The sequence below is a fragment of the Tetranychus urticae genome, chromosome 1, assembly GCF_039701765.1.
Source record: "Tetranychus urticae isolate SD_2017Ah chromosome 1, NJAU_TeUrti_SD_1.0, whole genome shotgun sequence".
Lineage (NCBI taxonomy): Eukaryota > Metazoa > Arthropoda > Arachnida > Trombidiformes > Tetranychidae > Tetranychus > Tetranychus urticae.
Genome location: NC_142958.1, coordinates 22,590,166 through 22,871,143, shown reverse-complemented (window position 1 = coordinate 22,871,143; position 280,978 = coordinate 22,590,166). Strand labels below are relative to the sequence as shown.

The window sequence follows — 280,978 nt, the reverse complement described above, 5'->3', positions numbered from 1 at the left end:
AAATTATATTATTCCTTTGCTTATTACATTTTGTGAGTGAAGCCAAACCGGCAACAGAAACAAATTCAAAGAAGAAACAGATAAACATATTACAATTCAAATCATTCCCTGGTTTATCAGCTTAAAAACAGGTAAACCAAGATGAAGTGTGAAGAATGAAGAAAAAAAAGAAAGAATTCAACAAATTTTTTCTCTTCTCTCGACAACTTATCAACTCTATTTTACATAACCTGTGGGCTTAAATTTATGGACAAAATGTTTAGATGAAATTTCACAATTAAATAATAGCAATTAACGAACATTTTTTATACCATTCGAAAGCTAGAGATAAGCTCTTTCTCTGAAAGTCATTTAATCTACCTAGAGAGATAAGATTAACTTTTCCTTCTGTGCTTTCCAAAGTCGCTCAAAATTTATGCTTAGGAAATTTTTTCAAAGAGTTACTACACTAATTTGCCTGTATCAATTGATTGTGATGTGTTTCAAATCGTAAAAATTACCAGCATATAATTCGGACCTCAGGTGATAACAAAATGATAAAATTGAAAGAAGTTCATAAACGCAATAAGAGTTACATGACTTGAAACTAACGCATGGAAAATTCCATTCAAAACTATAGCATTTTGGCTGATTGAGGCGCGAGGAATTAATTAAAAAATCTCGCAAACTAATCGTGCTATTTTTATGCAATTCATATTTTATGAATATACGCCTATTATAATTATTGCTGGGAAATTTCAAGTCTATTGAACAAATGATTTCCGAGAAAATAGATGAAGTAACTTGTCCAATAATTTCAGCCCACAGGTTAATATAATAATGTACGACAATAATGTTTTTGTCAATCGTTCAATTTCTTTATGGTTTGAATAACACAAGAAAAGTGAATGAACAAATGTATTAATAGTGAAGAAGCAAGAAATTCAATTCTCAAAAAGTTTTCTAAATGAATTTTACTTTTTCTTCTCTTCCATTTTGACAGACTTTTCCATGTGTCCTTTGACATGATAATCAATTTCCATCAAGTTTCAGAGTTGCATGTTTATCGATTTAACTGATCAACCCTGGTGATTCAATTTAAACTCGAGTTTGATAAAAAAATGGAATCGAACGCGAAACAACAAAATGTTTAAAATTAAGGGGAAAACTTGGTTTATTTTGATGCAGTTACTAGGCTTAGACAAGTCAATGATTGGAATAAACTAGGCAGATAAAGAGTAATCATTAGTTAGTCAATTTACCAACAATTTCAACTAATCAATCATTTTTCTTCATCTATTCATTGATGAATTTTTTCTTTACAAAATTTCAATTTTCTTTTCACTCATCAATCGAGTCTTCTTTCATCATCATCATGAGTTTATCCAAGCGAGTTGAACTCTTTGAAAAAAAAGGAAAACTCTTTTTGTTGCAATATTTTTCTTCACTGCCTTTACCAGCTTATCAATTTTATTAGACATTTTTCGACTAACTTTCGAATTGGATTATCATGAACAATGTTAATTAACACGCAAAACCTTCTCTCTCTCTCTCTCTCTCTCTCTCTTCTTGTTCGATAATCACTTTTTTCGAGTCACTTTTTTTTCTTCATGTCAGTCAAGACTGCTCAGGCTTTTCCCATTTACATTTAAACTTTACTCGAGTTGAATCGGAAGTTAATCTGGTCTTATTATGCACGTCAAGTGAGTGATATGATGTTAATATGATGATTATAACAAACTTTATTTTGTCCTTTTTTATCGCTTTTTTTGCTCTCTGATAATTATTTGTGATTCTTATTATAATTTAATCTCTTTTCTCCCCACTCAATCTCTCGTCTTTTAATAGTTTCATCAAATTAACCTCATCATTGAGACATCATGCAATGCACAGGAAATGTTGCCTATACAATTAGTAACAATGTGAACAAAATTTATTCACTTTATGATCAAGAAATTAACTCAATAAAAAGCAATTGTAATAATGTAATATTAAGTTGTCACTAAAATTCAAGTTAAAAATAAACTTTCTGTTTCTTCAAATAAGGAAACTTTTGTCAACAAGTTTAAACGCTTGAAGAGGATGATACAATTATATAATATAATAGCTTAGACAGCATTGTGGTACAGCTATTTTCCGTTCCAATAGCAGATAAGAGTATAATATAAATTTGACACAAGTGATACCCATTAGACTGGACTGATTTACTGAGTGCATAAGTGTTTTTGGAGTTTTATTTAGTATACTGGAAGCAGGATTCCTACCGGCCTCGTACGACTCTTTCGATAGTTAAAAAGAGGCTCAGTGGCAGTGTTGACTCTGATTCTTATGTTGAGATTTCAAGAATACGATTATATGCAACTTAATGCTTGTTTAAGTATGTCTTTATAGCAACCTCGTTCATTAGAGATAAGTAAGTGGTGGCCAGTATATTTTGTTATTCCTAGCTAGAGTAGTAGTTTACACCGGATAACTCACACTATCAAAATTTTCAAACCAAATCTAGTAATGAGAAAACAATAGCACAATTGAAATCAATAATTTCAAACAATAATTAAACAAAGTAGACTAACTTCAATTGAAATTTGGAAAAAAATTGCACGATTTCAAAACATAATTTCAAGTGATTTGGATGTATTAACTAACCTGACTAAATTCAACTTTGAAAAATAATTGTATAATAAATCAATTGGCTTTTAACCAATTTAATCTGAACAATGTAATAACAAAATTTTATTCTAATTTGAATTAATTAAGGTTCATTGTAGTCTCTGTTTTCTCAAAGCTAAGAAAAACTAAACACCTCGATTGTTAAGATATTTTTTACTTTTAAAAGAATTAACCTTCAAAATCATCTGAAAATCAGGAAAACATAACAAAGATTGTGATGCCATATCTCACTACCCAAATATCGAAGACAATGCAGAGAAAGAAATAGATGTTGATGAAAGATTGTTTACTTGTCTAACCATGCAAAATATGAAATTCGATAATCAAATAAGAATTAAACAAGGAAATGATCCTTACATTAGGAGTTTAAAGTGTGAAATTGAAAAAAACATTAAAACCTTTAAAACACAGATTTAGATCGTCTCTTGTAATAGATTCTGCTTCAAAACTGAACATTTCGTCTCCCCTCCTTATCAACTGCAAAAAATGTTTTGTTGACAAAACAAACCAAACACTATGAAAAATGATCATTCACTATGTCAAAGATCAAATAAATTGACATATTGTTTCGCCTTTAATAACGTTTTCCTTCGACACTTCTAAAAATACAAGCACTAAATCATCACCATTTAATCTGTAATATGATCGTGAACCAAAACTCCCGATAGATGTTGCGTTCAAAAGGAACAATCAAAATACATTACCCATGTCTCTCAATGAATACGTTGCCTTCATTCAAGAATAGTGGCAGAAATTTGAGAAATGGCAGTAAACCACGCGCAAACAGCAGAAGAAATTCAAAAGTATCAACACAATCAAGACAAAGAGTTAATACTCAATACTACTGACAAAGACTAGACTAGACTTACCAGTCTTACCAGACTGGAATATGGAGCATATCAGGAGGAGGAGAATAACCGGATTGTTCAGTGACATCCTGGCTGAGGAAAAACAAACCAGAATACTAGCGACAAATGAAGAAAAATAAAATAAAATATGTAGTATATGTTGATGTTGTTGTGATGTTGGTGTCTACTTTACCATATGTTTGGAAACCAGGGACCGTTTCCAAAGATGCGATTTACGTGTTGGCGCTGTATTTAAAGCCATATTAATTTGTAATTATCGAAATTTATGTAAATATCTGGATATCGAGGTTCAAGATGTCGCTAGTTAATAAGTTCACTAAATTTTCATTGTATTTTTGGTTGTTGTTTCATATTCCTCACTCTGTTTGGTGTGATCCGTATTATTGATCCGTTCACCATACCCATCAACCTACGCTTTCCAAAATTGGAGACCAATTTCTAATTAGCGCGGGGTAATGTAATGAGAAAAAACTTCCTTTCTCATGATTCATTCACCTAAATAAGGAATGCTTCCTCTCAGTACTGACTACCAAATATGAATTTGATGTATTTAATCTTCAAAACCCTAATGTGAACTTATCCTGTAAATGGCTCCCATAATTGTTGGTGTTTTGAAAGACTCCTTCGATTTATAAAGAGTCAGTGGAAGATTGTTAATCAATCAACTCAGTTACGCTACCCCAAAAATCCCTTAGCCACTTTTAAATGTATGAGTCCTCTTGGAGCTGAATAAAGTCACCTTAAACAGTTAATTCCGTGTTGTGAACTTGTTTTATTGTGTCCGTAACTTTCGTTACAGTATAATGCAGTTACACCGTTGGATTTTATGTTGAGTCCAATTTTGCTCCTCGTGAGATAGCTCTGCTATCTGAAACTGCTACCATTTATACTGCTGTTATTCATTGTAAAAAACTATCCGAAGTGCCTGCTGAGGACAATTACTTTTTCCATCTTGATCAAGCTGAGGCGATCGGGATGTCGTACATAGGTAAGCCTACAGAGATAAATCTCGAACAGGCAAATATCATGATCCGGAATTTTCATGATTCGTCGCTTACTTAAGATCGGTTTTTGTGCTTTTTAAGTAAATCGTATTCGTTCCCGTTCAACAATATCTGTCGACTATCGAGAAGATTGTTAATTTTTAAAAACATCATTTTGATTTTAATATCATAATTTTTGGTCATTCACGTAAAAGCGTATAAAAAAGTGGCCGCAAATGATTGACAGAAAAATTTTCAGCAACATATTGTGAGTGTAGTATTTGTAATGATTTGTAAAGAAAAAAATTTCTAAAGTGCTAGTTGAAAGATAAGGACCTCTTTGAATTTTCGCTGAAATAATCTATGATATTATTTTCTACTTTAACTTTCATCTAGCCGCAAATATTATTTTACTATTTTGCATGCAGTTCATGTTTTCGATATTAAAACAAATATACGAAACCGAAAAAAAAAATTTGCAAAATGTAAGATTGGTAGCGATTTGTTTTTTTCCCAAAAAATGCTAAAATGCATTATTTTCGGTTTTAATTTAAATTTGACCGCAAATATTTTTTGGACATTTTCCGATTAACATGTGTATAATATCTGTAGTTCATCAACATCAGGAAATAATTCCCATGTTCACCAATAAAAATATGCTGCTCTTTCAACATTTTTTCTTTAGCTGACAAATTTTAAATTCCTGAATTAATTTGCTAAGAGGGCTTGGAAATACAATTTTTTCTCGTTCCAGGTGGATTTCAGTCGCAGTTCAAAAAGACTTCACGCCCCTTGTTATCTCCTTACTGAAAGATGTAATGCCGCAATAAATCACAAATTAAAGAAAGAATTGGTGAAGATGGTGGAGGAGTAAAATAAATCAGTATTAAAGGAAAGATCGGCACGTAGTGGATTGATTTAATGGTAGATGAACGTCATCTGACTCAATCAAAAGTTGGCCGTCCAAACAAAAAACAAAAATTATTTCATTTACAATTGTCTTATCATTCTAACAAATATGTCAATTTAAGATTAACATTAAATATGAGTTGAATTTATTATATTGGTTTACTGAATTGGTTTATATTGTAACTGTGGTCAAATCATTTCCACCGAACCGTTGATACGATCATAATAAAAAAATGATAAAACATTAAAAACTGATTTCTTTGATCTCGCGTAAACATAAAAACCTTAATCTCGCGAGTTCAATGCTATCCTTGTTCTCGCGGGTTCACGGAGATCAACGATAACAGTGATCTCGCGAGTTCATCGCGTTTTTCCTGAATCACTTCTAACTCTCAACTACTTGCTTGTTTTTTTTGCAATCAAGTGTGTGTGTGTTAGAGTTTGTCTGTTTGTGTGAGCCAGTACAACATCAACTTCATGCTTATTTACAATTTTTTACAACACAAACACAATTTTTCAAAATCGGTGATTTGGTACTGCAATCGGAAGTCTTCCTTATTTCCGACTTCCTGTGCTTGAAGCGTATATTTCCCTGCTAGCCTTGTTTAACTTCCAGAGCGGTGTATATAAAATTTTGGTGACTACTTTAGAATAGATTTCTATAAAATCTTCAGGTTCAGGGGAACCATCACGCGGACACCTTAATATCATCAAAGATGCTATGTCAGCCTTTTAATATCAAAATACGGGAATATTTTAGATTTTACTGAAATTTATCTGATTTACTTGTTGCATTACGTTTAAGTTTGAATCTCTGTTGTCAATGTCACTGTCGAATTACTGGTATCAGAAGAAGTCGAAAAAAACTCGTTTACCCAACAATGTTTCTTTCATCAACGAAATTTGGTTTGTCATACAAGTAATTTCAAAGTGCGATTCACTTTGCTTGTAGTATGATATTTTCTTTCGATGATAAACTGTCGCAATAATTTAAAATTCTTAGCCTTTAACCTTCCATGCTAGATTTAAACATGGGCCTCTAACTGCAGGTTGAAAATGATGATAAATGGATGACATTTCTATTTTCATCTAGTTTACAGTTTGATTTGATTAAATCAAAGCTGACAATCAATCTTGTCTGGTATGAGGTTAACTCTGCTATTGTTTATCATTATTATTATTGTTATTACTTCTTAATATTGTTTGGGTTGCCTCCTCCACTGGAAGTTGCCAGTTGACAAAATAAAGTCGAGAAAATGAAAGTCTTGAGGCAATTGTGGAATGCTAACGTTTTGTCTGGTTGGTGGCAAAAAATGGCAAAAAAGACAGAAGATGGAAGATGGAAGAAAAAAAAGTTACTCTTATTGATCTGATCATTAAATGTCAGAAATAGAAGAACAAGAAGAAGAAGAAAAATGAAACATGATAAAGTTTGATAATGTTGACTGAGTCAATTCAAGTTTCATGATTCAAAATGTAGAGGCAACAAAAGAAAATGAAAAGAGAAAAGAAAGAAATAAGATATAAAAAAGAGGAAAAGAATGAAAGGATTGTTAAAGTTCAATAAGAGTAATCAAATTAAGTTTGATTCAATTGTATTCAGAGTCCACTTTGAATGAGAAGAAGAAAAAAGTATTGATCAAAAAATGATAAACAGAACAAGCCAGAAATCAAGACTTTACAAATGTTTCAATGCTGGGAGGGAAAAGAATGTAAAAAGAAACGAAAAAAAAGTTTTATCCAGGAAAATGTTTGTTCCATTTCCGGATTTTCCAGTGATTACAACTATCAGTCAAGTATCCTGTTACATGATAGTTTGATTATTTTCTTTGAGGTTATCTTTTCTCCGAGTAAATGGCAATAAGGAGAAAATGAATGAAATGTGAGTGAAAATGTTTCGAGAAAAAAATGTAACAATATTGCTCCTAATAATGATTGTTGATAACATTTCTCGTTATTTCACTTTTGAACATTTCGTCTCATTCTTGGCCATTCAATAGCAACAATTTATCAACTTGTTAAGCTTGTGTTTCATCTTTAAACGCATTTGAGTTTGAATATTTTCCGTTGCTTTGAAAGGGAAAAGTGTCTCAAGTTGGAAGAGGTTTTCATTAAAGTTGCTGTTGATTGTGATTTTTCATTATTTATGAAGTCTATTTGGTTGTGTTTACAGATTGTTTCAAATTTCACTGAGGATTCAATGAAAGGTGACAATAAGACGATTAAAGTGAACATTTGATTTGTAATTTATCTTTAGCTGACTAATTATCGAGAAGAAAGATTAAAGGTTGAGATGAAATTTTGAGCAAAGAATCAACAGTAATCATGATCAAGTGGATTCTTGATCATCTTTGGCCTCCATTGGGACTTCTTGAGTTGCCTTTATGTGCCTTCAATCTTGACACAGTTTTGGACAAGATGAATGTTGAAATATTGTTGACATTGGTTGAGTAAAGGCAAGGAGTGAGTTGTGAAAAGGTAAAGGGCAACAACTGGATTATCGTAGGTTTAAAGTTACTCAATGTTGCAAGTCAATACACCTTTACAAGTCATCAATATTTTATCACTCCAATCTAATTTAATGGAGAAAAGGTAATGGCTAGTAAAAAGACATGCAACGATTGATGGTAATGGGTAATGTTGGTGATAAAAGAGTCATCATTTTCGCTTTAATGATGTATAATTGTGAACAGAAAATGGAAATTCTTTCATGTTGATTGAATCTCTTTTCTCTTTTTTTTCGTTTTCACTCTTTTGGTTGGATTTAAAGAGCTAATTGGTTAAACATTGAAATGACATTAACAAGATACATCTGATGGTGAGAACAAATAATGAAAGTTTCATGGAATAAAAGAATGGCAATTAAGAAGCAAAAACTGGGTGGAAAGTGCAAGATTAATAAAATGGAAACTTTGAGGGTTTTATTTCATTAATTTTCCCAAAAGAGTTTCCCTTCTTTTTTTGTCGTTTCAACTGTTTACTTGAATTTAGACTGGGAGTTGAATTTTGGTGACAGGCAAAGGTAAAGGTTTTACCACTTAAATGGCTGTTCTTGTTGGGAATGAAAATGATGGTGATGATGATATTGAATGATCGATTGATTGAAAACAGTTGACTAAGGAAAGAGAAGAAGAAACTTTTTTTGCTGCTTTATTCCAGAAAATGAAGCCAATTTTGAAAGGTAAGAAAAGTGTTCAAATGGTTGCAGCGAATTAAAGGGAAAAAGTTGAAAGATTGAGAGCAAATAAGAGACAATTTTGAACCTCAACTGATTTGATTGGGAATCGATGTTGACATGTTGAGATTCACTGGGAATGAACGTTATCGTTTCAAGATGAACAAGATAAAGTGAGGAAAGAAATGAGATGAAAGTGAAAAGGTAAAAACAAAAAGATGACCAACGAAAAGGATAATAGGATGAGAAAAGTATAACGATAAATGAACGTGATATACTTGTACTTATAACTTTTCGTTGCTTCATCTCTTCTCTTCACCTTTCTCTTCCCTTCTTCTTCTAATGCTATTTAAGTGTTTTTATTTCTTGATCAAACTGCAACATTCCCTTTGCTTGGTCACTTGATAACATTTGAAAATTATCATTCCCTGTGAGAAGAAGAAAATTTGATGAATTTTTTTCTCACTTTTCAAATTTATTTTCATTCTTTTTCGTGATAAAAGTTTCTTGTTTCGTCTTCAACTTGTCATTTCTCATAACTCAACTTCACCTCTAATGTGTCTCACCCAAGTATAAATTGCCATTGTACAGGTAAAGGTGATAAATATGTTTTCCAGTTTAAATGCGAAACAAAAGGAAAGAGAAAAAAATTTTCTTTTTTTCTCCATTCCGTTTCCATTCTTGTTCACCTTCATTGATATGAGAATCAACGGCAACGTTTACTCAGCCGAGGATAAAAGTGACATGTGAATGAAGATGAAAAGGTGATGAAGAATAAAAAGTGATGATAAAATGTAGGAGTAAGATGTTGGAGTGAAAAGTGTAGGATAAGGATGACACAAAAAAGTAAAGAGTTGAGAGGCAGGGGAAGAAAAAGAAGAGAAGAAAAAATGAGAAGCAAATTTTCTTTTCACCACTCATCTTATTCCAGTGTTGAACCATATGATTGGTGGTACTTTTTAGTGGTAACAATGGTTTTCGTTTTTTTCTCATTTTTTTCTTCTTTTCTCATGAAAATTGACTTGAAAGAAACTGATGGAAATGCATGATAAAAAAGTGAGTGAAAATTTTGACGAAAAAAAAGATGAGAAAAAGATTACATTAAATGTTGAACTGGTAAACTAGCCTTTACCTTGTCACATTATTATGCTTGTTGGACATTATAAAATCGAGTTTTTACTTTTTCTTTTTTTCTTTCATTCATTCTGTTTGTTCCATCCAATTCACTAACTTTTTTTTAACTCAATGTTTCTCTCTTTATCCATGGCTGCTATTATTGTCTGGTCAAGTTGAGTGGACCAAAAGTTTAGAGTCAACCTTTTACTTGGTTGAGGTTAACATTGAAAATCGAACCTTTGGTTACCCTGTAAACAGTTGCCATTATTTGATATTTACGTTACTCTAAATGCTGATTCAGTTCTATTCCTGATTCTGATGTACCTTTTTTTTCTTGTTACTCAATAATAACTCTTATTCTTTAGCACATTAATTCAATTATCATTTTGCTACTGCCTTTTTGGATTGCTTTTGGCTGTTTCACGAAAAGGCAAACTTTCATCTTCCCAGATTAAACCATCATCAGCATCATCATTTCGATCTATTTTTTCGCTCTCTCTCTCTCTTTCTTCCCTTTCAATCTCTTTAATCTTCCATCATCACTTTACCTTTTCATCATTTATTCATTTCAGTGAATTGAAAGATTGGCATTTTCTTTGCCAATGTCTGCCCAATAAATTTCCACTTTACAAGCAACTTTACGATTTACAAGAAGCTGACACTTTTCATCTGAATCTTGTAAAACAATTTCATGAGATTACTCTGATAAAGGCTCGACAAGACTCTAAAAGCCATTGATTCATCAACTTTGCGCTCTAATTACAAGTTTCAACAAACGTTTGACTTCGCCAGTTGAAAGGCAAAAATTATTCATTTCTGTATTTTCCAATATTTTTGGCAACTTTTGGCACAAAACTTGGATGAAGCTCTTCCAATAATGCTCATTTAGTTCATCAATTCCAATGGAAATTTTCTTTCTTATATCACTAGAATTACATTATTCTTTCACTAGAAAAATCGAAATGTTTTAGTATAAAATTTCTCCATTTGCATTTGAATTTGTTGTAGACTTGGACAGTTTTAATAAACGCTCATTTCTTGAACAAAATTCGACTTTACTCTGCTCGGAGGAAGAGTGCTAAGCGAAAGTTTTCTCTGATTAATTTTTACTGAAATTCTCAGACTCGACAATAAGTTTTCGCTTTTCAATTGAACAATTATCAATATTTTGCCTCGATTCAATTTCTTGATTGAATTTAATCTTTTTCTGCCTCTTTTCCACTTTCATCAAATCTTTTTTTGTCATGAATTTTCTCTTTTTTTACTTTTTTCTTGTCTCACTCTTATTCATTGATAAATGTTGACATTCAATGATTTGGAAAATGTTGAGTTGAAAAGTGTTCATTTCACATTATAGAGTAAATTTGGGTAAAAATTTGTTCTCATTGATTAATGTTGTTGCTGTCGTTTTACAGTTTGTTTGATTAGTTGATTGCAAATTTGAACATCTTTTCTGGTCAACTTGAAGCTTCTTGCCACTGAAAGCCTTGTGAACATTAAACTTTATAAATGTATTTTTTGTTTTCCATTTTACTTGTCACAAAAGAAAAAGAAAATCAATTTACTGGCAAAAAGTCATAATAATCGTTGGTCCAGCAAGAGTGAGTCAAAGTGAGCAGCAAAAGGACAATTACTTCAGACTGACCACAAAAATTTGCTTCATTTTTCATTTACTTATTGAGCTTTTTGCATTGAAAAATAATCTCAATAAACTTTCCAAATTGACCCAAAATAGCATTTAAAAGTTGATTAAAGCAGTGAAGAGAGATTAATCTTTTTTTACCTTTTTCTTCTTTTCTCCATGTTGACCTGAACTGATTTTTCAATTGATACTTGAAAATGAAATTGAGAAACTCGTCAAATGCTATTCCCAGGAATATCATAAATGATTGATTGACTATCATGTACTTGAGTAAACCCATTTTTCTGGTAATGGAAATGTTGACAATAATAATTAACTGAAATCTATTTCATTTTGTCCATCAACTTTCAATCACACTTTTTCCCTCTTTTCATCGAGTTAATCAGCCAGTAAAATATCATTACTGTCACCAGCTTTTGCATTAATTTCAAATTGATTCATTTTCTTCTTTTATTTATCCTTTTCTTTTCCATGCAAAAACTTTCATTACAGTTTTTGTAAACCGAAGCTGATGGGAGCAACAAAGTTTTGTCAAAGCCAAAGTTGAGGTTTAACAGTCACTTTGAGTTACAAAATAATCATATTTCATCCATGACTTGGTTAATGTGGGTTGCAATCGAAAGCCCAATAAGAGTCATCAATATTGATCCATTCTTCATTAAACTTCATTTTTGTTTGGTAAACCAATCAGACAACCTTTCATCTGGTCCATTACTCTTTTAAAAAGGTTACAAGTTCAAATTCAGCCTTTTCAGTGACCGCCTAGAAAAGGTTTACTTTCAAACTTTTCCAACATTTGTCACAATTATTTGTAAACCTTGAAAAGAAAGTGATTTCAGTATTTTTAACCATTATCGCTATCTTTTCACTGAACTCATAAACTGAACAGTTTCTCATTATCCTAGAAGTGAAAATATCTTAACAGGAAAATGGAAAAATATTATAGTTCGAAAGATATGAATTGTAATATGTTATTAGTTTTGTGTAAGATTAAATTTTCAAAGTTCGATTTCCACAAAGATCCGATTTTTGAGGATTTTTCCAAAAATCATTTTTGTCTCTGAAGGATAATTTTGATGAGGGCGATTTCACCGAAAATTGTTGACCATAAATCCAGCCTTGTCCTCCTACAAGATCTGCAAGTTTCAATTCTTATTAATTAAAGGGTTATATTTATTCTTAGCTGCAGAGTCATAAAAACCAATTCATCGAATTGAAACTTTGTTCATTATTGGTCGAAACTTAGCATCGAAAGCATGAAACAAAATTCATTTGTGAATTTCGATGACCCAATGAGAGTTTTTCTTGTCATTTCGAACAAATTGCGCAAACAAATTTGAAATGAAGGTAAATGTTGAAAGAACCTTGGATGATCTTGAAATTTGAATCTGCATTGTTTAACTAGCTGACTTGCAATCGATACAAATGAAAAAGGTAAACATTATTATTTCAACGCAAACAAAAGTTGATTGGCATTCGTTTGATGTTGAAAGACTAACAAGATTTTAGGCTAAACATATCAAAATATTGATCATTAAACAAGTGCAAAATATTAAATAGTTGATTCAAGTTTAAACAAATACATTTATTGTTTTCCTTTGCTGACTTTTCACCAAACATCATCATCATCATTAGCAACATTATTTACAGAAGAAGAAAACGAAGAAAAAAAGAAAAAAGAAAAAAGAATAAAACAAAAAACGAATTGAAAATGCACTGCAAAAAAAGGGCAAATGTATTGATAGACAGTCAAGAATTTGATTGATTGTCCCAATCATCATCAACGAGATCATTATTGAAACAAGCTCGACTTTATTTTTAACTTTAATTTCAACAAACATTGTTAATCATTTTACACTGGATAAAGCTGGAAACATAAAAAGTCAACAATTGAATGAAAAGCAGGCAAAACTGCAATGACAATAAACTGTCGTGAGTGTCAATCAAAATTGCCAGTTTTATGGATTATAATGCAATTTCAGTTTCTTTAAAAACATTTGTATTCACTTTATTTTCTGGTCAACTTGAGAAAGCATTTCTTTGGTAACAAAAAGCAACAGTAAAAGCACACTTTTGACACTTTTAAATCTGTTCATCTAGTTACAACTTACAGTCCATCAGTTTCAAATGTTGATCAAATGACAAACATGAAATTTCAAGGTTCAAATGTTTCAAAGTCGACCTTTGAATAAAGTTAGAAAAAAGACATTTTCAAGCTCATCAGCATCATCTAATCCCAAACATTTAATCCTTTGCTCATCAAAATCATGCAACTCTGAATCGACTTTCCAATTTTCTCTTTGAAATTTTTTTCTTCATTCCATCCCTTCATCATCATGATTAGCAAAAAATTGTATTTCTCTTTCAAAGACAATCTTTGGACAAATTTTTTTCTCCAAAAATAATAATTTTCTTCGACTCTTGAAACAAGTTAATCTGACGTTTTGCACATGAAAAACTCCCGGTGATCCAAGTTGATTGAATCAGCTTATTCGCTTGAAAATAACTCTTTTCTTGTTTCGACCTTTTTTATCCATCATTCACATCATCTTCCAAATTCATCAATATCTCATCATGGATCAGGATAATAGATGCCTTTGTCTCAATTGAATGCCTTGTAAACTGTCCATCAACAGTTTGATTCAACTTGTAACAACATTCAAAGTTTGCATGTAATAACTGAACAAGCAACAAAACTGACAACCCATTGATCAATAAACTTCTCATTATATAACATTTTCTCTCAATGTTTATTGATGATGGAAATTGAAAATTTGCTCTTTCTCTTCTTTCCACTACTCAAGTTGTTTCATTTTTCATCGACTCTTTTTTCTTCTTCATGATAACTTTGCATGGAAGTGCAAAAAAAGAAGAAAAAGAAATAATCTTCATTTTTATAAGGAAAAAGGCTTTAAATTCATTTATTGATTTATCAATCTTTAAATTTTGATAAAGAAAAAAACGTAAACATTTTCTTCTTCTCTTTTCGTCATTTCAAATTACTTTAGCATTCATCATGTCGAGTATAACCTTTGCTGAATCAACAGAAAAGCTGAGCTACAGAAAAAAAGTAGAAGAAAACTGAAAAAAAATCAAATCAAATAATTTGCTTATTCTCGAGTTCAATATTTGCAATTTGTTGAATCCAAAGAAAATGAAAAAAGAGAAAAAAAAAGTTTTTTCTTTGCAATTCAATTTAAATCTCATCAAAAATAGAAGCTCATTAAAGTTATTAGTGAATGAAAATTCAGACTCTGTTTTGATAAAGAATTTGAAAATTCCAACTCAATGATAATCGTAACAATGTATCAACTTTGCAACAATTTCATGCCATTTCATTTCCAAAGTTCAGAATCAACAATTTCTTTTTCATCTTTTTCTGTTGTTTGCTTTTCGTTTTTTATCTTGCTTTTTTTTCACGAATAAAGTTTTTCTCGTTTTGTTCAGCCAAGTTTACAGAAGTAAATCTGTTGAAACAATGTTATTCAAATTGTAAAGTCTAATGATTTATGCACTAATCATTGTTCAACTGTCATTGGAATGAAATTAAATTTGTTATTAATCAATTGCTTCCATGAAACACTCGGAAAATTTTCCATCGTCATCAACTTGCAATTATCTGTATCAGCATTTTGCTTCATTTGCACTAATTGAACATCGTCCTACTTTTGCTGATTTTTTGTCAACTCAATCTCAATAATCTTTAAGTTGCTAAAAGTTCAATTCAGAGATGCTTTCAGATGATAACGAATGTTGAGTTCACAAACTCAGAGCTAAAAACTCATTGCGAGCTTAGAACTGGAAAATATGCTAAAATGTCCAAACTCGAAACTCTAGTTTTTCGGATTCGTGACAATTTGCCTGAATGGAAATCAAAAATTTCGAATTCGAAGATTTTTCGGTTATTCAAAGACAATTTCTTCCCTCATTCCGAGAATTAGTTAGGAAATGATAATAAAGGTTTGAATATTGAAACTATACCTGAGAAAGATCCGATTAAAGATCGATCCGGATCGATCCTGCATGTACCGATCCGAGCTCGATCCGATCTTTTTGCGGAACGACCAATCAAGAAACGGATCGATCCTTTTTTATTTTATATTTATCATGTTTTTATCGGCCGAAAATGACGAAAATGAGATAATTTGAGAATTTTATTTCATTATTCAGCATAAATATGAAACCCCTTCGCCTAATTGCTACATTCATTAGAAAATTGATATCAAAAGTAAAATTTCGATCAATTTTGATTCAAATTTTCCCGGCTCTACTTGCACAATGAGCTGACTATCATAATACTCAACTTGAACACAGAAATGAACAGAAAAAGGTCATTCCTGACCCTGAATTTTTCTGTAGACCTAGTTGCTAATAGCATAGAAGTAACAAAAAACTAGTTTAAAACGCTTAAATGTAAAATTTTTGGCTTAATTTCAACCAAACAAAAATTTTGACAAAGGATCGTTTGGGATCGATTAAAGCTCGATCCTGAATCGAAGTTTTGCCTAACGATCCGAGGATCGGATCGAGCCTAAAAAACAGCGATCTTCTCAGGTCTAATTGAAACTTATTTGTTGAGAAAGTTTGTAAAAAGTTATTTTTTGTTTTCCAAATCAAATGTTTGAAAATCTAATCGAAAAAATCAAATCATCTTGACTCGATTGTGATTTAATCCTTGATTCTTTTTCTTTATGTTGAGTAAAAATTTGACTACTTGAAGGTTTGATCGAAAAGTTGATTTATTTTGAGAGTTTGTTCAAACTGTATTCATTTGAATTTCAATTTTGAATGAATATTATCAGGGCTGAACTGTAGAAAAAATTATTTCTTTTTGCATCCAGATTGTGGGTTCACCATTCTTGATCATTTTGAACAATTTCAAATGTTGCAAGAGATGAAAAATGTATTACAAATCAAGTTTGATTCTTCAGGGTAATAACAAAGTTTCCCATCTTTTGCGCCAAATTCCAACATTTCCTTATTCATGGATGCAACAAAATTTGTAATTATCTGCTCATTCATGAACTTGAAGTCATATTTGTCTCGTCCTTTTCCCTCTATTATTATTAGCAATAAGTAACTAGACTATCATTGGGAAAGTTTATCGAATAGTAACGAGACATGAAAAAGAAAACTAAAACTTCTCAACATTAGCATAATAATAAGAAAAAGAAAAGATTCTTTTTTTGTTCATAAAATAATCTCATTTCAAGCTGAATCAAATTATGATTAATGTGAATGGGAAAATTATTCCTTTGATTGCTGCAATGAAACATTCGAAATGAATTCAAGAAAAGATCTTTGAGGTTTACTTTTGAAAAATGTTCAAAACTAACAATCAACTAAAGTTGCGTCTTCGATAATGAAAGAAATTTTAGCCAGCACTAAGAACACACTTCGAGGCTCATAACGAACGGTTGATGCTACAAACCTCAGACTTGGCCCAAGAGCTTTCGCAGATTCCAGCGAAATCAAAACAATCACAATCTTTAATCAAAAATGTTTCATCTAAATTTCACATTCGCTATAGAGCGCTATATTTTTATGGCTAATTTTAGTTTTAAAAAAGCTAATTAAGACCATCGCTACATGGTGATATTGATTTCGGTAATTTTTTCAATGCTATTATTGAAGTAAGTAGAAATACTTTTACTTGAATGATAAAAGAAAGCAAAGAGGCAAAGGTTCTTCATCTTAATGATACAAGGCTTGGGTTGACTGGGAGATGACAAATAATCCAGAGAACTTCAGACTAAGGGTGTTTCAATTCATCAAATCTCATGGTTCAGATATGAGGATTATAGATTCTGAGTGTTGACCCTAAAGATAGGAAATTATAATAAAAACATCCTGCATAATGAAGAATCCAATGTTGATGTAAAATGGGGAAAGTTTCACTTGGAGAGTCTCAACTGTCCATATCGTTGTTAAAAAAAATAACTAAATTTTAATTAATTTGAACAATTGTCAATATTTGGTTATTGTTCGGATGGTTACTTTGTTTGAAAAAGTTGAAGAGAGGGACAAAAAACTGTGCATCTTGAATAATGGAAATTGTTCAAGTTTGTTCATGTAATTAAGTTGATCATTATTTACTGATAAAAAATGAGGGAATTGGTTCATTCGTCATTAAAAGACTAATTGGTTTATAAACAATTGGCATAGCAATTTAAAGGAAAGATATTTAAATGAAGAGAAGATAAAAAACAGTTTATGTAAATAATAGTTCAGCATTGAACTCGTATCGATTAATTATGATCATCAATGTTTAGTTTTTTTCGAGTTTATTGACAATCGTTTCTTTCGAGCGAAAATAATCTATACAATATATAAAGTCAAACTATGAAATTTTTGCGGGAAGATTGTGTCCAAACTAAACGGGTTCTAAAGAAAATTTTCACATAGGATGAAAGCCATGATTGAACTACAATCGCAAAAAATAGTTCGAACTTTATCGGAATTCAGGTTACTGAGAAATTAGCGTTCAAACAGGGTAGGGGAAAAAATGCAGAATCCGTATCTTTTACTATTGACTTTGGGGGAAAAACTTTTGGTTTTTCAGGTTGATGGTTTATTGTTGGATTAGAAGGATAAGTAAGACTGTCTTTCGAGTAAAGAGTTAAGTGAAAAATATAGTACCCTAACTGTACAGAAAGATTTCATTCTGTTCAGCTGTATAACCAGATTTATTTTATTTTTTAGTTTTTCTCATTGACGATGGTTTTTCATCAAGAATTTGAGTCTTTAGATATGGATTGAATTTATTGTATTTCAGTGAAAAAATTACGATCAGTCATGATCGGGGGTTCCACTTGTTTAAAATAAAATGAAAAACTTGACTAAAAATGTCAATTTTTTACTCAACAATCTACAAGATCTACAAAAAATTGTTCAGTGAACAACGAAAAGTTTCAACTCTTGCATGATTGATAAACAGAAAGAGTCAATATTCATTTCATTACTGGATGCTACATGATTCGAGCATGAAACCTGAAAAACATCTACTTTTGCCGTCTGAACCATTCTTCAACCAATATGAACACGACGTCAGTTCAGAACAAGTACAATTATTCTGTTGAAGTAATTACTACATGAAATTGTTCATTAGTCTCTTGCTATTCAAAAAGAGTGAAAAATAATTTTCGATTTGATGCCAACTCTCCAAATGATCGAAAACTACCGTTTCAATGTATTCGTTATTGGACTGAAATTCGTTTTGTTGTATTTGATATCAATTTCTCCTTCAATCAGGATCCTCTTGAGACTGCAAACTCATTCATTAAACTCCATGTAAACATTGGATATTAACTAATTGATGAACAATGCAATTCCGTTTATTTACAATATTTGAAAATAATGAGTTGAATCAATTAATCAGTAGAGTTGAGAAGATGAATCCAAATGCTTTTCATTTATTAAACTCTTATTTAAAGGAATCAAGGATTTGGATCGTGTTAGATGAAGAACCGTCTAAAACATTAACTGATTAACTATTGATTAAAGTTGATTTAACTTTGCAATTTAAAAAGGAGACAAAAAAGGTACAACACTTGATTAATTAAAGTCAATTGAAATTAATCAGCATTTTATTTTCATCCAAGTTCGTTGCAAGTTATGCCATTTTTGCACCTCCAAGTTGTTCAAAATGAAATCTATAAAAAGCACATGGCAAGTCTATAGAATTAAAACTCTGAAGTTAACACACATTATTATCATGTTAATTACAGCAAATCTTATCAGCATTTCATTAATTACAGTCACAAGAAGAGTTGCTTTTTAGTCGGTGTTAAAAGTATTGAGAATCGATAAAAAAGAAGAAAAAACAGACAAGAAAAAGCAAATTGTTATTTCATTCAGAATGTTGACTTAGCGAACGAAATGAAGGAAAAAAGTCGATCCAAGTCAACGATCAATTGATGAAATTTTGAAACAAAATGATACAAAAAGTTGATCAATTGAAAGAATTGCAATTATTCTTTAATTGAATCAATATTTTGATGAAATATTGATCGAAATTCATTTCTTTTCCAGGAAAAGTATCAATTTTAATTATTTCCAGATTCGATTAAATTCATTTTACAGTTTACTATTGAATTAGAGAAAAGTTTGCTGAGTCTTGTGAACAACTTTGAAGAAATTTTTCTTCTCGTTTCATTGAATTGTCGAACCAATTTTACTTTTTCTCTGAACCAATCAATGAAATGTTAAGAATGCAAGTTTGAATGTAAACAAGAATCTGATATTATTCATTATCGATTTCAGGATAACTTGGAGTGAACATTATGCTGAATTGAATCAATTGAAATGAGGATGAGAGGAAAGGGAAAAGTAAGAACAGAAAATAGTGAAGTATTAGTAATGTAAATCTGGATAATCATGAGATGGGAAACCTTATGATTTACAATTTTAAAACTTGAATTGAAGAGAAGAAACAAAAAGGCAAAAAAGACAAAACCTGGAAAGAAAAGAAGATAAAATTTCAATTTAGCAAGTTATTCAAATTATTGTTGTTTCCATTATAATTATCTGTAATCGTCTCGATAGAATTGAAATGACACACATTTTATCGATTTTTCCCTTTCTCCTGATCCTATTTTTATTTCCATTTTATTTCGAATTATGGATGCTCAATCTTCAATCAGATGGATTCTCATTTATTTTACTAATGACTTTTCCTATGATCACTGTTCATTCAAAACATTCACTAGATAAACCAAGTCTGGCATAATCTGAACTGACACGTCGTTACTGGGCATTTGTTTGCAGTCTTAAATCACGGGCGCTTGCTTTTACAAACTTAAGATTCGCCCCATGTGCTTCCGCAGATTATAGAGACATAAGCTTCTTAAGAACCATAAGAACGCTCAAGCTAATTGAAGGTCAAACAGTTATACCACATCTAAATAACATTTGAGGTCATTTTCTAAGATATGCTGAAATGTCCGTTTTTCACACGAAGATCCCAGACTCGAATCTACTTATCAGTAGTAGAGAGCTATTCAGTCCCTCACTCAATGCAAGTTTTACTGAATATTTTTAATGGCCGAACATGCTAGTTTTCTTACATTTAAACGGTATACCTTTGCGGATTGCAGGACATTTTTTCGAAATTTCAAGGTCAATTAAAGTCATTCGTTTATTGGATCTTCAAACGAGTTCATTTTTGAGTAGCACACACTTCAATATTTGAAGTTTATCTTCTTGGAACCTTACACTTTGCCGATTAAATGTGGTTAAGCAACTTCCGTTTCCTTCATGAACAGTAATTCAAATTTAAATGTCTTATACCTTTTTGGTTATCATTTAAAGTGACGCATGTTTTAAATAATATTTAATTAGCTATTCAATACATGCAAGTGCGCTTTTGCGGCATGGGTGAGATTGAATTTTTCGGGTGCTTCCCGAACATCTCTAGTGCAACCTTTCAAAGTTTATAAGCATTGCATGGCCATCAAAGTTGACAATTTATCTGTTTAGTTGGTGAAATGCAGCTAACAGTTAATCATGAAAGAGGAACATAAAATTTACCAGGCAACCGATTGGAAATCATGAACACAAAAGATGACACTGGGCGTTTATTTTGTCCTAAACGCTTATTTGCATTCCCTAACACACGAATGTTTGCTTTCAAAGACTTGAGATTCAACCATGTAACGGGCGTTTTTTTCATTTTACGCCTGTTCGCAAGCATAACTCACGAACGGTTGATGATACAGACCTCAGACTTGACCCATGAGCTTTCGCTTTCGATGTTTGTTACAAGTCAACAACTTACATCATTGTAAAGATAAGCGAATTTTCCTCAAAATCAGTTTATTAACTGAAAGGTATGGAAACACTCATATCCTTCGGCCAACATGAGTTATCATGTCACAAACATCTGCCAATCTGAAAGTTTTTGCACTCTCCGAAAATAACCTTCAAATATTATTTAGTGGGCAAATAAAGAAGTCAAATTGAATGACTTTGATGGCTCTTGATTATGGTTGCCAATCTTTAAAAGCTCATGGTTCGAATCTGAGTTCTGATTATAACCGTTCGCGAGTTATGAATGCAAACAGGAGTACAGGATAAAAAACGCTAGTACAAATAAAGTGGCTTCAAAGAATAAAATGAAAAATCTGATTAAAATGAATTCTTTGCCTCTTATTTCAAAAAAATTATTTGATGCTTACATTGTTGGATTTTTTTCATCTTGTTTCTTATTTCATTTCTCTATTCAATTTTGGTTAATATTACATATTCAGAAGTCAAATAAATAATGGCTTTAAATGATGAACATTCAATAAGCATTTCAGATTTATTACCAATGAAACTTTAAACTTGAGATGACCCAATACATGTTGTATGCGATTTAAATGATAATAGCTGCAACGAATAATCAATTTGTTGAATCACGCTTGACTCAGCTCAAGATAATCGGATGAAAAAATGGACAAAAGTATTTATGGAAATGCTTTTGATGCAACATTTTGAAATGAAAATCTCGGACTGATTAATGCAAACATTGCTATTGTAATCGCCTCGAATCATCAATCAAGATGAATAATTTATTTAATCGTCATTCATCAAATGCTGTGAAGGAATCACTTCACTTTTTTCAAATTTCCAATAATAATGCAAAATAATGAGACGACGAGCAAAGTTTGAACGAACCAGTTTAAATGCAAGATTTCACGTTCTTATTGAATGCAATTTTAAATCAAAACTCAGGTTAGCAATCAACTTTTCCTAATAATAATTTACAACTCACTTGAGATGAATCATGAAATGTGTTCTTTGTTCATGTAATGTGTACATGTAATACTTGTAATATCAATCAACAAGTTATAACAATAAAAGGAAATGTGCAACTTTATCGAGCAATTGGTTGAATACAAATGAAAATGTCTATTTAAGTTAAACATTTTTTCGCTTCTCACTTTTGTTCACCTATCAATTACAAGAATAATGAGTAAAAATTATCATTGATTTTTTATGGTCATCATACAAGTCTTTGTGTGTTGTGAAATGATAAGACTGGTTAAGAGAGCAAAAATGAAAAGAGAAAAGAGCGTTATTTTCTTCGATCGTCTGAACAAATGTTATTCACAGTGAGATAAAATTCTCAACTGAATAATATCAATTGAATAATCTGACATCCCAGCCATTATTAACATTATTATTACCATTGGTACGAAGCAGAAGAGAGGAAAAAAAAGAAATGAAGATGTTTTTTTTCTGTTGGGTTATTTATAATGATAATAATCAATTGAATTGATGCTTTTTGCTTTTTTTACTTGTTCATGCTTTTGTGATTTGGGAGAGAGAGAAAAGCTCATGTTCATGAACAAACCCAAGAATGTTGAAAAGGAAATGCAAAGAAAATGGCAAAAAGAGAAAAAGTAGAGAAAATTTTATAAGCTCATTGTGATACTGATAGAGATATTCAACTTTTGTCTACTTTTCTTTGTCTCCATCTTTTCTCATATTTCATTGAAATTTAATCATGAAAAATGCCAAATAATGACCAGATAATCATGAAATGGAAGCAAAGAAGAAAAAAAAGTTTTCCAATCTTTTCTCTTGACGATAAATTTTATGCAAATTGTCGACTAATTTGCTACTCTTATTCAAACTCTGGACTTGTAAAGTTGCAACAAAAGGAACGAGTTGAGCTTCTTAAACTTGAATCTTTTGTTTTCTGCTTTTCCAAGTTTTGTTTCATCCAACCATTGAGTTGCTCTTCCTCACCAAACACGTAATAAAAAGATAGAAGAAGAAAAGAGACAAATCTTACCTGAAAAACGAGAAAATCCAAGAAACAAATCAATAAACAATATTCATCTTCTCTTCACCTTTCCTCATCACTTCCTCTTTATTGATCTTCTTTGGATTCCTTCATCAAGCAATTTACTCTTCATTCTGGTGCAATGCTCATTTGCACCTTATTCGTGTTCAGTTTTTTTTCGCTCATCAAAAAATTTCTTCAATGGCGATGAAAAAAATGATTGAAAATTGTTGTTGAGGCAAGTTGATGAAACTGTTGAGAAAAGGTATTTTAGCTGATCAAGAATGAAGAGTTTTCCCTTTAATTTTCCTCTTTTTTTCCTCGTATTTTTTTCTTTACCAATACAAACTCATTGTAATTAAAACGTGAATAAAGTTCATCAACAAGTCAACCTAATGATAATAGAGTTTGCATTTTCTCTCACATTATTGATGTTGATGAATTTTTTACCCTTTTTGTTGCACTTTGATAATCACTATAATTTAAACATCTCATAAAGTTAATACGATCATCATTTTTTAAAAATAATTATTTCGTTAATTAAAGGTTAACAAAGATTCAATTTGCATTTGTTGAAGAAAAAGATTAAGTGTGAAAAAGAGGCTTCTTTTGATGATTGTCGAGTCTTTGGAGCAAATTGTTCGTTGGTTCTTGGAATTCGCTTTGCCAATACTTTTCTTTGTTTTGTAACATTTTTTGTATCATTTTTGTTCCTTACTCAATCAATCCATGATTTATGTTGTTGCTGCCTTTACTTTTTTTTTCATTTTGTTTCCACATTTTTTTGCCTTTTCCTTACATAATGAGCCGATTCATGTGCAAGTTGACAGGATAAAGTTATTAGGATAAACAAAATGAATGAACATTGAACAGTGAACAACAAAAATGGGGACAAGAAAAGGAACCATGTTTGTCCGTCTTTCCATCACCATGTAATTTATCTTTCTCAAGTGACCTGGCAAGTCAAATAATATAATGATAGTAATAATGCACAAAAAATGTGATGATAATAATGGTGAAAGGAGAGGGAAAAGATGGGTAAAAGTGAAGATGAAAATAAGAATGTGAATGGAAGAGGAAAAAAAAGATGATCATCATCATGTTGATGATGAATAAAGAAGATAAATAAGGTTGAAACGTTCATACAAAATATTGTTTATTGTGCTCTATCATTATTATAGATAAGTCAATTGGTATATTATTATTTGGTGAGTTTTTGACTGTTGGATGATTGGTCAAGGGAAGCAAGGCAAAAAATGAACCCACTTTTTGTGTTTCGATTAATGCTTAATGTGTGTGTTAACCAACTTTTTGCACCATTCACTGGACACATCCAACTAATCAGATTCAATTCATTTTGAGACTTTATTTTATTTCAACTTTTTTTCAATAATTTTCAGCAAAGTCTCTTCTCGTAAGAATATTCAGATCATCATCGACTTGGAATTGAATGTGGACTCCCAGTTTTGATGCTTGAATTTTTCTGCTTTTAGTAAAATCGGTACTTTTGTAAGTTCGAATCAACTTCAATTTTTATCTGCTTTGTCCAAGAGTAGTGAAACCACATTCATTTCTGAGTAACTTTCAATGTTTAATTTTTTGCCATATTCTGGTCTTTGATTCGTGTATGCAAATTATTTGCTGTCTCGTCTAATTGAGCTTGCTTTTTACACTTTTTAGAAAAGAGTTCAAAGAATTGAAAAAGCCCGTTATTCTTCCAAGAAATTACGATCGATACCGAGCTGTGCCAAATCGTGCCGAGTAAATTGAACAGTAGACTGAACAATTAGATACTGAAGTACAGAAATTTACATGAAATATATCAAAATTCGACTTTCTTATTATACGAATAAAAGCTTGAACGTTGGACGAAAATCAAACAGATAAGAAAAGTTCGAGGAATGAGAATTTCGCTTCGATTTTTAAGGTTCTACAAAAACTTACTTTACTTACCTGATTTCTTGCAAAACACCTGGTCGCTTGCTGTTCGGAAACAGAATTTTTCAAATAATTTTTATTAGCTTTTATTACTAAAAAAGATCTTGAAACTCACTCGCTATCATTACTGAAACTGGTCACTCTTTGAATGAAATATGGGTTTAGACACTTGGAATCTTTTGATCTTTTCCAGCTGGTAAACGCCTTTTGTAGGTTTCAATGCTATTAGTTAGGTTTGACTGAGCAGTCTGATGATTAAAATAATGGTAAAATTTGGAAATCATTGAGACATTAAGTTCTGTTAAAGAAGCAAAAATGGTATAATCAGCTGAAATGTTGACCATTAAATGAATGCCATGAAAGTCGATTTTTACATTTGCTTATTTGTCAACATTATTCTCAAATTAATTACCAACTGTCCAACCTTGGTTAGCCTTTTTTCCCCTCCAGAGATAAACAGGTAAATGAAGGACGGAAGAGGGAAAACATGAAAAGTGTAATGATGATGATAAGTATGATGAGTAAAGGGAAGATACAGGATATGAAATGTTGAAGCATATTCATTTAATCAACCGGAGGTGATATTAGAAGTAAAGTTAATCAGGAAATGGCAAGTAAACTATTCTCAGTTACAACTGATTAAATCTCATTGATGTCGTCAGATAAACTTCATCAACTCGTTTCACCTTTTCCCCAATCTAGAGTTGAAAAAAGTTTCTACAAAAGTTCAATTTCACCAAACACAAGTAATCAAATGAAATTGAAAAAACATGGAAAAGCAAAAGGAAAGAATAGAGCAAAAAAAGTTCATTTTTCGTTCCAATAAACAGATGCAATGTTGAAATTGAAAAAACACACAATTATTCATCCAGATGAACATATTTAAAGTTGAAACTGCAATTAATAATCAAAGTGAAGCATTGAACAAAATCTCGTGTTAGCATGGAACAAGAAGACGATAAATTGCCTTTTTTTGCGCAAAACTTGAAAAGACTCATTAATTTCAAGCTGCAATCATGTTGACTGCAAACATGATTCAAAACATTCAATTAATCAATCAACATGTTTAATCATTTCAAGATGATTATACACTTGGAACAATAAAGTCCTTTGAGTTGGCCACGCTTAGTCCATTATCATTCAACTTTTGATTGGCATTTTGATGAACATCTAGAAACAAGAGAAAACGTTAAACTATTCAAATAAATCAGTCTGATAATTGAATTTCAATATTTTTCATTTATTTCAATAAAAAGAAGAAGGAAAAAAACAATTAACTCAACAATAAAAATAATCATTTCTTTTGTTTCCCAATCATTATTCAAATCATTCAATTACAGTCTTATTGTTTTAAATGGTAAAATGTAATTGGCACATTTTTATGTAACCTCAAGATATTTTCAAATCTCATTCAACTTTTTTGTTTCACTTTTTTTGTTCGCCCAAAATTAACAATATTAATGGTAATTGGTACTTGCACTTAATAATCACAAGCAATCGATGCAATTTGCTCGACTGCGCAAAAAATCATTTTAGGAAAGTCGAGAAGGAAAATGTTGAGACGAAAAGATTGAATTGACCAAAATGTTGGCTTAAATTATAATTGGTCGTTGATTAAAAGGCAGTTTTGAAATGATTCGTTGACAAGTTTAAATTGTCTTTTTAGTTGTTTGAATATTTGGCTTCCCAAAAAGGCTTCTAGATTCATTAAATTTAAAGACGGATTCCACCCTAAAAATTTTCTCAAAATTTATTGACAATATTTTGAGCCAAAATGTAAAACTATTTCAATTACGGATCACTTTTCTGGGTAAATTCCTGGTGAGATGGAAATTGAATCTTGAGAATGCACCAGGAACAAAGTGATAGAAACTCTAATTATTTTGCTCTAATAAGTGAAACTAATCACCATGTGAATCTATAGTCATTAGAACTATCGATTTCTCAGAAAGGCGTTGACAAGGCTGGTGAGCACCTGATGAAACTTGATAAAAAATCGCAAATTCAGTGGTTTCAAGGAAGGAACCGGAATCATACCTTGATTATTATTCAAATCAAATTTAATTGTTTGAACGAAATGAGTTAAGATCTGCAATTCTTTTTTGGTGTAACTTTTGATGAGCAACTCAAAAATGCACTTATTTTGTACGATAAAATTTTCTGTACAAAAAGTCGCTTCGGTTTAAGAGTTTCAATAAAGAGCTAAAACTTATTTTTCAGTGATAAATCTTTAAAAAACACCAACTATCAAACATTTTTGAATAAGTCTTGGATCTTTGAATCTCAATATCTCAAGAATGGCGGAACCTACAATCACCATTCTCACAACTATTAATATTAATATTTTTACAATGGACTTTAATCTTTTGAAAGATGAAATCATTCAAGATCACACAAGAAAATTTATACCATTGAACTACTCATGTTGTCAGATTAATGGTCCGTTAATATAGGTATCGTGTTCCTGCACATTTAAGCTTTTGGTGACACTTTTATCAAGCACTTGAATGATATGGAAGAGAACAAAATGGTTGGCTTTATAACTGAAACTGGTAAATTTTTAGATTCCTGATAGCATACTTAAGCCGTTTTAGCAACCAGAATAAAAAATTTTCCATAACCGTATTCCCCACGAACCGTTATTTGGTTTATGGGAATATCAATCCCAAACTTTTCAACAATTTGATGAAAGGTGGAATTTCATGATTTCTGAGTGGTAACATTTGCAGATTGTGAGACTTTGTCTGAGTCAAGCTTGGATTCCAAGAGCTAAAACGGAAACGAAAGGAAAAATAAAAGAAACAAATTACAAAATGAAATTCAACCTTACTTTTGGTTTATGTCTTCCATTTTTCATAAACAATAAATCAAATTATGAAGAAAGTTTTTAATTTTTATACAACTGAACAATTGTGCGAATTACGATAAAAATGAAAATGAATTTGGAGTGAAGGCAAGAGTTGGAAATATTTGGAAGAAATGAAACATTGACCATTTGACCAATTTCATCAGCACCATGAATATTCGCTTATTGGTTTCAGCTTCCGCCACTCATGAAAACTCACTTAGAAGGAAGAAATATTCGTTATCGTCATTTTCTTGGACAACTTCTTCTACAGCCTGATCTATTTCGACTTAACTATTTTTGTTATGGTCCATCCTTGATTTTCTTCACCCATCAATCCATCACCCTTGCACCGATCAGTGCTCAACTCCAAATTATTGTAGTAATTAACTTAAATCTTTTTCTTATCCTCTTCTTATTTTACCAACTTTTCACTGAGTTAATTAAAATTTCGGAATTCCATTCCGAGTCAATTTTTCGAAAACAAGTGGATTTCGTTTAGTGAACAGAAACTGGAAAAGGTTGAAACAGTATTGAATTGGAAACAAAACTTTCTAATGTTACTTTGTATTACATTTTCATCTTGCAAGTGATTGTGCCGTTAAGTGAAGTGTATTTAGCTTGGCCAATCGTCTCATTGACTGTACAACCGAATGCTTTAATGGCAACCAAATGATACTATTTTTTGGGTTTAATGTTGGTTGATCAGTACAAGAAAAGATTGAAAAAATTGAATCTCGAAATTGATAGGAAAATAATGTGACTCGTAAAACGAAAAGCTAAATAAAGTAGAAATTTAAATCAATTGTTTTGGGGATAAAAAAGTAAAAAAAAGAGTTTTTTCGCTTCAAAAAAAGAGAGCAAGATTTATTGATTGTTGAAGCTTAATGCAAGATGAAAAGATGAAGATGAGCAAGATGTAATTGGCTTCTCTTGTCAGTATTTATTGTGATTATTCTGATGCTTTTTATCATTGTTATTGTTACATTTCCTTCTTCTTTTACTTTTTCCTCTCTTATCCAGTATTTTTGTGAGTGTTTGTTAGTCAAACCCAAATTGTAATCAACTTGGGATATAACTGAAGATAACAGGGCGAAGATGATGAACATGATGAAAATGTTGGTGCAAAAAAGGAACAGGTTTATTGAAGCTTATTAAATGAAACTGGAAGAGGAAGACGAACAAGAAGAAGAAGAAGAAGAAAAGTCGATAAAAGACGAAGAATAAATTGACTCGTCTTGATTGAATTAATTTGCTTTTTTTAACCAACGGAACCTGATCAAGTAAAACTGATTGTTTGCTGTTTAGGTTGATGACACTCTAATTGTTCAGTTTTTCATAAGTTATCAATGGATAATCAAATTACATTTCCTCGAGTCAAAATGTTTTCCAGCCAATTGTCACCATTAAGTGTTTCAGTTTCATCATGGAAAAGCTCAATTTCCCCTGAGAAACTTTTCAATAAACAATTTCACCAGTAAATCATTGCTAATTGAATGTCCAATCAGTCTTTCAGTGTTTATCAAAAATCCATCAACTGGCGCACTTTGGCCAAAATCTTGTCATTGATCAATCAACCCTTTGCTACATTAATAATGAGATAATAAAATTATGTACAAAAACCAATCAGTTTAGTGTATCATTAGTTATTAATATTGAGATTTTGCTTTTTCTCATTTTCTTCTTTCATTACTTTTTTCTGTTGACAGTTAATTAAATTATCATCAATTTTGCCTGTTATTGTGTGAGTTACAAGCAGGATAAAAGTGTCTCTTTTATTAAATACAATTGTTGAAAATTGTAACAATTAGAGATTGAGAATTAGGTGAAATGATAAATTGAATTAATTTTGATTAACAAATAAGAGATTGATAGAAGTAAATGAATCAATTTTTCCTTTTCTTTTCCGCGTTTCTTTCACTCTATTTTAATAATTCAATTAAGCGTAACATTGACGATTGTATCATTGCTTTATCCATGTTAATGTTGTTCATTAAGATGAAAGTGTTACGAGTTGTTTAAGTAATCAAAGTTGCTCTTCAATTTGCCAGACCAGGGTTAGGGTAACAATGAAGATGATCATTCAAGTCATTATCATTTTTGATTAACACAGCTGTTGAGATGCATTTGTCCAATCATCTTCAGCTTTCAAATGTTCAATTTGGATGGAAAAGTAAAGTTGAGTTGAGAAAAAGAAAATTAGTTGAAAGTGGAATTTCGTTGGGAAGCGTTTGTTTGACGATAAAAGCATTTCATTTTATGAATTCTTACAATTGCTTCAAGTTACAAGTTTCATTATCATCTTTCAATTATCACAACCAAAATGCTCAACTTGGGTAAGCATTTTATTCAGTTTTATTGTTTTCGATTAGACGGTTTCTCATTATGATTCATTTTCATATTCTTACAGTAATTCTGTGAAGAATCTTCAGTTCTTATTGTAATTAATATTGGCTATTATATCACTATATCAACAATTGGAATGCCTCAGCAGATCGCCCATTGAAGATTCTGAAGATTGGACTTTTCGTTTGAAGTAGAACAGGCCGAAGCAAGATGAAACTTTATAAGGATGTTATTGGCAAACAGATGAACAAAATATTCAATGGATGGATCAGCTTTTTCATTTCACATTTATTTAGATTCAAAATCTCATGTCTCGAAATGAGACTTAAACTGTCTGTCGATACTGACCTTGAAATTGAACGAAAATTGCAAAATGTTTGTCTGAGTCGAAGACTTACCTTTGCGAATCCCGTGTGAATTTAAATGGAGAAAAGAAGCGTTTTTCGAGTTGGATCCAAGTTTGATGAATTTGATTGATTGCAAGTGGAAAATGAATGATCTCTTAAAATTATTTCTAGTCTGAACAGAAATGAATTTATCACCAAGCGCCAATCTCGCATAAGATTTATCATTAAATTGAACCGTCAATATCCAAAGTTGAAGGTGATTCAATGGAAGCATCAAACTCTACTCTCTACCAATTTGGGTGTAAAATGAGGTGAAATTTAAATGCTGCACATGACCTTAACCAGGTGACTTGGGTTAACCAGTCTAACCTAGTTTTAAATTTCAACCAATTTATTCTCCTAATGAATCTAATTTAGTTTCCTTGGCTCATTGGCAAACACTTAACCGCATGTTAATTATAGTAGTAGCTTGTTTTGTTGGCTAACTTGGAGCAACCCAAGGAATGAATGAAATGTAAAATGAGGCAATTTTGCTTCTTGCTTTCCTCTTCAATTGTAAATCCCTTGTGATGCATTGAACAAACAGTTATTAGCTGCTTTGGACTCATCAATGATTGATGGTTACAAATGAGCCAGTTAGTCAATCAACAAGGTAAACCCATTGAAGCACAAGTTTAAATTTTATTGAAAGTCAAATTTATTGCATTTCACTTGAAGAGTCAGTAAAAAGCTCAGAGTCTTGTTGCCTTATTGATTGGTAGTCAAGCTCATTAACGCCTCTATCTCTTCATCTAATGCCAACAATTAAAAGAAAACAACTTTTTTAGGTCAATTTACTTTAGTTTTGCCGATGACGCTCTTATATCATTGTTTATCGAGTATAATATCTTCTCATCACAATTGACATTATCTCGATTCTCTATATTTACCCATCTTATCTCTCATCGAGTTGTGTGCAAGTTGACATTCACGGTTAATAACGTTAATAAATACACTTTAAACTTGACTTTTCCTGACTCAGTTGATAAACCAAGAAAACTTGGACTACTTTTCCTCTCTCATGCAAAAGTTGCAAACACTGAATAACTGTTCATCATTTTGCTTCTACTTTTGACTCATCCAACAGTAGGCATCAAGACAGTCTACAGACTGAATCAGAGTGAAACAGACAGACATAGACAGAAGGAGAATTGGAGAAAAAGAGACAAAAATTGAAAAGTAACTAAATGAATGATCCAAAAAGATACAAGTAAAAATGAAGTAAAATGAAATGCAATGGGAAAAAAAAGAGTTTAGTTAATTAAAATTACTCTTTAGTCTGATCATCATTTTCATCAGGTTTCCAGTATCATTTCATTCCCAATGTCATCTTCTTTCTTGAAATCTTTTTTTTCTTTCCTTTTCCACTCTTTCGACATTTTCCTTCACTTTCATCACAACCCAAAGTAAGCAGCCAGTAACAAGGCGACACCAGAATTACAACCTTTTCAGCAAAATCACCGAGAAAAAAAAAAGAAATGCTTCCAAACTCGAGCCAATTTGCAATTTGAAAAGTCCCTTTGCATCCAATTCCTTCAACTCCTTTTCATTTCTTTTCTAATCCTCATCATCTCATCTTCTTTTCCCTTTTTCTTCTTCTCCATCATTTTCTCCCTCATTATCCTTCTTCATCTTACTAATCTTTCATTTACTTCAACGTTCTTTAATTTTCCAGCATCTTCAGAGCACATCATGATAAAAGTGAAGCCCAAAAAAGCCGAGTTGGCAGAGAAAGAAAAGCTTAACAATATTCAACTTTGGATAAAAAACGAAGAGAAATTCGAGGCAAGAATAAAACCAAGGTAAGCAAATGAAGTTTCGGTGATGGACGAGCTAAAAGGTCGATAAAGAATGATGATTGGAACCAAGACTGTCGAGTATAACTTTCAATTATCGTTTCTTGAGCATTGTTGGCAGCTAGTTAGAGCTCATCATCGAAGGAAGTAAAATAATTGTTTAGACAGAAGCAAACAAATAACATGGAAAAAAAAGTTATTGAAATAGCTGTGAACAGAAAAGAGCAGGAAACTCGGAGAGTAATGAGAAGTTGAAAAGAGGAATCAGATGATAAGGATGAGAGGGAGGAGGTGGGAGGAGGGAAAGGAGGAAACGCAGGATAAAAACGGTTTACCAAGGTCTGAGTTACAGATTGTAATGATGCTTGAAATTAAAATGTTGGTTAAAATTAAAATGATTGTAATTTTACTTGAAACTTGGTGAGACTGGTTAAGTTATTATCATTACCATTGTTGAATGTTGTAGCAATTTTGTTTATTATTTTATTCTTATTCACTTTTTTTTCTTCAATTTTTCTTCTTCTTGTTCTTCATTTCATTTTCATCATTCAATTTCATCTTCTTCGCCATTTTGTCTCATCACTTTTACTTTTCCCAGTAATTACATTCCCAGTTTTTTTTCTGTGAATTCATTTCACTTGATAATGATAATGGTATAAAATATTTTTACACTTATCTATTATCAATGTAATTATATTGCATTATAATATAGTTAATGATGATACAAAATTTACAACTTTTCATTTTCTTTTTCACTTTTCGTTTCTATTCTGTCAGCCTCACGCACTTGTAATTTGCTTTTCTTGATTAGTGTTGGGATAATTTTGTGTGTCCACTTTTCATTGGGAAACAAATGGGCACAAATCAAGGTTGAAAAGTGTTGGTATTGAAAGGGTTTTCATATCTGTTTGGCAGGATATATGATATTAGGCTACATTAAGAATTGATTAGTTTTTTTACTTTGAGAGGAAATTTTGTGTTGAAAACGGAAATCAGGGAAAGTGATGAAGATGGAATAAAAATACAAAAGAAAATGGAACAAGATGGAAATGATGAATGTAAGTCTATTTGTGAGTCGCTTTTTTTGCTGCTGTTTCACATCAACTTTTTTTTGGTAAATCTAATCGATAATTGAAAGGAATACCCAAAATGAGGTCAAGTTTTGTTTCAATTGATGGAAATTTGTTGATTAGTTTTAGAAGATAATCGAGAAAAACGATGGAAAAACGAAGAAACATCAATCTATTTAATATCATTAAGTTCTTATCGACTAAAGGTTCAACATTGCCTGTTGGTCTTTATTATGTGAGACTTAAATCGATTGAGATGGAAGTCAAGTTTATTGTAGTTCAGTACAACTTATGTTGGTCATTGGAAAGCCTGATGATAGTGTTGGCTGAAGAATTGATTCAGAGCTCCATTGCCTTGTTCAAAATAAACACTGTTTTCTTTATCATAATCCATTGTCTTGTCTTCGAATATTTTGGTTTTTTCGTTCGTTCGTGGCTAATTTACATATTATGAATGCTCTTCAGATAAATACAATACAATATACAATGCTGAATAAATGGCCTGGGCTCAGAATAATGAAACATTTGATTGAGCATAAGAAAAACCAAATTCAAAACCGCAATATTCGTAAGAGCGAAAGTAAAAGAAATTATAAATAAAAACGCAGATTCCGTATTTCGAAACATTTGATGTCAGAAGCTGGCTTTTTTTGTTTTAGATGGTCATTAGATGACTGATCTGTAGTCGTCTTTCAATCGCAATTTGTAACGATGGTTTTGTTTTCAGCATAATGCTTAATCTTATCAACATGTAAAAAACGCGCGAACACTGCACAAAAATGAAATCTCTCAAGCATTTTGCTCTTTTGTTATGAAGGTAGATCACTTTCCGTTTTGCGATCGACAATGGAATCAGATCACACTCTAGAAAAATTTTTAACAGATCAAAATGCTTCATTTATTCATAGCTTTGCTGCGACACACGATTGTGGCTATTGATCTTTTCCAATTTTTTTCGGGTTTATATTGTAGTGGGCGAAAAATAATTAGATTCTTATTTTGCTTTTATTACGCTGGTGCGCGGTTACTGATGTTTAGGCACTTTCAAGTGAGGATATTACATTGTAATCTATTGGAGTCACTGAAAAGTGACAATTTTCATCACAAGAGTCACAAATCTCTGTCTAGCTATTAAGTGTCAGGTCATATAAAACACACAATTGATTTGTTGAGTGAAAAGTATAACTGTAATTTTAAACGATCAACTTGATGTCTGTGTCTTAATACGTTTAAATTGAAATCCTAAAAGGGGTTAATTGGCATTGGTTGAATGATGTGTCATAAGAGGGAAAAGCAATGTCACATTGAACAACTCTTGTCCCTTTTGAGATGAGCAGATAAAGTGTTGACTTACATGGATATACTTTGATGACAAAAGTTGATTTAAGTCGGTTGAACATTACAAAACTCATAGTTTAACTGATTTCAAAGGTTTGACTCAAGGTTCAACTAATTGACTTGTCTGACTCAAAGTTGCATTTGCCTTTATTGGTTCATTTTGCATTATCAATGTAAAAAATTGATGAAATCATTTTTTGATAATCACTTGCTTCGATGACCATAGTTGCTTTGATCCCAATAAACATGTTTCAAAAATAGGTGTTCACTGTTTGAATTGTTCAACTTGAAGTATCGATTTTTTCATTATCACAAACCTGACAAAAAATATTTTCAAAAATAGTTTTTCTCTTTCATTTGCATTCACCTCTTTCAACTACAAACATGCAAATGATTAAAACATTAACCCAACATTTATGCAAATGAAGAGTAACCTTTCATCTTGAAACTGATTGGATAAAGTTGATTTCATTTGAAATTATATTTCAACTCTTCAATTGTAGTCTCATTAAATAGCCTTTCATCTAACAGCCATTCAACTCTTGTTAAACATTGTTGTACATCTAGTTGTGAGTTAACATGGAGTTGATTCATTGACCCTCAGACATTGCCTTGGACACGAGGTTTGTTCATCTTAACTATTAATAATTAGTATTTACTTGAGGTTAAAGAAGTGCTTCTTGTGCGCAACTTTTCCTGAACTTGTTCATTGCTCAAGCTTTTCTCACCCATGATAAAGTGAAGGAGAAAAGGGAGGAAATTTGTTAAGATTCCTTGATTGTTGAATAGATGTATTTGAATAACTCAATTAAATTCAATTAACAGCAAAAACTTCTTTTGTTTTTCACTCTCAATGAGTCGCTCAGCGTCTCAAGGATAAGCTTATTCATGCTCATGAGAACAATGAAAAGCAATGTAAAAGTGAAAGCAAGAAGATAAAAAAAAGAGTTAAACTTGAAAAGCAATGACTTTGATGAATAAATTAATTAGTTTATCAACGCGAGAAGGTAAAAGTAAACATTGAAAGGTAACAATTAATGATGTTTGATATCAAATTGACAAACGAAGCTAATGGTCAACACTTATCAAATTAAATGCATTGGAAAAAGAAAATGGATGATGACGAAAAAAAACTGAACACAATCAGAAGATAAATAAAAATGGTTCATTCTTCTTCAGGAAATTGTGTTGGTTTCTTTCGATTAGAACAATATAATCATGATTTCATTGTATACTTTAGGGCAAATGTTCATTTACTGTTGGAATAGACAGAGAGGAAAAGACAGTCTGGAAATGTTTTGTTTAATTTAAGGCCATTTGATCTTCACTCTTCTCTCCATGTTTTTCATCCTTAAACTGGAACACCTTATGATGGAGTTTGCTTCCAGTCATGAAAGTAAGTTGATATAGCTTTTGTGTTATACGCTCAAGTAATATTACAAAGAAGAGAAGAGAGAAGAATCCATGAAAAGCAGCTTTAAATGTTGGTAATAAAGATGATGAGGATGATCATGATGAGTTGAAGGATGATGGAGAAGAAAATGTTAAAGGGAAAAAGTCAATTGTCTTTGAACAACATTTTCCAACAATTTTCATCATTGCTTTCATTTTCTCATTTTTCACTTTTCATGATAATGAGTGGGAAGAAGAAATTGTTTTTTTTTTCAAATTCTAGTTGAATGGACATTGGTCGATAACCTTGCTCAGTCCCTCATCTTTATCATCATTTCCACTGAGTTTCATTCTTTTCTTGCAATAACCACTTTGCCATGATCAATATCGCGATTCAGAGAGAAGAAGAAGAAGAAATCTTTTGTTTCAACCTTTTCTCTCTGAAAAGATAATTTTCACCAAATAACGGCTCTTCCATGGGAAAACATTGATTACAATTCATATCAGGTGTTCCCAGCCTTGATTCAGGTGCAATTTGACTGATGAAAAGCTTGCATGAATACACACTGAATCAATGTGAACCTTAAAATTGTTAACCTCGACAGTTAATTAGCAAATCATGAGACAATCTTATTCACCATGGAATAAGCTTTGAGTGAACAAATTTAAAAATGAAAAATAATGCAACTGTGAAGAAGCCCAGAAAATCCTAAAAATAAGTTTTTCCAACAGTAAAGTATGAAAATGGTGGAAATGGCGACAAAAAGCCAAAGCCTTATAAATCTATTAATAGCTCGTCAGGCTCAAGATTAAAAGTTAAAATTAAATAACATGGAGAAATGAATCAAATGAGTTAAATTAAAAAAGTAAACCTTTCGTTGTTGACAAAAAGAAAGACAAGAAAATGAGTTTTCTAATAAATATCACGAATATTATGGCGTGAAATTGTTGAGTGCAAAAGAGTGAAATTAAATGAAATCATTAATTGTTGAGGTAAAAGTAAAAGGGAAAAAAATAATGAAAACAAGATTATCAAGTTTCAAGAAATTAAAACGTTTCATTTTCTCTCTTTATTTATATTTTTTCACTGTAACCTTCGCTCATCGTTTTTCCGTGCTCTTTTTATGAGCTTCAATTTCATTTCAATCTTTAGCACGTTCATCTCAGTTCGACCTTTCCAACATCAACAACAACAACAACAAGGTTATCAAGTTTATTACTGTCTTTTTGTTTTCACTTTCATTTAAATATATAAATTGTAATTGCACCTAAAAAGACATAAACGTTGACTAAAGGCAAAAGACACTTGATCGTACTTCGTCTAATCACTGAAAAATTCAATGTAAATCGATGATTCAAAAAGAAATTATTTTTATCGAATTTTTAAGTTTTCTAATTTCAATCATTGCCAGCTTGACTCGTTCATTAACAACCGAAGATGAGAAAGCAACAAACTTAGATCACCTTTCGTCTAATCACAAAAAGCTTCATCAATCCATGGTTCGAAAAGAAATCGTTTTTTCGAATTTTCAAATTTCGATTTTTCTAACCTTGATATTTTTGAACTCATTGCTTCGTTCATTGATGACTCAAAAGATACAAAATTTCGGTGACTCTTTGTCTAACCACTAAAAGGTTCGTTAATAGAAATAGTTTTTTTTTCGAGTTTTTGGGTTTTCTAATTTTGACAGTTTTCCTTTTTTTAGCACAAACATTTTGATTCACTTTTCGTTGGCACTTTATCGTAACCTTTTCTGTCTATCAATTCGTATTGACTTTTTGTCACTGATCGTCTTAACCTTTGAACATTTCAAGAGGAAGTTTTTTCGCGTTTCCACGAGGAAATAACAAGCAAATAAGAAAAGTGAGTTAAAGAAAAAGAAACGCAAAGTGATCATTTTTCATCGTTTGTAATTTAATAATTATAATTTTCATTATTACTGTAATTATAATATATATATGTGTGTGTTTATATATATATTTTATTTTCGTATGTATATGTAATTAATATATATATATATATTTATATGTATAAATATACGCAGCCCAGAAAAAAAAGTGAAGTGAAACGCCATTTTTTAGTAAAACTTTACATTTCTTTTTCTCTCTTTTTTTTATTCAAATAGCAAATTCAATATTGATCAAACACTTTCTCTTGTTGATCAATTAAAGGGCAAAAAAGACGCAAATGGCAATAAATGATAACGTTTTGCCTTTTGCCTGAAAACAGCAATCAAATGCTAATTGATGTTGAATGAAAAAATGATGTAAAAAAATGTCAGGTTCACTTCAATTTTACGGGCTGAATATAGTTATATCACACATAATACAACAATTATGTGCATTCAGTTTTCGTCTTCGAAGTTGGGTGTTCAGAGTTTGGTTTGTTTTTTGGTTGACTTTCTCTCTTACTTGTTTGTGCCGTTTCCATGAAGAAGGCAAGAAACGATTATGAGTTCAACTCGAAATGAAACGAAACAAGGTTAAAGAGGAAAGGATGTTGGATGTTGTTTTCTGGTGTTGATGGCTTTTCATCTCTGACAGACTTTTGGCTTCTTCATGTTCGAGTCCATTTTTGGGGACATTTGCGATTCTTGTTGTTTGTTTTCCCAGCCATTTAAACCATTTGTCAATCTTTTACATACTTGTTCTCAACCAGACCAATATCCTGGGTTGACCTGTAGGTACAGTTAAAGTGAATCGCTGAATTATTCCTTGGACCTTGGAGGCATTCAACTTGAAGGCAACAACAGAAAACATTCTGTATTGTCTCCTTAAAGGCTTCCCTAAATTCACGGTTAAAGTACGCATAGATGACTGGATTAATGGCAGAGTTAAAGTAGCCCACCCAGAAAAGAGTGTCAACCACAATGTCAGGGAAGTCAACACAAGAATCACCGCACACTGAGGTTGTAACATATGTAACAAAAAAGGGTAACCAACAAGCAATGAAAGCTCCCATAATGATACCAAGAGTTTTGGCCGCTTTATGTTCACGTTTCATTTTATTGATGCAACGTTTGGTTGGCGTTGATTGTCCACTTTCAGTGTCATCACCATGAGAGTTGCGATGTGGCGGTGCATGGACCGTTATATGAGATCCTGATGATGACGATCCATTACCAGTTTCTAAAGGAATTGAACTACTCTCACAGGTCACATTATTATTATTACTATTAGAACTATTATTGTTGTTGTTGTTGATATTATTACTATTATTGCCTGGTGGACCACTAGCACTGCCTGTACTGGCTCCTGTGGTGTTTTGAGTATGTTGCTGTTGTTGTTGTTGTTGTTGTTGCTGATGATGATGATGATGGTGTTGATGGTGGTGATGATGGTGACTTTTTTGGACTTTGGGTATCATTTGGGTGTGCTTGTAGAGCATCTTTTCTTGTTTGGTTGCTTCAACATAAATCCTCCAATAGGTAACACACATCACAGTACAAGGAATCCAGAATGAGACGGATGATGATATTAGTGAATAGGGAAGGTTAACTTTGAATGAGCACTCATCCGGATGGGTTTTTTGATAATTAATGTGTTCACTTGTTGTATAGAGGCCGGTAAAAATGGGAACAAAAGAGATTAACGTTGAGCTTACCCAGACCACGGCCAGCATTATGGCAACCGCTCGGTTAGTTATTTTCATTGGATAATCAAGTGGCTTAATGATGGCATAATAACGGTCAACTGAGATACAGCAGAGATGCATGATGGAAGCCGTTGAGAATAGGACATCACAGGAATTCCAAAAGTCACAAACCAATTTACCCAGAAACCATTTACCTGTAATGGCAACTGAGGCTTTAAAGGTCATGGCAAAAAGAGCCACCAAAATATCGGCACAGGCTAACGAGACAACAAAATAGTTGGTTGTTATTCGTAATCGTTGATGACGATAGACACTAATAATTATCAATAGATTACCAAAGATGGCCATTAAAATGATACATCCACAGCCAATTATTTTAAGCAACAATATTGTCACCTCTTGCCAGGTGATAAACACTTCACCCATTTCACCTGGACTCAGGGTTGACCCTGAAGAATAGGATGTAGACATTGTTTCAAGTGTATTATTTGATGTGGGAAAATAGGTGGAGGTAAAAGTGACCGGCAAGTGGCCGGTTAACGGTGATAAAGTTGATGAATCAGATGAGAGTGATTCAGTTGAGGGTAATGAGAGTGAAGAGGAAAAGGATGAGCTGGATGAAAGAGGTAACAATAGTAATGTGGTTGTTGTCGTTGGATGGTGTAAAAGGTGATGAGCATGAGAAGAATGAAAAGAGGCCGATGATGAGGGTGAGGTTGACGGTGATGGTGAGCTTGATGAGGTTGAGGTTGATTCTGTTGAGGGTAAAACAAGAGACGAGTTGGATGATTTAACCTTTACTTCACTTGATGGGATGAGTGACGGTGAAGATGAGAGTGGTGAAGATGATGGTGATGGGTAAGGTGAGAGTAACAAAGGTGATGATGAAAGATGAATCGATGATGGTGGACTGGTAAACAGATAACCAGGACTCCAGGCAATTCCACTTGAGTTATAATAACCAATCGATGCTGTATTCATGTTTAATCATTTATTCACTAGGAAAGAGGTAAACATTTTTATCCATCATTTTAATCGTTTAATACAGTGATGATATAATATGGAAACCGACGTCATCTTTTTGGTCATCTTTTACCTTCGTAATTTATCGACTAAAGGTCTTTTCTTTTGGTCAACCTTTTTGATTCCTTTTTGTTTTGGTTACGACGTTTGGGTTAATCAAATTGAAAATACACGATACACAAGTGAATTCACATGAAACACTAGCAGCACAATTATGTTCAACTTGAAGGATAACTTTAATTTCGAGCTTTAGACGTTTCGATTTCGAGAGGTTTACTACTTTATTTTTTGGGTTCTTTTTGGTTCTTCTTCTTGGTTCAACAATTTTGCAAAAATGAACAGAAAAAAATAATGAATTAATGGGTTTATCAAACTTGAATTTTAGGTGGAAAAGTGTTTGCTGTTTGGTTGATTTAGGTTAGTTTTAAGGGCACTTTGTTGTTGGCTTGCTTTGTGTGTTTTCATCACTTTTTGTACGCTGTCTTTGTCAGTGTAAACAAACTTACAGTGTTTAAAGGGATAAAATGATTGCTGATAATGTTGATCTCAATGGTTGAGTCTCTCTCATTGAGTGGTTGCTGACTGTATTAAATCACACAACCGACAACCAAGTAGCTCTTTAACTCACTAACAAGGAGGAAAAACATGGTTACTTGAGTCTGCGTGAATTTCATTTCATTCAAGTTTCACTGCTCAGTTTGAATTTCAATTGTTTCTCACCATGTTTTATACTTTTCTTTATTCTTCTTCTTCCATCATCATTAATGTCTAAAATCTGATCAATTGATGATTTGTTAGGGATGACTTGAAGGATTGACTGAAAACTTTGAATAAATTAATACCTTTTCTTTCATCTTCTCGAGTTCAAGTTTCTCTTGAACAATCAATAATCAAATCAATTAATTATCAGTCAAAGCATTTTTTGCTTAAAAAATGTTACAATATGAATATCAAATTTTTTTTGATAAGCTTTTCATTTAATGAATAATTAATGTTGAGATGAACTTTTCAAAGGCAACATCAACATGAAAAATGAACAATTTAATCAAGACTTTTTTTCATCAAAATTATCACCTGCTAAACCCTCAATTATAATTCCCTGAGAATTGACTTTCTTTCTTTTGTAGTGCGATAGTGACAGTTTTATGAATTGATCTAACAGTAAATGATATAAGACTCGACTGTCCAGAAAAGGGCTTGATTAAAGGGTTAAGTTATTGCTGCTCATCATTTTTTGTTTTGCTGCAAAAGATGGTCAACTGTATTAAATGCAACATTTTGAAGTATTTATAAGAAATCGATTAATTGGTATTTTGTATGCTTTTTAACTTCGTCTGATTGTCGAGTTTGAATTAATCAAAATGTATTAAGTCACGAATCTGAAAAACTGGGAGGTTGAGATCTGGTCAAGGTGGTGCCACCTGAGTGAGAGCAGGATAAGTAAATCTCAATTTTACAAAAACTTATTTTATGTATTGTTGCCCAAAGTATTGATACTAACGGGTTGTTTAGAAAATTTAATTACCGTGACATTCAACGGGTTTACGGTAAAAAGGTTCAGTTTTCCAAGGCCAACTTTCATGCATTATACCATACATACCATAAATCAGGCCATTTATAAGAATTTTATATTAATAATGAAAGCTTTTAACATTTTGATTTCTATCATAATTGTAAATACTTTTTCAAGAACTTTGTCATAATTGAACAAAACTTTTATCATCTGTTCCTTTTTTAAACTTGAGTCGTTCAATGCACAAATCTCGATGCTCTTCTCTGCCTCTCAACGCAAGAGCTCTTCCAGCAAAAAAATGAAGCATTGAAAGGCACTTTTGATGGAGTTAAATCGAGGGCATTTGAACTCAACTCGTCTTCATCATCAAAGTCAACTCTTTTATCCGTTTATCCTAATCCTTTTTTCATCTCATCATCTTGGATTCACTTTTAGCAGCATTGACATTCTGAACTTTTTAGCATCCTCAGCTGATCGATAAACTTGCACCTTTCAGCCACAAAAAATCATTGAATTAAGGTCGGGAGAATAAGGCGACCATTCTAAGCCTTTCACCAAAGATTTAAGAATAGATTTGAACATAACAGATCAATCCTGAATCTAACTTGATTGTAAGTGGAAGACAAGTTTATTTAGAAGTCACGGTAATTGTAACAAAGTGCGAATGGTGAAGTAAGAATAAAAAATAACAAATAAAAACATTTTTCAAATATTTGATTGAAAATGAATAATATTGCATTCAAACTCTTGTCATCACGATTCATCTAATGGTTTATTCATTCTATGGTACTGATGTTGATCGTGTTGAAGCCGTTAACAGAGAATTGAGGCAAAATGGAAAAGCAATATCGAGGAAAATTTCAAAAGAAAATTTCAGCCCTGTTCATGAAATTCAAGACAACTGGTTCAGTTGAGATAGAAAAAGTATCAAAAAGAAAGTCTCGGCCATCAATGAACAAAGACTGATTGAAATAAATTATTTTTCATGGGGATATATTTAAGATAAGGTTAGGATGAGTAATCCTCGAACATTGCCTTAGTTAAGATCGCCTTTGGTTAATTGATTTTCCCTGTGATGTTGATATTGTCGAGAAGGACCGCGAACGTAATGCCTACACAGAGACTTGACGAAATTATGCACTTTAGTAACGTTTACTGAACCTAACACCGTCTTCTGCCCGAGCCACCTAAGTTAAGTTAACCCAATATAAAACTTGTAATTAGATTTCATCATTGTGACTCTAATATTAATATTGTGACTAAATTGTAACTTGGTTCAGTAAACCCTCAATTGTCACCTTTCCTTTAGCGGAATAAAACGCTTCAGCATCAACTCAACATTTCTTTCAACAGGGTTATTAATTTTTGAGTATACCTTGCGTTTTTCATTTTCAGCCTTCATGCAGGCATAACTCAGGAATGGTTAGTGCTTCAGACCTTGGACCTTAACCATGAGCTGATTCAGATTGAAACCCCATAAATTCGAACGCTCAAGGTTATTCAAGGTCAATTCTTTATTTGACCTCTGATTGACATTGGAAGGTTATTTTCTGAAACCGCAAAATTTTTCTGTCAGGTTAATGTTAGTCACATGTTCATAACTCTTATCATTGGAAAGATAAATAACTTTTCCCAAATGAGATTGATTAACTGAATGGTATGGAAGCACTCATATCCTTAAGCTAGTATGAGTTATGAACATGTACCTAGCATTATCGGGTCAGAAAAATTTTGCGATTTCTAAAAATGACCTTTCAATGTCAATTAGAGGTTAAATAAAGAATAAAATAAAGAATTGACCTTGAATAACCTTGAGCGTTCGAACCTATGATTGTGCAAACTGAATAAACTGATGCAAGTCTGAGGTCTGTAGCACTAGCCTGGATTATGTCTGCATAAAGGCGAAAATGAAAAAACGCCCATTAAACATAGGCACAGGACTTTCAATGAAAATTTAACCAACTTGTCAAATCTAATGGCCGTTAGGCAAGTCCATAATTTCGCTAAGTTTCATTTTGCGTTACAAAAATTCTCTTTTTTCAATCAAATCTGAATATCAATTTTTGTTGATTGCAAAAAATTCATGCATGTTGTAAGATGTTAACTTCAACATTCATCTCTGTGCGATAATCACATAAGATTTTATAAAATAAATTTTCAATCTTCAATGCTTGCATCCAGCCAACCTGATAGATACATCTAATAAAACACTGCAGATCCCATGAAAGAGAGTACAATTTGTTTCGAAAATCTTAATAAAATTCCAAAATCGACAAGGTGGCAGCTGATTTCATTATATTGGTCTTTGCGAAGGTGGAATGCACCAATAGCTACTAATGAAATCTCGATTTCTATTTAACAATTCAATTTAACAAGATTTCCTCCGGAGTAGTTTTCAATTCAACAGAACTTAATTCGAATAGAGATGATGTCAAATCTGACCAACAGGTGACACCTGATAGCATGAAACCCTACTGAATAAGTTTGATATAGCTTGGATCATGGTTGTTAGTTTGATGTTTAAGTAAGCCAAAAGTTTACTTGAAGCCAGTTTAAGAGTAGTTATCGTTTGTGCTATTAGTTTTGTAAATGTTTGGCAATGTTGTTTGAGATTGCAATGACTTTGGCTGTTTTCACGATAAACTTGTGCCCAAGTGCAACCAATCGAGTTGCCATTAACCGTGGATCCCACATTGATTTACCTAACTCCAAAAGTCATTCCAATTTACGAACCAAAGAGAAGAAAATTCTCGACGAAATAATTGGCGATGGCCGTTACGACAATAGGATAAGACCAAGTGGATACAATACTTCAACGAGCGACTCAGATTCAGATGAAGGAGATGGTAAGGTACAATTTCAGTCAAACAATTATTGATAGCAATAACAACATCTAATTGAATGAGTTATCAGAAAAGCATGAAAAAATGTTTCACTTCATTTGAAAAGACCAATTAGTCGCAATCGTTTTCCAAAAATTGTTCACAATTAACGACCTTCTAATTGCTTTGATTAATCTCATGAAACCAGTCAACAGATGAGGAAAGAAGTGAACAGAAAGAGGAAAAATATCAAAGATTATCATCAGATTTCATTCAATTGTCTCGATAATGTTTCACTCGAAGAACAGTTTATGATGCAAAAGTGATTAAAAGGATGAAATATGAAGCTAATAATTCTTTTTCTTCTTCTTTTACTTTTCTTTTTGACCAACAATCAAATTTAATCATTAATCATAACAATTAGACGGTCCTTGTGTTGTTATGGTAAACATCTTCCTAAGAAGCATCAGTAAAATAAGTGATCTTGACATGGTAAGTAATAACTTCATTTTAACCCTTTATCTTTATTCATCCAATCTAATTTATTCTTATTGCTTCTCATCTTATCCAATCACTCTGATACATTTCATCAACTTTTTTATTTCAACGAGATTTATTCAATTCTTTCCTTTTTTTACTTCTCATTTTGTTTCCATTTACTATTCATGATAAACTTCCATGTTTCATGTACATATTTACATATTTCTCTCTTCCATCTTCATCTTCCGATCGGAAATTCATTTATCCTGATAATGGTGATGATGATAAGTTGAAGTAAAAGATGATGAAAAAAACAAGAAAGAAAAAAAGTTGCCCAAGAATTTCATCTTTCATTTCATTCGATAACCAAAAAATTGATCATTTTTTGCTCTCTATACTTCAATATTAAACTTTCAACTTCAATAAGTTAATCAATTTGCATTTAGTCATCATTCATCACTTTCATTAAACAAAAGTCTATCCAGTGAATCAACTAGAATCCCATCATTAATCAATTCAACTATTAATTCAATTTCATTGATTAAACTTGTTAAACTTCAAATTGAGACATAAATGTCAAAAAGTATTAGAAAAATTGAAACAGCAAATTTTTCCAAAACATAGTCAATGATGAATGATAGTGTAACGTGAAAAGCGGACTCACCGTAAATGGCGAAAGAAGTTGAGATGCAAGTGAAGACTTTATCGTAACATTAGGTTCAGATGGAAGTCGACTTGACAGTCGAGGTTCGATTAACAACAAATCTAAATAAAAGCTTTGATAACTCTTACTCCTAAATTAAACTCTTGCTAACTTGATTCCAACTCTTCTTAAAGGCCGAGAGCGGTGTACTTTACATCAGATAAAAGAGTTCCATCAATGATACAAATATGGTTAAAAGTTAAATCCTAAACGTATAATGTCAAGAGGCTCTTATTCATTATATGAAAATCGAGAGTGTCTTTTGGCCAACAGAGAACTCAGAACAGAAAAATTTGTATAGATCGAAATAAATCTGTTAATAGAAAAACTTTCATGATTCTTTGAAATTGTGTCATTCACTTTTAGAAAAGGTTTAGAATATCGTTGAAATTTTTCTCGATTAGCTGGCCAAAAAAGCTCGAAGTTACCATAAAAAATCGCCCATGAGCTACTGATTGGGCATCAAAGGTACTCTTGATGTGGTGTAGAGCTCTGTAGTGCCGTGACATTATACAGTAAAATCATCAATCGGTTGTTAAATATCTCATAACCTTATTTAGGTTAATCATAGCCAATGTTCAAGTCACGATAGTCGTTGATAGTTTACAATTGTTGTTCACTCCTGACATTGAGTTACATTTTCATTAATTAACCTTTACTTTTGTTTACCTTGTTTCTACTCAGGAATACTCAGTTCAGATAACTTTCCGTGAGGAATGGAGAGATGAAAGGCTGCAGTACAACGACAATAATGAGCAGATTAAATTTTTAACATTAACTGATCCAAATAGAATCTGGAAGCCTGACTTGTTCTTCTCCAATGAAAAGGAAGGACATTTCCATACAATTATCATGCCAAATGTGCTTCTTCGCATCTATCCAGATGGATCAGTTTTGTATTCAATAAGAATCTCATTACTCCTTGCCTGTCCCATGGACCTTAAATACTATCCACTTGATGAGCAAGAATGCTTCATGAGAATGGCAAGTTGTAAGTATCATTCATTTCCAACTTTTTTTTTCTCTCCCAACCAACGAACAAACGAAAAAGAGCAACAAAAAAAAGAACGAAACAGAAGAAAAAAATTGTATATTCCACCGGTCATTACAATAAGTTGACATTCATGATTCAGCAATGATTGAATGAGAAGAGAGGCCAAACAAGAAGAAAAAAAATGTGACTCAAACAGTTGCAAGTTCTTGATTATTCATTTGAATAGAATGCCAATTGAATGGAACAAAAAGAAGAATAAAAATGTTCATCATTCCCTGTTCCTTCCCAGTCCAGGTTTTAGCATTCTGTTAACAGAGAAACAAAATTGTCACTTCAATATTAAACTCGATACAATTTGGTAATAGTATTACAAGTACATAATGATTCCCATCCAGATTGTTGATCAAGTAGAGAATCGCGATTTCCTCAAATATCCATGAATATTAATATCATATTTATGTTGAGCTTACACTTTTTGTTTTGCCATTTAATCCTTTCATTTGTCCCTTTACTTTCCTCTTTTGATTTCCTTTTACAAACTTATCAATCAACTTGATCCATCATCATCATTATCGTCAACAAACAACTTATTGATTGAAAAGCGAACAGCAAAAAAAAGAGTTTCAAGAAGCAACATAATATTATTACACTAAGATATCAATTTATTATCATTATTATTATGTATCATCAACTATAAGCTATAATCAAAAGACGATCAAACTTTGATTTTCATTTTTTCGGTTCGCTCTTTGCAACAAAAATCAGGTCAAGATTATTCATTGATAATAATTGAATGCTTTAGTTACTCTTTTCATTCTTGACTTTCCTTTGCCTTTTTCACTCCCAGTTTTACCTTCATTTTTTGATAATATTTACCTGATTAAAGTAGCAATACTTTTTTTGGTAAAATGTCTCCATTTATTAAACAATATACATTGTCAATTGTTGTAGTCAATTGAAGATTTTGTAAGATTTCATTAAACATTAGCTAAATATTTCATCCCATTGCTTGAATATACTCTTTGAGCTCAAAAAACTTTTTTCTTTCTCTTCTTTCCTTGCTTTTACCTTTTTTTCCCCCAACGGATCATGATAATGGTGAGCATAATAAGAATAGATTGAACATTGATTCTTATTGCTGGTGGTAATAGAGTTTACAATAAGCTCTCTACTAGGTTTTCATTATACTCTCAATTGGCTTTATAAGCTGATCATAAAGACTAGAAAATATCAAAAAACAAAACCAAAGATTTTGTGATATTCTGATTTGTGACTTTCTATCAAAAGTAAATCAAAAGACTATTATTTTCAATCGCAAATTCAAGCATTCTTCTGTTAATTATTGACTTTTCTTAATGATTTCTTTCAAATGCTAGTTTTAAGCAAAAACTATCGATAATTTTCAAAAAAATCCAAGAAAAAAATTCCGAGTTGTTAAAAAAATATTCTAAAACTAAACTAACTTGAATATCGATTTGACAAGCATTTTATTCGATTAAAAAACTCCTTTTAATCTCGAATCTTCACTAAATTCTGTAAAAAGCTTGCAATTCGAAGTTTTTTGAACTTGAAGAAGTCCATTCCAAAATTCGCATTCAATTCCAGCGAAAAGAGATTTTGTTTCCTTCATTTTTAAGCGTAAAGAGAAAGCGTCTGAAGCCATCTGAAAGCTTTTTGCCATTCTTTTGACGAAAATCTGGCAAAAAATGAATTTAACTTTTGTCTAAAAATCAATAATAAACAATAAAAACCCGTCTTGGATATAACTCAATATTATAACATTATCTTTTCAGTGAGAATAAACTCAGAATATAAGAGAAAATTTCCATCATTTGAAGCTCTGAAATCTCATGAGTCTTTTATTCAAAATTTTATTCTTTTTTCATTCAAAGTTTTCGACAATCAAAGTTGAAGCAGAAATTTTTTTAAATTTCGTGTTCTCTCACCTTACAATTGATAACTCAATAGACTATGAAAATTGTTGTTATCGGTTGAGGCAATGATAAAAGAAACTTGCATGGTGCTGATTTGGAATAGAAGACAAAAGTTTCTCTCCTTTCCATGATCATGTTAAATCGTTTATGCTCTTTTCCTGCCACTTGTTCAACACAAATGAATGGATAAGATAACAAAAGTGGATGAAAAAGTGTTGCTCGCAACAGAAACTTATTCAAGTTATCAATTCTGTTTCCATATTGATATTGAAAAATAATCTCGAAATGTTTTTTTTCTTTGCACTTCTATTATTGCATTATATTTCTTACCTTACAATGTTTCTTCTGTTGATTCACATTACGATCATTGATATCGAATGTTAACTTATCATATTATTTCAAGACTTGAAATTTTATCGAAATTTTGTTCGTTTTCTGCTGAGTTTGGTTGACAAATTGTTTTTCAATAAGCTGCTCATGAAAAGTGCTTTCAACAGAATTTCGATATTTTTGCATTTTCCTTTTGTCCAGTTCTGTTCTCTGGACAAAAGTGATTAAATTTTAATCTCAATGTTGTTGAGCATTTCATTTTTTTTCTGTCATTTTTTTCGCTTTCATTTTAATTTTTCCCAAATGTTGTAATGTTGTAAAATGATGACAACACAAGCAGAAGAAGTAAATTTCATGAGAAACATTTTTCTGTACTTTCATACAGAAATGGTTGAAGGTAAGCATCATGTTGTGTTTAAATGAATCTGGATGATTGCATTTCTCTTTGCACGCAAAGTTGAAATTGTTCATTTTTGTCCAGATAATTACAAGTCTCTTATTTGTCCAGTGAAAATAGTCTTTTGCAACTTTACTTTTGACAACTTTTTCCAACGAAATAGTTCAAGTTCATTTTTTCTCGGTAACAGTTTGTCATGAAATTTTGCTGTCTAAAGTCATTGTAATACAAACAGCTTTGTGAAAGGTGTAATTGGTCAAACCTTTCCTCTTCAAATTGCTAAACAATTTATTCTTTACAAAACATTTGTCTTATTATTAATAACACTTGAAACACTTTTTAAAATCCAAGGCGAACTTTTGTCGAAATTAGTTTCTGATTTTCTGTGGAAAAAGTTTCTTGAAACAAAAGCAGAGATTGAAGATAAATTGTTGAGCTCATTGAAACTTATTCACTTCTAATTTCTATTAACAACAGATTAACCAAAAGGACTGTTTTCTTAACCTTAATCGAGTATGCAATTCAATGCTCTGTTTCACTCAGATAAAAAATTCTGCTAATAACCATCTGCATAAGTTTATTTGTATCATTTCTGATGAACAAATGTTATTGAAATTTGATCGCACGAGATTCTGTTGCGCTTTCAAATCGACATTGATTTTTGCATTCTGATGACGCTTCAAATTTCTCGGTCTGATTTCTTGATCAATTATAATCTAATGAAGCTGCAGAAACTAATTACTGAAGATTGTTTGATTCCGTAATTACAGTTCTTCAACATCAATTTCTTTGCGAATTTTCGATTCATTTATTGAAACATTCCGTTTGACTTTCAATGTGACCATTGATTTTGCTTGAGCTCAGTCTCTGAAAATGTTTGATTTAACGTGACTTTATCCTAAAAATTGAATTTTCAGTGAATTCTATTTCAATTTCTATTCAAAAACTCTGATAGTTCCCTGCGGTTTCCTAACCACCAATCTAGGAAAGTATCGAACTATTTATAGAAGCAACTTTTAAACCCAAAAATCATTGCTATTGAACAACATCCACAGGTTTGTCCATCCATGGCCACAGTTAATCAACTTACTTCAAGGTGATTGGTCAAACAATGAAAGTAATACCATGAATAGAAATGAAGAAAAGGCGAATTTGCAAAAAAAGAATAAAATTTTGTTCCTTTCGACCATTGACTTTACAATTTTAGGTTGAATCTGACAGAAATTGAATGAAATTGGTGAGCATGAAATGGCGGATAATCTTTAGTTGATAACCAGGCAAAAATGCAAGGCAAATAAAAAGAGGATAAAAGCGTATGAAATGAAACGGAAAAACAGTTGAAAGTTTTACTTGATTAACCAATCTGATTGTGCGTTCAAATCAATGGCCAAATAACAGAGTTTATTGTGCTTCATCAAGTTACCATTAGTCATTAGACATTGTACATGAAAAAACTGAGACTAGGAATGATCAGAAGAAGAAGAAACAAAATTCAGGGAAAACAAATGAATGGGTTGAAAGAAAATGAAACTCTATGATTAACCAAATTAACCTTTTAAAACAATTTTCCTCCCATTGATACTCGACTTGAACCTCAATAATCCCATGTAATCTAAACACATAAAATCGGCTCACAAAATGTTTTGAAACTTTTCAAGAATAAAGTCATTTCTCTATTAATCCTGTTTGCTTATGAATCTAGAAATAATTCATTTTGTTAGCTCATGGAAGTGCTGATAAAAGGTTAAATGAAAAGTGAAAAATGTTTACCTAGTGAATGGAAAAGTGAAAAACATGAAAAAACGAAGTGAAAATTGACTTTGTTTTTGCTGTTTACTTTTCAAATTTAAATTGAATATAAAACTGAATTTATTGTCATCTTTTTTCCATGTAAATTTCAAATTATCGCCTGACCATGATTTTTTAGTATTTCATTGAAATGCTTGTTTGAAAGAGAAGAGAATGTTTTGATAGAGAAAATGTTTAAATGAAGAGATTTGTAAAAACAAATTTCCATCAGCAATCGTGATGATCTTATCAGCAAATTTTCACTCCCTTCACTTGATTTCAATAAAATTGCAATAAAACTGACCATTTTGTTGAGTAAAAAGTTTCATTGATCAGATTGAGGCAACATTAACTTCTCTCAATTCAAAAATCATTTATCGATTGAGAGACTAGCAAAAGAAAATGAAAAACTCAATCAAATCTTTCAACATCTATTTTTGGCTTTTCCACATGAACCACTTTGATCAATTTTCTGAACAATTTCAGTCCAATATTCAAATAATTCCACTCCTTAGCAAGTTACCATTTGGTTATGTTATAAGCTAATGTACACTCAACAATTGCAAAGACCTTTCGACAAGGAAAAAAAAGTAATGAAGAAGCGAACGAAAAATTTTAATTCGTTTTCTGTTCAAGTTGTGGGAGTAACAGGGCTTTGGGTCGACAAGCTTTGACCATTGAATTGATGAAACTTTTTCTGTTTCCATTTTGAGGATAACTTTTTGTTCGGACATGTAAATGTGAACGTCAAGTTGATCCAAGCTGGACAAATTAGATTAGTAGTTCATAACTGGTTGACACACATTTTAATCGCTCTTTTAATATTGTTAATGTTTTCGAGGTTCTTGTTGTAACTTGATCGGACAGTGCAATATGTTGAACTGGACGACAAGTTTATTACTTTGAAATGTCCAACGAGATGAGCTTTTAGAGCAATTGCTTCAAAAGTAAACTTTTTTTCTCTCTTTTGATGAATAAGTTTATTTTCAGAGAATTGATCATTTATTCAGAGTCGACGTTGACTGTCAACGTTGAGAGTTGCCTTACAACGTTTTCAAGATGAAGAAGAGGATCAAAAATGTTTACATGACAGGAACAAAAGTTAGAGACGAAAAAGATATTCTTGCATTTGTCTGTTATTCCTTTTCATCCTCATCAAGTTTGTCTTCACCTGTGAACCTGCTTTAATAATGATCCACGAATCATGATTTGAGCAAAAAAGAGTTGCAATCTTTTCTCGTGAGTTTCGAAGCAAAATGATGGAATACATTTCAATGAGGAAAAGGCAAAAAACCTTATTTAATGCTTACATTTCGGTTTATTTCGCCACTGAACTTGTTGTCAAAAACACAAGAAAACGATGTGAACAAACAATAAAGATATGAAAATGAACGAACAACTTTTTCTGCTTCCAATTATTGATTGTTTTTGCAACAAATTTATTTTCCTTTTTCTTATTCTTTTTCCCTTCCCTTTCCCCAGTTATCAATTTCATCTCAATTCACCATTCAATTGAATCCATCAAAAAGATACATATCATTCCCATTGACAGGCAATCAAAAGTAACCCAACCATTGAACTTTTTTAGAAACTGATATAAAAAAAAGAAGAAAAACTTTTCCTTTTCAACATTCAGTTGTTTCACCAATAATGAAATAACAAAAACAAGGACAGAGTTGGAGTAAAAAAAGAGCAGGATAAAAAGTTGCATGAAAAGTTGAAAAGTTTGATATCATAAGCTGAGATTTGGTTCACCCATATTTCATCAGATAGAGCATTCTGCATTACTTTTTGTCTATCAAGCAATAATTGGAAAATAAAGACAAAATAAAAGCTAAAAAAATGAAAAGGTTGATGAATAGTTAAGGGTCAAACCATGAGCCAGTGAAGCAAAAAGTCAACCCAAGAGGGTGAAGTTGATCCCATCAGAGTCTAGAGTCTGTTGGGTAAAGACGTTAAGATCACATAAAGTAATCACTTTACCGAGACTTTTGTTTCCATAAAACATTTATGCCCATAAATGGCCATTAATTTAACAATTTAATTTGTACATTAATATCGTTCAATCTGTTGTTTGTCATTAACTCTATTCATCTTATTGTGCTCAACTATTGATACCCTTTCACCATCAAATATTGCTTATTCCGTTTGCTTTTTTACATTTCACCTTTTCTCTTCTTCTTTTTCTTCTTCTGCTCAACTTATTTTCCCATTTCACGAAAACCTTCTTGGCTCTTTCAGCAATATTTATCAACATTACTGCCCATTAACTTTACGAAACAAATGCAACAAAAATCCATTCATTTCTCATCAACATTATCATCATATTCATCTTGTAAATCGCACTCATTATCCACTTGCCAATGCATTTACAGCATTTACGCCAATTTGTGTTCTGGCAACTTTACTCTCCTTTTCCCTTCACTTCTTGTTTCATCAATTATTGTTCAATTTGAGAGCCCAAACCAATTGAAAAGACTGTAAATTTTGTAGCCAATCCTTTTTGGTCAAATAAATCTGACACAGAAAACAAAAGAGGAAAAAGCCACAAGAAATGGAATGACCATAAATTTGATCAAAATTTGTTATTAATAATGGCTCAGATTTATTGCCTTTTTTCCCTTGTACGCAGTACAACTTATTATTATCATCTTTTCTGTGTTTGATATTAAAGTAATAATACTCTTTATATTCAACCCTAACAAAAATATAATCATCAACTTTACTAAATTGCGTTAACATTATTATCCAAGCAAGACTGAAACTATCAAAACTTTTCAATATTCACTCCCAGCTATCACTTTTGTTCAACATTTGTTTCTCCTAATTTCATTTGTAAATCGCCTGAAAGCTACAAAGTAAAAGCAAAAGGCAGAAAAGCAACGAAAAGTTGATCATCAAAAAAACAGACATTTATTAATGTATACATTTCTCGTTGAATACATCATTAACATGATCAACAATGATGAACAATTTAAACATGATTATGTTGAAACTGCCGAAAGGTAAATGGCCAACAGAATCAACTTTCAACATTTAACCCAAAAAACTAAAAGAAACCAGAAAAAAAAGAAAATAATTTGCTATTCTTTTTGTTGAAAAAATAATTCCATTGACTTGTAATATCTTGATGGCTCATGTCATTTGATTGCTTCATTTTGTCTGGTTTCATCTGATTCTCATCAGAGATATCATGTTGACTTCACATTCCACTTTCAATTGGCCAGTTGTTTAATAATCTTGTCCATTGTCCATTCCGTTATTGTTGCTATTTCAATCAAAGGGATGAATCAAGAATGAGATGGAATAAGCAACATGTCAAATACAATTATTCCTCTTCTTCATTATTCTCATCAATTTGCCTTCTTATTCTTTTTGTCATCTTCTTCTTCTTCTTCCATCATCTTTACCGATTCTTCGTCTTCTTACTTTTTTGCTTCTTCCTTTGCTCAACAACTTATCCAAAACCTTGAGAACCCTTCTTCTTCTTTTGGTAATGTTAGGATTTTCCGAGTAAATCTTTGTTGGTTTGGCTTCACTGGTTAATCCTATTTTTATTTTCATATCCAAAGAAGTGAAAAGTAAAAATAGATTGAAATAATTATCCTTTGTTTTCTCATATTATTATGATAGACTCGAGAAAAGTTAATCATTACAAGCCAAGAGTCACCTTGTTTATCATTACAGTTTTAGTTCAACTTGTAAGTTCACCATTAACAGATTGTGGTCAACCATTAAGCCTTTAAAATTGTTTTACTGAGCGTAAAAAGTGTCATCCAGGATAAGATGATTTTCATTCTCGCCTTACAGTCGAGTTTCATTAAGATGAGAAAAAGATGATTTCAACTTTGCTTTTTTTTCCTCTTTTCAACCAAATTTTCATCTTCTTCTTATACCTTGACATCATCATCATTTCCTACTTCACACTCTACGCCAAATGGATTCATACAAATGAGAAAAGATTGGTTATCCTTGAATAGGTGAATGAAGACGAAGAAGAAGAAGAAGACAAAAAATGAATCAAACTAATAGTGAAACAGAGACCATTCATTTGTAGTAGCAAACGGTGAAGTAAATGATTTAGTTTCCTAATGACAAGTAATCCCTACCATTTGAGTTAAACATCATCAAAATGAGGGAGTCAATGAAGAGAAAGGTGAGGAGGAAGAATCAAAGATTGGGAGTGAAATGATGTTGATGATGATGATGATAAAGAGATGGAATAGTCTGCTATGCGAGTTGGAAAGAGAAACAAATAGGAATCAGAATAAGTTCAAGTTTTGAAAATAGAGAGATGAGCTTAACTAACGAAAATGAGAAAATGGTGAAAATGTTAAAGTTTCAATTCTGTTGTTGGTTATTCTTTTGCCACTCAAAAATCATTTATCAAGTTTGGGATAAAAGGTAAAGCTAGAAAAGAGCAGAACCTTTGAAATGGTGAAAAGTATCAAAAGTAATACAAGAGACAAAATGGGTTGAAACAAGGCTTGTTTCCTCAGCAAAAGATGAACCATATTTATGTTGTAATACATTGAGTTGCCATTACAAAGTCAATATCCATGTACATTCAGGGGAAGGTAAAACTGAAAAACCAGAACCATTGGTAATCATTTATCTGTGAACAATTCTGTCTATTTAAACTCAATTCAATGCACGATTTTACCATGATTCTTCCATCAACTTTATTCACTCTTTTGTTTCTAAAGTATCACCAAGTTCTGGACAAATAACCAAGTTATTCAAAATAAATACCAGTCAGATTGAACTTCCAGACACTATTTAACAGTTGAAATAAAGATACACTTTTCAAGAATATTTTGTCCAGAAATAAGTCAATCTGGTCAAAAAATGTGCAGTTATGGTCTTAAATAGACTAGAGTGTCTGGTTTCCTCTTTCGTCAGTAGAAACTCTTTTCCTTAGTTGATGAAAATCGAAGTATAAAGTTGGATTGCTATTTTTACTGACGAACAATAAATCAGATTCTGGCGCTTTTGTCTGTTTAGAGCTGAAATGTACTCATTTGCCATGATATATTCTTGCAAAGATGGCCTTTATTTTAAGTGCATTTGAACTTTCGTACTTGTCTTACCTTATTAACTTTTGGTGCATTCAATGTTAATGTTTTGGATGAGAAGAAATTTGCAAATTGCTGTGAATCAAATTTCACTTTTGCTTTTACGATTGAAATTGAGTTCAACTTTGTGTCTAATCAACAAGCAAACTGGAAAATTGAACTTGTTCTGAATCTCTCATTTCAACTCTAACATGGCCCAGGCAAGTTTCAATTATCTCGATTTCATGTCAACTGTAATCATTCCCTGAGTATTATCATTCCTCGTCTTTATGATAATTGGACTTTCTTTTTTAATCTTTTTTTTCTCTATTAATCTGTATTTTCAAATTGTCTGCAGTTCTGTTGAATGTTCATGATGAGTTAAACGAAAAGGAAAGGTTAGAGAGGAATAGCATGTAAACAAGTTAATCACTATTAACCTAAATTAGACTCTAATGTAAATCAATTTTGCTATTTTTTAACTCTCAATAATCATTCCCTTTGATCTATAATGCTAATCCATTTTTGCTCTTAATAGCTTTTCCTTCAATCTTAACTTTAATCAACTGCTATGTTTTCTGGTTACATACAAATTAGCCAACCTTTAGACCAACTTAGTCCAGCCAGGTGTCACTCTGTAGGACTAAATGATGTCCTTTGAATGGCTTCAAGTCACGACTCGATCAATCTTTCAGTCGAAACAATTTTACTAATTTTTATTACATTTTGTAATGACGAGTCTGGTTTTCCAGTTCAATGCTGTGAGGTCAATTTTACTTGATAGCTAATTGGTGACATTTTGTCAAATCGATGACAGCATTGAGGTAAAGGTCGTGCTTTTTGGAGATTTTGATAGCTTCATTTTTGACACTTCAGAGGAACCATTTTTCAGTTTTCAGATTTTCACTTTTCAAAGTCAAATGGTGCAACTTTTTGCTCCATCACCAATTGATCGTTCATCATTTTGACATCTTTCTGTGCAAAATCATTTGACGGACAAGCAACAACCTTTTACCAACCCAGTTCATCACCACCTCTAGCAAGACCTTTACCTTGTGCTACCCTCGCAATCAACATAATTGAATGCCATCCTTTACTCTTCACCTGTTTCTTTTTTGTCATTCAAATGAACACTATTTAAATATCGACTACTACAGGTAATGATGATAATAATAGTGATGATCAACTTAATGATGAATGATGGATCCAATGATGACAAGTAAATTGTAACCTGTCATTAGTGAAGGTGAAACATTTCAACTTTAAACTGACGACTCAAGGATGCAATTTATTGAGTCTTTGAAGGGAAGTCTTTAAAGACAAAAGGTCGAACCTGCAAAAAGAAGCAAAAATTTACTCAATCAACCAAAATAATGTAAGGAGTAGACCAACTATTCAGGGTGTATTTAACCTCATGATAGACTAAACTGTGAAAATTGAAAGCAAAAATTTTGCCAAATTCAATGTTCGATCTTTTAGAAAAATTTCAGTTCTTTTCTTGCTTCACCTGACTTTTCATTATCATTCATAGACGCTTATTGATTAATCGATAATTTGATTGTAATTACATAAGTAAATGTTAATCTTGCAAATGATTAATATGAAAGTCGAAAAAATAACTCCATTAAAAGGTAACATCACCAGGCAACCAGAAGAGTAATTATTTTTACTACAGCTTCTCTTATTGTGTCCAGCTTGACCAGAATATAAAACAAATTGTCATTGAATGGACAACAGTCCAAAAATTGACTGAAGAGAAAAAATGTTTCATTTTTGTTCAATCAATCATTCATTTCATGGTTAGACAACAATCAAAATTGATTAACAATTGAAATGGATTGGTGTTTATGTCATTTAATTTCATCAATAATTATAATTGCTAAAAATAGATTGAAAGAATAAATTAAAAACGATTTTCTCGTTTTCGTTGAAAACCAACAAACTTTGTCTGGAGTTGAAGTCAATTGAAGTTGGTCAAGTTGTTGAACAATTAATTGGATCAAATTGAATGCTCTTCGATAATTGTATTTGTTTAATTAAATAATGTTGATTAAAGTAAATCAACTCGAGCTTTGTCCTTTGCTCTCATTAGACAAGTTAATCCAGTGAAACCCAAATCTCTTTTTATGATTATTCAACTTTTAACTTTTGTTCAATTAATTATTCATTATTAAAGTGTTCATGATTGAGTCTTACGTGACAATTAACATTGACACTTGGTAATGGGAAGAGGCAAGAAAAGATTCAATCGATAAATTGATCATTTTACATTCATTTGAAACATTTAGTTCACTCAACGAATTGCCAAGTTAATCAATTGGTTATACTTGACAACATTTAATTGCAACTGTCTATTTACATTTAAATTATTTTCTTCGCTTTTCTCACAATTGTTGACTTTTATACAGTTTAAATTGTTACAAATCATTAAGGCATATTAGCACTTGTGACGCTTTTATTTGTTCATTTCATTAAAATGCTGAAAAGCTGATGTTTATTGTTGAGAATATGCACTCTCACTTCAGATTAGCATTAAAGGTTAATAAGTAATCTCTCTAAGTAGGATCTCAGAATGAGCCCTCAGGCTATGTCGACTAATGAGATCTCAGATTGATACTCTGAGATCTCACATTGAACCTCCGAGATCTCACATTGAGCTTGCGAGATCTCACATTGGGAGTTCGAGGTCTCAAATTGAGTCCTCACTGAGTAAGATTTTTATAAACTAGCCATGCCCCTTTTGTAACCTTTAAAACTGATGTGTACCACTTTAAAAATCATCCTTTTGCAATAAAGCTATTGAAACGACAAGTAAATTTCTCTAAGTGAAATACCAACAGGTTATGGGCCCAGTGTGCTCGTGTTAAAAACTGCGTTAAACTCAACTAGTTTCTAAAATTGTTTGTGTTACTGTTCGGTAAGGTCTCGTTTTCAAGGATGGAAAAGTCGGAATTTCATGTCCCTGTTTTGACAGTGAAGTCTTTTCAACGTTGGAAATTTGACATCTTAAGCGTACTTGAAGCTAAGGATCTTCTTGATGTTGTTACCGGTATTGAAGTTAATCCTGGAAATGCAGATGCAGTCGCCCTTAAAGCCTGGCGGGTTAAAGATGCCAGAGCTAGAGGAGTTCTTTCAACTTCGCTTGATGAAGAGCATCATACATTGATTCGTTCATGTTCAACTTCAAAGGAAATCTGGGACACATTGTTGAAGTACAGAGAACAGTCCACCACAACAAATAAGTTTTTGTGCAACCAAGCCTTTCACGAATTGAAGTTTCGGGATGATATGAATGTGAGCAACTATCTCAGTGAGTTAAACATTATTCTCAAGCAACTTACGGATCTTCAAAATCAACCAAGTTCAGAAACGGTTATTGCTAAAATCATCAACGATTTACCAAAGGAGTATGACACTTTTAGAACTTCATGGAGGTTAGCTGCTATTGGAGGTATCGAATTTAAACTGGATGATCTACAATCACAACTCTTGGTAGCGGAACGAGAGCTCAAATTGGGAGCTCACCAGATTACAAAAGGAGAAGCATTGGTAATGCACAAAAGGAAAGAAGGGTTCAGGAATAAAAAGACTTATCGCTGTTATCGGTGCAACAAGCGTGGTCATTTCAAAAAGGATTGTCCGGAAGCTGGTAAAGGCAATGAATTGAAAGTTAACCAGTATGGTCTTACGATGAGATCTCAGTTTGGGAATCAATCGGTTTGGTTACTTGACTCAGGAGCTTCCAGTCATATGGGAAAACATAGAAATGAGTTTTCTAATTACAAAGTGTTGGATCCACCAGAAGAGTTCATCCTCGGAGATGGTGGTACGATGAAAGCGATTGGTACTGGCAATATCAAAGTTGAAGTCTTTGATGGTAAAGCTTGGCATAAAAATGAATTTTTGTCTGTCAAACATGTGCCTGACCTAACAGTAGACCACATTGTGTCAATGGGAGTTCTGACTAGCAAAGGACTCAAAATTGTAGCCTCTGGTAAAGAAATTTCGGTGAGATCTCAAAGTGATATCCCAATAATTTATGGCACCAAGACCTTGAATGGAGAAGTCTATGAGCTCTCAATCGTGAGATCTCAACCTTCAAATTACTGTGCGTTGTCCCAGTCAAATCCACTCAAAATTTGGCACGAAAGATTGGGACATATTGGTTTGGACAAAGTCAAGACAATGATGAAGAATGGTATGATAAAGGTCGAGAACAAAGACGATAATTTGGATTTCTTCTGTCCTGGATGTTCGTTTGGTAAACAATCGAGAAAACCATTCCACTCGAGTGACTTCAAATACAGTGAAGTTGGCGCTCGTATTCACACCGATGTAATGGGTCCGATGGAGGAGCCTTCTTTATCGGGAGCTCGGTTCTGTGTTGTGTTCAAAGATGAAGCCTCTTCCTTTCGGAAAATCCGTGTTGTAAAGTCAAAAAGTGAGATCTCACAAATAATCGAAGATGTGCTATCAGAAATAAAAGCTGAAATTGGCCACTACCCAAGATTTCTACGGTCTGACAACGGTACTGAGTTTGTCAATGAAAAAGTTAAGCTGATACTCAAAAATTTTGGAGTAAAGCATGAACTGTCTGCCCCCTACACTCCGGAGCAAAATGGAACAGTGGAAAGGGAAAACAGGACTTTGGTTGAACTAGCACGGTCAATGCTACATGCAAATGAGATCTCAAAGAAGTTTTGGGCCGAAGCAGTTAATACAGCGTCGTATGTGTTAAATCGAGTTCCAACAGCAAGATCTCAGATCACACCTTTCGAAAGCTGGTTTGGTCATTGCCCCTCAGTTGACCATATGCGCCCGTTTGGCTGTAAAGCTTATGTTCATGTGCCCAAAGTCCAAAGACGAAAGTGGGATCCAAAATCACGAGTTGGTATCCTTGTCGGTTACACTGACACTGACAAGAACTTTAGAATTTATTTCCGAGATACCAATAAGGTTGAGATCTCACGGGACGTTCGCTTTGATGAAAATAGTGCCTCAAGTTTAGAAGATAGTAGTGATGAAAACGAGATGGTGAGATTCCATGTTGAGAATCCGAGATCTCAAATTGAGACTCCGAGATCTCAAATTGAGACTCCGCGATCCCACATTGAGACTCCGAGATCTCACATTGAGACATCGAGGTCTCATGTTGAGATCTCAGATGAAGAGATCTCAGAGACTATTCCAAATCCCACAGAGCCAACTATCGAATTAAGTATACCGAAGAAGAAACGTGTACAAACAAAGACACCCGTTTGTACATCACCTTACAACCTACGCTCAAAACCGACTAATACTTGTGCTGTTATTATGAAAGAGCCAGATACTTTTGATGAAGCAATAGCCAGCAAAGACAGTGAGGTTTGGAAGCAAGCCATGGATGAGGAGATGAGATCTCTGAAAGAGAACTCAGTTTGGGACCTCGTGGTGAAACCAGAGAATCGGTCAATAATCAAGTGTCGATGGATATTCAAAGTCAAACAGAAGCCCAATGGTGATGTTGAAAGATACAAAGCAAGATTGGTTGCTAAAGGCTATTCGCAGAAGCCAGGTATCGATTACCAAGAGACTTTCTCACCCGTTGCTAGATACGAATCCATTCGACTGGTAATAGCTATTGCATCTCGCTTGAATATGAAACTATCTCAGTTCGATGTGAAGACAGCATTTTTGTATGGGGACCTGAAGGAAGAAATCTTCATGGAACAACCCGAAGGGTATGTTGAAGAACCAGGAAAAGTCTGCAAGCTTAAGAAAGGTCTCTATGGACTGAAGCAGTCACCTCGTGAATGGAACGCAAAATTTTCATCGTTTTTGAAAAGATTTGGATTTGAGATCTCAAATATGGATCCCGGAGTTTATTTCATAAAGAAAGGACAACCGGTTTGCTTACTGGCCCTCTACGTCGATGACGGTCTTCTATGCTGTTCCGATGAGACGCTTAAGAATCAAGTTTTATCATATTTATCGGATCACTTCCAAATAAAGTTTGGTGATGCTGAAGTTTTTCTTGGAATAGAGATATCAAAAACCAAAGAAGGTGGCCTCCTTATCAATTCTTCTGGTTACATCAAACGACTTTTGAAAAAGTTCAATATGGAAGACTGTAAAACTGTGAAGACACCGTCTGATACAAACGTCAAACTTTCGGCACCACAAGAAAACCTTGAAGAAAGTTTGATTTCCATCCCATACCAAGAACTAGTGGGAGCTCTTATGTTTCTAAGTGTGACAACCAGACCTGATATAGCTTACAGTGTTAATCAGTGTGCTAAATTCTGCAACAACTTTACTGAAGAACATTGGCGAGCTCTCAAAAGAATTGTTCGATATCTCAAAGGTACTTCTGATTTTGGCATCTCATATGGAGATCTCACCTCTGAAGCAACTTTAGAAGCCTACTGCGACTCAGATTTTGGTTCTGACGTAAATACAAGGAAATCCATATCTGGTTTTGTATTAATTCTTAATGGAGGAGCTATATCTTGGGCATCAAGAGGACAATCTATTGTAGCACAGAGCACTACAGAAGCTGAATATGTAGCTATGAGCGAATGTCTAAAGGATGTCATTTGGACCAGAAGCATATTAGAGGAATTTGGGATCTCAAAAGGAGAACCCGTAAAGATTAACTGCGATAACCAAGGAGCCATAAAGTTGGCCGATAATCCAGTTTATCATCGACGCACTAAACATATCGATGTTAAATTCCACTTCATAAGGAATGCCAAAGAAGAAGGAATAATTGAAATAGATTATGTACCAACCGATGAACAAAGAGCAGATTTTCTCACTAAAGGATTGGCGTCGCCTGCTTTCAATAAATGTCGACAGTCAATTGGCATCAGAAGTGCGAGTGAGTGGGAGTGTTGAGAATATGCACTCTCACTTCAGATTAGCATTAAAGGTTAATAAGTAATCTCTCTAAGTAGGATCTCAGAATGAGCCCTCAGGCTATGTCGACTAATGAGATCTCAGATTGATACTCTGAGATCTCACATTGAACCTCCGAGATCTCACATTGAGCTTGCGAGATCTCACATTGGGAGTTCGAGGTCTCAAATTGAGTCCTCACTGAGTAAGATTTTTATAAACTAGCCATGCCCCTTTTGTAACCTTTAAAACTGATGTGTACCACTTTAAAAATCATCCTTTTGCAATAAAGCTATTGAAACGACAAGTAAATTTCTCTAAGTGAAATACCAACATTTATCAAATGAGTCAAGTTAAAAAAGCTGTAACAATGAAACCATGAACCAATGAATTACACCGAATTTTGTGTTTTTTCTTCTCATTACAAATGGTAACTCTTTGGTAACCATTAAACAATTCAAGTTATTTTAGTTTCCATTCATCATGAAACTAACTTGCAAATGATGAAATAAACAGTATTGTTTGAGTATTAAAAAACTGTTAAGCAAAAGTTCAGCTCGAGATTGACAAAAAATGGAAACTTGCAGCTACAATAATAGGCCAATTAGCATGAATTTTGCTTGAAAACTCTGATAATCTCAAGTTTCTGCTGAACACTTCTTTTTCAGCTACTTTGCTGAGCAATGTTTCCGCAATTTTGCTTTTGATTTGATCAGAAATTATAAGCTCTTTGGAAAATTTAGTTTCTTCTTTAGTCAGAAAAACTTGTAATTTCAATTCAAAGCATTACTGAATACATTAGTTTTGTGTATGAAAGGCGTTGTAACGATAGATCACTCTTCATTTACCAATATCTCTGCAATCTTCGTCGAATCGAGAAAGTTTAAGCAGCAATTATTCATTGCCGAATTGCTGGAGATGTTCTGGATGAACCAAATCAAATCTCCTAAAGTAAACACAAAGCAAGTGTTTGGATCAATCATGTCTAATGCTGATAAACAGTAATGGAGAAGGAAATTGAACCTTCAATGATTCAAGTCTTATTCCATTCTTATGCTCTGAAAGATTGTTTTTGATGCTAACAATCCTTTGAACATATATGTGTTATTGTCTGGACTAAAAAAGGTAAGAAGTGCAAGTAGCTCCATTGAAACTAACCATTGCATTCAGAAGATGAATGATTTTAATTTGCAACCAAAGTCTTTGAACGTTTTCAGTCTTTTCAAACACTTTCTTCGCTTAGGAAACATCACCAAGCTCACAAATAATTTAAGCGAAACTGCTTAATTCATGATCATTTGACTGGTTAGCGATGTACTTTTATCGGTTACAATGTCTCGATCTAATACAGTATTTACCAAAGACACTATCAATACAAAATTGTAAACTAAATTGAAGTGTTTGAGGCAGAAAATAAGAAAAACAGAATCAAGAGAAAAAGTTTCATCTATTTCCTTTCCATTTTCCTAAATTATTCGTGAATTGGTTGGTGTAAATTCCTGTAAAAGACGAATCTTTTCGAGAGAAAAATCTTTTTTAGCTGCTTGGCCAATGATCAAATTGACACTTGTTTCAGGGTAATCAGCATCATCTATTCAAGTTTATTCATCATTACAATTTACTCTTGCTAATTGCATTTATCATGCTCATTGTCATTGTTGATCTCATAAATCATCATCTATCACTTGGTACAATTAATCACAAAAAAAGACTAAAAATTCTGTGAGTAAAGTTGAATCAGATCGCGATTCTGTAAAAATGTAAACACAATTTCATTTTAAAGTGAATTTTGTGTGAAAAGGCAAAAATTGCAGGCAAAGTTTCCCTTTTAAAATCCATTTATTTTCATTTAACATTATCATCACTTTCCATGTAAATGAGGTTCCATGAAATGTTTTGTACAATCAAGTTGAAGATAAATAGTCAAAAGTTTATTTACATTACAATCATAGTTTTGCTTGTTCTGGATAAGAAAGAAAATGATTTCATGATCAGAGAGTAAAGTTATTTCCTTCAACCATCTAATTGGTTTTTTCGTGGCATCATTTCATGGTGAAAGGCAGAGAAATGTTGAAATGTTGAAATAACATTGGAAAAAAATGAATGTTAATAAGAGAGCAAAAAATGACAACATCAATCAGATAATCCATGAATAACGATTCAGAATGAAAATGAGCTTCTAAAGGGAAACAGACTTGAACAATTCAAATGAAATTCTTCTTCTTCCTCAACATTTTAACCAAAAACTTTGTTCATAAAATAAACAAATTAACATGAATATTTTTTGTCAAAACTTCAAATTTCTTAATAAACTTCCTTCCCTGCCATCATATCAACAACAGTTTATCCATTGACCATGAAATTCAAGTTTGAAATTGCATTAGAATAGCAAACTCAAGATCACGCAAAGTTTCAGTTTGAATAATTGATTTATCGAAACTTTATCGAAGTTTTGCTTCTTTTTGCCATCCAAGTACAGCAAGCTGGGAGTGAAACTGGGAGTGAAAACTATGAAACTGAAAATTGGTTGAATATAAATTTATAGATGGTTTCGATTAAAGTTAAAAATTAATTCTCTTCAAGTGTGATTACTCGAATTGATTATCAATAGCTTTTGAGGAGAAAATGAATTTCATTTCAGATTCATTTTAAATTCTTTACTTTTTTCATTTGGATAAATCAACTGAAATCTGAGGTTGACATTGCATTGATCATTGCGGTCATTTATCTTTATTTTTTGTATTGCTTTTTGTCTACTTCATTATCATTGTCAATTTATCAAATTGAAAATTAAATATTGTTATAACTTGGAGTAAAAAAGGAGGAAAAATGAATCAGTTTTGCTTTTTACTTTTACTATTTTTTATGGTTTGAAAAAAGGACATTTAATAATACTTTTCAAGTGAAATATTATCTGCTTTATTGTTGCTCATTCATCATGATAACATTGAAGTAAAGTTATTTAAATATGAAATATTAATAATTCAATAAAGTCAGAATGAGAGAGAAATACTTGAAATCATTTGAATTATTAAACTTATCACTTTTCACCGAGTTTTTAATTTGATAATTTTCAAGTTTTCCCTTTCATGAATGGTGAATATTTTATCCATTGAGATTTGGTTATAAAATTTGTCAGCTATTAAAGTTGATCGAGTGAAATGATTGTTAGTTTTATGATGTACTGTAAAGTTAATGAGCGAAATGCCTTTAAATCACTTTTTTGATCGATAATAAAGATTACTTTATTGGATAAAAGTCAAGTCTTGAGTCCAGTTTCGAGCTTTGTGAAATGAATGTTACTTTAACCTTTTTTATCTTTTACTCTAGATGGTTATACAACCGATGATCTGGAGTTTCGTTGGAAGGATGGTGATCCAGTTCAGATTACGTCGAACCTTCACTTACCTCGGTTTGCGCTGCAAAAGTACAAGACTGCATATTGCACCAGTCGAACCAATACAGGGGAATACAGTTGCCTAAAAGTGTACCTTGACTTTAAAAGAGAGTTCAGTTATTATTTGATACAAATTTACATGCCCTGTTGTATGTTGGTCATCGTCTCTTGGGTCTCCTTCTGGTTGGACCCCAATGCCATACCTGCTCGTGTCTCCCTTGGTGTAACCACTCTGCTCACCATGGCTACTCAAATATCAGGTATAAATGCCTCGCTGCCACCAGTAAGTTACATCAAGGCTATCGATGTTTGGACGGGAGTTTGTTTAGCATTTGTTTTCGGGGCTTTACTTGAGTTTGCCTTGGTAAACTATGCTTCACGAAGTGATGCTCATCGCCATGCCAGAGAGTTTAATGGTCTAAGGTATCAACGACGATGGGATAGGGATGGTAATGTTATCTCGGATGAAACCTCTTATGCACTGGTAAGTTACTGGTAAAGTGTTACTGTTGGTGTTGAAAGGAATAACATTGAATTATTCATTAGAATCATTTACTTGAATAGATAATTAGTTGGGTTGAATTAATTTCCTTCTTATCACTTTAATTGGTAAATTTATCATTCCATTGATCACTCTTTATCTTGTACAACCAATGCTAGTCAATTGATGTTGAGGTGGATTAATTAGGGAACCACTTGAGTTGATATTGATGTAAAATGAGAATCACTTGAAATGTTAAACCTTTTATCGATGCCAATTTACTTGTTAATTTATTAAATATTAATTATGTTAAATGTAGTGTAATAATGATACGATAATGATAGTTAATTTCATTTTGTTACCAGTTTTCCCATTTTTCACATTTTCACTGTTGCAATATTATCAATGGGTTAAAAGGCTAGTGCAAGTGTAAAATACTGTGTAAAGTGATATATTTTGGGTTAATTTAATTGCTTCGGAAAAAGTTAACCTAATTTAATTATTCAATGAAAGGGTAATCCGATTAATTTTCATTTTATTTTTCAAGTTTTGAAACCAGTAAGTTAACCTTTTTTGTTCAACAAAAGATGTCTCTACAAACATCATTTTGTAAGGCTCCATCTTTTGGATGTAAATATAACATGTTTATGTTTTTTTGGACCGAATCTTCTGATCTTAACTTTGTTATGGTTTGTAGTTTTTAGTTTATAACGGTGAAAACCTCGAAAATTAGGAATGCTGTTTATATTAGCGAGTTGGTTAGTACTTGAAACTGATCTCAATTACACATTTCGGTAGCTCTTAGATTGGACTAAAGAAGGACTTTCTCTGATTGAAAAAAAATACACGTTGTAACGGTCTAGTGTTGCATATTTTAATTTTATGCTTATTTTTATTATTGTATACTTTTTACAGAGGCCATTGGTTATCAAAGGAAGTGAATACTCAAATAAAAATATATTTTCTCGCTGGTGGTCAAAGTTTCCAACCCGATCTAAACGAATCGATGTTGTGTCGAGAATATTTTTCCCGTTAATGTTTTGCTTATTCAATCTTGTCTATTGGGTTACTTATCTGTTTCGCCATAAAAGAGATAAAAATGTTTATTAAAGCCTACAAGGGAAACAAAACAAGATCAAAGATGCATCACGATGACGATAAAAAACCAAGCTGATGCTGATTTTTACCAACAAATTGTAATTGACAAACAACAATCAAATCGAACCAATTGTGATCACTCTCTTTTCCAGTTCTTACCATTACAAGTATCTTTAAAATGAAATCCACACAAACTGTAAGTCCAGTCCAAAATGATGATGAAAGCTGTTAATAATCTATATTTTCCACTCTCTTTGTCCATTTATGCAAAACAACAGCCAAATCTTGAAGTGTCAAAACAATACTTGACTTCGCAGCCACATTGCTATTTTATTCATCGTTTATCAATCCATGGATACCTTGGGCAAACATAAGACCAACAAGTCAAAGATTACAAGGAATACAAGGAATGAAGGGGAAAAAGGAAATTACGAGGAAACTTCAATCTATCGTTAAACCTAAGCGTTTTAATCAAAACTACAAAACCTCAAGTCTTTCAATGATATAAATAAAACTCAAATTTATTTGGTTCCTTGGTCTATTACTTTATTACTATTAATAAATCATATCCGCGTGACAATTCAGAGTAACCCATACTCGTTAGTACTTATTAAATCACTTGCCGTGAGATCACACCAGTCTGACTCAATCAAATTGCACTCAGTTCAAATTAATTTTGCTTTCATTGGCATCTCTATCGGTAAACAGTATTTAATTTGTTTATTAACAACACCATTCAACGCCCTTTTTCATAGCATCACTATGAAGTCAGAAAATTTAAAAATATCCAAATATTTTGATATAACCAGCGAGATCATTGAATCTAATGATATTTAACTTCCTTAACCTAATTATAACATCATCGCTAATCACAAATTCATCAGTGAATCAATGAGTATAATCTCAATGAAAGCTCAACAATAATTTGATTTGAAGAAAAATTGAAACATCAAAAAATATTTAAATCTTGTCAACAAATGATTGATCATTTTAAAGAATCGAAACTTTTTCCAATAAAGTTTCAAATCAGGCTTGAATCAGATTCAAGATTACAATTGAAAGTACATTGTAGACAAAATTCACGATCAATAAATCCTCATTCATTAAACTGATAACATTTAATAAAACTCAAAGGCCAATCAGAAATAGTGGAAAATTCAAATAAACTATTTTTATCAATTAATTACGAGCTTTAATCAAAATATTGTTCTTCAATCAATTAGATCAAATACACAAGAGGTCTTTGATTGCTACTGTTTCAGTTGCAAAATAAAGTTCAGTTAGATTATATTGATATTATGAATTGTTTACGCCTTTGAAATATGTTGATTAGTGGATCAATTAAAAAGCCTCATCAATATATTTAGCTTCACAATTGCTCATTTTTCAACTAACAGTTATTTTAATTATTTATATTTTGATTAAGTTCCATTCAAATTAATTTGCTCATTGTTTTAATTTGCATATTTGTGTTTGAATAAACACAATCTGAACATTAAATGTTGGTTCAAATGAAGATTCACAATGTATTTACAATTTTTTTATTCACATTTTTCATCATTAAATGTAAGTACAATTTAAATTAACTTTTACATATTGATTGTGACCAAAAAGGATAATTTTTGTTGATGATTTGTATGTGCTCATTAATTTCCTCTGCCAATACACAAGATTAGTTTTTTAATGCAGGATGATTTGCTTAGCATTAGGATTTATTGAAATGTTGACCTGAAACTTCAATGATGAATAAATATATTATTAATTCAATGCTAACAACTCCACTAAAACTTAGGGATATAATTCCAGTTTGGATTAGATTGGGTTTAATTTGACTAATGTTCCTCTCATGGAAATTTATGCATCAATTTCTGGTGATTTCATAGATGTTTTTCTCTCTGATTACTACTAATTGGTAGATTAGCCGATCATCTTGCTCTGCTTTGAGATCAGAATTAATATTGGAACGAAAATTTCTGCGAAAATCAATGAAACTACAGTTGTTTATAAGGATATCGGGATAGAGCGACCTTATTTAATAAATCTACTTGTTTTGGTGTTTAATATGATATGATTTCATATCTTATGAGGCTAATAGTAATTGTGATAATTTGATTTATTATTCAATATTTTTTCAAATATTTTCTATGACAATTTTATTTGTCAATATTATCTCACCAAGGGCAACATGTCACATGACTTGCAAGCTTTTGTTTCATCAATTGAATGATGACTCTTATTTTTATTGTCAATATTGACTTTGTTTATTGTAATTTTGATTAAAATTTTGATTTCACTTGTGACAGCCGAAATTGTATAAAATTAATTTACATCCGATATGAAATTTTTAACAAATCTCTACTTTATTTATCAATTCAGGTTCAATATCAACTGATATCGATACGTTACAGTGTCACTTTACTGATGGATTTTGTAATTGGTTGAATCAAGATGAAAAATGGAAGCTCGGTGATTATACAAATGTTACCTTTGGAAGACCTGTTCGTCCTTTAGTTAAAGGTTAATCAGTTTATTAAATAATTTCCATATTTATTTACTAATAGATTGTTTTTTACTTTAGGCGGCTATGTTTATGTTAGTGATGGGCCTAACCTAAATGGTTACCAGATTTTGTCTCCAATTTTGGATCAAGATGTTGAACCATTTTGTTTATCGTTCAATTATTACATGTTTGGACCTGATGTTGGTCAACTAACGCTTAGACTGATCGACGATAATGGATCCGGTAATCAATGGGTTGAAGTAGATAATGACGTTTGGAATAGAAAAGGATCACAAGATGACGATTGGTTTACTGGAAGGTATCATTTTACATCGAAGAGAAAGACTAAAGTCAGGCTTGCTTTTGTAGCTACATCAAGCAACATTGCTCTAGGACCAATTAAAGCTAATCCAGGATCCTGCGATTATTCAAATTTATGTAACTTTGAAGACATTTCTGTATGCTTTTGGTTTATTGAACCCGATTACTCAAGCAATTTTGCTTGGTATATATCGGATGGAAAATCTTCTGAAGGAAGCTTCATATTTAAAGATGCTACAACTCAATCTGAATCTGGAAAATTTTTGAGGACTCCAAATGATGGTGCTATTGACAGTAAAAGTTTATTAACCACCAAGGTTGTATTGAATTCAGATGAAGCCAAGTGTATGAGTTTCAACTTATTCAAACCAAATAAGGATTCAGACTTGGTCGAGATAAATCTTGTCAATAATCAATCCGCAACAAGATACATTTGGACATCTGCTTCAATCAAACCTAACTCGAATTGGCAACCAGTTAGGATAAGTTTACTTGAAGATGGTGACTTTAACATATTTATTTCTGCTCATAAACATTCAAATGGAAACGATACTGCCGTTGCAATTGATGACATTCAAATTAATCCGCAATCATGTAAAAATCTAATTGATTGCTCCTTCGATGACACAAACTGTGCTTTAAGCATCACATCAGGACCACTTCTGATCGGCTTTGGTCGCTTGTCTAATGCAGAATCCTTGAATTATACCATGGATTCTTTCAAAGATAACGATCCAAATGATTTTTTCATTTACACAGATATTCCAACTACAAATCAATCTATTACATATTCATTTTCTACTCCTGCAGTTCCTAGCACTGATCTTGCGTGCTTGTCTTTCCTTTATTTCATGGAACCAATCGATTCGTTTGCTAATTATTTGTTTGAAGTAAATGTACAATCGTCTTCGGGATATAATCTTTTGAAATATGAACCTCAAGTCACCTTTGCGAAATGGACTTCTGCTGAATTTATATTATCAACTATCGAACTATATCAGATTGAGTTTAGTCTAACAACAGAATCTCGATTATTTGCTGCTTTTGATGACATCAAATTAGTTGAAGGACAATGTGGCAAGCAGCATTTAGATGAACATCCATCACCTAAAATTTACAGAAAAGATTCTTTCGATGATTTGTCCAATTGGTCAACATGGTATACCTGGAAAGTTGGAGTTTACAATTCTACCGGAGTTTATGATTCTGGACTTCCAACTGCTGATCCTTTTGGTGAAAGAAATGGTAAATATCTAGCATTGACAAACACAGGAACTCCAGTAACAGCGGAATTACATTCTCCTTATTATGAAAGCGGTTTCTATTGTCTATCAATTTGGTATTGGTGTTACACAGAAGATTATGCCCATCTTTTTGTTGTGTTGACGTCAGAAAATAATAAATCAGTTCCCATTATTAATGCGCTTTGTGATAAACAGAAACATTGGAAGTTACTTGAGGCAACTTTTAGCATGAAAGAAAAGTTCAAACTTCAATTAATTGGTGAGGTTAAAATGGGTGATATTGCATTGGATGAAATGACAATTTTTAATGGTCCTTGTTACCATGATCAAGTAATTGATGAAACTTGTACATTTGATGATGGGACTGATTGTGGCATTGATGTTGTAGCATCACCTTATTACAATTGGAAGATTGAATCAGGTTTCCAGCTATCGACACCCATGGTTGATAAATCGACCGCTACATTGAATGGAAAAGCCTTAACTCTCGATTTGTCACCTGTTCCTCAAATCAACTCGACTTCATATTTCTTTTTGGCCAACCTGGTCAAAGAAGATAGTTATTGTATTTCATTTTCATATTATATTGAAGGTGATTGTCATTTAGATATTTGGAAAACTGAGAGAGGTAATATTGAAGATTTATCCGGTCCTTTGGTGACATATGATAATAAATTTGAATCAACTTGGACTAAAGTTACGTTCCAGATTGATGGTGTTACAAAAGAGAGTGACATTGTTTTTGGTGGTACCTATTCCTCTGGTTCAACTGGTTTACTTGCTGTTGATGATTTGACAATTTCATTAGGAGAATGTATTTCATCTGTTTTGTGTGACTTTGATTCGACTTGTAATTGGGACAATCTACCCATAGGCACAACTATACCTGTCGATGGACTGGGAATATCATATAAAGTAACAACGCTTTGGCAAATCAATCCAGCTTCAATTGCCAAAGCACTTGGATATCCGAGAAAAGATCATACATATGGCCCATCTAACAACCTGGACGGCTCTTATGGATATGCTTTAATCGCTTCGATTGAGAAGGCAATTTTAGCTTCCCCTGTTATTTATCTTGATGCAAGTGAAACTATTTGCCTTCGACTTGCCTATGTTGCTGAATACCCTGGTAGTATTGAGGTTTTGGTTGAGCAACGCGAAAATGAAGCTTATATTTTCAAAAATTTACAAAGTTATGGCTCACAATCGTGGAAATATGTTGATCTTACTATTCCTTTGAGAAAGAGCCAAACTCGAATGGCTAAAGTTTATGTCGTCTCTTCTTCTGCAGGTCGATCGGCTATCGATGATGTTCTTGTTACTAAAGGTTCATGCCCAATCTCAACTGAGTTTTTTACGTGTTCCGATGGAACTAAGTTGCCTCAAACAAGTCGCTGTGATTACATTAAAGATTGTCCAAAAGGAGAAGACGAACAAAATTGTGGGAGTTGTGAGTTTAATGTTAATGCTTGTGGTTTCAAAAGTTCAGGACAAGCTGCCTGGGGTATCAGAAACTCTAACATAGCCTTGGATAAAAATCAGATTGGAATTACTACCACTGGTTCTCTGGTTAGCCCATTGATTCAACGTACTTCATCTTCATGCCACCTAACCTTTTCTTACTCTAAACCTCAATCTGACCATTTGGATGTTTCTCTTTTGATGAATTCACGTGAAATACAACTTTGGAAAAGTGATTTAATTGATGAAAAAACAGACTGGAATATTGTATCCATCGAATTGGGTCGAATCCAAAGTCCCTTCCAGGTTCTGTTTACAGGAATAACTACCTTCAGAGTTTTTGAGTATCAAAAACTTTCAATAGATTATGTTAGATTGGTTAATTGTGGATACGAAACTATTGAAACTAAAGATCCTGATTTGTTTTCATGCTCAAATGGTCAGAAAATTGCTTCAAATAGAGTATGTGATGCTTCCTTCGATTGTGAAATGGGCGAAGATGAAGAAAACTGTGATAATCAAGTCTTTTCTTTTGAACACAATGAATTATTTCCTTGGTTCAATGCTGCCAATGTATCTAATTCAAAATATGAATGGATTGTCACTACAGGAGTGGGAACTATTTCCTTGAAACCTACCCTTGACCATACAAGAAGACTGCCCAGTGGTTCATATGCATTTCTATACGAAAAAAATGACCAACACAATAGCAAAAGTATAAATTCCCTTATGGGTCCAGAGCTGATCAAAACAGAAGGATGTAAAATTAGTTTCTACTATTACCTATCATCGAAATCACCTAATTCATCCCAAATCAATATCTATGCAAGTAACTCTGATGATAAAGTCCTTCTAGAAACAGTAAACGATTTATCAGATTTTGGTTTTAAGCGTGTAATGATCGCCTTGGATTCCGTTATTAAACCGCCTTACAGAGTTTCAATTGAAGGTGTTTTGGATTCAAATAAAGAATCATCTTTGATAGCTATTGATGACATTTCATTTAACTCTGCCTGTTATGGTAAAAGTAAAAGCAAACCATCACCTATTCCTCAACCTGGACCTGGACCTGATAAAAATTGTAAAGGAAATGAATTTTACTGTGAAGCTGATAAAAAGTACATTGATATTGAGAATACTTGTGATTACATAAATGATTGTTCTGACGGAGCTGATGAAAAAAACTGTGGCTCTTGTGATTTTGTTGATGGTTTGTGTGGCTGGAGAAACGAAGGATCAAATCTTTGGTTACCAATTAATCGTTCAACAGCTGAACAAGAAGGATTTCCGAATCAAATCTCAAATCCTAGCACATTTTTGATTGCTACAAGTTCGCCATCAGGTGGTTCAGTTGCAATTAGATCACCATTATTAGGAAAGACAAGTTCAATTTGTTTGTTCAAATTTAAATATCATCTTTCAGATCAAACAAAACTTAGTGTTAGAAAAAGACAAGAAAATTCCTTGGTATCCAAAACGATTGTGGAATTATTGCATGATGGACCAGATTCTTCTGAATGGGTTGATGATCAATTGGAATTGAATTCACTTGATTATATTCAATTTGTTCTCGATTCTCGGCCTTCTGATCGATTCTTTTTGTCCACTGGTCTAAGTAACTTCAACCTTTTATATTGTGACCCCAGTAAAGTCAATTTTGATGCATTTAATTGTAATTTTGATACAAACACTTGTGGCTGGACTGATGCAGGCTCCAAGGACCTCTCTTGGAAGCTGATAACTAACACTAGTTTCACTGGCGATGAAAAGACTAAATTTGGTTTTGGTAAATACAGTAATCAAGAACATCCATCTTTCATCAATCTTGACATCAATCATGATCATGAAGTGAATTTAATCCGAACTTTAACTTCACCATGGCAATATGCTACCGATGTATTTTGTTTCTCATTTGACTATCGTTTATTAGCATTTGCTGAAACAGACCTCAGTTTAGTTATCGAAACTCCAGGTGGTATAATGAGAACCTTATTCATGAAGAACAGTCAGCCCAATTATGGATGGAATCAAGCAAAAGTAACAATTAAGAATGTTTACGAGTTTCGTTTAACCTTTAAAGTTGAGATGGGTTCAAATGCAGGAGATAATGTCATTTCTCTGGATAATTTCAAACTTTCAACCGAATCATGTGCTTTTCATCAAGCTTCTTGCGATTTCTCAACTGGTACATGTGATTGGGTGAACGAGGGATGGACAATTGTACAAAAACAAATAGTACAATCGGCTGATGGACAAACAAGAAACTATTATTTACGCAACACTGGCAATAAAGGGGCAAAATTGACATTGAATAGTTTCGATGAAGCTGAATCTTCTAGATGTTTGTCTTTTTGGTATTCTCATACATTTAATGTCTCTTCTGAGCTCCAGATTAATTCACTTAAAGGAGATAAAATTGTTTCGTCTGAAATTGTTCCCCATCATGAGATGGCTAATGTTTGGAGTTATTACGCATCTTCTGTAATGATTAAAAAGGATTATAAAATTTCTATTGAAGCTAAACCATTAGGAACTTTTGATTCAGTTTATCTTGATGATATTACATTGTATAATGAACCTTGTGATAATCCAGGAAACTGTGATTTTGATTTTGATTCATGTGGTTGGCAAAACATAAATAACGCTAAATGGAGACGTAACATTGGAGTGACCCCATCAACGGACAACTCATTAGCTGACCAGTTAAATTTTGCTTTAAGAGGCTGGTTTTTATTTGTCCGAATGAATGAGTTAGTCCATGGAAATTTGGCAACATTGGAAAGTATAAGGTTAATCCAAACTCCTCCAGTCTGTTTAACATTTAATTATCTCTTCACTTCTGGTCAGTCCAATGAAGCCAAAATCACAATCAAATCTGTTGATTTACAAAAAGATTCAACTTCAAGAATAGATGAAATAGTTGATGATGGTACAATCGAATGGATGAATTTTGAAAAGACAATCAGATCAGGTTATGCATTTAAAATTTTGTTAATCGCATCCGCAAGGACCAATGCATCTGGTGATATAGCGATCGATGATATTAAATTTACTCCTGGAAAATGTGCAAATGATATAGAAACAACAACAGAACAATTAACGACACATCAAACAAGTGTAATCACTGAAGATACTCGACATCCAACTCAGCCTACGGTCACTCCTTTGCCAATTACAATTCCAGAAGATACCAAATCCAATTCAACTTCAAATCACGCACTTTCGTACTTAACCGCTAATGCTTTATTAATCCTTATGAAACAAAGTAAGTTAAGTCTAGTTAATGATCGATTAAAGTTTACTGATTTACTTTTATTTTTCTTCATATTTTAGATGCACATATAATTGTTGGGATTATCGCTGTTGTTTGCATGATACTTTTACCAATGGCATTTGTTATTCGTCATCTACTGAAACCAACCAAATCTTATCGACCTGATACTAATATAGCTATGGATAACAAAGTTTACGACATCTATTCAGGATCTGGTCATTCTTCAACAAATGATGAAATGTATGAAAACATTGACAATGAATTGAGTTCATCTTTACAATTTGAGATGAAAAAAATTGCTGAAAGTGAAGGACTTTGATATTATTGTAAAATTTTCACTACTTCGTGACATGTAAATATTATGCTAAAACACCTAAAAGTTTATAAAAAAAAGTTGAATCTTTCATTCGCGAAAAAAGACAATTAAAAATTTTAAATCAATTTTTCTTTATTTTTTCTGATCTTACCCAAGGAAATACTTCCCCAGTAGAGACCAAGTGTTTACGGTAACTGTTTATTTGGTTAACAGTAGAGTTTTTCGACCGAAATAAGGCCATGAGGGAAACGGCTTTTGATCGAGAGGAACAGAATAAATATACCTGGTGAAAGAAGTTAACCTCGCCTAAGTTTGATAAGTAGACCTCATATGCTCTTCCAAATGTCAGCATGCAACGCCCGTGTATACAAATACGACAAAATAAAGATAAAATTTAGTGCACATAAGTCAACCTTAATAAAAAGTCCCAATTTCAATATGCGAACAATGGAACAATGCGAATCATCGATGATATTGCTAGCTTAATTGTAAGACTATGAAATCATCAAGATATTATTTGAAGAGAACTTTGTTGGTAATCAAAAAGTAATAAGGTTTAATTGTGATTAAATTGATTGATTTTTATTTATCTGTTCATTTGCAACCATTATAATTTATTCAGATCATTATCATACCTAAAACACATAGAGAACGTATCTTGAGCTCTATAAGGATTTTAAACGTTAGGTTGAAATCAGAAATCAAATTATGATAAACAGTTTATGAGAAGGTCAAAAATCAGGGAATATTAAACCATTGTTAATGTTAGATAATTTTGTAATAAATGATCTATATTCATGTTGATTTTGTATATAAAGCTCGATGAAAACAGCAATCGACACATTAAACAAATCATTCTTTTCTCGAGTTTAACTCTGGCAAAATGAAGTCTTTAATTGTTCTCATTGCTTTACTTGGTGCTGCTTATGGAGCAAGCCAACGTCTCTTCCTTGAACCAGGCTTGGATCCAATGTCTGATGAAATGATTAACCGAATCAATTCACTTGGAACAACATGGAAAGTAAGTAAATTATCTTCTTGAATCATTTTTCTAACAAAGATCTTCGTCATATTATACAACGTTTTAGGCTGGAAGAAACTTTGAAGATTTACCATTCGAACACGTGAAAAGGCTTTTTGGAGCGAAAAAGAGTGGACGCAAATTACCTCGAATTCACCATGAAATTGATGGAGATTTACCAGCAAGTTTCGATGCTCGAAAAGCTTGGCCAAATTGTAGTTCAATTGGTTTTATTCGTGATCAAGGAAGTTGCGGTTCTTGTTGGGCTTTTGGTACAGTTGAAGCCATGTCTGACAGGATTTGTATTGCTTCAAAGGGATCAGTTCAAGTTGAGTTGTCGACTGAAGATGTACTTACTTGTTGCGGTGATTCTTGTGGTGGTGGATGCGGTGGTGGTTTTCCTGAAGCTGCTTGGGACTATTACCAAACTGAGGGTATCGTTTCTGGTGGTTTATACCATGGTGAAGGTTGCCAACCCTACTCAATTGCTCCATGTGAACATCATGTAAAAGGACCTCGACCTGCTTGCACTGAACAAGATACTCCTCAATGCTCTAAAAAGTGTGTTTCAGGCTATCAAAAGTCATTCAAACAGGACAAACATTATGGTAAAAGGGTTTATTCTGTTTCATCTGACCCTAAACAAATCATGAAAGAAATCATGACCAATGGTCCAGTATCGTCTTCTTTTAGTGGTTATTCTGATTTCCTAACATACAAATCAGGTTAGTTTTGATTCTTGTTTGTTTGTATAATTCAATTTTCAACTCATTCGCACACATTTAATTTTCCTTTGACAATTAGGAGTTTACCAAAGACATTCTGAGGATTTTATTGGTGGTCATGCTATACGAATTCTTGGTTGGGGAACTGAAAACGGTGTTGACTATTGGCTTGTTGCCAACTCCTGGAACACTGATTGGGGTGAAAACGGTTAGTTATTATTTTTTCATCTTTCTTCAATAAGGTTAACCGTATCAACTATTATCTATTAACTGCATTGTTTCTGCTAACATTTGATAACAGGTTACTTCAAGATCAGACGAGGAAACAATGAATGTGAAATTGAAGATGGTGTTCTCGGTGGTCTACCAAGATTGTAAACGTTCACTATTCAATTCACAGATTGGATAAAGACCTGCAATTAGTGCCTTCCTAACCAGACTTTAAATCGGATTAATGCAATAGTATTTCATCGTTCAACGCATATTTCATATACTTTAAAAATCTGTAGCTTCAATTATTGTTACCAATCAGATACGTAGTCAGTTGATGTTTTGCATTAACAATACAAATAAATATTGATGTAACATCTTCATAAATGTTACAATGTAATCTAATCGGTAATTGAGTGGAATAGTTTCACTTAGTTTTCATATAAATGTCCAAATAAAACGAAAACACTTTTCTTGAAAATCCAACACAATAAAGAGTTAATTATTATAATATAAGCGTCATGATTCAACCATTACTATTCGTTTATCACTTTGGTCGCTTTGGATTCAAATAAGTGTTCGACTCACAATGACAGTGTTACTTTAAATTTTAAATACAAATGAGTCGAGATGAAATTATATCTGGCGAACTGTACGTGTTTAGTCTGGCCATCTTAAGACAGTCTCATAACAATATGATACAGCAATGATAAATGAACTCCGCGACAAGATTATACCACGAATCGACTCATCTACTATATTTTAATGTAGATGTTAATGATTTGAAAGTGATTGTATTCTGATTGAATAGATCATGATCGATCTGTTTATTTCCTAGTGATTTCATTGTTTAGACAATTGTTCAGACAATTAACAAATGAATCTAGATTAAGCATTTTCCTAAAATCCATAATAGATTTGCTCTTTGGAAAGTTATCAGAAATAAATTATAAACAGTTTATGAGAAGGTCAAAAATCAGGAAATATTAAACAATTGTTGATAAAAAATTCATTATCAAATTATCTATATTCATCATTGTTTTTAATGTATAAAAGCTCGGTGTAAACATCAACCGATTCACTAAACAAATTATCGTTTGTTGTAGTTTAAACTCAACAAAATGCAGTCTTTAATCGTTCTTGTTGCTCTGCTTGGTGCTGCTTATGGAGCGAACCAACGTCTCTTCCTTGAATCAGGATTGGACCCGATGTCTGATGTAATGATCAACAAAATCAATTCACTCGGAACAACATGGAAAGTAAGTGAATTATTTTATTGCTATTTACCGATGTATAATAATATTAATGAATCTTGCCATATGAAACAACCTTTTAGGCCGGTAAAAACTTTGAAGATTTACCAATTGAACACGTAAAAAGGCTTCTTGGGGCAAAAAAGAGTGGACGCAAATTACCTCAAATTTATCATGAAATCGATGGAGATTTACCAGAAAGCTTTGATGCTCGAACAGCTTGGCCAAATTGTAGTTCAATCAGCTTCATTCGTGATCAAGGAAGTTGTGGTTCTTGTTGGGCTTTTGGTTCAGTTGAAGCAATGTCTGATAGGATTTGTATTGCTTCAAAGGGATCACTTCAAGTTGAAATTTCAGCTGAAGATGTTCTTGCCTGTTGTGACTCTTGTGGTGATGGATGTAATGGTGGTTATCCCGAATCTGCTTGGGAATACTACGAATCTGATGGTGTAGTTTCTGGTGGTTTATACCAGGGTCAAGGTTGCCAACCCTACTCAATTGCTCCATGTGAACATCATGTAAAAGGACCTCGACCTGCTTGCTCTGAACAAGATACTCCTCAATGCTCAAACAAGTGTGTCTCAAGCTACTCAAAGTCATTCAAACAGGACAAACATTATGGTCGAAAAACTTATTCTGTTTCATCCGACCCTAAGCAAATCATGAAAGAAATCATGACCAATGGTCCAGTAACAGCTGCTTTTACCGTTTACGCTGATTTCCCAACATACAAATCAGGTTAGTTTCTTTACCTTTAAATATGTGCTTTCGCTCATTCACACACATTTCATTTTCCTACGGATAATTAGGAGTTTACCAAAGACATTCTTATGATGAACTTGGTGGCCATGCTATTCGAATCCTTGGTTGGGGAACTGAAAACGGTGTTGACTATTGGCTTGTTGCCAACTCCTGGAACACCGATTGGGGAGACAAAGGTAATTAACAATATTTCTTATCTTTACTCGATAAAATTGAACAATAGTTAACTGTATTGTTTCGACGTTTGTAACAGGTTACTTCAAGATCAAACGAGGAAATGATGAATGTGGAATTGAAGACGAGATTGTCGCTGGTCTACCAAAATTGTAAACGATTACCATTCCATCAATTTACAAATTGGATCTAAGATCTACAATTAATGCCTTCACAATCAGAATTTAATACTTTAGTATTTCATTGTTCAACCCATATTTAATAAATAAACTCAAGCTTTATAAAATCTGTATTTACAATTATTGTTACCAATCAGATACGTAGTCAGTTGATGTTTTGAATTAACAATACAAATAAATATTGATGTAACATCTTCATAAATGTTACAATGTAATCTAATCGGTAATTGAGTGGAATAGTTCCACAAGTCAATTTTCATATAAATGTCCAAATAAAATATAAACGCTCGTCTTGAAAATCCAACACAATAAAAGTAAAATTATAAATGCCATGATTCAACCATTCCTATTCTTATATCACTCGCGTCGCTTTGAGTTCAAATAAGTGTCCAATTCATGACTTAAACTGCAACATTAACATCAACTGGCTCACAATGATAATGTTACTTAAGATTTTTAAATACAAATAAGTCGAGATGAAATTATATCTGAACTTTACGTGTTTTATGCAGGATATCTTAAGACAGTCTCAAAACAATGATAAATGAAGTCTGAAATTAGATTATAACACGAATCGACTCATCGAAATGTTAATGATTTGAAAGTAATTGTATTTTATTCTGATTGAATAGATCATGATCGATCTGTTTATTTCCTAGTGGATTTCATTGTTTAGACAATCGTTTGCGAACAAATGAGTCTAGATTAAGCAATTTCCTAAAATCCATAATAGATTTGCTCTTTGGAAAGTTATCAGAAATCAATTGATTAACGTATGTAAAGTAAAAATGGAAATGATTTTTGAATTGGATTACCTTAAGATGCACTAATTGGATTAGCATAAAATTTTCAACATATGTTCTTTAACAATTTTTGAGTAAAAAAGAGGGAAAATCAAGGCAATATTTGCACCAGAACTCAAGATGTTGAAGTTGAAGCAAAATGAAGTTTTCGAAATTTTTGCGAACATCTACGGAAGTTTGAAGGCAAATCAGCGCGAAGTGAAATTGTCGCTAAATTTATTGCTGCTGGTGTACCAACTACCACTGCATATCTTCAATATGCTAAGTTAAGTATTGGAAACAGTGGTAGGAAACCAGGATCAGGATTATCGGCCTCTAAATTCAATAATTCAAATGTGAAAAAAATGGTTGTCGATTAAGTTCTCTGTGGTTATGCTGCTGTTGCAAGAGCTATCGGAATGAGCAAACCAACAGCTAAAAGTTATATCGAACTAGCTGAAATCAAAATTGCAAAGAGAAAAAAGTGCCAAAAAAAGAAAAGTTTTTTCAGAACAAAAGCAACGACCAAAAACACGGATTCGTCGACTTAGGATGGAGATTGGTGATCAGGAATTGATTTTGGACGATGAGAGTTACTTCGATTTGGAAGGCTTCAATTTCTATGGTTTTCGATCGTTGTGCATTCAAGGCATTGGAAAACTGTCCTGATGATGTTAAGTATCGTCAAAAATCGAAATTTGGCCTCGAGATCCTCAACATCCAACCATTTTCGAATTAGAAAAAAGGCAAGACATGGTACCGCGAACAAAAGATGGATGTGTCCCTATTGCGATCAAGTAATTAGTACCAGGAAATCAACATGACATTTCAAAGACATTTAAACCACCGAAAAGATGAACCACATTTATGTTGCAAAAAAAGACTCGAAGGTGAGCCGGATATAAATAAGGAAGCCCAGCGGAAACCTGTTCAAGTAATGCCTTAATAAAAAGTTGTTTTTTGCATGAATTAAATCTTTCATTGCCATTTAGTTATTTCATAATAAAACGGTATTATATAATAATAAATTAATATTATAAATTTATGATTTCAATTTGGCAACTTGTATAAATAAAATACGTAACAGTTTTTTGGTTGTGACACTCTCGGTGGATCCAATCACGGCAAATGACACAGACGTCCATTTTTTAGATGAATCATCTTTTATGTAGCAAACTGCTACTCTGCCCTTGTTTTTTTCTTCCATTGCCATGGCTTTTTGCAAAATAGGGAAATCAGGATTTACCAATAGAGACAATTCAGTTCTACCTAAATTATTGGCCTCAGCAACTTTGATGACTGAATCACTGATTTTCTTAACTTTTTTGGACTTCGAATCTGTTTTGTTTTTGTAAGAATATATTTTATGTAGTTCCTAGCCAGTTCACTGGGGGCTCGTAAAAACTGTTGTTGTTGTTGTAAGATGGAAGTAACTGCTAATGCTAAAAACAACCCGCAGTCATTACCATTATTTTTTATTGGACAATCTGATGACGAGATAAAAGACCATTTTGCAAATTATATTAGTGGGATAAATTTCATCATGATGTGAATGTGCTTTACTAGTTTCATTTTGTTTTATGTTGCTGATTTGTTAAGCGTTTCGGGCAAAAAATGTTGATCCTTTTTTCGTCACAAGTATCTTTTTAATTATCATTTTTAACTTTGAGTTCACGCACTGGAGAATTGTAATCTTTTGGGACACTGTTTGAGAAGTTGTGCTCTTTTATTTTTGCTAGAGTTGAAGGTAAAGTTGCATGGAAATTTCTAGCCCTTTTGCTATTTCCATGGGGTCTTGGAGATACACAGCCAGGATCACCCGAGTAATAAATAATTCCTAATGGGCACAGTAAACTTAACTTTAGTAAATTCTTTTGTAGTTTTTCTTTTTTCTTTTTTTTCTATCAACAACAGCATAATACCTAATGATAACCAAAGAAATGGTTTTACTTTTGTACTTACTCGATGCCACATGAAGATGTCCACATTAATATTATCGAATTTAGACAATTTATAGATGTAGCATTGGCTGATGGTTTGCATTTCATCGCTTTTAAGTACTGCAAAACTTTTTCTTCACTCGGTTCATAATCAGAAAAACATATAAATGACATTTTTCACTTTTAAATTAACAATAAACCACTATACGAAAAAACGCTATCTTAACCATAAATAAATCCGGTGCAAAAAAATTGTTTCGGATAGTAGCGTCCTCTATTGAGTTTTAAAAAAACTAAAAAGTTAGTATCCCATGCATATATTCATTGCCTTCTATTTATCTGTTGGTCTAAACTTTGTCTAATTTCTAAGTATTAATTAAGTTTTTAATGTTTTTTTTTGTTGTGCTAGATTTCAGTCATTTTTGGTATTTTGGCCAGATTTTGGTATTTAGTGAGACCCATACAAAGGACGGTTTTTTGTGGGTTCTTTTCATTTTGGTTTTTGACGTCAATTGTGGGCTTAAGTGTGTACCAGGAAGCGTTGTTACCTATTACCGAAGTCAACGTGGTGGCTTTACGTTGGAGACATATGCGAGTGATGTTCTGAGAAAAAAAGGAAAGAGATAAAACTTTTGGAGTGGCTACAACCAGCAAAAGTGGTGCTGAACTCTATCACGCAAATGACAACAAAACCGTGTGGCCAAAAAATGCAAAAAAGTCTTGATATCTTCAACCGAAATTTCATGAGCAGACTTTTCTCAGTAGAATACGCTGCGTTACATGGCTATAAAGGACACATATTTTTGACTAAAATGTTCAAATTCCATCCAATTTAGAGTACTTTTTTTCTTTAATTGTTAATACTTTTGTCTTAATTATTTGTTGATCGCTAATTGGCTTATGTTGACCATATTTTGGTGATGCATGGAATTAAGGACACTTGTTTTTTCGGCGATAAATATTGGGTTAGAGGACATTTTTGTGTTATTTTTCCATTGTTAACGATAGATATATGTTGTTAGACCCTAGTTCTATAATTCTTGCGAAGTATTTCAATATAAATTAACTTGTGCAATGGTGAAGGCAAAGGCTTGACTGAACGAGAGATAGATAATTGCTTATCGTGGTCAAGGATTATCGACTAGAGTGATTGCTGAGAAGGTTGGAAAGTGTTGTGCTCAATTTAATCAAAAATCCTGATCAATACAACCAAACAAGTCGAAAAGGACCTGCTTTCAAGTTACGTGATCGTGATAATCGCCAAGTTCTTCGACTATTAACTAATAATAAAATGCTATGTGGTGAAGTAGCAAAGGAAATTGGTACTGATTGTCATCGAACAACCATTTATCGAGCGCCATTATGAGCATTTGTAGCAGCTGTATCGTTAGAGAATCAGGCAATTACGGATCTCCGTTCGGATTGCCGAAGAATTGATCTCCATCTTATAGTGCGAAGCTTTTAAGTACCATCAAAATCGCTTACGTCGATTCAAGTTATAGGTAAATTAAATTGGAGACGAGAGTGACCAGTAAACTAAAAAACCAAAAAACTAAATATATTTTATACAAAAGATTATTAAAATTATAATAGGCATTTACTCATGGTGCAGATTTAAAGCCATTTTTCGCAACTATGAGTCACAGCCAAACAGAATGGGTCTTTTCATGCAAAAATACATCTAAATCATTTCTCTCATAAATTCTTATTTTAGGCGAAAATAGTTTTCTGCCTTTCATATAAGTGTCCAAAAAAAATAAAAAAAAATTTTAAAAAATTCAACGCAATTAAGATAGAATTGTAAGGGGTAGAAACATCCGTATGGCTATTTTTCGAGCTAAGCCAATGCATCTGACTCGGCTTAAGACTGGTGGGAGCTTCGGAAAACTACAAAACAACTTACTTTAGTCGACAATTAACTTGATTTTAATCTTAGATTAGCTTTAATTAACAAGAGAAAGGAATATCAGTCAGCATAATCAAATAAAACAAGTTGATCCATGGAAAATGGATTTTTTGAAGATGTTTTAAGGTTATTTCAAAATTGAAAGTCGGTTCATTTTTGTTATGATACTTTGATTTGTATAAAAATTAGATCAAATGATCATCTCTATTCGGTCCATTGGATGACTTCGGTACATGATCTTTCAGTGATCTCCATTGTCTCTCAATATTCTGTGTATGGACATTTTTGTTATTAGGGTTAAGAAAATTCTTAGAATGGTTAACAGTATCATAAGCGTAGAAATTGTATTGGTCTAAATTCTTATAGCTTTTCCAACAGTCGGGGTAAATTGTTGTTCCTGGCAAAATGTTATTTTTAATTACATCAATCAGAGTTTTTTCATCCCTTTTGTCAACAATTTCTGCGAATTTTGCTTTCGATTCCCGTTCTATACCGCCAAAGATCCAAACTTGTCTTTTTTGATTTGACGATAAGCGTCCACTATTGTATTTGCGTTTATATATCATAGTCTCATCGTTTTTACTACTTTACCCGTACCATCTATCATTTGTTTATTCTTATTCAATATATTGTAGCATACCTATGCAAAGCAGCAAAAATAGTTAAAAAATATTTAAAATAGTTGTCATAATTTACTTACCATTCTTATCATTTGAAAATGCTGTGAGACAGTTTTCTCATTGATCCCTAGATCCATTGATGTAACTTTGATTGATTTGTTTAGACACCAACAAAAGATGAGTTTTAGGTTAGTAAAAATTGTCAATTTGCAGCTTTCGAAGATAGTTCCTTTCGTCCAATTTATTTGTTTCCTATACTTCCTACAAACAAAATCTTTCCCTAACATTGATAGTTTTATAGCACTTAGAACCATCATTCCATCACAATCAGGCTTAATACACTTTTTTGGATGTTCATCGGGGATAAGTTTTGGAATCGATGATATACTGCAAACCGAGAACCGAATCATTTGGGGAAACCATGACTGAATCGAAGTTAGTAAAATTGAGTTTGGTTATTTGAGAAATTTCGAAAAAGAAACTAGATTTACAAAAACTCGAACTGAAATGAATTCTCGAATGCCAATTGGGCCATTTATATATTCCTCTTGTTAATTAAAGCTAATCTAAGATTACGGTTATAGATTAAGATTATCTTACCGATAGAATTATACACTCTTGGCAATAAGTTTGAGGACAGCAGATTTTTCTGAATATTTCAACTATTTGATCCAATTAGTGGGCTAATCCATTTTTTTTTCTTAGATTATTAAATTTTAAGAAATTTTGAGTCAGAAATCATGCGACTTGGAAGGCTAATAAGTATTGATTGGATTAAAAATCGAAAATACGTTTTAAACATATGGCAAAAATTATGAGGACAGAATTTTAATCTCTAACAGGTCGGCACCAGATGACAATAAATGGTTGAATATGGTCAGAATCACTCAGAAATATCCATTCACTCAGTTACCATCAATCAGTGCTCAACCAATTCATCAATTTTCAATTTTTTTCGAATTTTCGTGTTTTTTTCATCTAATTACACCTAATCACCTAATTTTTTAACTTAAAATACGTAATTCTTCATCGACTTTCAATTGATACTAACCAGTAAACAAGCAATCATTTCACAGAAAAATTATTCAAAAAAAACTACTGTCCTCAAACTTATTGCCAGGAGTGTATATTCCAATATTCAACAATTTCTATTCTTATACCACTCTGATCGCTTTGAGTTAAAATAGTTAATCGCTTCATGGCTTCAATTTAAACTCTATAAACTATCTTCAGTAACTGACTCATCAAGATTACCCTGCTTAAGACGTTTAAATCGAAATAAGTCGATTGAAAGTTTGAACTGGTGAGCTGTGCATATTTTAGGCCGGCCATCTTAGGATCTAAATTTTCTAGAAACTTCAATTTTGTCCACTGTGGACTTCCCTGTCATCCTTTCTAAAACGATGTAAATGAAAAAGTTACGATTAAACTGATATAAGATATAAGATGCACCCAATAAATTTTATTGTTGTGCAATAAAAAGTGCACTTCAATAAAAAACGAATACAAATCCTCATAGAAAAGTATACAAATTTTTCTAAAAAAACGATAAAATGCCGAAATCGAAAGGTGGGTAGCAAATTTCGCTGTATTGGTCTTCGAGAAGGTCTAGTCTACCGATAGCTACCAATGAATTCTCGATATCAATTGATCAGACCTTGGACATCCCGTGTGAGGTTAATAAAGATAACCTTAGAGCAAAAGAAACAAACGTATCTGCATCAGGATAACAATATGATACATCAGTGATAAATAAACTCCGTCACGATTCCCAGTCTCATTTCAACAAGAATTGACTCATTGAGATTATGATGATTAGAAGTAACTGGATTTAGTTCTGATTATGAATAAATTGATGAAATAATTGTTTATTTCCTAATGATTACAATTAGTGATTATGATAGATTAAGCATTTGCCTAACATCTCATAAAGGCTTATCGGAGAGTTATGGAGAGTTATCAGACATCGTTTGATTATGAGAAGGTCAAAAATCAGGAAATATGAAACAATTGTTGGTGATAAATCATTTCATTATAAAATTATCTATATTCATCATTGTTTTTAATGTATAAAAGCTTTATGAACACATCAACCGATTCACTAAACAAATTATCGTTTGTTGTAGTTTAAACTCAGCAAAATGAAGTCTTTAATCGTTCTCGTTGCTCTACTTGGTGCTGCTTATGGAGCGAACCAACGTCTCTTCCTTGAATCAGGGTTGGATCCAATGTCTGATGAAATGATCAACAAAATCAATTCACTCGGAACAACATGGAAAGTGAGTAAATTATTCTCTTGAAATCTTATTATTTTACTATCAATAATTTTCGTAATAATTTTCAGGCTGGTAGAAACTTTGAGGATTTACCAATTGAACACGTAAAAAGGCTTCTTGGAGCAAGAAAGAGTGGACGCAAATTACCTCAAATTTATCACGAAATCGATGGAGATTTACCGGCAAGTTTCGATGCTCGAACAGCTTGGCCAAATTGTAGTTCAATCAGCTTCATTCGTGATCAAGGAAGTTGCGGTTCTTGTTGGGCTTTTGGTTCAGTTGAAGCCATGTCTGACAGGATTTGTATCGCTTCAAAGGGATCAGTTCAAGTTGAAATTTCAGCTGAAGAAGTACTTGACTGTTGTGACTCTTGTGGTGATGGATGTAGTGGTGGTGATCCTATGGCTGCATGGGAGTATTGGCAAAGTAATGGTGTTGTTTCTGGTGGTCTTTACAAAGGTGAAGGATGCCAACCCTACTCAATTGCTCCATGTGAACATCATGTAAAAGGACCTCGACCTGCTTGCACTGAACAAGATACTCCTCAATGCTCTAAAGAGTGTGTTTCAGGCTACTCAAAGTCATTTACACAGGACAAACATTATGGTAAAAAGGTTTATTCGGTTTCATCTGACCCTAAACAAATCATGAAAGAAATCATGACTAATGGTCCTGTAACAGCTGCTTTTACCGTTTACTCTGATTTCCCAACATACAAATCAGGTTTGTTTTGATCATTTCTTAATTCGCATAATTCAATTTTTCACCCATTCTCACACATTTAATTTTTCTTCGGATAATTAGGAGTTTACCAAAGACATTCGGATGATGTACTTGGTGGCCATGCTATTCGAATCCTTGGTTGGGGAACTGAAAACGGTGTTGACTATTGGCTTGTTGCCAACTCCTGGAACACCGATTGGGGTAACAAAGGTAGCTAACAATATAATATTATATTTCTTATCTTTACTCGATAAAATTGAACAATAGTTAACTGTATTGTTTCGACGTTTGTAACAGGTTACTTCAAGATCAAACGAGGAAATGATGAATGTGGAATTGAAGACGAGATTGTTGCCGGTCTACCAAAATTGTAAACGTTTACCACTTCGTAAGCTCGCAGGTTAGATGAAGACATAAATGATGTCCTTCCCATTTAGACTACAAATTGAATGAATGCGATAATTCTTCATCATTTTAACACATTTTGCATAAATACATTGAGACTTTATCAGATATGTAGTCAGTTTATGTGTTTAATTAATAATTAAATTATTATTCAAAACATAATTACATCTTGATAAATATTACAATGTAATCTAATCGGTGATTGATTGGCATTGGTTTTAGGTTACAGACTTTCTAACATCGTTTATGGGAATGTCACTCTGTTTGGTTTCATACAATTTCATTTGATTGATTATGTTTTTAATTTTAACTAATTGATTAACAGAATGTTTTATAATTATTATTATTTAAACGTACAAATGGCTATGGTAAAAGTTTCAATTGAAGCGCCATAAAAGATGCACCTCCCTAAGGGTGAGAAAGAGAGAGAAAGTGGAAGATAAAAGATGAAATCTTGACAAAAGAAAACAAGCTACTGAGACTCCGCCGCCATGTTCCTTCTCATCTTTTGATAAGACGAACTTAGACTGAATTTCGTTTGCTTCACACTTTTATTTGGTGTTTATTTTTTTAATTTGTTTTGCATTCAGTTTATTTTTTTAGTTGTGAGTATTGAACAGTTTATTGATTGTGGCATCTCTGTGTGACAATAATAATGGAGGCTATTGCTAAGCATGATTTTAATGCGACAGCTGACGATGAATTAAGTTTCCGTAAATTTGATGTTCTCAAGATATTAAACATGGAAGATGATGTTAATTGGTATCGAGCTGAGCTTGATGGAAGAGAGGGTCTAATACCCAGTAATTATATTCAAATGAAACCTCATGATTGGTACCATGGACGAATTAGCCGAGCTGATGCGGAAAGATTGTTGATCTCTCAACATGAAGGTGCATTCCTTATAAGGGTCAGTGAAAGCTCACCAAGTGATTTTTCCCTTTCTGTTAAATGTGGTGATTATGTTCAGCATTTTAAAGTTCTTCGCGACACTCAAGGAAAATTTTTCCTTTGGGTTGTTAAATTTAATTCACTCAATGAGCTCATTGAATACCATAGATCAGCCTCAGTCTCTCGGTCACAAGACATAAAATTGAGAGATATCCAGATGCCTACAGATGAGATATTAGTTCAAGCTATGTATGATTTTACACCACAGGAAAATGGTGAACTTGGATTTAAGCGAGGTGATATTATCACAGTTACTGACAATTCGGATCAAAATTGGTGGGAAGGTGAAATTGACGGTCGTAAAGGATATTTTCCAGCTACTTATGTTGAACCCTACCAACAAATGTCTTGAAAAAAGAAGAGAGAAACCAGACAAACCTTCAAACTCTTAGTATGTTACATTACTGTTGCCCCATTTTATCTCTATTTCAATCTTATTCATTTTTCTCTCCAAAAAAATGTATTGACGCGAATTAACCTATTAATTAGTTAATATCAACTACTTTCAGTTCGATTTATTACAATTGCATTCACATCTTTACAATCGCAGGCCTAAAATGCTCTTTAATTTATCTCTAATAGGGATAAGGATTGATCTATCCTTGTTCCAATCAGTTTCCGTCAAAAGTCTGAGAGCTTTCTCCTGATTCGTTTCTTCATCAACTTGATCATCTCCTTTGCCACCATCATCCTCAAATATGTCCTCATAAATCAATAGTGCTGTATACAACTCGTCTGCTGCATTTGTCCGGACAAAAGGATATTTGGTGCATAAAAAGATGCATAAAATGTTCAAGCATTTCTTCTGTAAACCTGCAAAATGAAGCAAAAAACCATAACAAAATATTAAAAACAGGTCTTGAATCAAAGCAAGAAGAATATAATTATAATATTTTGTATCACAAGGACCAAGCTCATGATTTGGGCTGATTGAATTGTTTCCCTTTACCTCTTATTATAACCTTGTCTAAAACCCTTCCTCACATTTCAATTTTACTGTCACAATTCTTATTTCCATCGAATAAAGAAAAAAGAAATCAAATGGTGAATCAAACAACTTTTGTTGATCATGGAGAGAAAGAAATTCATTTTGTATCAATTATCTTTTCTCCTACTCTTATCTCTTCCTTGAGCAATATTTTCTGTTTCATGCATGATTAACGATAAATAAAGAATCATTCATGTTATAAAAAACATTTGTACATCTTTCATTGCCACATTAAAATTAATGCATCACAATGTGTTGATAATCAATCTAATTACCTTTAAAACGAAGACAAGCACACATGAGTTGAACAGTTGCAATCTTCTTTTTGGGGATCGCTGTCGTTCTTGCCATCTCCCATGTTTTATCAATCAAGGATGACACTTTACTCTCCTCTAAATCATTCAGAATTCCAGAGTTTATCAATGAGTTTAGAGTGTTTATCAACTGTAGACACATTCTTTCAACTGTAAGATTATCTCTGTAAACATCAATGAAACTATCAATAACGTTTTTAAACTTGGCTTCATCTTTTGATTTGATTGATTTTAGCTGGTTCAAGAGAGCTTCCAATGAAAGTTTAACCTAAATTGAAATAAAATATGAGACAAATTATTAGATACGGATATTGAAAGATGACTATAACAATTGAATTTTATGAGCAAACAAAAAACTGCTTAGTTCTTTGATTCATTTATCATCAAACTGATTAAATCTTGTCTCACAATCGATGTTGGGATTCCTCCAGTGCTCATTACTAGACCTTTCCATAGACTGTAAGAGTATTGAGTTAGTGGTAAAATTGCGAACCAAATTGGAAAATTAGATTCATCTCTAAAATGGACGGAGGCGAGATCCTCTTTCGTTGGCAATACGTTTATCAAATCATCCAATAAAAAATGTTTGCCAAGGCTGTTGATATGAAAGAAAAACAAAACCATTTAATAAAACAATTCATAAATTATATAATTAAAATATATTACCCATAAAGGATCTCGAAAAAATTTTCACCAGCAGCTAAGCGCATTTCATTGTGATGAGAGACACAATGTATTAAAATTTGATTTATTATTTTGTTAATCATCTCGTTGGTTAAAATTTCGCATGATATTTCATGGAAATGTAGTGCAATTTTCTGTAAATGAAATGAAATTCAACATTAGCAAATATTGTCAATTAACGATTTAACTGCCTGAATTAGATTATGGCCGTACTTTGATTGAAATGATAGCTGCGATTCGAACCGCTTCACCAACATCTCCTTTACTACTGGTAGTATAATCTTCCATAGCAACATTTAAGGTATGATGGATAATTTTTTCAACTAAATCACGTATACTTTCAATATCACTGTTATTCATTTGAATTAACAATGAAGTATAGCAGTTGATTGATGCTACTTTCCATGAAAACCATATGCTTTCATCAGCAGAAATTGAAGAAAGAGATTGCAAGATAGTTTTCAAAATCATCTTAATTGTATCGTGAGAAATAAATGATTTAGGTAAAGATCCTAAGGCTTCCAAAATTCCACATCGTACGTGTTCTAGATTGGAATATGCGTTGTAAATTAAGTGTTTCATCCAAATGTCTTCAAGTTTCGAATCACCAGGAAAATAATTATCGTACAAGGCTACGAAACCTGAAACAGCAGCTGCCCTTATGGACTCATTTGTATGAAAAATGCAGTCTTTTAGAATGTCAATCCAACAGGTTTTGATGAAATCTTTATCCAGAGGTAATCTTGTTTGGGAAATTTTCTCGATCAAAAAACAAATTGCAGAGCGGAAAAGTTCGCCTTTGATTCCTTTGAATCCAAGCGATGATTTAATCTCTTCAGATATTTTTTGGATTCCGACCAATATTTCATCTTGACAAGGAATTTTCATCTCTCTCATGGAATGTATTACCCAGGCCAAGCTAATGATAGACCCGTGTTTAGTACTCAAATCTTTGCTCAGTGTCTTTTCCAATAAAGTTCCAATCACATGTCTAATCAATTCAAGGGGAGCAAAATGAATTAAACTGGCTAAGGCTTCAGCACTAAGAGATCTGATTTCTTGATCCCAATGGTTAATCTTCTTATATATCAAGTGTATAATTAAAGGCTCGTAGTAATTATTGAATTGAGCGACAAACATACTAAGCTCAAGAAAAGCTCGACGAGTTCGACCAACTGCTTGATTGTCAACAGTTGTCAATATTTCGATTCCATGAGGTACGTTTTGTGACCCTAATCTACCAACAGTTTCTTGATAAGCAGCTGATGCTGCTCTACGACAGCGAATTTCTCGATCAAAAACAGCAACTATTAAGAGTGCAGATGTAATCTCATTAAGATAAGGTCGCAAAATATCAGCTTCATATGCCCGAGCAAAGGCCCAGAAAGCATAGCAAGCTGCATCTCGAACTGTATCTCCAACGGAAAAGTTTCCACGAGATTCTTCATAAACTGAAGCTTTTATTATAGCTGGAATAACCACACTTAATTGGTCTGGTAATATTAAACCTCTTCGAGCTAGTTCAGCCAGAGCTAGGCAGCCTCCATGCCAAGAGCCATCGTTTTCAGAAGGGCTGAGAAGCTCGCAAACACTTGAAACTACCTCTCCTGCCAGAGAACGAGGTAATCGACTGGTTACACGACCGATTCCTTTAGCAGCTGACCATCTGACAATATAGCTATTAAATCTCAAACCATCAAGTAGCACACTAATTACGTCCTCGATTTCTTCAGGCACTTGATAATTATCATCATAATCGTCATCATTCTCCGACTTTTTGACATCGGAACTCACTTTAGAAGGTTCATTTGTTGATGAATTGCTTTTTAAACTATCTAAAATGGATCGCCGACCTCTCTGATACCTCCAAGATGCTATTTTAATGCGCAAAAGACTTAAACCAGCTCTTTGGTTAATTTTTATCATAATTTTCACCAAAAGATTTTTGGACTGGGACAAAATGTTTTGTTCACGTATTTTCATCAAAATTTTGGGAGCGAATGGCGAAATATCTTCCCGTTTACCAAACTTGAAGATGTATGCCAGCGATAGAAGAACGCCAATGCCATTATTGAGACTTATTGCATCTTTAAAAATTTCATCAATAACCTAACCGAGAAAATAATTAGTTTTGTTGAATGAAAACATTTTTAGATTAGTGACAATGACTCACGTTTAAACACCAATCAATATGACTTTCTAGGTATATTTTTGAAATTTCTGGTCGAGTAAGGAATCTTGCACAGGAAACAGCGGCTGCTACTTTTGGTGTGTCTCCAGCCACTAAATTAATTTTAATAAGATCATATAATCTATCATGGAGAGTAAAAATGAAGAGATTAAATTAAAAAATGAGTAACAAAATGAACGGAAAGATTTAGTGTAAATTAAAAGATAAACAAAGTATTGGAAGTAATCTTGAATGGTGACAAATTGAGTAATTACCTCACCATTAACGGTTTTCTCCCGTCATCAGATGAATCAAACTTTTTGAAATCAAATGGTAAAGTGGCCAAAAGAGAAGACCAAAGTAACAGAACATAACGAGTTCTCCAAGTTACTAAATTATCAATAGATTCTTTAGACAGCAAATCAATGACAATCTCTAAATCAGTGACCGAGTGAGGTAGATGGCGAATTAGATTCTTAAATCCTCGCACCTTACTCACATGGTAAATAAAATTACAGGAGGTATGATAAGAAATAGAAGGTGATTGATCATCCTTTGATTCTGCCTGCTTATAAATTGGTGCAAACAACTGGGAAATTATTGAGCTGATGTGACGATCAATTAGATGAGGCTGTTCTTGATAGCGGTCAAAAATTTTAACCCAAGTTTCAAAGAGAGATTCAACTGTCAATCTGGTTGATTCATCAATAACCGTTGAGTTTAAGTTAATACATTCATTGATTAATGCTTGCACTTCTTCAAATTCGGTAAAACTTTCAAGAACACAAGCTTTTTCACAAGAATCCATGGTTTAAATTGTTTGTCAAAAGTCTACATGAGTAAAAAACAATTTATAAAAAGTAAATTAATTTGATAACATAAAAAAGTAAACATTATAGACATCGATTACTAATCTAATCGATTAGCTCAACTGTACCTGATGATATAATCGATACATCGAAAAAAGCTTTCTAACGTCATGAAAGTTTCATGAATTTGAAAATTCATTTGTAACAATTTATTTACGCTTCTCCAGATTAATCAAGCAATACAAGTCTTTAAAAAGTTAAATAGTTTCAAATTTATTCAGATGAAAATAATTTGCATGTCGATGCAAATCTATTGGTTTAGCTATCGCAAGTCTGATTGAAAGGTGAACGTTTCTGATTCGTCTGATTTATATACAAACCTTGAAAACAGAATTGAACTCAGAAACAATCCTAGTAATGATCTTAATCGATCTCAACTTAATAAAACTGCTAAATGCCTTATCTTTTACGATTAATCAAAATTTAATCGTGAAACGCTTCTCTGGAGGTGAAAATAGAAAGATGAAATTATAATTTCACGACTAAATTTACCAGTTTTTTGGAATCACTGATAATCTTTAGGGCGATCCGAATTTTGAAATAATTAAGATCAACATTAGATCCAGAAATTTAGATAAATCTGTTTACGCCAAATGTTTCTGTATAAAGGTGTTACAGAGAATGAGACGCTTGAAACGCCCGATGAGTAAACCTTACAATGTGTTTTGCTGTACCTGGTTAATCATTGTTTATATCTGTTGATAACTCAACCATTGAAAATGGATTTCAGGTAAATTGAAAAGATAACCATTAAGTTTACCATAAAATATACACGATCCATCGATTAGATTACGATGAGAGGATGAAGACAAGTAAATTGGACTTAACAATGCTAAGTGTAGTGTAAAACATGTGGACGCATGGTTTCCACTTTTTCAATTTTCACTCGTTTTCTTTAAATTGTTTCGCTTTTTTTAATATCGTTTTATTTTGTTTTTTTATTGAACAGTATCCATCAACAGTAGAACAAATTATTTTCATTTTTGATCCTGTTATCATCCTTCAAACTAAAAGCAAGTTATTTGCCTTATCCAAACTCCTCTTTATTTTTTCTCTTCACTCTTCATTATTTTTTGCATCACTCTCTCAAAATCATCATCATCATGTCTGTTGAGTGTTCTTTGACGTAATTTTGATGTCAGTCCTAACCCGAGATTGGGTTTACTCTCACTTCTTTGTCTTCTTTATTTGCATCCTGTACCTATTGTTAATGACGTCCAATTATTCTCATATCAGTCTCTATGAAACACTGATATAATTAACAACAATGAACAACTTCTTGTTCTTTACCCATTTTACCTTTTAATATTCTCTAAATCTAAAATAATTAATCAACTGTTCCACCAGAGTCAACTTGTTGGATAACCAAACATTGAAGCTAAGTCTGGTAAGTTGAATATTTTTCCATCTTAAAATGTCTGTATCACATCTTGTAATGTCTCAAGTTGGGTGAAAATTGTGATTGTCTAAATTGTGATTTTCCTACCATTTTCTAACATTGAATTCACTATTTCCTTTTTTTTCTTTATTTTCTCAGACTATGCATGATCACTTAACAACTTCAAGTTTTCTCATCAATTGAACAAGCAATATTTTGGCAACAATCGCTCAACGATGAGTGGAGATCACATCTTGATACTATCTAGCTGAAAATTTACACAATGTTCATCATCCATTTATTGTGAATCTTTCATGTTTCATCCTACAAATCTGCCATACAACGTATTACAAGCCTTCGTGACAACATGCCGTTTTTATTTATGATACGTGATACTCCGATGGACTCCTTTGATCCAAATGTATTTGCGGCTTATAAATCTATCTACTCAAAATCGAGGTAATGGCCAATTCACGACTATCATGGTTCTAAAATTATTTGTAACTCACCCAAGGAGACCTAATATTAGCTAGAATCTCGAAACTTCATGGACAAATTCATAGGTTTCAAAACTAAAAATTAGCCGAAAGATTCTGGAAGATTTGATTCTTTAGTATACCTATGGCATCAAGATTTTTAAGCATTGATGGTTTTGTCTTCTCTTCATTTAGATCATGTTATTCATCCTCTCTCTGCTGACTAATTTATTGCCTTTGTTGTAGTTACTTTGATCGTATCGCATTGATTTGCGATTAGACTACCAACTAAAAAGATCTAGAAGCTTAAATTCATGCAAGTTTTTATGTACCAAAAGCTTTTCTATGAAATATCTGAATATCGATTTGATGACAATAGTAGTAAAACACCGGGATGAAATGATAATGATATGATGACGAGGAAACAAAAGTTAAGTATTAGACAGATGATTATTGTGATAGCGATGATTGAAAATATTTTGTCATGATAAATTTACCTAAAGAAACAATAACCGACGTGTCTTTTTCAAATCTTGATGTCAATCTGAGCTTAGCTTTTCTCTGAATTTAATTGATTTCGATTTTTACTGTTTACCAGTAGAATAGCCGTAACTTTCTAATATGCCTTATCATAAGCACTCACAAACCTCGTTACATTTCGAACATCCTTTTTATTATCTTGTTAAATCAAATATCAACTCTATATTAGGACAATTAAGATTAATATTGAACTTTGTTTTTTTCAAAGCATGAAACATTTTACTCGCATTTTGCCATTCAAAGACTGACAGTTTTGATCTTGACAGTTGATTGGTATGAAAGCAATAGGCCAGCACATTTCAATATATTTCAGATAATTGTATTTCCAAACATTTTCGGTGTTCTCCTCTCGTAAATCAATTTTTTCATTTTCTCCAGTTGTATTTGACGGTTAAATTGCAGATTTTTGAGCAATCTTAGTCCACTGCACCACTTTTTATCATCAATGGTGAACGTTTACCTAAATCAGGCAATCAGTAAATTCATAAGACTTTCTCTATTCCAAATCATTGCTATGGATCAGCATTTTTTGACTACAATTCGTAACTGTATATTTAGTATCTACTGTCGATGGCTAACTAAAAATGGGACAAAAGTCCGATCGTTAGGCTGAACATATTTTGTAAGATATTTGATGAAAGACTTTATTAGCTCTAATGTTGCGATCACCTTGAAAGTTAGTGCTTCTAATCTTAGGTTTATCTGCTTCAGGGTATCAGTACTCGTTTATTTTCTTGCTTTTAGTCTACCTGTATCTGAGAATATGTAATAAAAATTGTTGAAGCCATGTTCAACAATCAAACCTTGGAATCACTAGAAAACTTGACTAATGAAGGTCTTATCACTGACCTTGAAAACGGTTATAAACTGTTATGGGTTATGTTAGCACTAGATGGCGCTCGCCTCATGGCTCAAATTGTGACGCCATGTTGGTGAATTGATAAGAGATAAATCTAGACAAGTTAGAGATTTGTTGTTATATTTAATTGTTTGATTTTTTAAATTTTGAATGATCCAAATTGACCAATAAATTCTCCTTCTATCTGGATTTTAGTCCTGTTAGATGGATTCGTCGGTTGACGAAGAAGAAGTAATCACATCAACTGCGGATAGCCGTCGAGAGAGGGATGGTTCAAACGAAAGTATAATCACGTCCCTTAAAAGCCTTGATCGAGTATCGACTACATCAACAGGATCAGTTGTTACTGTATCACCATCAACTGGAGGTGCATCATCTACCTTAGCATCAGCTACCGGATCTGGATCTACAGTAAATTCTAGTTTATCTTTACCAGTGCGAACTGCTAATGGCACCGTTGTTTTCACTTCAGTTCCATCTCCTTCTGGTGTTAAACACAATCCTGTGTCACAAACTATAGCAGTACCCCAACCTGGTGGTTCTGTTTCAATTGTTCAATTACTTCCTAATCAATCTAATGTAGTACAATCTGTCATCCAACCTGTCAATCAACAATCTGTCATTCAAGCAACCGGTGGGGCTGCCTCAGCATCAGCCGCTGCTGTAGCATCAGTTCAAGCAGTTTCTATTCCTAAGAACATTATATTTTTTAATAAAGGGGGCCAAGGGTCCGTGATACAAAGTACAGAAACTAATGAAATGAATTCAATGCAACCAGTTCATCTAATCTCCAGTTCACGTAGTGACCATGGGGAAACACTTATTCCATCTCAACATACAACACAAACTCCTTCACCTTTATTAGACGAAGAATCCAAAAAAAGACGTGAAGTGCTCGAAAGAAGGCCATCTTATCGTAAAATTTTGAATGATCTTTCATCGGCCGATGTTGGCTCGTCTACGTCCATAGCTGATATAAAATCGGAAGACGATGGTGAGTCTAGTGAATCAAGTAATGCTGCAACAATTGCTGTTTCAAGTCCATATGTCAAAGTTGTACCAGCATCAGCCATTCAACTAGCCTCTGCTTCTCAAGACGGTACCATTCAGGGTCTACAAACATTAACGATGACAAATGCAGCTAGTGGAGGTAACACTATTGTGCAGTACACTACCCAAGGACAGGATGGACAGTTTTTTGTTCCCGGTAAGATTTTCCTTGTTTTCTCTCATCACAATTATCGTCCCTTTTCCTTGTTTTAAATTTACGTACTATAGGAATATCTATTCTCAATGATTCAACCTTTTCAAACCAAGAAACATATTTTTTCAATTTTGAAGGGTTTTCTGTCCTTGTTTTTGTTGTTTGTTTAGATTTTTACATTCATTTACTTGAAATTAATCACTCAATTGCAACTTTCATTTTTTATTATTACAATCAGTGACTGTATCAGCAGCTGACTTGCAAGCATATCAATTACGGGCATCAGCGACTGGAGTCCCTACTGGGCTTCCCCAAGGTGTCGTTATGACATCTCCGACCACACTTACATCGCCTCATGGTCAAAATGCTGAAGAGGCTGCAAAAAAACGCGAACTTCGACTGGCAAAAAATAGGTAAATAGTTAAATCTTGCTGTATATTATGACGATATTATTTTCTATTTATATCGTTCTGTCTCTAATCTCAAATCACCGTTCTTACAAATCTTTTCTTGCTTTTCTAATTTAAAGGGAAGCTGCAAAAGAATGTCGTAGAAAAAAGAAAGAATATATTAAGTGCCTTGAGCAGCATGTCAATGTTTTGGAACAACAAAATAAAGCGTTAATAGAAGAGTTAAAGTCTTTAAAAGAGCTCTACTGTCAAAAAGAGTGAACCATCACAACTTCTGTTTATTTAAGGTGATTATTTAAATTTGGCCAAATATTATCTACATGTTATACACATGGACATTTTCAAGTATAGTACCAATGTTTTATAAACTTCGTCAAAATGGAATCGGAAAACAAATCCATATCTTCTATTGTATTCAATTGAATATTCTGGTCTTGTGACTCTTGAGGATGTGGACAAGGACATCTGGGAAAATTCATGATATAAAATTGATGAACTTATTCAATGACTTTGAAACCATTCACTCAAGATTTTGCAAGATATTGTGTTGTGCCACAGATAAACATGAACCGTCATCAAAAAAATCATGTTAAACAATGAGTTAAAGAAGCAATCCGAAGCTTGCCAACAAAAAAAGGAGCTCAAAATCAAGTGTCCAATATTGCTTTGTTATAAAAACAGTATATTGACATGGGAACATCATCAAATCATCTCGGAAAAAAAGAAACAAATCAGCAAGACTAGAGTTAAACAACTAGTCTTAGTTAACGCCTTTACTTTTAATTGAGATAAACATTAATCCCTGAGTTAATCATTGTTTTCTTTTTAATTTATTCAAAAAAACAAACAATTTGATCTGTGTTCGAGAGAAAAGTTATATTTTCTCTTAATCTTTGTCCAGCTTTGGCCTACAAATTAGATCATGTCGACAATTTTGCTATTGTAAAAAAAATGATCTTAAAAAGTGACTGACACTATGTAGTCAAATCAACATGTATTATAAGTAAATAATTTTTCGATTGCTTTCTTTTGCAATGTTCGATAGAAAAAATATATATATATATCAGCTTATATCCAAGAATATTTGAAGTGCAAACAATTAATAATATTATTACAACTGCATTACATATTATTTGCTGTGTAACCTACTTCCAAAACCAAATCCTTTACGCCTTGTCCATATTTAAATTACATACCTAATAACAATATTATTTGATTACCTAATGAAGAGATGAAGATATCTATCAGGTATCTCCAGACATAATTAAAGCATTACGTTGAAAAGCACAAAGGAGACGAATGTTGTGGAATAGTTTCACCTGTCTGGAAATTTGAAACCGCCATTGCACCAGCCTTTGATTGTCCCTCAACTAGTCCAGGCTAAAGTTCACTAAATGATCCAATTTGGATTCCAACAAAAGGATTAAAGACAATATTGAGACTAAAAGAATCAATTGGACCATCGGAATAGTTTCAAGACAGTGTCTTTCATCATAACTACTCAGTCCAACTTCAATGGTTTTCGAGGAAAACCTGAACTAATCAAAAACAAGATGGAAGTGACATTCAAAAGAAAGAAGAGATTGACCGGATACAAATTTAAATAAGCGTAAAGACAAGGAAGAAGACATTCATTACGAAGAAGGAAGTGTCACTGGAAGTGGTATCCAAGCGATTAAATCAGTTTCCAGATAATCATAATTATTTGATTCTGGTATATCAACTGTACCAGTATCATCACTGTTAACTAATTCACCACGATTAACTGTTACAGAGAACTGTGCTGTTCTACTTCTCATTAATGAAGTGCTATATCCACGTTGATTGAAATTTTTACACTCAATGTACTATAACCAATCCTGCCAGGAATGATTTACTGCAAGATTATTGTTTATTGGAATGATAATTGATCGTATCAATCTCCTATCATCCTGTACAAAAGCTGTTTAAGTTTCAATTTTCTTTTCGTTTTCTCCTTTATTCAGACCTTATCCCTGTGAAAACGATGTTCAACTTGTTTTATTTCTTTCAAGACTATTTAGTCAACTTAAACGATAGTCTAATTTTTAAGGTTTATACTTGAACAAGTTAAAAATTAACAAGATTCCTAATTTCTTATTTTTTATTAACTTTTTCTGTGTCCATCATCTATTGCAATCATTGTAAATTAATTTCAACTTTATCATCTCATCTTGAACAAATGAAATAAGCAAATTGATCAACGCCAAATGCCTAAATTGTTTCGACTATATACCTCATTATAAGAGCTCCTTACAGTGCATATATCATTATAAATATTGCCATTAAAAAAGCATTATCTGTAAATTCAAATTGTATAAATTAATCCAGTTATTGAAAAACTGTTTGCATGTGTTCAAATTTTCGGGCTTTTTTGACAGAAGATTTCTTAATCTCTCTAACCACATGACATAATCAACTAATTATCCTTGGAGAAAATTCCTTAAGGAAATGTTGAGGTAAGTTAATTATCCAAGCATGAGACCATGAAAATTGGTTGAATTGTTTTCTCTGAATAAATTTGTTTTGACGATAATGGCCTCGAAGAGTAGAAACTAGAATCATTTGAGGATCACATCAAGAAAATTACAATTATTTAACATCAATGCCTTGAAAAACAAAATTTTAATTGCGAATAACATTGGTAAGTAAAAATAAATATTAACAACGAATGACTTGAGTACAAGATGATTGTTCAAATATTTCATTTGAGGAGCAAAAAAAATTCAATTCTAGATTTCTGTGGATTAAATAGAGTATGAATGAGCATAATGCAGTCAATAAAGGATTGAATATAATTTGGTGTATTTTTAGGACTGATTATTATTTTTATTATTGGTTCTGAGGTTACTCTTTCTTAGGTGAGGTCAATTTTCGTATGAGTCTTTTTCTTTGTATACTGAAGACTAGCAGGAAAAAATTAACTACATAAGTTGCCACACAAACAACACATAAATTGTGTAAAATAAAGTAAAGAATGTAAGCCAGGTATAAGGAAACAAGGTTAATTATGATTGAAATTATTAGAAGGAGGTTAACCAGGAAACGATCGGTTCCACTAAAATTGGTCACCAAAACCAGAGTTGTGTAAGTGAATATTCCATAAACTGGATTGGGTAGGTTTAATAGTGAATCTTCTGGCAGTAAACCAAGACCTTTGCCATACCTAAATGAATAAAACTTGCAATTAATAAATATTCAATAATGATCAACAAGTCAGGCAGAATGTCAATACTCATGAGAAGAAAAAAAGACGGAAGAGATTGACATGAACAAAACTTGGATGCAACTTACTTGGATAAGAGTGCAGCTGTACAGCTCACACCTTGACCGAGATCACAGAGCGGTTTGTAATTTGGATTGTTGGCATGTTTTATTTCTATGAATAAAGCATATAGAGAAATGAAGAGACCAGTGAAAACAGTTAGCGACAGACAGACAAGATTGCGATCAAGCTTTTTTCTTAATACTTTGTCAACTTTTAAAGTCATGGTTAAGTTGGGTGACACAAACAAATCACTGGACACTGGCGATGGGCAAAATTTTGCGGCACAAGATCCAGAAAATAGAGATCGGTCTATTAAATGATGACTGAGAGATCAAATGAACAGGATTCAAAAAAAGGAACATGAAAACATGTTATAATGAAATGCCAATCAACAGCATAGGACATATTCATGGAAATGATTTTGTATCAACAATGACTGGTAGAGACATCAAGTGGCTTTATAGACACCTACCTTAAATTTTATTTACTGTTATTTGCGATGTTTTGACTAATCATTATTGACATTAATCTTTACATTTAATACTGTTTACATAAATGAAATAAAGTGTAATACCGACTTAATTTATCCGACGTTTAGGATCTTGTTTTTGTTCTTTCATAAATGCTTAAAGATTATTTTCAGCATCAAATTTACACTCTCACATTACACTCAGACTAGCTGATTGTTTTTTATGTCAATCCAGAAACTAATATAACTTGAATCCAACTGATTTAGTATTATTATTGATTATATTACTTATGTTGAGTAGGGATGCAATTTTTACTTTTTGCTTTTGCTTCAAGTTCATTACTGAATGTATTTTATCATACCAGTTGCAATAAAAGTCCAATTTGAGATATTAGAAAATGAGATTACTTTTTTACTTTTAATTGAATTTTTATCATTCAACTCATCTAGAAATATGTACACTAATACACACTAAATGTACATAGTTTCAATCGATGGCATCGAACTCTATGGCTGCTATTTGCCAAAGGTCTATGCCAATATGTTAAAACAGCAGATTGAAAGTTTTAAAGCTTTCTGTGATTGGGTAAAAGGTTTAACGAGAATTTACTATCGAAGTAATTCATATAACAAAGTGAGTTCATGTGTCAAAATACATTCGAATTTGGCCGAGACTTGATCACAGTTGGCGAGGAAAATATAAAGATTGATGTAATTTCATCAAATTGATGGAGGGGACTTAAAAACCGACGACTTTAAAGTAACTCCTTCAGCTTTAGCAGCATGCTGGGCACTTAGAATGGCATGTTGAAATTTAGCAGCTTCTTCTTTATGCTATAAAAGAAATGGAATAAGAAACAGAAAGTAAACAAGATAGAATTAGAAATAATATCATGAGAGTATCATGTAAGTTGAATAGACAACAATAGTATCACAGTACAAACCTCAGGTGGTAGTTGTTTTGGATAGTCTCCTCTTGAATATCGGACAGCAAAGACTGTCAGTGCAATGGCACCTCCAAGATAGCCATAGTAACCTGACATACTGATGAATTATAAAAGCAACTACCAATTAAATCAGTAAATAAACATTAACACAATTTGATGATAAATTGACTGCGAAATAAGCCAAATAATTCAGCTAACGCCATCTAACAATTAAAAGTCCAATAGGATAGGTAGCATTTTGGTTGGCGCCATCTAATGGATTAACCACTTTAGAGCTTTTTGTGCAATAATTTGTTAATTGTTTCAGTAAAATGAATCTAAAGATCAGACAAAAAAGTCAAACTACACAACTAATTAGATTTGATTCAACAGCAGAACTTTCATCAAAATAGATAGCTTAATAAAATGTCTAACAATCTTAATCCAGTAAATTGTACAAAATAATAGACATTGATTATTTGATCTTCATACAAATCAACGAATTACTATTTTATTCAAGTTTTAAGAGGCATTTGAATATCTGTGTGTAGTCATTAAATAATTTGATCCTTTTACTTGTGTCCAGAACAATCAAGGTAAGTTTGGCTCAATCAATATTTATGGTTTGTCTTTTAAGGTGTTATTGCAAAGACGAAACAAAATTATCGAAATGCACAAATTGACACAAATTGGTGAAAACGGGTAAAAATTGATTCCGTTCAAGTTTAGACTCTGTTAGTTTATGAGGACATAAAATCTGAATCCATTAGTGCTTAATAGCACTATTCAATTAAATTCAATTTGAATGTCCAATATGAACGCGCCTTCGTGCCTTTAAATCATAATCATCATCTCTGTGAACAGGTTACAATCAATGTTCTCGCTTCGAAACACAATTAAGGACATTGTGTACCTTTCCAGATACTCTGCTAGGGGATCCAAGACGAAGAATAAGGTCAGTTAAGCTTATTATTAATAGATTTTAATTATCTGGAAAAAGACGTATTCTTGTGAATAGTTAATAGTCCCGACTAGCTAAATAGAAAGGCTGCTTAATCAAAATTATGTCAAGATGCTTCTGAGATCATCGATTATTAATTTAGTTCAGAACTAACAACAAACAGATTGATTTGAAACTTTGAGTCTCCAAAAACATAACACAGTCTTCAACAGCTTCAAATCATTTCATTTAGAAGAACCCAAAACAACCAGAAAACTAAACAATTAGCCAAGAAGATTGAAAGATGTTTTGCTGAAAAGAGACAGTTAACACAATTGTCGTATTGATGCTAAATTGTAAGGACATGAAAACTGAGTCCATTAATGGTTTTAAAAAGTTTCTTCGATCAACAGTTTTCGAGAAAATCGAGTCCAAAGTTGAAACTTCGATCGCGTTTTATTCCATTATGGTAAAAGATTTTTTCATGAAAGCCCATTTTACTGATGTCCATTTTGATGATTAATCAGACAAGGCACTTATTTCAAGGAATAAAACTTCCCGTTTTCTGAAAAACAGATCAGTTCGATTTTAATTTAAACGTGTCGCATTTCGTGTCTGTAACAGTTAGAGACCTGAAACTTCTAAATTGTCGATAAAATTTGATGGGCCACATCAAGTATCTAACGATTTTTCCAACTTATCTATAGTTCTCTTGATTTTGGCCATTGACCCAAAAACTTTAGTCCTCAATATTTCGAGAATAATAGTACCTACAAGCATCATTCTTTGACCAACCATTAGACTATATTATGGACTATGATATATTGACACATTAAATTATTCAAGATCCAACCAAATAAGTTATAGCATTTTATTACATATGTTATCAGATTTGAAACTTTGTTTATAAAAGTAAACCCAAATCTTAGCTGATAAAAAGATATTCCTTATTTATTTAATTAACTCAGATTCCATTGGGTATTCAATCATATCAAGTTATAGCCCATAATAATAGCTAATGTTTAGTCAAAAAATTATGCTTGTAGGTACTATTATTCTCGAAATATTGAGGACTAAAGTTCTTGGGTCAATGGCCAAAATCAAGAGAACTATAGATAAGTTGGAAAAATCGTTAGATACTTGATGTGACCCATCAAATTTTATCGACAATTTAGAAGTTTCAGGTCTCTAACTGTTACAGACACGAAATGCGACACGTTTAAATTGAAATCGAACTGATCTGTTTTTTAGAAAACGGGAAGTTTTATTTCTCGAAATAATTGCGTTTTCTGGTTAATCATCAAAATTGACATGAGTAAAATGAAGTTTTATGAAAAAATCTATTACCATAATGGAATAAAACGCGATCGAAGTTTCAACTTTGGACTCGATTTTCTCGAAAACTGTTGATCGAAGAAACTTTTTAAAACCATTAATGGACTCAGTTTATGCCCCTACAAACCCACCAAGTTTCAAATCCAAACTCGAAAGCCAAAGTTTCCAGCAATAACACTTAACATAAGTGAGTTTCATGTGAGTTGAAAAGCATCGTTTCATTAGATTTACAATGCATTTAATTCAAAGCATTAGTTTTAAGCAATGAAATCCTTCACAATAGTATCAGTCTTAAGTTAATTTGGAGTATCGTTCTCTCGCTCATATTTAGTTTTCATAGACATTAAACAATAAGAGACTTCGATCGTAAAGGTACTTTAATCTCTTGTTAAATCACGAATATGGAAGAAATGTCTGCTTGTGCTACTTCTACAGTATTAGTGCTAAGAAAGATCGGTTTGATTGACTGCTACTTTGTAGCTCTAAAATGAATCGATTTTTTGCAGCTAATTGAAAACTAATTAACTTATTAAAAAAATATTGATCCGAATTTCAATCAAACTTTTGTTAATTTTCTAAATTACTACATATTCTGTATATTAAATTGGCAGCTTTTCAAATAATATTAATGGTTTGGTATTTCTTGCACTAGATATTTCGACCCTCATCGGAATGAATATTTTTTTGACCGATGTCGCATAGCTTTTGAACCAATACTTTACTACTATCAATCTAATGGTAAATTGAGGAGACCAATGAATGTACCTTTGGACATTTTCCTGGAAGAGATTCGCTTTCATCAATTGGGTTCTTTGGCAATTGACAAGTTTAGGTCACATCCATGATGTGAAGCAACAATTATTTTGGCCAAATAACAAGATTCAACTCGCTAAATCTTGTGTTAACAGAATGCGATCGGTTCCACTAAAAATCGAACTAATCTGTTTTACAGAAGACAGAAAGTTTTGTGTCTTAAAATATAATAAAATCATTTTCTAATTGGCCATTGAAATTTACATCAGTAACAAAGAGTTATATGAAAAAGTCTGCTTCCATAATTGTACAAAAAGCGATCAAAGTTTCAACTTCGACTTCGATTTTCTCGGCAACTGTCAATAACATGAAATAGTTAATAGCACCAATGGACTCAGTTTTTACGTCATTACAAACCCACCAAGTTTCAACTCTTTACTCAAATGTTCGAGTCTTTGCCAGTACTTTTTGCATTACTTTTCCAAGTTTAACCAGAAAATTGCTTTATTTACCAAGATTGTGTTAAGATGAGTTTGTTTTGTTGAATAAGTTGTTGCTCTTACATTTACAGCCCGAATATCATAATCCAAAAGCGCTAATCAAGAGTTATTAAAGTGTATTAACGCAGAATTGAATTGAAAGAATGAAAGAATGATGATTGTAGGTTCTACCATATACGACAAATATTAAGTTTCGACTTTCTAACTCTTATGGTCACAGAATGCAGTCGATTTAACTAAAAATCGAACTTATCCGTTTCACAGAAAAAGTAAATTTCTATTTCTCGAAATAATTATATTTCTTGTTGATCATCAAAAGCAGGATCAGTTAAACGAGTTTCATGAAAAAATCTTCGATAATTGTAAGAAAAGCGATCGAAGTTTCAACTTTGACCTCGATTTTTTCGTAGACTGTCGATCGGAGAGATTATTTAATAGCACTAATTGACTCAGATTTTGTCTCCTCATAAACTAACAGAGTCTAAACTTGAAAGGAATCAATTTTCACCCGTTTTTACCTATTCGTGTCAATTTTTACATAACTGTGTCTTTTTAGTAACACTCGTGTTTCAACATCTTTAATCAAATTGTAAAAACAAAGAAATTGAGGTATTTCTGAATTTATCAAAGAATCTGTTTGGTATCCTCAATTCTGTAATCAGGTGAAATATAAATAAAGTTATGGGGTGCTTTACTGTTAATTGTAAATTGAGTGTGAGATTCAAACTTTCCAATTTAACAGTTTTAAGTAAAAGATATAAAATTATCAACTTTGATGTGAAAATGTTTAAATTGATACTTTTATGAGAAACTATTCAAAATAAAAAAGAGAGTTTGTAAACCGAGTTAATTGAAAATCAATCAATTGATGAATTGTTTTTAGATTTTACTTTTCAAGCAACAAAAATGTTATTTATACATGTTATAATTTGAAGTAAATAATAAGATTTGAAGGTTTGATTGAAAATTTTTAACCTTATTGTTTCAATTCATCAGTTGTGCAAAGTTTGGTATACAAAGTGGGTCTATTTAACTTAATTTTTTCACAATTTTTCTCGTGTTTAGCCTTAAAACTATCACAATTCATTGGATTTTTGGTTCCACATTTCGTATTGTACTTTTTACATGGCAATGGGAAGATGTGAGCTTCAAATCTTAGCGTTTTACAAGTTTCAACAACAGGACCTTTTACAATCAAAGGTTTACTTGTGACCAAAATGGGTTTACCTGTCACATCTTGTCCATTAATACCTGTAAAAAATAAATTTTCAAAAAATTAACAATTGAAGGGCAAAAATGGGTTTGTAAAAGGTTTGAAAAGGCCTGAAATTGCAACGGGTTTATCATAAGTTGGCAGCAAAAGATGTTAGGTTCGGTCATTGAAAAGCATGGCTACCAGTTGATTGTTTCATTACTTGAAGATGGCAACAAATGGTTAAAGTTAATCACAACGATACAATTGAGTTGATGAGTTTGTTGATGAAAGCTTTTCATGTGACTGTAAACAAGGGTATTTATGTGAGTGCTGTTTGTATTTTGTATTTAGGTAACTATGATGAAAATAAAGCAAACTTTCTGACAGATAAAAGTTAATTGTCCTGTTTATACACTTGACTTGAAATTGTAACCTTTAACAGGTCTTCGCCCTCATCATCCTTCAATATATTCAATCATCATTATTATCATTAACTGAGCTATTCTTGAACTTCATCTTCAAACCTTACAGCTGAAAGGTTTTTCAGGTCAAATAAAGATGATGCATGTAACAAACAATAACATTCATAATGTAATAAGACAACAAACAATCAAACAAAAAGATCAACTTAAACTGTTAACAAAAACAAAATACAAGCTAAACTTACCTAGTATTAAGAATCCAATGGTTAAGACTATTAAAACAGATGAATTCTGGTATTTCTGGTAATTGTTGCCTTCAGTGTTAAATAGATTCATGGTGAATGATGGTTAATTTTGAGGAATAAAGATTTAAATACAATTTATAAGTGATAAACAAATGGGTTGATTGTGATGAAGGTAAGTTGATATCAGGATACATATGCGATTGAGTTGTACCTTATGGGAAAACACTGTAACCAGATTGAAAAGGATTGATGGTAATTGATGAATGTCGATGATTGTTGATGATTATTAACGGTTATTGATGTGTTTGTTAGATTGCAATATATTTCACTGATTGTTTACATTTCAAATTGTTGACTGAATGCGTTGAAGTAAAGTGAAAGAAGTAAAATTGGAGTGAAAACTCCTTTTCATCTTCTTCTCGTCTTTACCAATCATCATCTCCCTCCTGTTACAATGTGCTGCCACCACATCGTTAACTTGCCGATTGATGATCATCAACTAATTGTTGCCTTTAATCATTTAATTTATCCCACGGATTCACAATGAAAAGAGACCAACAGAAATGTTTTCACTCAATGGGATCAAAGAGCAACAGAAGATGCAACAAACTGCTATTCATCATCATTATAATGATCCAGTTGACTATTTAAATTATCATGATATTTCAAGATTACCTGTTCATCTTGTTCAATCATTAACCCAATTTCATTCAGCATGAGGTAATAACCTAACCTTTGGGGTTTCCCAGTGAGAAAATAAAAGGATAAATAGATATCTCTTTTGTACCTTTTTATGTATATTTTTTGTCCATTTGTAGAGTAGCACAGTTGAAACATTTTTTTTATAATCCAACATTAATTCATTAATTTAGTTTGATGATTTCAATAAATTAATAGTGATTTATTATTGATCTCATTTACCATTTATAACCATTGTTTTATGATATTTACTTGAATCTGTTAACAATTCAAAGTGAAAAGATTACCGTTTTTACATTAAAAATTGTTTTGCTATTTTTTGTGTTAAAAATAGAGTTAACTATTTGGGTAATTACTTGTCACTGAAAAGCGAATCAGTTGCTTGTAATAAAAAAAGACATTAATGAAATGATTTAAAGTGATTATTTGAAATCTTTGTTAGTTTATACGTGGATGTCATTGTTATTGAGTTACAGTTTGATATTCTGGTTTTTTGGGTTTGTTTTCATTTTTGAATAATTCATGTAAAACGTAAATGTGATGATTAACCTTGTTCACAATATTGATAGACACTGCAAGTGCCATTTTGATCATGTTTCCATGAAAACTGTAAATAGAGGTGAAATTGGGTTTATAGCTGTGATAATTTCTGGAAGCAATAGAAAGTTATCAATTGAAGCGATAAATCAGATACAAAAAGGGTTCAAATGGGTAGACCTGTTGGAATAATTTATGAATCAATTGAGAAGCCGTGAGACGAGAAGCACTAAAAGTAAAAGTTTAGTTTCAAGTTCAACATGTTTTGTTTCGTGGATAGTTCATGAGACTTGGGAATGCTCTTTAGATTTTGGGTTGACTTTTGATAATTCAATGAGTTTAAAGCCACTGATTGAAGTCAGAATTGCTTCATTAAGTTCTTGAGATTGAAGATGCTTTTCGATTAATAGATTACAAGTCGACTTGAATCTCGATGAATACTTTGAGAGTGATCCTTGGTAAATCTGCATCTGTTGTGAACCGACATTCTGATTTTGAGTTACAATTTTTGAATACAAACGTTGACTTTTGCTTCATTGAGTTTCAACAGTCTCCTGAGATATTGATTAAATTGTAATTAAGACGCATCTTGAATAACGGTAAAGGGCCAGCCAGAGTATCAAAACTCATCACAATATCGCCTAATTTATAATTTAATCTGCTGGTGAAGGTGTGATTTGCTATTCGGGTCGTAACCAACCATCTCTAATTTACTCAAGTTAACCACTTCCTCAATTCACCAAAAATCAAAAGCATGTCAAATTAAAGTCGCCATAAATTTAACAATAGCTGATGTTGTACATTCGAGCCGTTTTTCCAATAAGTACCAAAATAAATTGCAAAATAGAGAGTTGAAGGGTTTAAAACTAGAACACCTGAAAATAAAAAAGCCAAAACGGTTGCGATCAGTAATTTAAAATAGTAACAATTTGTTACTTTGTGATAATGTTTTGAAGAAGAGAAGAGGAAAAACAGATTTGTTTTGTTCAATGGTTAAAACAAACGAAAAAAATAATTCTGAGCTTACAAATTACCAAGTTATTATCCAATAGTTAAATACGGAAAATCAGAATTGATATAAACTGTTGATTAGTTGTTACAACTTGTTACATCAGCAGTCAAACCTAAGTTAAATTTTAGCTTGTGTCGACCGGCCAGTCGCAACATCATTTAAGGTGCCGTCTACTCTTTGCTACTTACAAGGTACTTACTTACTTGTTGGGTGTTTTACTTACCCATAGGCGCTAGGCTTTATCCAGCTTAGCTGGGAATCCATCATGAAGGGAAAATGGATAATCCAGGGGCCTTAAGCAATACTGTATGTCGCCCTAACTCTGGATTTGAACTCTAATCCCAAGATCCAGATTACAACATATGAATGTTAGCAGTCTTATCGCCAATGATAAACATTAGCCTAACATTAAGTTAACAAAATCGAAGATTAGTCGCCATCTAACAAGAAATACATGTAGTACCTTTATGATCGCATTTAATTTTGTCCAGTTTCCTATTGTTAAGTGTCTCGGAAAACTAAATATGATCGAAATGGCGACATCTAAGGATTAACTTGATTCTGGCCTTTTTTTGTTAATGTAACCCTAGCCACTACTGTACTGTTATTGTGATACAGTACAGTTGAATTGTTGACAATGAATTTGTTAATCATACAAAAAATACACTAACTGCACATTTTTATAATGATTTCAAGTTCAAACTTTCACTTATCATAAATATGTCAGATCAAATTCAAGATTGATCGCTTTAAATTGATAATAATGAGAAAATAATTTTAATAACTTTAAGCAAAACTGTTGATTTACCAAACTAGATATCTATCTCCCTAGATGGCTCTGGTGAAAATTGCAGAAAACCATTTTTTCATTTCTTATTTAGCAACAGCCCCTAATTTCTAGTTGCGTGGTGTTATATTTTTCCATTGCTAAGTTAAAGAACCGGGGCTTGAAACCATGAATTATTACACATCACCAAAACATTAAATTAACAATTTTTTAATTTTAATCCTTCATTGCATTCTTTATAGTTGTTCCATAGGGATTTTAGTCAATTAACTAGTGTTATTGATTGAATAAATTATGTGTCAATTAGTGCGTTCTGCGTCAATTCGGGAACCCACTACTAAGAATAAAAGTAAATCAAATGATTCCCATTTATTTGTTCGTAAAAGTTTATTGAGATTCACGATTCTCGGTCTTGCCTGGGTAATTGCCTTCTGTTCACGTTTATTTGCTGTCATCCGATTTGAATCAATTATCCATGAATTTGATCCATGGTGAGTACAATTTACTATCAGCTGACTTTTTTATAAAATTTGTGGTCGCTATCTCTCATTTCATGTCTCCATCTCTGCTTTATAAGTGTAACATATCCTTAGTTGTCCCATTCTCAATCTTTAATCTTATTTCAGTGCTTTATTTTTCAATGTTTCTTATTGTTATTCCATTCTCGTCTCATTCATCTTCATTTTTTTCAACTGTCATGTCCATCTCTCATCTGACATCAATTTAATTTATTCTCATCTTTGCAAACCAAGTATATCATGATGTTGTCTTTCTTTCATGAACAGGTTCAATTACCGGGCAACTCATTATATGGTTAAACATGGCTTCTACAATTTTTTAAATTGGTTTGATGAAAGGGCATGGTATCCACTAGGAAGAATTGTCGGAGGAACTGTATGTAATTGATCTATAATAAATCTGCGGTCTCTTATTTGATTCCACTCGTTTCTTCACAGGTTTATCCAGGTTTAATGATAACCTCTGGTTCCATCCACTACATTCTGCAACTATTAAACATTTCTGTACACATTCGAGATGTTTGTGTATTTTTAGCTCCAGTCTTTAGTGGTCTCACAGCAATAGCCACCTATTTATTGACCAAAGAATTATGGAACGAAGGAGCTGGATTATTTGCTGCATGTTTTATATCCATCGGTGGGTGTCAATCTTGATTATCATCACCTTTTCATTTTGTTAGACTCTTCACTCAAGATCAGATTAGATTGATCGGCATTACGTTGCAACTTCCTGACTTAAAAAACATCATTTTTAATTTTTTTCTATTTATATAATCTTTGCCAATTTTCTATAGGCACAAGATTTTATTCCGTAGAAATTTAGAAATGATTCTTTTTTCCAAAGAAAATAATTCATTTTTTCATTTTTTCAGTACCCGGTTACATAAGTCGATCTGTCGCTGGAAGTTATGACAATGAAGGAATTGCAATATTCGCCTTGATGTATACTTATTACTTATGGGTATGATTTTTTAATTTTCACAAAAAAGCGAAAAAGGAAAATAAGAAAGCAAATTTAATCTAAATCAAATCAAACATTTTATGTGCGGTTTCGATTACTTTCCTAGGTGAAAGCTGTCAAAACTGGAACCGTCTTTTGGGCCACTTTATGTGCTCTTTCCTACTTTTATATGGTCTCTGCTTGGGGAGGATACGTCTTCATCATCAACTTGATACCTTTACATGTATTCTTCCTTCTTTTAATGGGAAGATATTCAACTAGGATCCACATCGGTTGGTTGATTTTGTATTTTACTCATTTTAAACATTTTTATATCTGCAAATATTTAATTTTTCTTTTTTCTCTTTCAAGCTTACACCGTTTTTTTCATCCTCGGTCTGCTTCTTTCCATGCAAATACCTTTTGTTGGATTCCAACCTGTTAGAACTAGTGAACACATGGCTTCCGCTGGTGTTTTTCTTCTGATCAATGCTTATGCGGTTCTCAAATATTTCCAATCGGTTATGACAAAGCAAGAATTCAAATATTTCTTCCTTACTGCTACAGTCAGTGTTGCCTGTGTTGTTTTCCTTGGAGTAGTTGGTTTAACCTATGCCGGCTACATTGCACCTTGGAGTGGTCGTTTCTACTCTTTATGGGACACTGGTTATGCTAGAATTCACATTCCAATTATTGCTTCAGTCTCAGAGCATCAACCCACTACTTGGTTTTCTTTCTTCTTTGATCTCCATCTTCTCGTTCCAACTTTCCCTATCGGTCTCTTTTATTGCATAAAACAAGTTAACGATGAGCGAGTATTCAGTAAGTTTTAATTATCAAAAAGTTTCGACGTTTTTTACTTTAAGACTGTTATTAACATTTATCTTCATATTCTTCTTAGTTGCATTATATGCTATTACCGCCTCTTACTTTGCCGGAGTCATGGTGCGTTTAATGTTGACTTTAGCTCCAGTCGTCTGCGTTCTTAGTGCTATTGCCTTTTCCGAGTGTTTCTATTTCACTTTACAATCAGATGACAAGCCAAAAGGCTCAAAAAAATCGATTCAAGGAGGTGATGATGAAGATCGAAGCGATCAAGAGGAAAGTGATGATAGTTCTACCGAGAAAAAAAGTAGTCGCAATCTCTATGACAAAGTAAGCTAACTAAATTTTATTGCTGATTTCTAGTATCAGCTAATTTCTTTTTGTATGATTATCTTTTTCTAATGGTCTTCTTATTTTATTACCAATGTAGGCTGGCAAGATACGTAAAATTAAACCAGATGTTAATAAAGATAATCAAGGAATTGGTTCTAACATACGGGCATTTGTTTGGTTTGGTTTATTTGCCATGTTAGTTCTTTTTGTTGTTCATTGTACCTGGGTGACAGCAAATGCTTATTCAAGTCCAAGTATTGTCTTATCAAGCTATGGTTCTGATGGGTAAGTTAACTTTAATTCTGTTTTTACTTTACTCATTGATTTATTTACTTACTTATTTATTTATTGATTTTGTTTGTTACTATATTTACCTCGAATCTTTTACTTCAGGTCTCGTGTAATTCTTGATGATTTCCGAGAAGCTTATTATTGGCTATCACAAAATACTGATGACAATGCTAGAGTTATGTCATGGTGGGACTATGGTTACCAGATTGCTGGAATGGCAAACAGAACTACTTTAGTCGATAACAATACGTGGAATAACAGTCATATTGCCTTAGTTGGTAAAGCAATGGCATCTAACGAATCTGCTGCTTACTCTATAATGAGGTCTCTTGATGTTGATTACGTTTTGGTTATTTTCGGTGGTGTCATTGGCTATTCTGGTGATGATATCAATAAGTTCTTGTGGATGGTTAGAATTGCTGAAGGCGAACACCCTAAAGATATTAGAGAAAGTGATTATTTCACAGAAAAAGGAGAATTCAGGGTTGATTCAGGAGGCTCTCCAACTCTTCTCAATTGTTTAATGTACAAATTAAGCTATTATCGTTTTGGTGATTTGCAGGTTTGTTTCACTGTCTTCTATTTTCTAGTTGAAATGATTGTCATTCACTATTGTTAACGCATTTGCCATTCCTATTTAGATTGATTATCGTGCACCAGCTGGTTTTGATAGGACCAGAAATGCTGAAATAGGTAATAAAGATATCAAATTAGAACATTTGGAGGAAGCTTATACAACTGAACATTGGCTTGTAAGAATATACCGAGTTAAAGAACCGTCAAATAGACCAAGGATTCGCTATCCAGATAGAAAATTAAAACCAAAAAATATATTTTCTAGTAAAAAGGTGTGTACTAATTGTTTAAAAATCAAAAATCATAGTTTGATTCGATTCGTATAATAAATCAATGTCTAATTGTCTTTTCTTTCTTTCTTTCTTTTTGAATAACAGACAAGCAGAAAACGAAAAGGAACCATCAAAGATAGGCCAACAGTTATTAAAGGCAAAAAGAATACAGCATCATAAATAGACTTAATCGCATAATTAATTCGAATTACGAGAAACTCTGAACAGCATGCTTCCTAATCTAGGAATCCTAGATGAAGACATGACTATTTGAGTGCCTCTGGCATTTTTTCCTATTTTGAATCGCAAGTTCATAGTTAATTTTATACATTTTTTGTGGTACCAATCTAAGATCCTCATTATCGACTGCTTAAAGAGCATGATGGAATAGATTTATTGAAATTAAATTAAAATTGAACAAACATTCGTTTTATTGTCTAAATCTAATAAATTAAATGGAACTTTATTTAAACTTTTTAAATGATTTGTTCACAATGCTATTTAGCAGCAACATTATTGGTGTCACAAATGTTGACTTGAACTTTTTCAAAAAATCAAACTACATTAAGTACTACTTTAAGTATTGATCGAATTGTTTATTAATTTTTGTTGATTACTGAGATACCAAACTTGGAAGTATTAGTAATCGTATTAGTAACATCGTCACAAATAGGCTACTAATTACCTTGACTGGTTCATTTGATTGATCATAAATCTTCATGGAGATAACAAATTTCCTTGTCCGGCTCATTATTACATTATTATGTTTAAATAACTAGTTAAAGTGATCAGTTGAAAGTAAAGTTAGTTGTGTTTCTGATGTAGTTTAATTGTAACTTTGCCTTGTTTAGCCAATCATAATGGAACCATCTTATACCACTAATCGAATTAATTATTACGAGAATGAGTTTGAATCAATGCCTATAACATTTAAATGGAGTGAAGCTCGTCTCGCTGACCCCAAAAAGCCTCCTAAACCGTTGATCAGTGAACCTGAAGAGACGTCATTTTTTCACTATCTGCTTCAATTACCACAGGAAATTGTAACTTCAATTTATATGAAAACAATGGGAATCAAATTAATCTATCCAGGATCAACAATGATGAACAATTTATTAATGTCTCAGAAAATTCGGGACAAACGATTACGCTTGATTAAAGATTATTCAGGTAGACGGTGTAAATTGTTGACAAATGATGGCAATCTCATTGATTCAATGTTTATCGATCAAAGAGCTAACACTGCTAAAGGAAATGCTTTGGTTATTACTTGTGAAGGAAACATGGGTTATTATGAGTGCAGCAGTCTATGGTGTCCGTTATTAGCAGGTAAGTCCAATTTGATCGCTTGCATTACTCTTTACAGATGATTTAATTTTCTTAATTTCTATTAAAATTTTAAGGCTACTCTGTTCTTGGTTGGAATCATCCTGGTTTCGGCTCTTCAACTGGTCAACCATTTCCTGAAGCTGAAGTTAATGCCATTGATACCGTTATGAAGCTTGCTCTGGACAAATTTGGTTTTAGTCAAGAATCGATTATATTGTATGGTTGGTCTATTGGTGGTTACACTTCAAGCTGGGCTGCTATGAACTATCCTCACATTCGAGGCTTAATTCTAGATGCTTCTTTTGACCATATTTATAACGTAATTTCGAGTAAAATACCGAGAATCAGTCGTACTTATTGGCAGACTTCAATGAGAAAACATTTTAACCTGAATGTTTCAGATCATCTAACTCGTTATCCTGGTCCAGTTTTGGTCATACGAAGGACTAAAGATATTGTTACAACAGACATTCTATCTGATCAAATCATGTCAAATCGAGCAAATTATATCATAATCAATCTATTCAATCAGCGTTTCCCATCACTAATGGCTGATACATCTGTTTGTTTGGCTCTAAAATGTTGGCTGTCCGGTGATTCTAATCATCAAGGTAAGTTAGTTGATTGATAATTTAAAATAGAAAATTTTGATTTCTCAAACTGAATTGAATAATTGGTAAATATCAATATGTTAAATCTAAGAAGTAACTTTTATCATTTCCTTTCTCTCGAACCTTCCTCCCTAGATCGAATGATGATTGACCATAAAGTTGATTCAGTTGCATGTGAATCTATTTTGAGAAATTATCTTAATCAAAATGGTCGACGATTCCCGGTTTTCATTGGTAATGGGTTGGATGAACAGACAAAAATTTGTTTGATTATTTTTCTGGTAAGATTTTATAGCTTTGAAAAAATTGATTCAATTTTAAACACAATGAAATTATTCTCATTATTTTCAGGTTTCCAAGCATTTACTGGATTTTGATGAAAGTCATTCTTGTCCTTTACCAGTGAGATATCTAATTGAACCATGGGATCTTTTTAAGATTTGAGTCACCATTTGTTGGAGATTGAAACTATTAAATAACTTGAAATTGATTTGTAAATTGTAAATTTATAATTCATTTATTACAGATTATTTTAGTTCTTGGAAAGTTTTTTACAGAAAGCAATAAACTCCAATGTTATAATCAATCCAATACAATCAATGATAAGTGCTAGAAAATCTTGTCAATGAAGTACTTGTACTATCAAAGTGGATTAGTGCTTCTTCAATTTTAGGTTATTCATGAATGAAAGATTTTTTAAACGCTTATTGTTAATACATTTTTGAAAAACTGAAAGGCTCAATTCGAGTTTGGCACTTTTTTGTTTCACATTGTATCCGATAGAGGAACAGCTTCAGTAAGAGGAACAATAACAATAACAAATCGTGACATAGGTAATTTACCTGTACAGCTCTCACTTGTAAACATATGTCTGTTTTGTTGTATCTCTGTGGTAAAGATTAAAGTTTTACTTGATAGAATCTTAAGTCAATTGCGAGATTACTACTGTATTTTGTGAATGGAAAGAGGAAAAGTTCCAAAGAAGTGGAAAATAAACATATGGATTAGTTTATACTAAAGAGTACTGGTTATTCAATTAGCTCTTAATACTCCTTTCTGATCTCTGTTACATTTTTTTGGCATATCCAACTCTAATTGTGCGTCTAATCACTGATTTGAAAAATTGATTATTTGTATTTCCCACGTTTTTATCTAAGTTTTGATCAGTTCAACTATTTGCATGTTTATTAACGATCCTTTTTTGACATCGTTACATTAATTTTATATTATAATTGTTCTAACCTTGTGATGGAAGTCGATACAACATCATTGATACAATACGATGGACCAAAGTTTCCTCGCTATTATTGGGCTGCTGTTGGAGCCTACCTGGGCTCACTATCGATCGGAACAGCACTTGGTTACTCATCAACAGCTTTACCTGGTATGAAATTACAATCAAGCCAACTGATTCTCACATCAAAGTCTCTTCAGTCATGGTTTGCGAGTATCCTTGCTTTGGCCGCTCTTTTCGGTGGTATTATTGCTGGTCAAAGTATCGAAAAGATTGGACGACGATTAACTCTGATGCTACTCTCTGTCCCATTTGTCGCTGGTTGGCTTTGTATTGCTTATGCAACAAAAGTTCAAGTTTTACTCATTGGTAGAGCTCTGACTGGTTTCAGTTGTGGTGGCTGTACATTAGCTTGTTCAATTTTCATCAGTGAAACTGTTCCTACAAATCGTCGTGGTTTAATCGGTTCTGGTTTTCAACTTTTTGTTGGTGTTGGTTTAGTAGCTAGTTATGTAGCTGGTAACTATCTGAGTTGGCCATGGCACGCAGTTTACGCCACTATTTACCCTTTAGGAATGCTGTGTGTTGTTGGAGCTCTCCATGAAACACCAACATGGTTATCACTGAAAGGCCGCCATGAAGCTGCTATGATTGCTTATGTATTTTTCCGACAAACTCCTCCAGAATCAGCGCCTATCATCGTTAAAGAAAATCAATCCGATAACTGTTTAGACTCATTCTCCAGTTTTCGCAGTCCATCAATTTATAAACCTTTTCTCCTTGTTCTATTCATTATGTTTGGACAACAATTCTCAGGGATAAATGCCGTTCTTTTTTACACCGTTGATATCTTCCATTCATCAGGATCTACTATCAATGATAATTTGGCAACCATTATCATTGGTGTAATTCAAGTGATTGCTACGTTTATTGCTTGTATTTTGACTGATCGCTTGGGCCGTCGTTTTCTCCTTATTGCTTCCGGAATTTTCATGGGTTTATCTTTACTTGTTTTAACTCTTTATTACCATTTATCAGACGTTCATGGTAAATCCTTCAGTGATTCGTATGGTTGGCTTCCTCTTACCTCTCTCGCTATCTATACTTCGGCCTTCTCTCTGGGTTTTGGACCTCTTCCATGGCTACTTATGAGTGAATTACTTCCTGCTCAAGTTAAAGGTGTCGCATCCGGAATAGCTACTGCATTCAATTGGTTAGGTTGTTTCATTGTTTCCAAAGAATTCGCTTCTTATCAAGATTTGGTTGGTAAAGCTGGAACTTTTGGTACTTTTGGTACAATTTGTATAATATGTGCTCTCATAGTAGCATGGATTCTTCCAGAAACAAAAGGCAAATCTCTCCAAGAAATTCAAAGAATCTTTTCACCCAAAGAGCCAAAGATTTAAAATTATTATCCTACAATATCCTTTGGTATCACTTCTCCGACTTGATGTTACTTTAATTTATACATTCGCAATTTTGTTAGGTATTGTGAAAATTTTGCCCATTTTAGTCAAAAAGAAAAAGTTTTGGAACTTTCATTTACAACGCTGATACTCAATATGATTTTCCTGTGACAGCTTCTGCTTCTCTCCTCATTATCTGCCAATACTCAATATTGAATTTCTTGCCATTCAGACGTGAATGTTTTATGTCAATTGTAACCTTTTGGAGATCCGAGAAACCAACATAATCGATCAAACTAGTCATACAAAAATCAAATCTAACAAAAAAAACAAGGAAACTTTGGTATTGACATTCCAAATTAAAAAGAAATTATTTCATCGAAAAACTGCTCATCATTAAATGAATTACGTTTTTCTACATCTTTTTTTGAGGTGGAATATTGTTTATTTTTACTGTTATACTGCTTGACTGTCCAATGAGATTCTGAATGATCTGTGTTTTTAAACTCAAATTGTAAAGTCACATTTTTACCCTCAATTTTATTGTAAAACTCAATTCAAAGAAAAAAATATACTCAAGTGAAAATTGAACTTTGCTCATTTCAATCAACTTTTATTTGAAACATCCCATATTACATTATAATATCTGAGATCAACTTCCCCTTAATTTCACCAGACTACATGATCTAAACAATCAGTAATCAACCCATTTGATAAACAGACAACAATAGATAATAAATTATCATTAAGATGCGTCCCTCTTGTCGAGATTGGATACGACAAGATGAGAGAGCTAAATATGATCTAATTGTTATTCCATTGATCGTACTCTTTGTCTATTACCTTTCATTCCTTGGTTACCTCAATTATATAACAAACTTTCTGTCTCTAAATATTTTCCTCCAGCCACTGTTAATCAACTTGATAATTTTCATCTTAATTAGCTCAATAATCGGAACACTGTTGGCGATTTTCAAGATATTTTTCGATATTGATGAATGGAGATCAAGAAATACAGATTCTAGTGATGGACTAATTTTTGTCTCATAACCAATAAACACATTTCATGCAATTTACAAATTTCTAGCTTTTGTTTTGCTAATTAACAATCTGTAATTCCTAATTAGTAACCAGTTAATTTACATGCAAAGTAAGCTAGTATTGATACAATTGACACTTTCCATGAATTACGTTTTTCTACATCTTTTTGAGGTGGAATATTGTTTATCTTAAATAACTATCTAATGAATTCTGATTGATTTGTTTTCAACCGAAAAGTAAAGTCACATTTTCACTGCTAATTTTACTGTTAAATTCAAAGCAACATTTGCTCAGATTGAACTTTGTTCATTTTAATCAGACTTAATCGTGAACTATCCCATTCTGAATTACATTATTTCCCCTCTAAATTTCAGTTGATTACAAAATTGGATCTAAACAATCAGTAATCTACCATTTGATAAACAGACAACAATAGACAATAAACTAACCCATAAACATAACTAATATGTTCAAATCTCAATTCATCTTTGATATAACTGTGTAAGAAAATGAATATTGCTTAAATTTTCAATTCCAATTGGGACGGAATATTATTTGAAATCAATTCCAACCATGTGATTAAAAAGTAAGATAAACAAAAATGTATTTTCTAATGGTTTATCAATAATGTTAATAGCGTCATAACCAACGGGTAATACTGTATTGTTACCCAAAGCTTTCCATCGCAATTAATTATTTGATAATACATTGGCAATCAAGGTGATTCTCGTGACTCGCCATTATCAAAAAATTTTGCAAAACAAAAATGTTTAGATAATGATAGCGTTCACCTGTCAAACTTGACTAATGGTTAAAGGAAAAATAAATTAAGTTAAAAGATGATAACATGATGAAGATGAAGACGGTGAGATGTTAAAAATGGTGAAGTGGAGGAGGAGACGAGAGAAAATTTCAAGAATGTTGTCAAGATGCTCAAGATTTTCAGCTCGATGTATCAACATGTTTAGTTACTGACTTACCTCGCTGTCTTTAAGTGTGTTTATGGCAAGTTTATTGGTGAATCTTAGAGGATAAAAACCCCTAAAAAATTGTAACCAACTTTGCGTTAATTTTCAATAACAGTTGTAATTATATTTCAATTGTTTCAACTCTTACCCACAACTTATCATCTTTGATCGCTCTGAACGTTATCTTCCCAAATCACTCCTCTTCATATCTTATTTTTGTTAACACTTTCTCAATGCACATGTTTCTCCGTATGTTTTTACTCATTTTATCGCCATCCAAAATTATCTTTACTTTATTTTTTCTTGGCCTTTTATTGTTTCAACCGCCAGTCAGTTGTAAACCCGAGCCTTGCTCTGAACCTCCAGCCTGGAATGTTACACCAACCGGACTGGCTTCATCTTCTGGTATCATAAGCCCAATGGAAGAGTCTGTTGGTGATGTTACTCTGATTGCGCTCATGAAATACAGCTGACAATTAGCTCAACAACAGATACTCCGATTAAAATCAATGTTAAAATTTTTACAAAGCACTGGTCTAACCGATATCCGTTTCATTATTATCAACAGTCAACAGACTGCCAATGATTTCAACTCCTTGTTAGAGCTTGTCAAAGATTCTGGTATCAAGGTTTATCAAGAAACCAGTGACGAACCCATTTGGCGTAAATTGGAGGGTGGTAAAGATGATATGTTTGTTTATGATCGGTAAGTAAAAACCTTTGTATTAACTCAGTCTAACGACAAAATTAACATAATCTAATCATAATTTGGCTCTCACATCATTTTGTTGCCAATCAAATCGCTTTGTTAATTTTTTCTGTCTTGCCTTATTGAGTATAACCGTTCAGTACTGAAACACCAGACAAATTTAACAAACTAATCACACTGAACCCATTGAAAATTTCAGCTTTTGATAAACCAGCGAAGATTATTCATGAATTAAATCATCAATTTATATACAAAAATACACCTTTTTTTGTGATTTACACCGAATACGCACTAAAATGAAATCTAAATATCTCAAGAAACCAAATTGAATCTGTAAATTGTGCTTGTTTTATCTAGAGACGAAATATCTTACATTTTTGGGTGAATGAAACGCTTCTTTGCCTGATGATCTGAGGTTAAAAACAAGGAATCAAATAGAGTCACTGAAGTTACTATTTATAGTAATTATTGGTAAATTTAAAGTTCACTCAAACATTAATTATTAACTAAATGACTTCAGTCTATCTTGCCAGTCGTTACATTTTCATCATCAACAACCATAAACTGTTAAAAGTTATTTTCCCATTCTGGTTAACTATTTTTACTTTTAACCTTCTATGTTGCACTGATTTGTTTACTTGTCAGGGTGGGACCGGCTTTCCACCACATCCACCTCTTTATCTACCACATTTTTCCATCGCCTTTTCAAACTCTTTTTCAATCGCTTTTTCAACGTCCACCATATTGTCCACCAAATCTAACACATCCATCATTTATCAAATCATTCAACACCACTTTTCTGAGAGACTTTTCTCAACCAAATTTCCCAACGAATTGTTCGCCACATTTTCAATCAATTGTTTTTCATAAGATTTTTCACCAGATTGTTCAACGCTGATAGATATGAGGGTGGAGATGTTAGATTTGGGTGGTGGACAATATGTTGAAAAAAGTGCGGAATCTATGCTATCTTAGCTAGTCAACTAAATTTCATTTTTCATCTATAAAAGGAAGAAAGGAGGACCTGCAAATGAATAGGGCAAATCTCCTCTTAGGATATATTTATGAAATGAACTTTTTCGAATGTAATTTTTCATGCTGATTCCGAATATCTGTTTCTTTTTTTGCTAAATTAACGCATTCGAGAGGAAAGTTCATATCATGATTCGAAGGTTGCATTTTTTAGCACGTTAGAAGAGGTCGCTAAGCCAGCCGATTCTATTCGTGATCTATGTTATCAAAGATGCTGAACAATATAGTGAAGGTTTGGTCCCTTAAAAAATCGCCAAATAGGGTTAAAATTGCGAAAAACCAGATTAAAATATAGATTTATTAATGACCTTTTAAATAATGAAGATGCCGTCTAAGCCAGCTAAATATTGACATTATCAGTGTAATCAAGTATGTTGAATAATATAGTGAAGGTTTGGTTCCTGAAAAAATAGCCAAACAGGGTTAAAATTGTAAAAAACTGAATTTGAACAGGGATTAATAAGCGTATTTTTGAAAATGATGAAGAAGCCGTCTAAGCCAGCTGAATCTTTTCAAAACAAATGTAATCGAGTATGCTGAATAATATGGTGATGGTTTGATTCCTAGAAAAATAGCCAAACAGGGTGTTGCATTGACATTCAGTAAAATTTAACGAAATCCAGTTTTCGGCAATTTTCAATCTGTTTGGCTATTTTTTCAAAGCTTCAACCACCACTAGATTATTCAGCATACTCGATTACATTTGTTTTGCCAAGATTCAGCTGGCTTAGACGGCTTCTTCATCATTTTCAAAAATACGCTTATTAATCCCTGTTCAAATTCAGTTTTTTACAATTTTAACCCTGTTTGGCTATTTTTTCAGGAACCAAACCTTCACTATATTATTTAACATACTTGATTTCATTGATAATGCTAATATTTGGCTGGCTTAGACGGCATCTTCATTATGTTTAAAAGGTCTCTAATACTATGTGATATTTAGATATTTTGGCCGATATCTCAAAAACTATGCATGCTATAAAAAAATAGATTCGATTTATGAAATTGCCATTAAATTTTGTGTCTGAAAAGTATCATTTCAAAAGAAATCGAAAACAGGCGATTTTGCAGGTCCTCCTTTCTGATCAAAATTACCACAAATTGAGTAAAAAATAGAAACAGCTATTGCGATTCTACCTTTACTGTAATAGTAACAATGCAAAATTACAATTTCAATCCTTAAAGCAATAATAAATCGTTTTTTTTGTGCCAATCAACAATCAAGGTTAAGGATTTAATTGATATACTCTTAGGCTTATCCAATAACAATTATAATAATTTGTGTAGAATTAATTGAAACATTGAAAGCTATTAGTATAAACTTATCTTAATCAGGAAATTATTTCCAGAGTTGTACACTTTCATTGATGCAATTACACGATACTTTACTTACAACATAACCAATAGTTACCCATTTGATAGCTCAATTGGTTTTGTCTGAATCCTGAAAAGATTACGATTTATGTTAATATTCATGATAACGTTAATAATAATCTCTACTGAAAAACAAATGCCAAGAAAATGGACAATTCACTTACATTGAGAGCTATAGTATTCGTGATTCAAGCTAAAGATTCTTAGAATTCGAGAGACACAAATTTTCACAAATGTGTTTGGTTAAAATTATGAAAAAATTGAAAATTCTAGTTGACTAAAAAAGACTAATTTGTATTTCTTGTTGTTTACAGATGCGGTCGATTAACCTACTATGTGCCTTATCCTTTAAGTGGACTTCACGATGTACCAATCGTTCACACAACCTTATTATCCAGTTATTTTGATTATCCTTGTGGTAAAATTTGTCAAAATAAATCTCAACCGTCGATAAACAAATCTTCAACATACAACAGCAATCACCCAAGCCTTAGTTCACTTTTGATCAACTCGGTTCACAAAAGTCAATCCAAATTTATTGGTTCAATCGTTCCCAAAAGTGAGTCTGGTTCGAGTGGGGAAACAAACCAGTCAAACACTGATTATCTTAATGCAAATATAACCAAAGAAATATATGATAATCAGCTGTTGCCCGGTTCAAATGTGTACGAATCAAGTGATGGTAAAAAAATGGTTATTGATTTGGGTAAACCTTTCGGTAGGCAACAGAAAGATTTGATTGATGAATCAGATGGCAGTGCCAGTGGGTCCGGCGAGTCTCCAATGTTACCTTCAATACCAATAACAGACAATATTCATGTTGTATCTTCACTGGCAACGCCATCATTATCAACATCCTCACTGACGGCAACAACAGTGAAACCTAAAGTAACCATTAATGTATTAACTTCAATAGATTCAAATGAATCGTTGAATTCATCCTCAGTGTCGCCTTCATTACCAGGACATTCTGCAGTTTCAGTTGAACCCTTTGGAGTTCGCTCTGTTTGGAAAATTTGGCAATTTTTTGTTGGCGGAACAGGAAATGAGTCAGGTCCTGTTGTCATTTCAACTGCAAATGAAACCTCAAACTCAAAATTTCCATCAAATCAATCAATTACATCGAATTTATCATCCCTCAGAAAACGACCTTCAATGTACAACAATATTAACATCAACAATCAAATGATCACCAATAATTCATCTTCAATCAATGTTACCAATGAGGTTTGGCTATTGAATGGTAAACGCTGTAATGGTTTCGATAAATCTGTTTGCGTTGATATTTCCGTTTCTAAATTGCTTCGAGCTCGATTATGTTGCCTCAACGAAGTTACTGGAGGTTTAATGGGACCTGGTAAAGGATTTCGTTGTACTGGTTATACTAAATCAATTTGTAATAAAATGTTTCCCTTAATCAAATGTTGTCTCAAAGATTTTCATCATATTCTTGGAAAATATTTAAATAACAATTCATCACATTCACCTTCTTCAAATATTGGTTAATCGCCAATAACTGAATCAACACATGATACCAATGAATCTGCTTTTTTCACGTCAACTATTGTATCAACCTGCTTGACCTTACATCATCAATTCATTTATTATTATCATTTAATTATTGCAACAATCTTTTCTGGTAATCAAATTATCACTTTTCTGTAACCACCTACATTTCATCAACAATTAAAAATATAAAATGTATATTATTAACTAAAAATGGAATTGTCAAAATTTTCTTTCTCCAATTATTTTTTATTCAATGGTTAAGGCCTATCAATCTTGCAACAATCAGAGTCTAATTGTTTGAGAGTAGCAAATGGCCAACAATCAGCAGTTGCTAATTGTTTATTTAACTATCACAATCAACCCTACAACAAAATATAAATTAAATGAGTTAAGGTGATTTAATTGGTGGTTGATTTGAAACCGATTCGGACATGATGGCCATCATTGAGTGACGTTATGGCAATTCATAGGATAAAAATGGAATTGGATGAGTTTGAGAAAGATCCACCGGAGGGATGTTCAGCTGGTCCAATTGGTGATGACTTGTATTCATGGGAAGGAATGATATCTGGCCCATCAGATTCACCTTATCAGGGCGGAATCTTTTTCATTCAAATAAACTTTCCAAAAGATTATCCATTTGACCCTCCTCGGATCCGATTCAAGACCAAAATATATCATCCCAATATAAGTAAAGAGGGTAACATTTGCTTGGATATTTTAAAGAAGGGTCGTTGGTCAGCTGCTTTGACCATTTCCCAAGTTATGCTTTCAATCACATCTCTATTAACTGATCCCAATCCTGATGATCCTTTGGTCACCGAAGCCGCCAATCTATACAAAAAAGATAGAGAACAATATAATCGAATAGTTAAAGATTGGACTAAAAGGTATGCAATGACTGATGGACTTTAAAATTTGTATCATTTATTTTTTGTACTGATAAGGTGCCAATTATAATATAAAAAATTAATAATTTAAACACATATCATTACCTTGTATTTGTTATTTCACACTGATTTACTAACCTTTATATAGTGACTGTTGACGCCTGCTGTTGGTAATATGATGGTAATTATGTTGATCATTAACCATGATTAAAATTCACTCACTATTAAAGGTGTTGCTTGAGCTAAATTAACTGGTGATACCAAAAATGAGAGGGGAAATGTAAATCTTGATTTGCAGTTTGCTGGCTCAATCTGGGGAGGAGAATAGGCTATTTGAATAAATACGAGAAAAATTCAATTTGATTTCATCACGTTGTTATTAGTTTGTGTTAATACCAGTTGTCAATTCTTATAATCCAATGCTATTACTTAATCACAATTTCCAATTAGTTAATGATGTTAAACTCCATTAAACTTGAAACAATATTTGTAATGTAAGTTGATATGTAACTGTCTTATCTTTTCAATCGCTTGTATCTTTACCAAAAAATGTGTCTCTCCGTTTTGAACCCTTATCTTTTGATGACTGTTATGTCCAGTTGAGTCAAGAGTGTAAAGACTTGTTGACTCAAAGTTTACCGATTATGACAAAAATGAGTGGCAATGGTGAAGACACAGGAAATGGAAAGAGTGGCTCTAATCATCACCAACGATAACAATTGAATTAGTGAGAGTTTAACATCCTTCCGTCTATATCCCCATTTAGTCTGAACACAAGTGATAAGCTCTTCTGACAAAATTCACCAATGAAATAAATTGATCAACAATTTGCTCTCTTTAGCCTTTTTTGTCTCTTTTTTTGTCTCTTTTCCCTCCCCTAGAAAGGTTTGTGTCTCATCTTCTCTGCATCCGGTCGATTCAACTTATATAGCATTCATTTAAAATATTTTATAGTTCATTTCATATTGTTTTCCCTCATTGGTGACTTCAAAATTGAAAATTTCAACTTTAAATCCAACTTTTTTAGTGTAAACTCTGTTTTCGTTCAACTTTTCGCCTAAGTTTCTGTGTTTCCAAGTTCCTAACTCTTTTACTTGTGCAATTACTTTTATATATTTGCTTAATGTTCTTCCTAAACAACCCAATAGATGAAAAATGGAATTATCAATTTAATCAAGGAAGGATTAGTCCGTCTCTGGGCTGCAAGGCTTAATTGCAATTTATTTTGAATAGCAATGAAGTTGAAATGCCAGCTGCCCAGTGAAGGGCTGTTTACTCCTTGAATCAATTCATCGAAGTTATCTTCTCCATTTAAACTAATGAAATAAACTTTGGTCAAAGGATGGCAATATTAATAGCGGTAATTTTAGTTTTAGTTTACACATTTAGTACATTTTTGATCAAGTGTCCCAAGAGAGACCAGAGCGGAACCAATGGCTAGACCAGTTTGCCCTGGTGGTACAGTTGATGATCCACCTGATGGTAGACGAAGAATCAATGAAAGAACTGCTGCTTTGTTCGAACTACATGGCTCCAAGGCGATTGGTGTTGGATCACAACGGGCATGTAACATGGTTTGAGTTGATGAATCTCCTGTTTCATTAATACCATTTCTCTGCAATAATTCTTCATTGCAATCATCGTTGTTCAATTCAATTAAAATACTGGCAAAAGGGCGACTAGCTCGATGTTCCAATTCAAGGAACAGTTGTTGACGGCGGCGATACATGTCATAACGTTGTTTAATTTTCCACATAATTGCTGCGATTATTAGTAAAGTTAAAAAGCAGCTAGAAAATGTCACAAAAAATTGCAACAGATCAAGAGTTCGGTGTTGAGAAAAGGATATTTGTAGTAAAATGGGTGTTTGGAAGCTGAATACATTAACGAAAAATGTTGCATTGTCATTACCAAATGAAGAATCTTCTCGACTGAAGCGAATCTTGAATGAACCACATTCTAATAAACTATGTTTCCAAGTAATTGTTGGGGCTCCCACTGATATATTTACTAATGCGAAGGAAGAACATGCTATTGTAAAATCGACATCTACATCAGGCTTGGCCGGAACGTTCATAAAATTAATTCGTTGAAAATGCGAATCTTCTGGTTTGGACATATTAAAAGTGTATTGGAAGTCAACTGATAAATTGTAGTAACAAGAACCTCCAGGCTCTGTTGGGTTGCCATAATAATGACTTGATTCATCACATTTATCACAATGATGACCAATAATACCTTTAGTAGTACAATAACATTTTCCAGAATCTGGATTACATTGAGTAGAGTGATTGTAACAGAAACACGGACGACAGGTTCCTCCATTAACTGGATTACCGTAATGACCCTCCATACATTTTTGACAATGAAGTCCTTCCGTTAAATCTTTACATGATTCACAGGTATTTGAATCAGTTGAGCAATGACTATGACCGTTACACTGACAATCTGGACAAGAAACAAAATGCCATCGTTTTTGGGGACATGCATCGGGTATAAGAGGGCTCATGTAAGATCCTTCCATGCATTTACCAACTCCTGTATTAGATCCATCATCACACCATCCACACCTTGGATTATTCTGGCATGCTTCACAGGTTTGAATGTCTTCACAATTAAGTACTGAACATTTCCAATGATGAATGGTCCATTCCATACATTGACCCATAGGAAAGACAGCAGCATAAGCATTTGATTCAATACACCGTTGTGATGATGAACACCACATACAAGGTCCACGAGTACAATTGCCACAAGTTGTGCGAGTAAAACAAGGTAATTCACAGATAGGTTGATATGCGTCACTTATGATCGCATTGAGCCATTCTTTGCTAGAACCATCGACCAAGTTAGTGACATTATTATTGAAAATACTACTGGGAGTATTTGAAATCACTCCACTGGTCTCACTGGACCCAATAACACCATTACGAGTACTAGTTCCAGAAATTGTTCCATCGTTTTGTTTGTTTTCGGAATAGCTTTCACCATTCTCAAATTGAGTTTTAGACACAGCCAGAACTGCTTTAGTCAACATTTCGTGGTCTCGATTGAAGCGACATTTACTGTCTCGTACCCAAATGCAATGTTCTTTGGTATGACAATAGTGACAATTATCAAGTTTATCACAATCTGATTCTTTTCTTTTTTGATTATCACATTTGCTAACATCAATAATACCTTTTGAACCAGATTTTTTACATTTCTCGTGATGACAAGACTCACCACACCATATACAGTCATACGAATTTTCTAGACATGAATGACAGTTTGTTTGCTTTTGACAAAGTTCGCTGAAATTGGTTTTAGAACGAGGTTCACAACGTGTAGAGTTTTTAGATGAATATGATAATGTTGATAGGTATTTGTGTTTGAAACAATCACTACGGTAAGATTGGCCGGGTGAACATTCCCCAGGTGAGAATCGAATTAGTGAGTTGAGCATAAGACTATTAAAACCAGCAAATATATACATATGATCTCTATAAGTAATTGCACTGTGACCATAACGACCGGATCCTTGAATTGAAGGCTCTTTCATGGTAATCCAGTTATCACATTCGATGTCATAAGCTAGGAATTGAACGGAGAAACATTTATCACCAGTATTATCGTGCGTAGCATTGTGACCGTTACCACCAAACACATACATAAGTCCATTAATAATTACAGCACTATGTAGATATCTTGGGGAATGGCTCGGATTTAAAAGTTTCCATGTTTTCTTATCAGGATGATAACTGTATAAAAGATCGACGAGGATGGAGTCAGAAAGCGATGAATGATAACCACCATGTACATAAATTAAATTGTTTTCAGGATAATAAACACTAGTGTGACCATAGCCTCCTTTGACATGGGCACCATTTGTGCTGACCACAGTCCAGTTGTTGCGTTTAAAATCATATTCTTGGACTGAATTAAGATATCCATAAATAGGATTATGACCAAAAATAACAATCATACGATCACCAACAACATTTGCAGTATGTCCCATTGATCTATATCAAGAATAAATATCAAATGATTAGATACATATGTAAATAAACAAAATTATAAGCTAGTTTTGAATTGTATAAAACAAAAGAAATGGTGAAGACGGTTAAAAATTTTACTTACTTCAAGGGCCCACGCAATTCAGGACTATGACGGATACGCATATATTGACTGTCGTCATTTCGAAGAACAGTCCAAGATCTTCCATCATAACGCCAAAGTTCATTAACTACGTTTGTATTTTTTATCATTCCACCAAACATGTAGAGTGCTCCATTGTAAACGGCAACAGAATGGCCAAATCTTGGAGTTGGTCCTTTTTCAATATAGCCAATAGGGTCCCATTTTTTCAGATTGAGATCAAAACGAACAAAAAATTCACTCAACTCTGCTGTTTTGTCAAAAAATTCTCCTCCAATAACCCACATAGAATCATTTAAAACAACTGCTTTGTGAAGTGATCTACCTTTGACATTTCCGGTAGAAAGGACAGTACTCCAATAAGGTTGTGAAGCACTTTGACTACAATCATCTCCAATATAATCTGGTTCACATATACACCTACGTTCAGATGATTCACAACGACCGTGAAAAGAGCATTTGTTGGGACATATGGGTTTATCACAAGCGGGTCCATCCAAACCACCGTTACAGGTACACACCCCATCGATGCAAGCACCATTAGCAGAACAATTGTTTGGACAAGAATTATCGCTATAAGAAATCTTGAAACCACTCATATTATAAGCAGTGTCTGAATAAAAGTAAAGATAGGCTCGACCTGAGGTAGCAATGATTTCTGGTAGCTCCTGAGTATAATAGCCTTCTTTGATTAGAAGACCACTAAAAGCTCCAATGAGAGGTGAAAAAATGGAATCTCCATCGAATATATACAAATGATCCCAGCTGCATTCAGTTGCGAATTCATTAAACTTTAAACGAATTGTGGTATTTGGTTTACCTGGATCAATTAACCATGTACATTGAAGATCAGTAGCATAGTTGTCATTACCGTCCGTTATCTCACCAGATGTTTCTTTCAAAATTGTCCTACCCGTACACATATGACAAGCAGAACCTTGCCACCCTCTATCACACTGACAGCGGCCGTCTTGACAGGTACCATGATAACAAAGAACATGATCGCATGATGATTTTCTGGGGCCTGGCGACAATGAATGACTGCTAACCAGTATGATCAATGATAACATAGGACAGAAGATAACTCTTTTGTTCATCATGTCGATGCTTTTCTAAGCTAATTCAGATTTAATCGACAACATTGGTCGGTCAGTTAAACACCTGAAATACACAAAACAAATTATTTAAATTCTTAATTTGGCTGATTACCAACATAGTCGAGCGCTGAATATAGAATGGTTTCACACAATATTATATATCATCTGGGCGACAAACTCTTTTACAGCCTATATTACCAGATGGAGCTTTAAAAGTTCACTTGAGTTAAAAACTGTTTTGTATTTTGTTTTGTTTTTTAAAAAAGTAATTGTTATTAGTGATCAATAAATTGGAATAAAGCTGTGAACCTCATCATTAGGATTAAATCGGTGAGTGTCAGTCAAAACAAAAGTAATCTCGTGTGGGTTCTGAAGAAATGAATTGTGATAAAGAGCTGGAAAAAAAGAGTTTTTTCTTTTAGGTATCAGTGTGATTAGTAAAATGAATCTCATTCTAATGAAAAACATTTGCAAGGAGGAGACATCTCTGGGGGTAGGATCTTAATTAAATCAATTTAATCAAGTGTTTTTGACAGTTTAAAAAACGCAAAAAAGTGTGAAAACCTTGTCACAATCAACAAGGTAAACCATGGCAAAGTTCTTCTCCTAAAACGTAGACCCATCTTTTCCCATTTAAAAATCTTCATATCCTTTTCAATTCAATTCATACACTTATACTTTTTACCCCTCCTTGTTGAATGTTTTCTAAGACCTCAAATTGAGTTAAAATGCTTCATACATGAATTTCAATCTCTTTTTCTCCCTTTTCTGCCATTCTCCTCAACATATGTAAAGGTACCAATTGATCTTGTGTGGTGTTGATGCTGTTTCTTAAAGATTATTGCTTCTAGGTGTTTTCATTGTCAGATAGACTGAAACAATGAAATCGCGACTGGATAGACTGTTCCTGTTGCTTGACCAAGGAACCAGTAGTGTTACCCGGAAGGCTGCGGCTCAACAATTAGGCGAAGTTCAACGTCTACATCCACATGAGTTAAATAATTTATTAGCCAAAGTTCGAGGCTATCTTCACAGCTCTAGCTGGGAGACCAGAATAGCTGCAAGCCTTGCTATTGAAGCGATAATCAAGCAAATACCAAAGTGGCTACCAAATGGTACAAATGATGAGCCAATTGATAATACCTCTCTCGACTGTTTTGGTGGAGAAGGCCGGATGAAATTAGATGTTTTTGATATAAATAAGGTGATCGAATGTGGCCGTAATCTACTTGCTTCTGAAGGAACTGAATATGACTTAAATTTGATCAATTGTGATAATCTTTCAGCTGATAATTTGAGAGAAAAATTGTCTGCTCAGAGACAATTGTTGAATAAGAAATTAGGTCTAGATATAAGTCAAAAGTTAAATTTAGGAATCCAATCCGATGATCTTGTTTCCAATGAGGATCTCTCTCAAATACAGGATGTTAAAATGGAAAATACTGACTCTAACGTTGGAGCAAATAATGACCATAGTGAAAATAATGACAAGAAAATTGGTAACCTTAACTCAAAAAAAGTGGAAATTAGTGAACTGTTGAATCTAAACAAGAGAAAAGCAGCTGACGATCGTGGATCGATTGAACTGGAGGAAGGTGATAAAAATATTGATAGTACTGCAGTGTGTAAATTTTCTGTTAAAAAGATTAAATTGGAATCTGATAAAAAGGATAATGAACTCCAAAATGAATCTAAAGTGATTGATTTGAATAATCTCAAAGAATGGCCTTTGCAATCTTTCTGTGATGAACTAATGAGTGATCTTTTCAATGCAAGCTGGGAAGTCCGTCATGGAGCAGCAACAGCTCTGCGAGAAATAATTAAAGTTCATGGTGTTTGTGGTGGAAGACCGTTGAATGCTCCTAAAAGTCAAATGGATGCACTTAATCAATTGTGGCTCGAAGATTTAGCTCTTCGATTGATTTGTGTTCTTGCTTTGGATAAATTTGGTGACTTTGTGTCCGACCAAGTCGTTGCTCCAGTCCGTGAAACTGCTGCCCAAACGTTAGGATCAATTTTCAACATTATGTCTAAAGATAATGTTTTCTCTACTGTTAAAATTCTTCTCCAATTACTTGTTAGACCGGAATGGGAGACTCGTCATGGCGGTCTTTTAGGACTTAAATACTTACTAGCCATTCGCTCCGATTTAACTTTCGAATTACTACCAAAAGTTTTTGATTCTATTTTCAACTGTCTGAAGGATAATGAAGATGACGTTTCTGCTGTTGCTGCTGCCGCTTTGGTACCAGTTCGTGACTCCTTAATAGAAACTTTACCTGACAAAGTTCCCATAATCATTGATTTTCTATGGGATGCTCTTCTGGAAATTGATGATCTAACCTCATCTACAAGTGATATTCTCAAACTTTTATCTTCGCTTTTAATCAAATATCATCATAATGATCAGAAAAGACTACGTGAATTGGTACCTCGTCTATGGCCATTTCTTGGGCACAATCTTCCTTCTGTTCGTAAATCTGTCATAGAATCACTTTTGGTATTGATAGCAGCTGATTTGGCCTGGGCTGATGTTGAAATTATCTCAGAATCTCTTCGTCTACTATATCAAAGATGTTTAACTGAAAGTAACAATGAAATCCTCGATCTTTTATTTGATTGTTGGTCTAAGTTCATCAAAACATGCAGTCTTAACGATATATTAGCAGCTTCTACTCCACATTTATCTGGATGGATTTGTTTAATGATGCATCCAGCTAAAAATGCCATTGATTCTAAAGTGAGTCCAGTTTGGTTTGTCCCTAGAAGACGAGCATTTCACGGCGATTCAAACCAAAAAGTCAAATATTCCGATAATGGACTCAATGAGCCTGAGAAACAGTACTTGGGTGGTGCAGAGTCCTTATATGATACTCCTCTTAAACGAGAAAGATTCGTTATCCGTGCTCGTCTAACTGCCGCCAAGTTTATAGGACTTCTGGCTGAATACGTTTATCGTGTAGTAGCATCTAAATCTCCAAGCCCCTCCGAATGTTTTACAAATTTACTTCTTTTCCATCTTAACTCAAAATCTGCTATCCAAAGAACATGTGTTGCTTGGATTATCAAAGAATGGTCTTGTGCCCATGGTCCAACAGTTTCCGAAAATAGTTTACCTCGTTGTTTGCTAGATAAATGTTTAGAATGTTTAAAAGAAACAGTTTATTATGATGAAATTGCTCTTTCGTTTAACCGACTTCAACATGATGCCCGAGACTTTATAAGCACCATTAAGTTTAATAAACTCACCATTGACGATGAAATCTATAAACCAGGAAACATTTTGACAATTCAACAGCTTTCAGATCTAGTTTCGACTGTTTACCAATCATCTATTGAATCGTCCAAAGTTAAAGTGAAAGCATCTACTCTTGAATCAATGGAAGAACGACGAAAAGCAATCGCTTCTTCTATTGAAGAGCTTACTCGTTATCAAAATTCCCTTTCTATGATGGTTACTTCAGCACTCTCGAGTTGTATAATTTCATGGAAGATTTTACCCGACAAATTGAATCCAGTTGTTCGCCCCTTAATGGATTCCATCAAAAGAGAGAGCAATGAACAATTACAGAGAGCATCAGCTAACCATCTAACTTTTTTATTAGACCTTTGCTTATCTCAAGATAAACCAGACAATTCATCTCCGGTCAACAAAATAATCAAAAATTTAGTTACTTTTCTTTGTTCTGATCCAAATTTTACTCCCAATCTGTCTAATCCTGTTTTGAGTAATTTATCATCAACCATCAATAATAATGCAACCAGTAATAGTGGCTCATGTTCACCATCAACTCCATCAACTCCAGGTACTCCTGATTTATCCAATGGCATACTCACATTGATTAATATGTGTAAACAAGCGGAAAGATATAATCTTAAACGGTTAAACTCATCCAACTCATTCAAAAAAAGCACCGAGAATCCTGACGAGGAAACAAGCTCTACTAATATACCTGATGATAATGATAAATTTAATGAACTTATCCGTCGAGGAGCATCATTTGCCCTTACTGAAATTGTTGCGCATTTTGGTGATCAATTACCTGAACGGCTACCTCAAATGTGGGCTTATATTACTAATTTTCAAAACTTAGTTAGTGAAGCTAATGACAAAGTAGATGTGAATAAGGCTCAAGAATTAATACAATGTCTTCAAGTTTTAGAAGTAATTGCTCCATATCTACATTTAAATCTTCATCCTCATTTACGTCAGCTTTTACCAAAATTATGTTCTTGTTTGGAAAATTATTTTTATGCTGTCCGTCACCTGGCCGCTCGTTGTATTGGTGTTCTCAGCACAGTCATAACTCCAGAAACAATGGATAAAGTTCTCGGATTGGTACTTGATATGCTGGGATCTAGTGACTCAGATCTACGGCGTCAAGGAGCGGTTGAAGCAATTTACTGTGTTGTTGATAAGCTTGGTATTTCTATCGTTCCATTTATTGTTCTTCTGATAATTCCTATGCTGGGTCGAATGAGTGATACAAATGAACAAGTTCGACTTCTAGCTACTCATTGTTTTGCTCAGTTAATTCAATTAATGCCACTGGATGATAGTAAAAGTAACAAGGTGCCTATCAAATCTGAATTATTGGAGAAAAAGAATCATGAGCAGCATTTTCTTGAACAGCTTATGAATCCCAAGAAACTTGAAAATTTTAAAATTCCTGTCCCTGTTAATGCTGAACTTCGTTCATATCAACAAGAAGGTGTCAATTGGCTGTCATTCCTTAATCGATACAAGTTACATGGAATCCTTTGTGATGAGATGGGTTTAGGTAAAACTCTCATGTCTATTTGTATATTAGCTTCTGATCATTACATGAGATCTGAAAAATATAAAAAGACAAAGGCCCCTGATTCAAAGCCTTTACCTTCCATAGTAATTTGTCCTCCCACTTTAACGGGTCATTGGGTTTATGAAGTTGAAAAATTTGTCGACTCAACATATCTTCATCCATTAAATTACGCGGGACCACCTATTGAAAGAGCCAAATTACGAAATAAATTAAAAAATCAAAGTAATCGGAAAAGTTATAATCTAGTTATAGCATCTTATGATATTGTACGCAATGATATTGACTTCTTCTCATCAATATCTTGGAACTATTGCATTCTCGATGAAGGTCACATTATTAAGAATGGTAAAACAAAATTATCAAAAGCCATAAAATCACTTAATACTAATCATCGTCTCATATTGACTGGAACACCAATACAAAATAATGTTCTCGAATTGTGGTCTCTATTTGACTTTCTTATACCTGGTTTCTTGGGGACTGAAAGGCAATTTGCGATTCGTTATTCCAAACCTATTCTCCAAAGTAGGGATGCCAAGTCATCATCAAAAGAACAAGAGTCTGGTGTTTTGGCCATGGAATCGCTTCATCGTCAATCTTTACCTTTTATCCTTCGTCGTATGAAAGAAGATGTCCTTAAAGACTTGCCTCCCAAGATTATGCAAGATTATTATTGTGAACTATCAACTCTCCAATCACAATTGTACGAAGATTTCGCCAAGAGCAGAGCTCGTGCAAGCCTGGAAAGTTCAGTTCATAAACTTGAAGGAGGAACAGCAAGTTTGAAATCTGTAGACTCCACTGGATCACAAGCTAACTCATCTCACATCTTTCAAGCACTTCAATATCTTCGTAAAGTTTGTAATCATCCTAAGCTCGTTCTCACCCCTCACCATCCTCAATATGATTCAATTATTTCTCGCCTCAAAGATCAAAGTACATCTCTCAACGATATTAGTCATGCGGCTAAATTGTGTGCATTGAAACAATTGCTTCTTGATTGTGGTATTGGCTGTTCAAGTTCATCCACTCTCATGGGAGGAAGTCAACCAGTCGTTAACCAACACAGAGCATTGATATTTTGTCAGCTCAAGGGGATGCTTGATATTGTTGAAAACGATTTACTCAAAACCAATATGCCTTCAGTCAGCTACTTACGTCTGGATGGAAGTATTCCTCCAGGCTCTCGTCAATCAGTTGTTTTCCAATTCAATAACGATCCATCAATTGATGTATTACTTTTAACTACTCAGGTAAAGTCATTATTTTGTTTATATTAATTTACCAATTATTATAACCTTATCTTTTTCACCTTTTTTCATTAGGTTGGTGGTCTTGGTCTTAATTTAACTGGAGCCGATACGGTTATTTTTGTGGAGCATGATTGGAATCCTATGAAAGATCTTCAAGCGATGGATCGAGCTCATCGTATTGGCCAGAAAAAAGTTGTTAATGTTTACAGGTAACTTATTATTTTATATATCGATCATTACACATTACCTGACTATTTCAATTTAACTGAAATTTTATTTCTCAAATTCAGACTAATCACTAAAGGAACACTAGAAGAAAAAATAATGGGCTTACAAAAGTTCAAGATGACTATTGCTAATACTGTGATCAGTTCAGATAATTCTCAATTGCAAACAATGGGCACAGATCAGTTACTTGACTTATTCTGCTTGGACAATAAAAACGGACCAGACAACAAAGAAGGACCAGGAAATGCTAAGGGTTCGGGTGTTAAATCAGTTCTAGAAAATTTACCTGAATTATGGGACACGAATCAATATGAAGATGAATATGATTTAAGTAATTTCATTGAATCACTCAAATCCTGATACACTCTCGATAAACATTCAAATCTCATCAGAAAAAAGCAGCATAAGGATTCATGAAAAATAATCCGTAATCGTAAATTTTCTCAGATTTTCGTTATTTGTAATGTTAAATGATAATACTAAATGATAAAATACGCTTATGTATAAGAGTTGCACATTTTTAACTAAATATCCAATTTGAAGAGATATTTATGAGGTGAAGCATGCCTGTAAAAAATCATCTATTTATTTTTATTAAATTCTAGAGAAAACGTTCAGCAATTAACGTCTGTGATTTTTTACTATTTTTTACAGAGATGTGAGTAAACTGATCCATTCTTAAAAAGGTAGGCACTGTAATTTTTGATGGATTTGATACGGAAATGTTGTTAGAACCGATAGAATCTGTTACAATTTCAAAATAAAAATCTTTCTAAAATGTAAGACCCAGCAATGAATTGGTCTTAATTTTCGTTGTCAATTAATCAAAGGTGAAAACGCAAAAACTTTACAAAACATTCCTGGATAACAACAATTGTTTATGAACAGTTAATGATATTAACGCAAGATAGACTGTAAGCAAATACACAATAGATATTAATATTCATTGATTTGATATTAGGAAGGAATTTTACATAAGTACATATTTTATTAATCAGTTGCAATGATTCAGTGAATCAGATTCACTTTTAGAATGGTTGATAAGGAAAACATCGCTCTATAAATAGCAAACCATCGGTATAGCCTATTTCTACAGCCTGTTTCCTTTCTTTTAAATCAAGTCTTTATCTTTCAAGTCCACCTACTGCTCTTACTTGTCTTTCTGCTCTTTCTGCTGCTTTGCTTCATTTTTTGCTGAGAAGTATTTTGGCTTGAAGTGAAATTAGTTAATTTAAATTGATTATAAACAACTTTAAAATTTAACAACAATTAATCTCCGTGAGATTGGAAACTACTTTCGTGTAATAAGTATGCTTCTATTTACATTTCAATTTTGGTTTTTTTGTTGTTGATTTCTCGTTAATTTTTGTTGTTTATTTTTATTCTATACTAGATATAAATTGACTTTTTCACAAATACAAAAGAAATGGCAACTACAATCGTTGATTCTAAACCTCTAGATGGACCTTCTGTTACCCTTACTATTCGTTTAATAATGCAAGGTAAGGAGGTTGGTAGTATTATTGGTAAAAAAGGTGATAATATTAAAAAATTTCGTGAGGAAAGTGGTGCCAAAATCAACATATCAGATGGTTCCTGTCCAGAAAGAATTGTTACTGTAACCGGATCAACCGAGAGTATTTTAAAAGCATTCTCATTGATTGGTAGAAAATTTGAAGAGATTCATGAACCATGGAAAGACGGTCAAAGTGGAACTAACTCAGTCACATTACGTTTAATAGTACCTGCTTGTCAATGCGGCTCGCTCATTGGAAAAGGAGGTTCTAAAATAAAAGAAATTCGAGAAATAACTGGAGCTAGTATTCAAGTAGCTAGTGAAATGTTACCTAACTCAACTGAGAGGACAGTTACCATCTCTGGAAGCTCTGATTCGATAACTAAATGTATCTATCAGATTTGTTGTGTTTTGATGGAATCACCTGCGAAAGGTGCAACAATACCTTATCGACCCAAACCAGCAATGGCACAGGTCTTCTTCGCTGGTGGTCAAGCATACACTTTACAAGGTCAATATACAATGCCTCACCCAGATCTGACTGAATTACATCAAGATGCACTTCAGCATGGTCCTCTTATACCCGGACACAATGTTGGTGCTATGAATCCACAGGCTCTTGCCACTTTAACAGCTCAAAGTTCACTTCGACCTGTTACAGCAACTACTGAAATGGCTATACCAAATCATTTAATCGGTTGTATAATTGGTAAAGGAGGGGCGAAAATCAATGAGATTAGACAGCTTTCTGGAGCTTCGATTAAAATTTCAAATTCAGAAGAAGGTTCTAAGGAAAGAACAGTTAGCATCACAGGTACACCAGAATCAATCAATTTGGCCCAATACCTCATTAATTCCAGGTGAGTATTTCTTATACAAATAAAGTTGTTGAATTTGAAAACTTCCTGTGATACTCTAATTTAAATTGTTTTAATTAGCTTAAGAAGTTGTTACTTGAAATATTCGGTCTTTCTCTTTCTGTCAGTTACATATTTACTCTTACCCTTATCTTTTCTCCCAAACATTGTTGGAGTTTGTCGAGTACTCTTATTAACCCCTTTCTCTCTTTTCATCCTAACCTGGATCTGTATTCAAAAAATCTTCAGATTCATCCAAAAATTGTTAGAGGTCCAACTTTTCTTGAATTACTCTTCCTTCTTTTATCGCCATCACTTCATCAGCATAGTCATCATTGTCTATTTCTTTTCATCTCTGTGCTTCTATCTTCTCATCCCTTTCTTCTCTGGTTCTTTTCCTTTTTTCTTCTCTTTTCTTTCTATCTCTTTATTTCTCCCTCACCCCCCTCTCTATCTGTTCTTTTGATGCAATCATCTATCTTTTTTCCGATTTACCCTTTCCTCACCCCTCTCCCCATCTACTCCTTTCTATTTCTGTCATTCTGTTTTCAACAACAGCATGGAATTGCATCAAAACCTGACCCTAGATCCATCCTCAAATCAAATGAACCCGACATCAACCGCAGCGTCAACCCTTACCACAAATCCAATGGCATATCCCCTAACTCAACTGGTGGGACCATCTCCACTGGCTTTGGCTGTTACCCCCAATGCTGCAAACCTTTATGACCTCAACTTCTCAAGTCAAACATCTCGTATTAAACCTTTGAAATTAAAAGCTGGAACTCAAGGGATGACAACGACACCCGGTATTGAGACCAAAGCTGATCGAAAATTTGCTCCTTATTAAGCCTGAACACACACATACACACACATTATTCACTCCTTAAACTATAACCTTTTTTGTCTGTCAACTTTTTTTAAAAAAAAATCGAAAGCTCGATAAAGTTGAAATTGATGATTGAATCTTGATACACTTTCATTAATAACAATCTTTCTAAAATGTAAGACCCAGCAATTAATTGGTCTTAATTTTCGTTGTCAATTAATCAAAGGTAAAACATTCGGCAACAACTTTTCTGAACATTCCAATTGTATTTCAAAATTATATTTGGATTACAAACCAATTGTACATTTCAACAGTTAATGATGTTAATGTAAGATTGGCTATTAGTAAATACACAAGAGATAGTAATATTCATATTAGTACAGAATTAAGATATTTTATTAAGCATTTGAAATGATTCACTTCTATGAATGATTGATAAGAAAAAATATCGCTCGATAAATAGCAAACCATCGGTATAACCTACAGGGTGTAGCGAAAGTTCGTGTAAGTAGGAGGGATCAACATTGACAAAACATCGAGAAAATCATTTTCTCAGAGAAATCAAAACAAACCAAAATTGGTTTCTACGCAGGTGGAAATGTGTTTTTGCCTCCTGCACGAACTTTCGCTACACCCTGTATTTCTACAGCCTGTTTCCTTTCATTCTTTTAAATCAAGTCTTTATCTTACAAGTCCACCTACTGCTCTTACTGCTCTTTCTGCTGCTTTGCTTCATTTTTTGCTGAGAAGTATTTTGGCTGGAAGTGAAATTAGTTAATTTAAATTGATTATAAACAGCTTTAAAATTTATAAACAATTAATCTCCGTGAGATTGGAAACTACTTTCGTGTAATAAGTATGCTTCTATTTACCTTTCAATTTCGGTATTTTTTGTTGTTGATTTCTCGTTAATTTTTTTTGTTTATTTTTATTCTATACTAGATATAAATTGACTTTTTCACATATATAAAAGAAATGGCAACTACAATCGTTGATTCTAACAAACCTCTAGATGGACCTTCTGTTACCCTTACTATTCGTTTAATAATGCAAGGTAAGGAGGTTGGTAGTATTATTGGTAAAAAAGGTGATAATATTAAAAAATTTCGTGAGGAAAGTGGTGCCAAAATCAACATATCAGATGGTTCCTGTCCAGAAAGAATTGTTACTGTAACCGGATCAACCGAGAGTATTTTAAAAGCATTCTCATTGATTGGTAGAAAATTTGAAGAGATTCATGAACCATGGAAAGATGGTCAAAGTGGAACCAACCCGGTCACATTACGTTTAATAGTCCCTGCTAGTCAATGTGGCTCACTTATTGGTAAAGGTGGTGCTAAAATTAAAGAAATTCGAGAAATAACTGGAGCAACTATTCAAGTAGCCAGTGAAATGTTGCCTAACTCAACCGAAAGGGCAGTTACCATTTCGGGAAATTCTGACTCAATAACTAAATGTATCTATCAGATTTGTTGTGTTTTGATGGAATCACCGGCTAAAGGAGCAACAATTCCTTACCGTCCTAAGCCGGCAATGCCTCCTGTTATATTTGCCGGCGGTCAAGCTTATACCTTACAAGGCCAGTACGCAATACCTCACCCTGATCTTACTAAATTACATCAGTTGGCGCTACAACATGCACCTCTGTTACCAGGTCACAATGTTGGTACCGTTAATCCACAAGCGTTGGCAACATTAACAGCAACCAGCTCAATTAGACCAGTTGCAGCCACTACTTTAGCTACTACTGGTGCAGCAACTACTGAGATGGCAATCCCCAATGATCTAATCGGATGTATTATCGGAAAAGGAGGGGCTAAGATTAACGAGATTAGACAGCTTTCTGGAGCTTCGATTAAAATTTCCAATTCAGAAGAAGGTTCTAAGGAAAGAACAGTTAGCATCACAGGTACACCAGAATCAATCAATTTGGCCCAATACCTCATTAATTCCAGGTGAGCATTTCTTATACAAATAAAGTTGTTGAATTTGAAACCTTCCTGTGATACTCTAATTTAAATCGTTTTAATTAGCTTAAGAAGTTGTTACTTGAAATATTCGGTCTTTCTCTTTCTGTTAGTTACATATTTATTCTAACCCTTTTCTCCCAAACATTGTTGAAGTTTGTCGAGTATTCTTATTAACCCCTTTCTCTCTTTTCATCCTAACCTGGATCTGTATTCAAAAAATCTTCAGATTCATCCGAAAATTGTTAGGGGTCCAACTTTTCTTAGATTACTCTTCCTTCTTTTATTGCCATCATTTCATCAGCATAGTCATCATTGTTCATTTCATTTCACTCTGTGCTTCCATCTTCTCATCCCTTTCTTCTCTGGTTCTTTTCCTTTTTTTCTTCCTCCCTTTTTCCTCCTCCCTTTTTTCTTTCTATCTCTTTATTTCTCCCTCGCCCCTCTCTTTCTATCTGTTTCTTTTTGATGCAATCATCTATCTTTTTTCCGATTTACCCTTTCCTCTCCCCTCTGCCCCTCTACTCCTTTCTATTTCTGTCATTCTGTTTCAACAACAGCATGGAATTGCATCAAAACCTGACCCTAGATCCATCCTCAAATCAAATGAACCCGACATCAAACGCAGCGTCAACCCTTACCACAAATCCAATGGCATATCCCCTAACTCAACTGGTGGGACCATCTCCACTGGCTTTGGCTGTTACCCCCAATGCTGCAAACCTTTATGACCTCAACTTCTCAAGTCAAACATCTCATATTAAACCTTTGAAATTAAAAGCTGGAACTCAAGGGATGACAACGACACCCGGTATTGAGACCAAAGCTGATCGAAAATTTGCACCTTATTAGGATTTTAATTATTTATATCAGATCTTAAAACGTTTTTTTTTGATTTATCAAAATTTCAACCCACCTTTCTATTGTTATAGTTCCACAATTATCTTTTAATTTGTCTCTTTCCTTTTAAATCAAAAAATTTAATGTGCATTTTAGGAACATACACTGAAAATTTAGGTTGATATTCCTATTTCCTTTTTTAATCCCTTGCCATCATTATCCATGTTCATCATCTTGTCTTCCTATTTCTCCATATGTTTACAACTCAATGTGAAATCTCATTGAGTTTTTGACTTATTCAAAAAAAACCGAGTCACAAATTATTTTACCTCTTTTGTTCATCTCAGTTACAAATTGATATCAAATCAACGTTATTGATTAGATTATCAAATATGTCAAAATATGATGAATACGCTCATTAACCACCTAAAATGAGGATAAGATGAAGATGACTTTCAGTCAACATTGATTCCTTGCTTACCCAGTATAAACCAAATATTGTAATTTATCTACAAATGCATTTAAAAACATATTCATATCCCTTACTGTTACACACCTTTATACCCTTGATCTTCTCTCTCCCCACCTCCCTCATTCCTCATCTATCCCATCTTCATCATCATCTATCTTTTAAAATTGTTTCTCACTCATACTCTTAGCTTTATATTCTCACCTTTACTCAGTAGCCATTTTCCAGTATATATATAAATATATATATGAATACAAATTCATCACTTTGTTTCCTTTTATTTTACTCCTTGACTCTGAATCCTCTCGTTCTTCAACTCCTTTTATATCCTTTAGCTGAACATTTGCATGTTTTCTTCTATCAATCGGATCAAATCCATATTAAATAAATTTTCGTTTCATTAATATATTACCATCAGAAATATCTTTCTCTTCTCTCTCCTTCCAATAATTTTCTGTTCTACCCTTCCATATGTAACTATTGTTTTTGTCCACTCGATGGTCAAGTAAATTTGAAAACAACAATGAATTTTATTTTACCTCAAACCATTCTTTCCACATTAACGTGAGTTTAATAGCTATCGTGAAAAAACAAATTGTCTCATTTCAACCTGTTAAACTGTTATCCTTCACCAATACATTTTATTGTTAATTTATTGCTTACAATCAATACTCGTTTCTTTGATATTCAATTGATCAGAATATGATTCTGTTTTTCAAAACTCAGCAAACATTTTAACCTTTCATTATTCAACCTGTTCTTTATTAGTCTTCATTGCTCTTTGAGCAAATTCGTTAACTTATAACGCGTACTTGTAGATCAAAATCAGTTAATCAAACTCATAAAATAATTTAGCCATTTATTGTTTGACAACAACCAAATAACCTTATTATCACGATTATTAATCTGATTAAAAATGACTGGATCTCAATTGTTCCCATTTTTCTTCTCTTTTCTTCATAATCATCATCCTTTCTACAGTATTCAAAATGCCCAACTACCTTTTTTATGGAAAAGCATACCAACAAAGTGAGTAAATTATATTTAACTAAATTAGTTAGCAATTTCTAACCTAATCTTTTGTTTATTTTCCTTTTCAATTTGGATTGCACCTTAACTTGGATCATTGGATACTAAATGAATGAACGAAATTTTACCACTTCAACCAAATTAAATTTTCCTGGTCATTCCATTGGATCGGATGCAATTGATTCTTTTGGCATTCTTACTCGAATTTGCAGATGAAACCTTTATGCGGTTTATAAGAGACATTGACTATTAGCAATTTAACTTTATTCAAAATTGTCCTTCACCGGTGTCTATACGATTATATGGAGAGAGCCAAGTAAAACAAGCCAACAAGATCTTTGTCATTTATCATCTTCATCTCAGACTTATTCAAACATAAACAAATCACCTAAAGAATGCGATTCAGAATCAAAAAGTGAGAGACTCACCAATTCAGTTTATCTCTACATAAAGAAAGGATTTATCAATGAAAGAAAAATGATGACTATTCTTGAAAATTTTGGTGAATCGGAATTAACTTAAACTAACCCAAAATCAAAAAAAAAACGTTAACCTGACTCTTCAGTATCACTCCTATTCAAAATGCGTTTATGTATATAAATACAACACACATATATATAAGCACAGCTGATAAACAAATCCTAGAAAGACTCTAAGTTATATCTTTAAAGCTTTTCACTTGTTATTCAACCCTTCATTGCTGTTATTCACAACCTTTATCAACTTTCTCTGGTTTCTTAAAATGAAACTCGAGTCCAATGGATCTGCTTCGACAAGAAACCTCGTGATGTACAAATGAAACCCACTTTAAATGTTATCTTCACATGTCCTCCATCATTCAATCATGCTCCAGTGTTAAACTGCTGTTGTTTCGTAACCTTTGCGATTTAAGTTTGAATTTTTGTCGACTTGTTTCCATGAAAGCACACTCAGTTATCTTCATGAATTAACTTCGTTTTCTTCTTTTTCTATTTTCCTTCATCGTCATCATCATCATCATCATCATCATCTTGTTTAGCTTCTAGCTGTTTGCTAGCTAAAGCACATTCAACACGAATCTCACTCGATGTATATATAAATATAAATATACAATCTATATAAACATGCAGCTCAACGCAAACACCATTCACTTTCATCAACTTACCAACATTGCCAATTGAAGATTCTGTCTGTTCCCTTCTTCTTCATCATTATCATCTCTTCTTATGATTCTTCATCTTTTTCCCGGACAACTGGCAATTAGGACTGCTTTTAATTTTTGTAATCATCAACGTTTCTCTTCTTCTCTGGCATCCCACCAGGATTATTCAATTTGAATTCCTTGAAAGCGAAATAGCTTCAAATGAGTTTGCAAGAGCTTATCTTTTGTTTTAATCCACTGTTAAAATCAACAATGTAAACATCGGGAGATCATTATTACATGTGAAATCTATGATCGTCATACTTTCATGCATCCAACAAACCCTTTCACCGCCTTTTTGTTAAATTTCACTTGTTAGAGCCATTTACCGCTTGATAACCACTTGTTTAGGTGAAAATCAGCTGTTGGTTTAATATCTTAGTCAAAATTTGCATTTCTAACCATTGTTCAGTCAATGAATCGAAGCATTTTTGCTATAATAAGTAATCAGACGAAGAAAATAACATTAAAAACAAATAAAAGCTGAACAAGTGATTATCATCAAATCCTTCACCATCCAGTCTTATTTTACCTAATTTTGTCTCTGAATGTGATCACGCTATCTTATTAACTTAAATCAAAGGCAGCTTAGTAGTATTATCAATGATCATCTCAACTAGTCACTAAATGTTATTGCAATATTGCAATCCCACCGAATCAATTGAATCTCGCTATTCAATATGATGTCATTGTATTGGTAGCCAATCTTATTTCCTAAAGCATAACTTCATCACTATTTACCTCTTTCTCTCTCTCTCTCTCTCATAATCATAAGTACAAACTATGATTAACTGATTAATCCACCTTCAATCTATATTGAAATCTATTATTGTGTCATTTCTAAATCTTGAAATACTTGCATCAAGTGCATGTAGAGCATGGTTCGAAAACATTTCAGCTTATTCTCTTATTCCTCTCTTGATCTTTTCAACTTTTACCCTTTAATATCAGACAAAAATGGTTAAAATAATGATAATGATAATCAGTCGAGTCCGTCACTTGCCATCTTGAAACACAAATCACACAAAGAATCAGAGTTTCCTGCTGTAAACACAAAGAAGAAAAAAATGAATGAGAAATTTGAAACTTGGCTTAACTTCTTGTCGTTCTGGATGATGAAGAGGGAAATAGACAAATGGAGACGTGAATGATGATGTTGTTAAAGATGAAGATAAATATCTATGTCTCTCTGTAAATCTTTTTTTGTACAGCTTTTGTCCATTGAGATACGGAAAAAAATTAGAGACAGTTTTGTATCTATTTTTGTGCACTCGACTTGACAAAGTAATATCTACAAGAGAATTAATGTTAATGTTAATTTTTAAATTAATTTACATTACTTCTCATTTAAATACAACAATGAGATTCAATCAAAATCAACTCAATTACAAAAAACAAAACAATGTTTCTATGGGCCATGTACAAAGTACAAAATTACACTCTTTATCCAATTGTATAAAAAAGCGCTAAATTTGATCTGTTAAAACATTATCATTATCATTATCAGACATCTTGCCCTGCAAAAATGATTTATCTAACTATATTATTAAATCTTTAGCTTCTCTTTGATCGATAGCTCTTAACACTTAGTTGATCAGATAGTTACTTGAGTAATAATTGATAAATCATTTTTCTAAATTTCGCATGACCTCACTACACTTAAAAAATTACTCTTTGTCTAGAAGTTACTTGCATCTCTTAACACTCAATGACCTACACATAAGCTTTACAATCTTTTCTTTTGTTAATCTTTGTTCTAATTTTCGTCTTTCTCATTGTTTGTATAATTTAAGGTAACTTTTTTAATACATTACTATTATTGCTATTATTGCTATTACAATTATAATTATATCTTTTTCAAAATATTTGTTTCTTTAATTTTACTCTCAATCAGCTGTTTTTCTTAAGTTTTCCCTACCTTTACCCATTCACACATTTTTTGTTCAACTCTTAACTTGTTAATTGTCGCTTACTTCATTCAATTAACCAAATTTTGTTTGTACATTGTAACAAGACAGTTTCATCTTACATCCGTATCTATCTGTTAACTGACACAAGCGATTTTGGATTTTGGCAAGACTTGAGGACAAAGACTCAACCATACAATGTTTGGCTTTGCGCTTCTCCTTAATCATTTTACATGATCATCATCTTCATCTTCAACTTGCTGCTTACTTCTGGTTAATTTTCAGACTACAATGTATTAATAGGAACTCCAAGTCAAGAAACTTCATTATGGAATGTATTGTGTTCTCTCAAAGTTTGGTAACAATCAAAATATAATCCAAAAAAAGCTCCATTGGTCTGGCTGATAGAGATTTGGTTTTTTTCCTGATTCGATGTTTTTTGGTTTTCATTCCTCTTATCGGCTGAAGAACTCTTAATTTCGTGATATTTTATTCAAAATTCAATCGTACGTTTATTGAAGTTGCAGAATATATACAACACTTGATTTTTTCTCCTGTTGGGTAACTCAATTTATTGAACTTTGGTCTGGCAACGTTATTTGAATTGAACCTAAATTTACAATGGTATCGCCCAACAATGAACCAAATCATCATGCATTCATTTAAATTCTAATATAACTTTTTAACAAATCATCAAATCAGCAAATGGGATCAATCAGCTCAAATCTTTTTTTTCACTGGAATCTTTTACTGGAAGGAAGATGGTATTTCAATTGACTCACTGGTGACGATTAATTAAGGAAAAGTTTCGATATCCAAATAGATAATCTGTGGATAAATGAATGTTACAATTTTTTTGAGACAACATTTGGAACAAATGATCAAGGTTTATGGAGAAAACTCAATCATTGGTGATATCTTGAGATGACTTAACTGAAAGTAACTCTAGTTTGATTGATATTCATACTAAACCAGTGATGCCCAGTAAAGATGTTAAAAAAGCTGTTAACCTAATTTTCAATACAATTCAAATGAAACGGTTGTGATACTAAGGACCAACCAAAGATTAAGATAAAGCCAAAGAAAAGAACCTCACCGTTTCATATTAACTTCATTTTGTTAGCTTCACGTAAAACTATGATTGCATACGAATGCTAATTATTGAAGAAATCGTTTCATCATTCGCATTAACCGCTTATCAATGTTAAATTGTGGACATACAAGTGTAAATTCAACTTCTTCAACTTTTTACTGCGAAATGGTTCAGGCCTGATGATGGTGATTAATCTAATTGTAAAATAAGACACTTTACCAACCTGTATTTTGAAGGAAGACAATTTATTACTCCATTTTTGCTATTTCAATTTCAAAATTTTTACTCTCAAGAGTAATGGAGTAAATATCAATTCTGATATTCCTTTTTCTCTAAGTATTAACTGAATTGCAATGGTGGTGGTACAGATAAATATTTAGATGTTCAACTAGAATGCTATTAAATGTAAATTAGATTAATCATCAAAATTCAGAAAAAAATTGTGAAAAAAGTCTGATTGTTATTGATTCAAATTTTGTATTGTACATGGTAATACAATGCTAAGTTTGATCTTATTTTATTTTGTAAGCAATCAACATATAGATTATAATTAGTTTTTTTCTCATCTAATTAACTCTATTACTTAACCTCATCCTTAATCAAACTAAAAACTTGAAAAATCTGTTTAAAAAAATGATATTCTAATAGTTTATGCCAATGATTATAACAATCCTTTTCTTTCCCGTTCCCATATTAACCTCACAATTGAAATTTACCAAAGCAAAATATAATAACTGGCTTAAATTGTTTTCACAAAATTTGCAACAAAAAATAGATTTGTTCAAGCAATTTAAAACTGATGATGTCAAATCAATGTGATAAATAAGCAAAAAATATGATCTTTTTGCTTTCTTCCCCATTTACAGTTTACATTGTGACAACCAAAGGATGGATCAACTCGTTTTTAGTCAAGAAAATGTAACAATTAAGATGATTGTGAATTGTATAGACACAAAAATTGTGATTACATTTTAATTACACTTTCATCCTGATTTACAACATTGTCAAATCATTTACCTTAGAGTTTACTTTTAAAGTTGCTTTTTGCGTTCCTTTACAATTATCTATCGATTGTGATCCTATTTTTATTCCTAATTTTCAAATTGAAATACAATCATATCACCAAGAATAGTACATATCAAGAGACGGTTACAAATCTAACCGATTGTAATTGAATCAATACAAAAAAGAAGGCTAATTGTCTACCTTTTTTATGTAACCATATTGAATGATTGGGAGAAAGATTCATTGTTTAATATTTGTTTAATAATGACAAAATTGGGTAAATTTTAACAACTAAAGGGAAAATTATTTGTTCGTGAAAGTGATTAATTGACTGTCGAAATAGATTGAGAAATAAAATTGTTAACAAAAACGAATCAACAATTTTGCTTTATCAATTTACTTTATTTCATTCACCATGTGTATTCAATAGCTTTCGGTGTTTGAAGCAAATCCTGAATTCAGGTCAATGAAATTTTACAATATTGAAAAGATATTTTAATATTGATCTCGGTATGAAAAATGTATTCCTCTATGATCATAGCAAATGACCGATATACCAATGAAAATATCAAAGGTATAATAAATAATCAAATATCGATTTTAAATTTCTCTCATCGATCTCTAGAGAAACTATATATTTGGGTTAGATTTGGGTTGATTGTTTACAATGAAAATTGACTGTAAATCTAATTGTAATTGAAATACTAGATAGGATTACTAAGGTTGAGATATGATTGGCAATAAAAATATCTGAAGCCAAAATATTGGCACAATTAAATGGTTAACATTACAAGAAATATCGATAATTGATTAGAAGAAGGTAAAATATTTTATATTAATATACTAAAATGATTTCTGTTTTGTCATTATTCCAACAAAAAGACAAACATTGTTACAATTAATGCTCACTGTAATTGTGATTGTTAATACAAAATCATTAATGCATTAACTTATCGACTATATATTATCGAGCAACATAAACTAATTATGATTACAAGAGATAGCAAAAAATGGTTTCCCAATGAAATATATTAATATGATGGCAATATTTCGACATTGAACAAGTGAATAAAATGAATGAATGAATGAATGAAGTTAAGGACAAAATCAATAAAATATTATAGTATTACAAGTAACGGTGAATTGAGTTTACTCCATGAATGAAGAGTAAATTTGATTGTAATTGCCTGGTTATTACGTGATAATGTAAGGAGTGGTCCTTAAAAATTAGACAAATTTTCAAACAAAATTCAACCAGATTAAGTTTCTTTAAATAAATGATTCAAAGCTCAAATTAATCAGAATCTCATGCACTTTTCAAATTTTTGTCTATCAAAATATTTAATTAAACAGTGTAAAGCGTTTTGAATGGGATGATGAACATAATTTGATAGTCAAGTTTTGTCAAATATAATCCAAGCTTTATGAACCAAATAAGTTAAGTTTGTATTAACTGTCTTTAACATTGTCAAGATACTAATAACGTTGGGTCAACCAACTCAAAATTATGGAGAGCCGGAGCCAGTTATGAACGGAGGTCATCATCGGTCCTTAGTGAATGTATCACCTCTATTTCAATGACAATTATTCAATAGTTTTCAAGTTAAAAAACAGACAAATTTGTCTATTTTTTGGGGACCACTCCTTATTGCTTCGTAAAACTGAATGAATATTGTAATCGATAAACCATTAATGGTCACTTCCATTTTATTTGGGCGTCAACAGTTAAATTCAATCACTCTAATGGTTCCTTCAATTATTGTTGTGAAATTTGAAATATTCAGGCAAATTAGTGTAATATTTGATTCATTCTCATGCTATCATGAGTTTTACTATCATTATTTTCTTGCTTTTTTCCCATTTTACTATTTTAATGAATCAAATGTTTGGATACACTAACATTTAATATCAAACTCTGATCTATTATTTCGTAATTATTCAACATCTATATTTCACCATTCTACCAGTTATCTTCCCTATGATTTGGTTCAGGAACAAGATTCGAGGTTTACATTTCTAAGGTGACCTCGTTACATTTTTTGGGAATTAACCTCTATCGAATTTTTACAGAAGAAACAGATTGTTTCACAGAATTTAAATTTTCTCCTTTCAAATAACAATGCTAAAAGCTCAAAAACAAGGCATCGCTTCATCTGCTTCACTAAGAACGAAAATTTGCGAAGAAATGAGCTAAAGGGAGTTAAGAAACAGATTGAAATGCTAACATTCAGAAGTTTTAGAGAATTGAAATAAGTGCTGGGAGAAGCAAAAGATTAGACAAACGAAATGAAAAGTGATTACAGCTAAATTGAAACCATCGGTTAATCGTTGGAAATAAAATGAGTTAATTGAGATGAACATTGTAAATTTCAATTGCAATGTGAATTTTTGCCATTTGTTTATATAGCTAATTAATAGTTATTTTATCTTATGATCTAAAAGCAAATAATGAATTTTTGTTGCAACGATTAATTGATTAATGATCATTCATTCTCAGTTTAACTTTTCATCTCCAGCTAAAGCATATCATCTGCTGAAATTTTGCGCTCATCTTGCGATTCTCTTGTGTAACAATCATTACTATTATCATGAAGCAAATATTAAATCAATATTTGGTTACACTAAGATTTAAGGTCAAAATTTAAGTAACTATTAGTTTGTAATTGTTCAAAAAAACATACTACGTAATAGTACGTACCATTTGATTATGCTGCACTTTAATAATTTTTGTTAAAATATTTTTTATTTCATTTACGGAAATCAAGATTTAGAGATTTAAATCTTATCCAAGGTTTACATTTTTATCCTGCAATTTAAAAAATTGAAGGAAACTGGTTGTTTTTAGAAACAGTTGTATAATGATAACCCAGTCATCATGTACACATTTGCCAACTATTCAGCTTTAAATCAGTGTCAAAAACCACGCCAATCGAATTGAAGATGCTCATTATCGAGAGGAAATAATTGTAATTGACATAAAATGTTACCTTGACCAGCTTTGTGTCCTCAATCCTATCCTAATTAACATTTAACATAACCTACTCTTTACCCATTGGACTATCAATTATTATTTCTTTTACCATTAAACTAACTCATACTTACTGTTGTAATTGAAAAGTAACATGAAAAGTAATATGAGCATGAATGAGCGTCAAATGCCAGCAAGAAAATGTCAATATTTTTGGTCTCTCTTTATTATTGACTGTAATTTCATGTCGCGTTAAAACCTAGCATTTAGGATAACGAGCAGTTGGTTTCACCATTTGTGAGATTTTTATGTTGATTGGGAAAACAATGGTTCAATAGTTTAATAAAATAAGGGATAAATGCTTGATAGAATGGACGATTTTGAGAGATTTATTGATTAGCTCTGATTGTTGTGTTTAGGAATACTTGTTGTATCAAAAATTTTCAGCGAAATAGCTAGCTTGACAATGAAAAGCTGTTAAAATTTGTTAAAAATGGTAATAACTAATAAAATTACAATTTTGTTGAATTATTATACCATGATTGACCCTACCAAATTTTTACAAAAAAAACAGATTGTTACTCATAATTTTTTCAAACAACAATAATTAAAACCTCAAAAAAACAAGGATTCGCTTTATCTGCTTCACTGAGAACGAAAATTTGCAAGGAAATGCTAACATTTGGAAGTTGTAGATAAAAGCAAAAGATTAAATAACGAAATGGTAAATGCTAAATCGACACCATCCATTAAACTTTTAAATTAAATACAATAATTAATGTAATAATTTTAAATAGTTTGAAATAGAAGGAGTTGATTGAGATGAAATTTCACTTGAAGCTCAAATCTGAATTTTTGTAATGTATTTTCTTAGCTGATTAGTTGTTATTTTATCTTCTGATCTGAAACGAAAATAATGAGAAAGATTAAAATTACAATTTTCTTGCATAGTCTTGAAATTGGATAAAGTTTTTGTTGCAACGATTAATTGATTAATGCTCATAGTTTTTAAGTGCAACTTTTTTCTTCTCCACCAAAGCATAATATCAACTGAAATTTTAAGCTGAGTCTCTTGCACAACAATCATTACTAATATTGTTTTAAATTAAATTTGATTGATGGGTTAGCATGGTGGTCTCTGAATGAATGACGAGGTGATTTGAGCAGTGCTACTTTAAGCAAAATAATTGTAATGATTATGATGAAAATGATGGTAATGATCAACACCGAGAGTAACTCAGTAGTAAGTCTCTTTTTCAACCCATCCTCCAGGTCTACGTCTAATAATAAATTTACGAGATTCATCGTAAATGAGAATCAGTAGAGCGAACGGCAAAGCTGGGAACCACCATGAAATCCTATAATTTAAACAGAGAAAAATAAATTAAATTAATCAATTATGAGTGTAAAAATGAGCAATGACAGCTTGTTTTTCAACGAGTCTACTACTGTAGCTCTTAATAATTATTGAGGATCAGCAAATTTTTTTCCAGTTACTTTAGTCCTTGCATTAGGTATAAATATATATATATAATAAATAACGAGCTCAAATATTATTATATAAGTTGATTTTTCTTGTCGGTGCTTACTTGAGAGGATAAAGTTTGAGCACAACATCCATTCCTGGAGTGTATGATAAGAAAGCAGCTACGGCAGTTTCAAAAAAGATACCAAAGGTCAAAACGTGATTTCTGAAAAAAGCAAATAAAATTAGCCAAAAAATATGATAAAAGGAATATCAATGGTTTTGTTTATCTTACTTCATTCCCTGATGAACAAGGGAATTCCGTCTAGTTTTACAGACAATCAGATCAGTCCATTGCACAATGACGATGGCAACAAAGAAGGCAGTGTGGCAAGTATACTCTAATGACTTTCGAGCTTTGTAGGTCTGTTGAATGAGATGAAAATTTCAAATATTTGAATTCAGGTTTAGTTAAACTTATTTTGAGTAAATTATACGAAATTTTACACATAAAAAGAAAAAAAACAAATCAGAAATACTCCTGTTCTCTTTTTTTCTGAATCTATTAACGAGGAGAACTCTCAATTGTCTAACAGAGAGTTTCATTGCAATTTAAATGCTATAAAAAGTTTCAAATACGATACTAACGTTAGTATCCATTAAATGTCGCTATTAATCTGCAGAATTTGATGGATTTATTCGTTTTTAGACAAAATAAATGAATTGATTAAAAATATTGATAAATTTGATTCGTATTAATCATCAATTATTGATAAAAAATGCTGATAACGTACCCATTCTTGACCATATGAATCGGTAACATCATTGATGGCTTTTGAATCCCAATCATGACGAATACCGAAAAGTGTACCTGGAAGGAAACCACTTTCTGCCATTATCACAAAATAAGTGAAGAAACCAGCAGCTGCTTGAATGGTACCTATTTGACCATAAGACATGGAAATAAGTCTTTCATTTACAAGTTTATCCTTCTTCGCGTCACGAGGCTGACGTTTCATGATATCACTTTCAGCTTGTTCATAGGCCAATGAGATAGCTGGTACCATGTCAGTACCCAAATCAATGCAAAGAATGGTTACAGCTCCAAGAGGAAGAGGTATATTGAAGACGATGAAAGTCAAAAATGGTGAGATCTCAGGAATATTACTAGATAAAGTGTAAGCAATTGATTTTTTAAGATTGTCAAAGATAAGACGGCCTTCTTCAACACCAGTCACGATAGAAGCGAAGTTATCATCCAACAAAATCATATCAGCAGCTTGTTTACTAACGTCTGAACCAGCGATACCCATAGCAATACCAATATCGGCTTTCTTAAGAGCGGGAGAATCATTTACACCATCACCAGTAACAGCTACAATTGCTCCTTGTCGCTGACAACCTTCGACAATGATCAACTTTTGTTGAGGAGATGTTCGGGCGAAGACAATTTCCCTGTGGTTTGCGAGTACCTCATCCAACTGGTCCGGAGTAAAGTCTCGAAGCTCTCCTCCATGTATAACAGCAGCTTTTGCCTCTTTAGGATTTACTTCTTCAACAGGTATACCCTTTCTTAAAGCAATATCATCAACAGTTTCAGAACCTTCTGAGATGATTCCGACAGCTTTGGCAATAGCTTTGGCAGTGATGGGATGATCACCAGTGACCATAATAACTTTAATACCAGCACTTCGACATTTAGCGACAGCATCTGGTACAGCAGCTCGAGGGGGGTCAATCATGGATACAAGACCAACAAAATTAAGACCATCTAATGGAAAGTTTGCTTCATCTGGATCAAATTGGAATCCAGGAGGATATTTGTCTTTGGGAAGAGTTAAGTAACAGAAACCGATAACTCTTTCACCCAGACCGCCAAGTTCTAGGTAAGCATAGTTGAATGCTTGTTTCATTTCTTCATCTAAAACTTTCTCTTGTCCATTGATGTAGATGGTTGAACACCGTTCCAAGATCCTTTCGGGAGCTCCTTTCATACACAATAGATAACCTTCATTTGGATCTTCAGTCTCATGTATTGTTACATGATATTTATTAGTTGAATTGAAAGGAATTTCGCAAACTTTTTTATTCTTTCTTCTGAAAGCAGCAACATCACCACATGCTACCTCTAGACACTTGAGAATAGCAGATTCAGATGCATCACCAACGGTTTCTCTGATTGAAACATAAATTGTAAAGATATTGAATAAGTATTTATATTAATTGAATAATAAAATCAAAAGTAAATTTACCTCTTGAGTATCGGCACATTTTCTTGTCCTCCTTTGAAATCAGCTCTGCTGCACAACATACATACTCTAGCCAAAGCTTTCCATCCAGCAGATGACTTGTCATACGATAGACCTATTGGAAAGTCAAAGCAACTTTAATATTGCTTTATAATGATAATGGCTTGATGCGTTCGCAAAAGCTTATAGAGAAATTTCAATGATAAGTTCTGTTATGTAAGATCTGTATTCATAATGCTACAGTTATAACTAATTAAGAAATTAAAACAAACCTTCATTCAAATTTACAATATAAAAAACAAATTTTTAAATTGAATAACTAGCAGACTTTCATGCATATCCATGTAAATCGCTTTCGTTAATAATTAAGAATATTATTATTATCAATAATAAATATGCCAAGAATATAATCAAACCTCTCAACTTTGTAATATTAATATTCTCAATCTGAATTCATTGTAGCAGCTAGAAGCTAAAAATATGGGTAACTTTCAATGGACATGATCACATCAAGCTGAAAACGGAAGGTTTTACAAGTATTTGTAAGTCTGCATAAGGAATCAAATTAGTGTAGTAAAAAATTAATTTACCTGATTGATCTTCAGTTGTGTCAGCCTCGATGATATGATTGTCAAACCACATATGAGCAACTGTCATACGGTTTTGAGTTAATGTACCAGTTTTATCAGAGCAGATCGTTGAAGTTGAACCAAGTGTCTCAACAGCCTCTAAATTCTTGACCAGACAATTTTTAGAAGCCATTCTCTTGGCAGTCAAAGTAAGACAGACAGTTACAGTGGCAAGTAAACCTTCTGGTACATTGGCTACAATAATACCAATCAAGAAGATAGTCGCATCAAGCCAGTTATAATCGAGTGCAAGAGCGATGATGAAAAAAGTGATTCCAAGGAAGAAGGCAACCCCGGTAATAATGTGAATAAAATGCTCAATTTCTTTAGCAATTGGAGTTTGACCCATCTCAAGACCGGAAGCTAAATTAGCAATACGACCCATAACTGTTCTATCCCCAGTTTGAATTGCAATTCCTGTAGCTGTTCCTTCAACACAATTTGTCGAGAAAAAGGCCAAGTTACGTGTTTCAAGAGGATTATCATGAGTCTTCTCTGGACTCCTTGTTTGTGGCTCGGATTCTCCTGTCAATGAAGAGTTATCTACTTTACACTGGTGAGCGGCGACAATTCTGAGATCAGCCGGTATACGGTCACCACCTTTAACTTCGATAAGATCACCAACTACAACTTGTTCACAAGGAATGGTCAACTTTACACCATCTCGAATGACTAATGCAAATTGAGGAACCATACTTTTGAACGAGTCCATGATTGAAGCACTTTTGGCCTCTTGGCAGTATGAAAAGACTCCTGTGACAATGACTACACCTGCCAATACCAAACCAAGGTAGAGCTAGAGAAAAATGGAAAAATCAGACACGTGAATGAGATGTAAAATATAATATAATATGCAATATATAACCAGCGATGGAAATCGGTTGGTGTAATAAATATGAAAAGAGGAAAATGTAAATGTAGACGCATTTCGGTCGATTTAAATTTATGTGATTCAGGCTTGAGTTATTTCAAAATAATAATTGATTTTCAATCAAATTTTACAATAGATCTCAAATAAGTCTACCTTGCTAGGCAAAGAAAAGAGCAAAAGATGAAACAGTTGCTATTTTAAGTAGGTCAAAAAGCCAAGAGAAAAAAACAATTAAAAAAACAGACAGCTTTCAGTCTTTTATTTCAATGAATAAACTAAAGTGACTAAAAGTTTTTATCAAAGTAAAACTTGATTCAGATCAAGAACTTGAGTAATGTTTCACTTATTTAAAAAGTATTTGTTTTCTCATAGAAACGCTGTAATCAGTCAATTTGTGGGATTGAAGAGGTGGAAGAAGAAGTACAGACGTACATTCGGATTTCCTTTCGTAATTTAACAATATAAGTTTAAGGTAAATAATAAGAAATGAAAACAACCAACGATTTTTGTTTGCTGGTTGCTCTTCATTTAGTATTTAAAGGTAACCGGACATCACGGCATTGTCAGTTGGTTGTTTCAACAGAATCCTTACACATGTAAATCATTTTGTGTATACACAGTCAGTGTGAATATAAAAAACTTGAGAAGATTTTCCACTATCTTGAGTTATCTGGACGATTTTTTTCTTCCAAGTTTCTCTAAAACACTTGAATACTTTTACATAGAGATTTTATTTTCTTTCATGAATGCATTCCATGTTGTTGTTGAAAACAGAAATAGAAAGAAGCAAAAGAGGAGAGGAAAGGTTCATCTTCAGATTTTCCTCATTTTAGATGGTTAATGAGCGTGTTCATCATATTTTGACATGGGTAATCTAATTAATAACGCCGATTTGATATCAATTTGTAACTGAGAGGAAAAAGGTAAAATAATTTGTGACTCGGTTTTTTGAATAAGTTAAAACTCAATGAGAATTCACATTGAGTTATAAACATATGGAGAAATAGGAAGACAAGATGATAAACATGGATAATGATGGCAAGGGGTTAAAAAAGGAAATAGAAATATTAACCTAAATTTTCAGTGTACGTTCCTAAAATGCACATTAAATTTTAGATTGAAAAGGAAAGAGGCAAATTTTAAGATAATTGTAAAGCTATAACACAGAAAGGTGGATTGAAAGTTTTATGAAATCCTAACAAGTTGCAAATTTTCAATCAGCTTTGATCTCAATACTCAATACCGGTTGTCGATGTCATACCTTGAGTTCAAGCTTTTAATTTCAAAGGTTTAATATGAGATGTTTGAATTGAGCATTTGAAGTCATAAAGGTTGATCATTGAGGTTAACAGCCAAGTTTGTTTTGAGAAAATGATTTCTGAAAGTTTTTATCAAAGTCAAACTGTGACCTTCTCTGATGACTAGAGCATATTGTGGAACCATACTTTTGAATGATTCCGAATGAATGAAATAGCAGAACTTTTGGCTTCTTGATAATAAGAAAAACATCTTGTTACGATGAAGACTACTACAAGTACAATAACTAGGTATAACTGAAACTTCAAATGAAAAAGACAAGAAACTTTTGTTAGAAGAACTTCATTGGAGTTACAAGTTATTTTTGTCTTAAAAGTTACTCGAGAATTTTTTTAATATTTCTAAGTGGCTCAACAATCTGAAAACAGAGCTCATAAAACAATCACCTATTAAATTAGATAAAATTTCCACACCGAACTTTAAATTCAATACTTTTACTCAAAGTATTACTTCTAATACCAATTATACTGACCGACCCTTTGGTAGTATAGTATAATCACAGTATATCAATTGTTAAATTTTCGGGTTAATAGTGATATAAAGGAAGGAATAGTAAATAAAAAGCTCACATTATCAGGTGAAGGATTATCGGTAGTTGAAACTTGGATGGAATAAGCCAGGAAACATAGAACTGCACCAATCCAAAGAAGAAGCGCAAATCCTCCGAAAAGCTGTTTACAAAATTTAACCCATTCGGGTGTTGTTGGCGGTGGGGTTAACGTATTAGGTCCATCTCTTTCATATACAGCCTTGGCTTGAGCAGCCGTCAGCCCTTTAACTCGATCAGTTTTAAGTCTGGAGCACAATTCATCAAGTGTAATAATATGGTCATCCTTTTAACACAGGTAAATAATTTGATGTCGATAACATAGAGGTAAATCATAGGTAAACATTGTAGACACATTGTTGGTGTTGAGGGGCCATTTTAGAATAATTGGTCGTAAAAATAAACATAAATATCATTAAATAAAGGCAACAAGTATAATAAAATAAACAGCAAAACAATTTAAAAAAATTATGTGGATAGAGATATAACAGAAATGAACGGGGAAACTTACCACATCAAGTTCTTTCTTGAGATCATCTAAATCAGCCTTTTTCTTAACCATTTTTGTTGAAAAACGGGAATAGAAAAATTTGAACCAGCAAACAGTAAACTTACTAATAATGTCAATATAAATGGTAAAAGAAAAGATGATAATCAAGATACAATGGGATTAAAATAGAGAAAAATTAACTTGGGTTAGCTAGTTACCTAGCATAACCAGGTTGCGCTAATGTAATGCATTAACATATAGGAAAGGCTTGACAATGGCTAGGTAGAAAACAGTAAATCTTACTTTTAAAATAGATAATAAAAAATCCAAATTTTTATCCAATATGACCGTCAATTCCAGGCAAAATGATGATGAAAATGATGATGATGATGATTGCCTAATCTCTCTTTGCACTTCTTCAACAAACCAAAATCTAACTTTTCTGCCAACTCAAAGTGGCAACAAGCGAGTGAAAGCCAAAAGATATCAACAACTTTCAGCTTCGAGATACCAATTTAGACTAAATAAGAGTTAACTCGAGAAGCGAAAGAGAGAGAGGGAGAGAGAAAGTTGAAAAGGTAGGAGACGATAATGTTGATTCTGGTGATGATGAAGAGGAGGAGGAGGCATTCAGTCTTGTATTTATAGAATGCAGTTATCAAACTAACAAGAATATACAGGGTGAGGAGTAAAAAGTATTAGGCAATTGACGGAAAAATAATGCACTGAAATGTATGTGAAAGGTGGAGTTACATGTATACAGAGTGTAACTAAAATTTGGGTACAAGGCGCAAAATGTTTCCCCCGTGCGTAGAAACCAATTTTAATTTGTTTCCATTTCTCGATTAAGCCCTCTTAAGCCCTCCTTTACCTACTCGAACTTTGGTTGCACCCTGTATATTCCCATGAGTTACCGAGACCGCTACCGGTACTCGTAACTAGGCGTATCCAGGTTTTTCACAAAGCACAAAGAGTAATACTCTTTGGGTTTTCATTTATTTTTAACTGGTAACAAATGGTAAGTTTACTTATAACTAACTTATCAGGTGAGCTAACTTTTCAAGTTAACCTTGATAAGGCAGGTTTTTGAACATCACTACACTGAACGTAACCAGTTGAAGTTGTATGCTGTCTGCGAAGATGATAAATGGGTGAAGAAACAAATGGAAAACTATTGAAATCTCATCAAAAAAGTTACTTAACATTACCTAATGCTTCCGTTTTTGTATTTATCACTTGAAATGTTTTAATCAAAGTATCTTACTCTTCAATTGCCAAATCTTGAAATCTTGCTATACCTTTCAGTGAAGCCTCTACAGTGTGTCTTCATTTTATGGAAGGAAGTAAAATGATTGTTTAATAAATTTAAGATTCTTTTATTTCTTTCTTTAATCATTCAATTTTGTAACATTGGATTAGGTAGCGAAGCCAGACACGAGCCGCTTAGAAAGGAAGCCAAGCCAAGCTGAAAGTTTAACGGCTCGAATTGGATCGAGCCAGCTCGAGCGAGCCATTTTGAGCCAAAAAAGTTTTCTTTAAGAACTTTTTTGCAACAGTTTTTTCAGAAAATTTCATTAAATAACTTATTAAATTCGTTTTTTGAATGATTCCAGCCATAAGCAGCCATTTTACTGCCCAAAAGCTCGAGCTAGCTCAAGCCAAGCGCAGCTAAATTTCCAATTTGAGCCGGCTGGTTGAAATTAAGCTGACTTCGGTATGTAATTGAAATGCTAGGATTGATTAAATATACATAAAACAATATAATCTAAAAGGAAAGAGATCGGTTAAAGGCATCGTTAAGGTTCTGTAATTGAAGAACAGCCCAATCGGTGAGAAGTGAATGTTTCGGTGTGATGGCAACATTTCCAATCTTTAAATTAAAACTCTGGGAAAGTCGACGAGCAGGACAAGAGTTGAATTGTTGGCCATTCTGTTAGGGAAAAACAAATAAAAAAATCTTATAAAAAAACTCAAACACAAACCAGTTTTAGCCAAATAAGAGAGTTAAATAAAAAACTGGACAAAAGGCTATTTAATCTGAGCTAGTCCAGTTTGGCAGAGTACCAATGTTTTATAAATTGTAACAAGATAAAAGTAAAGATGCAACATCAATTTAAGAGCTTGAAATGTTGATTGAATTTAGGAAATAGAGCAATAAATGAAACAGGCGCCAGCTGTTGACTTCAGTTATCAACTAAATCGCAATAAAGTATTTCCACGAATTTTTCTCGATGGTTTATGGCCGGCTAGCCGCAACCAGACGCAACTTACTGTGTTATCTACTATCTTCTAGGAGACCTAGTTGGACGCACCAGCTCTAGGCACTAGTCTATCTAGGGAACTGTTTAATTTCAATTGCCAATGCTATTACCAAAAAATCGTCAAACGGGTTTAATACCTTTAACTCGTAGTATTTGAGGTATGAGTTATGGTCACTCTCCATGGACTGCAAAACTTGCATCTAATAAACACATTGAACTGGTTAATTCAACCATCAAGTCAGCTGCCAATACAATGGCAAATCGTATTACAGGATTTAAGAATACTCTTGCTTCTTCAGCAACGAATTCTCCGTCCAAAGTATCTAAAGAGAATTCTTATTCTACTGGAGTTAGTGGTCCAGCTTTGTTACTTTCTCAATTCGCTAGTCTAGTCGCCGAAAAAATTCCTGCCAATTTTGGTTATGATGATGATGATTGTCAAAGCTTACGGTCACTTGATTTCAAGAGACATAGTATTGCTGATAGTGCTGATGATCTCAGATCCAGAGAGGGAAGTATAGCCCAAAATCTTGTAGGTTTTGCCTTCTCACAACAGAAATCTAATAATTAACCGCCACTTTTCGAAACGATTGAAAAGTATTACCATGAAGACTTGATACCAAACAATCAATCTCCTCCTGTCATTGAAATTGAAATCACGTCATGCTGTAGATGTCACATTTGCTCTATGCACCGATGTACGGTCTATGGAAAGAAACAAGTAACTATTTAGGAAATATTAATTCACATATCGCTTAATCTTAACCTAATTTACCTTATATCTTGCTGAATAGAACAGACTTGAACAACACTGGAAGGATCTAATTTCATGTTTGAATCCAGACCCTGAAATTGTTTCTATTTCTAGCGTCTTGAACTCATTCACTAGTCTTCGTTTCCTTAAAAGCTTGAAAATTGATGAAAGCAACAACATATTCATGTTTCTGCTTGTGTTCATCAGTTCATCAGTTTAGTCTTTTGTGAGCATAATGCTAATGGAAATGGAAGTCATATTTCTGGTTGTTTCTCATGGATCCATTTTTATTATTGGTTTGGTTTGGAGCTTCCGGTGACCATCAAAATTATTTACTCTATGTTAATCTACCATCACAAAGTATGTAATTTCAATCAATTTTTACAGACTTTTTTTTTCATTCTTATTGTTATGCTCATAATTTTATGATGCCATTTGTGATCAATTGTTGAGTTTTATTGACAACTTTAATAGCATTGAGGAACAATCAAAGAATCAAATGAAGTCATAATATTAACTCAACACTCCATTATAAGATGTTCCAGTAAATTTATCATAAATGAAAGCGTTTAACCGAAATAGATGATAAACCAATAACAGAAATGTTCACTTTTACCTGATAATCGATTATCAAAACGCAAACGGAATCATGTATCAAGATAGTGATTCCATAAACCATTGAACATTATCAGTTAAACTTAAGCAATAGTAAACAATCAAAGCTTAAACTCTTTACAATTGTATAGCTAATTAACCATTAATTAACCATCTCATGTCCAACAACTTTGTTAACAACCGAGAAAATATCAAAATTTCAAGATCCATCGACAAGAAAGGATTGCAACTCTGTCTTTACTTCAATGAAAAATATGAGCTTAAAATCTTGCCTAACATGATGGTTGTACTTGGATCGATTAAAGTCATTTATGCATTCATTAGCTAACAATTTATTCTTGAATGCTGAGAAAGATCATGTTTATTGATAACAATATATCAAATGTTTCCTTACAGTCAATGGAATTGAATCTTTTAAATAAACATTACGTTTGTTTCATTACATCTTGTTATTGTTAAGGTTAATAATCTAAAACTGATTGAGAATGAAAAGAGTATCCAGAATTGATAACGGATAACTTAGTCTCCTTTCATGTAACTGATTTACTTGATTCTGTCATTTTCCTATCCATTTAATCTGAACCTTGATCATCACTTCTTAAGTTGGTTATCTTGTTAACTTGGGTTGAAGCTTTGTAAACAATGCGAATAAACGTCAAGAGAAAACAAAAGTCAATATAATTAGTATCACTTTAACACTATTAGCATCATGTTGGTAAACTGATCTCACAATGAATTTACAAGTTAATCAAATAATGTAACCAATTAAAATGACTCTTTTCCACTTTCAGGTAAACAAGTTGATGCATGTAGTCTGACAAAACTAAAAATGACTATTTCCAGAGAAATCTTGGCCTGGTTCATCAGTTTGAACACCCACAGGTAATTTGCATTTAAGCCTCTTATTTTACTCTAAACGTCTTATTGTTATTAATGGAAATGCCACATTTTTTTGTGTCTATTTGCTATTTAAAGATCATCTCTGGCTAGATGGATGGTCAGTACAAAAATAACCTGTCAAGATCAATTGTCAAATTTGCTACCTCATTGTATTTCAATAACTCATCATGTCAATTTTCAATGCTATGTCAACTTTACGTGATTTGACTTCCAATGACCCATCAAGATTAATGATACCTTTGATAACTCGTGTAGTACTTGTGCCATTGATGATAATTATTCGTCAAATTGGATTCATCTTATTATTGGCTGGTGGTGCTTTATTCTTGAGCGCCAGTTTGATTGCAGCTTTTTTCATGGGCGTCCCGCTGTCCAGGTCATTTGGTAATTTTGGTGAATTTACTCAAAGATTCAACTTTACTGGATATGGGTTAAAGTGACAAGACAAGTGATTAAATAACAAGAGACTCTCGGAAGACTAATTAATGCTTGTAAAATAATTTGCTCTTCATCATAAATGGATGGAGAAACGAATGGAAAACTATTGAGATCTCATGAAAAAAGTTACTTAACATTACCCAATGCTTCCGTTTTTGTATTTATCACTTCAAATGTTTCAATCAATGTATCTTGATTTAATCGGAAATGAAAAAATCTTACTCTTCAATTTCCGAATCTTAAAATCTTGCTATATCTGCTTTGTGCCTTATACAAACATACCTTATACCTTTCAATGAATAGAGCCTCTACAATGTGTCTTCATTTTATGGAAGGAAGTGAAATGATTTTTTAATAAATTTAAGAATCAATACATTCTTTGATTTCTTTCTTTAATCGTTGGATTTTGTAACATTGGAATGATAGAATTGATTAAATATACATAAAACAATATAATCTTAAAGGAAAAAGGAAAGAGATCAGTTAAAGGCATCGTTAATGTTCTGTAGTTGACGAACAGCCCAATCGGTGGGTAATTTGAATTTTATTTCGTTTAATTTACTGAGACTAGCAAAAGCATCTTCCCATCCAGTTGAAGCGGTGTAACTCCATTCTTCATAATAGCTATCCAATAGAGTACGATTTTTAAGAATCAGTTTTAACCAAACAACCAATTTTCGCTGACTAAGAAGAAGAAGAAGAAAATATAAGTTAGATTGATATAATATTGATAGACAAAATAAGTAAAAATGCTTGTAATTAGCGATAAATCTAAAGATTCTTACTTCAATGCTTCACAAATGAAAGCTTTGAAATGACTGTCTGGACTTCGTCGCAATTTGGTGTGGGTTTGAATAATATTGTCAATAGCTGTGAGAAGTGAATGTTTCGGTGTGATGGCAACATTTCCAACAATCTCTAAATTAAAACTCTGGGAAAGTCGACGAGCGGGACAAGAGTTGAATTGTTGGCCATTCTGTTAGGAAAAAACAAATAAAAAATTTTTATAAAAAACTCAAAGACAAACCAGTTTTAGGCAAAATAAGAAATTAAATAAAAAACTGGACAAAGGGCTATTTAATCTGAGCTAGCCCATTTTGGCGGAATACCAAATGTTTTATAAATCGATCAAAGAGCTTAAATTTTGATTGGCTTTAGGAAATAAGAGCAATAAATGAAACAGGCGCCAGCTGTTGACTTGAGATATCAACTTTACTAAAATATTGCATTTTCTCAGTTTTGAAATAATAACGAACTGATTTTAGTTAAAAGCAACTATATTATGATTTTTGAGATTAAACTACAAATGTAAAGAGTCAATTGAACAAATCATCGATTCAATTTAAACTCAACATCTATCGTTGAACTATTTAATTTCTATTGCCAATACTATAAACAAAAATCGTCAAACGGCTTTAATACCTTTAACTCGTAGTATTTGAGTATCAAATCCCAAGCGGTCATGGAACGATCATGAGACAATTGAGCTGATCGCGCTGAAAAACATCCTAAACCGATGAAATAAGATGGTATGAGTGAGGTTCCGATGGGTCCACTGTATTTGCAGGTTAAACCATGTTCAATTAGATCTTTCAAACAAATACAGAACTCTTTACGAACAGCATTGGTCATCTTTTCATTATATTGGAAAACTGGAATCTACAATAAAAGATAAAATGTAAAGCTCATCGCATTTTCTTATCATAGTTTTTTATCTACCTCTTCACCATCACTGGTGTAATCTGAATCATTGAAAGATTTTTCTTCATTAATTTCCAGTAATTTGATTATTGCCATCTCCAATTTAGCTCTTAGATCTCCCCAATGATTTCCTTTGGAATGTTTCTTGGCCATACTACGTTCTAGTGTTTGACCTAATCCATTGCAGCCAAACTGAGCGAATGTAAACAATTGAAGAAGTGTAACAACTCGACGAATAATACGAAAAACAACTTCCTTTCGATCTCGAGAGAAGCTTCCTTCGCCAGCTAAACTACGTCTACCATTTTCTCGTCTACCAGGACGACGATCTTTCATCCTATCAGGAGTTAAGTCTATTTTCTTGACCAAAGCTCTTTGAGCGTTTCCATGCAATGGACAATTACAGGTACACTTGCTACCTCTTTTACCTCTTCGTACACCACATTCCTCTATTTGAAGAAATTCAATAAACCTTTCTAAATCGCTAACTTGAGTTTTCAATTGATTAACTAATTGCTCTTTCATTAGAGCAGGGTTGACAAGCTGGAAGAAAGTGAAAGGAAAACGTCAAAATTAATAAACATTTGGATTCAATGGTCAACAAATCCAGGTGAAATCAAAACTCTGGATTGATTTATCAGCTGTTGCTGTTTTACTCACCTCTCTAATTGCGTCATCAACTTGGCGTCTTAATTCCTCGGTAGATAATTTATCAAATTGATCTAATTGTAATGGAAGTTTACCTTTCAACTGCTCTATTATAACTGTTTGTCGCTCTAACAATAAAGATGATGGCAACGCTTTACTCTGGCCCGTTTCATACGCATATTGTTCCAACTCTTCCAATTGATCCCTTAATTTGTGAATCAACTCTTTTTGCCGTTGTCTTTGAAATTCTAGTTTATTATTGACATTTATATCATTTGTAATCAATGATTTAGAGTCTTCGTCTTCACTTTCAGATATTCTTTGAGGTATGGAGGGTTCCCGAAGATCTGGAATACCACGAAAAGCAAACTCTTCGAGCTGTTTGAGTAAAACTTCTTTCTCCTCGGATGATGCTTCTACAATTTGCTTCAATCTCAATTGAACTTGAGCAAAATGTGATGTCAGAGCAATCAGCGAACAATTTAATTGTTCTTGCTCATCTTCCAGTCTCTTCAATCGGTTTGTATATCTTTCATCTCTATTATTACTTCCACACTCTGCCGGACTATCAGTATAGTAATTTAAATCATCATCGTCGTCATCTTCCTCCTCGTCACTATCATCATTAGTCTCTTCGTCAGCATCGGTACCACAGTAACATACATCTTTTTTGATTTCCGCATCCTCGTTATGATCGCCAGTTGTGTTTACTAATGATCCATCATCCTCGAGTAAACTCATAATCACAATTGCGTTGTTTTATTGTCTCTATATTTTCACTTGGCAAATATCAACTCATGACACATCAACACCAGATTTTGACAGATGAACCAGAGCACATGAACGCATTGACACAATTCCTGATGGTCAACTGTAAGAAAAGATGAACAAATATATAATTTTTGAAAACAATTTCTCGCTGCGAATCACAAAATATCAAAGAAATTACAGTCAAATTTAACCGAAATCCGATCAAAACACTGGTTAAAGAAATCAATAGTGACATATGTTATTTTCCTGCATCAACTGAATCATTCTGTCTTTGTTGTCTCTTTCTCTTTTCTCAATCATTTTTCAATGATGACATTTACATCAGGATCTTCACCACCACCATCATCAGCATTATAAACCTTATCATCTGTGACAACCAATGAATCCTTCTGAGCAAACACAGTTTTCATCATTAATTAGCTAAATAATATTATCAATAGTTTTGAGGAAAGGCTTATTACTTTAAAAAAAATAAACAAGGAAAATTTTAATTACCAATTGAATCAGCAGTATTTGAATGGTTTCTATATTAATTAATGTAGAAAGTAGACTTGATGATTTGAAAACTGCTTTGATCTCTGATCGAATGGCTAATTCACTTCCAAATGATTACATTAATGTTGTTAGAAGTTATAGACTGAGGAAAATTAATAAAATATAATCACAAGATACAGTAAATCATCATAATATCACAAATAAAAATCATCGAAATAACTGTAAATACAACAATACCAAAAGCAAAGGAGAGAACTAGTGATTCCCATATGGTCTTTCCTATTCACAAAATGATTGATTTTTGGACCACTGATTGTAGTTGGTTAAAATAGTTGTAATGTACGAATAATGATGGTTAAATAGTTAACAAAACTAAATAAATTTCGATTTTAAAAGAATAGATTTTCAGACTTACCAATTTAGGACCATATTTTACAAAAAGGACAACAAAAAATATATTTGTTATTTAAAGGTCGAGGTGAAAAAGGGGAGAGTTGAAGGATGTTGAAAGAACAATAATAATATAGACGATTAGATGTAATCAACCAAATGTTTTAAGGATAAAAATAAGATTGTCAAATGTCATTCCATAAATAGTTCAATTATATGGACAATTAGAACAGAACAATTTAATATTTGATTGTAAAAATGGTACAAACAATGATTATCACAGAGATCAATGCAATTCTGGTACAAGCTGCATCATCTCCTCTATCTTCATCTAAACCTAATCGATATTTGCTCCTCACACTTAGCTCTCATGCCTGCTCGGGTAATTAAATTCAGAATAAATACACTTATTAGTCGGATTAGATCAACATTTATTTGCTAAAAAATCAAATTATTATATTTTGCGAATTAAAATGTTTGAGCTCGATATAAACAGTTGATTGAGTGAATCATTAAAATTGAGTCTCCTTGTTTGTTGGAGATAGTTTTTGTAGTATAATTTTAAAAATGGAGCTGATAATTTACAAAGGAATTAATTACAAGTTTTTTTTGATTTTATACAACTCTTAAGACTCATGAGATGGATTATTCATGTGAATAGAACATTAAAAGCATGATATTCGCAGTCTAATAGAATAATTAATACATTCATAAAAAGGTGTTAAGGTAAAAATATTAAATTTTCTGTAAAATAATGACAAACTTGACATTATCTTAAACAACAGATAGACAGATCATGTAGATGGTTTAACAGTCAACAATAATAGATGAATTTTTGGTTTACTTTTGTCAAGTAAAATAAGTATTACAGATTCTTGTTGGATAACTCTCTTATTCCAATGTTCATTTCCAATGTGCAATTCATGATAATCTTTTCAATCCTCTTTTTTCACATTATTAACAATAGGCTCAGATTCGCTTAAATGTTTGTCCGCTTCAGAAATATGTTTGGTGCTGACTTTCTGAATTAATTTACCACCTCCGTAACCGATAATAGCTGAGCCAATAGCAGTCACAATCCCAACTTTCAAACCCATCAAAGCTCCAACTGGACCTCCAACACATCCTGCCACAACAGCCCCTGTAACAGGCACAAAAGCTCTTTTCAGTTTAGCAGCCTAGAATCAAACAAAAATTGAATTAGTAACAATAAATTTAGTCAATGAAGAGCTTAATAATATTTGAATGATTCGACTTTACTTTTGACAGTTCTCTTGCTCCATTATGGACACTAACAAGTGCTGTTTCAATGTTACTTTCGATATTGTCTATGGTTTCTTCTTGGCTCTAAAATGCAAAAAAAGAATGAATTAAAAAGACAGGATTAAAATATGAGAAAATCAACTTACGGCGACAATGTTAGCAAAAGTTTTCATTGTATTATCAAGATCACGAATATCACGTTGAAGTTGTAAGTATGATTCGCAAATACTTTTTTGCTTATTTATATCTTCAGTAAGTTCATGCTGTAACAACAGTTGTTCATGTTGTGGTTCATTATTGGCATCAGAAGTTTTTGAGTAATCTTCCGCGTGTGTTTGACTTGAAGACGAATTTATGATAACTTTATGGTCAACTAGATTGGAAAATGAATCCTTTGAGTGATTTACACGAATCTTAAGCATTTGAATTTCATTGTGAAGATGGGCAGCTTCTGGTAAATCCTCCCAAGGTACTGTTTTCTCAAAATTTTGTAAATCTTTAAGCAGGTTGTCCAATTTCTTCATAGTGCTGTAACATTTAAAAGTTTCTCTTCGTAGCAATCTTGTGTCGCCATCTGAATCGATCTGATAAGAAAAAACACTATAATTAGATAAGTCTTCGGGAATAGTGATTGCTTACATACCTTTTCGAGTTTATGTGAATGTTCATCAAGAGTCCCAATATAAGAACCGATAGCATCGTTGAAATCAACGATGTTTTTCTTGATCAGGGTTATAGATGATATAGATTTAGCCTCAACCATAGTTTAACAATATCAGTCTTTAACAATAAGTTTTAATCACTGAATAATCGAGTGATATTAATTGAAAATACAGGTGAGAGGGAGAAACAAGAGAGAAAACGATTAGGAGTATAATTTTAGATAATAAGATTATCTAAAAATATTTACAGTAAGGTAAGTCGAAGAAAATCACTGACACATTGCACTTTCTCTTTTAGCTCCATAGGAGTAATCTGGAACTGATTTGGGTCATCACAATTATTTATGACAAATTATGTAATGATTGGAAGGCCTAGAGAATGAATGAATTTAGGTAATAATTTAGGTATTTTATAGAAATGATTTCAAGAAAGAGTTAGGCGTTGTGAACACATAGACTATGCATTTTAAAGATAAGGATTATACACTTTGAGCATTGATTGTGATAGAAAACACTGTTGAAATTAATAAGGGTTGAAAATTCAGAACAAAATAATAACTAAAGTAATTGAATAATGAGTTTAAAAAAGACGAAAGAGCAAGTAAACAAATAACATCGAAGCAAAGGTTTACTGTTTTGAGTCAGCTGCTTCAGCGATAATAATAAGCTTTTCAAGGTTGGGGTTGTTATGAAAACAAAATTTGTCAAATCAATGTAAAAATATTTAGACTTGATCAGTAAATTAGTGAAAAGACTTACAAAACTTGTTAGCCTGAATCAAATTTCTATCAATTATATCTTCTTCATTTGATTCTTAAAAAATAATTCATGGTAATTTCTTCAATTGATTTATGCACTACTATAACAGATTACTATAACTACGCCTGATATTGCATCAGCTTTAAATGGCTTTTTTGTAAATACAAAAATTGGCGCCGAATTTTTGTGCGTATTTCAGCTGAGAGTCTAAATAAAAAAGCTTACATTGATTGGCTGTTTTACATTTTAACATTTCAACAACAATTAACCATTGTGAATTTTTAATTTGTTTCATTTAAACATTATTTTCGGAAGGTTCAAAATGTCGCGAAAACCTAAGGTAAGTCTTTTAAAATTGTTATTACAAGACCTGGTGTTAATTTATAATCTCTTTACAACAGGATTTAGTTGCTTTGGTCGTCGATTGTGGCCCGAATATGAGACAAGAGTATAGAAATGGCCAAACTTACATGGATTTGGTTAAAACTTGCCTGACTCAGATCATAGAACAGAAGATCTTTTGTCAATCTAAATTTGAATACATTTTGATTGGCTTAGGGATCGATGATTCGAAAAATGCAGAAAAATCCGAATACCCATTTGTTGCTAGATTGAGTGATCTTGGTGTTGCCAATCTCAAATTGCTGAAAACTATTAAATCATTGGAACCTACAGATAATGTGGGTAAATGTAAGTAATCCTGAATTTATCACTCAATTTATAAATTATGTTAGATTCTTACCTCGATTTAATTGAAATTATTTAATAATTTTGTACTATTATCTACTGTTTGATTTAGTGATTGATGTATTGAGTTATACTGCTGAGTTAATGCATACGCTACCAAACCCTAAAACAAAATATGAGCGTAAAAAAATTGGATTATTCACAAATTTTAGTTTTACTATAAGTGGACCTGAGGCTATCCTCTATTCTTGTAATATCGGTAAACCTCGCGAGTTGTACCTCAACGTTGTGTAAGTATCATTATTTAAATTTAATTTAATCTGTTTAAATTATCATATGCTAAAACTTACGCAACTACTCAATTTCCCATTTAGATGCCGTTACACGTTCGATGAGCTTTCCGCAAGACGTAATCTTTTTCCATGCCATGATCATTTTCTTCAACTCTTGATTAACTTGGACAAATTAACCTCAGTTTTTACTTTTGACTTTGCTGTCTCTAGCCTGCCTTACTTTGAACCTTCTGAACAAAATGCTGCTCCATGGTATACTAGAATCTGTGTTGGACAAGATTTGATGTTTCCAGTCACTGGTTATATTAAAACCACGGAGCATAAAAAACGAACATGGTCAAAAGCTTATATTGAACCTTCTGAAAAGGATTCACAATATGAACCTTCTGAAGATAGAGAATCTCATCATCAAGCCAGCATACCGCTTTCTCGAAATGTAAATTACAAAACTAGCGAGGAATCTAATATTGAGCTGGACAAAGAAGAGATAGCTAAAGCTTATCTATTAGGTAAAATTATTGTACCTGTTACGCCCGAAGATGAAGAAGCCATGAAATTTCAAAGCTTTTGGCCACCTGCTGTTCGAGTGCTATTTTGGACCCCTCAGGATAACATCAGACAGTTTTTCTTTACTGGATCTAGATCAATGATTTTTATTCCTGATATTAGAGCGAAAGATTTCGCCCCTTCCGTTGCTTTTAATGTATTAACTCATGCAATGTTGGACGCAAAAAGTGTTGCAATAGTTTCTATGATGAGAACAATTCGATGCAATCCTCAAATCGGATGTCTTACTCCATGTTATATGGGTGACTCATTAGTTCTTATTTATAACCAATTACCTTTCGCTGAAGACATCAGGCGCTATTCATTTCCACCTTTGATTGATGAGAAAGAAAGACCACAAGATGTCCCTTCGAACAGTGAATTAGATTTAGTTGATGATTTGATTAAAATGATGAGTCTAGTTGAAAAGGACCCATCTGGAAACCTTGTGGAATATCTGAATTGTGAAGCTGTACATGATCCATTTGACAGGATTCAATTTAAAGCCATTGTTCATCGATACTTGACGCCAAATGTTCCGCTGCCCAAAGAGATTATCGAGGATCAAACGCTTACTACGCCACCACACATTTTAAAGCGCTGTGAAGCAGTTTTTCGGAATCTCAAAGAAAAGTTCAAATTAGTCGAAACTTTAAAGCGGTTTTCATCCCAACAGAATTCAAACAATATTTGCAACCCACCGAAGAAGATAAAATCTGAAAGCGATTTAGAAACGCTGACTGAGGTATCCTTAAACAAAGGCCTAATAGAATCAGAAAATGGAGTTGATAAATCGAGTCTAGAGCTAGACAGCGCAACAATGGAAATGTTTACCAAATTCACTCAGCAACTGAACGAACTAGCCAAAGATCTTCTTGGTTTCAACGATGGTAAAATAATCAAAATTATTGAGGAGTATCGAAAAAAAAGTATCGAATTCAATGCTCCGTATGTTTTTAATCAGTTCATGATGAGTTACAAAAAACAAATATCTCATAAGTCAGTCTGGAAGATGATAGTTAAGAAACAAATTACATTGATTTCCAATAAAGAGATTAGTGCTAGTGAAATATCTCCCGATGAAGCTATGCAATTCATCAACTGATTTGTTTTCAAAAATTGCAATTATTCACCAATTCGATTTGAGTCCAGCGTTAAATTTTGTAAAATTTTATTGATACTTTCATAAATATGAATAAAAGGTTTATTTCTTATAGGTGTCGAATTTTCTTAATGCTGATTCGTGATTATCAATCATTCGAAACATAAAATTATTCGAAATTTTCAACGTTTTTGATTTGAAGATTTATATTTCAATGATCAAACAAAATAGTCGAATAACAATTTCTGAATATTTATCTAAACTATTTATCTGAAGACGGCAGAACTTTCTGAAAGATCTAGTATTTATACCAGGCCAAGGCAAAAATTCCAGTAAATTAATTGAATAAATAATCATAATCTTTAATTTCAAATAAGTGGGCAAAAAGTATTTATAACAATAATTATGAAAAATGCAAAACAAAGAAATTTTTTAATCATCGATCTCCATTTTTGATGGTTCATCACTCAACAGAATATCGTAGATATCTTTAACAGTGCTACAAATTTTTTTGTTGTCAGTCAAATCGGAATACTCATCGAAGTCACAATCAAGTGAAAACATTTCGGCAATTTTTTCCTCTATCGTTTGATTAACAATGAATTTATAGACGTTAGCTGGTCTGAAAAGAAAAAGAAATAATATTAAAATCATAATTTGGCTTACTTATTATTTTGTTGCCAATATTTAGATGTTTCATTTTAAATAAAGACTTACTTTGTTTGACCAATTCTGTGAATTCTACCAATAGCTTGGTACTCATGAGACTGATCTAACAATGGTTCAACCAGGAAAGCATGAGAAGCTTCAGTGAGATTCAACCCTTTAGATCCTAGATTGATAGGCATAAGTAGAACATGAGAATCACAGTTTTTGAACATTTCGATAGTTCGAGCTAATTTTCGCTTGTTAGTTGCAATAACATGTTTGATCTTGTTCTGTTCAAGAGCTCGTCCCAGTAAAACCAGAAATGAGATCCACGAGGAAAATAGTAAACATTTAGCATCGGGCTCTTTTGAACGAATCTTTATAAGAGTTCTAATTATCATTTCAACTTTAGAAGACCAAGAGCCTACAACTTTTATTGCTTCATCACATTCTTCTGGATCTCGAGCATCAACATAAATAATTTCATTGGCTTTAGTCACTTGTCTACAAATGGCACATTTGAGTGAACAGGAATTTTTCAGCTCTTCTCCGAGCATAATATGACAACAGGCGATGCAATAAGTGTGACCACAATTCAAAGTACTCCAATGTACACCAAGTGGATTGGTACAAATTGGACATGGGTCTGGATTGGATCCACCATTTTGGCCGACTTTGGATTTCTTGAGGTTGAATAAAAAGTTGAGTTGAGAAAGATTCTTTTTCAAATCAGCTTGATTTATTTTCTCATCAGCTTCCAATTGCATTAAATTTGAATCGATTTCATTTGGCTCAAGAACGTACTTTATTGATTCATCAGGCTTAGGTTCATCAGGGTAACGAGCTCGCAATCGAATGGTAGCCATATTGAGTTCATCCAAAAGAGACACATAATCAAAGATGTTCATCCAAACCGATCGTAGAGCTTTAAACTCTTTTTTTAATTGTTCAAAGAAATCCATCATTTTCTTCCCTGAAGTTTGAATATCTTTTATGTCAGATTGACGAGCAATCATACTCAGAATCGTTTTCAACGCTTGTTCAATTTCACTACCAGACCAATTACCTCGTCTCTGTTCCTCTAATATAGGAAGATCAGATGCTAAATCGTCTGAAAGCGGATTGCGAGCATCTCGCTCATCATTTTTTTCTTTGTCCTCATCATCCTTCTCAGCAAAATAATACAATTTTCCTTCATAAATATTGAATATTTCATGAATCACACAATAGTTACATTTGTCAGCAGGAATAATTTTACCACTTTCATCCCTTCTGGGTCTTAAATGGCAATCAATAGCTTTATTGAACTCTCTTTTTTTGGGCTTTGATCTCATCTCGTGAACAGCTTCAATCAGCTCTTCTCTTGTCTGTTTAAGTTCGTCCAAACCATTGGCGATAACATATTGTAAGCCAGGAATATCACGATGTGGAGTAGCGAGATACTTAAAGACTTTACCATGTTTAACCAAACTACGAAGAGCACGTTCTTCTAAACCTTCTTTGATTCTAGCCATTAACTGATCTTCTTCTTCATTGTCTAAAATTACGCCGATCGCTCTCACCCACCAGTCAGAATTTAAAATCTTTTTTTGAGAATTAGAAGTAACCAATGTTGATTTTAAATTCTTCTTAGCTTCATCGATTTGACTGACTCCTTTTGCTAGGTATTCATCTCTTATATTTTCAGCTTCCTTCTTCAAATCATCATCTCTGAGTGTATAACCAATAGTTTTCATTGAGCTTCGTGTTTCTTCATCAGTGCTGTTTTTAACCAAATCAAAAACTTCGGCAAGGTTGTATAGTGTATGATAAAGTTGAAGTTTATCGGTTCTAAGCTTTTCTTTGTAATTTTCGATCGATGCCAGAGCCTTACGATAAACTTCGACTGCTTTTGGCCAATTTTCCTTAATTATGTAAATTCCTGCTTGTCCGTTGAGTGCAGATATAATTCTACGATGATCTTCTTCACATTCCCGTGATGTTCTTTTTATCATATTTTCCAGAACCGCTTCCATAGTCAAAGTTTTTGTTGTAATTGAAGTCATTTGATTTCCAACAATTTGAGGGTGCAAACAAGCCTGACGAAGTTTCAACAAAGGTTGCATAAATTTTTCAGCAGTCTTGTGGTCCAGCTCTTTGAGCGAAACATTGAGATCATCGAGGCGAGAAAGATTATCAGAGAAAACTCGTAAGCATTTTTCTTTCTGGCGCTTATAGAAATGCGCTTCAATAGGAGCTAAGTTGACTTTTATTATATGCTTTGTACACTCGGGCAATCCTAATTCGGTGGCAACATCTCTTTTAGAATTTCTCCAAAAGCAGTCTTTTAATAAATTAGTTAATGGCTCCGTATTTTTTTGGAAGTAAGGTTCAGCAATCAGCAATTTCCACCATAGAATATTGCAATAAGGTTGTTCACCAATGAATAAGACTAGTCCATAGAGATCGTTAATACTTTTTTGAACAGGAGTACCAGTAACACACCAACGATTAATACCTGCTAGATGACCTGCCATTGTAGCTGCCTGTGATGAAACACTTTCAACCATTTGAGCCTCATCAAGAACAATTCTCCACCAATCCATTGCTAGAAGAGGAGTAGGCGGTAAGTTAAAGCGCTTTGGATGTCTGAATCTTTCTTCATTAGGTAAATCTACAAATTTTAGATCACTCGAAAGCGTTTCGTACGAAGCCAAAATAATGTCGTTTTCAGCCAATTCATAAGGGTAAATGTAACTTGATGCAACTCCGTCGTAAAGCAAAATATTTGTAGATTCACAGTCGACGTGTTTTCTTATCTCTTCTCGCCATTGGTAATAAATTGACTCAGGGGTAATGATTAAAGTAGCTTTCGACTTGAGTTTATCAACTGTTGGGTCAGTCCAACAGTAGGGGCAGTAATAAGGAAGATGGTTCCATCTTTTTTTATATTTAATGCACTGTTCATGTTGGATGGAGCCGCATCTTGAACATTTTATTGGGGTTTTGTTCGCAGCTTTCGATTTCACCCCACAACGGCAAACGAACATATTTTTACATTTTGATGGTTTAGGAGGCATTTCTGGAGCTTTCAAAATAAAATTTGGACGAGGGTGAGTCATTATAAGAGCTAATATCTCAACAGTTTTACCCAATCCCATTTCATCAGCTAGAATACCTCCAAGAGCCGAGGGACCAAGAACCATTTCTTGATCGTTCTTTCGGAAATAACCAGCATAGTAGTTGTATTGTAAGTCCAATTGTTCATTGTAAACCCATAGAGGATGAGGTTTTGAGCATTTATTTGAGTTCATCTTAGAGTCAGGTTCACCAATCCACTTTTCTCGATGCAACATCCATTGAACAGCTTTTCTTTGGTAATTTCGTAAAGTTGGGAAGAGTTTTTTCGGTTGTGGTAAAATGAATGAAGACGGTTCAGTATCGTGATATTTTCTAACTTTATAGTATATTCCTTCGATGTGTATAAGACGGCGTTCTCTTCTTCCTGAGGAAGGTGGAATGGTATCAGGATATTGAAAGATACTCGACATTACACGCATGACGTTTTGATTCTGATTATGTACTGGCTGATCATCAAGATTGCAGTCTTGAATCGTGTTTGTGGTCAACAAAATTTTAATTATCAAGTATTTGCTATCTTCTCCATGAAGTTTTGTAATCTCACTACTTATCGACAAAATAAAGCTAGATGACGCACTAAACCCGTTATAAAAATTATAGTCACAGTAATCTCGTTCCATTTTTCCAGTAAATTCGAAGAATTCTTTTCCTCTTTGAACTACCAACATAACATCACGTAAGTTTGACAATACCAAAAGACGAATGGGCTTTTTAGTAGAAGAATGTGACCTTAAATCTTCTTCAAACAGTGGAGTATTCATTTTGATTTTTATTAGGCTGAGTTGTTTGAAAACTTTACTCGATTTATCTCCGTCAACTTAAGCAAAGAAATAATTGTTAGTGATTTTGGTTGAGGGACAATAATTAACAAATTACCTATAATTGGAAGGTTGAGGCATGCTTCTTTTTCGAATGATGCAACAGCTTGATTTGCTTTCATGGACGATCTTCGAAAGCAGACTCTTTTGTAAGGCGGCAGGCCAACTATCATTTCTTCATTTTCAATTGATGGAGCTTCGTCATCATCACTTAAATCTATTAGATTACTCATGCTTTAATCGCCAATTGAAGAAATGGTATAGAATGCAAAAGAAATAGATCTGAAAAAGTAAAAGTACAATCATTATACACAGCTATAAGTCAAAAATTTAATCAATCAGTGATATGTTCGTCGTTTGATAATAAGAGTAAACAGGCGAATCATTAACCCTAAGACAAATAGCATCGCTATCTTTTGCGCTTGAATGGCGATTAATTGATGAATGGTCTAGAAAAACTCAAACTCACTTGAGACTAAAAAGCTTTCTCAAACTGAATACAATATGAATCTGGAAAGCTAGCTTGATCAAGTGCTTGATTCAAGCTACTTTATTCCAAAATCTCAATTATTTGCCAGTACTCGTAGAGCTAAAACAAAAGCTTAACTTGCTGGGATTTTATTAATCTTTACCATTCGCACTAAAGTTACAAAGGATTGGAGAAGAAAGGACTTTGATACCGCCTAATTGGGTTAAAAGAGACTCTATCAAAACATGAGCTATTCTACTTCAAGTTACTGAACTTTTATGGACATGAAAATCGACTGACAGAATCATGCGGCACAAAGTTTGAAGGTTTCACTAATATAAACATGCGATTCGAGCCAGATTTCAGGCTTACCATATAGAAATTTGCCGATGTTTTACAATGATGATTTTAGAAAAAAATTGATAAAAATTGACTTACTTTAGCAAATTTTAGATTAACAAAAAACAATTAAATTAAACAGACGACAAAATGATGCTCGGAAATCAGACGACATGCATCAGACGAGAGTTAAACATGCCGGATGAAAAGGTAGATGAATGGATCCGTTAAACAAATGAATAATGTAATTACTAAAAAAAGTACAAAGTCAAATGATTAATTAATTTTGGAACAAAACATGTACGTTGTTATAAAAAAATCCAATAATTTATTGATGAAATATTACAAACTTTTTTCATCTTTCGAACATGCAATGCAAATAAACCAGTATTAACAGCTGATTTTGCATCTTATCACCATCTAGCGGTTAACAAATCGTTCTCGCGATGCTTGAGTCAAGCAGCTCGACTAAAAGAAGGAATTAAACAATAAACTAATCATAATTCGATCGTTAATAAAGCTGAAATTGTAATTTTATTTAAATTTTGTTTTACTTTATGCTTTTAAAAGTTAGAATCACCTCATCTTAAAGCATTTTTTATATTTATACTGTCCAAACCTGATCATCAACAAAGTTTTTGATCTAAATTAAATTTGATGATTAGATCAGATGAAATCCAATGAAAATGAGATTGACAAAAAACTCTTACATATAACGAGTTTGCTTTAATTTCAGTCAAATCAACGGAAATGCTCAGCAAGATACATGTAAAAATTACTCTAATAATCTCTTCTTAAATTGGTTTTCAATCAACTTTTGGTAATCCAGTGACTATGTCATCTTCGATTCCACATTCATTGTTACCCCGACGAATCTTGAAGTAGCCTGTAAAATACAAATTAAATTAGAAAGATAAATTAGGTTTCAATCAAGATAGAGGTTTAAGATTAAATTTACCATTGTCACCCCAGTCTGAGTTCCATGAATTAGCAACCAGCCAGTAAGGAACTCTATTTTCAACTCCCCAGCCCAGAATCCTGATTGCGTGAGCACCCAACAAATCTTTTGAGTGTCGTTGATATACACCTGTTTAATTAAAATTAATTGAATATTCATTAGTTGACTGAAAAGCTAGAATTGATATTTCTTTGAAATTTCACCTGATTTGTAAACAACAAAATCTGAGTAAACACTGAAAGCAGCAGTAACTGGTCCATTTTTCATAATTTCCGATTGAATTTGAGCAACATCACGTTCAATTGAATAGCTTCTTGCACCAAAGTGTTTATCTTGGAGAAAAGTTTTTGGGTAACCTGATTGGCATGTTCTTTCACAAGCAGGAGTGTCAACCTCAGTGCAAGCAGGTCTTGGACCAGGGACATGATGCTCACAGGGCGCAATTTTGTATGGCTGACAGCCGGTTCCATTGTAAAGACCACCAGTGACCAAACCACTTGTAACCCAATACTGGTAAGCTGAAGGAGGGAAACCACCATTACAACCAAAACCACAATCAGTGCAACAGGTCAATACATCTTCTGCTGATAGCTCAAGTTTAAGTGTACCATTTGACCCTATACACGTACGATCGGACATAGCTTCGGCTGACGAGAAGGCCCAACATGATCCACAGCTGCCTTGATCCCGAATGAATGAAATTGAGGGACAGTCTGGCCAAGCTTCCCTAGAATCAAATCGGACTGGTATTTTGGGTTCAACATTTATTTTAATTCGTTCGATGTTTACTTCGTTCTGTTTGTTTTTCTTAACTCCACAAAGTCTTTTGATTTGGTTGATGGATATTCCATGAAAATTTCTGCCAGCCTTAATAATAATAACAAAATTATTAGATTAGTTTTAAAACAAAATGATTTAGCTTACCTTCCAAGTAGTGTTAAGAGAGTTGATTTTGTTGATCATAAGATCAGATAGAGGATCAATTCTTGGTGACAAAAAGGTTCTTGGTTGACCCAAGACAAAAGTAACCAGCCATGCACAAAGTAAAATATATTTAGTCATTTTGATTGATATTCGGGTATTTTAAGTAATCAATTGATAGTTAACAAAAAATCATAATTCAAACAACAGCGTAGTAAATTAGTTTCTTAAGATGGCTTTTCTTGTTGAGACCAACGTAAATGTAAAGATTGAAAAGCTTCCCTCTTGAGACCAATATCTAGATCACTCAAAATGATATCAAGAGACATAAATGTAATCTTAATCATTCCTGCAACGAGAAAATTGTATATACTTAATTAATTGACAAAAATAGATCTCAGTTGAGAACACTTAACAAAAAGTTATACAATCATATGTTTAATATACAAAAAGAATGGCAACTCTTTGAAAAGCAACTGGCACTGTTTACGCATCTTGCTACAATATTGAAACAGAATTGATAAAAGGTTAATGAAAATATACCAAAAATGCTGTCAAACATTTCATTCAGAATTTCATGAAAAGCTCAGAAGTTTTGAATATTATCTTTTTCTGATGTGTTCAGTTTTCAAATGACATCGTCTAGGTAATTTAGACACTTTTCAATGCTATGATATTCAATATTAATTATTCAATGTTTTGATTAGCATTTTAATTCCAAAGCCAATTTATTTCATCATTTGAAATTAATAAATAAAGTTTATTTACAATATAGCCAGTGAGTTTGAGTTAAAACAGATTGGTTAAACGATACCTTTATAAATTATTTATTTTCAAAATGAATGAAAATGAAAATGAAGACGAATGATGATAACAATGAAAATGAGTTTATGTGTAGCGTGAAGGTGCACATTAAGACAGAAGCAAAAAATACAAAGGTCAACATTGAGCCCTTCACTTTTGTCATGATAGCTTTGTGCTATTGACATTAATCATTTTTCAGGAAATATACCGGAGCCTTCACTTGGCGAGCGGAAAAAAAATTATAAAGTCACCTATTGTTTTTTTTAAAAATGATGAAAAAACTTTTACTTTTTTTCCAATAAAATCAGAACAAGTTCAGTTTAAAATGAAATGTTGTTAAAGTTGATAGATGGCAGATAAAATACAAGCCAGTGAAGGTCCAAGTAGGGATTCCGTACTGTACGGATTAAAATTAAAAAAAAGACTTCGTTTGTAAAATCAAAGCCATCATCTCATATGCCGAGATCTACTAGATACACTGTTATGATGACTTTTGTTCCCCGTTGGTACAGCTGTTTGGCCTTTGCGATTATAATGACCTCGTCCTTCACCATATCCATGAGAAGGACCTGAAGAGCTGGAGGTTGGTATACGTGAAATAGGAGGTGGTGGCGGTGGTAAACCTAGTCCGATTCCTGGATAAGGTGGAGGTGGGTCAGAAGATGAGCTAGAAGAATAATTCATGTTTCCGCTTCCTCCGGAGTGTACATGATTTTCGGGAGGTAAGGCAACAACTAATTGTGTATGCTGCATATTTAACCCACAGGATTGATTATAAGATGATGAGGCTTGATTAACTGATACATCTGTGAATAAAGGAGCAGATGGTTGTAAAGGTATATTTGCTCCATGGTTTGACGATGATGATGATGATTGATTGGCAGGTCTCGAATGAGTAGATCGCGGGCGCTAGATTTTCAAATAAGAAGAAAGAAAGCAAAAGGATTTTATTAGTTTTAGTGCAATTTTTTTCATAAATACTAAATTCTTTAAGCCACATAAATCATTTACTCATGTTCTATGACATTTTCATAGTTAGCCAATTTTAAACTGAGTAATCATTTATATGGTGGAATAAATAGAATGAATAGAATTTAATCGTCACAAGTAAATCAAGGAAATCCTCTAGATATCAATTGTGGCCTCTTGTATTTCAACAGGGGTTAACTAACGATTCTTATTCTTTGGAATATTTCAACGCCTTTTCAACCTTCAATGCCTTTCATCGATTCACACAGACATTTTGGTTACAACATAAGCGTAATGTAGATATAATAAGAAGCAGAAATACACTGTTAGCATAATAAGTCAAATAAATGTAGCCTGAATATCAGTGAGACATCATTTTTACTCGTAGTTAAAGCAATTGAATGGCAATTAACAATTAAGTTAAACTGGTAGTAAGCTTGAAGATGAAAAGAAAGAAAGCGAAAATAAAAAATGAGTTCAAGAGTTATGGAAACAGTTAAAGTTATAAATCTGTAAATAACTTCATCTGCTATATTGTTCTGATGGATTTTATGTTGGGTAAAGCTTACTATTTTAGAGCCACAAAAATAAATCATTCCAAGAGAATGATCAGACAAAATGAAGACCAAAAAAGGAGAAAAAAAATGAAGAAAAAAAACAAGAGAATGAAACTGAATAAAATGAAAACTTGAAAGAGACTGAAAAAACAAGAAAAGACAAGGAATGGTATCTCAAGTTTTTGCAGGCCTTGGTCTTAATCTACACCATGGATGATAGTGAAAGAGTAGTTCGTAACAAGGTAACTTTTCTTGCGAGAAAATACTCAAAAAGAATGAAAATATCTTGTGGAAAAAGGGAAGAGTTAAGTAGAAAAAAATAGTTTGGTTCCATGCATATGAGCATGAAAAATAAAAGCCTGAGGAAAGATCATTTCGCATAAGAAAGTGTATTTTAGTAAAGACATTTACAATGGTTTTTAAGATAATGAAACTAAATTATAAAGGATAAGAAAAAACATCAACTGAGAGAAGGAAGGAAATGGAAAGAAATGAAATCATCTTACATGGTTATAATTAAAGAAAAATCAGTGAGAAGTCATTTACTTGGATAGATATGCATGATGTAATTGTAAGGATAGACACACAGAGACGCAAAAAGTAAGATTGCTTTAATGACAATGATTTTGGTGTTGAAAATGAGTTTTTGCCTTCAATTTGTTCAATGAAAAAATGGTGAAAACAGAAAACATTTTTTACTTCTTTTTTTCACTTCTAGTGATAATGAATTGAGTGAAATTAAAAATATTATTATTTAGCTGAGTTCACGATTACTGATTGTTTTCGCTCTACTTCACATTAATCTTTTAACGATCTTTACTAATCAATATTTAGGTTCAATAGTTTATCAACATATTTTCAATCTTTGGTCTATTCAGGATTATTGATAAACAATTTTTCGATTGACATTGAAACTGATTACACCAATTTAAATAATGAATACTAATAACTTTTATGTAAATCATTTCTCGATAATGTTCAATGTAACTACATAAATAGATATGTTAATTTGAGAAACAATGAGTTAACATGTTTCTCTGATAATTAGACCGGATTAAACTAATTAAACCAATGTTACATGACAATGGTGAAAAAATACGAAATTGATTAAAATTCAATTGACAAGCTTAAAATTCAACTTCAAGTTCATACGTTGTTACGATTGTTGATGGTAATAATGATTATTACGTTAACCTGTCAAGTAGATCAGCAATGTTGGGTAAAAACTTTGATTGATTGCAGGTCACCCAAAAGATATAATGATTTCATTTCAACTTTGTAATGATGATGGTTGTTCATCATGAAGAGAATGGAATGGTTCAGGCAATAAAGATAATAGAGAGGAAGAGAGGGATGTAAAGAGGTTGGATTGATGAGAAAAAGAAAGAAAAAAGAACCAACGAAAGAGAGAGAAAAAGAGAAAATCGAAATTTTGATAGATCAATCAGAAAAAAATGTAATACAATTGACAAGTTATAAAGCCAGGTAATTCAGATGGTGCTATGAAAAAAATGGACTGCGAAATAAGAAGATAAAAGTGAAAGGAAAAAAGATGATCAACTGCCAATTCTGATGTTTGGATTAGCTTTAAATTAAACAAAGAAGACACACGTATACATAAAGAGACACACACACAAACACAAAAGTTAATGGACATTCATGTGCTAGTATAAAAGCCAAACAATATATTATTAATAAAAAGAGGATTTCCTTGTTGAAAGGATGCTCCACGGAAATGTTGATGAGCGAGTGAAAAAAGGAGCAGTTAAAGATGAATAACAAAAAATTTATACAGTCAAAGTACACTTAAAGTGGTATTACGGGTAAAGTGTTTTATCACTTCTCATGGCCTTTCATAATTTTAAAAACTTGATTCCCTTCATCTTTTTAACTACCGTTAACAGAAATCGTTCAAACATTTGATGGTGTGTATGATATTTACCCTTTAAGTGGAAAATTGACTGTATTTCATGATGGTGTGAAGAGAAAGAAAATGAGACTAGTCAGGTTAAAATTCATGTAAATCTTTTACCTTTCGCCTAAGAGTATCCGCTGGACGACGAAGAGTATCTGTTATCTTGAGCGCAGGTCGCTTTTTTGGATTTGAACTAGGAGTATGTACAGCACAGCACTTGATAAAGGCTGCCATGAATAAAAGAATGGCAATAGCCATTAACATACAGGCCCACCAGTAGGTCTAATGGAAAAATGAGAAAAAACAAAAATGATATTAAATTAAAAATTCAATCATAAGGAAATATTTATGATTTTTTTCCAGGAATTGCATTATTCATAGGAACGGTCGTCTTCCCTATTTATTAAAGCTATCAATTGTAATAGTTTAAACAGGAAATTAAAACATATTTTTTTAATGTTATTGAATAAAACCCAAAATTTTGCATCACAGTTAAAGGGTTTGAAATGTTACTCACCGTAGCCCATTGCTTAATTGTAAGTAAAGTTTTATGATTCCAAAGTAAATTTTTTAACCTAACTAAAGGTCCTTCAGCATCAACAGCTCGACATCTTTGGAAAACATCACAATAACCTTGGAAGTCATTACAAGGCGATCCAGGACGTAATTTAAGTCCACTAATGTTGCGCATTTGTTCAATTTCAGAGGTTCGTCTACATGTTTTAGGATCTTTGATTCGTTGACAGGCAACTTCACACATTTCATCTGGTTTAGCACCACTCTTGAATGTAAGGAAACACTCTTCCATGTCGTATTTTTGACAAATGGAGCCAGAGCAAGTTCCTTGTATACAAACTTGAGTGCCTCCATTGCATTCCGTTTTATCAGGTTTAACTGGAGGTGCCGGACATTGTGCTGAATTTCCGTTACAGAATGACTCAAAAGTACATTCGGTTTCATGTCGGCACAACTTATCAGACGTTTCAAAGTCACATGCTTCTTTGCAACAAGGGCCCTCTGAGGGAGAACAAAAAGCTCCAGTACGTCTTTTACATGGCTTGGCATCAGGGTAACGGCCTAAGTAAGTATCATATTCTCTTGGGAAGCAACACTTTTCATGACACTCCTTTGCGTCGTAACCACAATCACATTCTTCGCTATCTTCGACAATTTTGTTACCACAGAACGCACCATTGTCCACTTCAAAACAATTTTCTTTTCCTTCTTGGTGGAAAACAGCATTCAAGACTGCTGAAATGTTTCTCACTGAACAAGGTGAAAATTTGTTGTTGTTGGCTCTTTCTCCAGAGGTAGCCGATGAGTACATAATATAATTACCCAGAGCTCCACCAGGCCTACAAGCAGGTGGAAAATCATGAGGAGAGCCAAAATTATGGCCAATTTCATGAGCTAAAGTGAGTTCAGATACTTTTGGTGGTACGCGTGAGTTATAATTAACAAATGTTATTATTCCTGTGTTGAGACTTCTTTTAGTTTGAACTTGACGACCATGGATATTTTCCGTGTATGATTTGTATTTTTCACAGATACCACCAGATGCACCAGAAGTAGAGGCAACCCAAGCTAATCCAAGAGTGCCACCAGAGAAATCACGATAAGTAAATATGTAAGCGAGGCAAAAATCGTTGTGATTAAACTGACTATTAAGGTTTAAGAAATTAGAAACATCGATGTTAGGTGAGCAAAAAGGATTTTGATCCCTCTTGACTTGATCATCACAAGCTGAAGATTCATTAATTTTAAGTCTTTGAACGATGAATTTAAGGCCTCGAATACCTTGAAAATTGGCACTCTCGTAAATATGATTCACAGCTTTAATATGTTGTGCTACCAGTGATGCGATTTCTTCTCTTGCTTTTATATCTGATGAAACATCTTTTCGAATGTGATCCCAAAGATAAGTGTCTGTTTGAATGTATAGAGAACAAGCTCGCTTTTGTTGAAGAGGAACATTCTCTCGTTGATAATTATTACTTGGATTGCTGGGAATATGATTCTCATTTCTAGTTGAGATACGTGGTTGAGCACGAAACCAGACATTGTCAGCTGAACCATGAAGTGGTTGCGTTCTGTATCGTCCCCTTGTAGTTTGAGAATCTCTTTTCGTTCGATGGTGGATAACCGTTTCCATTGGTTCACTATAATAATTATGATGTGACTTTTCTTCACTTTCTTTGCCTGACTTAGCTTTCTTTTTTTCTTCACTAGATTCAGGGACAGCAGAATTGCTTATCTCTTCCATCCATTTATATATTTCATCACTTCCACAGCCAGCGCCAAGCTCGTGATCATGGTCATGATGAACATCATCTGCTGAATAAATTATTGAATGGCTAGTTACATTGTGTCCTTTCTCTTTCAAATCTTTATAATATTTTCCAGTTCTTTCAACATAATAGGTTTGATCAATTGTGTGTATTTTGCCTTCAAAAACTCCATCATGGATTGAACCATACACTTTTGTAAGGCCAGGCTCATTCTCGAGCTGTCCAGAAACTATATGATCGAAATTGATAGTAATCGGTTTCCCTGTTGAATCTTCAACAATTAGAGATTCAGAAAAGGCCGACCGCACTTCTGGCCTTAAGCTAAGGTTAAATACTTTTCCTTTGGCTTTAAAATTAATTTGAATAGGGTCTAAAGGTGATGAGGATCCGTTTGATCCTTTAAAAGATGGCAAAGATGAAGATGATTTTATGGCCTCAATGTGCCTTCTGACTCTATGATGGACGTGATGAGCATTGTATTCAACTACATCATAATCAAATATATAATCGTTCAACGGAGTCTTCCATCTGGACCCTAAAATAAAAACAAAGAAAGAAAAAAGATCATTGACATAAGGTAGTAAAAAAAGAGTTGAAAGAACGGGAAAACAACCAAAGAAATACAAAATAAAGGAGAAATGAATTGTGTGATGAAGAAAGAGAAGGAGATAGACAAAGGAAAACACTGACTAAGGGTTGAAAGAGCAGTTTTCAGTGCTAAGTTCAAATGAGGATATCACTGCTATTTGAGCGTCTTAGGAATCAAAGAAAGAAATATTGCTAACAAGAGATAACATTTGAACAGATGTATCAAAAATAAAATAACACAGATAAAATTAAATTAAACATATGAATCAGAAAAGACATTAAAATTCAGTTGAAGGTTGTTTACACAAAGAACACATAACCAACATCAACACCAGTAGTCATTTTAAAAAGGAGTCAACATAAAAAATAAACAAAGCAAATCTTACCTTTGATTCCTTCAATTAAAAAGGATATTATAATACAAGTAAGCAGTCCAAATAAATCCATGGTAAAATATTAAACACTGGACGTGATCATGATGATTAAATAAAAAAAATTAGAAACACAAATTAACTAGAAATACTGTGCTGTTGAAGGTGTATGTATGCAAGTCTCTTTCATGGTAAAACTTAAACTGGTTGAAATACAGCAAAAAAAATTACAAACTTGATGTACGCAGTCTCACGGCTTGTAACTTGGTTTTTTTTCTTATAAGTTGATACCATTTTTTTCATTGTTTTAAACATTTCATTTTTTCATTTTTATTGATGAAATGGAGGTTTAATGGGTCGTTTTGATGATTTAATTTGGCCACAATTAAAGGTGAGTTTGTGTAAATTGATCTACAGTTTAAATACTCTAAAAAAGTGTTAAATGTTAATGTAATTTTGTTTCATTTTCAAGTAAGTCAATACATCCTGGTTAAAGAAACTTGACAAAGAGAACCAGAAAACTGGCAAAATTGGTTTGCAGGAAAAGTCAGGTTATGATGGGAAAATTTTGATTTAAACACATTTTCTTGACCAATTTACATTTCAACATATAATTTTGGTCACTTCAGTTGATTTCAGATTTTCACCAACTTTAACTTGGATATTCAACTTGAACCTGATTCTTCTCATGATTAGATTTTGCTGGTTTTGGTTCACCATTGTTTCAACACAAGCCAATTGTCTGGTTGAGTCAATCTCAGCATAAGAGTAATGTCTATTATAAGTTTACCCAAATCAATTATTTAGCTTTAAAATGATCAGAAGGAATCATGAAAAATTTTGAAAGCTCAATCATGGGATGATGAGCAATCTTTGTGATAAATGATAATACAGTAAATGATAGTAACAACACCAAAATGGTTATCCAAACAATTTACTTTAAATGGTATATTTTTGTATGTGAAATTCAATAGACTGAGGCTTGATAATGAAATCAATTATGACTACGTTACTATCTAATCTTGACCATGATTGGTTAAATAAAAGATCTTAATGACGCACTTTAATTATTATGGTGAAGGTGAAATACATTCAATCGTTATTAACATAGTTAATGTTGTATGGCAATCAGATGAGTTACGATGTTGCCCATTGAATTGGATAAATGGTTAATCAGCACACATCTCCATTACCATTAAAGTGAAAGGTGATCTAAACAGCAAATCCACAACCAGAATCACTATAATTGTTTAAATAAGTAGAGAGACCAGCAATCAATACAATATTACCTAAACCAAGGTAATTGTCCTTCCGATGAGCTAACCACAGAAAGATTATTCAACTTTCTTGTTTGCATTTAACTTCCCTTTTTTTCACCATAAAATAACGTTCAAAATTGTAGCAAACAAACACACTAGTCACAATCAGTGGGCGACAATCAAGCTTCAAAAATTAATAATAAAGAGGAAGTTAATCTCCGGATTTTTTTCATTAACTCCTGTTAATAATATGATCAACTTGGTATTACCTGTTGAAAAGCACAATGAACCTGATTATTATTGACTTGATGTACCCAACAATTAAAGAGATACAATGGAAAGGATTGTTGCCTTGTGATAACTATTTACAATGGATGTAAATCATTATCCAGTTTGCATTAAACCAGAAAATCTAAATTTTCCCATTTTAACCCAAAAAATTGTAAACCCAAAAACTGACCAAATATTCAAATGTTGCTCTGAATGTCAAATGTTTTATAATTTATCCATCTCTTGATATTTTTGAATAACCAGTTAATGTTTCGTTTAATGTTAATCTGATTTGATAAACAGAGAAATTCATTTAATTAGCATTTGATTTCCTTTAGTGCTTCAAGGATTGCAATTTTCATTAATTTCTTGAGCTGTTGGCCTTCAGTCATGATTACGGAACACGCTGTAATCAAGGTTGTGGGAGAAAATTAAATGCTAATCATTATCCTTCCTTCATTTTTAAATAAATCACAGTAGAAATTAAAAATGATTGATAATTGAGCAAGATGATCATTTTTGATTTTCAACTTGAAGTAACAATCAATTTATTGAAAAAAAGGGTTCTTAGTGAAACCAAAAAATTGTATTGTCCGTTATTAATGTTGATTACAGTGGTTGGATTGAACCAAGGTAAAACCTTGTTGCAATGAAATCACAATCAAGAAACGCAAAGGAAATAAGTGAATTTAATGGACATCAAAAAAATGTGTATAAATCATCAAGGCTCTGTTGAGTGAGTTCACAAGTAAAGCCTTTTTATCCAAAACGTTCAACCAGTAAATTAGCTGTTCAATTGTTTCACCATTAAATTAACTTATAAAGTTGAGGTTAATCTGAAATGGACAAAAATTAAAAACAAATCAAAACAATCTGTCCGCTTTCAACCCAATCAAAAAGCAACTATTTCGCAAAAACGAACACATTTCTTTAGTTTTTGCTTTTTGCTACTTTCTGAACTGAACACCGATCAATGGTGCTTTTGAAACCTTTAGACAATGAAAACAATAAAGCAAAAGTCTTTGTTTTATACTGATTTAGTAACTACAGAATCTAATGATTATTCTGAAACTCCTTTGAATCAATAATTCACTATTCCATGATATTATAAATATTTTAATAATCGGATGTTTGTTTTAAATCCAAGAAGTGTAAACTTACGATTTGATGTTAGAGTTTACAAGTGGAGCCTCCGATCATGACTGATCGTAAATTTATTTTTACTGTGTACCATAAATTCAATGAACATTTAAAGACTCAAATTCTGAATTTCTAATTTTCTCTGGTGGAAAATCATTGACGAAATCGAGTTCAAAATTTGTCATTTTGTCTCTTTTAATACAGTTGAGGAACCAGATTATTAACCAAACTCTTTACTCGAAAGACAGTTTTGCATATATTCCTAGTCCAGCAATAAACCATCAAACTAAATAACCAAAAAGTTTTTCCCCCAAACCCAATGCTACAAAATACGCATTCTGCTTTTTTCCCCTACCCTGTTTAAACAGGAATTTCTCAGTAACCTGAAGGCTGATTAACCTCTGACTATGTTTCGGACATTTAGTTCAATCGTGGCTTTCAGTCTGTGCAAAAATTTCTTGTAGAATCCTTTCCTTGCAGTTACAATTTTTACACAAAAATTTGATGTTTTGACTTAATACGGTACTTTATACTGTATGTTGTATGGATGTATGGATGAGAATGTCTAAAAACCCTAAAAAAGTCTACCTTTGTATGTCTATGATGTGCAAAGTCTACATTTATTTGTGTAATTAATTGATATTAAATATTAATAAACATATCTGATCTGAAAATTTATCTGATTGATAGTTTTCGATGAAATTGTGTTCAAGGTTCAAACTTATTTTGCTTTTTTACAATTATGGCAACAGATTTTTTCATTCAATCCATTAAAATATACAACAGCAAACAATAATTTTTGATACTCAACCAAGAAATGCACTTTGTTCAGTAAAATTTTCTGTTTCTAGAGAGCAGATCGCTTAGGTTCCGATAGCATTCCCTTCAATAGACAAAAGGCTGGAACTTGTTTTTAACTTATTTTATCTAAAAAATTTGAAACTTCGACTTTTTGCTTGAAAAAAAGATCTTGGAGTGTATGAAGACTTTAGTTTAGGTGCATAGAGCGGTTGAATTATGAGTAAATAATCCAAAATCTTGATATCTTGCAAAGGCTTTCAAAAATTTTAAATTGAATTTACTTTGTTGAACCTTTTGATTTTTATTCGCAACTTGAGTAAAACTGATCGGACAAGACTCAAGTGTTTGTATCCGTCTCGGGTTAACTGTGCGGAGGAAATCATCAATGGATCGCTCTAATATACTGAAACATAACCAAAGGTTGAGATAATTCATCAAAATTTATAATTAACTAAACATGAATTGCTGATTGATTAATTTTGAAAAATAACTCTAACCTTCAGTGCTCGGTGAAAATATTGAAAATATCTAGTTATTCGTTATCCATGTTGACTTAAAGCCATTGCTTATTTAATTGGAAACAGTTTACCAAAAGTTTAGTAGACATGTTTATTTCAATATTGAATTAATATTTGAAATGAAGCAGTCCAGATATTTATGATATTATTAGATTATACCACCATCCAAATCAATAAACATTTGGATACAAGATATGTAGATGTAAATATGCATGAATATGCAGAGGGCTAAGTCAACTGTAAAACAATTCTGAACTGAATTCACCAATTTAGATGTTTAATCAACAGTACAGTGCACTTGTACAAATTAAAGAGTTGCGCTACACTTATTGCTATTGAACAATGACAAGAATCACTATTCATCGGGTGAAACCAGAATAGAATAGTCTCTCTTCAATATTACCAATTAAACTCTTCTTTAAACGATAAATCAATTGTAATTGCAGTTGATCAATTAACTATTTATTGATATCTAGTATAAAATGTATAACTTGCGTCGAAAGTTTTAATGGACTAATTTACTGAAAGTCAGAGTTATTACTTTGTCTTTGACTTTGAAACATTTTAGGTACATAAAAACTGAGTCCATAAGGTTAATAAAAAAGTTTCTCAGATCGACTGTTTCCAAGAAAACTGATGCCGAATTTGCAGCTTCAATCGCGTTTTATTCAATTGTGAAAGTAGATTTTTGAATGAAGTGATTTTTACAGGTGTCAGTTTTGATGGTCAACTGGAAAATACATTTATTTTAAGAAATAAAGTTCTCTGTTTTATGTAAACCGATTAATTCGATTTTCAGTTATATCGAGCTCTTTCAATGACCGAAACATTTGAAGAGCTGAAACTTATTATTATCATGCGAAAATTGATACTACACATTGCGGATCAAACGTTTTGATCAATTTGTCGACAGCTCTCTTGATTTCGGCCATTGGCCCTAAACCTTTGAGCTTCATTACTTCCAGAATGGAAGCACCTAAGATCATCATTCTTTGACTAAACTTCAGTTTTCATTATGGGCTATAACATTATATGACTGAATATCAGAGAAAATCTGAGCTTATTCATTTAACATGTTAATATTGAAATTGTTTTAAAACATTATAAGATTTGTGTTTGTAAACCATTTAGCTTTATAAATCAAAAATAAGATCTAACATCATAAGTAATATAATGCTTTAGCCCCTTTTTGTATGGACTTTATTGATAAAAGATTTTAACATATCCTAGCTCATAAGGGAACCAAATGTTTAGCCGAAGAATGATGATTGTTGAATCTGCCATTATCGAATGAGGTTCAAAGTTTTACGGCCAACGGCCAAAATAAAGAGAACTGTCGACAAATTGAAAAGAACGTTTAATACATGATTTTAAGCATCAATTTTTATGCTCAAATAATAAGTTTGAGCTCTCTTAGTCTTACAGTCAAACAATTGTGACGGTTTAACTCAAAATCGAACTTATCCGTTTTTCATAAAATAAGGGCCTTTATTTGTCAAAAGAATTACACTTTCTGATTGACTATCAAAAGTTACATTAGGTAAAGGCATTTCATGAAAAAATCGGCTTCCATAAGTCAATAAACCGCGATCGAAGTTTCAAATCTGGCCTCTATTTTCTTGAAAACTATCGATCCGAGAAACTTTTGCATAGCACTTATGTACGTGTCTTTTAAGTCTCTATAACCCAGCAAAGTTATGCACTCTTGGTTTTCTTGTTCTTGACTCTTGTCAAAGCTTTCAAGTCAAAGACAGAGTACTAAAATCGGTTTGGATGCAAAACAAATCTTATTGCTTGCATTTGCAAATGTTACAACTTTTAATAGACTCATTTACTGCTGGTTAGAGCTAGTTATTTTTTACGAATTTGTAACTTTGTGAGCTTTAAGGGACATAAAAAATAAGTCTAACAGTGCTGATTAAAAGTTTCTCGGGTTAACGGTTTCCGAGAAAATCAAAGTCTAATTTGAAACTTCGATCGCGTTTTGTGCAATCATGGACGAAGTCATTTAAATATAAAACATTTTCCTGAAGCGCACTTTTAATGATCAACCAGAAAATGTAATTTTTCCGACAAATAAATATCTCTGTATAATGAAAAACCGATAAGTTCGATTTTGAGTTAAACTGAACGCATTGTTTGACCGTAAGATTTAGAGAGATGGAACTTATTATTTGACATTAAAAATTGATGATAAAACTCATGAATCAAACGTTTTTTTAAATTTAGCGATAGTTATCTTTATTTTGGTCATTAGCCGTAAAACTTTGAAGCTTATTACTTCGAGAATGATGGCACCTAAAATCATTATTCTTTGACTAAATGTTAGATTTCATCATGGGCTAGGGTCTCCTGAAATCTTTGATCAATAAAGACCATAAAAAAAAGGGCTAAAGCATTATATTACTTATGCTGTTAGATCTTATTCTTGATTTATAAAGCTAAATGGTTTTGCAAACAAAACTCTTATAATGTGTTACAACAATTTCATTATTAACATTCTAAATGAATAAGCTCAGATTTTCTTTAGCATTCACTCATATAATAATATAGCCCATAATGAAACCTAATGTTAGGTCAGAGAATGATGATTCTAGCGGCTACCATTCTCGAAGTAATGAGGTTCAAAGATCTGAGGCCAATGGCCAAAATCAAGAGAACTGTCGATGAATTGAAAAAAACACTTGATCCATGATACGTAGCATCCATTTTCATCTGCGAACAACAAGTTTCTGCTTTCTAAATCTTATGGTCAAACAATGCGTTCGGTTTAACTGAAAATCGAAATTATCGGTTTTCCAGAAAACTTTGAATTTTATTTCTTAAAATAATCACATTTTCTGGTTGATAGTCTAAATTTACACAAAATAAAATAAGTTTCATGCAAAAATGTGCTTCCATAATGGAGAAAAACGCGCTCGAAATCTTTAATTCAACCTCGATTTCCACGTAAACTATCGGTCTGAGAAACTTTTTGATAAGATTTATGGACTTAGCTTTCATGTCTCTAACAACCCACAAAGTTTTCAACTCTTGGGTCGAAAGCATAAGCTTTCCAATCAAAGACAAAATACTAAAATTGGCTCTGGCTGAATTTTTTACGCTGCAATCAAATACTAGGCAAATATTGAAACCTAGAAGGCAAGATTTCAAAGGTTTGCATTGACTTGAATATGTAATTTACTGATGTTAATTAAAGAATAATTATAGAATACTGATCTTAACTATCAAACAATACATTAATTGCAATTTTAGTTGACCAATTTACTTTTTATTAATAGCATCCAGCATAAAATATATAACTTGCATTTACAAGTGTTAAAACACGCAAAAGACTAATTTACTGCATATATGAGTTAGTACTTTGTCTTTGACTTTAATGCTTTGTGGGTTTTTAGTGACATGCAAATCGAATCCATAAGTGTCAATAAAAACTTCCTCAGATCGATAGTTTCCGAGAAAATCGAGATCAAATTTGAAACTTCGATCGCGTTTTATTCAATTATCAAAGTAGATTTTTTAATGAAAAGCATTTCACTAGTTTCCCTTTTTATGATCAATCAGAAAATGCAATCATTCTAAAAAATAAAGTTCATTGTTTTATGTAAAATCGATAAGTTCGATTCTTAGAAAAACTGAGTGCTTTCAATGATCGTCAGATTTAACGTGCTCAAACGTATAATTCACTTATAAAAATCCATGGCACACATTATGGATCAAAAGTTGTCTTTAATTTACTGACAGTTCTCTTTATTTTGGACATTTACCTTAAAAATTTGAGGGTCAATATTTCGAGAATGGTTGCCCCTAGAATGACAATCTTTGACCAAACATTAGGTTTCATTATGGGCTATATTATTATATGAGTGAATGCTAAAGAAAATCTGAGCTTTTTCATTTAGCATGTTAATAATGAAATTGTTGTAACACATCATAAGATTTGTGTTTGTAAAACCATTTAGCTTTATAAGTTAAGAATAAGATCTATCATCATAAGTAATATAATGCTTTAGCCCTGTTTTGCAGGATCTTTAATGGTCAAAGATTTCGTGGTATTCTAGCACAATATGATAACTTATATTTAGTCGAAGAATGGTGATTGAGAGTGCTGCCATTGTCGAAGTAATGAGGTTCAAAGTTTTAAGTCTAATGGCCGAAATCAAGAGAACTGTTCACAAACTGAAAAAAACGTTTGATCCTCGATGTGTAACATCAATTTACGTAATTGAATAATAAGTTTGTGCTCTCTAAGTCTTACGGTCATTGAAAGAACTCAGTCCGTCTAAAAATCGAACTTATCGATTTTACATAAAACAGTGAACTTTATTTTTCAGAATGTTTACATTTTCTGGTTTTTCAAGAAAAGTGATATTTGGTGAATGCGTTTCATGCAAAAATGTGCTTCCATAATGGAGAAAAACGCGCTCGAAGTTGTTAATTTAACCTCGAATTTCACGGAAACTATCGGTCTGAGAAACTTTTTGATAGGATTTATGGATTTATCTTTTATGCTTCTAAAACCTCCTTAAGTTTTCAACTCTAAGCTCGAGCGTTGAAGCTTTAAATTCAAAGACAAAGTACTAAAATCGCTTTGTATGTAAAACAAAGCTTATTCCTTGCATTTGCAAGTGTTTAATAGACATAATAGACTCTTAATAGGCTTTAATGGACTTCATTTAGTGCTAATGTTAGAGCTAATACTCTTTCTACGAATTTAAAACTTTGTGGGCTTTAAGGGACATCAAAACTGAGTTCATACGAGTTATTAAAAAGATTCCCGAATGAACGGTTTCCGAGAAAATGGAGGCCAAATTTGAAACTTCGATTGAGTTTTGCTCAAGTATTGTAAAAGCTATTTCAATGAAACGCATCTTCCTGATGTAAATTATGATGATCTACCAGAAAATGTGATGCTTATAAAGCAAAGTATTCTCTATTTTATGCAAAACAGATAAGTTCGATTTTGAGTTGAACTGAACGCATTGCTTGGCCGTAAGATTTAAAGACTCGAAACTTATTATTTGCCGAGAAAAATCGGTGGTACACATCGAGGATCGAACTATTACCTCAATTGATCCAAAGTTCTCTGGATTTTGGCATTGGCCTTAAAACTTTGAACCTCATTGCCTCGAGAATGGCGACACTTACAAAGATAATTCTTTGACTAAACATTATGTTCCATTATGGGCTTTAACATAAGTAAATCGACTACCAAAAATCAGAGCTTATTATTTCATAGCGAACATTATGCATGCTAATATTACCTCATAAGATTTGTGTTTGAATAAACATTCACCTTTATAACCAAGAATCAGATCTTACAGCATAAGTAATAATATAATGCTTTGGCCCTGTTTTGTAAGGTCTTTATTGATCAAAGATTTCAAGATATCCTAGCACAAAATGATACCTAATATTTAGTCGAAGAATGACGATTGTAGATGCTACCATTCTCGAAGTAATCACGTTTAAAGTTTTAAGTCTAATGGCCGAAATCAAGAGGACTGTTCACAAATTGGAAAAAATGTTTGATCCTTGATGATGAACATCAATTTTCGCAACGGAATAATAAGTTTGAGCACCCTAAATATAACGGGCATTGCAAGCGCTCAGTTTTTCTAAAAATCGAACTTATCGATTTTACATTAAGAAACCAACTACATTTTCCAAAACAATTTCATTTTCTGGTTATTCGAGAAAAGTTACATCTGGTAAATGTTTTTCATGTTAAAATCTACTTCCATAATGGAATAAAACGCGCTCGAAGTTTTCAATTCGACCTCGATTTTCTCGTAAATTATTGATCTGAGAAACTTTTGGATAACCTTTATGGATTTGTTTTTCATGTCTCTAAAAACCCATATAGTTTGCAATTCTTGGCTCGAAAGTAGAAGTTTTAAAGTAAAGACAAAGTACTAAAATCGCTTTGGATGTAAAACTTATCTTATTGCTTGCATTTGCGAATGTTACAACTTTTAATAGACTCATTTACTGCTAATATGAGCTGCTAATAGTTAGAGCTAGTACTTTTTATACGAATTTAAAACTTTGTGTGGTTTAATAGGCTAACTCAGTTAAAATATCTCAATATATTTAAATTCAATTCTCTTCTTATAACTTAATTCGCAATTTTAATCTTTTAAATCATGAAAAATAACATATTTCCGGATTTTCATCAAAGTTTTATACCGTGAAAATTTACTGTAAATTTATTCAACAATCATTTGCTTAGACTAAATAATTAACACTGATTGCGAGTCTACGATTTTTGCGCTGGGATTCATTGTATTTATTTACAAAAGTTGAGATTTCCCACGGATACATATTTCCAACCATTTACATATTTAGAGTAATTATTTCCTCTTAATCCACTATTTAATAAATTGCTTTAATGGTTGCTCCTTCAAATTAACTTTAAAGGCAATATATTTCCGTAGCTGGTGGGGAGTGATCGACTTTCAAAGCAATTTAAAGCGATACAACAAACGATTGAACATACAAAATGAATTGACTACAGTTTTTTGTTTTATTAATAAATTAGTTGAATAATACCATTGACCATTTTTCAATTATTGATGACCAACTACACATTATTATCAACTCTATTAACGTTTTACTACTCCATCTTAGGACACATGTATTTCATCCATGTACATGGAATGAACTCTTCCAAATCATTGTTTGCAGCGTTTCAAGCAACAACTTTATTCTCAACTCTTTTTAGTTCCTGAATTGGTTTTATTCAATGAATTTATTATTATTTCATCTTTAGATGGTTTCGCGGTTAGAAAAGAAGCATCATTAAATCAATTTTAAAGTTAATTATTTCAAGTTAAATTACGAAATTAATTTTATTCGTCAATCATAACTTAAGAAAAGACAATTTAAATTTGAACTTTGCACGCGATCATAACGATAATGTTTGATCAGAGAAATGTTTCAACTGTACAAATGGACTCCATTTTAATGCTCCTGGAAACTCAACTATTGAAAGTGAAAGTCTTTGCTTAGATTGATTTCGAGCTCAGCTTAGTTTATGATTTAATTGTTAGCTGTTTCATGATTAAATAGAATCGAATGATTGCTTAAAAAGTGATCAGCTGACAAACTGTTTAACATCGAAACAAGCAAACACTAATTATACAATAATAACTGTTTCACATCGATTACACTCTTCATTTTCAACCGTCTACTTGATTCATTTTTAATTTTCTTTATAACAAACCTTTTAATGATCTAAACCCTCAATTTGTTAAAAATCAAATAACGTACAATTTATTGTTCGAATAAAAGTTCAATACAAAAAGATTACAAATTATTTCCGAAAACGGTTGTAAAGCCATTATTTGTTGCTAAATTTTCTCCTTCCCCTTCACAGTTGACTTGTTTAAAAAGTTCATTTATTCAAATAACTCCACTTATTGATATATTCAACGATTTCCAGTCAAAAAAGTATATTACAATAATCAGTTTATCAGATTGATATCACTTGTTCAGACTGTAGCTTATAACCTTGTTTGATTTTACATCAGATAAACAGAATTAAAATGGGCCTGAAAAACTTTGGTCTCGTCCCTGATGATCTTGTTCAAAGGATTCGTGCCAAATTTTTGGAGTGTGTTTCAGCTGATCAAGAGGACTCCTTTTATTCAGAAGATATTGAAAAGATCACCAATGAAGATTGGTACATTAAAAGGTTTGTGATTGCTGCTTATAAGAATGAAACTGAAGCATTGGATAAATTGGTAGACACAATGAAATGGAGAAAGTCGATTAAATTGCGAGAAACTGCGGATAATTATTTTCCAGCTGATTATTATGATGTTGGCGTCATGTTTCCCTATGAGGCTGATGTTCATGGAGATGCTTCGTTGTGGGTTCGAGTTGCAGCTGTTAGGAAATTCGGTGAATTTACAGAGACTGGGAAACGTTTCATGATCCATCGGTTGTTCAAAGTTGATGAAGCTGCTGGGCCTCAAGGATATGCTTTGGTCATTGATTTCACTGGAGCTGGAACAAATGCAATACAAAATCTTGATTTACTTCATCATTTCATCACAACACTTCATCATCGATTCCCTGCTGGTGTCAATTATTGTCTCAATTATCAGATTCCATGGATTTTGAAGACAGTCTGGGGTGCTGTACAATACTGGGTGCCTGAGAAGCGTCGAGACATCATTCAATTCTCATATCGAGATGATTTGTTTAAATATTTTCATTTATCTCATGTTCCAAGCTATTTGGGTGGCGATTGTAAGCGATCATGGAAAGATAAGCCTGAAAATTGTCCGACTACATTTGAGTTTGGACTTTACGAGTTAGGATTAACTGAGGAAGTTGTAACCAAAACAATTGCTGATTACGAGGCTTTCCGTGATTCTCAGATTGTTAAACTTGATCAAGGAGAATACTGTTGATATCTTTTTTTCATATTCATTTACTATTTGTTTCAATAATCATTTGCTTAAACAAAATAATTAACACTGATGCAGGGATGCATTTTATTTACAAAAGTTGAGATTTCTCGAGGATCATATTGTTAACCATTTACATATTTAGAGTTTTTATTTCCTCTTAATCCATGTTTCAATAAATTGCTTTAATGGTTGCTCCTTCAAATTAACTTGAAAGGCAATATATCGTTATTTATTTTGTCAATTGATTGGCAACCAAAGAAATGAAATTATGAATAGTGACTATTTAATTAGTTAGACACTTCTATCAGTATCCTTTATTTAGTAAAATAATTTTATTGAATTCAAACATAGATGCCCTAATGTAAATTGGTACAAAAAAGTGTATACTCTACTGTTATTAATATACAAATAAATTATTGCAATTAGCACAGTGAGCATCTGTAAGACAAGAGATCGTCACAATAATATTCATATTAGGGATCTTGGTCGAGTTGAAAACTTGAAGATGAACAAAAGAGGACCAGAATAGGAGGCGAAGGGAAGGTTAAAAAGACAAGAAGTTGACATTTACAGCATGTGAAGCATTAAGCAGTTTTACCTAAAAAAATGCAATTGCATATTGATTGATATAAATGATATGAATAACATAAATATGTAATAAGATTGCGAACATTTTTCTTTTGAGCATTGAAAAGAAAATAATTATAAATAAGTTTTGCCATTTGTAAATGCCTAGCCATTCTTAACGGATCTTAAAGTATATCTATAGAAATGGTGAATAGCCTTTAAGGATTTGATTTAGATTGAAAATTGATTTTATCATTTATACCAATATTTGCACCAACGTTTTAATTTTAAGGCAAAACTTGAATTAGATGCTGTTTTGTCAACTAACATTATCTATTACTAGATTCAAAGTTTAGTTTATATAATTGTCTTCTGCTTATGGTTTTCAAATGGTTTAAGCTCCAGCTCTTTGAATATCCGTCGACAAAAAATTGCTTTTAAAGATGGAGGTTGATCTGCTTCAGTTAAAACTGATGGATATTTAGCAACCAGAGTTTCATGAGCCCGACGATATTCACGATCAAAATAATCTAGATAAAAATGAAGAAATATTGAAGGAATTATTAAAGATGACAATTTTAAACAATTTTAAGATCAAAACTTACTTTGGTCGATGTTTTCACGACCCATCGCAACGAAGGATAAATAAAGTAGATCTCTATACATGCTATAATACTTTTTGTTTCCAGTTGCACCTTGTTTGAGTCGTTCATTGATGAGAAAGTTCATTGCACTAATCATATCGTTGCACTGAAGTGCTTTTATGATTTGTTTCATCAAATTTTGCTGGATCTTTCTTTCATCAGTGACTAACGCATGAAGCAATGATGACCGAGTTTCATCTATTCAAAGAAGAACAAGAGATTAATCATTAATAAACGTATTTTTAAACCTTTTGAAGCATTATTTTAAAAACGACAGCAATCTATAGTTACTTACTTGTTTCTTTCCATAGACCGTACATCGGTCTTTCAAAATCTTTATGTAGCTTATGATTGTCCCAAATACAATGAATTTTGACACTTCTAAAATCTAAATTTTTGTATTTATCAACATCCTGAAATGAGAAAAAAATAGATTAATATTCAAGTTTCGAAACTCGAAAAACGATAACCATTCTGAGAATTTAGAGGAATCAATATTCTATCTCACCTTTTTATCTTTCATTAATGATGTTGAATGAAGACATAGACCATGAATATGTGAAGGAAGATTAATTCTTTCAAAATACCAAAGCATGTTCCAATAGAGAATGGGATGATCGTCAACGAACTCCGGTTTAAGGACACAACTGTCGCCTTCACTTTCGAACACATTCTCAAGTTCCTTCCTCAATACTATCGGGCTGAGATATGGAACAGTAAAAGGTTCAATAGACTCGTAACTTGCACTATACTGAGTTTGATATGAAAGCTCATCATTGCATGAACTTTTGGAATTTTCATTCTCTGAAATATCTTCTTTTAACGTTTCATCTGTTTCATTTGTTTTATTATCATTATTTAAAACTTTATCCAGCGAATCCTCGATTTCTGTTTCTTCTAGTATCTGCAGAAATAATAAAAAGAGGAATGAATTAGTGGAACCAATTTGGATCAACATTAATCAAATGTAACTTACTTTCAATGAGATTGTTAATAGTGGGACAAAACGAGAGTTGCAAAAACAACATTGAGTGTTCAGGTTAGAGTCATCAGCTGACCATGATTCCATGATTTCTTCGTCGTAAAGAATAAAAGAGCAAATGTGACATCTACAGCATGACGTGATTTCAATTTCAATGACAGGAGGAGATTGATTGTTTGGTATCAAGTCTTCATGGTAATACTTTTCAATCGTTTCGAAAAGTGGCGGGTAATTATTAGATTTCTGTTGTGAGAAGGCAAAACCTACAAGATTTTGGGCTATACTTCCCTCTCTGGATCTGAGATCATCAGCACTATCAGCAATACTGTGTCTCTTGAAATCAAGTGACCGTAAGCTTTGACAATCATCATCATCATAACCAAAATTGGCAGGAATTTTTTCGGCGACTAGACTAGCGAATTGAGAAAGTAACAAGGCTGGACCACTAACTCCAGTAGAATAAGAATTCTCTTTAGATACTTTGGACGGAGAATTCGTTGCTGAAGAAGCAAGAGTATTCTTAAATCCTGTGATACGATTTGCCATTGTATTGGCAGCTGACTTGATGGTTGAATTAACTAGTTCAATGTGTTTATTAGATGCAAGTTTTGCAGTCCATGGAGAGTAACCATAACTATTTAACGATGTTTTGTCTTCATCAGTCTCATCGGAAACATTATCAGTTGAGACGACCTTCTCTTCTTGTTCATTGACCTCTTGAGAAACTTCACAAGGTGAAGATATTGAAGTTGGTGGTGCAGTTTCAGATCGAGTCATTGAAGGTTTACTGCTAACAGATTCTTCAGTTTCTTCACTTCTAGCTTTGAACAGACTATTAAATTTGCTACTTAACTTTTGCCTAACTAGACCACTGTGAGATGTATTAGTGTGAAATGTAGAGCTTCGTGTCATGGGTGGTGTTTGTTTAGAACTCGAGGTAGGCCCCACAGCTAAGCGAGTAGCAAGACGAAAACTAGAACGTAATGTTGAAGCCACTCGCCCTTCAGGGGAGAAGATACTCATGTTCATAATATGATCTTTAATAGGACTAAATGAAAAAGTCTTATCCTCTTCGTTACTATCACTATCAGATTCTTCCTCAGATTCGTCTCTAGATCCTGATTTGGATGACACTTGCTGTGATGACTGGGAATCGGGCGTTTCATTTCCTGGATTTTTATCACAAGCTGGATCTTCTTCAGGGATTTCAGTACAAGTTGTGAGACGGAACTTATCTATGCCAGACGGATCGTTTTCTGTTTGATTTTTTCCCTTGATTACTCTTTCATTTGAAGGAGAACATGAACTCTCTTTTAATGGATCATTTTTTTCCATTTCTGCTTTCAAAGCTTTAAAAGTCCCTTCTTTTAAATTGTGAATGATTCTAGCATCATTGCCAAAACTAAATGATCTGAAGTAAGACGTTCTATTTGAATCCTTGATTGGTTCACTCTTGCACTGACTTGAAGTTGATATTGGTGAAACAGGAGTGGGTTGGTTTTGATCTTCACTTTTGTGTCTTTTACGCAAACTTTGAAAGTTTTTGATAGAGAGGTTGAGAGATTCACTATTTAAAGCTGAATAACTAGTCATTAAGACTCCAGCTGGACTGTTATAGTCATCAAGATAGGAAGGACCGGATGATGAATTTCGGACAATATTACGAGTCATAGAGCGAAATTCATTTAAATTACGGTCCGCTTTGCTTTCCTTTTTGTTGACAATCTCTACTGGTTTGGTCTGGTCAATTTTGGTATCTACTGAGATTGTTGAAGTATCTAAATCAGTTTCAATATTATAAATTGAAGAGCCGTAACCGGCATCAGACTGATTTGAGCTGATTTTTTGGTGAGTGTAAAGATTTGTTACTGCTTTACTTTTCACGATAGATTCGTCAGGTGGATCAGAAAAGACATCATCTTCTTTGATTGTTTGAGGTGAAATTAAGTTTGCTTGAGCAGATTTTTTGCACTTTTTAAACTTAGCTATCCCAAGAACAACATTACGAAGTTTTGTCCACATAAGAGAAGCACTAGAATCACCTGATGGCCATTTACTCTCAAGTACAGCTTTGTTATAAAGACCATAAGTTATTGCATTCGGAGTAACTCCACAGCGACGCATTTCAGAAAGCACTTTTACAGCCAAAATAGGTTGACTATACAGTCCACAAAGAAGCATGAGTATTCTGTAACAAACTTCATCAACAGGATGGAGATTCAATGATTGCATCCTTTCTAGTACTGAATATGCGATCCTAAGTTGCTTTGCTTTAACCATACCGGCTATGTTGCCCTCAACAAAAGCTGGAAGATGAATAAACCATAAGCTATAACAATAACTTACAAGACATTTAGCCCAAGTCAATGGTGCTTCAGAATGATGACGGGCTACTCTTTGAGCACTTCGAATTTCTTGTTTAGTCCGACGTGACATTGGACTAGCTAAGGCAGCAGTTGATCCTGTTCTTGATAAATTAGAAGCATCGATTGTATCTTGATCAAATGAGTTTTTTGTTATAGTTGAATGCAAGTGAAATAATGACTTATCTAGGGCAGGGAAACACGAATACGAATAAGTTTCATTGGAAATTGGTTCAGGAGCAGGAATGAATACTGTTCGGTCATTGTGAGAAGAATCATCGATGTCTAATAAACGAATTTTTAAAGAATTTTCAAGATCCCCGTAGGCTTCGATTCTATCCAGGCATTCATCGAAGAAAGCCAGACTAGCATTTTTGTCAGAAACAAATGAACGCTCTTCAATAAAACGAGTGAACATTTGGGTCCGCATCAATATATGGTAGAATCGTTGATGAGCTTTATCACGGGATTTAATGAAACCTTGAAAATCAAATAAGGAGTTAGGGTCAGTAGCTCCAATTGTAGGTGCTTTAGTGATAGGTCTCAGATATGCACGAAAATTTTTCAATATTGATGCCATGAATTTAACAAATATTTCTTGAATTTCTAAATCGATCGTACGTTCACGTTTTCGAGCAGCCATACCATCATTTGAAAATGGTGAAGTTGAGTTACGAGATTTAGATTGAGGGTTATATGTTTCGTTGTTTGTTCGCGGATTAGGTTTCAATAATTTTTCATAAAGTTTTTCTAGTGTATTACGAAGAACACGGGAAGGTCGTTTAGGTAAAAGTTTGAAATTGAGAATCTTTTTGTGTTCAGAGATATAAATTGAATTTGTATCCAAGTCGACACAAGCTACATCCAAAGGTAATTCATACATGTCAAAATAACGAGAATCAACACCAACAATGAAAGGTAACGGTGCATTGAGAACATCACACAAGCCTAAAGGACATAATGGTATGTAAGGACATTGCCAATGGAATGGAAAGATGAGAGATGTTAAAGCTTCAGCAACACTAGTTAATACATCAGGTCGTAACGAATGAAGAAGAATTTTTTGTTCAGCTAAAACAAGTAGCAAGACTGTGATACTGTTTTCAGGCCCAAGATTGCGAAGAAACTGAGTGAAAGAAGCTCCACTTAGAGGTAAAGGCAGGTCTTCAGAAGGTTGAGAAAGTAAAGCAGCTTCATCAAGAGATAGTCCTAGTTGAACTTGTATCTTAGGCCTTTGAACAGATGGAAATGGCACATCCAACATGAAATGCGAAATATATCTTTCAATCGGTATATTGTGCAAAACGTTAGGTGAACAACACGTCATGTGATATAAAAAAGTGAGAAATTTTTCGAAGGTTTCAAAAAAAGGCCATCGAGACAGAATGCAAATTGATTTGACAGAGTTAAGTGTTTTTGCTGCTTTATCCTCGACAGTAATAAAATTAAGTCTGGATTTCTCATCTTCGTTGAGGAGATCTTCATCGAATTTTTCATAAAAAGTTATTGCAGCTCCATACACCTTGACAGCAGCATTGGAGGTAAGAACAAAAGTTGAAAAGAGTGGACGTGGTTGTTGACACTTTTTGGGCCAACATTCAACAGTAGCTCCCATAGGCATACAAAACAAAGGTACAGATTGCGGTAATGAGTAAGAATCATGATCAACCGGGGGAAATCTTTCAAGTATAGTTGGTTCATAACGCAATAAAGGTGGCCTATTCATAGATTTTTTATAACAAATGAAAACATCACTTCCAATTATGCCCTGAAAAAATATAATCATTGGTATCAGTTTCAAATACAGTATAAAAAATTTCAGAAAACGAATTACTAACCTTATTCAAATTTTTGTTAATTTGACAATAGGCATGTGGTGGGTTTTCGTTCTTATTACCAAGAACAACACAAATATCAATAACAACTAGTTGATTACATGGGGCATTTTCTTTGGCTCTTCGATAAGTGAGAAATGTTCTTGAAGTACCATTATTGACATTAGCTATTTTACCATATGGTGTAAGATAAACTACTTCACTATCTGACATAACTCTCTCTTTAGCTTCATAAAGAACTCCAATATCAACCAACGGTGGTTTATCTGTACCTCTTTTATAGCACAAAAAAATATTTTGAGTACGAAGACTTCCATGGTTGAGATCAGCTGGAAATCCTAACGGAGTCGTTTCAATACAGTGATAACCTTCGGGCGCTGTTTCACCTTGACTTGCAATTATCACAGTAATATCAGTAATAGGAGGTAAACCAATTCCAGAAGATCCTATTGGACTCAATGATGGGCTTGTACCTTCTCGAGAAAATGTTGTGGCTTCAGTTGACTGAATAGTAGGAATACCAGCAACCACAAAATAATCACAAATGCGTTTTTCGTCCATCAGCAATCCAAACAACAAATAAGGAAAAGCTAGTTATTTTTTCTTAATTCTTCAGGTTTAACCAGCTCAAGTTTTACCTGTGAAGATGAACGCAACAATATGAGTAAACCTAGAATCAAGGACATGAGTAGGGAGAAAACAGGTAATCAGGTAATTTCAAAAATATTAACAAAACTCCAAAACACTCACCAACTCATTTTGGATAGCCCTGAATGTACACAATTTTGTCTTTAAATTTTTAATCATAATTAACGTTTAACCACTAATTTTTTATTGTATTTAACGATGGTTAAAAATGTAAATAGAAAACATCATGGTTGGTAAGGCCCAAGAAGTTCAATAAGGTAATCAATGTAGCTGTAACTCACTGCAATATTAGACTGCAATACCCCTGTAAATATCAGCCTGTTATTCAACCAGGAAAGGTAATAAACCCGAGAGATGTCACTACAAAAATTAAGAAAACCAGAGAGTAAAGCGGACTTTTCAAATCCATTTTATTTTTTAATCAAGAAATTTTACTTTAATTTTGATTGTTTTAGCAGGCAGACGTTCTGATTAAAAGCAATGGGTGACAATTAAGAATAAAAAGGAAGTTAAGCTTCGGGTTTTTATTTGCTACTGTAAATAAATTGCTCACAATATGAAATGAAACGAAAGGTATTATCTGTTGAAAAGCACAATGAACCTGATTATTATTGACTTGATGTACCCAACAATTAAAGAGATACAATGAACAGATTGTTTAGTTGAGGATAAAGAATTTACAATGGATATGAATCACGATTGAATTGAAATTGATTAAATTTATATACAAATTTAAACTTTCACATTTCAACACGAAAAGTGTAAAATCTATAAAATATTTTAATTTATTTCCGATGGTCTCTACACATTTCCGACTGACTTTTGCTATTGAATATCCTATGAAATCAACTCTTGATAATTTTTCAAGCTATCAAGTAAATGTCTTTATTGATATTTTACAGTTAATCTGCTGATTATGAACAGAGAAATGCATTGAATTAGCAGTTGGTTTCCTTTAATGCCTCATTTACTTCATTAATTTTCCATAAACTTTTTCACCTTAATGAACTCAGCTCTGGGAATTTTTATTGATTGGTTTTGATGGATAAGAAATTGATGGACAACAGTTAATCTGTAAAAATCATCAAAACTTTCTCTTTTGAATTCAAAGCAAATCTCTCACCTAAAATTATAATCTAACCAGTAAATTAGCAGTTCAATTGTTTCACTCTTAAACTACACCAACTTGGAAAGTTAAATTTAATCTGAAATGGACAAAAATTGAACAAAATATGTAACAAAAAGATAGGAAAATGAGATTTTTGATTGTTTTTTATTGTTTTAACAAATGCGGAAAACGCTTTGTTTTCAAAGCTATTAGATTTTGGATTTTAATGGTAAAACCTGCAAATACTTTTATTGTCGCATCAATTGTAAAACTCACTCAAAGCACCTTCGATTACTAATTTAAAAGCAGATGTAACGGCTTAGACAGTTTTAGTGGTTAGTTAAACGAAAATGGTTAAACATCAATCTGTCAATTCAGCTTGGCAATTTTAACTAAAGCTACTAATAGTGACTGTAAATCCAGTGATTTTTAGCTGAAAATATTAAAAATATGTTATCCCACCGATGGTTGATAGTGTTATCCTTTACAATTGGTTCTGTAAGTTTGCAAGGTCTAACTTCATCTTCTTCAGAAACCTCATCAACATCAATCGAGCTTAATCAACAATCAACTGATATAGTAACTTCAGCACGCTCATACCAACGACAACATAATATTTACAATAACAATGGAAACAACGGAGGAAACAATCAACATAATAATAAACCATTCAACATGTATAATCCACAGGGCTGTTGTTCGTGCACTGAATGTTGTTCCTGTGATTCAAGCTCTTCTGATTATCCTGAAATCTATGATGATCCACAGTTGCCCTCCTCCTCTTCATCGGTACCTCACTCATCTGGACCATTATCACCGGCAGCTGCTTCATCGTCTTCAGGTTCATCTTCAGGTCCATTAAGTCCATTAATTAATAGATTTGGATCAACAACAAGACGATCAGTGATTGTTAGACGTCGCTTTATCAGGCCCAATGGTATTACTGTTGTTGAAGTGGAAGAGCAACCAAATCCACCTTCACCACTTCCCCTGCCACCACCATTGCCACCTCCTTTTTCATTCAGTAATCGACCTGGTGGATCCTCAATATTTGGTTCAAGTGGCCTTTTTTCTCGATTCTTACCCTCTGCCTTGGAACGCAACAACTCAACCCGATTTCGTCAAGTTAACAATCGAAATCAAATGAAAACAATCGCCAAAGTCAATCTATCTGGTAGCAATCAGAGAAGACAAAATCAGTGATTCAGTCAACTCAATATCCATTTATGCTCGTGATATTATTTCATGTTAATTCTGTTTACTCAAACTCTACAAAAAGGGCTCGAACAACTATTTTGTTTCCTTTCAAGAGCCGGCACTTCAAAATTCATTAAGTTAGCAAAAACTGAATAAAAGAGTGAAAGCTCAAAAGGTCAATCAATCAAGAAGTGAATTGTAACTAATTATGCTAATCTTTTCCATATTTCAATACAGCTTTTGAAAGATTTTGGATATTTAATCAAACTAAACTCGATTCGAGAGCAACATTTTCTAAGATTAACTTAAATTAGCATAATGTAACATACTGATCCATAGTGAGTTTATACCATTGCGATGATTATTTACAATAAGTTTCTTGGTTTCGAGATTTGTTTTACGCAAATTCATTACAATGATATCTTTCGCGTGAACTATTGAGATCCAAAAAGGTTGTTTGGTTCAAGAAAATCTGAGAAGAAGAAATCTAAAACTTAAATTTTATATTTATTTTCTTTAGAGATTTTCTTTCAAAATAATGGGAGTTTTTAAATCTTGGTTAATGAACATATTAATAATATAACTCTAATAATTAAGATTACTAGGATTTGTTTCTTAAATGCTCCAGCTACAAATCTAAGCATGATTCAGTTATAACTGAAACGGTAATTAGTGTAAAAGATATTTTAAGATAACTCTAATACTGGTTCACTGGTTTCAATTGATTCAACACGAAAAATGATTAGAACACGCAAGGTTTGAAGATAAAATCTTCGTTTTTTTTTGTTTTATTTTGTATCTTCTTGTGTTTTAACAACAATTATAAAAAATGTTGTAACATTGAAAAATTAAAGCAATTGTAATGCAAATGACACGATTTGATTCATTTTTTTGTTCATGAGTACGAAAATTAGGCATCAACAACCAGAAATTAAATACCCCTTGATGCATAATCACGAGTCAAAATTGCCTGAGATTCAGACTAAATTGCGATTAAATCTAATTTTGTTCTGTTTGCTGTTTGAGGCAGAAATATTTAAATCTAAGAAATTTTTATAAGAGTCCCTTTCGTTGTTCCTAAGGGCGTCGGTTTATACTCTGTTAAATCAAAATAAGGTGGAAAAAGAAATGGATGAAATGAGATAAAAAAGTCCATAATGCAAATTGATGAATTGGCAGTGATAATGACATTTTCTTTGAGTATAACATTGGACAGGTGAAGAAAGAAGCATCAATCACTTTAAGAAAAAAATCTCATTAATCACAAACTTCTTGATTGGCAAATGGATTGACAGCAATGACCTACAAAGAAAAAGTAAAGATTAGACTTTAAATGTTAAAGTGTTGTAGCAATTGACTTGCAATGCAAAAAAAACTTACAATCCATTTGTGGATATCGGATGGACTTATGGATACTTCAACATTAAGTCTGGAGAAAGGAGCAATTGTTTGAACCTCGGCTTTAGGACCTTTCCAAAAAAGTTTCATTACTTTAGACCCAGATACCGATTCTTGAAATTCAAAATGATCAACTTCAAGTTTATCACAATAAACACGACAAAATTCGTTACAATTTGTACACATAACGTCAAAAGAGTGATCATAAATTTGTACAACAACCGCCTCATCACGAACAACTCCACATTGTTTTATATACAGAGCCACAAAGAGTTTGCCACTAGCTGTAGAAGCTAATCTTGAAGCATTCTTCTTTACATTACAAACATTTGCTAATTGCTGCAGTTCTTCAGGACTATCTGAGACCATATTACCACACTCGAGTGCAGCAGCTAGAAGTCTATGAACAATAACGTCGGGATAACGTCGGATTGGTGAAGTAAAATGTGTATAAAGTTCAACATTAAGAGCGTAATGACGATAGAAATTAAACGATTGAGGAACTGCTCCAGCGCAAAAATATTTGGCTTGAGTAAGAGATCGCAGTAGAACATTAGATAAAGATGTATAAATTAATGGGTCATCGATTGAATTGAGAGCTTTTTGGATACTTTTCGCTGAGGAAATGTCTATTTGTTTCATTCCATTAGCAACACAGTACTCTTGGAATTGTTTTAACATTCTACCATCAGGAGGTTCGTGTCGACGAAGAAAAGCATGTTCAGGAAAAGTGTCATAAATTTTTTTAGCAACAGCCATATTTGCCATGAGCATGAATTCTTCGATGAGATAATGCGATTCTAAATGTTTATGAGGTGTGTAACCTAAAGGTAGACCAGATTCTGAGTCAAGAACAAAAGCTAATTTTGCTTCTCTCATATTTAGAGCTCCAGTTTCTAGCCTTCGATTACGAATTTGTCGAGCCATTTTCATAAAAATATTAACAGAGGAGCTAATTTCATCAATAGTCCAATCACCATAAACGTGAGGAACTTCTTCTGGTGTCCATTTTTTGTCTGGATTGTCAATCATATCTTGGGCAATTTCATAACTAAGTTTTATGCAACTTTGGATGATGCTGCGTCCAAACCAAGGTTCACCGTAAACATTTCCGTCCTCATCCATGGTCCAGACAACAGAAAAGGTTAGTTTGTCTTCACCAGGGTTAAGGGAACAAAGACATTCACAGAGAACTCGTGGAAGCATTGGAATCATCTTTTGTACTAAATAGAACGATGTAGTTCGCTTGCGAGCCTCTTCGTCACAGGGTAGCCCTTCTTTTAAAAAATATGAAACATCAGCAATATGAACACCAACCTCATATAATTGTTGACCATTGATAGATTTTTCATTTTCAATAACACGAAGCGATAAGGCATCATCAAGATCACGCGCTGTACTTGGATCAATAGTAAATACACAAACATCATGGAAATCCCTTCTAGTTAATAATTCCGTGTTCGGTATCTTGAAGTCGGTAGATTTTTGAACACAAGGAAGTCCATGCATTATGGTTTCATCAAATTCACTATCATCGATTCCGTTCTCAGTTAAAATAATCTCTGTTTCAACATTGATGTCACCAGAAGATCCTAATTTTTTGACCAGAGTACCCGTTGGTAATTTACTATTCTCTTCCCACGAGACTATGCGAGCAATAAACATGGTGTCTTCATAGTGGTTGGGATGATGTATAAAGTCAGGAGGACATTGATCCATAGGAATCAACATTCGAGGAATTTTACTATCTGTTGGACAGAACAAAGCCGTGTTGTTACGATCTTTAATCATTCTGAGTTTACCACCAGCAAAACGAGGGTGACCCTCAGAAATAATTGCTTTAACTTGGCCAGTTTTTTGAATAAATTCCTCCCAGTGAGGGCAACCAATGAAATTTTCAGCAGTTAGATTAATAAAATATGATGGTAAGCCCTCGGGAATGTTTACCTTGGATTCCTCAGTCTTTTTAGTTTTTTTCGTGGAAGAGCTTGGCGCTTCTTTATTTTTATTTTTCTTTTTGGACTTTTTACTGCTTTTCTCGGTTCCACTTTTAATTATTCGTAATTTAGATTTACTTTGAGGGGGCCTTTCAGGCTCTGAATCTTCCGAGTTTTCGTCCAGTTCATCGTCAATAACTACGGAGCAGTGGAATCTCTCTAGATCATTGATCATATTCATGATATAGTCGTCTGTGATTTCACATGGTGGAATAATACGTTGTAGATTCGTTTGTGCATTAGATTTTCCATTTTTTTCTTTTTCTTTCGACGATTTTGCTTTCGAGCTAGAGCTCGTTGGTTCCTCTTCATTTTTAGGCCAGAACCCTTTAGGCTCAGTCTGATCTTCTTGCATGGACACTTGGTTCTTTAAACTTTCGTCAATTTCTTTTCCCCATTCTTTCCATTTAAAACGGAGCTTTTCATATAAAATCTACAAGTAAAGACGATTTAAGAGTTAGATTATTGATTTATAATTTATTGTTTACTAATTTTGGAATAAGAAAATACTAACCTTCCACTTATTCGGAGGATTCAGGGCAACAGCAACCCTGTCACCATTGAAAGCTCTATTTCTACCTTCTATTCCTCCAATGTATATGTCCATCTCCCCGTCCTGCAAAAATTGAAATGAGAAGAAACAGAATTAGAAATGATTTGAGATTTAAATTAGGTTAGGTTAAAGGAATTAACGTAACCAAAATGCAAATAAAAATAAAAATAAAGTAAAAAAAGATTCAGAACAGTAAAAAGCAACAGAGTTGAGCCAATAAGTAATATCAGCCAACATATTATATAAACATAGTAGAGATAAGATTACTGAGCATAGCTATTTAGCAATAATCCTTATAATTTTCAATTGAATATCTAAGAAAAATATCAACTAGAATCTTGAACAGATTACTAAAGTGATATCATGGAGTATCATTACGAGCACTGCAAAGGGATCTGATTGGTTCAAAGAGGTATATAAAACAGGCAAATATTAAAAAATTATTGCTACTAAATAAAAGAGTAAATAGCACTAAAATAACATAAACAATGTACACAATGCCAAGCCAACACAAAACGCATAACTAGGAGAGGATTGTGTGACTTGAAACGAGAAAATAGTTGGGTACCAATGATTACCGGGGCACTAATATATGCGTCTTCAAAATTCTTTGGATTGATCCTTAGGACACCCTATAAAAGAAAAAAATTGGAGTTAGAAAATTGAGCACAGTAGCTAAAGAAAATAAGTCATAATAGGAAAAATGGTTACCTCAATTACTTCACCCTTTTTAAGGGCAGACTGTACCTCGCACAGAGGCATGTAACAATCAAATTTTTTGCTACTAGGGCTACTATTTGTACCAGTTTTAACCGAAGATTCAGATAACACAGAGCCAACAGTAGATGATTTGGTTAGGCCTGGTTTTTTGTTCTTTGTCGATGAAGAAGATTGTTGTGACATTATTCTGGAAGGTGTTGAAGAGGCAGAAGACTTAATAAAAGGAGATTCTAATTTATAAGATGATTTGTCAGTAGGAGTACCAGGTAAAGAGCATCTAGGACTAGTTAGTGTACTCGTTGGAGCTGATCTGTAGAAGAAACCACTATTAATGTTTTTGTTGCTAAAAACATTGCCACTATGACAGGTTTGGTTGTAAGGGTGATGATGATGGTGAAAGTGTGGATGATGATGTTGATTGTTATTGGTGTTGTTATGGTTATTGTCAAAGCTTTTATGATTAGCGTAGCTTGAAGTTGGGTAAGTTTGATGACTATGACTAGTTTCACGATGAGAATAGTTCCTTGATAAAGTACTATTATGGTTAGGCGTTGATGAATGGAAAGGTGAGGTTACATGATAATAGTCTCGTTGAGTTGGATTGAACATGTTATTAGTAGGAGATGGCGTTGATAGAGAACCTCGTCGATTAGTTAATGGTGAATTATAACCATAAGTATTACCATTTGCTGTGTAAGTTGGTAAACGGCTTCGCTGCACACTCATATCACAATCGACAAACCAGACTGATCGATAGTCAGTTGTGAAAAAAATTTTCAAATGGAGGGATGAAAAGGGTAAAATGTACTCAAAATTCAGTAAAATCAAAATTTAACAAAATATTTGATTAAATTAAAGTCAGGACGAAAAACGACGAAAGACGATGAAAATACAAAAGGTTAAAGTCACAAAGGTTAAAAAAAGAGCACAGCAAATCCTCAGAAAATATGAGAACAAAATATTGCAAAAAAGAAAATAAGATCAAAGGTGTTCAAAAGATGATAATTTGTTCACTGGAGTCAACCGAGAATATCAGCTACTTTTATATTTATAATTAAGGTGGCGATAATCACAATAATAATTAATGTGTGTCACAAAAATGATTATCAAAAATAGATAGGAACCTTTCCAGTTGTAAAGTAATATTTGTATGTAATCCACACTTTATGTTGCATAGAGAAAAAAGTCAGTCAAAAGAGTCGAATCACTGCTATGCTGTAATCGCCTTAGTTCAAGCTTTTTGCTCAGAAGTGATGAAATTTAAACCTAGCGCTACTTATTGTTATTTCTTATTAGCTAATAATTTCTTCAGTTTTTTTTGCTGATTTGTGTTTTTTGATTTGTCTTCTTTCCCCACATTGTCTTTCGATGAACATGATTTTGTACACCCAATTGAAAAGTGCTTATCCATGGATATTCCTCCCCCTTTGCGACAATAAATAATAAAAAATTAACCATCAAAACAATTTCCTTCAATTTTTATATTCAACCCATTGGCCTCTAGTCATCTAACTTTATCGTTTGCACCTTGTTTTTTAAAATTAGTTTTTAACTGTTCCACTATTGTCAATTATTTTATTTTTACCCCTTCTACTACTTTTTGTGTCATTCTCTATACTTAATCATGGCTGCGAAATCTCCATTATCAAAATCATCTGTTAAACCTGGTAAACCAAGAGACGCTATTGATGTTGTTAACGAATGGGATAGAATATTTGACAGACAATGGGAAACTATGAAGAAAGATAAAGAAATGTTGCTTGAATATGCTGAGGAGTTAATGGTCAATACTGAACTTGAAAATGCTTTGTACGTCGTTCTTGATGACTTCAAAATTACTGAGAGAGTAAGCACAAGTTTTCACTTTATAAAACTCTGAATTTTTGAAACCGGTAAAATTATTTCTCACCTCATGTTTGTTTTCGTTTCATTTTATCAGCTCGTAGAATGCATCTGTAAAATTCTTTTTGCGTATCGAAGGTCGGACTGTGAAAAATTACACCTTTATGTTCTTAATTATGTGCCAAGTTTAATGGGTTTGGCTATGCAAGCGTCAGTTAAGCCAAGTGATGTCAAGAAAAAATTCAAATGTGTAGAAACTTGTTTACTTAATATCTATAATAAGGAAATTCTTGATGAAGATGGCAAACCAAAGAAAACAAAGATTCGTATTCCTGATATGACTAAAGCGACAATCTATCATGATCCCTCTCAAAGTTCAGGTTCACCTAGCTTCATGGAACAGACCATGAAGTTTTTAGAATCAACTCTTCCTGATAAACCAATTCCATCATTTGGACCTTATGAACAAGTTGAAAGGTTGCATGCCAGTAATCGGAATAAAGTGATGACAGTTCTCATTCGAATCTATTATCAAAATTTGGATAATATTAGTAAAAATTCATGGAAGACTCTTTGTAAAGTAGTTTTAAAGTATGTTGTTCATGTTCTAATTCTTATGCAACATTACCATTTTAACCTGTTGAACTTGAATTAACCTCATCTTGACCTTTTCGTTTTTATTTAGAATTCTAAAATTAAGTGGACCAAGAAGTTCAAATGAACAAGCTCATGCCATAGCTACAGCTCAAGCTGCAGTTAATGCAGCCGGGAAAACGGGTTCAGGAATTATGACATTTGATGAAATGTTGGCAGTTGGCTTAGCTCGAATCCAAATTGCTAGTGAATGGTTGGTTGAGGTTCTTCGATGTGTCCATGTTTTCCTCTACAATGGACTTACTGATTTGGGATCAAAAGTTTTACAGCAAGCTCACCAACGAGCATTGCTTCATCTTTGGACCGATGTTCTTCTGGTAAGTTGAAATTGAAAGATTCCAAATTTGAATTGCTTTAATTACTCTAAAAACATTTTTCTTATTTCCTATTATCCTGTCATTTTCTTAGATGTCAAATGCCATGATTCATTCATTCAAGATTGATCCTACTCCTGACCCAGAACCTACAGATATAACTGGAAGTCGAACTGATGTCAGGTCACCAATATCAACTATACTTACAGCCACCTCTGCACAGCGACCCCCAACCACTGCAGCCACCTTTAAGCCTTCAAAATTACCTGAAGACATTCCTATCGTTAGTGCCAAACCTGAGAGATCTGCAAGTGAAGCTGGTGAATCTAGTACATCTCCTCGACCCACTTCATCTAAGGAATAATCGAAATAGATTTTAACCTTTAAAAAATTATTTTTAATTCATCTTTCAACACTTGTGAAATATCAATGAATTATGGATATCATCTTTAATTTGTTATAAGATTTTTATTACCTGTCAATGTTTTATTATTGTCATGTCATTGTAAAATTTACTGATGAGCTTGTTCATCTTCTATTTTCATTAAAACTGAATTTTACTTCACCTCAATTCGTTAAAGAGATACACTTTTTTATGTTACCAAAGGATTTTTTCATCATAATCATATTGTTAGAAATCAACAGACAAGCATGTAAAAGGCACCATTGCATAGTTTAATGACACTAAATGTCAACTTGTATTTTTCAATTTGTTCATTTACAAATAACAAGTTTCAACATGTGATTAAAGTATGTTATTATCTTGGGCTTTGTTCAGAAATCTTGTTCATAATAAAATACTCTTGATAATAAATCTGTTAAATCACTTGATTTGATGATACAGGGGTTAAGGGAACTGATAAACATGAAACTCAATGATTTGCTTAAAAACATTTATTGTGTAATTAACTTTTTATCATAAGGCATTTCTTGCTTGAAAATTTCATTTTAACAGAAAATATTGTATCAATTTTAACATAAGGGACAAAACAAATTCAGTTGTCCCGCTTAGATATAAAAACAAGTCGCATTATAAAATTTATAAAACAGAAAGATGAGCGATTTTCCCGATCAATCAACAACAACAATTTCTTCACCTGTTTCTGCCAGTCCTTCAAGCAACACGATAGCTCGTTGGGCTGTTCGCGTACGCCTCATACGACGTGAATACTTTTTAAGGTCTTTTTTCAGTGTGTCATCAGCAAGTAAATCATTAATTGCTATGATAAATAAATTTTCATCGAAGTCGTAAGGGCTAAATGCATATCCAAATCCCCTATCGAGTACTCGAGTTGCATTATCAAATTGATCACCAAACAAAGGTAAAACGAGCATTGGTTTACCATGGAAAAAGGATTCAACAAGAGTATTATTGCCGCCATGGAAAATAACCAGATCTACTAAAGGAATTACAGCTGGTTGATTAATAAATTGACTGCCGGAACAATTGGGAGGCAATAACAACTTATCATGGTTGGGCCCTTTCGAGATTATGTATTGATGAGGCGTTTTCGCAAAAATTCTCAACAACTTGTCCATCAAGATAACATCTGCTGAACCCATAGTGCCGAGAGTGAAATAAACTTTCTTTAAATCAGCTTGTAACCAAGTCAACTGGAAACCGAACGGTGCTCTAGCAGGAGGTCGAAGAAAATGATCAACTCTTGTCCAGTATTTCGGAGGTTTTCTACTTACTTCAATGTAATCAAACTCAAATGGGTAAATATAAATGTTGCAAGTTTCTGGTGGCATCCACAGTACGCCTTCTGGAAGATTAACTCCTCGAGGTCGTGCAAAGTCGGCCAATACTTTAGCGACCGGTGCTATTGCCGCATCAAAATCTTCTTTAAAAACTCTCCATTTTGACTTGGCAGCTCCAAAACCGTAACCAGAATACATTGGTGGACCGTATAAGTCTCGATAAATGCACAACGGATTGCTAGAAACGACACAACTCCAAGGAATACCAGAAGTTACTACAGCAGGAACGGTTACATAGTAATCCACTAAGATTAATTCAGGTTTTTCTTCTTTTATTATCGCAGCTATTTGATCATTCACGGCCATAACATTATTCACAAAATCAGTATAATATTTTACTTGTAACTCTAATTGATTTTCAGGTTTTTTGCGAAAAAAGTATGAGTCTCTGAGCATTTCTGTAGCCCATCTTTTTTGTGGATCCTCATCGTCTTTGTAGGCAGGATTGTCTAGTTCTCTAACTTTAAAAGGAGTATCTTCCAAGTATTTCTTGAAAGGTTTCGTTACAACAAAAAATGGCCCATGAAATCTTTGTTTAAAATAAAATGCCAAGCCAAGTAAGCTTAAAACATGACCTGCACTGATTCAAACAGACAAGATACATTAGATTCAGGATCAAAACAAATGAGAAGTATTAATAAAAACAGAATAGACACTTACCCGTCCATCGGTAGAAGCATAATTTTGTTTTTTTTGTGCCGATGACCTTTCAAATTACTTTCCTCCATCATCCGTTGCAAATAATTTCTAGCATATTGCTCTAAATCTTCTTCCCTTTCCACTGGATTCATTTAGATTCCATGAACTATTTCAAGCAACCAAAATAATAAATTGAAATACTTAAAAATCGAGGAAATAATATTATCAAAATGGGTACAAAGAATGGAAAGCAAATGAAGTTCTGTTTACATCTGATACAATGTGACTAAATGTTTCCTTCACTTTATTAAGTAGTCTCGAAATGAGCCAACTAAAGGTATTGCGGTTAATAAGGTTCAGTAATCTCTAACCAGAATGTTGAAAAAGAGATAAGGATTATTTTTAAGATTAAGAAACTGAAAAGACACAATTTTTAATTGTCATATGGTCATATCTTTCAACTTTCTCGTTAGAGATTAATGTACCTTGCTAAATGCAACACCCTTTAGAGTCTTAATTTGATTCCCATTGGCTGAAAATTGTTCATTATCTATTTAAACCAATCAGTAACGCGGTAGAGAACGTTAAATGATTGAAAAAATCTTCCAAGATAAGCAGCTATCTCCTTTGAGAGATGAAAAAATTTGTTTGTCAGACAAATAAATCATCAAATCAACTTGTTTTTGATTGCTTACTTTTTCTTGTTTCATACTTGTTTCATCGTTATATTGACTTACTTTTGTTTGATTTTAAACGCTGATTGTGTAAATTCAATTATGATGTTCTGTGAATCCTGATAATCACGATTGGTTGAAATAGATACACTTATGATAATGGAAAGACAAACAGATTAGTTAGACAGATACTTACAATTTTGGTTGTTGAACATTTTGGATCAAAGAGTTGTCATTTTAACCTAATTAGGCCCATCTTGCTTTAATTTTGAATCAAAATTTTTGATAGATATTTTGATTTTCAAATTATTTTTATCAATGAATCGATAATGGGTCGATTTTGATCTCTTGAAACCGTAAATTTTTGGCAAATAATGTAGAAAAGTTATTCGGTGATCAAGTGATGTCCACTCTTCGTCTTCTCGTCTATTCTGCTCTAGCTAATTCGCATTAAGATTATGACACCCACAATGTAGAGACAGTTTATAGCGAAAGTAAAGACCAATGATTAAGAAAATTATCATGATTCAGATTTTTTTAAATTTCATTGAATGTTAAATGGTTAATTTTCTCATGCCGATAGATTATTTGTCGTGGTAATAACTTTGACTGAGTTGATCAGAATATAATTTCGTTGGGTTACAATTTTATCTTTAGAAGTTTTTATGGTTGATTTAACATTGTTGATGGAGTAAACTAATTAAATTGTTTAGTCTTTAATAGTTTAGTAAACTAATCAATTAGTCTAATTGATTGAATAAAACTTAAAAATACTGGATATGGATGGTAACTCCATCTATGTGGTAAAAAACCTGTTTATGGTTCAATGAAGGAATGGCTGTGAGGCTGTGTGTAAACAATTCTATTTGTTCAGTATAGTTGCCTTTTATTTATTTTGAATAAAAACAGATGCTAACATCATGTATTAGTTGAAAATCATCTGGTTTGAATTCAATGATCTCAATTTATTCCTCAAATACTTCAATTATTCGATGACCTGTTGTCACTCAATTTCATTACGTTTTTATTTTTGTGAACTGTTTTCTCTGTAACATTAGTCAATACTTATCTGGGTAAGTTGAAGCATACGTTTTAACACTCTTTCCTTCCCTATCATTAATTTTATCTCTTTTTTACCAGGTGACTAGGTAAAATGAGTGACACAAGCGAACGTGGAGTTGGTGATGGCCAAGAAGGAAATGAAGAAAAAAAGATTTCTAATCAAACTGTGAATGTTTCACCTGAGGGAGATTCATCTGATCCAAAGACCAGTGGTCGAGTTGAAAAAAGTGGAGATGATAATAGAGGGATAGTTGATCCGGAAAAAGTACAAAGGCCAGATAATGCTAAGAAAGCCTTGAAAATTGATAGCGCCTGGTCAGCTAATCCAGAGATTGTTGATCAATTAATCGATATGGGAATTGACAAAGCCAAAGCATTACGAGCTTTATACTTTACCGGTAACAATTCTGCAGGTAATTAATCTTTCTATTTTTTGATTAGTTTTTACGAAGAAGAATCAATCCTAGAACTAATATACATTTATATATTTTGTGAAATTAGAAGCCGCTATTTCATGGATATTTGAGAATAGTGAATCTGATACATCATCTATCGATTTTGGAGAAAGAGAACCCGAAGGAGGTGCTATTGCAAATGAAGAAGACTGTGACGATTATAAAATGGTATTTGTTGTTAATTGTAGTCTAAATATGGGAGTAGGAAAGGCGTGTGCTCAAGTCGCTCATGCTGCCCTGGGTCTGCAGTTATTCCTTTTAGAGAACAGTAAAACTTATGCGAAACAATTTTCCAAATGGACGCAGGAAGGTGAAACGAAAGTTGTTCTCAAAGCTGAAAATGCTGACCATTTGTGTGTTCTTGCTGCAAAGGCAACCTCTCTAAAACTACCAAACTATTTGGTAAAAGATGCTGGACGGACTCAAATACCAGCAGGTTCGACCACAGTTTTATCTATATTTGGAAAAATCGATGTGGTTGACCAAGTTACTCGGCAACTCAAACTTCTTTAGATTGGATTGAATAAAGTGTTTAACACTTGAAAATTTCTTTTCCATCGCAGATGTAACTGAAAACCTTTGTAAAAAAATTCCATGATTGACACAAATTACTACAGATAATTGATGGTATTTGCTTTGCTATATTGTTCGTATCTAAATTTTAATTCAAATAATTATGAAAAGAAGGCTTGATTTTTTGTATCACAGTAAACTTAACGAAATTTAATTTGGGGAAATGTATTTCTCGATGAATTAATATTATTCCAAAGAAAATCATAAATTGTGACAATTTTGAGGAGCTGAATGATTACCAGGATTTATTGATACAAGAAAAAGTAATCTAAAATAAACGATTCGCACCGCTATAAACAAATTTTACACAACGTTTCAATTGCTTTTCTTGAATGATGAATAACTTTCATGGATTATAACTCAATTCATTGAAAACAAAAAAACTTTGAAGCCAATTTTTCGAGCTTTCACTATCTCTACTGAAGAAATAACACCATTATTCAATCACAGGCGATGCTACCGAAACTTATTAAAAATAAACAATGATGTTAATTTAAAGAATGTATTTTTTACTTTTCGTTGAATCAGTTGAATTTTATTATAGTTTAACTGAATATAATTATGGGTAACTGGATTAGCTAAATATAGTTTATGATACTAGCAGTTTCATTTTGAGGTCAATAATTCGAATTACTATCATGATTTGGTAATATTAATTTTTAAATAATGGACAACTTGTGTCATGGATGAATTTTAAAGTTCATCAACTTCATTATTAAGCTATTAATAGTTATATTTTTACTTTAATTATAATTTATTATCTTTTATTAAAAATTACCGATCTATCGATTGTTTGAAAGTTTGATGTATCGGACGTTTATTTTGCTTGTTTAAAATATTTCCCGCTTTCAATTTAAGTCAAGTCTTTTAATAATCAATTTATTGTTTATAATTAATAGTTTTGGGTATACGATTATGTCTAGTTTAAAAGAGTTCATTATTTACCAACATCTCAAATCACTTGCTGCAAAGGTACGTTGTTTTAAATTTATTTATCGATTTCAAGTAACTCGTGTTTTGTTTTCTTTTTTGTGCTAGGATAATGAAATAGACAAGGTTTTGCGGCTTCTGCTTTTGGATTATTTCCACCCCACTATTAATAATTTGATGAAAATTTTCAATCAAGCGCAAGAGGAACCGAAAATTAATTTGAGATTATTGAGTCAGCAGATCGATGAATCAATTGGACGCGAAGTTAATGAATATTACAAATATCTTTCAGGCAAAAAGAGTACTCCGGCCTTGGACGAGTTAATGGTTGAAGTCGAAAAATTCAAACTTGAATGTCAAAACCTCGCAGCAATCGATAGAGAAATCGCCAATGTAGCTGAAAGTATTGTAAAAGTATGTTTATCAACTTACTTGTTAGTTGCTGGTCGACATTTTTTAATCTGTCTTCATTATTTTACAGGGAGCCAACAAATTCTACGAATACATCGAAAAACATACGAAAGATTTCAAATTAGGATTCAAGCTAAATTACGATCACGCCACTTGTAATTTACTTTGTGCTAAAGCGCAAGCTACTTGTTTGAAAAAAAGGTAAAAAGACGAATCTTCAATATTGTCTCATATTCCTAATCAATAACTTTTCAATAGACTCGAGGAAACCGAAGAAGCTGTCCATAAATATGGTAAAAAGGAAATTGTCGAGCGTCTGAAAAGTAAAAGAAATGACTTGGAAGCTGAAAATCAAAGTTTGGTCAGTGAGCTGGAAGAAAAAAAGAGTAAATTAGATAAATATGAAAAACTTGATCCGAAACTGCTTAAAGAATATCTGGTCCTTAAAGATGAACTTAACTGCCGTTTATGGGCTTATCGGATGGTTGATAGAAGCTCGAATTGTTCACAAGGATCGATTGGAGACCAATCGTGTTAATTTTTAACTGGAGAAACATTTAAAGAAGAACTTACTTCGATGGCATGAATATTGCATCAATTGAAAATGTTTTAGTGTTAAAAACTGCTAAATCACAAGAAAATTTGTAAACATGACTAACTTTGTATTGACATTGCATTTGACAAGATTTGTTAGTCACGATGAGTTGCTTGCATTCAACATTTTTCAATATTGAAAATGAAATCAGATTTTACAAATAAATTTACGATCAAACAAAATGATTTTAATTTAAATATCAAGTTTAATTTGATAACTTTCTATGAATCCGTTTCATACAGCATTCAGGTTACTTTTTACCTGGACCATCCATACTTTCGGCGGCTTCCTTGGCTTTCTTCTCTCTGTAACCCACTAAAGTGGCCTTCCTTCTTGACATTCGTGCTAATTGGTAGGCTTTAAAGTTGGCCAATTTCTTGTCAACAATCTTCTTGGTAATGGTGATTTTCTTAGGCTTCAATGGCATGATTGTTCCTCTGATTGAGGTAACCAATTTTTGTACCTCTGGAGCAGTTGCCTTCTTTCCTTTACCAGGTCTTGAGACGATTTGGAGTCTATTCTTGTACACCTTAAGACGATGCATGTTACTTTCAACACTTTCATGTGACTTGTTCTTACGTCTTGGGTCAACAGCGATACCGATAGAACGAGCGTAGCCTACAGACATACCAACAGCTTTTAATTCAGTAATTGAAAATCCTCGTCCGAGTCGTTTCTTAATTGAATATCTCATTGTAGGACAGCTTACAACAGGCTTAAGGGAATTGGGTTTTGATTTTGTCAATCGTTTCCTTGCTCTTCGAGCCTTTCTGGCTGGTTGATTGAACCATGTTTTGATGTACCTTTGCCAATCCTTGTGGAAATGCACATTAGGTACCACATTATTACGAAACTTTGCCATATTTAATCACAATTAATAAAATTTGATGAATTAAACTAACACAATCATAAGAACTGGCAAATATCTTAGACCAATAATAATTCCGTTTCCGGACCTCTTTCTACTAACGCCATCTTCTGGTAAGCTTTTAGTTATTTTCAATTTTGAATAAATTGCAAATTTTGATTTTATTTTTTCGTGATTAATTTTGTTTGAAATTTATTTCATTGTTCAAGAATTATTAATTGACAACTGCTTGAATTTTTTAATGGTTTAAGCCAGAGCTTATTTCTGAATAATTATCAAAATGCGTTAGTTAACGCATTACTCATAATTTTCGTATTAATTTTGTTCAGAATAAAAATCTGAAGATTCTTACGATCAGTGCAATGTTTTTGTTAATAAGTTAATAAATCAATGTTAAATTACAGAAATAATAGTCAATAAACAGAAAATTGTCATTAAATTTGGATCGATAAAACAGCAAGGATAAGTGTGAAATATAAATTGCATATGATTTTACATTTTGGTGAACAGTGAATCTTTTTTATGGTAGAGCCTATTTGCACATGAATCGTGTGTAAATAGGCACCCAGACTAATTACACAAAGTGCACCTCCAACGCCATCTCATAAGGGAACTAATGTTGCGGAATGTTTTTGGTTATTACATTATTTTAAAGAGTCCAATTTTAATTCACGCTTAGCCTAGTGGGTAAAAGGTTGGGTTAAAGTAGAGGAGATTTTAGGTTCAAACCCCGGTGCTTTATTTTGTAGATTAGCTTAGAATCAGAATTTTTTTAGTAAAATTTTGTTGATTATTAATTGACAATGAATCAGATTTAATCTTATTTTAATTCTGCCTTTAACCAACACACAATTGTGAATGTAAAATTTAAAATTTCATGTGTAAAGTTGTAAAATAAAAAGCGCGCTCGACTCCTTGCTGATCCTACTCTTTACCCAGATTCTAAAGACTAGATACTTTTCTTGTGCAAATAGGCTTTACCCTTTTTTATTGCTTTATTTTGTGATTTTACTCAAATTGTAGTTCAAGTTTAATTTCCAAAATGTCTTTGATAGGCCAAGGATCGAATTATTATTTTGTTATTGTTGGTAAAAGTGATAACCCTATTTTTGAACTAGAATATACAACCAAGTCAACCGAAAAATCATCTGAGAATCGTAATTTATCTCAATTTATAGCTCACTCATCTTTAGACCTGATTGATGAATCTTCCTTTTCAGCTAACAACTCTAATATGTACCTTAAAGTTATCGATAAATTCAATGAGTATTATGTTACTGCGTTCGTTTGTGCATCAAGTACAGTAAAATTCCTTCTTCTACATGACGCCAATAAAATAGAGGATGCAAGCTTAAGAGCCTTCTTCACTGATATTTATGAAATCTATTGTAAATTTACATTGAACACCTTTTATGAACTTCATACTCCAATTCGATCATCTGTTTTCGAGAAGAAAGCTTTGGCTCTAGCAAAAAAGTATCTTCCTTAAACAGTAAATTGCTTTCTAAAATAATGTACTCCGAATTAAAATAAAGTTGTTTTATATTTAAACATTACGTTTGATTTGATATAAGAACCGAATGAAAAAAACTATGAATACACCAAGACTGAGGAATTTATAATTTGTTTATTATCTAACATACACAAGTACATTTTAAATTATTACTTTTTGCTTGGTCCATCCATACTTTCAGCAGCTTCCTTTGCTTTCTTCTCTCTGTAACCCACTAAAGTGGCCTTCCTTCTTGACATTCGGGCTAATTGGTAGGCTTTGAAGTTGGCCAATTTCTTGTCAACAATCTTCTTGGTAATGGTGATTTTCTTAGGCTTCAATGGCATGATTGTTCCTCTTATTGAGGTAACCAATTTTTGTACCTCTGGAGCAGTTGCCTTCTTTCCTTTACCTGGTCTTGAGACGATTTGAAGTCTATTCTTGTACACCTTAAGACGATGCATGTTACTTTCAACACTTTCATGTGACTTGTTCTTACGTCTTGGGTCAACAGCAATACCAATAGAACGAGCGTATCCTACAGACATACCAACAGCTTTTAATTCAGTTATTGAAAATCCTCGTCCAAGTCGTTTCTTAATTGAATATCTCATTGTAGGACAGCTTACAACAGGCTTGAGGGAATTGGGTTTTGATTTTGTCAATCGTTTCCTTGCTCTTCGAGCTTTCCTGGCTGGTTGATTGAACCATGTTTTAATATACCTTTGCCAATCCTTGTGGAAATGCACGTTAGGTACCACATTATTACGGAACTTTGCCATATTTAATCACTATTTAATTAATTTTATCAGAGTTACTTGGTTGAAAAACAGAAACCAACATCAACAAATGGCAATTGCACTGGTAAACTTAGATTCCGTTTCCGCCGATTACATACTTTCGCCATCTATCGTGTAGTAACTCAACTAGTTAACAAAATCTGTGTAACTTTTTGCTAGTAAAACAGACAAAAAGTAATTGTTGACTGCGATTGTCATTCATCGCAATCAAGATCGGTAATATTTGAAAATCATGTCCTCTGAATGAATGAGTTAGGATGAATATTTATGAATACATAATTAGGGTAAAATTTATTGACTTTATTGGTGAACACTTATTCCCTGCAAATTTCCGATGCCAATCAAAAAAATTACTTTTAACACACTTTCAAATGATTTGGATAGAAAGTTGATTTACCTAGAAGTAAACTAATAGTGCTTAAAGAAACAAAATTGAATAAATTACATAAAGACTTATGATTGGTATGATATTACTCAAAATGTATTCAAACCTCAATAACTGTTAATCAAGATCTTCAATAAATAAAATAAGGATTCGTCATATCCTCGATTGAATGTTGTTGATGAACCAAGAATCATTTAATTTCCTGAAAATTTTATGCTTATCAACCGATGACCGAGAATAAGCTGTTCTGAATTTTACCCTTAAGATGCCAAAAAAGCAAAAACAACGGAAACGATCCAAAACCGTAATAGAGAAACAAGAAAAAGGCGATAAAAAAACTACCAGGTAAGAGTTTCAATATCAAAAATTAATCATTTTGTCTTAATTTTAATTTAATTATTTAATTTTAGTTTTCATTTTACTTTCTAATAGGAAAGTTAAATCAGAAGACAGTATTGAATTACCTGTATCACTATTAACTAATGAAATAACAGACGAAGATACAATAACTGAATTAGTTCAATGGAAATCAAAAACCTCATTGTAAGCATTCAATTCAAATTGTATTGACACATTAGCTGTTTTAACATTTTTTGTTTCATTTTGACTCTCAGATCAGAGGAAAGCTTAGATCTTAATAACAATAGTCTGAATGATGCTAAAAACGCTAAAGATGACAAAAAAGTTACAGTCAACAGGTTAGTATTTACAGTTTAATTGGTGCGATTTTGTCAAAAATTGTAACATCTTTCATCCTTTCTTAAGGCCTATCGAGCGACCATCAAGCCCAATCACCTACAAAACGACCATTATTTTACATCCTGAGCAAGCCAGCCAACCTCATTACCAAAGAGTCACCACTTTGAATGTCAAGAGAGATACGCCACCGAGAATCATTGAAACATCATCACAAACCAATAAAGTTAATCAACTGGATGAGGAAGCTAACACAGTGGAGTGGTTAATTTCATCTGTAATAATCCTTGCCATTGCGTTGCTGTTAATCCGATTTTTTTGATTGAATTGAATTTCTTTAAAATCAAGTCTATAAAGTAATTTTACTTTTAATAATATAAGAACACGAATGAGATGTTAACAAATCAGCTGAGACTTTGATTGATATACCAAAACCATTTGCTTAGTTACTGTTAATAACCAACAAACCGATCCAATTTATAAATAGCAATTGATATTGTAATCTATTGGGTATCCATTCAATTCAGCATTGAGTGTTTTAAGTAATGGCCAAGTATGTGAACAACAAGTTGATTGAAAATCGTCCAAAGATAGTTCCCATAACATGGCTCCACCTAATCCATTTTGCTTGATATAATCAGCCTTTCGTTTGAGACTTAATAAATCATCGAAACCGACCCATTGATTGCCTTTAAATGCAACTGGAGCTTCTGTCCCGTTAAATCTTCCAACAGTCCAACCTGAGTCACGTACAAGCCTACAAATCTCGGTGAATGATATATAACCAGGTTCTTTGGTCACAGGACCGGGTAAGCCAGGACCAATTGATTTGTGATTCAAACCGTAATTAGTTGAGTTGATGGTGATATTATCAGCTAGAGTAAATGAGCGACCATAAAAGGGAACACCAAGGATCAATTTATTCGCAGGGAAACCTTCGTTTATCCATTTGTTTACAACGGCATTGCAATTGCGGCTATTTTCCTCTTCAGTTGTTGAATTAGTTATTGAAAACAATTGAGAATGATGAACTGAAACATGGTAATAGTCATAATACAAATCATAAGTCATTAAATTGACAAAATCCAATGATTGGGCTAAGCTTGAGACATCATAAGATGTGTTAACCAGATTAACCCATCCACCAACAGCAGCTGTTATTAAAAAGTCAGAACCATTGGTTGCAGATCGAAGTTCACTAACCAATGAAGCAAATCCTTGTTTATCATGTAAACCTTGAGTGTAATTACAAACATTTTGCCAGCAAGTTGGATATTCCCAATCAAAATCAATGCCATCAAATCCATGGGACTGTAAAAATGGAATGACTGATTTAATGAAATTAGCACGCAATGTTGAGTTATTAACCATCTGAGAGTATTTTAGTCCATCAGCTGAATCACCCCAACCTCCTAAAGACAGAAGAACCTTCACTGCTGGATTAATTTGCTTTAAATCAGTGACTCTTCGGTAAAAATTCATATTGTAGTCAATTGTTCCATTAGATGAGATTAAAGTGTGTGTTTGATTGTCCAATACGGCAAACGCGTAATTAATATGAGTACAAAGATGAGGTGGAATGTCCTCTGGATAGAGTGATCCATAACTAGATGATGTCCAGGCCCAATTGGTAAAATAACAGATGACTTTATAACCATTGGCTAAAGGTGATGAGGAATTAGAAAGTAACTCGTTGGTTCCATTAACAGTCAATATGGTTTTCAATTCAATTTCATTATCCTCTAACTGGTCAATCGGACAATTTGGTGGAAGATTAACTGTACACAATTGTTTGTCTGAATCAAAGTATAAACCAATAGGGCATCGTAACAGTCGACTGATAGTTTCATTTGTACACTGACCATAGACCTGGCAATTCGTGGATTCACCAATGTACCCATTCCCTTGACAAGGACGACCGACGACTAGAGTTGATGAAATTGTTGGAACCAATTCAGAAAATACAAACAAAATTAATAAAGACAACATTTCAGGTGTATTCAATCAACTTATAACTGCAATCACTAAACCTTGTAATTCGTATGAGATGTTTTCATATGATCAAGATCACTTGACTTTGTTTAGTGAAGTGATTTTCCGATCGGAAATGGTAGTACCTTTCAAGCTATTTAACTAGAGCGGTTCATCGCCATATCAATGACTAGAGCAGGTGACAATTAATGATATCTCAATTGCCTTCAAATCAATTAGTTATCTCTCAAATGAGACAGGATTTTCTCCCAATGATTTGTCTAATGTTCATCATGACTGCATGATAATTTGTTTAAAAACATTTAATTTATTGACGTTACAAATGTTTATTTATAATTAGATTCGGTTAGATACCGATTGCTCGGAGTAAATTATTTTAATCATAGTCCTATCATTAATGAGAGCATTTGAAATGCTACATCAATGATATTATTATGTACTGCTTTAATTTACAGGTCAAATGTGAATTCATCTTCGGAAAATTAATCGCAATTATTGTTTGGAGATTAATAGACAAGAATAGTTGACATGAAATTAGGTTATAATTTTGTGGAGTTACATTACATTTATTATTAGAGCTTGAGCTTCGACGGAATTGTAATCAGAATAATTATTAACATTGATTAGTATTTTTTTAACTTTGTTTTCAGTTAACATAAAAAGGTTCATAATCAGTACAAATATCGGTTGAAATCGCTGGTTGATTCAATCTAATTACATCTAAATATTAATAATGTTTGGAGGGAATGATTAAAACAGAAAGGTAAATCAAAAAATAAATTTAAAAGCAACCTTGCAACGCATTAGCATAGAAAATAATAATTGATTAATGATTATCAGTTAATTCAAGCAAATTGACCAAAAAAACACACAGCCACACACAAATACATAGCGAAAACTGTTTTTTTCATTTCAATGCCAGAAAGATTGACGTAAGCTTTTAATTTAAGTATTTAATCCAAATAATCAAATGAAAGCGACAATGCCAAGACTGATCACTCTGGGATTTATACTTAAAGTTAAATGGTTACACTGAATTATTAACAGTTAAAATCGCTGTACAAGGCAATATGGTTAGTTTGTTTCATTAATTTTCATTCATTTTGCTTACCAATTCAATGGTAATGGTTAATTAAATTATTAAATCATCATCAATCATTATTGATGATTCCTTACTTTTTAGACTCAAAATTAATTTTAGTACAATCAAACAAAAACTTGACAATATTGTTGCAATCATTTTACGAAAAAACAATCGTTTTGTTTTCATGTACTTGAAATACAATACACTAAATTTAATATGAATATAAGTAAGATTAGTCCTTAATCAATTTCTATTGTCCACTGAACTGGTTCGGGTTTTCTCTTTCCTTAAATAGATTTGTCGACTAGATCGATTAGGATTTGAAATGTATTAATAATTGTTACAAATGGAACAATTGACTATAATATTTAGTGTTGTTAATTTTGAGTTGTTCATTCAGCAAATCGTCATTTATACCCTTCGATAAGGATGATAGCTTGTAATCGATGCAGATTGTTTCAAATAACTGGGCCCTGTATGTGATTGATTGGTTGAGTTGTGATGGTTTCCAATTGATTGACTATTGTTACCAGAGTTACGAATAACCAATTCATTTGCATTACATCCGTAGACGCGAGTGGGTGTAAAGTTTGAAACATCCCGATTATAATCACAAGCTAAATGGAAAAAATAATAATGTGGAATCAGCAAATTGAATGTAAAAGTACAACTATTTCAACTTACTTGATTGACATTGCTGTTTCGCTCGAATTACCAATCCATTTGTTTGTCCATTACCTGAAAACTTTGCATTAATTAATAAATCAAGTATTCACAGAAAATTTCAGTACAAAATCATCATCATTGAAATTCTCATCGAAATATCGAAGCATGGCAAAAGTTTCGAACGTAGTTTGATCTTGGTAGTTAAAATAAACAAGACTTGCATAAAAGTGATTCAAACTGATAAAGACATAACGGAATCATTTTCAACATATTTCATGGAAATGTCTAGAGAAAATTTCTTGAGCTAATTTTCACCTCTAATGGGGTTGCAGGAAAATATTTTTGTAACGATTGTTTATAGTTTTTATATTTGATCAATATGAGCTATGTTATTCAATGATGATGCTATATCCGATTCAATATTGCTTTGATGTTTATTACCTGTTCCATGGTTATTCGATGAAATTAAACAATTTTCAGACGTTGAGTTAGGCGTTGCAGAGATTTGCGATGTTGTCTGTAAATTAGTATTATTTTGAGTAGATGAGTGATTTGATGGTTGAGCATTTAAACACGAGCCCGTTTGTTGACTAGAGCCAATTGTTACTGCCGGCAAGTTAATTGATGCAGTAATATTGGAGGGACTCAGATCAGGACTGATTGGAGCACCAGGTAAATAACTAGAGTAGCCAACAGGATAACTTGAGCCTGCTAATAAAGTTAATAAAATTTCATGAGTGCTCAGGTAGTGGAATGGTCTAATCAAATTGACTAACCATAAAGTGGATAAGGTTGATTAGGCCAAAGACCATGTGGTACCGCATTTAAACCGGGTCCTTGGTATGAATAACCTGATGGGTGCCACGGAGAAAGAGGAGGTGGTGGATATGGTGATGGGGTTGGATAAAATGTGGTTGTATGTCCATTCCAGGCAGAAGAATGAGAAGTTGGTACAGGTCCTGGTGCTGCACTAGCACTTGGTATATTTGGTGATCCAAAATTTGGAATTGGAGCGGCAGTGGGAGATCCCAAAGACGCTGTCGGCCCATTTGTCAATCGATGACCAGTTGGTGTCTGTATCCAACCTGGCAATGGAGCCCACATTGAATAAGGTGATGGTGCCACAGTTTGAATCAAGCCAGCTCCTGGTAAACCAACTGATGGACTAACTTGTGGAGCATTACTCAGATTAACTGAACCCGAATTATTAACCACTGCAGCAGCTGCGGCTGCGGCTGCTGCTGCGGCCGCTGCTGCTAAACCACTGTGGTGTTGTGGAGGTGGTGGTAATGATCCAGGTAGGCCAGGCTGGTGTGGATGATGCGGCCACCAGGCAGCAGGTAAGACAGAGAGGCCATTCCCTAGATTTTCCAATTGAGTATTTATATTATTTCCATCTGTACCTAATTTAATTCCATTGAGTGATTTTTCTCGCGGTTCAGCACGTTTAACTTCAACCTAAACAATTGCAGAAACAAAAAAAAGAAAGATTATCGAAAATGTCAAAATGAACAGCGAAAAAGAGATAAATTACAAACTTAAATCAAGTCGGGATAAAATTAAAAACTAGATTAATAAAAAATGTGCATTATAAAGTAATACTCATAAAGGAAAGGAAACAAAATGGTTAACATCTAAAAACAAAGAAACTTAGAGCTTAAAAAAGTGTAAAATTAATGAATAACATTAACATTAATTCTTAATCACAGGCAAATTAACTCGGTTCATAATAACTTACTATAAAATGTATGTAATTAAAATAGATGAACAACAATCAAGCACAAGAAAAAATGAAACTGTTCAAGAAGACCGTTAAGACAATTGGAGGGAAATGAACAGCTGATTATGCTTAAACATAATGCTTTATGCTGATTCCCTGGCTTGAGAGTTGTTTCAATAATCGATAATCATAATTGAAAAACAAGAAAAACAAATTAAATAAAACAAATATCAATAATAATTGTGCTTTGGGTGCAAATTAAAGAAAAAAAATAATAACAATTAAAATATAATAGGTAAATGTGATTGATTAGGTAAATAAAAGCCTAACCTTTTTACCGCTGATGACCACAAAATGTTCATCGACTACTTTGTTAACTGCTTTTTCATCTTCAAAAGACAAGAAACCAAAGCCTAATTTGATCCAAATCGCACCGTTAATTTAAACAATTAAGTATTTTTGATAAACAATGTAAATACATATGAATAAAGGGAGAGGGTAAACAAGGCAATCAGTTAACAATCACGCAATTAAAATATACATATTTTATATACAGTAAAATATAAGAAAAGTCAAAGGTGTAGTCAATTAATTTTACTAGGTTAAACAAGTAATTAATTTACCCAATTAATTGATTAAAATTTACACTAGAAAAGCCTTTAAAAGTTAATCAATTTTAATGTTCAAAATCTCAACCATTAATCAATATTGGTATAAAATTAATTACTTGTAGCAATAGTTACGCTATTATTAATAGACATAAATTGTTATTAAAATAAGTTAATGTAACATTTAGCTTGACTTTACCAATGATAAAACTCAATTGTAATTTCAATCAACTTTGATTCAAAAAGGTTAAATGAAATCAATTTGTTGATTAAAGACTAGAATCTGAAGAAATCTTGAAAATTGCAATCTAATTGATTGATGAAAATATGATTAGACTGAAATTAAATAAACCAGTTAAACTAAACTCTGATTGAATCACCGCAGCAATGATGAAAAAATCAATAATTGAAGTCAATTGAAATCTATCTGAAAGCGCTTATCCTAATGTTTAATGGTTACAATTAAGTGTGATCTGAAATAATCAGTTACCTCTGAATCCATTTCCACGAGTTTTCTTTCGTTCCTGATCATACATGATAACAACCTCGACAACCTGTAATTAACAAAATTAATAAAAACATCATTAGTAATTGAATTGTATTTCAAGTGAAAGGCAAAAAAGGATAACTCAATAAGGAAACATTTAATTCAGTTTTGTCATGAAATGAGATCAAAAGTGATAGGAACATCAATAAACAAGAAACATTAACAAGATGAGATGATTGTGAAGATGACAATGTCTTTCAATGGACTTTTTTCAACCAGAAAATTTGATTAAAAACAGATGAAAAAAGGAAAAAGTTCAGTCTGAATTTACTGTTGATGTTACACTTTAAATTTTATCGTAACAGTCATTATTTTGAATTATTTAGAGTTGACAGAATTGTTTCTTCTTGTTCCTCTCATCGCCATTAATAACAACAATCGAGTTAACAATTTAATCATCATTTGTAGTCAATAGTAACTGAGGCCTGATTCAATCTTATGATTGATTCAATGGCTTGTAAATGTTAAATGATGTCTTCAGTCTTTTGTCAACCGATTCATGAGTTAGCTTCAAGTCTTTCAATTTTTCAGTCAATTCTTCATGTTCAATGATTTCTTCAATCAAATGGCATTTTTTACAGCAAAAAATGGTTTTTAAATTTAATTTTCAAGAGACAATCAAATTCTGTCTTTAAATTGCTCCATTTCCACCGTTATTACACTCTCACTGACATATGATATTGAATGTTTAAAAGCCTGTCATATCAATCAAAAGTCCATGAATGTTGAGCATTAATCTTTATCCTTTTCAAAGTGACCGGATGAAAGGTAGTTGGTAATCTTAAGCTTATTTCCTGAGATGGTCAACATATTCACTATGATAATGGTGATCAAATTACCTGAAAAGCTAATGTCAACAGTTACAGAGATTAATGATAAAAGTCAGACACTTATAAACAAGAGCAACATTGGTTAAAGCTTGAAACTCTTTATCTAAATAATTCAATTGGTCATAATGTTAAACCTTTATGACATTTATGATGGTCAATTAGTGAGTTTGATTATTGACAATCAAAAGACAACAAAAATCAACATTTTTATCAAAGGCAGAAACCGGTAAAAATGAACCGTTAACCCAACAAATGAAATGTGAAAAATTTAATTTCCCTTTTATTGGGTGGAACTGGTTTAACTCAATTATTTTGACATTACAATAATCATAATGTTCAACCACAATAAGTATAATCATAACACTAATAATAATAGGATGAGAAGCAAAAAATTGAACCCAAAAAACACAAAATAATATATTAATAATCAATGAGTTTGACTGCAATTGACTGACCAAGCTTATTGCTTTTGTTTTTGTTTTAACATTATTAATCCCAATTGGACGATATTTTTTTCAAGTGGATTTACAGATTAATGGATTAAATGGTGTTTCCCTTTAAGGTTGAGCTTGGTGAGCTTGAAATGTTGAATCAAATTTTCAAATGAAACATTTGATTGATTGAGATAAATTAACCCAAAGGTTAACCAGTAAAGTCTAGAGTTGAGGCAATCAATAAACTCCTCTGGTTAGCCATTAATTTCAATGTTAATCAAAGTTTCAACTGTAACCAGTAAAAATAGTCAATTTATTAAGGTCTAATTATAATTACTTGGATTGTTGTTGTTGTTTTCATTGTAATATAAAGGTAAACTCAAGTGTTGATAATATTTTTGTGGAATGTTTCCATGGAAACTTGAATAACTTTTGTTATCACCCAAAGTATATAAATTATCATAATGAAATGCTAACAAAAGGTAGACCAGAAAAAAAAGTCAAATCAAATTGATAAGTCAAATGATTGTTGTATTAAAGGTTAAAGTTACACTTTTTGTTCAGACCAGTAAACACTCAATTAATAATCAATGGAGGACTCAAAACCATTTCAACTGAATCAAGTAAAATTATCATTCAATTCTGATTGTTAAAAGTTCGAAAAAAATATCTTTCGATTTTCCATTTCACTCAAATCGATACATTTCTTGTGGACAAATAACGCGATAAAAACATTCATAATGACCCTTAAATCATCTAAATTTTAAATTGCTGGAAAACTGGACTTGATTGAATGAGATTGAATCGTTCCTTTACAATGGATTGTCAAACTTCAGTTGGTATTTCTGATCAAACCATGAAATTTTGATTCTTTAGAATTGCAAGAAAATGAATTTGTATCTAAAAAATAATTGAAACCTAAAATTAAGGTTTTGGGTAAAAATTCTGGTTCGCTATTTTTAGGTTTCCATTTTTTGGGTTTTCATATTTTGGTGAACCTTTGGTTTGACTTTTGATGTTGAATTTTACAATTATTTTAAAATGTTAATAAACTGTCAACAATTTAACGGAATATTGAACAGTAATGAATGGAAATGTTTAGGTTGACAAAAGATGAATTGAAAAAAGGTTGTTTGTTGATTTGTCAATTTTTGTCATTATTAGTACCAAAGTTTCAATGCAAGTGTCAACATTGACTGATATAACAATAAGGGAATATCAATTGATGTGGTTAAAGAAAGAGACCAACAAATCAATCAAATTAACCACAATACAAACTTGATCATCTTTGTTAATCTTGTAATGAAAGACACAAAATTGGTGGACAACAGCGAAAGGTTATAACACCTATTCATTGTATTGGGTTGTATTGAAAAATTGTTTTCTGTTTTCTTGTTTCATTGTATTCAATTGTAATTAGTTGGTCAACTTGTTATTCAACTCACCTTTCCATATTTACTGAAAAATTGCCTTAGGACGGTTTCATTGACATCAGAAGGCAAACCACCGAGAAATATTTTTGGATAGTTTAACATTTTTGCATCTCGTTTCCCTTTCTGAGCACTTTTTGGGTTACATGATTTAGGATCGATCTGAAGATGAAATTAAAATTGATTTGTTATTAAAAAGAGAGAAAAGACAGAAATGATTAAATTGAATAAGATTACCGTTCTTTCGTCCAAATGGTGAGGACCAGCATTTAAAACTGTTTGGACGCAATTGGGATCTTTGAAGGTAACAAAGCCGAATCCTCTTGATCGACCAGTTTCAGGATTTTTCATTACAACACAATCAGCAATTTCACCAAATTGAATGAAATAATCATTGAGTTTCTCTGAAATTCAAATGGAATCAGAAGTCAATGAGAGGAAGATCAAGTGTCGACCTTTAATCTTCAGAGTGATTTAAGGTTAAAAGAAGAAGGAATTTCTTTTTTTCAAATTTCGCATCTAAGCTGAATTTTCAGCTTCTTTTTGGCCTTTTTTAGATGAATGTTTGAAACTTGAAAAATAGATTCTGAAATAATTTGGGAACAGTTAAGCCTTTTGTTACCTTTAGTTGTTTCCCAGCTCAATCCACCAACAAAGAGTTTACTGATGAAAGACAAAAGACAAATTATCATTGATTAATTAACTGGTGATAGTGAAGAACCTGTTAAGGTTAAATTGTTTACTTGATCAACATTGCAATTAGTTGGGGTTGATAATGAGAAAAGAGGGAAAAAATGTTGATCCAAAATTCATGTTCATTTCAAGAGTATTTTCATGATAAAGATTCCATGTTTTATTGGGTGTTTGTTGTTGTTGATGTTATGAAAGATGGTAAAGAATGGTGATAATAAAAAGTAATGAATTGATGTTTAAGATTAGATAATGGATGATGATGACAAGAGGCAAGATGATGATGATAATGATAATGATGATGGTGGGAAACATGAAAAGGTGACAATGAATTGGAGAAGAGTAGATAATGATGAGCAAGATGAATGAATATCTTTTAATAAAAGAATGTAGGAAAATCAATTGAATCATTTTCCTGGAGCAGATAATCATGAAAATGGTCTTGATTGAGATGAACTAATTGTTGGTGGAAAAGGGTGAAAAAAATGAATTCTTAACTTACCCAACTTCTTCTTCAGTATCTTGGGTCATTTTTACTTTTGATTTACTGTTGTTTCTGGTTTCACTTGGTTACTTCAATGTGTTTTAATTTAAGGTATACAATGGGATGGATTGGAGTTACAAAAAGGCCAATTTGGAAGGAATACGAAGATTAAGATTAGGATTTTAATCAATTAATTGGTTAAAGTGGGTAAATTGTAAATGTTAAATTATAAAAGTTGGTAACATCTTTTTTTCACTGGCAAACATCTGGGTTGAGTAAAACTTTTACTTGGTTAACGGTGAGGTTACGATGGATTGGGTTGGTTTCAAGTGACATTTCAGACGGAATTGTTGGGAAAAGGTCAAGAATCGATTAAGGAATAATCAAGGAATGATTAAGAAATGGTTAAGAGATGAAACCAGGAAAAAACAGCAACAATTAAGAGACAGTGAATCGTCTAAATGCATAGCCATGGTTTGATTGCAGGTTGACTTTGACTGATCAATGGCATTGCTGGTGTCCTAAGTTGGTGACTGGCCGTTTATCATTGTAACCACACTGACACAGACAATTAACTGTTGTTTAACTGTTAATCAAGTAAATTAATGTATCCACTGACTAGGAAATAAATTCATTGTAAAAAGATAAATAGAGTTAACTTTAAGATTGAAGATTGACAATGGTCAAGTTGTATTTGGCTTTACAAAAAAAAGGTTGAGTGTGTGTATCTATGTGTCTATGTCAACCGTTGTTGGGAAGATGGAAAACATTTGAAGAGGGAATTTTAAGATCGATGAAAGAGTGAAAAAGAAAGGCGAAGATAAAAGAGTCGACTCATGGGGGTAGAAAGAAGAATAAATATCATCATCATTATCTTCATTTTCATCATCACTCTCTGATCAGGCCTGCGTTCAGCTTTGCCTGAGTAAAAAGTCCTAGATTGTTTCTGTCTTTACTCTCAATGTTAGTGGTAGAGCAACCATTTCCTGGCGCAAGAGAGAAACAAGAAAGGCAGCAGAAATGATGAAGATGGAAATCGATTTTCAGCCATTGAATTTCCACTGCCTTTATTATCATCATTATCATTACCATTTGTTCCAAGAGTCTTCATGTCATCATCCTCTTACCACTGTTGCACTAATGCCTTGTATTTCAACTTCAGTAGTTGAGCTAGTTCAGTAGTTGCATTTCCTTTCCTTTCTTCCTCTTCATCTTACTATTTATCTTCATTTTATTTCTCATTCTCCTTCCTCTTCATCGAAGTTCACTCTTATTTCACCCTGAAAACAACCTCACATTTGGTACTCTACAATTGATTTCACCTCCTTCTAACCGTCAACATTTACCCATCTTACCAACACCCTTCAACATTCACAATTTAACTTTAATGGTTCCTAGTTTTATCCCAAAAAAGGGTTTGCCCATTTTGTTATCAATTTAAAGCTTGCAATCTCAACTTTCATCTTCATCTTCATCACCCTGATTTGGCTTTTATCTCATAAAATATATATAATTTCAATAAATTGATTGGTTAGTTGTAGCTTTCAAGTTTCATTTTTCTGGTTATTGGGTTCAAAACATTTGTACACTCTTTTGATATACAGTTACATGTATCAAATTGTTTGGACTCTTTTTGATGATTGTTGATTTTAAATCTTGAAATCGGTCAGAAAAAATCAAATCAAATTTCTTGGGTTTCATTTCTCAATCATTTCATTCTTTTCATGTCATATTTTCATGTTTAAATTTGGTTACTTCATTTTTAAAGGCCTTTTTGATTCACCAATTTTACTTTTACTTTGTATCTTTTGGTTTAATTTTAGTTTATTTAATTGTACATTTCATTTATTCACATTTGATTTGGATAGGAACAGTTGAATTGATTGTCAAGTTAAACATTTTGCTGTTTAAACAATGCATTTCGCTTTGATCAAGTTTTCATTGTAATTGATTTGGTGATTCAGTGAATGGTGAGCTGAAGGTTTCAAATAACTTGGTTACAATCAATAAAGCAAACAAATACATTAATCAAAATGGCTAATAAATCCTTTAATCATTATCATCATATTTTGCGTCACTTTTTAGCTCTGTAATTTAATATCATAAGTGGTCTAAATCATTACTATCAAGTTTGAATTACACATTGAACAATAAACAGAAACACCTTTGTAAACAGATAATTTAAGTACACGTTTTGCACAAATCAATCAAAACATCCTCAAAACACTCAAATATTTGAAAAATGAAAACCCAATATTAAATTTAAACTGGTGTCTATCAGCGCCAATGAATATTTGATATCAAAGCAATGATTTTAATTTTAATCATCTCATAAAGCTTCATTAACATAAATTCCGAGTTCAATAAATCGCTGATTCCTTTCAGACTTAATTTTATGATTAAGTTTGATTTTGCTTTTGCATTGAATTTTTACTTACATTTGCATATATTGATGTAAATATTAAGTCCATTTAATTAAACTGTTAATCTAATCAGCTTTCAACATTGAAAATATATTTGATCATGATTGGTCAAAATGTGATCAATATAATAAACAGGCTTCAGTAAAGATCCTAGAATTGGCATTTTGTGAAATCTCCATGTTAATCAAATTATCGATTTGCATCAACAATATTGATTTATTTTGTTCCTTGAACATATTATTGTTGAAATTCAACCATCATCAGTTACGAGCTAATTAATATTGATTAAATGGTTAAGAAAATGAACTGCATTTAGGATGAATAGAAGTAATTAGATGAGTCCGTTCGCTTTTGATGTTTTCTTGAAATGTATTTTTACAATAGAGAAATTTGGAAAGTTGAACTTTGATTCGTTTGATGACATTTAATTTAGCTGAACATTTTTTCCAACATTTGTAGATATCATAATCAAACCTGATAGAATTTTTAACTTCTCAAGGTATTTACATATTTAGTAAATTTTATTGGATATTTCTATTTTTTTGCCTCGGGCTGAGGTTCTGCGACTACAGTTCCTGCTACTAAAGGAATCTCTTCAGCTGGTATTGCTATTGCTGGATTGGCTGGGAAAGTTTCCCAAGGAGTTTCCAAGTCAAATTTACGGAATTCTTGGGCTAATTCAAGTGGTTCTTCGATAATGCTACCCAATTCATCATCATAACGATACTAAAAAAGAAAATTAAAAAAAGATTGAAATTAATAATTGATATTTTAAAGATTTAAAATTAGAATCACAACAATATTTACCTCCGTGTAGCCAGTCAAAGGGAAGTCTCTCCTGAATGGATGTCCAACAAATCCATATTCAGTCAAGATACGTCTTAAATCTGGATGAGCATAGAAAAATACTCCAAACATGTCATGTACTTCTCGTTCATACCAGTTGGCACCCTCGAAGACCTCACAACACGAATCAATTGGTGTCATTTCATCTGTGTAAGTCTTAACCCTGACTCTCGAGTTGAAATTTAACGATAACAGATTGTAAATGATCTCAAATCTGTATGCTCTTGAAGGTACATCCATACCACCAATATCAGCAATACTTGTGAATTGACAATTGTGATGTCCTTGTAAGAAAGCAAGAACCGGAACAACTCCTTCAGGAGCAATCATAATTTCCAATTCATCGACATGAGTAACTTGAATCTTCTGAATGAATTTAGGCAAGCATTCAGCACAATAACGACCAAAGTCAATTAATTTAGCTCTCTTTTCAGGATCTCGCAACCCAGTAGAAGTAACAGATTTTTCCTGAGTAGCTTCTTTTGCAGTAGCAGCAGTAGACAAAATTCGAGCTGGGACATTGAAACAGTTAAAACCTAGAAGACGGATAAAAGATTAAACAAAAGGGTTACACACGGCAAGACAAGTTATCACAGAGATAAGAGTGAGAAAATTCACCAAGGAGAAGGTCAAATATCTGAACAAATGAATTCAATAATAATGTGAATTAATTATTACTTACCAATCTTAGGCCTCAATGAAGACTTAGCAGTGTTGTTCAACACTCTAAATAGCTGTTTTAAATGAGACATTTCCAATAAAATTACAGGTTAAATTGTTTGAATTAAAAAATAAACAAATCAACTCAAAAACAAAATTTCCAGCTGATTTCCAACAACCAAAACAGCCATCTATTGAACAAAATAGAAAGCTAAATAAATTTTCTTGAATTGCAACAATTAACCGTTTTAATTAAACAGAAAGTAATTCAAAAATTCAAATCACAATCTTGACAAAAATTAAATTAACAAACAAACGCTCAAACCAACCGAATCAACACTTTATCCCAATCGACAAGTGCTGTTGAGCGATCAAATATAAGACTCAAAGGCTTTAATTATTTGCTAATATTGACTCTAAACAAAATCAATCGAAGACCAAATGTCGATGAAAGCTTTAACGAAGGAAAAATTTCGCTTTAAAATTTTTAACTGATAATAATTTATTATCAGTAAATTTTTACTAAATCAACACTTTAAATATTTCATGATTAAAGGATTAACTTGCAATTAAGTACTTTAGAGGGAAATTTGAAGATTTAAATCTATCGACTCTGGATTACACTTTAAAACGTAAATAATTAGTCGAGTTGTTTGTGATATAAAAGGTTAGTAAATATTAGTTAACGTAAATTATTGGAGATAACAATTAAAGCTGATAAGAATTGAATGTAAGCATTTAATATTATCAACACTAGATGTCATCTGTGACTATTATTTACCGTTTTTTTTCTTTTTCTTTAAATAATTAGTGCGATAATTAAATTTGTTTTTAAGTTGTTTTTGATTATTTAACTTGGGTTACTTTTTGATCTGTGTTGCCAATTGATTCTAAATCAATGGTTGAAGCCAACTTTAACCTGGTTCATCGTGGTCAACATCCTAATCAACCACATTATGGATATTAAAGTGGGTGCAATTTTGTCTACACTCTTTAGTGTAAAACAACTGCAGCAACAACCTCACCAACCAAGCATCTTTAACTTTAACCCAAAGGAAACTAACAATGTTACTATCAAAATGTTGATCAGTAGAGAAGGAGAACAAGATGAGGAAGATGAAGATAATGATGATGATGATGAAGAAAAAGTAAGAGAGGAAGGAGAAGAAGCAGGAGAAGAAGCAGAAAAAAGAAGATCCTGAAGATCAAGAAAGAAGAAACAAAAACAAGTAAAATAACTTTTGGCAATTTTTGGCCTCTACTAAGACCTTTCCCTAGTAGATGAAATAATCTCTATCATACACAACAAACACACACATATAAAACTCTCTCCTTTCTCTCTCCCCCTTTTTCTGCATTTTATATTTACTTTCTCCCTCTCTCTGAAATTTCCTCTCTTTTTCTCTTTCTCTACTCAGTTTCATGTCAAACCTGTTGATATAACCCGATTGCCCTAGCGGCCTCGTGGTACATTTTTATCCAATGCTTTTTATTATTATTATTTTCAACTATTAACCTTGATGTTATTTTTTTGTCTCTCTCTCTTTCTCCCCGCTCAACATTCATATAACCTGCAATTCGGTAATCAACTGGCTCACAATTTTGTATCAAATTGCTCATTGGACTCGTCTCTTGCTCTCATATGGGACTCGAATCAATCTTAACTGGATCTTATCTCGATCTTAACTTCGTTGCAACTTTGTCTTATCTCACTCTCTTGACCCGGTCTTAATTGGATCTTGAAACGGTTACAATTTGGTTTCAACACGGTTTTAACTGGACGTTAACTTGGTTTATATATCTCTTGTCTTGGTCTTGATTTCATTTACATTTGGTCTATATTTGGTATAACCCAACTTGGGTATAAATTTGGTAACTCATCCTGGTAAACTCAACTCTTGATAACCAACTCTTTAACTTGGTGTATTTGCGTGTCCAATACTCAACCAGAGAGGCGAAGGCGAAAGCGAGGAGGAAGAAGAAGAAGGTGAAGGTGAAAGGAAAACAAGGCAAAGAATTGAATAAACTTGTGGTGAACAAAACTCAATCAACTGCAGCAACATCATCACCATAAACCATCTTCAAAGCCATCATCATCACCATTGGAACAGCAAACAAAAACACACTTTTCCCCTCCTCATGCACACATATACGAATCAATGTCATCACCATCATTCAGGTATGATTTTAATCAAACTTCCACTATATCTTTCTCTCTCTCTCTCTTTCTCTATTTTCACCTTTCTATTTCTCATTCCCTTTCCCTTTCCATCTTCATTAAACTGTACAATCCTCTTAGACTTAATTTTTTGTTCCCATTTTATTTAACACACTTGAAACCATCAAATGAAGTAACAAACACGTCTATTTATTTATTTACTTAATTTGTATTTAATTACTTGTCATCAATATTTACTTATACAAAATGTGCGATTCAGTGAGCAAGTTATTCAGTGTGTTTCTGTGTATGTGTGTCTGTATGGCGTTATGCGATCAACAAGCAGCAAAAAATATGAAACATTTTGTAATAACCAGTTAAGAGTTAATAACATTTGAGGTTTACCTTATTTTCATGTCAAAAACATTCACCATTATTATAATTTTCGCCTTTCTCATGCTCTTTCTTTTTCTGTTTGCATTCATGATAATAACCTTGAATACAGAAGCTCAGGAAAATAGCAATGAAAAAGAGTTTACGGCTTTTTTTCGTCTAATCTTTTTCTTCCTTTTGGCAGACGCATTTGACAAAAAAAAACCACAGAGCTGTTTGTCTGTAAGATGCTGGGTGATGTTGTTGTTTTGGTGCACAAGGACAACTTTATTTGTATTGATTATTTAACAGTTAAACAAGCTTTTTCCTCTTTTTTGCTTCACTTTGTAGTTCATAATTTTTTTTTCAAAGTCAACAAACTTTCACTTGAAGAGCGAGTTAAGTCAATCAGTGAGTTACTTTGCCTCCTTTGGATTACTTCCAATCCTTTTACTTCAAGGCAAACCATGTTGATTGTTGATGATAATGATGATAATGATGGGTGTGAGAGAGAGAGGAAAGGGAGAAGAGCAACTTTTTGGCCTCTCAAAATAGCTTCATGTGTGTATGTGTTTATACATTGAGCTATTCCGTTGTGTTCCGTGTATACTTCTGGATGTGTATTTTGAAGATAACAGTTATGTAGATGGTGTACAATATGCTGTACTTTCAAGTGCAGTTGATTTCTGAATGATTAGTGAAGAGAGGATGAAGATGATGGTGATGATGATGGAGGAGGAGGGAGAGAGAGAGTGAGTGTCAACTTGATGTTACAAAGTTAGTTTTTCAGAAGAAGCAAGAAAAGGAAAAGGAAATGCATCTTAACTGTGTCCTTGGATTTCAATCAAAGAAGGGGCAAGAAAATGCATTTACTGAGAGGATTGTTTCAAAAATTGTTGTTGTTTCGTCTTGATAATCATCCAAGGGACTGTTGTTATTACTGTTGTTTTTGCTTCTCTCCGTTTTTGTGGGAACCATTTTTTTTGGCCACAAACAAAAATTTTAAGCAAAAAAAAAGAATCAACTTTTCCTCTCTTTTCCTTCTCTCTCTCATCAACAACGTGCATGGGAAAAGGAAGGGTTGTGAAGAGAGAGAAAAGTGCATTGAACGTTACCTGTACCCTTTGGTCAGTTAGTGCTGGTCACTTGATCAGAGGTTAAGGGGCACAGAGGCTCATTGAAGTATGCTTAAAGGGAAAACACGTTGCAAAGACCAACCAACCTTATTTGGTGAATAGAGTAAAAAAGGGCTTGGATAATGGCGAAAAGAGGTTTTTTTACTCGTTGGAATTTTTTCTCTCTTCTCTTCTTCTTCTCTCTCACTCTTCGTTAAAACTCTATGTTATCATCATCCTCATCCTCATCAGTGTCTTTTCCCTTTACTTTTTTAACCTTATCTCAACATTTTACTTTTTGACTTTCCTTTCCTTTTTTGGACCTTTTTTCCACTTTACTCTTTACATTCCTTTTTCATCATCATCCATTTTATCCTAATTAACTTCACGGTCGATGAACTTCGTACTTTTACTTGTGAACATCTTCGAAGTCCGAACAAGTCCCATTACAAAGTTGACTTGTAATCATCTTGAGGTCATTTCAATGTTAAAAATTGACAACAGGGGGAGCCAAAGTCTCCAATGATGAGGATGAAAAGTTGAAATGATAATGTTGAAGGAATACAGAAAATAAGACGCAAAAGAAGAGAAAAAGAGAGAAAAAAATATGATGAAGAAGCGTGCAAATCACGTAATATACAAGAAGAAGATAAGCGAAAGAAAAGATAAAAGAAAAGAAGAGAAAAAAAACTTTTTCTTTCAATTCAATTCTCTAACACTTCTTTGACTTTTACATTGAAATATCATATAAAAGTCCATTCTTCCTCTTCCCTCCACAGAAACACACACACAGGTCAGCACATCTAAGACTCTGTTTCACCTTTCATTTCCTTTTCTCACTTTACTGCCTGCTGGACACAGACAGGGCCATTTTGTACACAGTCTGGTGAAAAAAAAGGAGGCCCAATAACTTTCCCTTTCATCATGTTTGTTAATATTATATTATATCAATATATTTTATTATAAACCACTCTCTGCCTACAGAAACCAAATGAAAGGGAGAGAAGAAGAAGATAAAGAAGATGAGAAGATGGAGAAGATTAATAAAGAAGAAGTAAGATGAAAAATAAGAAAAGAAAGGGCAGAAGAGAAAGTTGTTTGATGATAAAAAAACTGGTAAAAGAAGGCCAAGGCAGCTTAGTCTTTGTTTCCTACTATCATCTAACTTTGATTGTAAAAGTGTAAACATGAAGTTGGCCAGCAAAAGCGGGTCAAAGGGAGTTAGCCCTTATGTCAAGGATAAACAAGCTCAAGGGAATGGCCAGTTGAGAGCAGCCAAATATTATATAAAAAAATGGTTAACCTGGTTTTAATATCTTGTTGTTGTTGATTGTGTTTCTTACGCTTTCATTTTTTTGTTTGTCTCTCTTTTCCCTTTTCATAATTTTCTTGTTCATCCTGTTGATCGGGTGAGGCCATTTTGTCGCTCATTTGTTGTTGTTTTTTTACTTGTTGATAATACATTTTTTTATGTCAACGGATCAGGATCTAACCGTGGTAACCTTAATTGCCACAGGCACTTTCTTACAACAAAAAATGTAACATCATCATCATCTTAACAGCAAGATAGCTTTTCAACTTTTTTTCATTTTTGTTTTTTTCACTCTCATATTGTAGGTTTTTCATCATCTTTGCAAACTTGTCTTCATCTCTCTCCTCCCTTGCTTATGTAACCATCCAATCATTTTAACCCTTTCATTCAATGAACCAATCAGGGAAAGTTGTTCAAACATTTATTTAAAATTGCTTCCAAACCTTTAATCAGACTTAATTTATTCCCTGCAACTTTCACCTATTGATTAAAATATTTGCTTATCATTTTCATGATGATTGTAGCTGATGAAATAGACTTTAATTATCTTTTACCAACTCAATCATTTACCTAGGAATCATTATTTTGATATAATCATTATTGCTAATAGTGAAAGTTGAATATCATTTTGAATTATTAGTTTGGAGTTTTAAATTCCTTTTTATATTCACTCTAGCTGTAATTGCTAATTAAATCATGGTTTGATTAATATTTACAAATGTGATAAAAGCACTTTTTAAAGGTAAAACTTTGTCACTATTTTACTGTTGATTTTTGTGCTAAATTGAACCAAATGAAAACCTTGAAATGGTTCAGTAATTTATCATTTATTTCATGTTTCCTTGTTTAAATTGTTGATATAAATATTGATATAAATACCGATAATATAAATGATTTGAGTAAATGCTGGTACAAAATGTTTCATTTAAAATAGGAAGAAGGTTGAATGAAAGTAAGAAAAGACTGTTTAAAATGCAATAAAAACAACAGTTTTATGCAATATTTTGATATATTTATGTAGTCAGTAAATCATGATTATTATGGTTACAAGTTGGTAGTAAAAAGTATCCAGAAAAAAAAGTGAAAACAAAATTTCATTTCTAATGAATGACAACAGTTTATCAAGTCAATTGTTGATAATAATGTGCCAATTCAGGATGGACACAGTGTCCATGTCCATTGATATTGTGACTTTACCCAAAAATAATAAAAAAATGTCCATTGATAACGAAAATGAACCTCGAAAAAGGTAAACGGACATTTCTCAATTTTCGTACTTATTCAACTTGTAATGGCCATTATTTCCCATCTCATTATTGTTATCACATTGAGCCAGTCAGATATTTCACCTTGAGCTGCAGATGATAGAACAAAGGTGAAAAGTCTCACTTATCTTCATCTCACCATCAAACTCTCACTTTCAACCTTAAACTTTCTCTCAAACTGGAATAACATCCGCATCCGAGTTTTATAACATTTATCAATGGGAATTTTCACAAAGATTTCCGGTCATAATGTGACATTGTAACTTACCAGACTCTCTCTCTCTCTCTCTCACTATTAGTTTATTACAAACGTTTTCATCTTGATTAATCAAAGCCAACTCTCCCTTTCTCACTCGGCCTCGGCCAACATCTTAAGATCATTTTGTTCACCATCTTCACCTTTATACCTGTCAGTCAAGTGAAAGGTATAAAATAACTTGTTGGTTAAATAAATTACATTCAGGTCAAATAAATGTTCATCCATGTTACTCACTTTTACTCTCCCTGTTTAACTCACTCTCCTTTCAAGAATAATATATAATAATTTTTGCACAATTGCATTGGATAGTTAATAAAAAAACAAACTTCTTTTTTACCTTCAAGTTTTGTTCCTTCAATAATAAGGTGTGTAAAGATATTGCAGGGCTTTGCCACATCTAAGATGACCAAACCTTATTTGGCCAATCCATGACCCAGCTTCTGCTGGACAACGCTCTTCTTCCTCATTTTCATTCATCTTCATCTTCCTCTTTGCTCTCCATTTTCCTTCTCATCTCTCTCAGGGGCTTCTCCTTTTTTTCGGGTTATTTTCGTGTCCAGGTTACGTCAAGTATTTTTGAAGCATAAAAAACGACCAACTGACCTCAACGTCAAGCGTTTTTTAACTTTTTTACCTATTCTTCTTTACTCACTCACTTCTCTCTCTCTCTCTCTCTCTGCATTTTGCAGAAGTTGTTTTTTACTTATTTTTTATTCCCGAAGGAAATGAACCTGGGAAAGTGAAGACTTACCCTTAACTCTGTTAAAAAACGTTTCAAAGAGATGAAAAGATGAAAAGGTAAAAAAGGTAAAGAGAAGAGAGATGGAAGAGAGTGAAAGGGATGATCGAGTGAGAATGAAAGTGAAGGACAGACTGCGTTAGTCAGGCTGGACAAAGCGGAAGGAAGCCTGAACGCAACATTTTTCGAGAAAAAGGTTCAAAAAAGTAGTAAATGCAAATTGTATTAAAAAATATATTTATAAATGATGATAAAAGAGGAAAGAACAAGAAGAAGATGATAAAGAAAGATGTTTTTCAGCCTTAAAAAAAGAGGATTTATATCTTCCTTCTTCTTCTTCTTCTTCATCGTCTTCACCAGAATCAAGATGAACACACGAAAAGCAAAAAATCACAGCAAATTACATCAGTATTAATGCTTTTGTTGCCTTTTCTCTTGTCCATATTATTTTGACCTTTTCTTCCAATGCTTTTTTCTCCATCAAAATTATTCAACGTCCAGCTTTTGATTGTATTTTCTGCTCCCTTTTTTCTTATATAAAAAAAATTTCTCTTCTCAATTTTTTACTTTCCTTTCTTTTCTCATTTTCAACTTTACCCTCTTTGTGTCATTACTGCTGGACGGAAGTGACCCAAGGATGTCTACATAAGAAATGAAAAAAATAGACTGACCTCGTTATGGATTACGATTTGTTACATCAAATGGACTTTCCCATCTCTCTTGTTGACCAAATTTATTCCTCATCACCATTATCATTTGTTCATCCTCTTGGCACTCTTTGTGATTAAAGAGGTTCACAGGTTACACCAGCAAAAACAAATTAACAGTCAAACCCTTTAACCTATTACCTTTCAATATAAACATTGACCAGTGAGCATCTCATTGTACTCATTTGTCCGTAATTTACGTAAGCCTTTTCAGTATTGAACAACATCTTAAAAGGGTGAATGAACAAGGAAACTTCACCGAGTATAAAGACCACTCTTTGTATACATTTATTTATATCTGTTATTGATTTCTTTGGTCACTTTTTTTGTGTTGAACTAATTTGTGAGTAAATAGGTAACTCGGGTAAAAAAGAACCTCCAAAAAGAGAAAAAGAAAAACGAGCAAAAAAAGAAAGAGTAATAACCCCTTTCAACCATCAATGGTCTTCACCCTCTTCTTGACCATTGTTATTTTACCTTTTAGATTACACAAAACTCCGTTAATTTGCTTACCTTCATCTATACAAACAATGATAATAGATACATTTATCTTAACCCTTATACATTTTGACTTGACTTTTCACCTTAGAACGAGAAGAAAACGGCCTTTTTTTACGACTTTCTCTTGACCCTTCCACTCCTTATATCCTCTCTCTCCTTCATCTAATTTTTTCATCATTGTTATTATTCTTGTTCATCTTATCATAATCATCTTCTTTTTTCGCCTTCAACTCTAATAGCCAGCTAATATACAGTAATTTGTATCAAAAGTTTCTCACGTTCACTATGGACACATCTTTTACCCTCCTATTTTTTTTAATATTTTTCATCATTCTCTCCCTCACTCTCCATCACATCTTGGAGGAGTTGTAAAGACATTTCATTATTCTTAAAGGATAAATCTGTTCTTAATGATACACTCTTCAATTTAAACTTTTCCCTTCATCTTCATCTTCTCTACTTTTCAACATGAATTCACTTGGCTCTTCACTTGATACATATAATTTTCTGGTCTATCTCATCTTTTATTTTTTTGTTTAACACTCTTTTTTTCTTGCTTGTTGCTGATACACTTTCAGGACCATACTTTGACCTAAATTTTACCCTTGGTCACTAGTTTTGTTCTTAATTCCAAGGTAAACAAAAAAAAGAGAGAACCAGTCAAAGGTCCAGAGACACGTAACAATGTTTATTACCAACCATGTAATGCAATGAAAGGTCCATTGATTTAACATACATTTAACTTTATACACTTGGTACCTTTTTTTTCTTGTGTGTGTTACTTTGTTTTTTATGTTTTTATATTCCATTGCCTTACCTTGTTTTACTTTTCTTGGAAAGAAGACCAAGAAGATTAGATGATGATGATGGTGTAGGTGAGTAGGTGAAAAAGGTATCCAAAAAGTATACTTAACTCTTGATTGGTACAGTAAATGTTGACCATTGAAAAGTAAATTAGTTTCTCAGCAAGATTTAGGATAAACATGTCTCTATCATTATTATTATTTCATTTTGATGATCATAATGGTAATCATTATCAACATTAAACTTTCAACTCTTGTTGTTAATACTTTTCATTATTATTATACCTTTTTGATGATGAAAAAGCATAATCAACAATTTACTTTGATTGTGTTCAAGTAAAGGTAAAAGATGTTACTTACAAACCATTTGAGTTGGTCAAAAGAGCAACTTTTCTCCCTTTTTCTTGACCCTATGAGAAAAAGGATGAAAATTTGTTGAAAATAAGCAATTTATTTAACTTTTTAAATGATCATTTTACATTCATTTTGTGCAAAGGCAAGTGTGTCATCAATGTTAACATTTGATTGTGGGTTTAACAGTAAAAATTAGTCTTGATTTGTTGCTCATGATAACTGCTCTCAGCTCAATGTTGACTTCAATTTTGCACATTTTCAAATTATCGGTTTCACTGAAAAATAATCTCATTATTTATGGTTAATATTTTGCATTGTGACAATAAATTATGACAATTTTGCTATTTTTACTTTGTTTTCCAAATTGATATTAGCTTCTTACAGTTGGTCAGTTAACCTGGACTTTACTCAAAGCTTAAGAGGAATCATCGAGTTGTTTTCCATTATTTTTTGAAATGATAAAAAACTGTCTACTTTGGTCATTTGATAATTTTGATGAGAAAAGTTGATTTCATCCTAACTTAATATCAATATTGAGTTAAGTTGAAAAAACATGAAATGAATTGATTGATCTAGAAAAGTGACTTTTCAAGAACAATTTTAACGATAAAAGTTGATTTAAACAGTTGAATAAGTTGTAATTATCAATCAACTTGAATGCAATCCAATGAAATGTTCAATTTTTAGCTTGCACATTTTACCTTCTCATAGCTTTTCAAAGGTTTTCACGATTTTTTACTTTACTCTTGCAATGTTAACTAACTGTAAAGACTGCATTTCTTTATGACCACCCTGAAGATGCTGGGTTAAAGGTTGCTCTGCCTTGACTATATGTGTCAAAAGGGAGGACGTGAAGAAAGAAGAAGATGAAGAAGCTGAAAAGTAAAAAGATGAGGAAGCAACGGGTAATCCTTCACCTTAACCTTTTCCTCGAAGGGAATGAAGTGAAATAAAAGCATTCCTTTGAGGCGTTTTTTATTTCACAAAATTGGATAACCGTCTACTTGACCTTTCCATCTCTTTGTCATCAACCTTTCTCAATGTTCCTTCTCAGAGAAGAAGAAGCAAAGGGTTCTCAATGTGATGAATGATGATGCACATGCAATCCCTTCTGGTAAACAACTTATGTCCCTATGTTGGTTTACCCGTTAACAAGCAAAAGGATAACCTTACGAAATGCGGAAATGATTTTTTTGTTATGTCAATGTGATCCATCTCATTGATGAGGGAGTAGAGGGTTACATAGAGTAAAAGATGAGGAAGAAGGAAGAGAAAAGGTTAGAAGAGAGAAGAAAAAAATGATGAAAAGAATGGATTGAACCCCTTTTTACTCTCTCCTGTTTTTTGTCACTTCCCTTTGGGTTCTCATCCTTTTTTATGTACCATAAAAAACGATCAAAGTCAAGGTACAGCGATTATTAAACTCTTTCTTCTCTTTCTTCTCTTCTCTCCTCTTCTCATGAGATTCACTTGAAGTCATTTGAATATGGTTATGAAGATGGAGAAACATTCTCATTCCTTTGGGCAAATATATGGATACATTTTTTGTGTTTGCTACTTTCCTTTCGATAATGGACATTATAATCTTGCATAAACGTCCTCGACTCAACAATGACTAAATGAGCGACTCATTTTACCTCATCATCCCGTTCACTTTAACCCTTAATGTCAATCAATGTGACCGAAAGGGTCAAAGGTTTCCCTTTATTGTTCAACTTTATCCAATATCATCAAATGCATTTCATTTCCGCTTGAATCAAGTTTCGCTTATTGATATTGCTCATTATTGATTGAATATTTTTTTACCGTTTTTTCCTATTCGCTTTTCAATGTTATCATTATTGCTATTACAATTATTATTGCCGTCATTATTACTATTATTATTGTCTGATAGTTTTTTTTGTCTTGGCTTTTCAAGCCATTATATACTTTGTATCAATGGTTGAGATGCAAAGTCGAGATTGACTATACTTAACCAACAATCAAATGCTTTTTTTATTAGCTATTCAAATGCGCTCATTTGTCGGTCATCTTGCGTCACAAAAAACATCTTACAGCTTGTGTCGCTTGCATAAATTAACCGGAACAACATAAAAAACTTAAATGAATGAAAGGTAAAGTAACCTTCAAATTGAAGCGTAATCTGAAAGAAAGTATTATAGAACCTTTTGGAACTCATTCAAAAACAAAATTCACAGTGCTTTCATCATGTAATAGAATGAAAATTTTATCGAAAATCTTAAAACCATGAATAACAATCGAAATATATCATGACATTATAGTTCATTATTGTACTCATAAAAGTGGTTAAAATCTTTATCCATTTTGATATTTACTTTGATTTTTGAAAAACAATTTCATGATTTCACCAAAAAATTGATTTTTTCAAAAACCATTTCTAGCTTCAATGATAGCTTCTTGCAAATGCATCAACTTGCAGATTTAAATGAACTTCAGAAATTGTTATTCAGAAAATCGAAGAATGTATTATGACGAATTTCATTTTCAAATTTTCTAAATCACTGTTTGCTATATTAGAAAATATCAATTTCTCGACTCTTCAACTAGTTTCAGATGAAAAGTTCATGTAAATTTTAAAAATATTTCACTATTCAGAATGCAATAAAACTACAAATTACAAGTAGTACAAAATGGAATCTAAAGAGATAAAATGATTGTTCCAAAGCTACTGATCCTAATTTTTACTTCATTTGATGTTTTCATTCAAATTAACCTGAAAACGATAAAAAATATGAAAAGGTTTTCCTTATCACATTCAGAAAACACTAATTTGATATTTTTGTTTGCTTTACTTTATTTATTCAAGTTGATAAACTGCCATTTCAGTGTTTTACTAATAATTTTTAGTATATCAAAGCTAAGTATCAACAAAAGATGAAATCACAATTTAAATCAACTGTTCATTTTAAAGATAAATCATTTGACGTTTCGAGTGTTTTCTTGACTTTCAAGATTTACCAAAGCAAATACTAATGTACTTTTGACCCATTCATTCCAAATATTACTGCTCTTTACTCGTTGAAATTTTGGCAAAACGCAAGTAGATTAAGTTTAAACAAATCACCAATCCTAATGGGACTCATTAGACTTGAAAATGAACATTTCACTTGATTGCATTAGAGTGAACATTACGCTCTCCATTTTACATCCCAAATAACCACATGCTGATCACACACTGATTCATGCTTTGTTTATTGAATCAAACCATTGTCTTCAACTGAATCTGCCAAAAGCAGGAAAAAAAAGCTAACTTAAAAGTGTTAAAAACTTTTCTCAACTCTTTACTTTTTTTCACTTCCATCTTTTCAAATGTTGACCTTTTTACCCTGCTAGCTACTTTGCGCTTTTGTAAAGGTCAATAAGTTGAAATAACTGTACTTATCTTATCTTCTCAAAAGATCAGAAAAGATGAAAGAAAAGGAAGAAAAAAGAAGGAAAAAAATAAGTAAAATTGTAAAAAAAGAGGTTTATCCTTCAACCCGTTGCTTGTTGTTATCAAGTATTGTCCGGTTACATTTTAACTGACCCTTGTAGCTCTTTTATGTTGCTTGAGTTTGTTTTTTTTACTTTTTGGTGTTGGCGTTTTCCATACAGATATACATAATGTATCCTTTTACTTTAGTCTGGTCAATAGTAAAAGTGGACCCTGTCCACCCTTTGCTACAATAATGCATTCTTTTTGTCACTCAACTGGCAAAAAAGGGCATTTCTTTACCTCTCATGTTAAGTCACCAAGCAAATGAGTTGAAGGCAACAATAATAAGCACAAAATTGAGCGACAATCTTGATCTTTAACTCGACCTTTAACTCAAAGCTTACAAAATGATGCTAATAGCTGATTACTTGAAAGCTATGAAACCCGTTACTTGGTGTTAAAAAAAATTTACTCAAAAAAAAGACAAAAAAAATCCAAAGTCACTTGAAACGCCATTTTGTTTACCCATAAATCTCAATGACAATTAACCGTGAAAACTGTAACAATTGTTTACTTGAAGTAAATCACTTTTCCCTTTGCCTTCGTCATCCTCATCAAGCAATAGTCTTACCTTTACTGGTCAATCACGGAAACAATCAATATTAACAAAGCTTTTCAATGGAATCAATTTTTCATTCTCATGTTGATGTGTTTTTTTGAAAAATCATGATCATTCCTATCATCATCATCATCATGATTATCATTTGATTGTTATACATTTGAAACCACTACTGACCCAGTGTTCCAGACTCTCCTGACTCAATTGTTATGGTTTAATATTATTATTAATATTATCAATATGACCATTATGCTCGATAGTAACGCTCAGTCGAAACAATTTCATTTTTATTTATTATTATTATTGTATTAACAATCTATCGATAACTTATTGTTAACATCAAATCTTAGGGTAAAACATCAACCCTGACCTGTTATATCGCTTCATCATCTCATCTCTTGGTTGAATCACGAAAAAAGATGAAGTTACATTTTTCTTCTTCTTCTCATTCATCAATTATAATTTCCGTTTTTTAGCTCTCTTTCACTCTCTATCACATTTGATGAAAAACAAAATCTGGTCGATTGTTTGCTGTTCAAAGCGTCAATGCACTTTTACGGCGCGCTTTCCATCAATACACATAATCTGTTTCAATTGAAAATAACTTTTTTTCCCTTTGCGCTTCAAACTTTATTAACTTCAATTTCCCGTCTTTCATTCATAACTTGCCATCAACAATTGTTGATCATTTCAATTTGTCCATTGCCTAGTAACCCACTGAAACTCTTTTCACTAATTAGCAGACAATTATTCATTCATTTTACTGCTTTTTCCACTATTTGAATATGATAATTTGATGGATAAAAAAAAAGTTGTTGATTGGTAGTTTACTGGTTTCATGTTGACAAAGTTGATTTGCAATTTTTCGGGACTTGAAACGTTGAAAACGCTCTCTAAAATATTCTTCACCACATTGAGTTACGTGATGAAGTTACCTTAATTACCGACTTTTTTACCCAAAATTTGCAACTCGTAACATTACGACTGAGAAAATTTAATTGTTTCTCTTCCTCTTTCACTCTCTCTTTGTCTGTCAGTCTATTTCCAGACAAAATAGGATCTCTTCATCTTCATTATCCTCTTCATTATCGTCATCAGAGACAACAGAAAAAAAAAGTTACAAAATAACAAAATAGTAAACACAAATAGAAACGTAAACTTGTTTTTCTCACTTTTGATGTATCTGTATTTAGGAATAGACAAACAAATAGATCGATCATTTTGGGTCGAGAAGACGCAATAGAAAGAAAAAAACAAATTAAGTTGCAAACATGATGATAATGATGAGGATAAATAGAGAGTCAATTAACATTTAGTATGCAATGGTAACCATCTTTACCATTCAACCAGTTGTTTTGTTTTCCCTTCAATATATCGTATTTCATTTGTCTCTAATCATTATCTTCCTTATTATCATCTTGTTCATCATGATTCAGTTATTGGTAAAACAATTCTCACCAAAGACCACAAATTTAACTGTAAATAGTTACAAAGCGTTGCTTGTTCCTAATGATATCCATTGAAACATTGGAAACAAAATTAAGCTCAACAATAATAGCAACAAAAAGTTCATAAAATATCTCAATGAAATTGTCTAATAATATCTTAAACTAGTGAAGCAATTGAATACTCTAGTTATAATTACTGTCAAAAATAGTAACCCAATTCAGTTGATAAAAGTGTAAAATTTTTGCAACTCACAAGCAAATTCAACTTTTTAAACTTTTAATAAAAATTGATTTAAAGGTAAATTCAATGTGAAGCTCAAATAAATTACCACTTTTCACCTTTTCCATGTTTTATTTTGTCAAAGTTGAAAGTTGCATGTTAAAAGGTTTTTATTTCACTCAAGTAGTATTTGATCAGAAGAAGACTTTGTAATGATAAATTGGTTACTAAGTTTACTGTCATGATTAACCGAGAATCAGATAATTTGGAAAAAAATTAATGTTTAACTTTGGTTACCTTTACCATCTAAATGTTACCATAAACTTGTGATAATCAGGTAACATTTTGCTGGTCTACAATTAACATTGGGATCATCAAGATTTACTCAACAAGATCGCTGTCAATAAATTAAGTTTACTTCAAGTTTGGTTTTATCCGCTTCAGTAATAAGGTTGTTGTATTAGACTCTTGATAAATGATGAAAGCGTCTAAGTGAACTTGATTAAGCTTGGAGAGAAGCAAAAAGAAACGCATTTTAGCCTCAAAGTTGAACCTGTTTGTGTCTTTAAACGTCCCTTCTCTAATTATTACTACCTTATCGTTATTGTGACCTAAATTTTACAATGAACAAAACAAAATAATCGGACAATTAGTTGAATGTAAGCTTTCTTTGATTGCTTGTCAATGGTAATTGTCCAAAGTTTATCATGATTCAGTGCTGCTTGAAATATCAATATTTTGCTTTGGATATTAATTTGTTTGCTTTGACGATAAAGATAAAAACTGTTTCAACGGAAAAGGTCGTAGGATTGAAGTAAATTGGATAAAAAAACAAGAGGATAACAAATAAAGATGCAGAAATGTGAAGAGGATGTCGCTCCATTTTAAAGAGGAAAAAGAAAGGGAAGAAGAGAGGAGATGAGATGAAGGCTAAACATGAAGATAGTGATATTAATGACTGAAGAAAGAGAGAAACAAGAAGTTTTCTTGAGGCGGGATTAGCTGAAGTTATAGGAAAAGGGTCTGAATGTGAAATGATGAAAAAGGATTTGTAAAAAGGAAAGGAAAAGATGATGAAAATTGGGAATAAAAAATTGGTTATTCATGTATTTTGATCAATATTTTCACATTAAATTTGTCGTTTTGTTTTCAACAGATGAGAAGGATGAAGAAGGATGAAAAGGATGATAAGTTTTTTGATGAGAAGAGGGATGATGATGATAGAATAGATTAATGAGAAAGTGAAAAGAGGAAAGTCTTTAATGGGCAATGTGCAATGTAACAGTGAAAGTGGCATTGACTACTCAATGGACGAGGATAAAGATGAAGGATGAGGATGCTAGTTGATAAAGAGAGAGAGAGGAGGAGGAGGTGAATGAGAGTAAATCAGATGTAAGATTGAAATGGGGTAACTGGGATGCAAATAGGAACCAATTGAATATCGGTTTTCAGACAAAAATTTCGGTTGTAAAATGTTGAAAGAAACTCAAAAACGTTTTACTTTTTTTTGACTTAATTTTACTTTTCATTTCAAACATTTCTTTTCCTTCTTTTTTTTCATATAAATTTGTCTCATCATCTTCACCTCCCCATCATCATCATCATTCGTGCTTTCTCTTTATCCTCACTTCTAACTGTTAAAATTTTTTCCTTTCTCCCTCTGATTCCATTCTCTCTCGATTCTCTATCAAAAAATCAAGATCAATGTTAAATGTTGAACTTGAACATCAATTGACAACAGTTAACATAACAACAGATCCATTTAACCTGATTTGCTTCTGTCCATATTTTTGACCAGATTATTATTTAGTTTTTTGTGTCTATCTTATCATTATTCATATTTAACGGAATCTTTCAATCATTTGTGTTTAAAAAATGTATTTAGGCATAACCTAGGCACTTATGATAAAACTGAAATCAATTGAAATCACTTTTATTTATTGCTAGTTTGTTCAAATCATTATCAATCTATTTTCTAGATTTGCGCGGCTTTAACCAGAAATTAACTGATTGACAAAGACTGAACTTGAACAAAACGCTGTTCTTTCACTTGAATTTGTATTTTATTTTCAATTGAAAATATAGACTGTTTTGTATTCAACTCGAGTTTGAGTTATCAAAGGATTATAGGAAATGAATTGAAATGGATAGAAATATTAAATTGCAATAAAAAACAAATGAAATGTGAGATGAAAAAATTGAGAGAATGAAGTTTCTGCGGTTAAAGGATGTTGAATAAAAGTTGAAAACAAAGGGTTGTTTTGATAGTATCAATAATGTTGACTGGTTGTTGGTTAATAGAGATGCAAAAAAAGGATTACCGGAAACAGTGTGTGTGTTTTTAATGTGGTTGAAAAGGGTAAATGGTTGTGTTAAATGGTGTAATAACAGTTATAAATAATGTTATTATGAAAAGTTAGCACACTTATGCAGATAATATACAAAAAAAGGATTGACTTTGAAAAGTGAAAGGAAGGAGGAGTGATAAGGAGTTAACAAGAGGAACAAGTTTAAAAAAAGAGTTTATAAAGAGAACCATTTAAATCATGTTAAAGGTAATGTGAGAAGAGATGATGAACAGATGAAGAGGATGATGAGGAAGGAGTAAGGAAAGGATTTTTATAGTAAGTGTGAGTGAGAGAGAGAAGAGAGAGTGAAAGAGTAAAGGAGTAAAGGAGTGAAAGAGTGAAAAAGTAGCTAAAAGTAGGAGGATGAAGATGAAGATGAAAGGGAGGGATAAAAAGTTGAATGAAATAATAGTAAAGGGTTTAACTCGCAATAAAATAAAGGGGTGGAAAAGGGTTACTATAAAGGGAAGTATGAAATGAATAAATGAAAGGGAAAGTAAAGGGTTACTATTGGTTGTAAAATTTATCCAATAAAGAGGTGAAACTATTATTATCATCTTCTGTTTACATGTAAAGCTAACATTCAGATTGAGTTTGTTTTATCCATTTCAAGATATTCAAATGGCATCATCAAGTTATTTCATCGATTGCTTGATTCAGAGCTAAATACACTAAAATTGAGCTTTGATTGAAAACACTTTCAAGCTTATCAAATGTAACTTTTTGAATTTATAAAAACTCTCAAGTTTATTTTGTCTTTTCATATTGTTTAACCTTTTTTAAAGTTGATTATTTTATTCAAATTGTTTCATTCAAGTTTCTTGATGTGTTCAAAGTGTCGTTGGTTCATTTTCATTATAAATGTGACAAGGTGATTGATTAAACAAGCAGACAGCTGTATTGATGATTAAACTTGATTAAATTGATTTTGTGCTAATATCAGTTTTAAATTATCAAGTGTTAAACCAGCGAAATGTTTCTTTTCAAATTTTCTGGATTTTCATCAAGATTCACTCTTTATGTTTATCAGTTTCAACAGCAACAGTTTCACAGATATTTTGAGTAAAATTCAGTGAAAATAAATTAATTTAATCATTTTATCCTTTTGAAACTGCCATTCATCAGTTGACTTTATCTCTAGATTGAAATGAAATTATTTAAATGTAACAACATTTACTTACATTTCAAAAGGTTTTCCTCATTTTATTCATTGTTTTTTGTTTTCCAATTTTTGACACACACTGAAAATCATTTTTGCTGCTATAAATGAAGATCATAATCATGCATTTGACTTTGATCACTTTGAATTGTTTGATGGTGAAAATAATGATGAAACCATTCATGTTTACCTTTTGCTCTTTTCTGTTTATCATTCTTTGATTGTTAATCATTTCTTTTGTTTAGTTACCTTTATTTTTGTTTCTTTATTGTAGTTAATTTTTGACAAGGTTAATATTATTTTACCTTTGCATCTTGATGATAAAAAAAAGGGAAATAAAGTGAGAAAAAAGCGCAAAAAAGTTGCCAGTTAATGGTTGATGCCAATGAAAATAATAGGTAAAGTTCATTGTTCAATCTTGAGTATTACATTCAATAATCTAGTTAACCTTGTTGCTAGTTATATCATTATTAATAGCTATCATCATCTAATAAAGGTTACCTTTTTGTTTCTGTCAAGATCAACATTAATATCTTTCCATCTTTACCTTTTTCACTGTCAGTAATCAGTTGATAGACTTAATTATTATATCATTTTGCTGTTTATTTTATCAATTAACAAATCAATTAGAAGAGCTAATGCTAAAAGAGCTAATGCTAAATGAAGAAATGAACTTTTTCTTAATCAACTTTTCCCGAATCATTTGAAACTCAATTTCTTGGATAAATTGTCAAGTTTCAACTGACCTTTACAATCAGTTTATCATGACAATTTATTCAACATTTTTGTTTATATTCATTTGGATTTTAACCTAATTTTTGGACATTTTCATCAATTTGTTGGTCAATTGAATAAAAAAAGATGTTTTCTGGAGCTTTAATGGTTGACAATGAAATTCAATTGAAAACAGAGTTTGCTTTTAATTCAGTTTCCTTCATTTTCTTGTTACATTTGATTGTTAATAAGATTGATTGTTGTCACATTAATCGATTTTGTTTTCTGCCTTTTCTTCAACTAACACCAAAAAAATGTTACAATTGAAAGTTATTAATACAATTAATGGGCCTTTTGTTTGCTTAATTCACCTACAATTGTTATAATAGCAGCATTGCTGCTTATTTATCAATACATTGTCTATTAACTTGCACATAATTTAACAATCTTACCATCTCTTGTCAAAACTGACTTATTTTGTTGTTATTATCAACATTTGGATATTATTATATTATTATTTTATTAATATAATGATAGTCTATGAAATAATTATTATTAATTGTTACTCTTCTTGCAAGGTAACATTGAAAAATGAAAGGTCAACAAGGTAGATGAGAGAAGAGGAGAAACAGATAATGTAATAAAATAGTGACAACAATTGACTAGAAACAATGATTAAAGGTAGAAGATGAGGATGAGGATGAATAAGATAAAGGATAAGATGAGAGAGGAAAGAGACAGAGAGAGGTAAAAAAAATCATAAAAAAGGCCAAAAAGGAGAGGAAAAATAGCAGGTTAGAGTCTCAATTAGATTAGATGAGTATTGTAAAGATAAATGGGAGTATTCAATTATGCAAACAGAAAGCATGGGAGAATCATGATGAGGTTGAAGAGAATTGAGAAGATAGAGGATGAAGATGAAGAAGATCGGAGATAAGAAATGAAAGAGGAAAAAAAGTCAAGATTAAGGTTATCATTGCTTTGAGCAATGATTAAGGACAGAAAAGCTGAAAAGATAAAAAAGATGAAGATGAAAATGAGAATGATGATGATGATGATGAGATCTAAATAGAAAGTGAGTTTAGATGGAAAAAAAGATGCAAAAGATGGAAGATGAAAGCTTATCATTGAGTCATTTGGGTGATGAAATTGAAGGGGAAAATGAGATGAGAATGATGATGATGATGAGAAAAGGATGTATTTGTTTACATTGATCAAGTCCAGTTTTTTATGTTAAAACGGTCTCTTGTGTCTGTAATGAGAGAGTCACTAATGAGTTTGAAAGAGTAGGAGGAAAGGAAAGAGGAAAAATGGGAGAAGATGAAGATGATGGTGATGATGATGAGAAAGAAAGAGAGGGTAAAAAGTAGAGGGAGGAGTAACTGTGTAAAAAATGGTATAAAGGGCTAACTATTTGAAAGGGTCAACCTGAGGGTGATGAGGTAAGGAATTAGTTGGCCCTTTGGTTTCTAGTTTTTTTTCCGTTTTCTCATCATTACTATGACCTGAGAACGGCCTTCAAACCTAATAATCATTCTTCCCTTTCCTCCATCATCATCAACAATGTAACCAAACACGAACTATCCATTAAACCATTGAACAGTTTAATTAATTTCAACAAAAAACACTGATTTTAACGGCAAACTAAACCTTCAAGTTGAAGGCTAAATTAAATGACTTCAAAGATGAAAATGAAAACATTGAAAAAAGTAAAGCTCAGGAAAAAGTATTGAAAATATCAACAAACTTTAGTTTCAAAATCAAAGATCGCTCGACAATCATAATTTAGTTTCATAGTTAATTCACTGAAGATCTCAATGTTGTATCTTGTTTCCATTATGAAACATTCATTATTTAGTTCATGAAAACTCTGCTAACTTAATAAATGCAGTAAGCTTCAAGTAATTCATGATTAAAATGAATTTTCTCAATCCACTTGTACTAAGCTTTGCATGAAGCCAATGTTGAAATTGCAATGATTTTGATCTGAGACAAAAAAAATACAAATGATACTCTTTGCGTGTTTCCTTCACCTCATCAGAGTGTGATGGCGAAAAAAGTTATTTGTCGATTGTTTTTCATCCTTTCCTTTCCCCGTTTACTCCCTTTTAACCGCTGTTACCAGTGCATTTATTGTCACAGTTAAATAGCCGTTATCCGCTATGTGAGTAAACCTTTGAAGGCTTCTCAATGACACACAAACCCATGGGAAGATTAACCACAACAGGAAGAAGAAAGAGACTGATGATGATGCTGGCGATGAGGAGAATACCCTTTCATTCACGTTTTTTAACATCAAAATGACCAAGTAAAAAACACCATAATAATGAGCATCATCCTTCTCTCTCCTTCTCTCTTCAAACATGACCACTGGTCAGTTTCTGTTTTTTTCTTCTTCCTCAACAGATATTCCCTTTACTCCTTTACTGCTTCTTCCTTCTTCCTCCTCTATTTTCAAATTGGCAAGGGGTTAACACGCATCCTTGATCACCTCATGGCCAAAATAACGATGAGGCCAACTAATGAAAAAAAACAGCAGACATTTAATATCTATTTGCATGCAATGGGTTTATATTTTGCTGTTTTTTTTGCCATTATTGTTGTTGTCTTACTAGTTGCTGGAAATGTGTAATTGACATCACATTTCTTGTTGGTTTATATTTAACAGGCAAATAGCATATAAAGCATAATAACAAATGGTCTGATGGTTTAACAGCAAGAAGTAAAAAAATAGATGAAAAAAAAACATTGAAGACAATGAAGCTGTTCACATGAAGGATAACCAGTTAGGTGAGACTCGAAAGAGACATTCATCAGCTTCACCATTAATGGCCAAAAATAAAAGTGTTATTAGATAACCTTTTTTGTTGTCCTCATCTTCCTTACCTTGTGTTGCAGAAAAAGAGCAACAGAAAAAGATGATTGGAAACAATCATCATAGTAATCAAACATAGTAACACATTTTTCATGAACAAAGTTGACACATGAATGATATCATTACCATGGAAACTTATTCAGCATTAAATTACCACTTTTCCATTTTTCACTCCTTTCCATGTTAATGGCTATAAAACCTTTAGCTATTGTCCATCTTATTTGTTAATCATCAGTTAAAAATGTTAATCAATTGTAAATGTTTGAATATTGTTATAACATTTACGGTCAGTTTTTATCATTTTATCAGCAAATATTACAGTTGAATGTTTCATTTTCAATGTAAATTAAAAACTAATGCAATGATCAACATTGAACGATAACCCAAATCAGTTTACCTATTAATAGATTGAATCCGCATCACTTTGTATTTTTGTATCAGTCTGTCTGGTTGTTTGCATTAAATCATAAAGTGATCGTTATTTTTACTCTATATATTGAAATGTGGGTCCAAGTTGGTTTTTAAAATGAAAAGGACTTCTAGAAAGTTGGTCATTGGATAAATATTAAAAGGGAAAAGGAAATTGTAGATGAAAGGAGGAAGATAGAAGATGAAGATTGTCTGTTGTGTAAAAAAAGGGACAAAAAATTGAACATTTATAAGGCCAAATTTATTGAATATGGCTACTACTAACAATCACCATTTTTGCGCCTTCAACTCAGCATACTGCCCGATGAGACAGACTCAAATACTTATTATAATCACGATGATGATATTGATGATAATATCAATAATAAGGAAGACGGAAAAGAGGCTGGTTCAACTAGATAGCCACATTAATTTCAATAAGTATCAATGAAAAATGTGTTTTTAAACGAATGATTATAAAGATATATTTTGTCATATATTCACTTTCGACTGCTTGATGGTCCTTTTTTGCAGCAACAGCAGCAACTTTACATTTGCAGCTAAAATTGAAAAGTTGATCAATATTTTCATCTTTTGTTTTTTCCTCTTTTCAGCCAAAATTAGCATAATCATCTGAAAGATTATCATTAGTAAAATTTAATAGTTTGGATTAGCTGTAAACTTATTAACAGATTTTATACCAAAATAACTTGTTTTTTGTTTGCGCTCGTCTTTTCCTTGCTGTAATTTTGATCTCTCCAGTGTCGCACTTTATTTTCAGGCTTGTGTTACAATTTAAAGTCTATTGATAATAATAGCATCAATTAAAAGTAATCATTTGCAAGATTGATTTCCTTTTCAGTTTCTACCTGATTGAATCTGGTTGTTGCCTTGTTTGGGACAAACATTGAAAATGTTGCATTTTCAAGTGTTCAAGCTTTTACTGATGATGATGAACCAAAATGGGTGATTACAGTTATTTATATCTGAATATGTGTTATTATCAGGGAATCAAGTGGTTCTTGTTTCTTCACTGTTGCCCATTTTTATTTATTGTTTTTAATCTACTGTTGATGATTTATTTGGCCATGATAACCCAAATTCTTGAGGCAATATTATTGGTCAAAGTTTACTTTTTACTGTGTTTACCATAGATGATGCCAATGATGATGAGGTTAATGATAATGATGACGGTTGATGGAGTCACAAAACTGTTATATTAATAATAATAATCTTAATAATAATGGTTAATAACAAGAACCTTAAGACAGTTTATCACTAGTTTCTAGTCTCCAGGCTAACCAAATATTAGCCAAAGATTTGTGATATCAATTGTGATGTGTTTACCTCACAGGTTTTTGTTTCAAGATAAAAGTCAATGTTAAAAGTTAAATTGCATTGTGCATTTAAATTAAGTCACCGGTTGATGTTGAGGGTACAGCATGATGGGAAAGATGAGGATGAGAAGAAGGTGAAGGAAAATGTGAAACAGTGAATATTGTTGAATGATAAGTTGCAATGACGACTGGCGACTGAAATTAGTTCAGGGATTGAGGATGCTGTTTATGGTTATGATGATGATGATGATGATTATAAGAAGGATGATTAAGCAAAGAAAAGCAGTTCTGTTGGTTAACAACGAGAATCAAGATGTTTATAAATATAAATATATCATTATGATATTTAAATTGTTAATATGAGTTTCAGTGGATGTAGGTCAATAAGCAGATAAACAAGGAATTGTAAGTAAACAAACTTGTCACCACAATAATGATGATTAAAATGATGATTGGGATGATGATTATGTGGATGATGGTGATGGTGATGATGATGATAATGGTAAAGTGAAAATGAATACAGATATAATCGAAAATAGATTTGGGTCAAAGGAAAAATTTTTTACCCAATTTTTTGTTTTTCGGTGATTCAGGGAAATTGATGTTGCAAACAAATGCAATCTCACCTTGAATGATGATAAGCTAGACGAGTAGGATGAGGTTCATGATGATGATGATTTGCCTTCTTTAGGAGACTTAAATGTTTGTAATCTGTTGAATGAAACAGGCAAAGATGCATGCAAAAATAATGCAATTATCAACCGTTAAACCAACAACAAGGAAAAGTCAACTTGATTAACTTGATTGTGTTAATAATAGTTATGGTTAGTTGATCAAGGATATGTCAACCTTGTCAACTTGATAATTAAAATGAAACTTTTCATTTCAAATGCAAGTTGTTTCAGTGAAAAAAAGTGTTTCTCTGAATTTCTTGACCGATTGAAAGATAGATTGAAGTTGCAATTGTTTATCCACTTTTGACTGATTTTCATTTTGATCATGATTCTGAAATTAATAAATGATTAGCAGATTGTTCAAGGTTAACCTACTTTAAGGTGTGCTTGTCTCGTTCAATGGTCAACTTTTCAATTGTCCTTTTGATTGGATTAGTTTGCTAATCAATGGGTTTAAGTGATTCAAATGATTATCTAATTTGATTTTATCGATTGCGGATAAAAAAGATTAGTAAGATTGACCTGTGAAAAAAAGTCCCAGTGACCCTTGTAAGTTTTTTACACACAATGTGATGACCAGTGAAAAGAAAGGAGGAAAATGACCTAAAGAGGAAAGGGCGAGGTTGGTTATCTAAGAAGACAGGAAAAACGAAAGAGTGTTAGGCAAGAGAGGAGAGAGGGGCGTGGGAAGAGCGTTTTTTAAGACTGACTTGTATCTTAAGGAGTTGGTTAAGGCCAGAGGCCAACATAGGATGAAAGGTCGTTGGGTCAAGAAGGGGATAAAATCTCAGAAGAAGGGGGTTTTCAGAGGGAGTTTTCTTAATAAACATCATTATCATCATCAACAACAACAACAAAAGGAGGAAAAAAAAGAAAAGAAAATTTCTCTTTATCATTTTCACTTTCTTCTTCTTCTTCATTCTGCCTTTTCGAGTGAAAAAAAACAAGAAGATAAAAGATAAAGATGAAGATGGAGAAAAAACTCAACAGAATAAGTGAAAAAAGCGTTCTTTTGCCTTGTAAGGACAAACGATGGTGCAAACAAAAAATGATGATGTTAATGATGATGATTATGGTGATGATGAAGAAAATAAAAACGGAAATTTATCTTCTCTTTCTTCATTCTTTTTCGCTTCTTTTCTGCTTCTTTACGATTCCATTGATGAGCTCATCCGGATGATCCTCTTGTTGCATCCTCATCTTGGCGAAACATCACCAAAAAACTCTTTTCCTGTCTCTTTCTCTTTCTCCGATTCCACTTTCTCTCATTTCTCATCCTCATCCATCTTATCATTCGCATATTCCGCATCTTCTTAGAGAGACTGAAAAAGAGAAAGTAAGGAAAAGTCAGAGAGAGAGAGAGAGAGAGACAGATAAGTGAGTAAAAAAGATGAAGGAGGAAAACAAAATGTGATAAAGAGGATGCAAAAATGCAATAAGATTGAAGACAACAAAAAAAGTACAAAGCAACTGAAAAAAAATGCGATAAGTTTTTGAAAAAACAAAAACAAGCGAAAATGATGGCGAGGAAAAGTCTCTCGAAATTGAAGATGAAAAGATGAAGAAAAAAAAGCGAGAGACTAACCGAAACGAAGAATGTTGACTGTTGACCCCTAAATTACCTCAATACCCAACTCCCCCTCGACTCCCCAAAAGCACCCTTGGCCCTTCTCCTTTACTTTCTCCTTCACTTTCTTCCTTTTCTTTACACAGCTTTCACTCATTTTTTACCAGAGCTTTTCTTCCTCTCATCTTCCTCTCTCTCACTCTCTATGTAACCTTAAAGGCAGGGTGAAAGTGAGGATGTTGTGTAAGCTTTCCCTTTCTTGTTTGACCTTTTTTTACCAAAATAGAGGTCCAATGTCTTCTATGGCTTGAGTCCAGCCGCAAGACCAGACTTTCCCTCTCACTCATCATCCTTATCATTTGAGTTTTTTTTTGGCCAACAACTGATAGCCTTTGAGAAGACAAACTTCTCATAATTTCAGTCTTTATTGGCCAATGGCCTTAACATATTTTTGAAAAGGAAAGTGGTACGAATAGCATTTCTTTTTCTCTCTCTTTTTTTCTCATAAATTATTTTATTTTTTTTCAGTCTTATATTTTTTTCTCCATCTTCATCAGCATCTTTATCCTCTTCCTTCTCTTCCCTCCTCCCTTTCTTTCCTCGTTATTTTCATTCTCCCTTTCATTCTGATATCACTCTCTCTCCAACATTTGCACACAACAAAGATTAGCCAAAGGAAGTTTTTGTGTGCATTTTTCATCTCCAATGCTTTAAACTTTTCAACTTAAATATGAAAGAAGAATGAAAAAAAATAATGAAAAAGTCGTGTGTTTCTTTATCATCATCATTATCATCTTATGAGTTTTGTTACACAACTTTTACCTTCCCTTTCTTCCGTTACCATTGTTAACCAAGAAACTGACCTACATCTTGACCAGTCCAAATCTCAACCTCATTTTGCATTCATATCATAACATTTCCTATTATTAATAATTTATCAAATTACATTGTTGATGATTCAATTTCATCTCAACTTTAGAAGAAAAAGAAAAGGAAAAAGAAACAAACAAAAGTCCATCTCATTTTCATCCTAATATCCATCTTGAATGCTGAACAAAATGCAGGTAATGCATTTTATCTCTACAATATTACATAAAGTGCTTTTTAAGATTATGGTCAGCCTCTTAAAAAACATAATAATAATGCAATAACATTTTATGCAATATTATATTGGCGCAAACAATTAGTTTTAATTGCGTTTAACCTATTAAATTAGTGTTACAAAAAGGTAAAAAAGACAACAAGAAGAAAAAAGTTTTCTCTGTTTTTTACCTTTTCCAACCTTTTTATAACTTACAACTTGTGTTATCTCAATAATCATGATTCTCACAACGAAGTAAAAAAGCGGCTGTAAAAAAATGTTGATAATAAACCTAATAGAAGTACATACATTTTTATAATCAATCTACATCCTTTCACCTTTTACCTTAACCTTTACCTGTTCATCTATCGGTTACAAGGAAGTGTTAAGGGAAAATAAAAAAAAAGAGTAAAAAGAAGAAGAAGGAAAAAAACAGTTCAAAGTGTGACAGGATTTAAAGGTAGACACCAGAGAGGTTAGAGTTGAAACTCTGGTAAAAAATGCTTTGCCTCTTTCAGGTTGAAGAGCAATGGAAGTAACAAAAAATATCAAGAAAATGAACAGGTAAAGGTTTTTGCTTTTTTTTCTTGTTCACTCTTTTATCATAAACTTTTCATTGTCATCATCTTATAGGTTTTACTCCTTGAAAACCGCTTTCCAGACAAACAAATGTCTTTCTTCATTTTTTACTCTTTCTTTTTACTCTTTCTTTCCACTTCTTCCACTCTTTGACAAACACACTCTTCACTCTCACTCTCGTAATCCACCTTATTGTACCTCTCTTTTCATCTCCTTTATTCACCTTCATCTTCTCATCTTTCGTCTTCCTTCCTCATTCTTTATTGCATAGACAGTGGTATTCATCATCTTCGTCTTTGTACAACTTGTTTTGCTTTTCTTCTTCTTCTTCTTCATCAGTCGACCTTTACAAGGTAAACTTTTCTTTCCTTTTCTTACCTTTGAACAGGTAAGAAGGGAAGCCAAACAGTCTCAATATGATGATTATTAGAATGATGATAAAGTGAAGGAATCATCTTAATTCCCTTTCTTCATTGCGCTCACTCTTCATTGTGTCAATATCATCGTCGCATTACAATGAAATGAAAAGAAGTAAAAAAGATGAGGAACAAGAAGATGAACAAAAAAAACTGTCAACTTTATTCAAATCTTAAGAAGCTTCTTCTTTACCTTTCCGTATTATATTCATCATCTTTCACCGTCTTCATCTTTAAACCATCTGAAGATGCGTCAGTTAACGCATATTGCGTCAAATTGGCCTTTCAACACAAACTTGATAACACTTTACATAAAAGTACGAACTAAAACATGGCCAAACAATTCACGTTTTTTTCATCCTTTTTTATCCTTTTTCATCCTTTTCTTTTCTTTTCATCTCCATTCTCTTATCATTTTTTCTGTAACCAAAGATGTAAACAGCTTCTCTTCTTACCTTCAAAAATGTCTTATTATTTTTTGTTTTTTACCTTCTTTTCACCATCAACAGGTTATAAAGTAAACTTTTACCTTAAAAAAAACTTTTGTTACTGACCTTTAGCTTGAAAAAATGTTATGATTGATCTAAACCTGAAGAGAAGGCAAAGTTATTTGAAATATTTTCTTGCATTTTGTTTTCTTTCTGGTATTTGCGTTCAAATTGACGATCAAATTGCACCAATTCAATTTGATTGCAATTATTTTTCAACTGTTTCCAATTTCTGGTACAAACTGGCCATTGGTCAAATGGTGGAAGCAATTGGTAAACGATCATCTCTTGAAGTCGCTTTTTGGGCTTAACCAAATTAATGGTATCAAGTCGGGTATCAAAATGTACTCACAGAATGACCTTTTGATGATTTTCTTGCTCAATCACGATTATTCATTTCTCAAGGAACAAGGAGTGACATCACTCAAGTTGATCATCTTTTCATCATCATCCTGATGGAGGTTGATGTTGTTTACTTTTCTCGTTGCACTCTCTTCCGTGAGATGATGACGATCTTTTTTTTACCTTTACCTTTCACTGTTGAGTTCAATTGAAAGTTCAAAGTGGATGATGATAAAGTCAAAAGGCATTTTATTTTTGGTTCCCAATTTTTTTCTTCTTCTTACCTTTAACTTTGCCCTCTCTCATCAGGTAAGCTAAGTTAACTGAAGACTTGAAATGATTAGTTGTTTTGTTTACTCGTTATGTAACAACAAGGGCTTTAAAACATTCATCTATTCAGGCCGAAGCAAAGCGCAGATTAATTATGGGCTTAAGTTATGAGAGAAAAAAGAAAGAAGGAAAAGAAAGCAAGAGAGTAAAGGTTACTGGTCATCGTCTGGGCTTCAGGTCAACGGACTTTACGTCAAAGAGTGACCAGTAATTTGTGTAAACAGGGTAATACAAGATTGAATAAGAGCTAAAAAAAGGTAAAAAAAGAGAGGCAAAAGTCAGGTTAGCAGCCTATGACGATGATGATTATGATGATGATGGAAAAATAGCCAAAATGCAGAACTGGTCAAGAATAGGAAAGGTAAAAGGTAGAAGGTTGAAGGTCAAAAACTTTTGAAAAAACTGTAGACAGGTTAAGAAGAGGAAAAAATTGAGAAATGTGAGATGATTAGAGAAGCAAGAAATGGAGCAACAGCTAAAAAATAAGATGAGGATGAGAGAAGAGAAGAGGTCAACGAGACGAGACAAGATGAAGTTTGAAGATACGGAACACATCTTGAAACGTCTTCTTCTTTTTTATGTATAAAAAAAGAGAATGAAAAAAACAAGGTAAAAAGTAAGGAATGAGAACAGGTTGGCGAAAATGTTACTCAAATTGTTGTGTTGTTGTTGTTTGTTGTTGTTTTCAGTTAAGGTCGACGAACTCATCATACCTTTTCTTTCCCGTCTTTTGGATCTTTTTTTTTCTTCTTCTTACCATCAAAAATTACCTGTAAAACGAAATGAACGCAAAGACGCATAACAAGAGTAACATGCAAGTGTAAACCTTAGAGAAGCAAGGGAAAAGGTACAAGAAAAAGTCTATTTTCAGTGAAAATGTTGTTTTTGCTGTTCTGGTTGCAGCTCTTGTTGTTGTATCTCTTATAATTATAGCTGATCTAGGATATTCACAATCTGTTGATTAGTTGATTGATAAAATAAAATAACAGTAAACTTAATTGACTTGGACTTGATTCCCGATAGAATGCTGTTATACCTGTCAGCAAATATCTTTTAAATGATAGCAATTGAAACAGTATTCTTGGAACCAATGAAAATCCGGAAAATTTGAAAAGAAACATTTCGCTGGTTTAACACTTGATAATTTAAAAATGATATTAGCACAAAATCAATTTAATCAAGTTTAATCATCAATACAGCTGTCTGCTTGTTTAATCAATCACCTTGTCACATTTATAATGAAAATGAACCAAGAACACTTTGAACACATTAAGAAAGTTGAATGAATCAATTTGAATAAAATAATCAACTTTAAAAAAGGTTAAACAATATGAAAAGACAATATTAACTTGAGAGTTTTTATAAATTCAAAAAGTTGGATTTGATAAGCTTGAAAGTGTTTTCAATCAGAGCTTAATTTCAGTGTATTTAACTCTGAATCAAGCAATCGATGAAATAACTTGATGATGCCATTTGAATATCTTGAAATGGATAAAACAAACTCAATCTGAATGTTAGCTTTACATGTAAACAGAAGATGATAATAATAGTTTCACCTCTTTATTGGATAAATTTTACAACCAATAGTAACCCTTTACTTTCCCTTTCATTTATTCATTTCATACTTCCCTTTATAGTAACCATTTCCACCCCTTTATTTTATTGCAAGTTAAACCCTTTACTATTATTTCATTCAACTTTTTATCCCTCCTTCTCATCTTCATCTTCATCCTCCTACTTTTAGCTACTTTTCACTCTTTCACTCTTTCTCTCCTTTACTCTTCCACTCTCTCTTCTCTCTCTCACTCACACTTACTATAAAAATCCTTTCCTTACTCCTTCCTCATCATCCTCTTCATCTGTTCATCATCTCTTCTCACATTACCTTTAACATGATTTAAATGGTTCTCTTTATAAACTCTTTTTTTAAACTTGTTCCTCTTGTTAACTCCTTATCACTC

At 32.7% G+C, this 280,978-nt stretch overlaps 41 protein-coding genes and 3 long non-coding RNA genes across 65 annotated transcripts; 25 read left to right on the top strand and 19 right to left on the bottom strand.

Annotated features, from left to right (window-relative positions):
- Positions 1-38,118: 38,118 nt before the first annotated feature.
- Positions 38,119-41,435, bottom strand: LOC107362748 (octopamine receptor beta-2R-like). Its single transcript, XM_015929872.3, has one exon. The coding sequence runs from the start codon at positions 40,798-40,800 to the stop codon at positions 38,854-38,856; it is 1,947 nt and encodes a 648-aa protein (XP_015785358.1). The 5' UTR covers positions 40,801-41,435; the 3' UTR covers positions 38,119-38,853.
- A 3,415-nt stretch (positions 41,436-44,850) lies between these two features.
- On the top strand, positions 44,851-69,239 carry LOC107362808 (glutamate-gated chloride channel). Its single transcript, XM_015929942.3, has 6 exons — positions 44,851-45,201; positions 45,602-45,669; positions 47,045-47,351; positions 67,064-67,614; positions 68,527-68,905; positions 68,988-69,239. The coding sequence occupies exons 1-5, from the start codon at positions 44,955-44,957 to the stop codon at positions 68,719-68,721; spliced, it is 1,368 nt and encodes a 455-aa protein (XP_015785428.1). The 5' UTR covers positions 44,851-44,954; the 3' UTR covers positions 68,722-68,905; positions 68,988-69,239.
- An 841-nt stretch (positions 69,240-70,080) lies between these two features.
- Positions 70,081-77,953, top strand: LOC107362322 (MAM and LDL-receptor class A domain-containing protein 1). Its single transcript, XM_015929356.3, has 4 exons — positions 70,081-70,275; positions 71,086-71,226; positions 71,288-77,503; positions 77,572-77,953. The coding sequence occupies exons 1-4, from the start codon at positions 70,209-70,211 to the stop codon at positions 77,829-77,831; spliced, it is 6,684 nt and encodes a 2,227-aa protein (XP_015784842.2). The 5' UTR covers positions 70,081-70,208; the 3' UTR covers positions 77,832-77,953.
- A 567-nt stretch (positions 77,954-78,520) lies between these two features.
- LOC107362325 (cathepsin B) lies at positions 78,521-80,300 on the top strand. Its single transcript, XM_015929360.3, has 4 exons — positions 78,521-78,849; positions 78,917-79,574; positions 79,654-79,782; positions 79,876-80,300. The coding sequence occupies exons 1-4, from the start codon at positions 78,712-78,714 to the stop codon at positions 79,950-79,952; spliced, it is 1,002 nt and encodes a 333-aa protein (XP_015784846.1). The 5' UTR covers positions 78,521-78,711; the 3' UTR covers positions 79,953-80,300.
- Positions 80,301-80,874: 574 nt separating this feature from the next.
- Positions 80,875-82,259, top strand: LOC149094786 (cathepsin B-like). The gene is made up of 4 exons (XM_015929361.3): positions 80,875-81,043; positions 81,121-81,775; positions 81,847-81,975; positions 82,053-82,259. The coding sequence occupies exons 1-4, from the start codon at positions 80,906-80,908 to the stop codon at positions 82,127-82,129; spliced, it is 999 nt and encodes a 332-aa protein (XP_015784847.1). The 5' UTR covers positions 80,875-80,905; the 3' UTR covers positions 82,130-82,259.
- A 7,251-nt stretch (positions 82,260-89,510) lies between these two features.
- LOC149094785 (cathepsin B-like) lies at positions 89,511-90,966 on the top strand. The gene is made up of 4 exons (XM_015929363.3): positions 89,511-89,679; positions 89,745-90,399; positions 90,481-90,609; positions 90,697-90,966. Exons 1-4 carry the CDS (start codon positions 89,542-89,544, stop codon positions 90,771-90,773), a joined length of 999 nt encoding a protein of 332 aa, XP_015784849.1. The 5' UTR covers positions 89,511-89,541; the 3' UTR covers positions 90,774-90,966.
- Positions 90,967-91,459: 493 nt separating this feature from the next.
- drk (growth factor receptor-bound protein 2 drk) lies at positions 91,460-92,949 on the top strand. The gene has a single exon (XM_015929364.3). The coding sequence runs from the start codon at positions 91,460-91,462 to the stop codon at positions 92,105-92,107; it is 648 nt and encodes a 215-aa protein (XP_015784850.1). The 3' UTR covers positions 92,108-92,949.
- Positions 92,245-96,809, bottom strand: Tbcd (tubulin folding cofactor D). The gene is made up of 7 exons (XM_015929357.3): positions 96,187-96,809; positions 95,915-96,053; positions 93,955-95,850; positions 93,724-93,875; positions 93,466-93,652; positions 93,019-93,325; positions 92,245-92,568 (listed from the first exon to the last, which is right to left on the bottom strand). Exons 1-7 carry the CDS (start codon positions 96,717-96,719, stop codon positions 92,294-92,296), a joined length of 3,489 nt encoding a protein of 1,162 aa, XP_015784843.1. The 5' UTR covers positions 96,720-96,809; the 3' UTR covers positions 92,245-92,293.
- A 610-nt stretch (positions 96,810-97,419) lies between these two features.
- LOC107362324 (uncharacterized) lies at positions 97,420-103,972 on the top strand. 3 transcript variants are annotated; one of them, XM_089266727.1, is made up of 6 exons: positions 97,420-97,510; positions 97,730-98,167; positions 98,318-98,617; positions 100,229-101,240; positions 101,476-101,650; positions 101,767-103,972. In XM_089266727.1, exons 4-6 carry the CDS (start codon positions 100,238-100,240, stop codon positions 101,906-101,908), a joined length of 1,320 nt encoding a protein of 439 aa, XP_089122853.1. In that variant the 5' UTR covers positions 97,420-97,510; positions 97,730-98,167; positions 98,318-98,617; positions 100,229-100,237; the 3' UTR covers positions 101,909-103,972. The 3 variants fall into 3 exon arrangements, with proteins under 3 accessions (XP_089122853.1, XP_015784844.1, XP_015784845.1); XM_015929358.3 differs by lacking the exon at positions 97,420-97,510 and having other exon boundaries at positions 97,619-98,167; XM_015929359.3 differs by lacking the exons at positions 97,420-97,510; positions 97,730-98,167; positions 98,318-98,617 and having other exon boundaries at positions 100,129-101,240.
- A 299-nt stretch (positions 103,973-104,271) lies between these two features.
- Positions 104,272-105,307, bottom strand: Vkor (Vitamin-K epoxide reductase). The gene is made up of 2 exons (XM_015929951.2): positions 104,960-105,307; positions 104,272-104,831 (listed from the first exon to the last, which is right to left on the bottom strand). Exons 1-2 carry the CDS (start codon positions 105,154-105,156, stop codon positions 104,513-104,515), a joined length of 516 nt encoding a protein of 171 aa, XP_015785437.1. The 5' UTR covers positions 105,157-105,307; the 3' UTR covers positions 104,272-104,512.
- Positions 105,308-105,791: 484 nt separating this feature from the next.
- On the bottom strand, positions 105,792-106,533 carry LOC149094784 (uncharacterized). The gene is made up of 2 exons (XR_016198151.1): positions 106,347-106,533; positions 105,792-106,236 (listed from the first exon to the last, which is right to left on the bottom strand). It is a non-coding gene; the product is annotated as an uncharacterized LOC149094784 (long non-coding RNA).
- Positions 106,534-110,721: 4,188 nt separating this feature from the next.
- Positions 110,722-113,829, bottom strand: LOC107362275 (uncharacterized). The gene is made up of 2 exons (XM_015929298.3): positions 111,719-113,829; positions 110,722-111,107 (listed from the first exon to the last, which is right to left on the bottom strand). The coding sequence occupies exons 1-2, from the start codon at positions 111,807-111,809 to the stop codon at positions 110,833-110,835; spliced, it is 366 nt and encodes a 121-aa protein (XP_015784784.1). The 5' UTR covers positions 111,810-113,829; the 3' UTR covers positions 110,722-110,832.
- A 1,080-nt stretch (positions 113,830-114,909) lies between these two features.
- Stt3B (catalytic subunit 3B of the oligosaccharyltransferase complex) lies at positions 114,910-118,974 on the top strand. Its single transcript, XM_015929386.3, has 11 exons — positions 114,910-115,244; positions 115,539-115,647; positions 115,710-115,908; positions 116,144-116,232; positions 116,339-116,504; positions 116,584-117,033; positions 117,113-117,366; positions 117,467-117,654; positions 117,763-118,222; positions 118,302-118,508; positions 118,614-118,974. Exons 1-11 carry the CDS (start codon positions 115,048-115,050, stop codon positions 118,686-118,688), a joined length of 2,394 nt encoding a protein of 797 aa, XP_015784872.1. The 5' UTR covers positions 114,910-115,047; the 3' UTR covers positions 118,689-118,974.
- Positions 118,975-119,264: 290 nt separating this feature from the next.
- Positions 119,265-120,938, top strand: LOC107362348 (phosphatidylserine lipase ABHD16A-like). The gene is made up of 4 exons (XM_015929387.3): positions 119,265-119,837; positions 119,912-120,448; positions 120,584-120,729; positions 120,800-120,938. The coding sequence occupies exons 1-4, from the start codon at positions 119,369-119,371 to the stop codon at positions 120,890-120,892; spliced, it is 1,245 nt and encodes a 414-aa protein (XP_015784873.1). The 5' UTR covers positions 119,265-119,368; the 3' UTR covers positions 120,893-120,938.
- Positions 120,939-121,018: 80 nt separating this feature from the next.
- On the top strand, positions 121,019-123,679 carry LOC112538495 (facilitated trehalose transporter Tret1). Its single transcript, XM_025160857.2, has one exon. It carries the CDS (start codon positions 121,697-121,699, stop codon positions 123,086-123,088), a length of 1,392 nt encoding a protein of 463 aa, XP_025016625.1. The 5' UTR covers positions 121,019-121,696; the 3' UTR covers positions 123,089-123,679.
- A 1,285-nt stretch (positions 123,680-124,964) lies between these two features.
- On the top strand, positions 124,965-129,932 carry LOC107362350 (uncharacterized). The gene is made up of 2 exons (XM_025160883.2): positions 124,965-125,803; positions 128,527-129,932. Exons 1-2 carry the CDS (start codon positions 125,607-125,609, stop codon positions 129,716-129,718), a joined length of 1,389 nt encoding a protein of 462 aa, XP_025016651.1. The 5' UTR covers positions 124,965-125,606; the 3' UTR covers positions 129,719-129,932.
- An 8-nt stretch (positions 129,933-129,940) lies between these two features.
- On the top strand, positions 129,941-130,709 carry LOC107362349 (ubiquitin-conjugating enzyme E2 D4-like). The gene has a single exon (XM_015929388.3). It carries the CDS (start codon positions 130,178-130,180, stop codon positions 130,634-130,636), a length of 459 nt encoding a protein of 152 aa, XP_015784874.1. The 5' UTR covers positions 129,941-130,177; the 3' UTR covers positions 130,637-130,709.
- A 1,245-nt stretch (positions 130,710-131,954) lies between these two features.
- dsd (attractin-like protein dsd) lies at positions 131,955-135,974 on the bottom strand. The gene is made up of 2 exons (XM_015929384.3): positions 134,731-135,974; positions 131,955-134,612 (listed from the first exon to the last, which is right to left on the bottom strand). Exons 1-2 carry the CDS (start codon positions 135,846-135,848, stop codon positions 131,984-131,986), a joined length of 3,747 nt encoding a protein of 1,248 aa, XP_015784870.1. The 5' UTR covers positions 135,849-135,974; the 3' UTR covers positions 131,955-131,983.
- A 58-nt stretch (positions 135,975-136,032) lies between these two features.
- Positions 136,033-142,749, top strand: Hel89B (histone acetyltransferase 1). Of its 3 annotated transcripts, none has more exons than XM_015929382.3 (4): positions 136,033-136,175; positions 136,641-141,900; positions 141,973-142,109; positions 142,191-142,749. In XM_015929382.3, exons 2-4 carry the CDS (start codon positions 136,726-136,728, stop codon positions 142,486-142,488), a joined length of 5,610 nt encoding a protein of 1,869 aa, XP_015784868.1. In that variant the 5' UTR covers positions 136,033-136,175; positions 136,641-136,725; the 3' UTR covers positions 142,489-142,749. The 3 variants fall into 3 exon arrangements, with proteins under 3 accessions (XP_015784868.1, XP_089122852.1, XP_015784869.1); XM_015929383.3 differs by lacking the exon at positions 136,033-136,175 and adding an exon at positions 136,271-136,427; XM_089266726.1 differs by having other exon boundaries at positions 136,069-141,900.
- Positions 142,750-143,291: 542 nt separating this feature from the next.
- Positions 143,292-149,010, top strand: LOC107362178 (uncharacterized). The gene is made up of 5 exons (XM_025160921.2): positions 143,292-143,436; positions 143,522-144,504; positions 145,060-145,348; positions 146,297-147,285; positions 147,858-149,010. The coding sequence occupies exons 2-5, from the start codon at positions 143,555-143,557 to the stop codon at positions 148,147-148,149; spliced, it is 2,520 nt and encodes an 839-aa protein (XP_025016689.1). The 5' UTR covers positions 143,292-143,436; positions 143,522-143,554; the 3' UTR covers positions 148,150-149,010.
- A 19-nt stretch (positions 149,011-149,029) lies between these two features.
- On the top strand, positions 149,030-149,983 carry LOC149094783 (uncharacterized). Its single transcript, XR_016198149.1, has 3 exons — positions 149,030-149,170; positions 149,588-149,635; positions 149,848-149,983. It is a non-coding gene; the product is annotated as an uncharacterized LOC149094783 (long non-coding RNA).
- An 8,166-nt stretch (positions 149,984-158,149) lies between these two features.
- On the bottom strand, positions 158,150-165,878 carry LOC107362522 (sodium/potassium-transporting ATPase subunit alpha). The gene is made up of 9 exons (XM_015929609.3): positions 165,660-165,878; positions 165,378-165,480; positions 164,889-165,152; positions 162,093-162,927; positions 161,506-161,617; positions 160,048-161,428; positions 159,549-159,679; positions 159,378-159,479; positions 158,150-159,146 (listed from the first exon to the last, which is right to left on the bottom strand). Exons 2-9 carry the CDS (start codon positions 165,426-165,428, stop codon positions 159,026-159,028), a joined length of 2,997 nt encoding a protein of 998 aa, XP_015785095.1. The 5' UTR covers positions 165,429-165,480; positions 165,660-165,878; the 3' UTR covers positions 158,150-159,025.
- Positions 165,879-168,567: 2,689 nt separating this feature from the next.
- LOC107362600 (uncharacterized) lies at positions 168,568-170,720 on the top strand. The gene is made up of 3 exons (XM_089266725.1): positions 168,568-168,731; positions 169,778-169,868; positions 169,962-170,720. The coding sequence occupies exons 1-3, from the start codon at positions 168,647-168,649 to the stop codon at positions 170,086-170,088; spliced, it is 303 nt and encodes a 100-aa protein (XP_089122851.1). The 5' UTR covers positions 168,568-168,646; the 3' UTR covers positions 170,089-170,720.
- LOC107362598 (RUN domain-containing protein 1) lies at positions 170,647-174,655 on the bottom strand. 6 transcript variants are annotated; one of them, XM_089266719.1, is made up of 8 exons: positions 174,355-174,643; positions 173,940-174,081; positions 173,623-173,833; positions 172,686-173,544; positions 172,044-172,568; positions 171,747-171,983; positions 171,110-171,300; positions 170,647-171,008 (listed from the first exon to the last, which is right to left on the bottom strand). In XM_089266719.1, the coding sequence occupies exons 4-8, from the start codon at positions 173,412-173,414 to the stop codon at positions 170,804-170,806; spliced, it is 1,887 nt and encodes a 628-aa protein (XP_089122845.1). In that variant the 5' UTR covers positions 173,415-173,544; positions 173,623-173,833; positions 173,940-174,081; positions 174,355-174,643; the 3' UTR covers positions 170,647-170,803. The 6 variants fall into 6 exon arrangements, with proteins under 6 accessions (XP_089122845.1, XP_089122846.1, XP_015785183.1 ...); XM_089266720.1 differs by lacking the exon at positions 174,355-174,643 and adding an exon at positions 174,177-174,248; XM_015929697.3 differs by lacking the exon at positions 173,623-173,833.
- An 88-nt stretch (positions 174,656-174,743) lies between these two features.
- Syx17 (syntaxin 17) lies at positions 174,744-176,878 on the bottom strand. 5 transcript variants are annotated; one of them, XM_089266723.1, is made up of 5 exons: positions 176,503-176,878; positions 176,236-176,394; positions 175,739-176,192; positions 175,590-175,676; positions 174,744-175,507 (listed from the first exon to the last, which is right to left on the bottom strand). In XM_089266723.1, exons 2-5 carry the CDS (start codon positions 176,289-176,291, stop codon positions 175,265-175,267), a joined length of 840 nt encoding a protein of 279 aa, XP_089122849.1. In that variant the 5' UTR covers positions 176,292-176,394; positions 176,503-176,878; the 3' UTR covers positions 174,744-175,264. The 5 variants fall into 5 exon arrangements, with proteins under 5 accessions (XP_089122849.1, XP_015785185.1, XP_015785186.1 ...); XM_015929699.3 differs by having other exon boundaries at positions 175,739-176,176; XM_015929700.3 differs by having other exon boundaries at positions 175,739-176,176; positions 176,532-176,878.
- Positions 176,879-177,221: 343 nt separating this feature from the next.
- On the top strand, positions 177,222-179,753 carry LOC107362597 (DNA repair protein Ku80). The gene is made up of 4 exons (XM_015929695.3): positions 177,222-177,353; positions 177,415-177,703; positions 177,813-177,990; positions 178,075-179,753. The coding sequence occupies exons 1-4, from the start codon at positions 177,336-177,338 to the stop codon at positions 179,642-179,644; spliced, it is 2,055 nt and encodes a 684-aa protein (XP_015785181.1). The 5' UTR covers positions 177,222-177,335; the 3' UTR covers positions 179,645-179,753.
- A 225-nt stretch (positions 179,754-179,978) lies between these two features.
- Positions 179,979-185,457, bottom strand: LOC107362595 (E3 ubiquitin-protein ligase SHPRH). Its single transcript, XM_015929693.3, has 4 exons — positions 185,135-185,457; positions 184,286-184,509; positions 180,359-184,226; positions 179,979-180,263 (listed from the first exon to the last, which is right to left on the bottom strand). The coding sequence occupies exons 2-4, from the start codon at positions 184,458-184,460 to the stop codon at positions 180,074-180,076; spliced, it is 4,233 nt and encodes a 1,410-aa protein (XP_015785179.1). The 5' UTR covers positions 184,461-184,509; positions 185,135-185,457; the 3' UTR covers positions 179,979-180,073.
- An 89-nt stretch (positions 185,458-185,546) lies between these two features.
- LOC107362596 (cathepsin B) lies at positions 185,547-187,168 on the bottom strand. The gene is made up of 4 exons (XM_015929694.2): positions 186,918-187,168; positions 186,197-186,860; positions 185,994-186,122; positions 185,547-185,921 (listed from the first exon to the last, which is right to left on the bottom strand). The coding sequence occupies exons 1-4, from the start codon at positions 187,053-187,055 to the stop codon at positions 185,842-185,844; spliced, it is 1,011 nt and encodes a 336-aa protein (XP_015785180.1). The 5' UTR covers positions 187,056-187,168; the 3' UTR covers positions 185,547-185,841.
- A 549-nt stretch (positions 187,169-187,717) lies between these two features.
- LOC107362658 (disintegrin and metalloproteinase domain-containing protein 10) lies at positions 187,718-194,597 on the bottom strand. The gene is made up of 4 exons (XM_015929757.3): positions 194,422-194,597; positions 191,677-193,982; positions 191,277-191,441; positions 187,718-188,627 (listed from the first exon to the last, which is right to left on the bottom strand). The coding sequence occupies exons 1-4, from the start codon at positions 194,480-194,482 to the stop codon at positions 188,166-188,168; spliced, it is 2,994 nt and encodes a 997-aa protein (XP_015785243.1). The 5' UTR covers positions 194,483-194,597; the 3' UTR covers positions 187,718-188,165.
- A 10,916-nt stretch (positions 194,598-205,513) lies between these two features.
- On the top strand, positions 205,514-207,042 carry LOC107362179 (motile sperm domain-containing protein 2-like). The gene has a single exon (XM_015929197.2). It carries the CDS (start codon positions 205,942-205,944, stop codon positions 206,812-206,814), a length of 873 nt encoding a protein of 290 aa, XP_015784683.1. The 5' UTR covers positions 205,514-205,941; the 3' UTR covers positions 206,815-207,042.
- An 85-nt stretch (positions 207,043-207,127) lies between these two features.
- Crag (DENN domain-containing protein Crag) lies at positions 207,128-214,148 on the bottom strand. 2 transcript variants are annotated; one of them, XM_015929674.3, is made up of 7 exons: positions 213,956-214,148; positions 213,209-213,875; positions 209,002-213,138; positions 208,534-208,929; positions 208,321-208,438; positions 207,987-208,223; positions 207,128-207,911 (listed from the first exon to the last, which is right to left on the bottom strand). In XM_015929674.3, exons 2-7 carry the CDS (start codon positions 213,764-213,766, stop codon positions 207,739-207,741), a joined length of 5,619 nt encoding a protein of 1,872 aa, XP_015785160.1. In that variant the 5' UTR covers positions 213,767-213,875; positions 213,956-214,148; the 3' UTR covers positions 207,128-207,738. The 2 variants fall into 2 exon arrangements, with proteins under 2 accessions (XP_015785160.1, XP_015785161.1); XM_015929675.3 differs by having other exon boundaries at positions 213,209-213,843.
- Positions 214,149-215,271: 1,123 nt separating this feature from the next.
- On the top strand, positions 215,272-216,543 carry LOC149094782 (uncharacterized). Its single transcript, XM_089266716.1, has one exon. It carries the CDS (start codon positions 215,412-215,414, stop codon positions 216,162-216,164), a length of 753 nt encoding a protein of 250 aa, XP_089122842.1. The 5' UTR covers positions 215,272-215,411; the 3' UTR covers positions 216,165-216,543.
- Positions 216,544-216,915: 372 nt separating this feature from the next.
- On the bottom strand, positions 216,916-221,965 carry Dis3l2 (Dis3 like 3'-5' exoribonuclease 2). Of its 4 annotated transcripts, none has more exons than XM_089266713.1 (6): positions 221,510-221,965; positions 220,818-221,136; positions 220,675-220,738; positions 220,068-220,169; positions 217,539-219,986; positions 216,916-217,460 (listed from the first exon to the last, which is right to left on the bottom strand). In XM_089266713.1, the coding sequence occupies exons 4-6, from the start codon at positions 220,158-220,160 to the stop codon at positions 217,416-217,418; spliced, it is 2,586 nt and encodes an 861-aa protein (XP_089122839.1). In that variant the 5' UTR covers positions 220,161-220,169; positions 220,675-220,738; positions 220,818-221,136; positions 221,510-221,965; the 3' UTR covers positions 216,916-217,415. The 4 variants fall into 4 exon arrangements, with proteins under 4 accessions (XP_089122839.1, XP_089122837.1, XP_089122840.1 ...); XM_089266711.1 differs by having other exon boundaries at positions 220,685-220,738; XM_089266714.1 differs by having other exon boundaries at positions 220,818-221,013.
- A 335-nt stretch (positions 221,966-222,300) lies between these two features.
- Positions 222,301-224,207, top strand: LOC107362470 (hyccin). The gene is made up of 4 exons (XM_015929543.3): positions 222,301-222,672; positions 222,766-223,259; positions 223,354-223,639; positions 223,731-224,207. Exons 1-4 carry the CDS (start codon positions 222,451-222,453, stop codon positions 223,998-224,000), a joined length of 1,272 nt encoding a protein of 423 aa, XP_015785029.1. The 5' UTR covers positions 222,301-222,450; the 3' UTR covers positions 224,001-224,207.
- Positions 224,208-224,707: 500 nt separating this feature from the next.
- On the bottom strand, positions 224,708-226,125 carry LOC107362469 (uncharacterized). Its single transcript, NM_001323126.1, has 2 exons — positions 226,058-226,125; positions 224,708-225,977 (listed from the first exon to the last, which is right to left on the bottom strand). The coding sequence occupies exons 1-2, from the start codon at positions 226,123-226,125 to the stop codon at positions 224,708-224,710; spliced, it is 1,338 nt and encodes a 445-aa protein (NP_001310055.1).
- Positions 226,126-227,573: 1,448 nt separating this feature from the next.
- LOC107362812 (putative peptidyl-tRNA hydrolase 2) lies at positions 227,574-229,101 on the top strand. Its single transcript, XM_015929947.3, has 3 exons — positions 227,574-227,783; positions 227,851-228,185; positions 228,274-229,101. Exons 2-3 carry the CDS (start codon positions 227,864-227,866, stop codon positions 228,738-228,740), a joined length of 789 nt encoding a protein of 262 aa, XP_015785433.1. The 5' UTR covers positions 227,574-227,783; positions 227,851-227,863; the 3' UTR covers positions 228,741-229,101.
- Positions 229,102-229,647: 546 nt separating this feature from the next.
- On the top strand, positions 229,648-230,933 carry LOC107362771 (uncharacterized). Its single transcript, XM_015929898.3, has 4 exons — positions 229,648-229,772; positions 229,839-230,144; positions 230,212-230,342; positions 230,400-230,933. The coding sequence occupies exons 1-4, from the start codon at positions 229,716-229,718 to the stop codon at positions 230,677-230,679; spliced, it is 774 nt and encodes a 257-aa protein (XP_015785384.1). The 5' UTR covers positions 229,648-229,715; the 3' UTR covers positions 230,680-230,933.
- On the bottom strand, positions 230,902-231,636 carry LOC107362772 (large ribosomal subunit protein eL13). Its single transcript, XM_015929899.3, has one exon. The coding sequence runs from the start codon at positions 231,596-231,598 to the stop codon at positions 230,987-230,989; it is 612 nt and encodes a 203-aa protein (XP_015785385.1). The 5' UTR covers positions 231,599-231,636; the 3' UTR covers positions 230,902-230,986.
- Positions 231,637-232,555: 919 nt separating this feature from the next.
- Trs20 (trafficking protein particle complex subunit 2) lies at positions 232,556-233,155 on the top strand. Its single transcript, XM_015929380.3, has one exon. The coding sequence runs from the start codon at positions 232,647-232,649 to the stop codon at positions 233,091-233,093; it is 447 nt and encodes a 148-aa protein (XP_015784866.1). The 5' UTR covers positions 232,556-232,646; the 3' UTR covers positions 233,094-233,155.
- A 57-nt stretch (positions 233,156-233,212) lies between these two features.
- Positions 233,213-233,928, bottom strand: LOC107362341 (large ribosomal subunit protein eL13). Its single transcript, XM_015929379.2, has one exon. The coding sequence runs from the start codon at positions 233,876-233,878 to the stop codon at positions 233,267-233,269; it is 612 nt and encodes a 203-aa protein (XP_015784865.1). The 5' UTR covers positions 233,879-233,928; the 3' UTR covers positions 233,213-233,266.
- Positions 233,929-234,412: 484 nt separating this feature from the next.
- Positions 234,413-235,545, top strand: LOC107362181 (uncharacterized). Its single transcript, XM_015929199.3, has 4 exons — positions 234,413-234,626; positions 234,714-234,824; positions 234,896-234,979; positions 235,047-235,545. The coding sequence occupies exons 1-4, from the start codon at positions 234,547-234,549 to the stop codon at positions 235,297-235,299; spliced, it is 528 nt and encodes a 175-aa protein (XP_015784685.1). The 5' UTR covers positions 234,413-234,546; the 3' UTR covers positions 235,300-235,545.
- On the bottom strand, positions 235,321-246,170 carry LOC107362337 (uncharacterized). Its single transcript, XM_025160897.2, has 9 exons — positions 245,481-246,170; positions 244,911-244,951; positions 244,526-244,692; positions 244,304-244,450; positions 241,538-241,601; positions 240,770-240,852; positions 239,496-240,177; positions 239,161-239,430; positions 235,321-236,902 (listed from the first exon to the last, which is right to left on the bottom strand). Exons 1-9 carry the CDS (start codon positions 245,507-245,509, stop codon positions 235,455-235,457), a joined length of 2,931 nt encoding a protein of 976 aa, XP_025016665.1. The 5' UTR covers positions 245,510-246,170; the 3' UTR covers positions 235,321-235,454.
- A 2,119-nt stretch (positions 246,171-248,289) lies between these two features.
- Positions 248,290-249,557, bottom strand: ND-30 (NADH:ubiquinone oxidoreductase core subunit S3). Its single transcript, XM_015929377.3, has 3 exons — positions 249,414-249,557; positions 248,693-249,267; positions 248,290-248,611 (listed from the first exon to the last, which is right to left on the bottom strand). The coding sequence occupies exons 1-3, from the start codon at positions 249,481-249,483 to the stop codon at positions 248,420-248,422; spliced, it is 837 nt and encodes a 278-aa protein (XP_015784863.1). The 5' UTR covers positions 249,484-249,557; the 3' UTR covers positions 248,290-248,419.
- A 594-nt stretch (positions 249,558-250,151) lies between these two features.
- LOC107362344 (uncharacterized) lies at positions 250,152-278,478 on the top strand. 5 transcript variants are annotated; one of them, XR_016198147.1, is made up of 3 exons: positions 250,152-250,458; positions 251,342-251,570; positions 278,367-278,478. It is a non-coding gene; the product is annotated as an uncharacterized LOC107362344 (long non-coding RNA). The 5 variants fall into 5 exon arrangements; XR_016198146.1 differs by lacking the exon at positions 278,367-278,478 and adding an exon at positions 277,830-278,340; XR_003082266.2 differs by lacking the exon at positions 278,367-278,478 and adding an exon at positions 271,589-271,983.
- Positions 278,479-280,978: the final 2,500 nt, after the last annotated feature.

Coding starts and splice junctions, on each gene's coding strand:
- LOC107362748 (XM_015929872.3), bottom strand. CDS start 40,800: ATGAATACAGCATCGATTGGTTATTATAACTCAAGTGGAATTGCCTGG.
- LOC107362808 (XM_015929942.3), top strand. CDS start 44,955: ATGTTGTTTGAGATTGCAATGACTTTGGCTGTTTTCACGATAAACTTG. Junction 45,670..47,044: donor AAATAAGTGATCTTGACATG/GTAAGTAATAAC, acceptor GTTTCTACTCAG/GAATACTCAGTTCAGATAAC. Junction 47,352..67,063: donor CTTCATGAGAATGGCAAGTT/GTAAGTATCATT, acceptor CTTTTACTCTAG/ATGGTTATACAACCGATGAT.
- LOC107362322 (XM_015929356.3), top strand. CDS start 70,209: ATGTTGGTTCAAATGAAGATTCACAATGTATTTACAATTTTTTTATTC. Junction 71,227..71,287: donor TGTTCGTCCTTTAGTTAAAG/GTTAATCAGTTT, acceptor TTTTTACTTTAG/GCGGCTATGTTTATGTTAGT. Junction 77,504..77,571: donor ATTAATCCTTATGAAACAAA/GTAAGTTAAGTC, acceptor TTCATATTTTAG/ATGCACATATAATTGTTGGG.
- LOC107362325 (XM_015929360.3), top strand. CDS start 78,712: ATGAAGTCTTTAATTGTTCTCATTGCTTTACTTGGTGCTGCTTATGGA. Junction 79,575..79,653: donor TTTCCTAACATACAAATCAG/GTTAGTTTTGAT, acceptor TTTGACAATTAG/GAGTTTACCAAAGACATTCT. Junction 79,783..79,875: donor CACTGATTGGGGTGAAAACG/GTTAGTTATTAT, acceptor ATTTGATAACAG/GTTACTTCAAGATCAGACGA.
- LOC149094786 (XM_015929361.3), top strand. CDS start 80,906: ATGCAGTCTTTAATCGTTCTTGTTGCTCTGCTTGGTGCTGCTTATGGA. Junction 81,776..81,846: donor TTTCCCAACATACAAATCAG/GTTAGTTTCTTT, acceptor ACGGATAATTAG/GAGTTTACCAAAGACATTCT. Junction 81,976..82,052: donor CACCGATTGGGGAGACAAAG/GTAATTAACAAT, acceptor CGTTTGTAACAG/GTTACTTCAAGATCAAACGA.
- LOC149094785 (XM_015929363.3), top strand. CDS start 89,542: ATGAAGTCTTTAATCGTTCTCGTTGCTCTACTTGGTGCTGCTTATGGA. Junction 89,680..89,744: donor CACTCGGAACAACATGGAAA/GTGAGTAAATTA, acceptor AATAATTTTCAG/GCTGGTAGAAACTTTGAGGA. Junction 90,610..90,696: donor CACCGATTGGGGTAACAAAG/GTAGCTAACAAT, acceptor CGTTTGTAACAG/GTTACTTCAAGATCAAACGA.
- drk (XM_015929364.3), top strand. CDS start 91,460: ATGGAGGCTATTGCTAAGCATGATTTTAATGCGACAGCTGACGATGAA.
- Tbcd (XM_015929357.3), bottom strand. CDS start 96,719: ATGGATTCTTGTGAAAAAGCTTGTGTTCTTGAAAGTTTTACCGAATTT. Junction 95,851..95,914: donor ATATTGATTGGTGTTTAAAC/GTGAGTCATTGT, acceptor TTTCTCGGTTAG/GTTATTGATGAAATTTTTAA. Junction 93,653..93,723: donor TTTTTCGAGATCCTTTATGG/GTAATATATTTT, acceptor TCATATCAACAG/CCTTGGCAAACATTTTTTAT.
- LOC107362324 (XM_089266727.1), top strand. CDS start 100,238: ATGGATTCGTCGGTTGACGAAGAAGAAGTAATCACATCAACTGCGGAT. Junction 101,241..101,475: donor TGGACAGTTTTTTGTTCCCG/GTAAGATTTTCC, acceptor TATTACAATCAG/TGACTGTATCAGCAGCTGAC. Junction 101,651..101,766: donor CTTCGACTGGCAAAAAATAG/GTAAATAGTTAA, acceptor TCTAATTTAAAG/GGAAGCTGCAAAAGAATGTC.
- Vkor (XM_015929951.2), bottom strand. CDS start 105,156: ATGACTTTAAAAGTTGACAAAGTATTAAGAAAAAAGCTTGATCGCAAT. Junction 104,832..104,959: donor ACAGCTGCACTCTTATCCAA/GTAAGTTGCATC, acceptor TTATTCATTTAG/GTATGGCAAAGGTCTTGGTT.
- LOC107362275 (XM_015929298.3), bottom strand. CDS start 111,809: ATGAATCTATTTAACACTGAAGGCAACAATTACCAGAAATACCAGAAT. Junction 111,108..111,718: donor CATTGGATTCTTAATACTAG/GTAAGTTTAGCT, acceptor TATTTTTTACAG/GTATTAATGGACAAGATGTG.
- Stt3B (XM_015929386.3), top strand. CDS start 115,048: ATGTGTCAATTAGTGCGTTCTGCGTCAATTCGGGAACCCACTACTAAG. Junction 115,909..116,143: donor TGCATGTTTTATATCCATCG/GTGGGTGTCAAT, acceptor TCATTTTTTCAG/TACCCGGTTACATAAGTCGA. Junction 118,223..118,301: donor ATCGTTTTGGTGATTTGCAG/GTTTGTTTCACT, acceptor ATTCCTATTTAG/ATTGATTATCGTGCACCAGC.
- LOC107362348 (XM_015929387.3), top strand. CDS start 119,369: ATGGAACCATCTTATACCACTAATCGAATTAATTATTACGAGAATGAG. Junction 119,838..119,911: donor ATGGTGTCCGTTATTAGCAG/GTAAGTCCAATT, acceptor TAAAATTTTAAG/GCTACTCTGTTCTTGGTTGG. Junction 120,449..120,583: donor CGGTGATTCTAATCATCAAG/GTAAGTTAGTTG, acceptor CTTCCTCCCTAG/ATCGAATGATGATTGACCAT.
- LOC112538495 (XM_025160857.2), top strand. CDS start 121,697: ATGGAAGTCGATACAACATCATTGATACAATACGATGGACCAAAGTTT.
- LOC107362350 (XM_025160883.2), top strand. CDS start 125,607: ATGTTAAAATTTTTACAAAGCACTGGTCTAACCGATATCCGTTTCATT. Junction 125,804..128,526: donor GATATGTTTGTTTATGATCG/GTAAGTAAAAAC, acceptor TGTTGTTTACAG/ATGCGGTCGATTAACCTACT.
- LOC107362349 (XM_015929388.3), top strand. CDS start 130,178: ATGGCAATTCATAGGATAAAAATGGAATTGGATGAGTTTGAGAAAGAT.
- dsd (XM_015929384.3), bottom strand. CDS start 135,848: ATGATGAACAAAAGAGTTATCTTCTGTCCTATGTTATCATTGATCATA. Junction 134,613..134,730: donor GAATTGCGTGGGCCCTTGAA/GTAAGTAAAATT, acceptor TTCTTGATATAG/ATCAATGGGACATACTGCAA.
- Hel89B (XM_015929382.3), top strand. CDS start 136,726: ATGAAATCGCGACTGGATAGACTGTTCCTGTTGCTTGACCAAGGAACC. Junction 141,901..141,972: donor TATTACTTTTAACTACTCAG/GTAAAGTCATTA, acceptor TTTTTTCATTAG/GTTGGTGGTCTTGGTCTTAA. Junction 142,110..142,190: donor AAAGTTGTTAATGTTTACAG/GTAACTTATTAT, acceptor TCTCAAATTCAG/ACTAATCACTAAAGGAACAC.
- LOC107362178 (XM_025160921.2), top strand. CDS start 143,555: ATGGCAACTACAATCGTTGATTCTAAACCTCTAGATGGACCTTCTGTT. Junction 144,505..145,059: donor CAATACCTCATTAATTCCAG/GTGAGTATTTCT, acceptor TTTCAACAACAG/CATGGAATTGCATCAAAACC. Junction 145,349..146,296: donor ATCGAAAATTTGCTCCTTAT/TAAGCCTGAACA, acceptor TTTTTCACATAT/ATAAAAGAAATGGCAACTAC.
- LOC107362522 (XM_015929609.3), bottom strand. CDS start 165,428: ATGGTTAAGAAAAAGGCTGATTTAGATGATCTCAAGAAAGAACTTGAT. Junction 161,618..162,092: donor CACAACTGAAGATCAATCAG/GTAAATTAATTT, acceptor ACTTTCCAATAG/GTCTATCGTATGACAAGTCA. Junction 159,147..159,377: donor CTCAAACTTTATCCTCTCAA/GTAAGCACCGAC, acceptor TTTAAATTATAG/GATTTCATGGTGGTTCCCAG.
- LOC107362600 (XM_089266725.1), top strand. CDS start 168,647: ATGGATCCATTTTTATTATTGGTTTGGTTTGGAGCTTCCGGTGACCAT. Junction 168,732..169,777: donor TGTTAATCTACCATCACAAA/GTATGTAATTTC, acceptor TTCCACTTTCAG/GTAAACAAGTTGATGCATGT. Junction 169,869..169,961: donor ATCAGTTTGAACACCCACAG/GTAATTTGCATT, acceptor TGCTATTTAAAG/ATCATCTCTGGCTAGATGGA.
- LOC107362598 (XM_015929698.3), bottom strand. CDS start 173,414: ATGAGTTTACTCGAGGATGATGGATCATTAGTAAACACAACTGGCGAT. Junction 172,569..172,685: donor TTGATGACGCAATTAGAGAG/GTGAGTAAAACA, acceptor ACTTTCTTCCAG/CTTGTCAACCCTGCTCTAAT. Junction 171,984..172,043: donor ACACCAGTGATGGTGAAGAG/GTAGATAAAAAA, acceptor CTTTTATTGTAG/ATTCCAGTTTTCCAATATAA.
- Syx17 (XM_025160861.2), bottom strand. CDS start 176,355: ATGGTTGAGGCTAAATCTATATCATCTATAACCCTGATCAAGAAAAAC. Junction 176,177..176,235: donor ATTCACATAAACTCGAAAAG/GTATGTAAGCAA, acceptor TTTTCTTATCAG/ATCGATTCAGATGGCGACAC. Junction 175,508..175,589: donor GAGCAAGAGAACTGTCAAAA/GTAAAGTCGAAT, acceptor GTTTGATTCTAG/GCTGCTAAACTGAAAAGAGC.
- LOC107362597 (XM_015929695.3), top strand. Junction 177,704..177,812: donor TACAGATAATGTGGGTAAAT/GTAAGTAATCCT, acceptor TGTTTGATTTAG/TGATTGATGTATTGAGTTAT. Junction 177,991..178,074: donor GAGTTGTACCTCAACGTTGT/GTAAGTATCATT, acceptor TTTCCCATTTAG/ATGCCGTTACACGTTCGATG.
- LOC107362595 (XM_015929693.3), bottom strand. CDS start 184,460: ATGAGTAATCTAATAGATTTAAGTGATGATGACGAAGCTCCATCAATT. Junction 184,227..184,285: donor CCTCAACCTTCCAATTATAG/GTAATTTGTTAA, acceptor TCTTTGCTTAAG/TTGACGGAGATAAATCGAGT. Junction 180,264..180,358: donor CACAGAATTGGTCAAACAAA/GTAAGTCTTTAT, acceptor TTTTCTTTTCAG/ACCAGCTAACGTCTATAAAT.
- LOC107362596 (XM_015929694.2), bottom strand. CDS start 187,055: ATGACTAAATATATTTTACTTTGTGCATGGCTGGTTACTTTTGTCTTG. Junction 186,123..186,196: donor TTTTGTTGTTTACAAATCAG/GTGAAATTTCAA, acceptor TTAATTAAACAG/GTGTATATCAACGACACTCA. Junction 185,922..185,993: donor CTCAGACTGGGGTGACAATG/GTAAATTTAATC, acceptor TGTATTTTACAG/GCTACTTCAAGATTCGTCGG.
- LOC107362658 (XM_015929757.3), bottom strand. CDS start 194,482: ATGGATTTATTTGGACTGCTTACTTGTATTATAATATCCTTTTTAATT. Junction 193,983..194,421: donor TTTAATTGAAGGAATCAAAG/GTAAGATTTGCT, acceptor TTTTTATTTTAG/GGTCCAGATGGAAGACTCCG. Junction 188,628..191,276: donor CGGATACTCTTAGGCGAAAG/GTAAAAGATTTA, acceptor TTGAAAATCTAG/CGCCCGCGATCTACTCATTC.
- LOC107362179 (XM_015929197.2), top strand. CDS start 205,942: ATGGGCCTGAAAAACTTTGGTCTCGTCCCTGATGATCTTGTTCAAAGG.
- Crag (XM_015929674.3), bottom strand. CDS start 213,766: ATGGACGAAAAACGCATTTGTGATTATTTTGTGGTTGCTGGTATTCCT. Junction 208,930..209,001: donor TATTAACAATCTCATTGAAA/GTAAGTTACATT, acceptor TTATTTCTGCAG/ATACTAGAAGAAACAGAAAT. Junction 208,224..208,320: donor CGGTCTATGGAAAGAAACAA/GTAAGTAACTAT, acceptor TTCTTTGAATAG/ATGAAACTCGGTCATCATTG.
- LOC149094782 (XM_089266716.1), top strand. CDS start 215,412: ATGTTATCCCACCGATGGTTGATAGTGTTATCCTTTACAATTGGTTCT.
- Dis3l2 (XM_089266711.1), bottom strand. CDS start 221,009: ATGTCACAACAATCTTCTTCATCGACAAAGAACAAAAAACCAGGCCTA. Junction 220,739..220,817: donor AAAAGGGTGAAGTAATTGAG/GTAACCATTTTT, acceptor TTTCTTTTATAG/GGTGTCCTAAGGATCAATCC. Junction 217,461..217,538: donor CCGATATCCACAAATGGATT/GTAAGTTTTTTT, acceptor TTTTCTTTGTAG/GTCATTGCTGTCAATCCATT.
- LOC107362470 (XM_015929543.3), top strand. CDS start 222,451: ATGGCTGCGAAATCTCCATTATCAAAATCATCTGTTAAACCTGGTAAA. Junction 222,673..222,765: donor ACTTCAAAATTACTGAGAGA/GTAAGCACAAGT, acceptor TCATTTTATCAG/CTCGTAGAATGCATCTGTAA. Junction 223,640..223,730: donor TTTGGACCGATGTTCTTCTG/GTAAGTTGAAAT, acceptor TCATTTTCTTAG/ATGTCAAATGCCATGATTCA.
- LOC107362469 (NM_001323126.1), bottom strand. CDS start 226,125: ATGGAGGAAAGTAATTTGAAAGGTCATCGGCACAAAAAAAACAAAATT. Junction 225,978..226,057: donor ATGCTTCTACCGATGGACGG/GTAAGTGTCTAT, acceptor TGTTTGAATCAG/TGCAGGTCATGTTTTAAGCT.
- LOC107362812 (XM_015929947.3), top strand. CDS start 227,864: ATGAGTGACACAAGCGAACGTGGAGTTGGTGATGGCCAAGAAGGAAAT. Junction 228,186..228,273: donor TACCGGTAACAATTCTGCAG/GTAATTAATCTT, acceptor TTGTGAAATTAG/AAGCCGCTATTTCATGGATA.
- LOC107362771 (XM_015929898.3), top strand. CDS start 229,716: ATGTCTAGTTTAAAAGAGTTCATTATTTACCAACATCTCAAATCACTT. Junction 230,145..230,211: donor TAGCTGAAAGTATTGTAAAA/GTATGTTTATCA, acceptor ATTATTTTACAG/GGAGCCAACAAATTCTACGA. Junction 230,343..230,399: donor GCTACTTGTTTGAAAAAAAG/GTAAAAAGACGA, acceptor ACTTTTCAATAG/ACTCGAGGAAACCGAAGAAG.
- LOC107362772 (XM_015929899.3), bottom strand. CDS start 231,598: ATGGCAAAGTTTCGTAATAATGTGGTACCTAATGTGCATTTCCACAAG.
- Trs20 (XM_015929380.3), top strand. CDS start 232,647: ATGTCTTTGATAGGCCAAGGATCGAATTATTATTTTGTTATTGTTGGT.
- LOC107362341 (XM_015929379.2), bottom strand. CDS start 233,878: ATGGCAAAGTTCCGTAATAATGTGGTACCTAACGTGCATTTCCACAAG.
- LOC107362181 (XM_015929199.3), top strand. CDS start 234,547: ATGCCAAAAAAGCAAAAACAACGGAAACGATCCAAAACCGTAATAGAG. Junction 234,825..234,895: donor TGGAAATCAAAAACCTCATT/GTAAGCATTCAA, acceptor TTTGACTCTCAG/ATCAGAGGAAAGCTTAGATC. Junction 234,980..235,046: donor AAAAAAGTTACAGTCAACAG/GTTAGTATTTAC, acceptor TCCTTTCTTAAG/GCCTATCGAGCGACCATCAA.
- LOC107362337 (XM_025160897.2), bottom strand. CDS start 245,509: ATGACCCAAGATACTGAAGAAGAAGTTGG. Junction 241,602..244,303: donor TTTTCAGTAAATATGGAAAG/GTGAGTTGAATA, acceptor TGTTAATTACAG/GTTGTCGAGGTTGTTATCAT. Junction 240,178..240,769: donor TGGTCATCAGCGGTAAAAAG/GTTAGGCTTTTA, acceptor GCAATTGTTTAG/GTTGAAGTTAAACGTGCTGA.
- ND-30 (XM_015929377.3), bottom strand. CDS start 249,483: ATGTCTCATTTAAAACAGCTATTTAGAGTGTTGAACAACACTGCTAAG. Junction 249,268..249,413: donor TTCATTGAGGCCTAAGATTG/GTAAGTAATAAT, acceptor TCCGTCTTCTAG/GTTTTAACTGTTTCAATGTC. Junction 248,612..248,692: donor CTTTGACTGGCTACACGGAG/GTAAATATTGTT, acceptor TTTCTTTTTTAG/TATCGTTATGATGATGAATT.